At 39.1% G+C, this 288,358-nt stretch overlaps 2 pseudogenes; both read left to right on the plus strand.

The window, feature by feature from the left end:
* The first annotated feature begins 90,150 nt into the window (after positions 1 to 90,150).
* On the plus strand, positions 90,151 to 197,602 carry LOC123811188 (annotated as a pseudogene).
* LOC123812334 lies at positions 153,720 to 153,800 on the plus strand (annotated as a pseudogene).
* Positions 197,603 to 288,358: the final 90,756 nt, after the last annotated feature.

Genomic DNA, 288,358 nt, shown 5'->3' on the forward strand with positions numbered 1-288,358 from the left:
GGTCCCACAAACTAGGGAGCAGGAATTCCTAAAACTATTGTACTTAGCTAAGTTACTTCCCAATTTTTATATGGAGTCCACTTGTCATCAAAACAAAATTAATATTGCATTCTCCTCAGGGCAAGGACACATTAAACATTTCACACAGCAGGCACATCTTTCAGGAATGCAGACCCATAAACAATTAGTTGCATACACCTCTTACGACATCAGGTGACTTTTACAAGGTGCTGTGCTACTCATTAAATTAAATGCCCAACACTGCATAGTGCCTCCATGAAAAGTATAGGCTGGCACAATTTAGTTAATAAATTTTAAACTTCTTTTGTACAGACACTGGCTCCATTGATGATATGAGGCTCCGACATAATTATTGCAATTGCATTATATTTCAAAAAATATCTGTTGTGTGATGTAGCAATCGGAATATTATTCAGAGTGGTAATTCAGTAATTGGCTGACTCACTTGTTGGATTGGGTGTGGTGTCCGACCCCAGGCCAATGACCTGTGCTTGTTATTGTGGTCATTTTTTTTTTTTGAGCACAAACAGCTTGGTCAACTCCTGTTAACACAAAGCATACTTCTCAGGAAAATGTGGTTAAAGTGGGTCTTTGTCTTCCCTTTGATTCGTTACCTCTGTAGATGTTTTTTTATTTAAAAAACATTTTAACCTATTTGCATTTACTTTCCACACAGCTTATATAAACTGCAATTATTTTCAGCTTTCAAAAATGAATAACATCTATCTTTCCCAGTCAATCCTTTTTTAAAAAATAGAAATTAGTATTTATGAATACAGTCCTGTGCATTTTATATACCTTCATGCAGTCTTACAACAACCCTATGAGACAGGTACCTTTTAAAAAGACTTGAAATAAAGTTCATCACTTCAAAGTCTATAGTTGCGTGGCTTTCAGTGTACTCATGGGGTTATAGAACCACCAATGCTATCCAATTCCAGAACATTTTCATTGTCCCAAAGGAAATCCCATTCTCGCGAGCAGTCACTCTCCATTCCCATTCCTACCAGCTCTTACAAAACCATTGTCTTATTCTGGGCATTTTTTATTCTGGAATCATACAATACATGGCCTTTTGGGTTAACTTCTTTTATTAGCATGATGTTCTCAATCATGTTGTAGCATTTGTCAGAATTGTGATTCAAAATTATGATTCCTCAAATTAGAGGAGTCATTTACCAAATTAAAAATAATCATTCATACAGCTTGATCGATCTAAAGCCCATGCTTTCTCCCAGTATACAAACAGGTGACTGTGGAGCTGGCCTGGTTGCCACAGAGCTAAAAGAGGCTTCAGCCCTGGCTACTGGTCTTTACCCTTCCTTAGTGAGTGCTAATTTGAGAGTCATTGTTCCAAACAATGAAAGTGAAGTAATCGGCATGCATCTCTTTCCCTTGTAAAGTAGGAATCTCAGAGCTAAGGTTCCTGTCTTACACAGTTTCTGTGTGGGCTGTCAAGATAACATTTCTTATCTCCCCTTTGTTTTCTGCAGCTATTTCAACGAGCATATCTGTGCTTAGAAGTGAAAATAGTCTCAAAGCCATTAAGCTGATTGTATATACATTAATCAATCAATCATTCGTTCTTCCGATTCGATGGGAATAGACTCAATTACAGCGTTCCCAATAGTCAGAAGTTTTCCCCATCCTCCACAGCAGCTTCCCTCAGAGCGTGTGCACAGGGACAACTAGGGAGTGATAGCAGGCACACAGAGCCCTCCATGCCTCCAATAGCATCAGCTGGACTCTGAGATCCAGAATGAAAATAATGTGATGAGTCAGTCATATAGTTAAAATACAAAATCATTTGTGGGACAAAACGAATCGCTCATTGTGTATCTTTAACAAAAATACATTTTGAGAAAAACATTTGTCCATACCCCAAAACCAACAAATGACACATATAACCTGAAGCTAATAAAACTGCTGACAGATAGATCTATTTAAGACTATGGGTTGTGACTCCCAGAGAGCTGGAGAATGATTTACTGGAGCAGTTGCTAAATACAGTAGCTGCCTTTATCAACATTACAACAATTGGCAATAACTGTGTCCGCAGTGAAGTGTGAGCTCAGGAAACCGGCAATGTCAGGTCTCAAAGCTACATTTGTAAAGGGTGCCTACGTGATGTTCCATCGAATCAGCGTCAGCCTGAAAATTCGCCTGTGTGACAGCTAACCCTGGAACTTTCCACGTCTCCTTAAAAAGATCTGTAACTTTGCAACCGGTACTGACTTGGAAGGAGAAAAAAATAGAATATTAAAAAAATCTCCTCCACCATAATGAATATTCAATTCAACACTTTTTTTTGTTGTCCAGAGTCTAACATTTGCTAGATATTTGCTTGAACATAAGAGGTTCAAGATTTACAAGATGAACAGACATTTGAATAATATGTAGACTTTCCAAGAGAAGAAGAAAAAAATAAAGGGAAAATAAGCAAGAATGCTAGAATTTAGGTATTTATTTTAGCATGGCTTCTCATTTTATATTTACTAGGATGCTACTGCTTTTAGTACTAGCTAAGAATATTAGTGTTTCTCACACTTTCAACTTTTTTCTTTCTTAAAGCTACTGCTCTTTAAGCATGTGTTAAAGCACAAGTGCTAAATTCTATACTTTTTACCTACTTGAAGAAACAGTAGAATTGAACTGGAAGGCTACATATTCAACAAGACTTCAAAGGCGGCTTTCCCGTGTAGCTAGTTCAGATGCACCTGAGGACCCATGTGTTACTCCTCTGCCCTCTGCTTGTGGGACGTAAACACTAAAGAACAATTCAAAATTCAAGAACAAGAATTCAAGAACCTTAGGTACACCAAATTAGACTTATCGTGATCCTTGATACATCACCACCTTCATCACTGGCCCTTGCGATTTAGCTCACAGAAAACAGTATCAGTCATCCCTGTGTCAGATAGGTGGTGTCATGTCATGTAAACAGAAGACGATCCCTTTGGGTCTACACCTTCTGTGTGACTTGTATGGGAATTGAGACTTAGTGTAACCAACCGTCCTGTTTGTCTGGGGCTGTCCTGTGAGCACTGAAAGTCCTCTATGTCAGGTAAAACTCAGACTCCGGGAAACCACTCAAGCTGGTCACTCTAAATCATTCCCTAAGTGGCCTCAAATAGTCTGTTTTTCTCTGTTAAATTCAATATACGTTTTTCTCTATTTAAACTTAGGCAGAGCCTGCAGCTAACATTTAATCGTTAGTAGGTTCTCCATACGTGCCAGAGTCTATTCTAACCATTGGAGAAAGATACTAGTATCAACCCCACTTTACTAATGAAGACACTGGGCACTAAAACATTTAAGTGGCCAGCTCAGGTCTCACAACTAAGGTAGATGTCCGTGTCCACAACCTTAAGGACTTTGCACTGATGCCTAGATACAAACTAAATAGTGTGTCAGTGTACTTATTCCTCAACGTGCCTACTTTTCTTCACTGGCAAAACAAATAAAGATGTATGCTGCGGGTTACGCTGTGGGATTGAACTAGAAGAGTGCATTTCCAATGCTAACATGAGTATTCAGCGTAAGTGACATTCTAAGGAATATGACCCCATTTAAATGGTCATTGTACAGCAGCCCAGTTTTCAATTGTAATAAATAGTGTTCTTGCCAGTTACCTCACAGAAAAGGAAGCGGAAGGAAATTGGAAACACGATATTCTGGGTTTTAAGATTAACCTTTACTCTGCTCATTTTAGGATTTGGGGCTCTTGAAGAAAGTGTAACATTTGCATTATATTGGGACTAGTTCTTTTTCAGTTTTGTAGCCTGAGTCTTGTTTGCCTTTGTTCCAATAAAAGACTGTTGTCTTTTTTTTTAATCTTTAAATGTATTTATACACACGCTGAGACAGTTTGTCATCCTGTACTTCTTCACAGATGATTTGGGCAATGCCCGTCTGTCTGAGGACACTATAAGCTTCCTCGGGGCAAGAGTCCTATTGGTTGTGCTCAGTATTTTATAATTGGTGTCTGACGTAGGGCCTGGTTTAGAGTGGGCACCCAGTAAATATTTGTGGAGTAAAAGAATGCTTGAGTAATTCAGTAAATGGACATTTAGAAAATTTATAAGCACTGAGTCAGAAGGAAAAAATTATGGCTCTTGAGAATTGAGAAAAAAATAATTTCAAGTTGTAGAAATGAAAATGAACACAGTAAAACGGTGTAACATAAGATTTATGTTATTTTATTATTGCAGTTAACATTTATTGGGTGCTTATTATGTGTTAAACACTGCACTGGGTGCTGTTGAGAAAAATTAATCCTCATAACCGATCTATGAAGCAGGTGTTATTATTGGCTACAGTTTTACGTATGAGGAACCGAGCCTTCGAGAGGTTAAGCAGCTTTATTTCACTCCCACTGCCAACAGGTAGTGGATGCAACTGAGATGGTAATATGAATACCACATGCTCCCACAGAACGCTGTACTTCCCTTTCATGATACCCCTCAAACTTCTCTGTAACTGCTCCTTTAGTGTCTGTCTTCCCCACTCTAGGAAGGCAGAGTCTGTGTCTAGCATATTTAACATTTGATTCTCAGAACCAAAGAACCTGGCATCCCGTAGTGGTAGCTCAACATTTCTCAGAGGAATGAATCCATAAGGTGGGAATAACACCATGAGGGGCGGGGGCGGGGGGAGAAAATCAATGTGCTTATGGAACAACAGAACCAAAAAACTATATAAAAATAACAGATAACTAAAATTTTACTCGGGTTACAAATTAAATGCCTATTCCCTGAGATGATTACCCACACTCGGCTTTTTAAAAAAGACTGCAGCAATAAATTCCACCGGACAATGCAGGGGTTTGGCACAGAGGCTAACCTCTCTAAGCAGTATGGCCAATGCTATTATTGGAAGCTGTACTATGTAAAGGGAAGTAACTCTTTGGCAAAATCTAGAATTGACAACTAGAGATTAGAAATTAATAGTGTTTTTGAGTGAGGATGACCTTGGTATCAGAACACTGTTACAAAAACGAGCACTGTGAGTGCATATTTTTCTCCATGTTTTTTATTCCTCACTGAGTTGCTCCCAACCCAGTTAAGAACAAAGGACTGGCTGGTCTCCACTGTATTGATCTCACCCCCTGTACCAGAAAAGTTAAGTGTGTGGTGCTTAATTAGGAATAAAGTCAGGTTAAAAGCAAGTGAGGACTTGGAATACTACCAAATGGAACTACTTAATATACTCAGGAAGACTTAATATAGGTAATCCAGTAACACCTGGCAATGAGGGTTTCTTGAACAGAGCATCTATAAATTGGGTTGTCTGGAGGAAGATTAACTAACTAGTGGATGGCTGTGGGTCAGTGGGTAGATGGATGGATTCTACATTCTACAGCTGATGACAGCAGGTCCAGAACTAGAGGCATTCACTAAGAAAACACTGGAAAAAATAAAATATTTTACACTTCAAATACATTTTTAAAGTAGGAGCAAAAGGGGCTGAATTGCAAAGAATTAGAAATTTGTAGTTTTATTTTTTGAATGGTATGTCGGAAAGGGGCACAACTTAGTGGAAAGGCGATTTTAGTTTGGGGGTATGTTAAATGAGGATAGGGCAAGGGATCTAAGAGCAGAACAACTGGAATTACAAGAGTAGAATATTCACTGGAGATCAGGACTAGAGACCAAGATTTTGAGAACATCCACATGGATGTGATTATTCAAGCTATTGACATCAGTAAATTCGTGGAAAGAGAAGAGTGAGAAAACCAGTGAGCCCCAGAAACAGTCACAGAGAAGGGACAGAAGGACGAAGTATAATTGGAGGGGTGGTCAGGAAGGTTGTTGTTGAGGGTTACAGAATTCAAGTGATGAAAGAATTTCAAAAAGGGCTACAGTAAAATATGACAAAAGAATCAAGAAGGAGAAAATTCAGAGAAGACAATTGAATTTGTCCAGCAGATAAGACCCTGACACTCAGACTACTGTTTTATGGAAAACAGCCAAAAAGCAAATTAAGGAGTGAAAGGTAAAGTGAAGGGAGGTAGTAAGCATGTAGGAGTCATTTAAGGACTTTGGGTTTAAAGGAAGGAAAGAAGCATAATAGCAGGAAATGTTAGGGGCATTAGGTTAACAAAATAAAGGGGCACTGCTATAATAAAGAAGAAGCTAATCTTCCTGAATTCTGAGCTACTCCCTCTTAGTAAATTAGTAGCCTTGGGAGGCTCATTAACTCCTGGAGAGCACTATGGTATTGTTCCCTGCATGGTACTTACAATGTCTGACAAAGATAGAGGCTATTATTCATAGCTTTAGGAACAGCACTTCCTGTCACACTGGAGAGACTCCCTAGGAAATAAAGATACCATTATAAGAAACAGAAGCATATGTATTTGATTTTCTGGAAGAATGATGTATTTGAAGAGAACTGCAAATCCTTCAGCAAAAAGTTATTCTGCCAATATCAGATTTAAAACCACTAGGCTATTCCTGCCTCATCTTTATGCCTCTGTTTCTGCATCTGTAAAATAAAGAGCTTGGAGTGGATGATCTATAAGAAAACTTATCTTTCACAATCTATGTTACCTGATCCTTTTCCATCTAAGACACTATTACCTGTAAAGAACAATCCAAAATGCAACGATAAAATTAAGAATGAACAGAGGAAGCTTCTCTTGTCTTTCTCTTCCTCCTTTCCATTTTTCTTTATTTAAATCCTTTTGGTTTAAAAAATGCATCTTAAAAACTTCATGCATTATGGATTTTATGAATGCTAAAGAATATGAAAAGTTTTTCAAAGCAGTCAATGATTTTTTAAAAATATATTTATTGTATTATGTAGCTCCTAGGATTTTTGTAAATAGTATTATTAGTAGCTACAATATCATAAAAGTAGTAATAAGTCAGAGTAGTTACCTATAGGAGCCAAAAATCTAATGTGGGATGCAAATGGCCATGTTTTTAACAACTTTCATATAGATGCTGATGTACAGCTTAAAATGTGCATAAGCAGGAACCTGATCCCTCTATAGCTCATGCCTGGTGGCCCCAGACTCCAGGGCAGAGGACAGGAGGCAGCTGACCTTGGCTTGCACCTCCCAGGAGGTCCCATAGCCAGCACACCAGGTGGACAGCTTCAGACCACTCTGAAGTGCCAACTACCTCCACCAGCGACACACTCAAGAGGCAGACTCAGAGGTGGGTGCCTGCACAGCTGATTCTCCACAGTGGTGGGAGGTCAGTGGTCCCAACCAGTCCTTGCAGAAAAATATCCTGGGGATAAATGTCTCCCATTGATGTAGCAACAGCAATTAAGACTTAATTACAAAAAGAGGGTATACATAGCCCATACAGGGGAGGGAGCACACCTCTAGTGTCCAGCTTGGGTAGTTAGGGGCTGTGCAACTACACAACTACAGAACTACACCTATTCCATAAGTCCACTCTATTAAGACTGAGAGATGTAGGAGTCCTACTCAATACATAGAAACAAACACAAGGAGGCTGCCAAAATTAGGAGACAAAGAAATATTTCCCAAATGAAAGTACAGAACAAATCTCCAGAAAAAGAACTAAACAAAATGGAGACAAGTAATCTACTAGATGCAGAATTCAAAACATGAGGTATAAGGATGCCTGATGAACTTAGTGAGAACTTCAACAGCATAAAAAAGGACATGGAAACCATAAAAAATAACCAGTCAGAAATGCAGGATATGTTAACTGAAATGAATAATTTACAGAAAATCAACAGTACTGTAGATGAAGCTGAGAATCAAATCAGCAATTTGGAATATAAGAAAACAAAAAAACACCCAGTCGGAATGACAAAGGGGCAGTGGGGTTGGAAAGGAGGAAAATGAATTTCAATGTGGTTTCTCTAACAGAAGTTATGCCCAGCTTTGGATTCTAGGGAGGTTATACAGCCTAGATTCAGGCCACATGTCATAGCACCCATGATTCAACTTCTTAAAAAATAATCTTTCTAAAAATTTACTGTAGAAGAAAGGGGTCCTAAAGACCACTTTCTACACTAGAATCTATCTGATGATCTCAAGTAATTAACTCTTTCAGCAAGCTTTAGTAAAATTGCATGCCTAATTTTGTTTCTGATAATCACTCTAGAGGCCCTCTCTATACCAACTAAGTGTATGAACTCAGCCTGTGGGCTTGATTTCTTTAATTTCAGTCTCACCACAGTGTACTGGTTCCTTCAGAGCAGAAGTGATGTTCGAGGATCCAAACCCATTTGCTGTACTCTATCTGTTTCAGTAGAACGTCCCAAATATAATTTAGTTCCATTCTAGGGTCCTTCATAGGGATGCATCTTACACTTATCATAACAACCCTGTTGTGTCTCCCACACTATAACCCCTATCTAGATTGTAGAACACAAAATAAATTGAGATTTTTTAAAAAAATCTGTATTACAATTGCTTAAACATCTGTTGGTTGAAGGTAGGAAATTAGCCCCCAAACCTGATATCCTTCTCTCAGGTATCCTTCCAACTCTTAAGGGTGCATTTGTATGTATTAAAACAAACAAACAAACAAACAAACAAACAAATCCACCATCCTCTTCTACCACCCTAGCCCCTTTGACAATGCAATTGTGCTCCAGTGCCACTCTCCTCTTGACTTTCTGTCAAGATGGCCAGACAGGCCCTTTTGGGATTTGCTCGTCCTGAGACTAGACTGTAATGTTGAACAACCAGGATACACGATGATGGGAAAGAAAATGTATGATTTACAACCGTTTCTTCTGAACACAGTCATATCTGTCAGGCACAGACTCTCCCACGGACACGGCTTACGTGGGCTTCTTGAAAGGCCTCAGATGAGTGTCTCTAGTGATGGGCAAATCCCAACTGACAGACGTTGAGAATAAAAACCGGACAAGAGAGTGTGAATTTCTCTTTCAAGAGCTCTAGCTTCACCCTATGACTTGTGGAGCATCAAAGGGTGTTGTATTTCTCTGCTGTGTCTTCCAGCGTCTCCCACCCCGACAGTTTTCTTAATAACTTGAGAAACTTTGTCAGTGGCAGCCCCGACTGAGACTGACAATGAAGGAAAAGTCTCTCAAACTGAAAGGGAATTGAGGGGGAGGGTTTTTCCCCCACTTGGTCCCTGAGATTGTGGCCCAAGAGAGCTGTATCATTATCATAAACTTATTTAGTTTTTGTTTTGTTTTGTTTTGTTTTGTTTTGTTTGCGTGGAGCAGTGGTAGTATGCTAGCTTTCTACTGCTGCTGTATCAAATTACCACAACTTTAGTGGCCTAAACTGTACAGATTTTTAGTTCCGTGGGTTAAAAGTTCAACGTGAGTCTCACTGGGCTAAAAATCAAGGTGTCAGTAGGGTTGTGCTCCTTTCCAGAGGCTCCAGGGAGGAGTCTATTTCCAGCTTTTGGAGGCTGCTCACAGTGTTTGGTTCCTGACTCACTTCTCCCACCGTTAAAGCCAGCAGTGGTGGGTCACGTGTCCTTGTTTAGTTGTGTCTTTGTGGCCATTATTCCATCATCATACTTCTCTTTCTGACTCTAGCCACAAAAGTTTCTCTGCTAAGGACTGGAATTAGATGGGGCCAACCCAAAGAATACAAAATAATCTTCCTATCTCAGATTCAGGTGATAAACAACCTTAATTCCCTCTGCCGTTGTAACGTATATTCACAGTTCCAGGAATCAGAGCACTGACATTTGTGAAAGACCATTGTCTTATCTACAATGACTGGTTAAAAACAGGTTGCTAAGCCCTGACCACTGTGGCTTGGTTGGTTGGTTGTGTCCCGCAAAGGAGAAGGCCCCTGGACGGCGTGTGTAGGAGAGGCCACTGGCTGATGTTTCTCGTTCACATTGATGTTTCTCTCCCTCTCTTTCTCTCTCCCTTCCCCTCTCTAAAAAAATTAATATATAAAATCTTCTACAAAAAAAAAAACCCAACAAGGAGCTAAGAATCTAAGGATCAAGAAGACATAGGCATTATGGGGGGGGGGGGGGTGGAAACTGGACCAGGAAAAAAAGGTAACAGATTCTTAAGATCCTTACTCAAAAAAAAAGTTGATACAATGTTAAAAAGAAGAGGGCAAAAAAAGTTTTCCCCCCATGAGAGCATGTTTATTTTTTTTTTAATTTTTCAGTATTTTATTTAAATAGAGCTCAAGGAGAAATAATGTGTCTTAATTGTCCTCAGTTTCTGGTGCTCCTATGTGTTTCGTGGGGCACTCCAGACTAGCTTGCTCCTGTCCTGATACCTAGTCTGCCAAAGAGATGCCCTGGTGGGACAGCCAAGGGTGGGCTCCGCAAGTCGTGGGTTAGGTTATCAGCATTACATCCTCTCAAATGGGCCAATGCCATGCATTGTAAAATGTTTTCCAAAAATCACCTGAACCATTGAGGCTGAAGATCTTTCTACTCCCTGTACCTTTATGGGAGTGAAGGGTACAGCTTAAGCTGTGGGGATTTGTGTGTGGTAGACCAATGCCACAGGCACCAGGCATGGCTTTGTGGGGGCTGGTAGCTTCAAAACATGATGGCAGTCATGTCTGAGTAACTGGGTGGCCGTGGTATCCCTCTAGTGGAGTACTAGTGTTGTGACAGCCGATGCTGTACCTCAGGCGTGGGCCTTGGCATAGTGGCCGGGGACTGAGTCCTCCTCCGTTCTGCCTGTTATCTTAGGTGCTGGCCCAAACGCTCACTCAGGTTTGCCATAAAGGGGATTCTACTGCATGATGCTCGACAGACCTACACCCAAAATGTCTCAGCAGGTGACACTGTGTGGGCCCAGATGAATGAGAACTAAAGCAAGCCCCGTAACTGAAGAAGATGCCGGGGCCACTGGATTTTCTTCAGTTAGTGGCTGGAATGAAAGGAGGGCTTCTACGTGCAGGAAAAGAACCAGGGCCAACAGAGCAGGGAAACAGCTCACTAGCACAGAAATATTTATACTTTCACAACCGATGCAGACATATCATCTAAATAGCAGTCCCGAATTGGGTTCAGCCAAAGCTCTGGGGAGTTTTCTTTTCTTTCCATTCTCGAACACCAAAAGGTACTCTCATAGTCAATCCTTTCCCCACCCAGGCAAATAGGTGCTTCCCATTGTTCTATTCTTCTAAAGCATGCCACCTTTAGTGATTCTAAAAGAATTTGCTATTCTCATTGCAGGCAGAATTAACTTTTTCTAACTAAAGAGAAAAAATATATATATACACACATTTAATTTTTCATAGGCTATGGCTTTGGTATATATTTTTCTATATCATATTCATCAAAATATTTCATGAGAGGTCTACTGGATTCAAAATGTATTTTCCAGTTGATTCCAAACTCTTAAGACCTTCTGAAGATTGGAGCTGAATGAAAGGGATAGCGTGGGGTAATACTAACATCTGGTTTTCCAAACTTCCATTTTAATTGCTATGACCGTCACTAACAGGTTTATTTATGCTACACTGACTGATATTCCTAAAGATATTCCTCCAAAGTTAAGTAATAGTTTGTAATTAAACTTGATTTTCCTATTTAAAAAATCTTATGACAGTAACATTTATACTAATATTCATAGCTATTTTCATATCCGCCAGCTGATAAAATAGAATATTGTGAACATCAGTGACGAATTCCTAGAAGATACTAGGAACTCCTTAGAGAAAAGGCTGAGGAGAGAAGAGCTGGAGAAAAGGCTAAGAGGTGCACTTACGGCGGCTTTTCCTGTTAGTCCTTTGAACTCAGTATTCATTCAATGACAGATTTTTAACTGGAGCTACTAAAGCAGGTATCAGCACATGCTGGAAAATACAAATAGGACAGGCAGAGATTATTTTAAAGATATGAGGTTTCTTGATGAACAGTTATTGATATAAGTGATAATAAAAATGGTAGGAAAGGTTTAGCAGAGGAAATGACTAGGCAAGGTTTTGTGGGTTTAAGTATATAATATTTGTACTATGTTACACCCACATCCTCTTTCTAATGATATATAATCTTATGCCACGGTTGGTCTATCAATCATTAAAATTGAAATGTCTAGACTAGACCGACATTCTCAAGGTTCTTGGCAGAATGAGTCAGTTGGGTATGAAACCACATACCCCCAAAACAATCACACTTTGGAGCCCAAGGTGATGTCTGGTATTTTTCGACATTTAAAATTTCAGAAGTGAGTAACCACAGAAGTTGCTCTACATAGAAATTGATGAAAACCATCAAGGAAGGTGCAGAGAAATTAAAATGAGCTTGTGTCTACACCTTCTAGTTCAAAGGTCCTTTCCCACTGGTATGACTGGTAGCTGTAGTCAAAACAGTGTCTATCACTTTTTAAATGATTAAGTCGCACAGTTGAATTTTTTGTCCACTTACTCTGAAGTTTGCAGTGTTTAACCTCAAGTTTAAATTTTCCCTTTGCCAAAAATGCAGTGATATTTTGTGTTCAAAAACAACTGGTGTGGAAATACCAACTCTACTAAGGGAGTTCAGAAAAAATGAAACATACATTACTATAAACATTTATAAAATTTGTCTCATCATCAAAAAACTCAATAGGTGAATATAATCACACACTATTAGGAAAATAAAAGGCATCTTCTTTAGGTTTGCAAATCACACCACGCTGTGCTCTAAAAAGAGATAGGATATGGATCATGGTGGAACCAGCATCTTAGAAGGCAAATATTTGAATTAAAATTACAGAAACACAATGGAGCTCAAAGAGGCATTTAAATGCTGGTATATTTGGTTCAAAAGTTTCACAACCTCCATTAGATTTTATCTTTAAGATGCAGAAATTAATATGAACAACTTAGTAACTAAAAGGAAACATTGTGTTTTTAGAGTGTCAGAAAACTAAGAAATGTCAATAACATTAGTCACCCAGAACAAAATATATGTAAACATGGAAAAAATAATGAAAAGAATAGGTATTTTAGTGCAATGAAAATATTATAATGAGGATATATGTCATTATACATTTGTTTAAGCCCATAGAGTATACAATACCAAGAGTGAATTCTAAAGTCAACTCTGACTTTGGGTGATTATGATGTGTTAACGTAGGCTTAACGTTAAGCCTACGGTAAAAAATGGACCATACTGGAGACTGAGGTTGAGAATGCATGGCTAGGCAAGCATGGAGGCAGGGGGCTATATGGGAAATCTCTGTACCTCCTTTTAATGCTTTTATTATAAACCTAAAACTGCTCTAAAAATATAATGTCTTAAAAAAGAAAGAAAGGTCATTAGAAGTTCAGAAATCAAACAAACTTCCGTTTTCTCCTATGGAAAATGTTATAAAGCACAGACACATATAATTTAGACTTTTGTTTTACTGTTAGAGAAAGAATAGCATATGAGACTAAATATAATGGATATAATATTTTAAGAAATGTAATGTACCCATGTTTTTGCATTTCCTTGTGAACAGTTGTTTCCTTAGACACACTTGTGAATTTAGGAAGAATTAGGAAATTTGTAGCAGAAAGGCAATACACAGACAGACACTGGCTTAAAAGCCAGATTTTGAAAGGATTTCCTAAATTCATTTATTCATCCCTTAAAAACTTTTAGAGGCTGGCCTAGCAAGATTAATCACTGTTTAAAAAAAAGTTTCTAGTCAGAAAAAGGAGCAAGGAAAATCTGACCCTTTTGCTTCAAGACTTGAAGGGAAAAGAAAGAGAAGGGTAGGTAGAGGAAGGCAGAGACACACTCGTGTCTACAGCTCCCCTTTCCAGAGGAAGTCCTGCTGGGAAACTGTGTGTGACATGAGATGAGATGCTCTCAAAAGCTCTCTTATTAGTTTGGGCCCGATGTAGCAGATACATTTGGCGGTGAAGAGTAATGAGGCAGAGAGAGGACCTGAGTTTGTCTTTCTTCTGTATCTGCTTCCTGTGTGTCACAAACAGGACTTACAAGTGTCGGTCTTTCCCAAGGAGAACTTGTGGGAGAAAGTTGAGAGTTAAGCTGGGGTCTGCTCTATGGAGCTCAAAAGTCAAGGCTCAGTAACCAGGCAGTCAAGTGCTGATGCTTAGTGGGGCTGAGTCAGCAGGAAGATGACCGTGACCTGACCTAGTCCAGGGTGTTCAGACCCTGAGCTCAGCTCACGCTTCCACAGCAGGTGCCTAAACACTGCTCAGAGGCTCTGGATGTCCTTCCATTGGCCCAGGCAGTGGGCCAGGCCAGCCACTCACGACGGAGGCCAGGGGGTTTCCAGAGGGGACCCCTTCCCACAGCCTCTATGATGTCAAAGCAGCCACACACTCTAAAACTGCAAAAACCATTTCTGAAAAGGATGAAGAAGAGAGTCTCTAAGATACTGCTCATTTTTACCAGAGATTAATATAGTGGATTTAGTTCTCTTTGAGATCAAATTTTAGGCTCTTTTTTTTCTCCTACGCTATAGGTGCATGTCACCAAGATGATCTGATTGTTACAGAGCAGTGAAGAGGCTGCATTTTCTTTTCAAATCTGAGTGAAGATGTGAGTAAATTTGCAATTCCATTACATGTATCTTGTCATTATTTACTTCTTCAGAGCTTTCCAGTCTGTTCCTAGAGATGCAGCTTTTCTTTGTCTATTTTCCAAACAAGAATCTCCTTCCTTGTCTCCCATGACACCTTCATCTTTTTCTCTCTGTCCAGGATGTCTTGTCTCTCACATCTTTATCTGCAGGTGTTTAAACGGTGCCACTTCTCACAGCTCAGTTTTGGGTACTACATACTGATTCATTCTGTTTGGTGTTTTGTTTCATCGGGAATAACTTGATATACAAAATGGAAGAAACTATTTTATGAATAATTGTGTTATGACCAATGTATTCTGTTGCTTATAACTGCATTGGATAACTGTTTCACTGTTGTCCTTAAGTGAGTTCATGTCTTTATGGCTATTTTATGTGGACTATATCTAAGCCTTTGAAGAACAGTGTCTGTCATCAACAGGATATTGCCCAATGCTTTATATTTGTTGGAAAATTGAATTGCTTTGTTTATGATAAGTAGACCAAGAATACATACAAGAGAAATTGAGAAAATACTTTTGCCTTAAAATAAAAAAAATAAACAAATAGCTAGCAGCTAATTTCATGGTAAAACAATAAGACATACTGTTTCTTTAAAAAAAAGATAATGAACAAATAAAGAAATTTCTTTCCAACTAGCCAGGTCCAATTTTAGGTTTCAATGTCCACTTTCTTTCTTCCAAATGAATGGAACATTTGAGAAATAATTATAATGAAACAATGGTTTGCAAAGCTCAGTTGAACGAGAAAAATCCATTTTAATAACTACAAATCAATGCATTTTAATGTGAGCAGCAATGGCTTGGCATGGCTGATAAATACGAAGAGGAGGAAAGCATGAACTGGTACTCAAAGAGCGTTCAATTTAATAGACCTAAGGTTAGCCAGAGGTACAAGCAAAGGGGAACTTACTTTTGGGCAATGGGGAAGGCTTCTGTAAGAAAATGGCCAATGAGTTGGACTGTGCCGATGGGCAGACTCTGGGAAATATTCTGAGCAGAGAGAACCATATGTGCAAAGGCATTTCCACAAAGCTTACTTCCTGCCTCTTTGCTTTTATGAGCAATAATTAACTGTCATATTAAGTCAGTCTTTTTAACTGTAACACAAAAGTATCAACATTGTTTACCAACACATGAGATATTTGAAGTGAAAATACAAAACCAGGAAAAGTTAAAGAAAATTTCCATCATTGTAGCATTTTCCTTCATTGAGGTAAAATGAAGAATTAACCACTTTGAAGTGTACCTTTCAGTGGCACTTAGCGCATTCACCATGCTGTGCAACCATCGTCTCTCTTCCCTCACGCCAAAACCATTCTAGCATTTTAAAGGATTAAAATTATCTAAAGGATTATATATGTATACAATTTAAACCCTTTATTATTCTGTCTCTCTAGCTAGAGAAAGTATAAATTTTGTCAAAAACTCAATTAGTCTGTATTTTTAGGACTTTACACCTTCACATAATTTCGCACAATTTAACAATTAAAATTTTAGTCTTTTACAATGTTTTTAGACAGTATGTCCCTATAGCTTATTTTACAAAGCACATATTGAAATGCTATCCATGGCATCTGTATATTAATGGAATATTATTCAGCCTTAAAAAAGAAGAAAATTCTGCATGCTAAAACATAGATGACTCTTGAGAAAATTATGCCAATCACAAGAGTACAAATATTATCTGATTTCACTTATATGGCGTACCTAGAGTAGTCAAATTTGTAGAGGCAAGAAGTAAAATGGTGGTTGCAGGGGATGGGAGGAGGGGGAAGGGAAGTTTTTGTTTAATGGGTACAGAGCTTCAGCCTGGAGACATGAGAAGGGTCTGCAGATATGTGAGGGCCACAGGTGTACAATAATATGAATGTATTTGATGCCACTAAATCATACCCTTAAAAATGTTTGAAATAGCAAATTTTATGTTATGAATATTTTACCACAATTAAAAAATAAAAATTAAAAGAGACTTATGCAGATGATCAGAGATAATTACCCCACTAAGATGCATTGAGTAAAAATTAACATTTCCATGAGAAAACATTAAATTAAATGTCATTTTTGTGCCATAGACATATTGTCTTCATGGTTAGATTTATAGTTCCAGGTCATTCCAAGAACAGGAAAATTGCATGAAATTAACTTATTCAGCAGGAATACAGTATTTCTGTGATAAAGGTCAGCTCACACAGGGAAAAGCCAGCTTCTGTTAAAAGAATTAAGCTTCTTATTTACTGGGTCCTCCTGCTTTAAAACTTTCCTCAAAGCACAAGACATCAGCACATGCTAATCCACTGAATCATTGCCAATATGAAAATACCTGAATGATAGTCTTTTAAGAAAGAACATTTTCTAGAAAGCCTTCTAACTATAGAAAGTGATTCTGAATGTGTATTACTCCTGAGGAGGGAAAAAACAAAAAGACTATTTCTTCTTTTAAATCAAAAAGCAAAAACAAACACTTATGTGGCAGATGCATCACATAATACTGTTTTATTTACTTATAATCCTGTCGGGTTATGGTTACCAAAATACAATCAATTTAAAGAGAACCGTGCCATTGTTGACGGATGACTGATGATCATTGGTGCCAATTCAATGCCAACAGGAATCCCCAATGTGGGGTGTGATGAAGAAGGAAACTTCATCAGTGCAAAGCAGCTCAATTGTGATACAGCAGGCCTGCAAAAGCAGCGCGGCTGTGAAGCAGCCCCAGGGCCAGGCAACACGGGGGTCAGGCCGCTCTCGGCCTAGACAGCGGCGCCCTGTGCTGGGCTGTCCCGCCTTCGGCTCGACACTCCTCAGACAGGCCATGTTTGATGTTTCAGCTCAGCCTGGGCAGTTCCGTTCAGGGCAGGCAGCTCAGGGCAGGCCTCTCCCTGAAGTGTGGTTTGGATGAGAGGCCCCTGTGTAGAAATGGCTGCTAGGCTCTATTTTTTGTTCTGTTTTGTTTTGTTTTAGCTTAGTGAGCCACCAGGAGCCTTTCTCAGTAGGTGTCTTCTTTTGCGGGGGTTCACACTATATATTCGGGTATTTGAAAATGAAGTGGGGTGTCTGGAGAAATAACTTATTTAGAAGACATCTATCAGTAATGGAAGAAACTGAGGACATATAAGATAAAGTGCTATAAAATTATAGTTGTTTAAATATTATGCCTATATATAAACTGTTCAAAGGCAAAATTATTTTTGTCAGTACTTCTTATTTATCATATAAATATTATCAAGTAATGTGGCATATTACAGGTGCACCAATTACCCGAGTCATGAGTGGTTTTTAAATGGGTATTGAATTTAAAGTTAACATTTAAAGTCTTTTCAGAACTTTTGAGAAAGATAGTATCTTCAATGTAAATCCAACTGAAAATTGTCTCCAAAAAAAAGGAAATATAAGAATAGATGAAAATATTTTTCTGTTGGTGGTGCTGGTGAAAACTGGGGAAGAAATAATGCCTTGTGTCAAGAGAAGCTCTGATGTCCATGAATTTTATCTTGCGGTTACTGTTTATTGGGCTTCCCAGAGTTACCACATCTGGATGCTTGTCTGCATTGGCAAAGGGGACCCCAGAGGCATATTTCCAAGCTGTCCCTTTGCCTTTCCAAATTAGGCTTCTGCCAGAATTTCCCCTTTTCCAGTAGGGTCATACCACTTTCTTAGGAAGGAGTTGTGTATTGGTCTTTTATGCCTTCCCTTTGTCTGACTCCTACGTTATTTTTAGAAGCTTCATTAAAGGAAACCTAAGTAATTTACCACACAGAAGGTGTTACTGCTTGATCATGGGGTAGGAATGAGGAATATCATGGCCTCCTTAACTATGACTATTTTTAAGGGAATAAGATGAGGGTTCCCTATTCTCTCAAAGAAGAAACTCATCCTCCATCCTGCATTTTGCCCTTGCACTTGGGTTGTGTCTTTCTTTCTCTACACAGTCAGGCTAACTGAAAGACTGCCTCTGGTTGGTCGCTGACCAGTCACACCATGTGGTTGAAGTGTGTGTCACCCATGATCTCTTAATCCGGAGTCTTTGGGATGCTTCTCCCACCTGACAGCTCTGCACCATCTGATGATGCTATGGGCAAATCTCTGCTCCTTGAACTCTGTCCTCGCTCAGCTCCTTTGATGCCACACCCTGTTCTTGTCCTCTATTTTCCCCTCTCTTCATGGGCTTCCCTTCTATCCATCCTAAAAGGTTTCTTTCCCCATGCCTCTTTACTCTTCCACGTAGGGGCTTTTCTCTTCCCACTTACACAGCTTCTGACACAAGTCTGCACCTTTAGCACCCGCTTCCCTCCTGCTCCACCACATCCACAGGTTCAAGGGCTTCCTGGGACTTACCACCTGAAAGTCCCACAAACACCTCCCACTCAAACTCTTAAGTCTAAACTCCTTTTTGTCACATCTTATTTCCTATTTTAGACTCTAACTCAGGAATTAGGAGTTCCTATAAATGAACTAGAAATGAGAAAAATCAATAAAAATTACTTATACCTGAAAAAATATAAAAATTTCTTTGATGAACACTGACTGTAATTAACAAGCCAAAATGTCCTTGATAAACTCTTAAGTTTCAGCTGTCAATTTCATACATAGATAAATCAGGACCTTGAAATTTCATTTGACATTTTCCTTGCAAACTCCAGATTAAGATAACTGACTTAGGTTTTTCTAAGCACTAAGCATTTTGCATTTCAATGAGGCCATGATAGGAGATAATTCAATAAATATGGTCTCTGCCTGAGATTTGTCTATCTGTGTGCTGACCGTGAACTGAAGTCATGGCTGGGTGCTGACACTGAGCCATTGGTAGAAATATCAATCAATCCCAGGAAAAGATTTTTATAATTAAATTTTAAGTAGCAAAGCTTTCTGTTTGGAAAGCATTTTGCTTAACAGAAAAAGCACCAAATTCAGTCAGGAGAAATGATGATTATTAACTATGCTGACAGTTTCAAACATTTATCACAGTTATTTTATGCTTCATATGCCTTTTTTCTCCATACATTAGGCAATGTTTACCAGGAAGTGAACAGCATGCTGGTTGATGTTTTGACCTGGGGAGACAATTACTTAATTCTGTAAAGTACCAAGGAAAAGTTTTAAACCACGAGTTGACCTTTGGCCTGTGAAGCTTAAGTGAATTGTTCAGAATCTTTATTCTAAATGTCCCATTACACAGCCTGATCTGGCACTAGAACGGTAAGGTTAGATTCATAAACAACCCAAGGCAGACCACTAGCAACTGATATTAAGATCTCACATCATTCTGTTTTCCTTTTAGTTTGCCTTTGTGTTTTGAAAAGCTATCTTTATGCTCTGAACTTAATGTGGTCTGGTTGTGAACAATGAAATGTTCAGCACGGAATGTTGAAAATATTCTCACCAAACGAGCGCAGCAGTTTTGTTCAGAATTAGCCAAAGGGCATAACACTGTAAAAGAGAAAATGAACCACTCATTTGCTGTCATTGAAAATGAGGAAATGGCTTAGGCGACAGCTGAAGAGTCCTTCTGAACCTGAGAATTTCCATTGACTTGTCAGTGAGGGGATCTTGTTTGTCCTGCTGGTTCAAAAGCGTGCTTTATCCTCAGATAATTCTAGTAAGTTAGGTGTAAGGAAAAAGCATCAATCTCATTTTTTTCTAAGTGTCTCTCCTTACGTTACTATATTTTATATCACATGCAAGATTTAGCCTTGTTTTTTTACATAGATCTTGAGATGGGGTGCATTTTTCTTTTTACAATAGTGTCTCTTTAAACCTAATACTATAAATAAGACAAAAACAAAATCTAAAGCTAAAGTTGTTTTAAAAAAACATATATATTTGCTATAAAAATTAAGCCAGGAATATTAGCATGGTTTCCACGTTCTGATCTTGAATGCATTCCCACCAGCAACGTATGGGCTATTCCCTATTCTCACCAGCATTTCATTCTGTCAGTAATGTTTCTTTCAGCCATTTTAACTTGTGTGCAGTGGTAACTCATAGTGGTTTTAATTTGCATTCTCCAGTGGCTAATGTTGTTGAATATCTTTTCATCTGTTTCTTTTTCTTCTGAATATCCTCTTTGCTGAAATGTCTGGTGGTATTTTCACCCTGTTTTAACTGGGTTGTTTTCTTACTGTGGTTTTTATTTTCCTCACCCGAGAACATCTTCATTTGCTTTTTTGACTGAGTGAGAAAGAGAGAGATAGAAAGGGAGAAATGCAAGAGAAGCATTAATCGATTGCCTTCGTTTGCTCTCAGACAGGGGATCCATGCCAGGGCCAGGGATAGTAGGTATCCAGACTGGGGATGAATCTACAACCTAGGTATGTGCCTTGACCAAGAATCGAACTCGTAACCTTTAGGTTATGGGATGATGCCCCAACCACTGAGGCACACCAACCAGGACTACTGAAGGATTTTAAGAATTCTTTTTTCATTCCAGCACAAGTTCCTTGTCAAATATTTGACTTCCCACTATTTTCCCTCAGTTGCTAGCTTGTCTTTTTATTCTATTTGATAATTGATCTTTGACAAAGATTCAAAGGCAATGTAGTGGAGAAAGGATAATCGTTTCTATAAACAGCCCTGGAATAAATGAACATCCATATGCAAAAAAGTGAACTCTGATTCATGGCTCACTCCATATGCAGAAACTTAGCTCAAAATATGTCCTAAACCTAAATGCTAAATTGAAAACTATAAAATGTCTTAAAGACAATATTGGAAAAAATGTGTGTGATCTTGCAGTAGCCAAAGATTTCTTAAGTGAGACACTAAAAGCATATTCCATCAAAGAAAATAATGGACTTTATCCAAATTTTAACAGTCTGCTCTTCTACAGACAGACACTATTTTAAAAAACAAAAATACAAGAAGCTGAGAAGGAGAAGAAGAACCAGCAAAGGAGTCTACAAACCAGTGGCTCATGCAACAACAAGACCCAGGAGAGTAGGGTATCCTCGAAGTCAAGTCAAGAAATGTCAAGGAAGAAGAAGCTGCCATTTGGTCAAAGCTGCTGATGGGGAGCAATTATTTAATTTTGGGTCAAAGAGTAAACAAAACAAATGTCCCCCGACTGTGTCAGTTCTGGTCACAGTTGTCTTCCCAGTTACAAGTCAGCCTTCCCACCAAAGTAGGAGTTACAGTAGCAGCATTGTCCCACCATCTGGCAAGAGGGACTTAAACCTGGTGCCACGGGATTCGTGTCTGGTACATAAGGGATGGAATTTAGGGTTATGTGCACTTACACACTTTACCGTTACATCTGCATCATTCATTTACTCCTTCAATATTTACTGAAACCCTTCTCTGTGCTCAACATTGAGCATGTGCTGAAACTGGGTATACACTAGTGATTTAAAACAGGTCTAGTACCTGATAACACGGACTTACAGAATGGTGGAGAGACAAGCATTAATCAAATAGGGTGAAACTATGATGTTCCCCTCTGCTACATAATAACAATAATTTAGTATTGTTCTGATATTATGAGGCAATATCAATGAGAGTACTAGGGGAACTACATTTGGACTTACTCTGTTGCCATCAAGGACATGTTTGTATTAGGATCTTAGACTGTGAATGTGACCGTGGGTGTGGATAGACCCTGTGGGTGTTTTAACTCATCTCTCTGTTTCTAACTGAGATTTCTTTATCCGTCCCCCAAAACTGAAGTTGCCATCCACCTTAATCTACTCCTGGTCCCATATCTCTCTCCTCATTTATTTGATTCCTGTCCAGAATAAATAAGCCAAATGCAAATATAAGGACTAGAAAAATAATCACGATTAACTGGAACAAATATGAAACATTTGTGGAATTTGTATAACACAAATATTCAAAGGTTTCACCACACTGAGGGATTGCCAATTCAAAAAACATTGGCAATACAGGTGAGAAAAAGATATATCTAAACAGAAATAACTTATATTCTATTTTTGCAAATGTATCTTTATGTAGATTTTTACTACTAGAAATGTCAAACTTTTGCTATGAGCTTATTTTCATGGATGAACAAGAACATAACATTAGAATTAGCAGCACAGGTTCTGAAATTAAAATGCTTGGGCTCCTACTCTGTCTACCTACCAATTACTTTTGTATTTAAATGAGCAAGTTAACCTCTCTATGCCTCAGTTTTCTTTTCTGCAAAGAACACATAATATTTATGCTTACCTTACAGGTTACTGTAATATAAAGATTGCATAAGTCAGTACATTTAGAGCATCAGAAGAGGTGCTGGCACACAGTGAGCTCATTATATATGGAGAGAGAGAAGGAGAGAGAGCACATAGTTAGACTCTGGAGTTAGACAATTGGGTTCAAAACCTGGTTTCACTACTTACTACCTGTATGACCTTGGGTAGTTCAATTGACCTCTTTATGCCTATTTGCAAAACAAGATTCATAATAATAGTGTTCATTCCTCACAGAGTTGCCATGAAACAGTGCATGTGAAGCAATTAGCCCCTGCAATTAATATTGACTCTTCTTTTCTGAGAGGTGGTGATTGATGTATTTTCAAAGATATAAATGTAACCATGTAAATGGAACACAATGAAATTATTTGCATATATTAGACTAACATGATAAAATAAACTTGCCTGGGTTCTAACAATTCTGAGTTTCATAACTCAGAGAAGTTTCCACAGATAGTACCTTAAATCCAATGAGAACATGGACCATAAATATGAACTGAATGATTTTAAGGTTGCCAAAGTGAGTGAATGGCTTGTCATTAACTGATGGCATCCCTTCACTTATTTGCTCTGAATAAGACAGATTTGTCATTAAGAGAGTGCTAAATACTTTACCACTTTTGATGGACTGGCTATATGAAATAACTTGGTGTCCACTTGCACACCAAGAGTATATCCCGATGGTTGTTTAGTGAACTACAGAGGAATAGCCATAAATATAGAGGTAGAAAAAAACATACCTTTTTGATGCTCTGGGGTGCACTTGTAAGAGAAGTGTGAATAGATGAGAAGCCAGTGCAGCCAACATACCAGCTGGCAGGCAGCCATAGGAAAAGAGCAAAAGCTGGGGTGATTAAGCATTTGTAGGACTGGGTTACAAATAGCTACAGGCTCCGAGAATAACAACCACAGCAATCAAAGGACAATCCACATGCATAGAGAGCCCGGAAGGAGCCCTGGCTGATGTGGCTCAGTCGATTGGGTGCTGGCCTGTAAATCAAAAGGCTCATCCATTTGATTCCCAGTCAATGGCACATGCCTGGGTTGCAGGCCAGGTGCCCAGTAGGGGGTACTCAAGAGGCAACCACACATTGATGTTTCTCCTCATCTCTTTCTCCCTCCATTCCCCTTTCTCTAAAAATAAATAAATAAAATCTTTTTTAAAAAAGAGCATGGAAGGGACTGTTATGCCCACATCAGTCTTCTCTGTGACACCTGCAAGTATAAATGATCTCCGTCATCAACAGTCCCACCTTCTCCTGTGACAACACAACATTCATCGAGAGATCTAAACATTTTTTAGCCAAAGTAATTGAACTACTTGCTCGATGTAAACTTAATGTCATTATGCCAGAAAAAGAGATACAGGCTTTTTCACATTTTGTTTTATGTGGTGGTGTTTGGTAAAGTGATTAAGTAAAACAAACAAACAAAGAAACTCATAGACACAGACAATAGTACAATTAATTACCAGAGAGAAAGGGGGTGGGAGGAGGTAGAAGATGATATAAGGCAGGTGAATGGTGATGGAAGGAGACTTGAGTTTGGGCGGTGAACACACAATACATAGATGATGTGTTGTAAAATTATACATCTGAAACCTAAATTCAATAAAAAGGAATATTTTTGAAAAGAAAGGAAGAAAAGAAAGAAAAAGGAAGGAAGGAAGGAAGGAAAGAAGGAAGGAAGGAAAGGAAAGGAGCAAGCAAGCTAGCTGTCAATTTGGGAGAGAGTAGGGAGGCTGAGTTTTTATTTTAAAGTTGTTTTTTGAACAAAGCTACCTCTCTTTAGTAAGTTTACAATAGAAAAATATGGGAAGTATCTAAATTAAGGAAGTTGAGACTTTTTAATCCACACTGAGAAGTGTCCTGAGATACCACAGCAAACTTTCTTTTCAAAGCAATATTAATTTAACCATAATAAGGATGTGATTGAGCCTGAAATCATTTGTTTTCACACTGAAATTGCACCTGAAGATGAAGAAGATCATATCCTCTGACTTGGACCAAGTGATGGCCGAAACTATATTTGGGTTTTTATCTTCAGTTATTGTTCTGACTATAATTTAAGCAAGCAAAGGGTTTTTAGAAAAGTGGAAATATAAAACCTCTTTAACTTAGCAAAATTCCATAACATTGACTAAGAGTCCAAGATGAGGGTGCCTGTTTTACTCAAAAAAGAATCAAAGTTGATAAAAGCATACATTTTTTAAATAAAAACTCATGTAGATCTCTTTCCTTAGACCTCTTTGCACATTACTGTCAGGGCTTTAAGTCTGCCAGCCGATGACTATTTCTCCTCATCTAGAATTTACTCTTCCAATGAATGTTTCTATTTGTTTTATCTTCTTTTTAATGACCATTAAAGGTTACAGGTTAAACCTGACAGCTGTACTTAAGCCTGACAGTCATATAGTCAAGTGTTAAGTAGAGAGTTCAGTAATTATCTAACTAAAAATCAGTAAATACAGTCACAGTTTATCTATATCACTCAGGACCCCCAAAATTCTTTATGGGTAGGCATGGTGGACTGTTTGCAGAATATTCTCTTTCTTCATTTAGGAACAATGTCACATCAATCACTTCTGTGTCACACTTAGTTTATCAATTCATTTATAATGCACAAGGATAAGTGAGTTCTAAGTGGAAAGAAATCAGACTGATGTAGCTTTATAGCTAGGGTTGAAAAATGAGTATCCAATTCAAATAAAATATAAAGGTTTCTGGACTTTCATAAACTTTTGAACTCCCTGCAGCTTGCCAAATTTAGTTAAATTTTAACTGAAGTGTAAATATTATTTACCCCAGAAAGAAAAGGAGTATTAATCAGAACCTTTTGAAGCAGGCAGAAAGTATTCTATGTCATGTTTTCTTAGATACATATCAACAGGGAACAAATACTGTTTGTACTGATAACTTCATCTATCCCATGCATTTTACTTCCTAATAGCATTATGCGCAGTCTGACAGGTACTTCTTAAAACTTGGTGGTGAAAAGGTCATGGTGCTAACAAGGTCAGGTTCATAGCCAGTTATCTTCAAAACTGTATGAAAAGTAGTGGAAACAGAAAGTCTGATAAATGCCAAAACAGGTTCTAGCTCTCTAAAAACCCAGAAGCTGAAAGGTGATACTGAAAACATCAAAAAGTAAAATGTCTGCAAAATTGGGTTTTGTGTGAAACTTACCTGAGTCAGTTACATTAGCAGATTTCTGTGTTAAGGTGGGGTAAGAGAGGATATGAGTGTGCGCAAATGTTTTTTGATAGAAACTGCATAACCTACCAGCGATATGTCCGATGGGTGTATTTCACACCATCTAACCAATTCTTCCTTTCCCAGGCACTGAGAAATATTTCCCATCAGCCCCATAGACTTCCTTACCAATTTAGGGCTTCATATTCATTCAACCAGGGCTACAGGAGGGAACCACCAATGCTAAAAAAGAAAAAAAAAGCAGTGAAATTAATGCTATTGGATTTTCCATAAAGCCTAGAAATACTACTGCTAATAATAATAAACAATAAGAGCCTATTTAGTGTCACCCCTTTGCATTCAATTCCAGTCTCAAAGTGTTAAGTCTTTTTGGAAGAATGGAGGCCATTCAATGTGTATCGTTTGCTCCAGGTAACAGGTTGAGAACCGTGCTCACAGAGTGAAACATCGTGCACTATTCAGCCTGTAGTGATGCTCAAGTGTGCAAGGCTTTTCTCATTTCAGGGAATACATGTTCTCTCTCCTGAGTATCCAAGGAATAAATATCCAAGGGCAACTAATCTGCCGCACATTAAATCACTGAAGAAAATTGAAGTTAGAATATTAGCAAAGACTGAAAAAGTATATTTAGAATTGACTCAAAAAATCAAAACCTGTGATATGTAGCCAAAGCTGTACTTAGAGGAAAAATTGTCATCTTAAATGTATTTATTAGAAAATAAGAAAGATTTCAAATGAAAAAAACTAAGCAATCAATCCATAATCTAAAACAAGAAAAAAGTAAATCCAAGGAAGGAATTAACATAAATGTAACACTTAATGAATAAGGCAAATTGAAATAATTGATTGACATTATTCAAAAATAAATAAAAACTAATTCTTTAATAGGTCATATAAAACAGGTCAACCTTTGAAAATTATGATTAAGAAAAATTAAGGCACAGATTAAAAGCAAGACTATAGAACACTGTAGAGAAAATTTGAAAATTTCTGAAATTAACAAAACAGGACCTGGAAAATCTTAAAAGACAAAATATAGTAGCATAAATTAAAATAGTAATGAAATAATGACTGCCCCCCCCCCCCAACCCTCAAGAAAAGCTCCAGGCCTAGATTATTTTAGGAGCAAGACTGACAAATCTTCTTGGAATTGGGAAATTTTTGTTTTAAACAGATGTTGACTATGGATAAAAAATAATAACATGGTAATACATTGCATCCAGCAATTTACTGTAAAAATAATAAATACAGCATGACCAATGCAAAAATTGCTCAACATTAGAAATATTTCAGTGGAAGGCAGTACATGTTGATATATAACTCCTTTAAGGAGGAGAAATTATTTGATCATCTCAATTTTGAAAAAAGCATTCTAAAAGAATCTGACAGTATTTAACAATTTCTAAGAAGCTTTTTGTAAAATAAAAGAAACCTGTAAAGTAATTTCTTTGACTTTGTAAAGGATCTACCAATGTCTTACATCAAGTACCATCCTTCGTGATGAAACATCAAATTGGGCCCATACTGACAAGACACACCTGTTCAACCTTTACTCAGTGTCCCAGTCAATGTTTCAAAGAAAACATCTCAAACGTTGGAAAGGAAGCTATGAAACCATCACAATTTGCAGATAGTATAAACATTTACCTGAAAACTCTAGTGGGCTAAATTTAAAAGCCAACAGGGAAATTTAATAAAGATGACCAAATACAAGCTCAGCATATAATATGAACTGTAGCTTTTATTCACATCATAAAGTCAATGAAGAAAGTAAAGTGGAACGACAGGTCTATTTATAATAGTAATAATCACATCAAATACTTAAGAATAATCCTAATAAGACTTCATTGGAGGGCATATAAGAAAACTTAAATAAGTATGGGAAAAAATATTTTGTTCGTGAATGAGAAGCTTCAGTGTTTTAAAGGTGTCTGCTCTCTTCAAAATAATCTGTGAATTTAGTACAATACTGATTAAAAAGTGAAATCATGTCTTATGGAAATTTAAAGCATGTTCTAAAATTCATAAGAAAGAGAGAATACGTAATAATAACCAATATAAATCTATAAAACCAGGAAGGGAAGGCCTTGCCTGCTCCATATCAAACACATTACAGAATAAAAATACTGTAGTATTAGAGAAATAAAAATAGTATAGTAGTAGGTCAGTAACTGATAACTAGATCAATGGAATAAAAGTGTAAAAATAGATGAAAGCATATATACTTATTTAATAGTGATAAAAATGACATTTTAAATAAATGGGTAAAGGGTACATTTTTAATACAGGGTCTTGGGAAAATCATTTACTTATTTAGAAAGATACAGTTAGCTCATATCATATTCATAAAGACAAATTTAGATGGTTATACTTTAAGCATAAATATTATAAAACATTACACTACGTTATAGTATAATTTCTTTTTAATGTTGAGATCACAAAGATATTCTCATAAAAAATTCTAAAATAGTAGTTTCTAATGGCAAAAAACTGGAAGTGAATCAATCCAATGTCTGTGGGTAGAGGGGCCCATCACCTGTGGTATAGAATTGAATGCAACAGTTTAAAGGAAAGAGGCAGTGGTAAGGCAAAAGCCAGGTTTTAGTATCATGGTAGGTAGAACACAATTTCTATAAAAGAGAAAGACTAGAACAACACTATACATTTGCTTCGTAATTACTGATTTTCACAAATGCATGGAATGAAGTCAAAATATCCATGTTAACCTAATGGCAATGGTTGGTGATGTAGAGGGGGCTAGAATTTAGAATTATTGTCAAAAGCACATTGACTTTTATGTAGTATTTAAATATTTAAATTTTACATAAGAAGAATGTATACAATAGATATATTATAGGTAGAACCGTAGTGATATAAATAAGTATTGGGGAGAAAAGCTGATCAATCTATCTTATGATTTCAATGAAGGAGATGACAGCTATAAAAAAGACAAAATGATATGAGAAATAAAGCAGCTGTTTGATCTGACAACTATAAGAAAGAATGATTTTGTTTTCTCAATTCCACTGAAATCCCATGAAATTGAGCAATTTTATTTTATTCTACATTTTAGTAAAATGAAATGTTTCCAAAATATTTCAAAGGATGAATCATTTCATTTATAAATAGTTTCATTAAATACGCATAATTTACATTGCAAATCAAAATGTTTAAACCTGCTATTTCTGTGTTATAGCCTGAGGCAAACTTTATCCACATGATCTTTGTAACTGACATGCAAAACATCAACACGTGGTTCATATTATTTTAGGTATATTAGTGCCTACAGAAGTTCTAGAAATATCTCTGCTCAAAGATAGCCACTTTGACCATGCGGGATTCAAAAGCAGTATTAACTCAAGGTCACTGAAATGACCCTGAGAAAATAATGTTCCTGCAAATAAATAAATAGACTAATCTTGTGCACATTTTAAATAACATGCTCTTTTTTGTTGGTTGTTTTTTTAACCATGGCTGACCATTTTGTGCCTGTTTTAGTTGTAGTAGGAACTCTATTTTGATCTCCCCACATCCCAAAAAGATTAGAAACAAGGAAAAATAGGAAAATAAAAATTGGCTCTCAGTCCTTAAATTTTATTAAAATTAATGCTAGTAAATATTTTTTAAAAGATAGTTAATAACGTTGGGTTCAATGAGAACAGTCTTCTTACATATTGCTGTTGGAAGAGAAATTTAACAACATGGGTTAAGAACCTTGACAAATTTTCAAATGATTGATTTCTGTCCATCAGAATAAGGTGAATTTCTACACAGTCCCTTTCCTTCAAGGCTATTACTTTCAAAGTGGGGCAGGGCTGTATCTTTTGTTGGTATAACTGCTTAGGGAGATAAGATCTGGCAATATTTGAAGTGAAAACATTTCTCCGGACAAGTTGTTGTGACCACTACAACATTTTTTCCCCAGCCAATTGTAATTTTTAAACAAAAACATAATTATTACCATGTGATACTTATTACCAGTATCAGCGGGGCCTCTGCTTCTGCTTCCCTTTTTCTAAGCTGAGCTGACTACCTACTTTGTTTAACCTCATTTCACAAAGGTTAGATAACCACACACAGAACTTGAAACTTGATCTGCTTTAGGAATAAGCCAACATAGTAGTAACATTTACACTTACGAGATTGTGGGTACATTTTATTTAAATTTTTTTATTTTCCAAACCTTTTTAGAAAAAGTATTACTTTTATGAAAAAGAAAGAGTACGAGCCTTGGATAATGTTTGACCTTTGTTCAAGCTATTTTAACTACCTTTAACCAAATCAGAGTTACTAAGAGGAATAAAAACTATACGTAAAATGAGCAAAAAAAAGAAAACCTCGTAAAACAACAACAAAAAAACCCTGCTGGTAATTTACTTCTCTATGGTTGTTTCCTTAGACTCCTTTTCATAACATAGGGTCACCGAATTCTGTACCTTCTGATCTTTAATGTTTCTGCTCAAACCTTCCCAAATTACCCTAAAGAGGCATCTCCTCTGCCACACTTATCTAGTAGGTCCTATGCATCACCCTGTACATTTCTTCCGTAACTCCCACCCTAAAATCCGTAATGGCTTAACCTGTGTACTTGTTTCTTTTCTGTCTCCTTACACTACTAGGTCAACTCCACATGGAGAGCACTGTCTGCGTGTCCCTTTGCTGGGATACTGCCTGGCTTAGGAGAGCGCTCAGCTGATACTGATAGAATCAATGATTAATTCAATTGTATATCATTTTTACGGCTTTGCTAGTTTCTCTTTCACAACCACACATCAGAAGAGCTCCTAACACATTGCTCTGTGTGTGAGGTGATTAATTTGATTAATTTGTTTTACCCCAGAGATGTCAACTCGGCTTTTATTCCACATGTGAACCAACGGCGCTTGTCCTGAAAATAAATAAAAAATAAGTTTAGATCATGTGGTTTTGAGATAACGTTACATTTCTGTGGGCAACAGTGTTTTAGACATCAGCTGGAATGGAATGAAAGCCTTGAATTATTATGAGAAAAGCTATTCCTGTAAAATTTCCAATCTGATTTTTGAAACTAAGTATGTTTGGAAAGTGTGCGGAGAAGATGAAAGAGATTTTAGAGGCCATTGCCATAAAGATCTTAGGACTAGTCTCAAGAATTGACCCCAAGAACTCACTGAATATTTCTTTTTTAAAAAAAATATTTATTTATTTTTTAGAGAGGGAAGGGAGGGAGATAGAGAGAGAGAAACATCAATGTGCGGTTGCTGGGGGTTATGGCCTGCAACCCAGGAATGTACCCTGGCTGGGAATCGAACCTGGGACACTTTGGTTCCCAGCCCGCACTCAATCCACTGAGCTACGCCAGCCAGGGCGCTGAATATTTCTTTTTTTAAAAGATTTTATTCATTATTTTAGACAGAGGGGAAGAGAGGGAAAAAGAGAGGAAGAGAAACATTAATGTGTGGTTGCCTCTCATGTGTGCCCCCTGCCCCGCAGGATCCTGGCCTGCAACCCAGGCATGTGCCCTGACTGGGAATCGAACCTGTGACCCTTTGATTAGTAGGCTGGTGCTCAGTCCACTGAGCCACACCAGCCAGGGCTCACTGAATATTTCTGCCTTTTTACTATACAAAATCTATTCATATGCTCTATTTTAAAATAAATGATCAAAAGCAAACTTTTCTACATAGCACTTACTGTGTATCAGGAACTGTTTTAAATACGTTTTGTATATTAACCCATCTAATCCTGTGCACAACTCTATAAAATGGGGGTTATTAGGTTATTATCATTCTTATTTACTGATGTGGAGGCTGAAGCACAGAGTGAGTGCTTTGGACAGCAAGGAGCTGCCATGGCAGTGCATCTGAGTTTCCTTCGTCAAATGCACTGCTTCACTTTTTTTTTTTTCCTGGAGTGATGTTGGCTGACCCAGGGTCATACAGCTAGCCAGAGCCAGGATTTGAACACAGCCTGGCATCAGAGGCTTTCTTCCTAACTCTCAAAGCTATAATGCTTCTCTAAATTCCCTGTAACGGATGAGAAGCGTTAGCTAAGCTAAGTCTACTACCACTTACACACAGCCGTCTGTGGTGTAGAGTGGATGGACAATGGAGTTGGGTTTAGAAGTGTTGGGTAAGGTACAGCATGGGGAATACAGTCAATGATATTTTGATAACTATGTATGGTGTCGGGTGGGTACTAGACTTATTGGGTTGATCATAAGTTACATAAATGTGTAATCACTATGTCGTATACCTAAAACTAATATAATATTGTATGTCAGCTGTAATTAAATTTTTTTAAGTTTAATTTATAAAAGGAAGTCTTGAGATAAAACTCTTTGCTCTCTCCCTGAACCTGCTACTAATGAAGCTTTAGTTTCCTTAATTCTGAAACAAATCCTCTGCTCTTGTTGATTCTTGAGCAGCACCTGATTCGGTGGGTGACACATGCTACATCACTCAGGAAGCCTAAGAGACCTACGTGGATATTCCCTTTGTGGATTGTAGCTGCCTGTGTACCTTTATCCCCTCTGAATGATGGGGCTCATGCAGTCAAATAAGCGAATAATGGACATCAAATATTTGACACCGCTGATCTCAAGTAGGAAACTTAGGCTTTTCCTATGTCATTTTCACTCAAATATTAAGTTCAACAAACTTTTTAAGTCTGCTAAGACACCAAACCCTGAGCACCCTCGAAAATAGTGAGAGAATAGGTGTGATCAGTGTTCTCCCAAGTCTTTGATAACAGAGGACATAGGCCACCCAAACCACAGCAGATCACGATATATGCTGTGAAAGTGAGGTGGGGGGGGGGGGCATTCCATAAATTTGGATAAAGAGGGGACACGTTTGTGTGAGGGAAATTAGGAAAGAAGACTTCAGTATATGAATATTAGCAGAAAAAAAAGAACCACGTATCCAAAGAAACGAGATTCCACCTGATTCAATTTCAAACCTTCATTGAACAGCTACTCTTTGTAAGGCAATGTGCTAATGGGGGGATCGAGTTGAAGAGGACGGCCCCTGAACTCAGACCCCAAGGTGAGATGGCCTATGTTAGTGTTTTCTCCCTAGAGAAAGGGCACACACAAACAAAGGACTGCACTCCACAGAGAGGTAGTAAAAAGGATAAATACATTGTTCTATGTGAATATTGATAAGGAAGCATTTAATTCTGCCCCTGGGTTCCCAAGAGAGAGTTCAGGGAGGGCCAGAAAAAGAAAGGAAGGGTGGAGCAGAGTCTCAAATGACACTGAAGTCGACAGTTGCTAAGTAGATAAGATGAGAAAAGAAAGATAGTTCAAACAAAGGACACAATGTGACTGCAGGTTTTGGATGTTTCTCGGGTTTACAGAATCAGAAAATTGGAGACACGATGGCATAGAAGGGTAACTTGCAATTCTCTTACTTTTCTCACAGAATGGAGCCAGTTTTCCTTTTTGCTCTCAAAAACACTTTTAAAATTACTTTGCAGCCCTGGCTGGTGCAGCTCAGTGGATTGAGGGCGGGCTGTGAACCAAAGCGTCGCAGGTTAGATTCCCAGTCAGGGCACATGCCTGGGTTGCTGGCCACAGCCCCCAGCAACTGCACACTGATGTTTCTTCTCTCTCTCTCTTTCTCCCTCCCTTCCCTCTCTAAAAATAAATAAATAAAAATAAAATCTTAAAAAAAATTACTTGGCTTGACCCCAGGATCTTCTACTTGGGCACTGATCTCAGGAGCAACCACACTTGCTCAGCCTCACGTGTCAACCCCTGCCACACCCCGAGGACCACCCCAGAGGGCTGGGGTTGGAGGGGGCCTAATGGTGCATTTAAGCAAAGGAGGAGCTGGTTTGAAGTGGGCAAAGGCAGTAATAGAGGAAAACAGTTAACTAAAGCTTTAAAAGTTTATATTATGAAAAATTTAGAACACATAGTACTTGGAATAACAAACTCCTTTCTTTTATCACCTCTCATATTAATTTGAAATAAATTTAATATATGATTTCATCCATCACTATTTAATATGCATCTCTAAAGGCAAAAAAACCCCACCTCGTTATAACAAAAATACAAGTAACATAGCTAAAAAAATAAATAACAATATGAACTAACTTTTGAACATTTTGTGCCCAAGGCGCTCATGAAACATCAAGTTCTGATGCTCCAAGGAGACATGAGGGCCCCAGTCGGAGAAGCTGGTGTCATCCACATGTGGGAGATGCCAAGGATTAGGAAATAGGTGACATCACCCAGGAGTCGAAAGGAAGCAAACAACAGAAGAATGCATTAGGGACAAAATGTGAATGAGGGCCATAGACATGATGAGTCTGAGGGCCGTGAAGGTCTGTGAGGAATGAAGCGGTCTCTCCATCTGTAAAGAGAATGAGACTTAGGACCTTGAAGAAGGACAGAACTTAAACAGGTGAGGGCATGAAGGTGGGAATTCATCTGAGGGAAATGGTTTGGATGATTACTTGGAGCTTGACTGGTCCAAAGGCTCACCTCACAGGAACGAAGGAGTGGTAGAAAACGAGGTCACCTAGGTAGGCGAGACTACAATATGCATGCAACAGCCCAGAATTTAAATTCCATGCACTATTTCAATAACTGTTGGTTGAATGTGTACAATATCCAATACCAGAGACTACGAGTTAAGGATACCAACACTTTTAAGATTATATTTGTACTCACAAGTCGATTTAGGCCTATTGCAGAAGGCATATAAACACAAAAACCACAATGATCATAAATCATTGAAGGTTCTCTATAGGTCAGGCACCGTGATGTGTACTGCAAATAGGATGATTCATAAGTCGTGGTGCTCAGGAAGCTGTTGAACCATTAACAAGCTCTGATTGCAATTCTGACCAAAGAAAGATCATTTCAGGGAAAGTTATTCAGGGGAAGCACAAAGAATAAAGGACAATCCTGAGTCAAAAAGACAAAGTGGTAAACCCAGAACAAGAATAGAGATAAAGGGGTTATACAAGAGATGTATTAGTGAGAAAAAAGTAGGAGAAACTGGGTAACTGATGTCCGGAAGTCTCAGAGGGGAGTGTGTCTGGGGGTATTAATCACATCTGAGCCATATTTATTCTTTTTGGGGCTGCCTGAAAATCTCTGAACCATACAGACATCACCTTTCCTAGGTGCTGAGGAAAGTTTAGTTCAATGCAGCAACGTCTTGAAACATCTTGCTGGGACATCGGGTTTCTAGGTAGAAGGGGGAACTTCCCCATTGCTGATGCCTTTGATACATGGATCTGTTCCTCTCAAATGACTGATGGAACTCAGTAGACTCTAATGCTCTGTGTGGTGTTTACTTGGAGTCAGCAAACATTTCACAGATAAAAAAAATCAGTAAATCATTTCCAAGGATTGGAAACAGAAATCCTCAGATGATTCACTGATGATTCAGATTTCTGTGTATCACTTCTACTGAACTTGTTGCCAAGGGAGCTTGGGGCCTACTTCCTACCACACCACGGCTATAAAAAGTACCAGCAAAAGCCACAGGAGAGTAACTGCTCTATTCTTTTATTTAAAAAAAATGGTCATAATGAACTAAATGTCAGTTCCACCAGAGAGCCTTGGGTGTCTGTGAAGACCACATCCATGAGACACCGAGGAGCCAGGCTGTTACTCAGTTTAGCTACCAACTGTTTTGCCGCCTCTTTCCTCATGCAGGGCATGTTCTATATAGAACCTAAGAGGCCAATAGAAATTCTATTTTTCCATAAAATCCAGGCTGATGTGCTTTTGTAGTCATAGCCATGGCCTGTGAAATCTGTATCAAGCTCTGGCAGGGTTAGAACCCACAGCGCGCTGCCCGCTCCCCTGGGGCACCACGGTAAGACGAAAGCAGGAGGCGGGGGAGGGGCCAGGCTGACCACCGCAAATGGGTCCCGTGCAGCTTCACTCCCACAGCCACGGTCTGTTGGTTTTTTCTCTGACAACTTCACTATCGAGTAACGTAAAAATATCGACGCCATCAAAAGAAGACCAGTCATAAATGGATACTTTCCATTTATGGTATATATACCCTCCGTGTTCTCTTTTAATGCGTGCTTTGAGCTAAATTTTCATCTGGAAATCTGGAATACAGACTGTCATTCTGGACGGTTGTCAGAAAGCCACAAGCAGGGCACAAGTTACAGCGCAGACAAGCACGCACTGTGCCCGCGGGGCACCATCTCCCATCCACTAAGAAGACCGAGTAGGACAAGATAATTGCAAACATTCGAAGAATATTTTTTTCATTTGGCTTTGATGCCAGCTAGAAAATTTGTAAAGAAGGGAAGTTCCGTCTTTTAAAATGGACACAGTTTCTTTTCATGGTTTCATAAGGCAAAAAAATAAAAAATTCATGAGCCAACCCCCCAAAAGGTAGAAGATGTCTAAGGATTTGTATGCTGAAATTCATTTGACATTAGAGCCCTTCTATTTGAAGGGGCAATATGATTCAATACGAAATTAAAAATTTAAATGTACTAAATGGGTGTGAAAGTATTGCTTGTGATGAACAGTGATTTTTCTAAAATGCAAACCTCTGCATTTTATCTCTTCTCATGTTAAAATCTATCATACGTTTCCTAGTTCTTAGAGAATAAAATACAAGCTCCTTTTCAAGAGATGCAAAGCGACTGATGGCCTGGTTTCATATCCCTTCATACTTGAGCAACAGAGAGCTACTTACAGCTTTCAACTCCTAGCGTGGCTCCACACCTCCGTGTCATGGCCAGTGGGCCATGCCAAGCCTGACGTGTCTTCGCTCTTTCCCCATGTGATGGTTTCTATTTATTCTCACCACTGAATTCGAATATCATGTGCTTTGCTGAGTCTTTTTTGATTCGATTGCCTGTCAAAAGCAGTTGTTATATAGGACCTCCAGCTTGCCCATATTTATAATATTGCGCTTATAATATTACATTGCCGACTTTTGTTCATATGTGTATATACTTTTTCTTCTATTAAACTTCATAAATCCATAACATTATGTTTTTAGTGTTTGTATTTCTAGCACTTTGCACAGTACCCAGAATACATTAAGTTGTTTGTAACTGCTTATTGAAATCTTTCCTGTTTTGTAAACCTTAGGATTATTGTTAGAGGAAATTTTGTTTAAAATAAATGCATCACTAGAAAATGTCAGTAATACATAAAATAAATATCACATATCCGTGTCTTAAAATGCCTTATAGAAGAGAACTGTGTTCCAATTTCTTGCTGGATAAACAAGAAAAGGGCCAAGTGTCATCAGATGGTGCAAATGAAAAGGGTGTTTGTTCAACAAAGAACAACAGCAGTGAGGTCTTCCCAATCTCTGATGCTGGGATTAGCTGGTGGAAAAATTAACATGTAATTTTTTTATTGTCTTAAGAACTCTCAATGGGACCAGCATAAGCAATTGCTTTAATATCTAATTCAAAGCTATGGAAGTTTGCAATGGGTTGACAAACCTAGAAGAATGAGAGAAAAGCTCATTCCATCAAATGCACTGTTTTTCAGGGGGTACAGGGGTCAGGGCACTCACAAGCAGTGGGCCAAGTATTTCAGAAGCTCCCATCTCTCGGTATAAAGGATGAAGGTGAAGTGACAGGGATAGATGTAGGAGAGGAGTTTTATTTTGAAACAAGACTTAGCATTGTGTACTACTATAGGTTCTAAGCTATCAGTAGTGCATGACTTGCTGTAAAGGAAACTAAACTACTGCTGGGCACTGTGACTTTTCATTGGCAACTTAGACCCCTTGCCGGAGTCCACATTGGGGTGTCTGGAGTCACACATCCACTAAAATGTGAGATGCCAGGACATGCTGAGAATGCCACACTAGAAAGAACATAATTGAACCAAATGCTAGAGTAGGACCAGGAAATAAAGAGAAACCAGGCTGTGATATATTTGAGGAGCAGGGGCATCTTTGAACAAGCATCTGAATACCAACTAGCATTTGAGTGGTGTCTGGACAGGCAGATAATCTTGATGTCAAGCGCTTTGGAAATACAGAGAAAACTTTCTCCACTTTCCCTACAGGGGTTAAAATATTCTTCAGAAAGAAGTAAGAGGAGAGAACTCATCTGTGCCAGGATTGCTAAAGCCTCAGTGCACCCACTACCCTCTTCCCTGGTAGTGGGACTCTTGGACCAACTCTGTAGAGCCTGGGTATTCAGAGTCTCACAGAAAACCCAGGGCATGTGCAAGATGGAAGGCAGATTTCAAGAAATGCATCAGGCAATGTGAATGCATGATAATGTCCACCCACCTGTGCAGTGCCTCCCTTGTCTCCCAAACACTGACAAATGGACTTGGGCTCTCTACCAGGGTATATTCCTCACTGACGGTTGTCATGTGCACGTTCCTCTACCAGGATATTTTCAGAATAACATCCTTGTGCACTTAGCAGTTGAGACTCAGAAACTCTCAGGAGGAAGAGTTGAAGACCTGGGCTGGATTCTAATTCTAGACCAAGTTCTCACACCCTCACTTTTCCTGGTTCCTCAGTTGGATCTTCTCCCAGAAGATCATACAGTGACCTTAGGCAGCCAAGGAGGTGCCTTCCACGCCCAGAGATGGCACCAGAGGGAGGTGTGCCATGCCCTGACAGCATCAGGAAAATGAAGCTGAGCAGAGTAACACGGCGAAGAGTCAGAAAACCTGTCAGCGGAACTAAAGCCAACAGAGGTAGCTGGAGTCTGCCAGCTCAACCTTAACAGAAGATATGAATAGAATCCAGAGTCTTCTAATGTAATAACCAAAAAGTCCAGGATACAATAGAAAATCATTCACCATAACAAGAACCAGGAAAACCATAATCTGAACAAGAAAAGATAATCAGCTGATGCCAATGAGAAGATAAATTAGATGTTGGAATGTCTGACAAGAATTTTAAAGCAGCTGTCATAAAGTACTTCAAAAATAAGTTATAGATTGTTTTGAAACAAATGAAAAAAAACCCCCAAATTTTAGCAAAGAAATAAAAATGATGACAATCTATGGAATGGGAAAAATACTTGCAAACAATATGACAAGATCTGTTCAGAAAGTAGCCAGCCATCTAACATAAAAAATAGGGACATTTATGGAACAAGATACAAGATACAAGAAACATTGTACATGGGACAATGAATCTTCAGTCCCCTTCAAAGGAGGCACCTTGGAACCTCACAAAGTTCACCCAGTCACCATCAGTTGCCCTATTGTATTTTCCTGCATCTCACTGATTGTCTGAAATCTCTTCCCTTTCAAAGATGATTTTAGTTTTGGGAAAAGCCAGAAGTTGCAGGGCACCAAATCTGGGCTTTAGGGGGCTGAGTCACCTGAGTGATTTGACATGTTTCACCAAAAACTCTTCATGAGACTTGATGCATGAGCAGGCACATTGTCATGGTGAAGCTGCCAATCACTAGTCACCCATTAGGTGTTGCCTTCTGAACCACTGAAATAGTTTCCACAGAGGGATGTTCAAGCTTACTACAAAATCTGATATAGATTTGTTGCTCTACTCAGCCATTTTTAATGCAATGGCCACACAGTACATACACCCATTCAATGACATCTACCACCCGACTGACAAGTACAGCGAAGTCGTCATTGTTCACACATGCACATTCCAGTCCACTCTCCTTGGCTGCCAGGTTATGTGGATGTTGCACAAACCATTCTCCTTATATTAAAAATGGCCAGACTTTTTCTAGACAGACCTTATATATCTGACAAAGTGTTTACATTCAAAACATATAAAGAATTCACACAACTCAGTAACAAAAACAACAAAAACAACCTAAAAATAATCCAATAAAAAATGGGCAAATAATCTGAATAGACATTTTTCCAAAGAAGAGCCGTGAATCGCTAACAGGTAAATAAAAAGGTTCTCAGTATCACTAATCATAAGGAAAATGAAAATCCGGACCACACTGAGATACCCACCTGACACCTGTTAGAATGACTATTATCAAAAAGACCAGAGAGAACAAAAGCTGGTGTGGATGCAGAGGAAAGGGAATCCTGGTGCACAGCTGGTGAGATTGTAACAGACACAGCACTGCGGAGAACAGTATGGAAGTCCCTCCAAAAATTAAAAACAAAACTGCACCTGATCTAACAATGCCACCTTTAGGGCTCTATCTGAAGAAGACATACACCATGTCAAAGAAAGATCTGCACTCCCCCCCCGCCCCCCCGTTCACTGCAGCATTGCTTACAACAGCAAAGTGTGGAAAAAACCTCCGTGTCCATCAACAAACGAATGGCTGGAGACATTGTGGTGTACATGTACACCATGGAATGTTACTCAGTCATAAAAAGAAGGAAATCTGTCCATTTCTGACAACACGGATGCACGTTGAGGGCATATGCTAAGTGAAATAGTCCAGATGAAAAAAAAAGACACAATACTCTAAGATCTCACTTACATATGGAATCTTAAAAAAAAAAAAGGAAAAAAAACATAAAAAAGAGATCAGATCTGTGGTTACCAAAGGTGGGGATAGGGGAACCTGGATGAAGGTGGCCAAAACTTTGGGACAAAAGCCAAAAAAAAAAAGAAAGAAAAGGAAAGAAATAGAAGTTATGGGTAAAAGCAGAACAAACTTGCGTTGCACCATTCCCAGGCCACCTTCCATGACTCCGGTTGTGTTTTAACTCATTGTAGTTATTACTCCTGGTATTAAGAGTTGTGGATTGGAATAAGCACCTGGGACAAACAAGAATATGTAGTGGCTCTTACGTTTCCATAGTTATAGTATTTCAACCCTCTCTCTTATCTGCCTCAGTAAGGAGAGCAGATTATAGTACAAAAAGAAATAAAACAACATTTATTCATAATGCCCTGTTCTGAAATTGCTCAACCTAACCTGACTTTTTATTGACAAAATTACAATGTGCAATACTGGGAAACAGGCCATTCTTTTGTAAGAAGTCCCTGGTTTATCTGTCTCCAAACCCATATCTAGTTTCAAGATAGATAGTCACCTCTACTAAGGGGAAACTAAAGCTGTAGCTGATGATCAAAATTGACTTAAGAGTTCAGAAAACATTCTTGAGTGAATCCACTGAAAGTCCCTAATTCAGCTTGCACTGGGGTGGAGGAATTTTATTCTTAAAACAATGTAAAGCTACATCTGTTACATAACAAGCATTCAAAACGGACAGGCAGATAGTACCCAAGAATATTGTTCAAGCACACCCTGCCTCAGTGACTCATCTGGTTGGAATGTCATGCCATACACCAAAGGGTTGGGGGTTTGGTTCCCAGTCAGGGCACATACCTAGGTAGGGGGTTGGATCCCTGGCTGGGGGCATGTATAGAAGACAACCAATCAATCTTTCTTTTCCACATCAATATTTCTCTCTCTTCTTTCCTCTCTAAAATCAATAAACATATTTTTAAGCGTTAAAAAAGAGAGAGAGAATATTATTAGCAAGATATCCAAGCACTGGCAAAGTCATCTTGCCCAGGAAGATCCTTGCACGAAGAAACTTTCAGCTAAACATTCTTGCAACAGAGCAAGCAAGGCAAAAACTGAGAAACAAGACTATCAGCATGTTGGTCTGTCAAGTCAACAGGCTAAAGCAGCTTATGAGCAAATGGAGTGGTGGGTGAGTCGTCCTCAACAATAGGCTGCACTGCTGCTGTTATCTGAACCTGATTTACGGCCCAGCATACAGGTCCAGAGAGGAAAGACAGCTAAGAGAGCAACAGAACGAATGATTATTCCAAACAAGATTGTGAATCATAACTTTGATGGTGGGGAGTTGAAATGCTTATTTATAGATGACTGGGTTTTAACTATTTTATGTCATTTCATGTCACTGGAAGAGATACTTCTATTGTATTTTCAGTTTGTTCTGAAATAATGTGTTTTGACATAAGATTCAAACTCAAATGTATCAAAGGTCAGACTTGCTCAACTTGCCTAAAGGAGAGATCATAATTAAAATTCTTAGAGAGGTTTACTACGTCAAATGTAATTATATCTCAGTCAGTCGACACTTTTGAGCACATTCTTTTTACAAAGTTCAACGTAATGTGCTTTAAATCTGTGTTTTCCATCAGACTTTTTATTGACATAAGTTTTATCTTCAGATAAAGAGAAGCACAATTCTCAAAAATCACAAGAGTTCTTATATTTCCATTTTCATCTCTTGTCAGAAATATTTTGACATAGAACCAAAGACAAATAATCCTCGATCAAGGATGTTTAAGACTGATCATATCATCAAGGATATATAAATATAAGCTAGTTTGTATTATAATTAAATAATTTTCAAATAGAAACACAAATCTAAAGATAAACAAATAAATCTTCAAATTAGTAAATGTAATGTGACATATAGTTATCAAAAATAATAATTTTTTAATTAATTATGGGGAAAATAAAACAACTCTCCAATTATAAACATTGGTTTCTATTATTCCAAGATCAACTAATTTAAAAACATTTAATGTCTGCAGAAATTAGATGAATTAGTTACTGTTTCATGATATTGCTTTAGAACACAGACTTAGCAAAGAGGCAATATTTGAAGAGAATAAAAAAAATACTTGATTTTACATATGATATTTATAAGACATTTTTGAAATTTGAAACAGTATATGCTTAAATGGCCAGAGACTATTTGAATTTATGTTCCAAATCAAGCTTTTAAGCTTTTATTTTCAGTTGGAATTCTTTACGTATAAGCTACTTTAATTTCCATGTGAGAAAGCTTCTTATCTGTTTTTTCTTCATAAAAGGACTAGTCTTTGATAACCAATTTTGTCTCTTATCATGGCCTCTAATTCTAAGTGTTTACTGGGAGAGAAAGACCAAGTCTCAGGTTTTTGGTTATTGATGGCATTTAAAGCGTGCAGCTTGCACTCCGCCTGGCACACTGCAGGGCATCAGTAAGAGGCAGAAGAGCAATTTACTTGGATGGTTTTGATTTGTATGCCTTTTTCCCCTGTATTCTTTCATGTTTTTACTATCTTCATGATGTAGCCTACTGGCAGTTGAAGAGCACAAATTACCAAGTGTAATTTCATTTAGTGGATTTTCCAGTTTTAAAGAAAACTTACATTTTATTATAGCATAATTTTAAGATGACTCCAGAGAAGATTAGTTTCTGATACTTGAAGACAGCGGTTTGTGAAATTTGAAATCTCATGTATTACAAATTTTAATTTTGTATCAGTAAATATTCTCTCAGTGATGTCTTGCAAATGGTTAGTATTCAATTATAATGGCCTAATGAATACATGAATGAATTGTGTAGTTCTAAACCCACAAGAGTACTAAAGTTCTTAAAATCATTTTTAATCATATACACAAAATTCTTTATAAGTTCTCTTCTAGGCAACATTATCTCCTTCTTGGATGATTAGGATTATCTTCAGTGGAAAAAGTGAACCTTGTAATCGTGCAGAACTGAGTTCGGATCCTGACTCTGCCTCCATTGGCTGCATGACAGTGAGCAACTTAGCCTCTCTCAATCTGGGTTCCACATGTTCTAAAGAACTAGACACAAATCTATCAGGTAAAAAGCACAGTGAACACAATAACTGTACAATAAATGATAGCTGTTGTTTAAATTGCTAAAGCTATTTGTTAAAGTTATTTGAAATAGGGTTTTTTGAACCACTTTATTTTCACATGTATTTGTATACTCTGACACAATATTATTCAGGTATCATAAAAATGAATGGATGAATGTGAATAACCTATTCTAAATGAAAATATGTGGGACAGAGGAATGTTTTGATACCAAGGAGTTTTTATTTTTCTGTCTACTTTTTATTTTTAATTTCTAATTTTACTACCTTATAGTGAGAAAATATAGACAATGCAATATTGTATTTTGGAATGTATTAAAACTTTTTGTCACTTATGACACAGTATTTGTGAATGTGTCATGCATGCTACTGTGTGCTACCAGGAAAATAGGTCCTTCAGAAATTGTCATCAATTCTTTGGAAATTGAAAAGTATACTGGGAGGTGGTGACATTTTTATTATAACCTAGTAGTTTCTGGAGAAACTGCTGGAAACTGAGGAGGAGCCGCAATAGGGAAGTGTTCCTTTGTCTGCCTTTCTGGTTTCCATTATTCTCTGGGCACTGCCCCAGGGCTGGCCCTTGGACAATAGGTGGCCTTGGAGGATACTGCTGTTTTTTTCTCACACAAAGAGAAAAGAAAGAGATCAAAAGCTCCTCTGCCAGCTTATTTCCCACAGTGTATCATGACCCCTTGGCCCTAGGCTGCCCATGACCTTCACACAAAGCCACTTCTGCCCTTCGTATGCTCAGAGTTCGTCACAGTTGCCGTGTTAGCCCATTGGACCCATCTTCTCTCACTGTTACATTGGGTCCATAGTGCTAGGTTTGGGGAGGAAGCCAGCATCTTCTGTAGTTTAACTGTTTTGTTAGAGCTGGGACTTCTCAAAATCTGCACTGGAGTGAATTTGCCTTAGAGGCCTGCACTAGTCCATGCAGGAGCCCTGTGTGAACACTACCATGAAGAGTTTCAACTTTGGAGAATCTTTCATCTTTCTATGCAGATAGAACACCATTTGACTCTAAGGGTATTTAAATGTGAATTTTAAAGGTATTGCAGATAACTCAACATTCGTGAACAGAATTCCTAATCTATTGCTGGATACACTATATTTTGGAGAGAAAAAAAATTAAAAACATCAAGAAATATTCAGTTTGACAATTTGCTAGTGCAATGTCTCTGATCTTTTAAATGTTTTAAACTTTTTAAAGCACATGTTGAAAGAGTTTTTGTGGAACAGCTTATTTAGGATGACTTTGACCTGGGGGTGGGGACCATTCAGAGGAACAGCCAGCTACTTGGCAGTGAAACTGCTGCCTGTAGGTCAAGGGATGTGCATGACCGACCCTGCCCACGGCTTCGACAGAGCAAGACCGTGGCCACATAAAGTACGACACCCTCACAGGGAAGGGCTCTGCCAGTGGGATGAAAGAAGCACTGACTCCATCTTAATTGTTTTATCTTCTCTCTTTCCTGGTATAATCACTCTTCACAGTTCCTGTATTGCATGCTCACATATGAGTTCAGCTTTTCCTGTTTCGGAGAAAGATTAGAGCTGGCTAAAATGATTAGGTCTAAAGAAGTCAATTTCCTCCTTATCTCTACCAATAAGAAATAGGCATTCCCAGGAGCACAGGAGGCATCGCTCAGAATAGAAACATAAAAGAGTTACAAGAGGTAGAAGACGACTGTTGTCTATCATGACCCGTACAGGGCTTGTCTGATAAGTGTCCTTATACTCTACATGACACAAAAGGACTGCAGATCCACACAGTCACAAAACCACAAAGCCGCAGAGCCAGAGGAGATGCGGAGTTAGCAGAGTTACTGAGAAAACAGGCTTCACAACCTCTGGATCCCGTTCAGGTACACTTCAGCGCCTCAGGGGCACATGAGGAAGACAAGGCCGCCCACTCTTCAAATCACTGTATTTCACAAGGCTTACAATAAACATCATGAAAAATAATGAACACAATTTGATAGATCCCATTAAAAACAGAAAGGATTTTACATAAACACGGTCATGGCATTTACATTTTCAGAGTCCAAAGATTGAGGGGGAATTGAACACAGTTGGGTAGGAATATGAACAGACCATGAAGTAACCCCTCTAAAGCATCCCGTTTGTCTTCACAATTCATGTCCTCATAGCAATGGTTTCTGAAGGGAGGCCATTCGGCACAGAAATCCATAGAATCGCAAAGCTTATGAGTCTGAAGGAATTATTGGGTTAAATAAGTGTACAAGTGATGCCTTGCAAATCAAGCCCAAATGATAAAGCTAAATGCATATAGCTACCTACATACATAGATATAGGATCATTTCTATAATATTATAATCACACCATGCACACTATTTTGAAACCCATTATTTTTGTATAAGAGTTTATAAATAGTTATCCTTTGAAATCATACATTTAAGAAATACAAAGCATGAATGTGCTTAATTTTATCTATCTAAACCATCAGTATTGGACATCTAAGTTGTTTTTAAAATTTCACGATTATATGTAAACTTTTGGTCAATTTTTAATAAATAAATATACGAGATATGTCTCAGGATTCCTAATTGCTCAAATTCCTGGCAGTGAAAATGGTGGGTCAAAAGTTTAAGGCTTTTAAAATATTTTGTCAAAATTTCCTTCAGAATGGCTGTGTCAACAAATCCTCTCCCCAGCAGTGCTTCAGTGGGCACTTACAGTGTTTCTTATAAATCCCGACAAGCATTGTATTATCATCTAGACAATCTCATACGGTATCTTTACAGAAAGAGCTTCTCTAGCTGCTGATGAAAATGCTGCTGTGATGACTTCTACAGCGGTCAATAATCCAGTCAATCAGGTAACCTGAAAAACAGGTATATGAGAGGAGCCAGTTCATATTAACTGTGCAGATTGTCATCAAAACTCTAAGGGAGACCTGTGGCTATTGCCCTCCGTTTTTGTTGGAGGGTAAACTCTGGGCAAAGATAGAAAGCTGGCTGCTTTGTAAAGTTGTCTTCAGACTCGATTACCTAAGGCATGCTGTAGTGATGAATCATCGTATCGGATTAACACATGCAATAACTTGAAAGTCAAGAGGGAGAAATCAGAGGAAAGAAAAATAACACAGAAGGCCTTTTAAAACTTAAAGAATGGTTTCATTTTGGCTGGAAAGTCTCAAGAAAATCATAGGAAATCATTTGTTTTCAAGTGATTTACCTTCAGAGATACTCAGATTCTTGGTAGAATGATCAGGTATTCTTCGATCTTTGGTGTAATGACAAGAGCATAGGAAGACAGGCTGGAAACCCTGATTTTATATATCCCAGCTCCACTGTGCATACATTAAGTCTTGGGGATCTGGGGACATTTTATAACAATAGCTAACTTCCATTATGCACTCTCTATGTTTCAGGTCTTGCGCTAGTGTGTTTGTATTCTCATTTAATCTTGTATCTGCCCTGCGGATGGTATTCTGTAGTCTACTGTTTTTTAGATGGTAATACTGAGGCTGAGAGTTCACAGGCTTTTCCCAGCATGGCTCAGACACTTAGTGATGGAGACAGGTGTCTGTCTGCCTCCAAACCCATGGGCTTAACTACCACTCGACTGCTTATGTTCCTCATCTGAGAAATGGGGGCACTGAGGTAACGATGTTTTCTAAATTCCCCTCTAAATCTAGAATTCTCTTTTCTATTATTTCCTACCTTTCTTAAGAATAATAAGGCAGTATTCTTGGGTTCACTGAATTAATAAGGACCAAAGACATCACTGAAACCTCCTAGGTATATTCATACTATTTTTCAAAAATTAACAATATTGAGATATAGTTCATGTAAAGTATACAATTCAATGGGTTCTTGTAGATTCACAGAGTTGTGCAATGATCACCACAATCAATTTAGAACATTTTTATCATCCCCAGGAACCTACTACCAGCACCTGTCAGCAGTTACTGCCCAGCTCCCCTGAGGCCCCATCTGAAACACAGCCTTGGAGAGCCACTACTATCGATGTCTATGGATTTACCTATTTTGAACATTTCATACACATGAAATCATACAACATATGACCCTTTGTAACAGACTTCTTTCACTTAGCAAAATGTTTTCCAGGTCCATCCATGCCATTGCCTGTATCAGTACTCTTTGCTTTCTGTGGCTGAATAATATTTCATTGTATGGATATACCACATTTTGTTTGTCCATTCCTCACTTATGGGTAATTGGGTTGTTTCCACTTCATGGCTATTTTGAAAAACACTGCTAAGAGCATTAATGCATACTTTTTTGTGTGTGAACATAGCTTTTCATTCCTCTTGGGTATATATCTAGGAATGAAATGCTGGGTCATAGAGTAACTCTATGTTTATTTTTTTGAGGAACCACTAAAGTATTTTTAAAGCAGCTATACTATTTTACACTTCCACAACAATTTATAAGAGTTCCGATTTCTCTGCATCCTCACCAACACTTGATATTATTTGTCTTTTTTATTTTAGCCACCCTAGTGGACATAAAGTGGCATCTCTTAGAATTTTGATTCACATTTCCTTGATAACTAATAATTTGAGCATCTCTGCATGTGCTTACTTACTATTTGTATACTTTCTTTGGAGAAATGTCTATTCAAATCATTTGCTCATTTTTGTTTAGTTGCCCTTTTACTATCGACTAGGAAGCACTCTCACAGTCTTGGTAGTGCCCTTTGAAAGACGAAAGGTTTTAATTTTGATGATGTCCAATTTATTTTCTCTTTTGTTTCTCATGCTTTTTAAAAAATTACTTTATTGTTGTTCAATTACAGTTGTCTGCATTTTCCCCCCACCACTCCCCCCCACCCCAGCCAAACCCACCTCCCTCCCTGGCTTCCACCCTCCGCCTTAGTTTTGTTCATGTGTCCTTTATAGTAGTTCCTGAAAACTCTTCCCTGTTGGAGTCTGCCCTGCCTGGTCTCAGGAAGCTGTAACCCCCTGCGATTAGGCTGAGTGCGAGACCACCGAACCAGGAGACACTAAAGAAACAAAACTTATTTCCCTGGCATGAACGCTGCATGTTCTGTGCCTGGCCTCCAATGCTTGATCAGTTAGCCAATGATGGGTAAGATTTCCCACGGGGGGGAATCGCCTAAGACAGGCATGATCACGAGGAGGCCTCAGGGAAGAGATTCGGGGCTGTGGAAATGAAGGGGTGATTGATATCAACCCCTGCCCCCTCAGCTTTGTAAAAGCCTGAGTCCTTGTTCTTAGTTGTGAGAAATCCAAGTCTCCTGGCTGCCTTTGTCTCCTCTGCCTGACTCAGGCCTGCGTAAATAACAGGTGTTCTGCGGTCCAGACCAGAATTGGCAAACCCCTGGGGTAATCAGGCCTGAGACATAGAATATGCAAGATCCTGTGAGATCTGCTTGCTGGAGGATGCTATTGAATTAGAATTTGAAGGCACAGGCAGGAAATGAGACTAGCCTTTTAGGTCCTGTAGTCTTTTTAAGTGATAAAACACAAACTCTCAGCCCAGAATCCCAGCGAGAGTTCTGTCAGACCCTTTGAAAACTATCTATCCCTTTTGATCTTCCCTGCCAGACTGTAATCCACAAACTGTGTCTGTATTCTTAATAAAAGCCTACTCAGGTGGGGGCTCAGGATGCTCTCCACTAAAGAGAGTGGCCGTTTCGTCCCTATTTCCCCACAGGACTCGGTTATCCCTGTGTATGTTTTTATCATGTTTCAACGAGCATCGGCAGCAGGGAGGGATACTGCTGGCCAGTGTCCTCCACACTTCCCCGCACTGTCCCCTCCCCCCTCCCCTCTGAGTATTGTTAGATTGTTCTTAATTTCATGCTTTTATTATTGTATCTTAGTAAACACTGCCTAACCCTAGGTCAGGGGTGTGAAACTCATTTTCACCAGGGGACACATCAGCCTCGTGGTTGCCTGCAAAGGACCAAATGTAAGTTCAGGACTGTATAAATGTAGCTACTCCTTAACAGTTAAGCAAGAGCTTGGTGCTGCCGCTGGGTAGAAACAAGGTACTGGGTGGGATAAAACAAGGTGGAGGTCCAGATTCGGCCACCGGGCCTTGTGTTTGCCACCTGTGCCCTAGGTCATGAAGATTTATGCCTTCATTTTCTTTTAAGAGTTTTATAGTTTTAGAGCTTACATTTCAGTTCATCCATTTTGAGTGACTTTTCACACAGGTGCTGGCAGAGGTTCACTTTCACTTTTGCTTGTGGGAACACAGTTGTGCCTGCCGGCACCAATCCTCGAACAGACTCTTCTTTCCTCACTAATTACCTCGGAATTCTTGTCGTCTATCTTGTTTTCATTCCTAATGTTCATTTCCATTTATTCACTTTGTTTTTCATAGCACTGTTTTTATTTATTCATTTTTAATTTTGAGGGGTAACATTGGTTAGTAAAATTATATAGGTTTTGGGTGTACAATGCTACAATACACCATCTATATGTTTGTGTGTTTACCAGCTCAAGTCAAGTCTCCTTCCATCACCATGTATCCCCCTTTTTCTTCTTCTACCTGCCCTCAGCCCCCTTTTCCTCTGGTAATCACCATACTGTTGTCTGTGTCTATGAGGGGTTTTTTTTTGTTTTTTATTTTATTAATCCCTTCACCTGCTTCATGCAGCACCTCCTACCCCATTGTTCAATGCAGTGCTATTTACAATAGCCAATATTTGGAAGCAGCACAAGTGCCCATCATTAGATGAGTGGATAAAAAAGCTGTGGTACATTTACATGATGGAAAACTACTTGGCCATGAAAATGACAGAAATTTTAGTTTTGTGGTGGCATGGATGGACCTGGAGAGTATTATGCTAATTGAAATAAGACAGTCAGAGAGACAAGTACCATATGATTTCACTTATATGTGGAATCTAATGACAAAATAAACTAACAAACAAAATAGGAATACACTCCCATAGCACATATAATCTAATTATAAAATTCCTTAAGTTAGAGACCATGTGTTACTAAACCTGTTATCAAGTACCTAATAGATACTTCATTGATTTTTAGGTTGGTCAATAAAATCAAGGTATCAAAGGGGTAAAGGAAATAAACCAGGAGTTATTATAGAGGTAAAAATTGTAAATTTTATCTTACATTGTTTTATCTCCACTAACATGTTTTGAAAATGCCTAAATAATTCACTAAGATGTAGAGAACAATTCAAATTAATATTCTCCTGAGACAAATGTATTACTATGTTAGTAACATGTGCTGCTGTGGGAATTCCTTCATATAGCATTTAATTCCCCAAATCCTTTTAAGATATGGAGTCAACTTCTTCCATATATGTTGTCTTAGCATAGTGTTCAGGCATACCTTGAATATATTGCAGGTGTGGTTCCAGACTACTGAAATAAAGTGGGTGTCATAATAAAGCATGTTGTAATCTTTTTGCTGATGTGGAGTCTTGTCTTTAATTTGTAAAATACACAACATCTGTGAAAAGCAATAATGCAAAGTGCAATAAAACAAGGTATATCTTTGTATAATTAATTACATTTTTCTTATTCTAGCCTCGCTTGTGTGTCTACTAGTTATATAGCCGATGGAATGATTTTATTAATTATTCAATATATTAAGCCAAACAAACCATCTATAGACATCAGTCCACATAAAATGAATTAATTACACAACATTGTACCTCTTTATTCATTGCAAACAATCTGTCTTCTTGATATTATATCATGTTGCCAACTTCAGAAGATTGGAGAGGTAGGAAAAAAAGCAAGCTTCCGCTTGATCTACAAACATGAAACTTTCCAAAAAAAAGTCCTGGTTTTCCTCCATTAAATGAATATTAAGTTGATCTAATCTAAGACTCATTTTTTTTCAGTTAACATTTGCAAACAAATCTCTAAAAATGCAAATTATATAATAGACTTGGATTTTTTCCTGTCCTTTTCTTTCATCTCATTAATCTTGCAAGAAACATATGTCTTCAGAACATTGAATTTTAGTGGAAATGTTCCTAAGTAAAGAAAACAAAACTCCACATAGGCATTTAACAAAATTACTATGAAAAAAATTTGGAAAGAAGTTGGAGAAATTAAGGTTCTTTGTTGGTTATTTGAATCAGATGACTAACAAATTTACAACAGAGGCTTTCATTTTTATGTAGAATTTTTTAAAATTTGAAAGTATGGAAAAGTGTAGCAAATGAAAAAAGTATAGTAAAATAACACGCATATATAGAATAAGACCTAAAGTCCCAACAGGTCTACTTATTTAGTAAATTCCTTTTGTTAGTTATGTTTTGCTTTTTTTAATACTCTAGCTCTGCAGAGGCTAAATTAAAAAAATGATGAAATATTTGACCTACATCATGAAATAGAAATAAAAAGCAATCTAAATGTTTATTAGGAAATCCGTTTAAGACTTGGATTTGCATGTATCTCATATTTCTTTGGTTATTAATTCAATTAGCCTTTCGAGTAGGTTTAACCAGATTAAGTAACATTGCCATCAGTTCCTAGCGAGTAGCTGATGCAGGTCTAGTCCAGCATAACTGACCCTCTGAGACAGAAGACATTACAGTGGGATTCAGGAAAGATTACACTCTCTGCACCCTGCCCAAAGCAATAATTAAAGTGAATGGAATCTGCTTATGCAAACAGCTGTCATTTCTCCAACAAGGAATATTGCCTTTTTCTAGTATCAAAAGGGCTAATCTTCTAAGAGAGAACTGAACTTTTACCACTTCCCCTAATTTTATTTCCAGCAAGAACCCCTAAAAGAACAACCAAAAGGAACGTGAACTCAGGAGGAGCCCAACAGCTGCCATGAGCTGCAGCCACTGCCCGAATCTGGGGAGACTTCAGGAAGGGTCCGTTCAATGCTTTTTTTTTCTATTGTATGGGTTTAAGTATTCAATCAAGATTAGGATTCTTATTTATCATCTTCCTCTAGCTTTCCTACACCAGTCTTCAGATGCCAGATAACTAGAAAATACACTTCTGCCTCTGAAAGGTGAACCTTAGTTTTTAGCTAAATAACTAAAAAGGCATAACATTAAAAAGTAAAAAGAAATAGCCTAAGTGTCCATCAGTAGATGAATGGATAAAAAAGCTATGGTACAGGCTGGGATGGGAGTAAAGGACAGAAAACTTGAACAGTGTACTTGTGCTTGTACTTGAACTTGAACAATGATTAAAATAAAATTAAAACAACAACAACAACAAAAGCTATGGTACATTTTCACAATGGAATACTACACAGCTGTAAAAAAAAGGAGGGGACTTTCATCCTTTGTATCAGCATGGATGGACCTGGAGATTATTATGCTAAGTGAAATAAGACAGCCAGCCAAAGACAAATACCATATGATCTCACTTAGATGTGGAATTTACTGAACAAAATAAACTGATTAACAAAACAGAACCAGAGGCATGGATACATGGAATAGACTGACAGACCTCAGAGGGGAGGGAGGTGGTGGGGAAGGATAAAAGAATGTCAGGAGGTACCGTAGGGGAAATGGAGGCAGCCTGGCTTCCTCATCCAGGGGTCTGAGTAACTAAGGGAAGCAGTGTTCCCACAGGCTTGGAGGGGCCTGGTAAGCAGTGTTCTCAAATTCCTGAAACTGGGTCCCATAAACCACTCCCATAACATGAAGTGGGTTCACATGCGCAGAACTATGTTATATTATGTGTTGGGAACCGCCCTGACTGGTATCAGAGGCTGAAACCCCCGCCTAGCTAAGGCTAAGGGAACGCCCTTGGAACTGTAAGCCAGCAAGGAGATAAAAGCTTATCTCCCTGGCAGGAATGCTGCTTCTGCTGCTTTATTCATAACTGAACCCCCAAAAAGCTTGGTCGGTTAGCCAAAGACGGGTAAGATTCCCCACGGGGGAACGACCTAAGACAGGCACGATCACTTTGGGAGGCCCCCCCCAAAAGAAGGACTTGGGGGGCTGCAGCAAAAGGGGGTGATGGACCCTCGCTCCTTGGCTTTGACATAGCCTGAGTTCTCAGCATCTGGAAGAAAATCTCCTTATCTCTTGGTTACCTAGTTCCCTTGCTCCACCTAAGCCTGAAACAATGACAGGGTGGTACAGCTCGGTACTGAGAAGTGCGGGTTCCCCGGGGTGATCAGGCCTAAGAAAGAACATGTAAATTACTGTGAAACCTTCTTTGTTTAGAATGCTCTCAGTTGAATGAGAAGGGTCTTAGGAGGAAGTTAGTTTGTTCCTCAGTCTTACAGCTCTTTGACCCCCAACTCAATAGACTGGCAGAGTTCTTTGTTTTCTATAGTTCCTTACTTCCCCTAATGAGTACTGTACTTTACCTGAATTATTATGCAAAATGAACCTAATAAAAGCAGGTATGGACTGTAAATCAGCGCGCTCCCCACTAGGGGGGGTGGCCATTTCGTCCCTACTTCCCCACAGAAACTAGTTTGTCTCTGTGCATGTGTGTTTTTTCTCGTGTGTTTATCGTCGAGCCATCCACAGTGTTCCGTGGTCACTGCTGGCCGGTGACCCACGAGCAACAATTATGTAATGTTCTGGCATTTTTCCAGCTTTGTTTCCCTCTAGTACTTCAACAAGTACGGGCTTCTCACTGGTTAGACACGCAGCTTGCAGTGTGCGTGGCTCGCCCACCCATGAATAAAGGTAGGTCAAGCATCCCCACGGCTCCGCACATACTCTTCCGTCTCCCGGAAGTGAGCGTGCATCTGCCTGGCCTCGCCTGGCCTTGCTTGGCCGCAACACAGGCACCCAAAGAAAATGCATGCACAGCCCGTGGACACAGGCAACAGTGTGGTGAAGGCCGGGGCAGGGGGACAGAGGCTGGGTGGAGGTGGGCAGAGACGGGGGAAATGGGGACATCTGTAAAAATAAAAAAAAAGTAAACGGAACTTCTAGATGTTTTTGAAGTAAAAGACTCCCTTCCGACTTAAATGATCATGAGTAAAAACTAGTTTTATGAGAACCTAGACATGTAAAAATCATGAGAGCTTTCCTTCCAGATGTTACGAAGACTCTGAGCTGTAGGACACAGGCTACAAATGTTACGAGAGAAGAGAGGAAAGAATATTGAATCAAAGGCGAACGAAGTGAGTGATGAGGAAGACCACACCTCTTCCTCATGTGTGGCAGATCCCTGGATCCTGTTCACATACTGTAGTTATTTTGTCCTCAGAACACCTGGTATGGTAAATGGTAACTGGGGCTCAGAGCAGTTTCACGGTTTGCTTCTGACCAAGACTGGTCTATTGGAAAGCCACAATAGCGCCTGAGTCCTCACCTTCCAGGCCAGTGTTTTTTTTCCTCTTACTTTTCCAAGAATATATTAAAACAAATGAACAGATAGATAATAGAAAGTTATACAACTGGCCCTTATGCATATGAAAAAATGTTTGATTTCAAACATAACAAAAGAAATGCAGTGTGATATCTTTTATCAACTATCAGACTGGCAAAACCAAAGTATAACAACAGACTACTGGTGAAATTGTACTGACACAGGAACAGCATACACTCTTGGTAGGATTAAAACACAGTACAGACCCTAGGGAGGAGAATTTGGCAAGTCTAACCAAAGTACAGATGCATCTATACTTTGAACCAGCAAGTCCACTCATAGGAATCTAGCTTATAAACATACCCACATAAGTCCAAAATGGCATATGGTCAAAGTTTTCCATTTTAGCATTATTTTTATTGCAAAAAGGAGAAATAAGTGAAGTATTAACAATATGGAGTTGCCTGAACTAATTATGAACTAATATATTTGATTATTTTGGGGTATAAAATAAAATTAAGAAAGTATTATTAATTTTGTTAGGTGTATAAATGGTTGTTCGGCTATGTAGGAAAAGTTTATTCTTGTTAAGAGCTGAATAATGATAATGAAGTAATTAGGGGCATGCTGTGATGTCTGTATTTCTTTAGAATACTTCTGCATAAAAATCATTTTTAAAGCAACATTTAACATAGTTCTTCATGATCTGACTTCAGTTTATTTCTCTAATTTCATCCAGCATTATGGTAAAACAATAAATATCACCTATATCTTTACTATTATTTTTAGAATAGCTCCCTTTGAAACTTTCTGGATAAGTAAACTTATTTTAACATATTAAAAAGTCATGTTTCAGAGCAGACTTTTTTAACCTTGAATTCTTTTTTAAATATAGTTCCACCAACATATTGCTTCTTATTTGACCTGCAGTATGTAAAATAAAGTATTACCCAGCTCTTTGGAATAAGTTTACGAAGTTATGGAATGTTGTGGTAAGAGCTTGCAAAGGTAGAATTTGATTACATGGACAGTAATAATCCAGGCACCTAACAGTATACAGGTAACATTAGTAATTGGGTAACTTTAAATTCTTGAATGGACCTTAGCATGCTTGAGTAGTGCATGCATATGTGTGTGTGCATGTGTGTTTACAAACATGTATTTGTCTCGGATAACTTTTATGGCTTTCATCAAGTTGTCAACAGGTCGTGAGTCTCAAAAATATTAGGAATGTCAAGAGGTTTTCCAGTTTTTCTTATATAACTCACTGCACTGTAGCCTTTGAAAGAACAATGCTTAACTACCCTAAAGGTCTTTACAATAATTGAATCAAATTAAAATATTATATATGAAGTTCATGGTTTCCTTCTTGAACTTTTGGCCTCCTTTTGACAGATGATATTTCCATCTATATTTTCCATTGCATGCTAAGAATTAAGTAACTCCTGAAAACTATGTCCAGTTTTCAGATAATAAGGGGATGACAGTTGATTATAAGTTTGAAGCTTTAGAGAAAAAGGATTATTTAATCCTAAACCACTAGCTGGGTCAGGTTTCTGGCATTAGCGCCTGAATATTAACTTGGGTTTGCATTGAGGTGAACTCCCATGGACATGCTGAAGGCTGGGCCACCAGACGTGGTTCCTGCCGGATTGGACTAGTGTTCAGGGTGGAAGGAAAGACGTATGGGGTCTGTCCAGCAGCTCTCCAGCCATGTAATATGAAAAATAAAGACATGTCCTGAAGAAGATACAAGAAACATTGTACATAGGGCAATGACACCTCAGTCCCCTTCAAAGTAGGTACCTTGGGACCTCACACAGTTCTCCCAATTGCCATGAGCTGCCCTGTCATAGTTTCCTGAATCTCATCCATGCGAAATCTCTTCCCTTTTAAAGGTGATTTTAGTTTTGAGAAAAGCCAAAAGTTTCAGGGTGCCAAATCTGGGCTGTAGCGGGGCTGAGTCACCTGGGTGATTTGATGTTTTGCCAAAAATTTTGCATAAGATGTGATGCATGAGCTGGCGCATTGTAATGAAGCTGGCAGTCACAAGTTGCCCATAGCTGCAGTCTTCTCAATCATCCAAATAGTTTCCTTGGAGGAATGTGCAAGCCTAATGCAAAAAAATTGGATGCAGATTCATTTTTCTATTCACTCAGTCATTTTTGAATGCAACAGCCACACAGTATACATGGTCATTCAACAGCATCTACCACCCTCACTGTCTAATACAGTGAAGTCGTCATTGTTCACGCATGCACATTCCAGTCTACTCTCTTTGGCTGCCAGATTACATCGATGTCGTGCAAACTGTTCTCCTTATATTAACAATGGCTGTACATTTTTTTCTGGACAGACCTCCTATGTGCAAGGCAGGTCCTATGGCCTTACAGCCTGAGTGGCTTCACAGGGTCCCATACTCAAAAGAGGCTGGTGCTTGGGTTAATGCTGGGCTGTCACTACCTTAAAATTTTTAACTGTAAATGAACAAGGGGCATCACATTTTCATTTTGTACCAGACTCCACATACTATGTAGTCAGTTCTGCGTATGTGGCTTGGCCCTAGGCCTATCTGTGGAGCTGGCTGTAGCTCTGTTCAACCTCTTTCTTGTTCAGCCATTGCTACTCCATTTCCTTCCTGCAGATAAGGGCTGGGTTTGGACTGCTCCAGTTACTTCAAGAGCACAAAAGCCATTAGCAAACCTGTATTAGGATTGGGGAATGTAAGGTAGGCTGGGAAGGAAGACCTAGACCTTAAGTCATTAAAGTCATTGTAATTCAATTTTTATAACTTTCATTGACAATGCTCCTACTTTAAATTTTTAGTAACTCCCATCTTTCTATTAACTCTGACATCCCTATGTTAGAAAGGGTTACTTCATTTTCTCTCTAAAAATTTAAAAGCGTTGTTTTTCAAAATACAGTTGAAAGCCAACAGTGGCGACATTTTGATAAGGCAATGTTTAAATGTTTGTACAATGTTATGCTCTCTGCTGCTCAAATTTGCGGCTTACCAGGGCTGCTTTGTGGAGCTGTGCTGTGCACGGCCTGCTCCGGAGAGCTCAGAGGCAGCCAGCGACCCGGTGTGTCTGTGGACACTGGTTGGCCTCTTATCTGATCTAGCCTCATTGTTACAATTCTAGAGATTTGCCGCAGAGGAAGTAGTAGCAAATACCAATAATAATATAGTTATATATGGTAACAGTTACAATGGTATTATTATTGTATCCATAATGAATACAATGTATGAGGCACTGCCCTAAACACTTGATGCTACATTTCATTCAAGGTCCCCATCAACCTGAGAAGTAGGTACTGAGTTACACTATTTATAAAAGAGAAAAACCTAGATTCGGCTGAGGGACATGAATCAACCAAGGCAGGAGGAGAGCTCTGCAGGCCGTGCTGTGAAGCGCTGTGGTGCTCTCACTCCAACAGACAAACCATCGAGATTCACCGTCGTTGAGACTAGGGAGGGGCTGGCTGTTTCACTTCTGTCTGTCCAGTGAATTAAACAGACAAAAACAAGTGTGCATGGGAAGTGATTCTACTCGTTTTATCTGTAACTCTTATTCCTAACACACAACTACTGCTTTTTGTACAGGACTTGAGCTTTGGAAATTCCATGGTGAGTAGGTCATTCACCAGGTAGGGTTTCAAAGGCTCAGCAGCTGTGGGCCCTTGCTGTTGGCTGTCATGAAAAAGGGGAGGATTGAGGAAGGAGGCTACAGATAAGACTAGAAAATCTATTCTCTTTCTGAGAAAATGGTCTGCTGTTTCTTACCTCAAAGCATCATCGCATTGATCTCAGCTGGTCACATGTATGGAATTTAAAATATGATAATGAAGAACAGTTCATATATCTATCTTAGTATCTTTGTGATTAATTATCTGATTGTTTCACTTTTATTGACTTGACTAAACACACCGATGCTGAAAACCACATAAATATCATCTTCTATAAAAACATAAAAGATATTAAAATATGACACAAGGAAAAAATGATCTTATCATTATTCAAATGCCATCTAAAATTCTCTAATATGGGATTCTCTTTCTAAAATTTTGCTTCATCCAGACAAGAAGAATGAGAGTACATTTTAAAAAGGTAGCGTAGGAGATCATTCTGGTTTTAGAATTCTGCTGCTGTCGCAGGGTGTGCCTGGCTGACAGATGTGGAGGTTCCAGTCGCCATAGTTTCCCAGGTCCCCATTCTGCTCCTTTTAGTTACCAGCCAGCTCTACAGGCAAAAAAATGAAATGAAATAATAAATTTTAAAAATCTGGGGGAGTCAGATACTAATGGCAGAACAGGTTTTGTTTCTTTTTTACTTCCAGAAGTGCTCTAAAACACATGCCTCCAAAATTGCCACAGGCAAAGAATATGGGTTTGTGGGTAGATATTAGCAGAGTGAGCAAATTCCGTACTTTTTCATCCTGCGAAGAGACAGGCAATTCTCAAACAGCAGAATTAACTCTTGAAAAGCCACTGTTCAATAAGAAAAAGACAAATGATGTCAATTGAGTCTCATTTTCTCATAGGAAATATTAACAAAGGCTTATGTTACTGGCCAAGTTTTCAAAAAATAGCAGCCGACGATATCTCTATACTTTATAACGTATTTTTTGAAACTGTATGTATTAAAGATAAAACAACATAGTAATCAATTAAACATTTTTTACAGTGTATTTAGTGACTTCAGGCACTCTGAGACTTAAATTTGCACACACTTAGAATCATTTCGTAATCTTTTGAGAAACTGATCTAGGGATATTTGTCTTTCTTGTTTTTGATGACAATTTCTCTTTCACAAGAACTGGCACTAGAGAAATACCTTGAGTTTCCTCTGTGTTTGAAATTATGGTCAAACAATTAGCATCCTTGTTTATTTGATGGCTTCACTAAGTAAAAGTGGCTGTGGATGTAAATAGAACTGCTGGGACTAGAAAGCTTTGTGCACAATGCCAGACTCACACCACAAATTTTGATACTGAAATGACATTAGCAAAGAGTAAAAGGAGGCAAATACATGGTGACAGAGGGTGATTTCACTTTGGGTGGTGGGCACACACTGCAATATGCTATACAGACCATGTGTTATAGAATTACATACTTGAAATATGTATAATAGATTAATCAATGTCACCTCAATAAATCTAATTTAAAAATAAAATAAATGAGACTAGATTCAAATTTACAATACCTTGAAACATTGGTGTGATTCAATGCTATAATTATTATGACCTTCATAGCTAAATTTGTCAGGACCTGGGATGCAGGCTGATTCTGTGAGAACCAGAGAAGCTTAAGAAAAAGGAAGGGGTGAGTGGGGCTCCCGAGATGGGAACCTCCAATGGCAGCTGCGTCCTCCAACACAGAGGCAGCACAGCTTGCACACACTAACCTGGTCATCATCCTTTCTGAACCGTAATTCTGTCTTATCCATGGCTCATCCTGGCCACAGCTCTAGGTCTTAGGGTTATTTGTTTCCTCTTGATCCCCACGAATCTTCTCAGGTTAAGAGCACCATCCTTACTGAATCTCTCAAGCAGGAACCCTCTCCTTTCCTTCACCCCCATACACGTCAGTCGTCAGGTCCTGTCTGCAGGTCATTTCTAAGTATTTCTCTATCAGTCGCTTCGTCTTCATTCCATGACTGATACTCCCTGTTTATAAGCTTGATAATCTCTAGCCTAAACAATCTCAAACACCCTCCTCACTCTTTCCCAGACTCAAGCCTTTTCACTTCCTACTTCATTCTCTACTTCCTTATCAAGGTGAACTTTCTACAGGATACTTGTTATCATGTGTCTCTGGTAACCCCCGTTTGCTATCAGATTCTTTAGTAAGGAATCAAGTAACCCCTGTAAACATGTATCACCTCAAAAAGCCATAAGGGATCCATGGTCTCAATGTAACATTTATGCTTTCCTTAACACACAGGATCGCTCCCATGCTATTCATGGAAATGACACATGCTTGTATCCCACTACCTCTCACCACGTCTTATCTTCCCATTTCCAGCCTCCTCGGGCTTGGCTCAGGCATCATCTCCTCTGTGACCTCTGCCCCTGAGTTAGGTGTTCCTTTATCTCTTCTTCCATACTGCTCATTGCTCTAGTATTGCTTTAAAAAATCTGGGTAGACTTCTACAAGGAACTAGAAGTTATTTGACTGTGTCTTGTTCACTATATTGTATAGCCAGCACCCAGCACAGTACCTAGAGCATACACAAATCCCAACACATATGGTATATGCTAAATAAGGGCACACATTTGTGACTCCAGCCGTTGGTCCCCACTTCTGGTTCCTAAGCTCCATGGAAAGGAGAAGGGATGGCAGGAGAAGGGAAAGGCAGCTAAGGGGAGAAATCCATCATGTGATAGGCACTCATAGGTACTGTTCATATATTCTCTCCAGTCCTTGAAACAGCCTGTGAGGTAGGTGTGAGTCTGAAGTACAGGAGGGAGAAACTCAAGTTCAGGGACATGAAGCTACCTGCTCCTGGTCACAGAGATGGGACTCAAATTCTGAATTATATGCCTCAAAATCTCATGTCCTTTCCACTACTGATACTGCCTTACCATTTTTTCCCTCCCAACAGACAGAAAAGTGTTTTGCAACTCAGGCTGAAACTATTCTGAAACAGTATTTTCTCCCTAAGTAATGTGTAAAGTTTCTTTGCCAGATCGTTCGAGTGATGGCTGCTGTCAGAGACCCAGACAAGCATGGAAAATGATGTCATCAAGTTGACATTTATGGTTAGACTGAGTTAGATTAGATCAGCCAGTAAGTGCCACTGAAGTGCGGTTTATTAATTTTAATAACTCACCGTAAGCAATTAAGAGGTAAGAGATACTTCGCAGGCTTTTCCCCTAGTTTGTCAGACACGAAGGTAATTTTCATTTCTCATCAATGGTCAGCTTTTCCTTTGTTACTTGCTGTGTTACATTGATGCAAGAACTCAGTCGCTTTGGAGGAAGCTCTATAATTTGGATAAGCCCTTAAGAACGTGGATCAAGCTGAATAAAGCGTGGGAGTTTGGTCTTACCTTTTACTACTGTGTGTTAAGATTCCAGTAAGCAGATAAAAAGAACAGAATAAGTCACTGTTGCATTAGACCAATGATGGACCTGGACCAGAATTCTGATGGCGAGAGAAACCTCGGGCTGTGGGCCTTGGTGGGTGACGGGAGCGCCTCTGCCACCCACCTGGACACGCGGCCCACAATGACCAATGCCTTACAGCCACTCAGGCTCTTGCACGCTTCCTTGGAAATATAACATCCATTGTTTAGTTTTCTCAGTCATAAAAAATGGAGAACAAAAAGAAATTAGAAAATCAAAATCATGTAATCACACCACTTAAACATGTTTTATAATGTGTGTCCCTCCAGGTTTTTTCTTGTCATGTGTTTTTCCAAACAATATCCTTTCTAAAAATGCCATCCTGCCCTTTCTAGGTCAATTAATTTTCATTTGGCCACATAGTGTGGTTACTACCACAGCTTTCAGTTATCCTCCTACAACACTGTTTGAATGGTTGCATAGACTTTCAACATAAATGTGTTGTTATTTACATAACCATTTCAGAATTATTGAGTATTTAGATTCTTTCAATGATTACTTTTTATTTTTTAAGGCTAAAAAAATTTCCTATAATGCCTCTTTGAGCATATCCAGCAATATTTTTTAGCGTAGTGTCTAGAACTTTTCACTGTTTATTATTTCTGGCTTACATCAAGTTACGTACTAAGTTTCTGAGGTACATATTATCAGCATTAATCACATATTATCTCAGGTGGACACAGCTGTATACATGTGTGTGTTATAGATTGTCTTTTCTTCTTAGTATATTAGAGATCAAGTCCCTAAAATAGTTATAACAGAGAGAGATCAACCACACGTACTTTTGCTTTGATAGTTTGAAGTTCTAAATTAGAATACTTAGAACAATACCTGAAAACAGTAGATAAGCAATAGGTATTTGTTGATGTGCTAATTAGATGAAAAGAAAGTGACAGCTATAGAATAAGTTCTTCCAGTCATGCCTTGTTTATCATAGGTCTATTCATTAATTCTTTCATTTACCACAAGTTCTGTGAGACTCTACAATCTGGCACCAATTCTTTGATTAAAATTAAGTAGTTTAGCTGGAAGCAAATCAGCTGCAACAGTATGATGTGATAATTTTTACAGTGGGAGTATAAAAGATGCCATCAATGTCATCTGGGAAATGCAAATCAAAACAACAGGAGATACCACAACACATGCAAAAGAATGTCTAAATAACAAAAGAACTGGCCATTGGTGAGGAGACATAGCAAATAGAGCTCTCCTGCACCACTGGTGGGGGTATTAACTGGTACAAACATCTGAAAATTTGTTTGCCAGTATCTACTAAAGTCAAACATTTGTGATCCTTTGAACTGCAATTCTGGAAATACACTCAGCAGACATTTTTTTTGCAGCAAAAAATGCACAAGAATGTTCTCATGAGTACTATTGATAACAACTAAAAGTTAGCAACACCACTAATATCCATCAAAAGCACAATAGAAACACAAATTGTGTTTATTTCACAATTGAATATCAAACAACAATACAAAGGAATAAACTACTGCTTTGTGCAAAAATAGAGAAGGCTCTTAGAAATAGGATTGTCAGATAAAATATAGTTAAATATTGTTTAACTGATATTCTTAAATATAAAATACAATAAAATAGACACAGCTAAACAGTGCATGTAACACCTATATGAAGAAATTATCTATCAGAAATTCAAAGTTAACTAGGTGTCCTGTATTTTTATGTCCTAAATCTGGCAACCTTACTTTCAAAAAGCACTGAATCAAAGAAACAAGACACGGAAGGGTGCATGCCAAGTAACTACAGTTAGGTAAAACTCAGAACCAGGCAGAAATAGTGCTGTGGTTCTCAGAGTCCCGTCAGTGGTATGTCCGGGGAGAGGCGGGGCTGAGGGGGGCCCTAGGGGGACTCAGGACTGGGCGAAGCTCTATTTCTTGATGTGGGGGCTGGCTACCTGTATTCACCTTGTGAAAAAATGAGCTGCATGTTCCAATTTGTTTGTTTACCTTTTGGAATGTACAATATACAAAATCCGTGTGCCTTTTAGCATCCTGCTCCTATGTGTGCGCTGCAAGCTAGTGCTCTGGGGGCAATGCTGGGATGGATTACCAAGGTGCTAGGCTGCTGTTAGGAGGCTGACATACTGACTGACCTTAGAATAAAAATCTGAAACGGGCCGTGGTTCTAAGTTACGGGGAAGAGAGGTCAAATGTGCATTTGTTTAGATGCTGACGTTGGCAGGACATCCTTCTAACCGAGTGCACATTCAGGAAGGATGAAGGGGTCTAGGAATTACCCAGGTTCGGCATGGAATAATAGGTCACTGTCTGTGGCTGAAGAGTGTGTGCACAGCACAGCCCTGAAGGGCTACATTAAATCTCAGGCTTTATAGGTTTATGTACTTACCATGAAAAATTTCTGGCAAACAGTAAGGTGTCTTATATTGACAACATCTTCATTTAATACTTTTGAAAAGAGATGAAAGCAGAAGGGCCTTCTAATTCCCACAAATGTTCCATCTGGGCTCGTGGGAGCTTTGATGAGGCGCTTCACAGTCAGAGTGAGAGCGGAAGAGGAGGGATACATTTTTATAGGCCAGTGGGAAGGAGAAATAAACAGTGATCTCGGTTTACAACTACTACACCTGAAGTTCATGAAATATTCACTCACAAAGGAGCAGCGGGGAGTTGAACACAGATGAGTTACAGAAGTCTTATCTGGTAGCAATACACATTTGACAGTCAACAGCGTGTAGGAGTTTACCGACACCGTGCAGAGACCACCCAGGGAGTTGGGAGTCAGAAGTGAAGAGGACCAAGAGAAAAATGCCGAACAACTCTGTCATCTCAAAAGTGAGAAGTAGCATCAGGAAGGTTTGCCCTAGCCAGTGTGACTCAGTTGGTTAGAGCATCATCCCCTACACCAAAACGTTGGGGGTTCCATTCCTGGTCATGACACATACCTACATTGCAGGTTCAATCCCTGGTAAGAGTGCATATGGGAGGCAACAGTCAATGTTTCTCTCTCACATTGATGTTTCTCCCATTCTCCCTCTCAAACAATGAAAAATAAAATGTCCTCTATTGAGGATTAAGAAAAAAAGAAGGTGGCTAAAAATGGTGCCACCAGACAGGTGTGGCATGAAAACCAGGAAAGAACGGTGAAGGCAAACAGTAGAATGGGGGGCTGAAAAATTCTATCTGGCCTTGGCAGGTCTTGGTGACGTGATGTAGGTAGGACACAGTTGAGCAGGTTGAAAAAGGGTTGGGAGATGAAGAAGTGAAATATCAAGTTTTTAATGTAGAAGTTTGGTTATAATTGGTAAGAGAGCAATGGAGTGATGGATGGAAGACACGAAACAAATGGAGTAATGTTTTTTAGTTTTTGTTTTAAGATGGAAAAAAACTTAAGTGTGCTTGGATATTGAAGTGAGCCAATCAGTTTAAGTGCCCAAAAAGAGTAAGTGTGAGGCCTGGATGGAGATCTTGGAAAAAATGGAAATATCTTAGACCTAAAGCATGTATGAAAAAAAGTGGTTCTTATTAGGCAATGGAACACTTCATATTCTGATACTGGACTTATAAAAGATGCATTTGATATGTGATAGTATGAAAGGGGGAAACAAAAGAATTCATTCGTAAAGCTCCTATTTTGTACATAACATTGTGTGGAAGGTCATGTGCTAAAAGTGAGCAAGAAAAGAGAAAATGACTACGTGGTGAGTAGTGAGCATTCAGAGGAGCTATAGAAAGTGGAAGGAAACCAATCAAGCAAAATAATAACAGAGTTGCTAAGACAGATGACCAAAACACCTGAGCTTAGAGGTCACCCACTTTCACCGACAGCAAACGTCATAGCAGTGTCATTGTTTCGAGAAACACTCAGCAAGAAAATGTATTGTGATCCTTCGTGGAGCATTCAGTGTGTGGAGGACACGAGAACTTCAGTGAGGAGGGGACTGAGGCACTTTCAGGAGAATGGTTGAAACGGTGCCCCAGAGTGCAGATGGAAGTGATGCCAATAAGAACCTTTTGGGCTTATAGGAAGGGAGGCCGTGGGACAAGACAGGAGATCAAGATGCGATCGGAGGAAGTGCCGTGGGAGTAAGCAGCGTGAGAGCGCAGGAAGCAAAGAATGCTGTGGTCAAATTGTCAGTTCTTGTGATAGATTTTGGAGATGGTGCTGTTCTAGTTAATAATATGTCCAACAAAAGGCCCCAAGAGTTATTGCTGATGTGGAGGAAATTTTCTATGCAAAGGACCACACAAAAGAACTATGAGGTTACAGGGAGGAAACATCTTGGGGAGACTTGGGCATCCCCAAAACGATGGCTGCAGCTGTGTTAGAGAGGAAGATTATGGTATAAGTGTCAGAGTCTTTGAAACCTACTCAGAATGATGAGGAGGTCAGCAGGGACCAGTTCATAATAGTTGGCCTAGTTAAATAGTGCAGCAAAGCAGTGGGTGGTGCAGAGGACTTGAAAGGGCAGAGCCTAGAATCCGTGTTATGGACCTCAGTCCTTGGAGCATTTTAGAAGTGAAGCTTCATCTTGAAGGAGCTACAAGTGCTAGAGAAAGCACTACTCTCTGGGAAGAATCAGACTTTAGAGAAGGCAATTTGTTGAATGAGCATTCTGCAGAGAGGTGTAAAGTACACAGGAATTATTTCCAAAGCATCATGAAATAGAGGGATGTTGGCAATGGGAAGATAAGTCCAGACAAGAGAGTCCAGAACAGCATGGCAAAATATAAGAGAAGAGAGATTGCAGGAAACGCCATCATCTAAATCAGCAATTGTCGACCTATTTTTTTTTATCTCATGGCATACATAAACTAATTGCAAAAATTCTGTAGCACACTAAAAAACATATTATATTTTATGCTGATCTGACAAAAAGTAGCTATAATTTGACTCATTCACATAGGATGGTTATTGTTGTGTTGGCTGTTGTCATTTTTTTTTGGCAATCTAAGGGAATAGAGGTCAGTGCCTCCAGGACTGACCCCAGGGTCTGGAGCACCTTGGTGGCAAGCTGTGGTTGATAACCCATATTAGAAGGATTAGACATGAAGCAATGAAGCAGTAGTGGTTTGGGCCTCTCTCCAATATCTTCTACCATATATATATATATATATATATATATATATATATATATATATATATATATATATATATGGATTGAAACCATGGATATATATATACATCCATGAGAAATTAGAATCTATATTTAGAATAATTACTCAAAACCTACAGAAAAATTCTCAGTGGTCAAAGAAAGATTCAATAATATTCTTCTAACAACAAACATTAACAGATCATAAGGTTGTCCCCTATATAGTACTTGCTAAACTAGGAAAGTGAACAAAGACTATTTTGAAAATTAATTTCAAAGATAAAGCTCAAACATATTTGAGAATTACCATTTGGCTACCCAGAAAACTCAGTTAGTAGAAGACTGTTTCATTTAAGAGAGTTCAAATATGGATGATACTTCTCAGTGGTAAGCCTGAGTGAATCTTTTTCTGGATGCCCATAAAGTGAATCGCTGTTCTTACAGTGACTGTGGGACAGTCAAGATAGAACCTGGTGTACCATCACCGTGGAGAGCTGATGAATACGTACACGAGCATGTGGGAATCAGAGCTCCCTGCCAGTTTGGAAGATTAGGGACATTTCCTTTAGCTATTTTTACATGTTTAGGACAGGGCACTTTGAAAATCTTCTAGCTACAGGGCAGAATATGTGCTATAAAGGTACTCAGAATGAAACTGGAGTCTATGGAAGTGATGTCTTCTCCGTGTACAAAAAACATACTCACACATATTCAGATTGAAGAATGAATTCTTTAATCATCCTTGATTAATATAAACTAAACATACGTTGCATAACTGGGAACCTTGTTTGGGAAAACAGTTGTATAAAGGCCAACCTTATAGCTTCGGATCAACATTGACCTAAGCAGCTGGGAGTCCAGGAGAGGAGTTACGATGGAATTTACAAAGTTGGTATAAGTTCATTTCAGGTCAACACAACGTTTGTCTTTCATTTCAAAGAAAATCGTTTCCACTGGAGCACATGCCCAAATTCAGCTTGCCTAGACTTTGTGTGGTATCTGATGCATCGAAGAATCTTAAAATATTGATGTTAGAAGGAAATTTGAAAATACCTACTCTTCTTCCTCCCCCTCACTCTCCCCCTCCTTCCCTCCCTCTCCATAGATTAAGGTTAGGAAAGTTAAATAGCTTGCTAAGGTCATGGCATGGGTGAGCAATGACTTGGTGTATAAGGAAAGAGTTTAATTCAAAACTATGTATGACTTTGCCACTTATCAATATATAAGTCATTGTTTATAGCACTTTGAAAAGGAGAGGATAAATATAAGAAAACTGACTAGTTTGGCTTGAAATGTCTTATTTATTTTATTTGTACCGCAAACTCTTCATTGGAAAGCTCTGAAATGAGTGTTTTTCTGGTTAATTTGGTACATGACCAAAAGCACCCTTTGCTTCAACTCTTTATGCTGAAACTATTTTCTTCCAGAGGTTAGGACACTTTCTGGCCTTCAAAAGAAGACTATCTTGTATCCAAAACTAGTTCTGATGTCTGAAGTTGGAAACTTTTTTATTTTTTGTGCCCTGCCATGGCCTTTCCATGTTCTTCCTCATCTCATCTAATGTGCCTTTAATGAACTCAGTACCCAAGGCATAGGTGATGCCCCGGAACACCCTATCCATATGTACCTTTGTCACATGAACCCGCAGTCCATCACTGGTCCCCAAATCCAGCTGCTACATGTTGAAATCAATGGGAGCTCATTACAACCCAAATACCTGGGCCTGGGAATCTATGCGTAAAGTACACACCCTTGTGCTTTTGGTGCAGCATTTGGAACACAACTTTACATTAGTCTGTCCCACTTTACTCCAGTGAAAACACAGTATTTGTATAGGTGACATTTTAATTACTTTTGTTTTACCCTTTTCTATTTTTATTTCCAAGGTATCAAAGGGAGAAAACCTCAGTAAGACTAATCAATGCTAAGGTTCAAATAGTAATTAAATTACCATCCCAAGATAATTTGCAATTTAGCAGTTAATCTGTGAAGAAAAAAACTTTTCAATTTTAAGAAATAAATCTCTTAGTATCTTAGGCACTAATCAGCCATAGGGTTGATATTAGGAAAAAGGAAAATTATAACCACTCTTTTTTTTTTTAATATATTTTTAAAAATTTATTTATTTATTTTTTAGAGAGGGAAGGGAGGGAGAGAGAGAGAGAGAGAAAGAAACATCAGTGTGCGGTTGCTGGGGTTTATGGCCTGCAACCCAGGAATGTACCCTGGCTGGGAATCGAACCTGGGACACTTTGATTCCCAGCCCGCGCTCAATCCACTGAGCTACGCCAGCCAGGGCCAAAAATTATAACCACTCTTTAGGCCAACTCTAATTTTGGTGATCCTCAGACTGATCTTTATGAATGGTAATTAATATTCACCAAGAGTTTAATGTAAGAGTTTTATTTACTCCTGTCTTTTTTATCAAATAGATTTAAGTCTACTTTTAAACATATGTAAAATATATTTTAAAATAGATAACTTCTCTGATGATTAGTGATATTGAACATCTTTTCATATGTCTATTGGCCATCTGTATGTCCTCTTTGGAGAAGTGTCTATTCAGGTCCTTTGTCCATCTTTTAATTGGGTTGTTTGGGGGTTTTTTTTTGGTGTTGAGTTTTATAAGTTCTTTATAATTTTTTGATATTAACCCATTAGATGTATCAGTGAATGTTCTCCCATTCTGTGGGTTGTCTTTATTTTGTTCATGGTTTCTCCCTTATTGTGCAAAAACCTTTTAGTTTGATGTAGTTCCCTAATTATAAAACCACAATGAGATACCACCTCACACCTGTCAGGATGACTATCATCAATAAATTCAACAAACAGTAAGTGCTGGCGAGGATGTGGAGAAACGGAACCCTTCTCTGCTGCTGGTGGGAATGTTGATTTGTGCACCACTGTGGAAAGCAGTATAGAGATACATCAAAAAATTTAAAATGGATCTGCCTTTTGACCTAGCAATCTCACTTTTAGGAATATATCCAAAGAAACACAAAACACCAATATGAAAAAATGTAAGCACCTCTTTATTTATTGCAGCACTATTTACAGTCACCAAGACATGAAGGCAACCCAAGTGTCTATCGCTAGATGAGTGGATAAAACAACAATGGGACATTTATACAGTGGAATACTACTTGGCCATAAAAAAGAAAATTTTACCCTTTTCAACAACCCATGGTGGACCTGAAGAACATTATGCTAAGTGAAATAAGCCAGCCAGAGAGATCCCATATGATTTCACTCAAATGTGGAATCCAATGAGCTAACTGGACTAACAAGCAAAATAAAGACAGACTCATTGATACAGAGCAGGATGACAGCTATAGAGGGAAGGATAGGAGGTGGAGGGATTGAGCAAAGAGGAAAAAGGACTCATGGATGTGGACACCAGTGTGGTGATTGTGGGGAAGGGGTTGAAGGGTCTAAATGGCAATGGAAAAAAATACAATAAAAATTTTCAACATATGCATATAATTTATAAGTAGGGAGGAAAAAAAACTAGAGCTGAGAGAATGAAACAAAAAGTAAAAAATTCTAGATACTAAGTTTCTTAATATAATTCATTCATTCATTCATTCATTCATTCATTCACAGATAGTGGGTATTCACCATTGGTCTGGCAGCCAGCTGGGTGGCTATGCAGTGACAGAATCCTATTGGTTGCTTGCTTCAGATGTCTATTATGATTGATTGGTGTCCATGCCTTCTGTTAATTTAATATCTTGAATATTACTCCCTAGTGCTGGGAGTGTAGCAGAGAGAAAACAAGCATGGACCATCCCCTCCCAGGCTCTAGCCTTTCAGACAGATAGGCATGATATGACAATTACAATAGAGTATAGCAAGATCAAATATAATGTGGTAAAAAAACCAAAAATAAAATAGTAGCAAAGGAAAGAAAACAACAACATGAATGGAAAGAGTCAGACACCATGTCAGGAAGGGCTTTATTACATTTATAAAGAATTGTCGACATGACCCTTACTGGGTTTTAAGCAGGGGAATATGCTAAGCAGAGTTGTGCGTTAGAAAGATCATTCTGGCTCCAGCATTAAACATCCCCTGCTGCCCTCCCCTGGCCAAGTCCCAGCAGCCAAAACCTGGATCGGCACAGCCCTCTGCACACCGAGGCCAGTTCAGAAAAGCAGTGGTTTGTGCTGTGGTCGTGCAGCTAGAACACCTGCCATAGATCCGCACTTAGAATGAGCCGTTGCCTTCTGTGGACAAGAAATTTCAACTTCCCTTTGCTTCAATGTCCTTATCTGTGAAGTGAGGTCAAGTCCCTACCTTATGAAGTAAAGACATACAGCCTTGTCAAGCACATAAGACTCACCGGGTGCTTCATGTACAACTTTCCCCAACCTGATGACAGCACTTTAAGTGGCAGCAATTATTGTCATTTTACCACATTCATAATCTCTCACTATGCCTTTCACAACACTGATTTTTAGATTTACTTAAAATGTTTTTGCAATTCCTCTTTATTCTTCCCTGTTCTGGTTTCACTTGTTAACCAGTAATAATTTTGCCTTTAGCTTTTCCTTTTTTGTTTGTTTGTTTTATTGGCATGAATGAAAGTCTCACTTACCAACTTGTAGTTTATGTTAACTTCCTAGACTGAGTCTCAATAAGTCACTTCCTACGAGACGGGGGCCTCTCCCTATGGGGAGGAAAAATGGGTGACATGAGCACCTATGTGTCTAAAGCAATGGCAAGAGGAGGAGCTCCGTGCTGTCTGCCGTGCAGTATTTCAGGCCACAGATGGAGAGGGAAGTACTGCTGAGATGCCCCATGACATTGGCCTTCACTGACCTGAAGTTTTATGCAACTTCTGCAGAAGGGAAGGAAAAACCTGACCTGGTTGAGTCAAACTCAGAGCTACATTGAAATAAATATTTCAGCAGACAAAAATATGGAGGTTATTTGTCCATGAAACTTGGAAAACATTTATGGGAAAGGGACTAGTGGAGCTCCCACATTTTCCTGTATTTGTCTGAGGTGGTGACAGAGCCGTGTGTGGGGTGTCGGAGACTCTGTAAAAGGCTTCGTTGGAACCAGTGGGCTTTATGTCACCATGGCCAGACAAAAGTATTGGTAAAGTCATTGTTTTAGGAATGTTAGGAAACAAAAAAAAACAGAATTTGCATGACCTAGTTTTCCCCTGTAAGACGAGTAGCATATACATAAGTTATCAAATACTGAGAGGGAAGGCACCACTCTGGGGGTCTGCCAAGGAGTAGCCCCAACCGGCTGACGCCCCACAGAGCTGGCTGCAATTTCTCCACTCTCTGCCTCCCTGAAGAAATGGCCTTCTCCTTCTGTTTGGTTTTCGCTGGTTCTAGGTTTACTATACCCGACAGGTCTTCACTGCTCTGACTAGCCCTTTTGGTGTGAAGCTTATCTGTTTTTTTTTTTTTCTATCTTAGCTTTGTCTGAGAGCTTTTTCCTTCATCTTTTCTTTCTTTTGAGAACATATGGGTGGGGGAGGGATAACTTAACTCAGAGCCAAATGTGAGCCTCATGTCTACTCTATTGTCTAGCCCAGGATCGTAGAATTATAGTCCAGTGTAGTATACTGGACCCAGATTTAGGGTGGAAGAAAGCTGAAACTCAGTATGTTGGGCGCTAAGTCATCACTCTTTGACAGTCTTTGAAATCCCTTGGAAACCAGGTCTTGTTCCCAGTGTAGCAACAGCAGAAGCTCTCTGGTCAACATTCTCTTTTCCCAAACCCATCATAAGTGTGTTTCCTGCAGTGACTGTTTGCCTAACATTCTCCCACTGTGTTAGAGGACCAGTCTGCTTCCCAGAGGAGATTATCCGGACAGCAAAACCCCTTATATCCAGGGGATTCGGTTCCACACTCTTCACATTATCCAGTGTACCCTGAGGCTAGCAAACAGAGGCAGTGTGTCCAGTGTAATCTCTGAGCTCTGGAGACACAAAGGTCCACATTCTATTTCAGCTCTTCCACTGAGACCATGAGTACGTTATTTTTTAAGTTATCGTTAGAGTTTGTAAAAATTCAACATTTACCGAAGTATACTACACATATCAGGAATATAAAGCTTGAAATTTCACAGAGTGAACACCCCCATGTAACCAGCACCCAGATCAAAATAGAAGACGGAGCCAGCCCCCCAGCAGGTTTCCAGGGGCTCCCTCCAGGCACTACTTTGAGAAGTAACCACGGTCCCAACTTCAAACACTATAGATTCTTTGACCTTGAACTTAAGTCTCAGTTTCTTTATATGTAAAATTGGAAAATAAGAGCACATACTTTGTTTTAAAGCCTGTAGGAGTGAAATGAAATCATATAAAGCACTTTGCACAGGCCTGCCTGCTGAATCAGCTCTTAAGCAGCAGCTCTCACCATTTACTTTCCTTCTTGCTTGAGATGGGCCTGCCACATGCTTGTTGGATGCATGAAGCAAGCTCCATCTCTTGCCAAGGACTGAAAGCTATTTTTTCACAATGTCCCAGGCTCTGTATTTGGCTGGGGAGGGGGGTAGAGTTGTGACAACCCATGCAGAAAAGAGAGAAGAGTGACCGCAAACACACATGAACAAATGGGGGTCCCTCCTGAAAAACACTGAAAGTTACCAAAACAAACTTGGTTGCCAGGGCGAAGAAGAGGAGTAGAGTGAGCATGAAATGCATTTTTCCGGTATGAAGAGAGGGAAGGGATCTGATACTAGGTTTCCAAAAGCAGAGACGTTACATCCAAGGTGAGCAGCATGAGACCGATGGCCATGGAGACTCCTGACACTGCTGAGGCCCCGGTGGGGCATAAAGCATAGCCACTCTGGTGGTACCTTGGTATTATCAGCTTATCTTTAGGAACAGACTATGTTCAGCATAAAACTTCTATTGAGGGCTTACCTCTGTGCTTCCTTGAACACTACTTAAGAGGTATAGATTAGTATCTATCAGCTCTGCCTTTACCTCTGGCCTTCCAAGATTTCTTCATCTTATCTCCATCTTCTAGACATTGTCTTATTTCTCCTTATTCTAGTTCCCAGGCTTCCCTCCACCTTCTCAGCTATATACCATTCATGGCCCCATGAAATAGGGTGAGAAATTTTCTGTCCTCAAAGCAGTTTGCTGTGTAAAGATCCTGAGCCTTAGACTTTCATAAGGTTGTTTCACAGTGAACTAGGCACATCATCTCAACTTCTGCACAAAGATCAGTTAGTCCTTTCAGGAGCCCAAGACTATTTTAGAGAAGACATACACAGTGAACCTTTTTTCTTTGCCCCTAAATCCTTTCCCAAGATAATCAATTAGTTTGATTAAAAGTTGAAAATCATCACAGATTCATGGAAAGCATACAACCTGGCAATTAACAAGCTCTCCATAAAGCTTCATTTCCTCAATCTCTCCTTCTGTCAGACTCTGCATTACAGCATAGAAAAGTATGCAGAGTGCTGAGTTAGAAGCCTAACATGCCTGGATTTGAAATTTGGCTGTACACCAACTAGCTTTTTGATCTTGAGCAAATTTTACAACTCTCTGAGTCTTAAACTCCTCTTTATAAAATAGGGTCAATAATACTCCTACACAGTATAGTATCATTGTGAAGCTAAATAAGAGTGTCTATCTGGAGTATCTCCTGAGCATCTGGCACAAGGTAAAGAATAAATATAACAATTAATAATAATAATAACAAACTTGCTCTGATTTGACTTGATTATATTTTTATAATGGTCCTTTATGTAGAGCTAATATTAATAAGAGCAAATATTTAATGAGACCTTACAATGTGCTAGACACTGTTGATAGTATTATTTTAAATTTCACAATTACTCTTTGAGTTTAGTGTTATCATTTTCTTCAGTTTTACAAATGAGAAAAAAAGATTCCTTTACTTCCCCAAGGGTTAAGAAGTAGAATGAGCTTTGAACTCAGAGAGTTTGAATCCAGAGGCCATGATCCTAACCTCATTTCTACTCACCATGTTGTTCTTCCACTTGTTCTATTTCCAGAATCAGTTTTAGAGCTTGTCCGATACATCTGTAACTGCTTTTTAATAAACCACATACATACGCTTTTGCAATGTGCTTGGGTTCAAGGTTTTGATTCTGGCACATTTGCCAAACACATGTGAATGGAATGTGTGAGGAAGGTACTTAGGGTTAAACGGTTCACATGTAATTTCATTTGTATTTTTTCTAAAACGTCATGCTTCTTCTTCTGAATCACAAATAGTAACTGACATTTTGAACTGTTTGCCTGATGCCATTCTTTCATGAAACGAGCATAGTTTTTCAACAAGTTCAGGTCTAAGGATTGTCTTTCATAACAGCCACGCTATCGAATCAAATTCACAGTATTTGAGAAGATGATTAAATTTCATGTGGATCAGTTCAGGACCCATAAGAATTGTGGCTCACAATGCTCACATGTCAACATTCTAAAGCATGTTCATGGGAATTCTCAAATAAGGGTAGGAGTCTGGAGAGAGAAATGTCTTCATACAGCAAAGACTTGTTATTAGATATTCAGATACTAGACTTGTTACTAATCATAAAGCAATACTATGGGGCAGATATTCTATGCTTAACGGAAAGGACTACACTGCATCTTCTCCTTGCTTCCCATAGAGTCTCTTTTTTTCTTAATTCCCCTACATCTGAGCTTAGTAGGTTTTTTTCTATACAACTCTCCACATGAATTCTTGTATCTCTGGATTAGTCCTCCATGTCTGGCTACTCAACAGCATCTGCTTCTTAATTCTTATCTCTGTTGACACCTATGACACTCAACTTTTGATTCAACACCTACTGACTGCAATACCGATGGGTGCCAGGTATTCTGCAAGCTCTGGGATAATGCTTGAATCCTTCCTGCAAGACTCACAGAGTTCAAAGGAGATGTTTGTGTGAAAGCATGTAGTGCTGTGAAATCACAGGGGTATGCAAAGGCCAAAGCTCAGAGGAGGGGATGGCTAACTCTATGGAGAGGAATGATAGTAAGGGCTTTACAGGAGAGTTGGCCTTGATGCTCCTTACTAATAGACACATAGGACATTCACTTACCAAGTGGATGAGAATATTTGAGGCAGAAACAACAGTGCAAGTCCATTTGTAAAGGCAAGAAATAATGTACCATATTTAGGGACATAGAAGTTGTTCCTGATTTCTAAAGGATAAAGTAAGTTGGAGAGAGCTGCAGGTACTTACAACCTAGATTAAGAATGAACTTTGATGCCTATGAAAAGTCACCAAATCATTCAGTCGTTTGCTTATACAAAAAGTATTCTTGAACACTTACTACACGTCAGTCTCTGTGATAGGTCCTACAGAGCAAGTACTATCTGTAAAAATACCACACAATCCAATGGGAGAGACAGACTATTAAGCAAGAAATTATAATAATGTGCTGGAGCAGAGAGTCTAACCTAGGCTAAGGGGTCAAGGTAGGCTGCCTGGAGTACTGATGTTCAGTTTGAGAGGAGTGAGTAGGTGTTAGTTAAGTGAAGTCTGCACGATGCAGGGAGGGAAAGAATACTGAAGTCAGAGGGAACTGTCTTCAAAGGCATAAAGGCAACAGGAACGTGGCACTTCTAAGTAACAGAAAGAATTTCAGTATGAATGGGATTGGACCCAGTGTGGGGCTCGGTGGAAGGGGCTGGGGAATGCCTACAATGAGAGGCCTCATAACCATGCTGAGGAGTTTACACTTTATTCTGAGAGCAAAGGGGGCCTGTAGAAGGATTGAGGCAGGGTATTTGAAAAAGATTACTCTGGCAGCATTACAAAGAATGGATTAGAAGGAAGCAAAACTAGAGTTGTTAGGCTAGTTAGAAGGCTAATGAGTGGGAGTAGCAATAGTAATAATCATCATCATCATAATAAAAACTCTCACTGGCACTTAGTAGAAACTTATCATGAGCCAGGTACTGTTCCAAGGGCTTTTGTACTTATTCACACATTTAATCCTCATGGTAGGTACCAGCCCCAAAATGGGAAAACTGAGCTATAGCAATATGTTAAGGGTCATAGAGAAAATTGTAATAAAGCCAGAATTAAAACCCAAGCCACTACTTTCAACACAGTCTTATTATCCTGTTTAGATGTGATATTGTCATAAATTAGAGCAATGAGAATGGAGAAAACCAGATAGAGTAGAATAGAATAGAATAGAATAGAATAGAATAGAAATTCTGGAGGGAAAATCCCATAGAATCAAACAAGACAATAAGAAAGAGATGAAAATTACTTTACCCTTGTCCTAGGAAGCCACTTTAAATAGGATTTTTTAAAAAAACTGTGTTTATATTTTAAGTCACCAGATATAATGGCTCCCTATTGCTCAAATATCAAATCCATACTCATGCTGGCATTTAAAATCCTCTGCTAAATAAAGCTCTCCCTCATCATTTATTAATTAAAGCTACAAATGTTTAATGATGTGTTCAAAGCCAAGTTCAGTGCAAAGTCATGGAAATCACACAGCACACATAGTTCTTACCACAAATCTCTCAGAAAATGTGAGCAGGTCCAATTGTGAGCATGCTACATTAATGTTAAATGCTCAAGGGCAAGGGCTGGATCACGTATTTTTGGAATCCAATGTACGTGTTACATTGCTTTTTTTAGACATTATTTTAAAAAAAATACATGATAAAAAGGTATTTAAATAAATCTTTAAATTTCAGCAATTTAAAATAATTAATAAAACATGCAATATATTAAACATGTAATATATTCAAATCTAGAGAAAATTCCTGTTGTATATGTCTAAAAAATGAAAAAATAAAACACTATATAATGTATTTAACTTTTTTAATGGCTCAGTAATAAAAATGCAATTCAAGATTTTAAATATGTCTAGTATGTCTTATCACCATGATTATCAGCTAATCCTAAATGGACTGAATTTAAATGACCTCTTGGGGATAATTGTCAAATCAGCCAGAGAAGCTGACAAGATGCTGACCATTTCTGGGTGGTAGATTTTGCTGCCAGCTTGCCCTGTTCACTGGAGGATGGTGCGATACAGTCACAATCTTGAAAATGCATCAACTTAATTTAGAAAGTAATTTGTTAAATTTTTAGAGGTTTAAAATATTAAAAAATACTGGTCATAGACATTGGTTAGAACGTTATAGTCTCTGAAGGAATTAGAAAATTTAAACTATGTATTACTCTGTACTTTGAAATAATAAAGATTTTTGCTAAAAAAATCAAAAACTGGAAAAGCTTGGACATGTATTAAGTTTCCAAGGCATTTAAAGTCAGGCGGACAGATTTAATTTCAAATCTGAGGTGGACTCATTGGAGAAAAAAGTGTGTTCTGATTGCCCGGTGTTTACCCCTTCATTTCCTGGTGAAGACGAAGAGAAGCAATCACTAAATGACGCAATGCAGAAGAGCTGGCGCAAGTCCCGGCACCTGCACGGGGAGGGGTCCCTGCAGCAGCTGGAGATTCACCGTTTTGTCAAGAACCAGCTCTCCACTGACATAGATTGCATTTTCCCGATAAGGAATACATCTCCCACAAAAAAGTGTATTTATGATGGACAAGTTTGTTTTTTTAACCTATTTTTTCTTGTCCTAAATGTTAAAGATTAGTGCTAAAAATACAGTTTTTTAAAATGATCAAATTTTGAACTGTAGCTTCAGCTAGAAATCAGCTGAACTAAAAATAATCAATGGAATTTTTTACTTAACATTTTAATTTGTATTCTAGCCTCTCTGTGTTTGGTTTCTTTTTGAGGTTACTGATGGGAAATAACTTAACCAAATCAAAATAAAACCCCAGTATAATGCAGTTCCTCGTCCTATGACTAAAGTTGTTTTATTTAGAAAACCTAATTGTTGATCTTCATGTTTTTTTTAAAACATGTAAATGTATTATCCAAGTTACAAAACCCTGGGGTTTTATCATTCAATTACACAAGGAAATTGATGTGAATAACCTCTATTTTTTTTTATATCCTCACCTGAGGACATTTTTTCATTGCTTTTAGAAAGAAGGGATGGGGGAGAGAGAAACACCAATTGATTGCCTCCCATAAGTACCCAGATGGGGAGTGTTGAACCCACAACCTAGGTATGTGCCCTGACCAAGAATCAAACCTGCAACCTTTTGGTTATAGGATGATGCTCCAACCAACTGAGCCACATGCCAGGGCTATGACAATCATCTAAGTTCTTATTCATTTTAATTTTGACTTATATCAAGAATCTGTGAGTTTAACTTTGGCAGTTTTGTAAAGATGTGAAAACCCAAGCTTTGTTTCAACTGAAGTGAATTAATATTTTCATATTCAGATGATTCTCAAACTATAATCATTATGGACCTAAATGGCTTATACTTGTTAGAGAAATATATAAGCCATTTAGGTCTGTAACTGAACACATTTTGACAAATAATCATTGACAAAGTTCTTTTGTATCATGAATTAACTTTTCCTAATAATTGTCTCAAAATACCTCCCCCTACACACAAAAATCACTTTTTTTGCAGTTCATGATTTTGCTATATAGCAATAAATTATTTTTCTTCTCCCCTGACTCTGTGTCTAGATCTTCACGAAGACAAATGTTTATAGCCTCTGTTATGTTTAGCTCAGTTCCCCTCTCCCTCGTCACATCATTGCAAGCAGGGTGCTCCTAAAAAGACCTTATGATTATCTACTTAGAGACAGTCCAACAACTTTTATTTGGTGATAATGGGAACATACTGTGTAATAAACGAGAGATTCCTTTTCTTCTGCCAGAAAACCTGGCTAAAGCCAATGACCTAGAGCTAAATTGAAAACACACTAAACATATATGGACCTGTTGGGCCCACATTCTGCAAAATGGTATCATTGTGTCATTATGGCTTAACTTTTCTATTAGTTATGTCGATTAGGGCCAACTATAGTATCAAACAGAAGTTCCACAACCAATAGTTGGCCAAAGAAACCCATTGGCTTACATTTTCCTTGAATAAAACAAGGTGCCAAAACTTCCCAAATGATCAGTGTGGTCAGGACCAGGTATCTGGTCAGACCTATGAATCCGATGGAAATTGGAAGATGGACAGAGAAGAAGCTAAGTAGAAGGATCCACTGAGCCAAAGAATCCAGGAAGCAGACCTGAGACAGAGAGATTTTTGTGAGGATGAGTGAGTCTCAGAGTATCAAGCTGGTAAACATCATTCATTGTTGGAACAGGAGATGAAATACATTCTAAATGATCCGGCGCTGGTGCCTGAGAGACAAGACAGCAGTTTTCAAGGAATGGCTGCTGAGGAGCAGAGACAGGGCACAGGTGCAGGAATAAGAACCAATGACAAAAGCTGGCCCCCTTAGCTGAAATGAAGGCCTGGGGACCTGAGGGCCAACAGGACCAGAGCTAGACCCACAGAAAGAATGCTGGAAGCCTGTGTGTGAACACTGTGGAACACACCCCCACTAGTCCTCCAGGCCCCCAGTAATGCACAACCCTGAGACAGACCAGGCAGGCTGGGGCTGAGCAGACCCTGGAGGGCTTAGTGGGAATGACTTCTGGGTTTAGACGAATAGGATATGAAGGTACAGACAGGCTGTCCAAGTCCAGCGATACTTCGGATACCACATCTGATAAAAGGGGCCCCTTTTCACAAATCCTACTTTTCTTTAAATGTATAAATCCTTTGAAGACCATAAATCGTTTCAGATTTTGCTGCTTCAAGGCAGAAACATACCTTGAACCTTTTCTCCTTGTCTCCCCCTGCTTAGAATGCTAGCAGAGACAGTTCGAAGGGAAGCCATGTGGTCCAGAAAGTTTGTCGTTGGCCTTAGTTTCCCATTTACGCAGCAATTTCTGCTTTCTGGTAGGGATATTTACAGTGTCCTTATTGCTTGATTCTCCCCTAAAACTCGGTAAGACTTAAAAGCCTGTTATTTATCCTTTTAATTGAATAACTGATTTTAATCTGAAGTTTAGCCTGGCCATGGAACCTTAAATAAACAGCTTCATTTTAGATAGGCCATTCACTTCTAATTGCTCAAAAACATGAGTTTTACCCATCAGGTAAAGGAAAGTGGGGAGAGCCCTGGGAATCAGTAGCAGTTGAAGTTGGTTTGAGGTGGGGGAGGGGTGGTGGTGCACGGACACTCCAGTAACCTTGCCCCGAATGTGAACTTGGTGTTTGTAAGTTATGTGACAGAAGGGAGAAGATTTTCTTTCTCAAAGATAGCCCACGAGTAACCAGGCAGACCTCTTAGGTGCTGCAAACACTCCTAAAAATTAAAGGCCTGGAGAAAGCCTTGGCCTATGGAAGTTGAAAGTTTTTTTTAATCAAAATAACTAAAGAACTCCAAAAATATGGGAAGACTCAAATAATTGTATGTCTATACTCAGGAAGCATGACTATCACACATGATCTAGTCCACAGGACATTGCTTCTGTTATAAGCTGTGGATTCTTTTTATAAGTAAATGGCCAGTTCCCGTAACAATTGTAGTTGATGAGTGAGCAAGCTAATTCCGTGGTCATGGCAGAGTCAGGGCTTGGAAAAGTATAGTCATTTTTAACCTTCACATTGTTTATTGTTATGCACCTGACAATGGGTTTAATTTTTAGATATTTAGGCCTTTTCCTTATGTATCGTTTACCCTGAAGGCAGTCATTTCCGATGGTGTTTGGAATTTCACATCTTAATTCTTCTCCAAGCACAATGGAAATAAACAATCCATTTTCGGTCTTTCCCTGTTTCCTTCCTAAGTAAGGCCTTTTCACTAATGCTGGCCCTTTGCTGGCCTGTGACTCCGGGTTCCATTCCCACTGGAGGTCTTTCTCTTCTGCAGCAGCCTGGAAGTGCAACAGAGTTTGGATTCTTGTGTTATTCTAGAAAGGGAAGGTTTAATTTCTTGCTTTAAATTCACTCCCCACCTCTCCCTTCCCCAACACACTCATTTTCGATTGGGTAGCTTGTGGCTTCAAAGTTCTTAAACTAAAAAGTAATGTCAGAATAAACATTCTTTCACCCTTCAGGATATTTGTTATTGTTGGTGTTGCTGTTGTTTTAAATTTACAACTGGTTTTATTTCTAGGCAATCATGCACAATGTTGGAATTCTTGACAAGTGAGAAAAACCTATGATTGTCTTTAAATATAATAAAATCTTTATGAGTACTCATCTAATGATTAATGATGTTGACACAACATTACTTTTTGTAGGTGAGTAATAACATTTGTGAATTTTGATTTTTAAATTTTTTCATCATAATTTGGAATCAATAGTTTTTTTTATAGTCCTAAGCAGGCCTAAGTCCTGGGCCTCTCTTGCCCCTGGATAAAACCCAGGCATGCTGCCTAGCATTGATAATGGAACCAGTGGAGGTCCCTGCAAGAAACAGAAGTGAAAATGCCTAGAATACTTCAAATAAACTGCCACCATGAAACTTCCAATGTCTCCTCTTTGAGTTTCTATCTCCATATGGTTATTTACCAAACCACAGAGTATACATCTGGATGAGGACAATGTACCACTTCTGATAGGAGCTCCAGGGTCTGACCAGAGAAAGCATTCTAAGCTCTCTTTAGGGCACCAATCAATTAAACGTGTTGAGTGCATCTGTCTATAGAGACATCATAAATGATTTTATATTTTAAAGATCTTTATCATCTAGAAAAATAAATTCCAGGTGCCCTTTTTTCTTGTCATTATTTCCCCAAAATTAATTGTTAAATACACATTAGAACTTTTGTAAAATATGTGAAATTATTTATTTGTTGGCTGTAGATTAACTTTTAAGTTGAATCTAGGAATGTGTAAATTTTCAAAATAATTATAGTTTTGTATGAAAATTTAACTGAGTTCACTTTGAAAAATTCCTTAGTGATTGCCTGATATTCTGTCTTCAGAGGCTATTGTTCTGATGACAAATTATATTAAGTCAACAAGGAGTGTATTCTCTCTTTTGGTATTAGGGATTTCCTCTTTAACACCTTTTCTTAAACTTATCATTGATCCTGCCACACTTATTAAAACTGAAAGCACACACAGATTCAATTTCTGAGTACGCCATGCGATCCGTGCCATTCTGACTGACTTTCTTGTTCTCGAGAGTTATTTTTTTTTGCCCAGCTTTGCTCAGAGTATTGTATTTTATCACTAGCCAACTTATGTTGTCATACTGAAGTGATATTTTTTTCTTAAGGGATATTTTAAATGCCACTTTTAAACTGACAAAGTTGGTGAGCCCAGAAAAAAATAGTGTTAAGAGCAAACAGATGTCTGCTCTGGGCGAGAGCTTTTCTCTAGACACAAATAAACTAGGTAACAACCCCAAGCTGTCAGAGTTTGCCATGGTGGCCATGACCACCGGAGAGAGTGGAATAAACTTACATGAGTCAGAAAGTGAACTTTGTGTGACGTTCACTTTGGTTCTGACGTGCAGTGCTCATTTTAAACGTCCACTCCTGTCACGTTCAGTGTGTATCTGGCACTCTCCCAAGGTAGACAGTCATTCCAACTCATCTGACTGTTAGCAGTGACATGAACACAACCGAATCACTCATCTCTGGCAAACTCTGGTGTTCATCTAGTTTGCCACATGTGTGGTGTTTGTGATTTACTGAGCACTTTTTATCAGAATTTTATAGCTTTTAGAGGCAGTGTGTCACCCCCCAAAAGGGTTATACTTCACTCGCGCACACGAACTAGCACCTGCTCCCCCAGGGATGTGCTTTCAGCATCTGACCCAACTGGACTGTGACCGTATTTTCTCATCAGCAAAAGTGAATATCCATGTCTCCTCTCCTTTCCTGAGCTTCTCAATGTCAAGTCACTCCCTCCTATAGAATATACATGGAGATGCACAGATAGGATAAGTGAAGAGGCATTACTTCAGGCAATTAAATATTGTAAATATGGTCTCTACTCCTTAGTATCACATATCCTGAAACAGACAAGCAAATGTAATTTCCCAGGGCACATTCTTAAGTAATGTTCACACAGCATTCTATGTGAATTTATATTTGAGATATTTTGTCTAATTTTTTTCCCAGTGAAAACTAGTCAAATGAGGACTAACGAAACTTACACTTTGTTCTTTCAGAGGATGCTATACCTTTCATAACCTCCCCCGGGCCAAAGGGCTTTTGGAGTTCACAGTAAGTAGTCTGTCAAGTTAGTCCCTTTTCAGTTCAAGTCTTCAGGGACTTCATCATTATACATAGATATTCTATCTTCATTCTCCCTTCCTGTCATAGAAGTCTTTTCACCTTTGAATTCATTCATTTTTTATTTGTGCAAAAACTCTTGTAAGTGATAAAAAGAAATATTAGAGCGCTATACACCATGAAAACATCGAGTTGGGCAGAAAAGATATGAATGCACCAATGAATGCACCAAAAAAATTAAAGATAAAATAATAACTAAGGAATGCCAATAAGTGGTGTAGTCAAAAACCACCTTGAGGAGAGAAAGAAGAGAGAGATCCATTTAAGAAATAAATGAATTTCCCATGAGCCCAGAGAGCTGATTAGTGGGGCCATTGAACTAAGAAGTGTTAGCACACAGGAAAAGGGAGACCCTGAGGGGGTACCACCTGAGACAGGTGTTTACACATGTATCTACTCTGGTATACCTACTGTGCCTGGTGCACATGTACTGTCTCGTATTCATTGGTTATATTAATAGAACACATAATTCAATTGTGGTGCTGTGCCAGGCTTGGGGATATGAAGCTGGAGAAATGTGATCTATGCTGTGTGGAACTGACTGTCTAGGGGATATATAGTTTCACTGGGTTTGAGATGTGTCCTTAAATCAAATTCCAACAGGAAGTTTTGTTTTTTTCTCCTTGTTCATCTATTCAACAAACATTTCCTAAAGGTCTACTTTGTTTTGGACATTCGCAAAGGCACCAGAGTGAAAGCAGGCCATGTGCTCTTTTTAAGGCCCTATATTCTTCTGGGACTTGGAGAGATAGCTAACAAATAATTTAATAAATAGTGTGTCAGGTCGGATGAATTCTACAGTGAAAACTAGAGGCAGATAACATTGTGAGGAAAGCAGGGAAGCTATTTGTGCATGGGAAGGTCAAGGAAGGTCTTCCTGACAAGATGCTTGAGGGGACCTCAGGAGAGAGAGAAGGAAAAGCCGTGTGGCTCTTTCAGGGAAAAGCATCTCAGAGAGAAGTAAGAGTAGCAAAAGCTGGGTTGAGAAAGTGTGTGTTCAGAAACAGCAAGGAGGTTAGCTTGGGTAGAGAGGGGTTAGCTAGGAGGGAAGTGGTAGAGATGACTCAGAGAAAAAGGGTGAGAAGGGGGTCAAGTCACCAAATCCCATTAGGCAGCAGAGCACGGGGAAGCCAGACAGCCTCGTGTGAAATCCCAGCAGGGCTGCTTCCTCGCTGGGCTCTCAGATGAGCTACCTACATGCTTTGAACTCCCGTTCCCTTGTCTCATGAAGTGGGGTAATAAGGGCTTCTTCCTGGTTATTATGAGAATTAAATGAACAAATGCACCTTGCTCTAAAACACTTAGAATTGCTCCCACACAGAGTAAATACTGAATAAATAAATACTATCCATCATTACTATCACAAGAACTGATAGGTCATGAATTTCTGTCATTGCCCCCATTTGTATGTCCCTGTCATTTCTCAGGCTGGATTGTGTAAAAGAGCTTTCCTCCGAGGTCAGTTCATTTTCCACCAAGTCATTCTCTCTCTCTTTCGCTTAAACACTGCTATCACCATCATGTCATTTATGACTTCTTTTTTTCTTCTTCAGGCTTTTTTAAAGGTTTTTCTTTAAGTTTATTTTTAGAGAGAAGGGGAGAGAGGGAGAAAGAGAGGGAGAGAAACATCACTGTGTGGTTGCCTCTCACATGGCCCCCATGGGGGACCTGGCCCACAACCCAGACATGTGCTCTGACTGGGAATTGAACTAGCAACCGTTTGGTTCGCAGTCCGTGATCAATCCACTGAGCCACACCAGCCAGGGCTCATTTATATAACTTCTTATAAACTGCTCCAAACACAGAGTTCTGAAAGCCTCTCTTAATTTTGCAGTTGAGCCCATCTGTTCAGTCTCACCGGTCTGTCTGCTCGCTCTCCTTTCAACACAGATGCCTCCGAGCCCGTGCAAGTTATTGGAGCCCAGGTCTGGATCACCACACATCTCACCCTGCCTGGTGTCACACCTCCTGGGTCCCACCTCCATTTCTAGGTCTGCTCCTTCCTCAAGAGAACCATCCAGAAACTGCTTGTCCTCTCCTTTCCTTTTCAATCAATCCCCTATCGCTGGATAAATTCGTTTTTCACATTTTGCTATTATTGGAATTAATTGCTGTTGCAACAAGTGTGAATTTAGAGCACATCATAGTGTTTAAATGAAAATTTTTCCGATTGAAAAAAGACTTCTATGGGGAAGGGAGTGGGAAGATCAAGAGTCTGGGTGGGTAAAAATATTTACGCCTTTCATAGTTTATGAATACCCAAATGCTTTTGTGATGGTGCATTTTTAGTAGATGCAACATGGAAACAGATAAACTGTCAAACAGAAATCAGTTCTCAGAGCTTGTGCCAGGAAGAGATCATTTTATAATATAAAACATATTATCTTTAATAAAAACAGAAAGCAAACATGTAACGATTACTCCCATAGCATTTTTGTCATTGTGTCATTTTGACATTACTCCAGTGTGGTTACAGTAATACTTTTTGTTTTGGCATCCCTGGAATCTTTAAAGGAGAAATTCTTTCCAAAGAAGTCCAGAAAATTAAAATGCAATTTCAAACTGCAATCTCAAATTTTTGCCTCATGAAATACAATTTGCAGATTTTTGGTATCTTGTGCTGTTTATGGCCTATATATATAACACATACATACACATACAGGCTTGAGTAATTTTCAAAATATCCTTATTTCTAATTTTCTCATTTGAAAAATGTTCTTTAACTGAGAAAGCAGGAGGGGGAGAGAAAGGGAGGGACGGAGGGAGGGAGAGAGAGGGAGTGTGCGTTGGAGCGTTAACCTCCTGGTTACAAGCTCTCAGGCAAAGGCCTGATTAGCTGGGCTTGAATCTAGTGTTCTCTCCGGGAGCCCTGGCCAAGGAGGCACAGCCAGGTAAAAATCCGACTCCTTGGGGACGTAGTTGGAAGGGGGGAAGAAAAATTCCCAAAGAAAGATGATGATGTTTTAGAAGAAAAAAAAGGTGCCAGGCAGACCATACATGATAAGTTAAATGCATTTCTGTCAAAACCCACTGCTTCTGTTATTTATCTACCAGAACAAGAACAAGAAGGAAAAGCATACTGTGGCATGGGTATTTTTAGTAGCTATTATCCTTAGTAACAAACATATAATGCAAGACAAAAAGAGAATAGGATTTATCAAAAAATAAACTGAAAATTAACTTTTCTGAAAAAAATAAAATTTTAAAATACTTATTTAATTATCAAGAGCTATTCAAGCCTTGGCTGGCATAGCTCAGTGGATTGAGCGTGGGCTGGGAACCAAAGTGTCCCAGGTTCGATTCCCAGCCAGGGTGCATGCCTCGGTTGCAGGCCATAACCCCCAGCAACTGCACATTGATGTTTCTCTCTCTCTCTCTCTCTCTCTCTCTCTCTCTCTCTCTCTCTCTCTCTCTCTCCCTCTCCTTTCCCTTCCCTCTCTAAAAATAAATAAATAAAATCTTTTAAAAAAAAAGGAGCAATTCATGGTCAGAGAAACTTTCTATAGTACAAAATAATAATAAATACAATAAAAATATAACCTTTTCCTACTTTAGGCTTCCATTTCTTTCCCCAGAAGAAACAGCTTCTAAAGCACTCTTCCAGAAACATTTCATGGACATATTGCGTGGGAAATCATATAAATGATTTCACATCCATATACATGTGTTTGTATGCATTAAATGTGTGTACATATATGTATACTCCTATTTTTACCCAAGTGGTAGCATGGCATTCATATTTGTTCATACTGCTACATGGATACATCATAATTAATTTTTCCAGGGCCATATTGGTGAAACATCTAGGTTGCTTTTTTCAGTATTGCAATGAATAGTCATGTCTCCACATCTTTGCAAATATAGTTTTCTGATAAATTCCTGGAAATAGAATTGCTGGCTCAAGACTATTGTTCATAGCTCTGTTATCGAATTGTGCCCCTCTTAAAGGTATCACCACTTACACTCCTGCTAACCAAACGTAAGACTGCTAATTTCCACGAAGACTCATCTGCACAGTGTAGCATCAATTTTTCTTTATTTCTGGCAACCAGTGGAATGTATTTCACAATTGTATGGCTCTACTTATTCACCTTGTTAATCACCATAACCAGTGATATCCTCTGAGGAACACAATCACTGCTTCTGTAGCATAGATGTCTTCCCATTATGAATGTTGACTTCATTTCCATAAAGTGAAAAATTTGTCTCATTCTTCTGAGTGTTACCCTCAATTATGGCATAGGCCTTAGACCATGGCATAGACAAAGGAGTTATGTTCATACCACCTGACACCCCAATCAAAAATGCAAATGGTCCTTAAATTAACTCTTCACCTTTTAGAATTAATTAGTCCTCCTGGTTTGGGGTAAAAACTCAAAATGGCAGTCCTGCAATGGGATCATGGTAAAGTGCCACATAAGTGAGATTTGTCTTTTAGACGTGACTTGGGGGGAAAAAATTGAGTTTCCTGATTTCAAATGGCAAACTCTGTTATTACATACTTTGTAATTTCAAAGAGCATCTGTCATCACACAAAGACAAATATATTTCCCAAAGAAAACATCTGGTACTTTTTAAAACGAGCCTCAGGCCAGCTCTGCACAAGGAATGGAAAATGTGCTATAGATAGAGTGTTATTTCATGTTGCTTTTCATTTAATCAGTGAGTGTGGAATGTGTGCATTAAATTAAGCATCTCAAACATCAGCTCTCTTCAAGGGCTTGGAGAAATTCAGAGGGTCTTTAAAAAAAAACACATATGTTTCTCCACGTAGTAATAAATAACGTGGGCAGTAGGTTGTGTTAGTCCTCTGAAGAAGAAATTATTCATTGAGATAACATGTGTTAGGGGTGGAGGGCGCCTCATGCTTTGGCAACTTGCGTTTTTCCTCCGTGATGGTTTGTGTTAAATGACTAGCACTATGCTTCATGAAAAACTTCCTAATCCGACAGGTATCAATGTGGACTCTGAAAAGTCTCCGACCGTCTTTGTCACCTAATGCACATTTTAAAAATCAAAAAACATATGGGGACAATTCAGAGAGATATGTTAATTTAGAGGAATCTCTTTTACCACTCAAGTCACAGACCAGGTTGGGAGCCGGTATTTTTTGTGTTGTTTTGTTTTTCTACAATGGCTCTGCCAGTGCAGGGTAGAAAATCTTCAAGCATTCATCACGTTTGGCTCGCTCACTCAGAATTAATAGATGGGACAGAGCACACGGCTGGCATTGGAGATAAGACACATCGCTAACAGTGAAGTGAGTCCTCTTTATGGAATTGAAAATTGTTAAGGGGCAGCACTGCCACTTAACAGACATCTCAGGTCAGCGAATCTCAGGGAAAGAGAGGCTAAAGAGATAGCAGTCAGTGTCTGGCCCGCGGTGCCAAATTCAGAGGGCAAAGGGCCAAGTTCAAACTGGTATGTCTCGCGTCATTTGTGCAGGTTTGGGAAGACATCTGATAGTATAATATGATCCTGTGCGTGACATTATTTCACATGATTTCTTGTCCATGAGATGCCCCAACTTAAGGTAATTTATACATCGAATAAATATGTTCTCTGAATTTAGAAATCATTAGAAATATCCATAGTGAGCCTCAGTGGGAAGGCGGGGAAGGCTGCTTCTAGCTTCCCTAGAAGAGTTGTCATTTCTTGGTGCAGAAGTGGGAGGTTAGACTAATTTCTTTTTAAATCTCGTTAGGAGACCGAATGTTCTCAACAAGCCCGCCAGTCCCCTCGTTAAGATTTTCTCCATCCCTTCCCTTTCCCCTCGGAATATACGTTGGCTCATCAGTGGCATGTGCTCTGATGTACAGACGCTGCTTCTGCTGTCATCTACAGCCTTTCCTGTTTACTACACAGTCCCAGACCTCCTTTTGTTCACACTATTTAGTTTGGCGAACGCGGCATCTGTCTGGCAGTCGGATTCCCCGCTTCTCGCACCGGGAGGCGCGGGCAGCGGCCGGGGGAGCAGCAGCGGTACTGGGCTGGGGAAACAGAGAGACATCCTGCCCGGGCGATCCTCAGCCTGCGTCTGGTGTCCTGACGCCAGACTTGAGAAGCTTCCTTTTGGAACTGCTTTTGTAAAAGAGTGTTTGGAAAACATTTTCTGTCGCTCTCCCCAATTTTTAGGGCATGGGAACAGAGCCTGAAGATAACCGACTTAACCAGCCTGGAGAGAGCCACCCGGTCACTCGGCGGCTCCCGCGGCCCTCGCTTCCCCTTCGGGTGTGGGGCTCAGTCGCTCATCTGAGGGACTCTCCTTGCGGGATTACACTCCCCTTCACATTTCTGCGATTCGCAGACGCTCTCTTGACTCCTCGCATCCAGCACCGCAGCGCAAACACGGTTCCTCCTCCAACTGCAGGCAGCAACATCAACCCCTTCTGCTTTTCAAAAAAATTTCAAACAGCTTGTTTTCTTAGCCTAATTCTCCCAGGTAAAACTGCATTTGTTTTATTATTTTTTTTTTCCATTTCGACCTTATTAAGGGTCCTAAGGTGTGCTCTGAAGTGTTTTCGCTTATTTATTTTACTTCCCTCCTTGGTGTTGCTTAGGTTTTAGAGCACAGTGTGCATTCTGGAAACTTTATAGGAAGGACACTGAGCCCACATTTTCCCACAGCGTCAGGCACGAGCAGATGCCTTGTTTGCATTTCAAGTTGCGTTATAGTTTAGATCTTCAGCACATAGTGAGCTGGAAAATAACCTTAATATAAAAAGCAATGCATACACCTCTGAACTCAGTCCCTAAATAAAATTTACCTCCAGCTATGAGACAGCTAACTTTTTAAGGAATCTTGAAGCCATGTGGATTTGCCCTGATGAAAATTCAGAACCAAATTCAAAGATATAGATGTAACTTCTGGCTCAAATGACAAGATATTAGTATTTCCATACAGTCTTTTTTCCACAGGTAACAACAAAACTAGTGAAGGGATTGGGAAAAAAAACTTTTGCTGTGCTTAAAAATGACAATACCCTTTATAATACCCATGGTTGACCCAGGATACAAGGACAACTGGCAGCTACCTGTGTGCCAGGAGCTGATAATGCTGCTGACCCATCTGCCGGAGACAGCCTCCCCTGGCACTTCCACGAAGGACTGAAACATTTGGCTTTCTGTCTAAAGAATCAGCCACGGCCCAGGCCAAACCCTGGTATTTATTGCAATTCCGTTACAGAAAACAAACCCTTGTAAGCAATAACTTCTTGCCCACAGCTGTGCTTAGGGAAAAGGAGCCTCTGGTGCTAACAGATTAGCTGGAGAAAAATATTTAAATAATTAACAGTATTTGTAAGCTCCTTTTGTTATTGATCTTACAGAGATCAATAAAAAAAGAAGAAAGAGAGGACAAGAGCAAGGTAGGAAGTGAGAGGGAGGAGGAAGAGAGGGGAGGGGAGAGAGAGAGAAACATTGGTTTGTTATTCCACTTATTTATGCCTTCATTGCTTGATTCTTTGATTTTCATATGTGCCATGACTGGGGATCAAACCCACAAGTTTGGGGTAGCAGGACGACTTTCTAACCAACTGAGCTACTCAGCTAGGGTCAAAGACTAGGACACTGCCAGGACAGAAACCTGTGTAAACTTTTAAAATGTAAACAGAACAATGTCAGAATCATCCCAGAGTCCCGAGACCATTAAAGGTCAGAGGGAGGAAGATGAAAATCTCACAATGCAGATAACGCTGCAGCAAACCTGCACAGGGCAGCAGAATGTCTTCTAGGGAAGGAAAAACATTTAAAGAAGAAAATACACATAACAAGGAGGCATGAAAGATAGGACCTGTTCTGGAAAAAAGAAATCTCCGTTTCCATGAAAAAGTTCCGAATAAACACTGGAGCTTTGATGCATGTGGAAGTTAAGCTAAAAATACAGCTAGACAAGGAGGCTGTGGCCAGCACGTGGAGGACCTTACATACCTTGCCCAGGAGTCTGGGTTTTTCCTAGGGGCTGGGGGAAGACCCGCCAGTTGTCAAGTGAAGTGGCATCATTAGGCCCGGATATGAGAAAGTTACTCAAAGCATGGAAAATGAAGAAGCAGAGAAGGAAGAGAGTTTAGAGACAGGAGGATTCCTAATAGCTATTCCTGCTTTAATGGGGGAGGGTAAAATTTCAAAGGACAGAAAGAAGGAATTTGGGTTGAGAACCTGGGACCTATTTACTGAGTATTGAAGTGAGAAGGAAAAGGCAGCTTAAAAGAGATCTTAAGCAAAAGGTGAAACTTGGAAGATGCCTTGGTAAACTGGAAGCATCTAGTGAGTTGAGTAAAATACAACCTGGGCATGAGAAAGGTCACTGAGAAGTCAGCAGAGTTTAAATTTTACTACTGAAATTTTCCAAGCTTAGACAAATCAAATTTTTCCATTGCATTTGCATGCAGTATTACTTTTAAGTTAAGGAAGGAGAAGACAGGAGTATTTATTGTCACTGAAATAGGAAATACACAAGTATTGTTTTACAACAGAAATGCTATGATACAATATGGTAATGCAGTCTGTATCAGACTGATCTCCATGCGGGGAATAACTATTTAAACGGGATGAACTATGAACACCAGTTTTTTGAAGTGATCAGAGAACAGCTATGGCAGCCCGAATGTGAGCAGTGGTCAAGGTCAGGAGCAAAGAGAAGCTCAGAGAAGTGAGCCTGATACCTTGTGCCCCTGTTTCACCCAAAGCATTTGCTGATTCTTAAATTACAATATCAGCACATATCATAGACCAGTAAGGATTCACATAGGTGAATACTTCAAAAACCGAGGAAGCTCAGGAAGAACCAATGAACTATTTTGCTTTTGAGGTCATGCAGTCCTCTAAATAGAATCATTAGTAAATGTTCCTTTATAAAGTAAATCAACATGCAAGGAAAACCAAATCATTATTAGTCCCCAAACAAATTGCAAACATGAACTAGGATTGTCAGATCGATTTTGAGCTGCTCTGTAATCCACTGTGTATTTTTCCTTTTAAGTGATTCTTCACTGCTAAATAAGTATAAAATACTTAGTAAAGAGCACCCTTTGAAGTTCAAGCCAATACCATTGATCTTCTCTCAGAAATTTATCTGTTATACAAATAGCTTTCATCTTCAAAAAAACCTCCAATAAAGCAACCTGGTTAAAAGAATTTGAAAGTACTGTTAATTAACATCCCTTCACATTTACATGAGATACTTTTTATAGCCAATCTGTCATTTATCTTCTGTAAGTTTAAATTCAGGTTCAGATGTAGTTCAAGCAAACCCAATTATGTAAACAAGTTACAAAATAATTTAATTTCCTCATGTCATCTCCATGATGTAAACCTATCAAAATGATATGAGCCCAAGGTTGAAAAGAGTAAACTAATCAAATTGAGTTAGAAAAGACTTTCTAGATATATTCAAAATAAGCTTCAGAATAAATAGTGAAATTGGAGCTATGATAAAATAGTTATATAGGGAATTCAATCTCACATGTTTATTTGTCTTTGCCTTGTCACAAAAAGCATTTAAATTTCAACATCCAAATAAAGCAATATTACACAAAATGGAAATAAGTATAGAAGTGAAAGAAAAAAAAAGAATCAAGGTGGGGAGGTAATTAGACCCAGGATGAAAGATAATAATGATCTGTTACCCAGTGCCCTCTGCACCAATAAAATTAGGCCACACATTTGCTCTTAGCTTTCCTGATGCCAGTTAGGAAAGGGAAAACTGATCTACTGCAGATTTCAGGGTTTCTAAGATGGAATCATGTTGTTTAGAATAAAACACAATATATCCTGATATAAATATTAGAAAGATACATGTTCCTTAGTGTGTCCATGAGGTGAATACCATGCAATACAATAGCTAATGGCATCATGCATGTAATACACATAGTGGAGAATTTTGTGGCACATTTCACAGGCTAACAGGCCAAATAACCAAGTGGACTTGAATGTTTTGTGAACTGAGAAGTGATTTTGACATGATATATGCAAAATAGGATTGCGTGTGGGAGAAAAACAGCAGTTGATGAGGAATAAGGCAAACACAGATTCCAGTTCTGGCTCAGCTGCTAACTAAATCTGTTACCTTGGAAAGCCGCTTTAATTTTCTGGGTGACATTTTCCTGATCAAAATAACGGGAGAGATTTCTAAGGTTCTTTCCAGCTCATAATTTCTATGTTTCTAAGAGAGAAACCACGTGGTTTACTGCAAAACTGAGAGTCAATAAGAATAACATACCTGGCACTCTCACTGTGTGCAAAGTCATTTTGAAACAAAATGAGAAAAAGTGTTCTCTGTAGAATAAGACAGAAACTGTTCTCACATCTCAGTTGGTAAAACATGAACACATTTGAGACTCTTCTGCACCTAAAATTTATATATAGGTACACCCACATCGGTGACAAAGATGTATAGGCATCAACACCCAAATACCCAGCAACTTTTCAGTTACTAATGGGGTTTCCCTCTCAAAGACATATTGAACTTGAGCTCCCCAAGGTTTGGAAAAGAACCAACTAACATTTTACAAGCTCAAACTATGTAAAACACACTATTCTGGGCACTGTGGAAACTATCGATAAATGTACATGAAGCAATAGTGGGAGCTTTGTTCTCTTTTAGTATCACTCCTTTCATTGCCACTGGTAAAATATTAAAAAAAAACTATTCATTAGATTGTTTATGTAACATAGTGTTGTTCTTTTTAACCTTCAGTAAATAGTGAATGCATCTCAAAAATCAAAAGAAGTGCTAAACAAAAATTCAATAAGTTCATTTGTATTTTTTTTTACTGAAAAAGATGAAATAATAAAAGGAAACCTGTTTTAACTTGTGTGGCTTCATCTGAATTGCTTGGATTTTTAACTCTGTAGACTACATCATGATCGTATTGTGAGTATGAGAGAACACACTGTCAGTTTGTCAGGCTAAATATTTGAAATGGGAGAGGCATTTTATCTCCCATGTAAAATCCACATGTTATTTTATTTCAAATATGGAAAAAAGGGAAAACTTGGAGTTGTCCACAGCTAGTATTCCTATACTGGATGCAGTCCACGAGCAAAGATTCTAGAAAGAAACAAGCTGGGCTATGGGCACCCAAAAGCTGAAGCTCTGTGTCTTACAGATGTGGCTAACGAACACATATTCCAAACACATGGCCACTTCCGGTAGTCCTGATCCCTCCCTCATTTTACCTCCAACTTCAGTGCTTGGAACTTGAAGAGACAGGGGCAGGAAGCAGTTGGGTACAAGTGAGAAGAGAATCCTTCCATTTATTCCATACAGTAAACTTATTCTATAATAGGCTGACACCATGTCTTGGCCCAGTTTTAAATCCCCTCTCTTGGGTATCCCCATTTTTACCTAAGGTTGTATGCCTTTGTCTTTGTGGACATCAGTCTTCCTCAACTTTGGCCTTCTGATGGGCTTTCCTAGCTCTTAACCCAACTCCCTTATTTGACAAAGTGTTTTCTAATCCTGCATCTCTGGACCACCTATCAAAAGAGTAAGAAACTGGATTTCTCCAACAAACCAGACTATGAATTTTTACATGCATCTGTTCATAGCCACCCCCCACAAAAGAAATCTGTTGAAGTTCAAAGTTGTCCAATAGATTAACTGACTGAAATGAAGGTTGGGATCTAGACTACTATGAAGAAAGAAATGAACAGAAGAAAATACAGACTAAAAATTTGCTTTCACCAAAGAGGGGCTATTTCCACTATCAAAAGACATTTACATACCTCTGAGGCATGGCAGTATATGGGGCTATGAACATGGACTCTCGGGGTCTGTCCCTGCTCTACCACCGACTTCAGTGACTAACTGCTTTATTTCACATCCCTCTGTGTGCTTCAGTTTCAGGGGAGAAGATACACTAGTCAGTAGCGTGGGAAGATGGATAAAGAAAAGCGGGAGAGAGTGAACATAAAAGAATGTTTAATTAATGAAATAAGGTTCCAGAGGAGGCAGTTCAGGGTAGAATCACATGATCGGTCAAATCATTAACCCAAGAAAGAACTCAGACAAGATCTTCACTGAGGACGAGCCCATTTTGAATAATCTTTAATAAATCAGCAAATGTAACAATCTCTAAGAACTGAATTTCAAGGCTGATCAATACTTGGTGGTGAAAAGTTTATAGACAGTCCAGTAGAGATGAATGAAAAGACTAAAAAACAGCAGTATGGACATGGCTAAGTTTAAAGTTGTATGAATCTGTTTGGCATTCATTTACATGCTTTCGGAACATATTATTGTCCAGTGTTACAATGCAAACTACAAGTAGAAACAAACAAAGAAGGTGAGAGTCAGAGATCTCCCTGAGTGGTAGGCTAGAGTTCCAAACAAAAGCAACCCTAGACGTGGCTGAGAGTAACAAACCAAGGGAGAACAAAATGGAGCTGGTGCAGAGTGAGATCTCAGAGGCACCGAAGGCCAGAGATCAGGGGCAGGGCTAGGATCACGTTGGCTGGAAGTAAGAGAGCAAATATTCAGAAGGTTGTGGACAATGACAAAGAACTTGAAGGAGTAAACCAAATAAGATTCAAAGGTGGCTTTTGTTTTTTTTTCCTTTTCTGAGGATGGCCAGAAGTTGAGTAAAGCTAGTAATAACTGGAGTTGGTGGTTTTGTACACCTCCTCAGATTCCCTCAGCGGCCTGTTTCTGAAGAATCCCCCTCCTTGCACACTTCCAGTGCCTTGGCGGGAGCCCTCGTCTAGTTCTCAGAGGATGCATGAGTCAGCCTTAAAAATACTGGGCATAAGTTGTCATGTCTCACATGCTGAGCTCATCTTTATCAAGTCATTTCTGGATTGCAGTGAAATGCCACACTGCCTGCTTCCTGCCCAGCCAGGCAATGCAACATAAAAGTGCAGGATAGTCAACTATTTATGTGGGAACTTTGACCAATGGGAAGTGGAAGTTAAAAGGCCAGACAGAAACATTTGCACTCTTTTGTTCCTTTGCTTGATACTTTCAATTATGGCATTCCTTGCCATCCTTGCAAAAATTCCTCATGCCTGAAGAACATACCTAGTGAGTGCCCCACTGCATCTTTCGGCAGCTGGCTGAGAAGGGTGGCTAATGCAACAGCCCACTGTAGTTCATTGCTTTGCATCTTTCTGTGCCTTACTACCATTTTCTCCACCGTATCATTGCCCTAAGCTTTCATTGTGTCAATATAGGGAAAGCGTTATGATCCTTGCCTTAGTCTCTGCTTTCTGGAGAACGTAGGTTAAGACATGAAGTTTTGGTGGGGGATGAAGTGTCATCATAAAGGCAGATAGGGTCAAAATGTGGGAGAACTACATTCATCAAATAGAAATTCTATTAATCAAATTCAAAGGAAAGTAGAAGAAATGGACGTAAGAAAACAAGATGACATGGATGGTCATAGAGCATCAGCAACTGTCAGAACGATGTGACATGGAGCTGTGGTATTAAGTGTTTAGAAGAAAAGCTGAAAAAGCCCTGGTCTTACAGGCCCTGGGTTGAAGTGGTTTTACATAAGAAAGTGCAATCATAGTTTAAAGACACTTACAATAATTGCAGTATTATGGGACAAGGAAAATTACCCAAAAGAACATACCTGCATACACATACAAATGTCTTAAAGAGTATTTAACAGTTGAAAAAGTTTTTTGTTGCTGTGGTGCTTTCTATTGAATAAGTTTAAATCAACTTTTATTACTATTCTATTCATCAAATATTCACTTAGGCCTATTATGGGCCAGGCACCTTTCAATGTGCTTAAGATAAATAGGTAATAAGACATGTCCTAAATGCTTGCCTACAGAGCTTATATTCTAAGAACTGGAAGCACAGACTAAGCAATAGGCAAAATAACTAAATAAACTATATAGCTTAAGGGTAGTAAGTGCTATGGGAAAAACAGCAAGATAAGGGACAGCAAGACTCTGGGAGGAGGTGATGGAGGGATGGAAGTTTATAATTGTAAATAAGAACAAATTTCTATATGGTGTCAGATAGGTACTAGATTTCCTGGGGTGACCACTTCATAAGTTATATAAATGTCTGATCCATGGTTGAACACTGGAGACTAATATAATAGAGTATGTCAGCTGTAATTGAAAAATTAAGAAGTTATTTATTTTTTAAAAAAGAAAAAATATTTCAAAAGGCAAAGGAGTGAGCCATGTGGATATCAAAGGGGTGAAAAATTATAGGCAGAAAGCACAACTAATGCAAAGGCCTGAAGCAGGAGTGGTGTTTTTGAGAAACAGCGAGGTGGCTTCCTGAGAATGAGTGAGGAGGACAGTGGTGAGGGGCAGGGGCAGGCAGTAACAGAGGAGAGCCAGGTCGTGGAGTGCATCGTGAGCTCTTATTTTAAGAAAAACTGGGAGTCGCTACAAAGTTTAGAGAAGAAAAGGGCCATAGAGTGATTTCCATTTCATCGGGATTACTCTGGAAGTACGTTAGATAGAGAGGAGGAGGTAGTCAAGGCCAGAGACAGAAGCAGGATGGCCAGGCAGCAGCTGCGGGAGAGTAACCGAAACACCACCCACTCAGGCCGGAGCATGAGCAATGCAGGTGCCTGAGAACAGACTGAATCCTGAATATGTGTTGCAAGTAGAGCTTCATGAGGCTCTACTAACGAACTGATGGATTTGCTGTGGGTGTGAGAGAAAGCAAGAAGTGGAGAAATGACTCCAAAACGTTTAGTCTTGAACAACTGGAAAAGAGTCACCACCAACCAACCACATGGGTAAGACTTTGGTTAGAGTAGGTTTTAGAGGAAAGATGAGAGGTTTGGTTTTGAACTTTTTCAGTTTGGTCAGTCTTTTGGACATATGAGAGGGACTAGAAGGAGGGAATTAGGGATCTGAGTCTAGAGCAAAGGTCAGCACACATTTTTGATAAAGGGTCAAATAGCAAATATTTTGTTAGACTTTGTGGACCAGATGTGCTCCATAGCTACTCTGCCACTGGGCAGTTAAGGCCAATATGCAAAAGAATGGGCATTACTGTGTTCCAATAAAACTTTATTTTAAAAAGCTATAGCCAAATTCAGCATGAGTGCCAAAGTCTGCTAACTCATGGTCTAGAACAACAGTCCCCAAACTTTTTTGGCGCCAAGGACCAGTTTTTCCTGGAGCTTCACTTGCGGGCTGTTGCTCACCTCCTGCTGTGGATCCTGTGTGGGGTGGAGACACCAGGTGGAGCTCAGGCAGCTTCCCTTGCTGCCGGGTTCCTAACAGGCCACGGACTGGTATCTGGACACGCTGCGGGCAGAGGTTTGAGGGACCCCTGGTCCAGAGTTTAGGGCAGAGGGCTGAATTTGAGACAGGCATTTGTAAGTTATCATTATAAAAATATTTCTAAGGCCTTGCTAATTTGATGCGATAACTTATTCTGCATTTGATATTTATGCTTTTCCCCTTGTTGAAAATAGTAATTGCACTTTCTATATTGTACATCTATTTTCTTCAAAAAGGAGAATGAAAAAAACTATTAAAAAGCCAATTTGGTTCAATGCACAGAATATCTGAATGAAAACACATTTTTAAACAAGAACACAACTGATCACTAAAGTGAGTGTGCAAAGCATGTTAATATTTAGCTGGTTGTAATAAGTACATGAAATTATTTTTTCAGAAAGGCTGTGCTAGTCAATTTAGCCAGCTTATAGACACATCAATTTAATATGCATAAATAACAAAGACTAAAATATATTATTGTATATCATATTCTAAATATATGGAAAATACCACAGATAGTTTGGGGGAAAATAGTAATTTGAACAAAAAGAGAAACTGTCACCGCTGAACTAATTTTTCAAGGCAATCCTGATTTCATTGCCAGAGCTGCCTTAGAAGAAACAAATAAAAAACTTGAGGAGAAAAGAATGATGTAATCTTAAAGATAAAGAATTCCACTGAGTCAGCAGGATGTTTAACAAACATAAGACACCTTCTTTCCTAATCACTTAGCAAAGAGAAAAATGCTATGAACAACATTTTTGCAGGTACAAGAAAGTCACCGAATCTCAGTACCTGATATTCAAATATAGATATTGAAACACAGTAGTAGGAAAACTTAGAGAAAGCAAAAACGTTTCTTTCTGGTTTAGCTTCGGAGTTAAAACCCTGCAAGAGAGTTTGAGGGTGGGGGAAGGGCCTGTTTCTCCGTGACTGAGCCCTTTCAGACCAGACAGCAGTGGCTCTGTGCCTTTCTAGTATTTTCTGCCCTCGGGAGTCTTTTGAGTTTTTTTCTTCCTAATTGCAGCCCCACCGAATAAAATTATAATAGTATACTGTACACATGTTTATGTATAGATAGATAGTGCATACGTTGTTTGGAAATGTACAAGCCATTTTAATATCTCAGACTTTGCCCCAGAAGAACCAAGGCCTCCCCAACCCATAGAGGACGGTGTTGCCCCCTTGTCAATGAATGCTTTAAAGGATGGGCTATACTCAGATCATATATGAAGTGCTTTAAAGCTTTTTCTGAAATGCCTTGGTTGGTGGGGGTAGATAGGAGAAAGGTGATGGCGGCTGGATTAAAGGGATATAGAATAGCTAAGGAAACAAATGTATATTTAACTAAGTGTGTCCATTTTAGGGAAATATAGATAGGAAAATGGATATCAAATAAAGTAAAACTTTCAGAAGAAACATTCTCATTCCATAATTGATACAATTAACATCACAGCTAAAGATCAAGTTAAATGCTGCTTCTGCTTTATAAAGCTTAATCACCTACTGAGATCCTTCGGTGGTCAGGATCAGTGTAAGTTGCAATAATTAGCTTCAGTCTGGTTTTATGAGATAGTCTGATTGCCTTAGTATCTCAGTTTCCAGGTCTCTAGTCAATCTTGAAGAGGGATTTTGAGACATAAAAACCACTGCGGAAACCTACTGGAATATAACAGTCTTTGGTATTTCTATCAAAACTATTATCTTGAATTCATGAAGTAGGCTGTCTTTGCAGAAAAGATAGTGGGTTTAAAAGCAATAATTTTAAGGCAACCTCTCAGCTTCCTAACCAAGGCTCTTATCCACCTTCCCACGTTGTGTCTGAGGGAGAGAGAGACGAATGAGGGAGAGCTACGCCCCAGGGCTGCAGAGGCAGCAGGACTGACGGGATCTAGAGAAACCTTGTGAGCGAATTCTGAGAAAGACAAATGAGTAACATTCTGATTTAGTGTCTGTAAAAAAATAGGTGTTTGCCATCAGTATGGTAAATTTCGATTATCTAATTCTATGTCTCATTTACATCCTGTGGACAGCTAAAATGTATATGTGTGCCCTGTAATGTTCAATGTTATATGATCAAACTTGCTTACATAGGAAATTTGTTTTAATGAAAATAAAAATGTATTTGGGCCTCAGGTTTTTATTCCAATAACTCTTTAAACACTGGAAGGATTTTCCTCAAAAAAACAACATGCACTTGTCAGAAGAGCTACCAATAATAAATCCACAAAGAACAAGTGCTGGTGAGGCTGTGGAGAAAAGGGGACCCTCGTGCATTGTTGGTGGGGATGCGGACTGGTGCAGGCACTGTGGAAAACAATACGGAGGTTCCTCAAAAAACATAGTATGGACCTGCCGTACAAGTCAGTGATTCCACTTATGGGTATGCCTGAAGAAACCCCAAACACTAATTTGAAAGAGTATATTATATCCCTGCATTCATTGCAGCATTATTAACAATAGCCAAGATATGGATGCAGTCCAACCGCCCATCCATCCTCTCATCTAACCAATAGATGAGAGGATGAGCCCTGGCTGGCGTAGCTCAGTGGATTGAGCGTGGGCTGCGAACCAAAGCATCATAGGTTCGATTCCCAGATAGGGCACATGCCAGGGTTGTAGGCCATGGCCCCCAGCAACCACACATTCATGTTCTCTCTCTCTCTCTTTCTCCCTCCCTTCCCTCTCTAAAAATAAATAAATAAATCTTTAAAAAAATAGATGAGAGGATAAAAAAGCTGTGGTACATACACAATGGAATATTACTCGGGCATAAAAAATGAAATCTTAGCCATTTGCAACAGCGTGGATGGATCTAGAGAAGGTATTATGCTAAGTAAAATCAGTCAGTCAGAGAAAGATAAATACCATATGATTTCACTTGTATGTGGAACCTGAAGAGCAAAATAAACTAACAAACAAAACAGAGACTCTCAAATGCAAAGAACAGACTTGATGGTTGACAGAAGGCAGGTGGGTTGGGGGGCTGAAGGGATTAAGAAGTATCAATTGGCAGTTACAAAATAGTCATGGAGATGCAAAGTACAGTAAAAGAAATGTAGTCAGTAATATTGTAATAACTATGTATGGTGCCAGGTAGGTACTTAAAATATTGGGGGAAACCTTTGTAAAGTACATGACTGTCTACCCACTATGCTATATACCTGAAACTAATATAAAATAATGTCAAATGTAAGTTGTAATTCAAAAATAAAATTTAAAAAACCCAGAAAGTCAGTGTGCCCAGATAGAACTGCATGCCGTTTTTGTCCAGAAGTGGAGAGGTTGCAACGTGACAACAACATGTAATGGCACGTAAGGAAGTTGGAAGAAGTTCATGAGAATGGAAATAAAGAAGGAGGTTTCTCCCCATTACGCCTCAGCCACATTTTGGTATGTGACTTCTTTGGAACTCTTCTTATGCAACCATATCATACAAACAAGATTTTACAAAAAGTAAATAACTGAAAAACAATTGTGAATAGTAGCTTTGAACTAATCTCTATTATTACAAGGTCAATGCTTAACCAATTCTTAAACCCATTTTAAATTTCTCAGGAGAGGCAATTGCTTAAAGCTACCTCTCTCTAATAAATTTTCAGTCTATCGGTCCATTCGACCAAGCGTCCATTCAAGCCCTAGCCATCCTTATAAAGATCACTTTCCCATGCCACTCATTGGCTTGAAATGAGATACAGTACTTCCCAATCCGAACTCCATTTAACCTTAAAAGGGAATCTCCATTAGACCCTAAGCTGTGCCCTGTGCCAGCTTGTCTGCACACTTGTGGTACCATGCTAAGCCTGCTGGGAATCAATACACGTGTTTCATCCAGGTGCCCCAGGGAGATTTCCTTCCAAGCGAAGGGTGCGTCAGGCAGAGAAAATGGCCCAAGAACATCTCAATGGTGAGTGCCTCCTGTTATCCATGAGCCTTGTTCACAGCCTAGGGTTGCTTCCGAATACTCGGAGAGATGAGGCTGAAAGTAAAAATGGGAGGAACTATGTTCAGTAATAGCTCTGTGAGGCACTGAGGCACATGGAAGCACTGCATAGATTTCCATTAGGCCAAAGAGTAAAGATTCTCTTTGAATACCCTGGGTTTAGTGCAGATGAAGTATTTAATAAATGTAGATAAACATGATGAGTGGATGATTAAATAAATGAGTAGATGAATTCCAGAAAATATACTCAAACTCTACAATATGAGTGTGCTCAAATGCCAGTAGCTTTTTAACAATTTAGCATTATCTTGATAGTTCATAAACAAGTAAAACTCAATATAAGCTAAAAATCATCACCCATGTTTTAAACAACCAATGACTTTTCTCTTAAACCACTCATATTTTGATTAAGTTCAGTATTTTGGTACATCCCCATAAAATTAGTATAAAAGATCCATTCAGCAGAAATAGCTTAAAGAACCATCTTTCTCTTGGAATTTTCAATTTGTCTCATTCTAGATGGGAAGGACCATAAGTTCAACCTTCCCCACAGTCTTTCAAGACATTCATTTGACTGTCTGGAAAAGCAATTTTCAACCAAAGCACTGCAAGAATTTTTAAAACACACAGTACCTGACTATTTAGTCAGGGGCACTGACCTCTTTTCCCTTGGATGGTCAAATTAAAAAAATGACAACAGCTAATATAACATCTGCGGTAAATGATTCAGAATTATAACTGTTTTTGTTAGATTAGCAAAAATATAACATTTCTTTGGTATGCCACGGAATTTTAGTAATAAGTTATGAGTGCCATGAGATGAAAAAGGTTGAAAATCGCTGGTCTTGAATATGAAGAACGAAATATTTCCAAATCAATAAGTGACCAAAAAAAGTACCCTCAAGTAGAAAATTCCTGGAAAAACATTTAAATGTCCAATATAAGTTGCTACTTAATATAAATTCAGTGTTTAAAGAGGATTTCAAAATTCTTACTTACATGTTACCCTTGTTCCCACCCTGCACATCCCTCAACAAACACTTTTTTCTTTAGTGGGTGGTAGGGAGAGAGTGGGATCTTCTTAGTTTTACAGGACTAGAGCCTGGAATTAACTGCTATAATTAATCAATTTAATGCTCACATTGATTTTGACCATCTTCCAAAATCCCAGTGAATCCTAAGTGTATTTCTAAACAAATCTAATAAATATTTTATTCTTATTGTTAAATATTTGTTCCACACACAATGGTTTAGTGTGTGCTTGGAAAATAAACATGTAGTAAAATTAGTTATCTTACAAAAAATGATTAACATTTATCTTCTATATAAACTGTATCTGTAATTGTCATTTGCAAGGGTTTAAAAGGAGAATATTAGTATTGCAACAAGTCCGGAAGAAAAAAGGAACTTAATATGGAATATATTTGCATCTAAATTGCCCTTAAATGGAATTAACTATGATAATTGAATGTTATTAAAATGGCATAGGATGAATAATTTTAAAAGCTGCCTAATTTTGTAAGGAAGGCCATATGTAGCTCCTGTTCTGCTAATTATTACAGAAGGTGAATTTAACAGTGTCAGTCAATGTGGAATTTAAGTCTAAATTTTACTTATGATCATTGTCAATGATGTATTTCTGTATACTGGAGTCCAATACTAAGATTTGTAAAATGCATATGGTTATGATTGAAATTGGTAAGCATGTTGACTATGACATGAGAATGACTTAGGGTGCCCTCAGATAATAACCCCTTTGTCTGTGTCCAGTGTCTCAGTGTTTCCTTCACACAGCTCTCTATGGTGTGCAATGAAATGTAGCCAGGATACACTGAAGCTAGAAATGCCACTGTTCTCATTAGATGGGCAAATCCCTTCTGCAGTAGAGTCCTGTCACTTTTATAATCCTAGTAAACCACAAATAAAATAAATAGGTTCTACTTCAAGTCATCTAAGAATAATGTTAATATGCTGCAGTAATAAAAAGGGGAATTATATTACTTGCCAATAAACTAAACACCTGCTAGATTTCTGAGTTTTTGCAAATTAAAATAGTACACTGTACTGTATATAATATTTTGGAAGCTGAGACAAGTCAAATGTATATGGGATATATTTATCTTCTAAGTGGCAGAGCTCAGGCAGTCAGGGCTCAAGAGTCAAATGTATTAGAAATAATCTGACATGGCTATCAATTTAAATAATGTTGTCTTCTTTATTACTGGCCTCTAGTCTTTTCCACAGAAGGAACTGCTTCAGCAACTATCAAACTAAGTTATTCTCACTACTATAAATATGTTCCAAAATTATTATAATTAATCATTTTAGTTTTAATAATTATGTTAATGACTATGCTTTAGTAAATGGCCCAGAAATTAGTTATTTTCCAGAATTTAACACACTATTCAACCAAACATATGCTTATCAGCATGCCAGACATTGTTTTCTATTAAGTAGAGGAGTATTTATAAATACTGTTCATGCAGGCTTTATACGTAACTATTAATACATTTCTTAGGAGCAAATAAAGTTTGCTCTACAGCACCAATCTTTTCCTTGAAGCTCTCTGCTGAGCTTTGTGTTGTCCTTTGCTGAGTTTTCCAAGAAGAGGATGAGAATGTGGTACCAGAAAATGTATGTTGTTCCAAAGAGACACCAAGATGCCTTCTGTCAGGAATGTCCTCATCTGAAATACCCTCTCTGCAGTTGACTGTTACTAGGTAGAAAATGCTGGTGCAAGTGTTTCTGGGAAAAAGAAGTAAAGGCCCCACAGAGAAGATGAAGAGGTTTTTTGCCTTTTGTTTACCTATGTTCTCAGTTGTGGTAGAAAGTCATAGAGACTTCCTGAATCAATAATTTTTTAATTTTAAAAATCTTTGTTATTAGGCCATGGTTGATGTTATCTTTATTGATGTTATTGAGACTACTGTCCAATAAACCTCCACCCAAAGTCAACCATGTTTCCTCTTTATCCAGTCACTCATTCATTTATTCATTTCACAAACACTGACCCTGCTATGAGAGAGTGAGGAGTTAGTATCTCTGACCAAGCAGAACTCACCCTCACCTTCCTTTCCCCCCACACTCTCTCTGAGCAGCCCCAGCATGCTTTTAGGAGGTGAGGAGAGTAAGGAGTAGTGATGACACTCTGAGTCTCTCAATGTGTTCCTGATTTGTTCGATCCCACCACAAGCCATGTGTTTTAAAGTAGTGCTCAACTTTACAGTCCCCTCCAGGAAGCAATTCTGAGAATTAGCACCATACAGCTTAAGAAAGTCACTGTTTTTTGATGCTTCAGTTAAGGGAGCCTCAGAACTGAAACTGAGTCATCAATATCAACTTGGATTCTGCAGCAGGGTGCCACAGCGGTCTCGTTTGTGCTCTATTAGCCATGTCTTCTGGTGCATTCAAGGTCAGGTTCTCACCTGTTATTTTAACACTCAGACTTTAATATGTACAGAACCACTACAGGTCTTGTTAAAGATCTCTGAGCTCCACCACTTAGGAAATGAATCATAATCTCTAACTTTTTAGTTAGCAACACAAACTATTCTCATGCACACCAAGGTTGGAAATTCAGACCTAGAGAGAGGGCTGCAGTGGCCACTTAATTCCCAATTATATATTTTTTTCATCCTCACCTGAGGACATGCTTGTTGATTTTAGAGAGACGGGGTAAAGAAAGGAGAGAAAGGGACAGAAACATTGACCTGAGAGTGAAACATGGATTGGTTGCCACTAGCACATGCCTCAACCAGGAGCCAAACCTGCAACCCACTGGCCTGTGCCCTGACTGGGAATTGAACCTGCAACCTTAAAGTTTATGGTACGACTCTCCAAGCCACTGAGCGACGCCAGCCAGGCCCCAATTATGTTGTTAATAGTTTGTCTAATTTGCCTTACATATTTTTGCTGAAATAATCTTCACAAAATTCATCAGTGGTCCCCTAATGTCTAGTGAATTAAGTAAAATGTTTGTCTGACTTTTAGGAATTTCCAAAAATGTAAACCAGCTAAATTTTCAATTTGTCTACTCCTAACCTACCCAAAAGCTATTCAGGATTACTTCATGTTTCTTAAATATTCACTTTTTCTACCTCTAGCTTTGCTCATTCTGGTCTCTCATTAAATTCTAGTCAATCCGTGTAATCCATCCCAAATGCTCCCTCCTCCTTAAACCTCTACCTGGTTTTCCAATTAGGCACAATCTGTTTCCTTAGTTTGAATTCCTCAATCCTTCTATACTTATGTTATGATAGTGATCATATTTTACCTTATAGTTAATATTTACATTGAAATAATATAAATTTTTAGTTACATTTGAACCTGCCATTCTCCCTCTAGATCATAAAATCCTCCAGGTAAAAATGAATTGATGGCCCAATGTGGAAGGAAAGCAGAAATACAGATAATAAAGGGAGAGAAAGATTTTAGAAGAAAATTGAAAAGCAGTAAGAAATAAATTGCTTAGAGAAGCAGATAGGGATAAACCAAGGTTTACAACTGAAGAATTTGTTTTTCCTGCATTGTTAATATTACTATAAGACTATTTCTCAAAATAACTAAGTTTTCACCTCTTAAAGTTCTGGCATTTTCCCTTAATAAATCTAAAATACTAATCATGAGATGTAATTTGAAGAATTGAAAGCTTTGGGGGGAAATTATGTTTTAAAAAGTGGAGAGATTTAAAAACAAAAAAACTAAAAAAATATGTTATAACTTACTACATAATATACTTTTAGATAAAGTTGAGCTTCAATATAAGTCTTTAAAATCCATATTTATTAGCATTTATTTACACCAAGGTTAGAAAGCATGGAGATTTGGGGAATAATGTTCCACCTTGGCATTGCTAAAGGTGCTTTTTTTAATGGAGAGAAGTATAATTGGATGTGGACCAGAGGATACACTCACCAAAATGTCTGTATTCCTCATAACATAAATGCTGTGTACTGTACAGATTTTCTATTGCTCCTGTAGCAAGTAACCACAAATGTATTGCATGAAAACAACACAAGTTCATTGTCTCACAGTTCTATAGGTCAGTAGTCCAGTATGGCTTTCTCTCAACTAAAATCAAGATGTACTGACAATACCAATTGCTGGCAAGGATGAGGAGCAACAAGAACTGTCAAATCATTCCTGCTGGGAATATGATATGGTGCAACCACCCTGAAAGATAGTTTGTTGGTTTCTTACAAAGCTGAACATACTCTTACCATACAATCCATGCATATAGATCATGTTCCTAGGTATTTACCTAACATTTTTTTTTCTGTAAATTGGGCCTATGCACTGTTTTTCATTTTTAGACAGCTTTACTGAGGTATAATTGATACAGATAATTTGATGAGTTCAGATGTAAACAAATATTTGTGATCCCATCATGGTGATCAAGGTAGTAGACATTCCAACACCTCTCAGTGTATTCCTTGTCTCTGTGTGTGCATGTGCATGGTAACAACATCTAACACACATTGAAGTGCATAACATATACAGTTAACTATAAGCACAGTGCTGTATAGCAGATCACAAGCACAACTGAATGTTCATCTGGCACAACCGAAATGCTATACTCATTAAATAACAACTCTCCATTTGCTCCACCCCAGCCCCTGGCAATACTACTGTATTTTATGCTTCTATGAATCTGACTACTCTGGATACCCATGTAAGTGAAATGACATAGGTTTGGAAACATTTTCTCCCAATTCATAGGTTGCCTTTGCAATCTGTTGAATAATTAACACCAGTCCTTCTCAAACTCTTCCCAGGAATTTAAGGAGAGGATAAACCTTCACACTTATGAGGCCAGCATTGCCCTGACACTGAAGCCAGACAATGACACCACATAAATTGTTGTTCAAGCACAGCTGTGCACACTTCCCCCCACTACTCCCCATGTTAAAATGGTAAATTTTATGTGTGTTTACTACAATTTAAAAAATAAAAAGCTGGTATTTAACCTTTAAAAAAAAGACACCACAAAAAAAAAAAAAGAAAACTGTGGGTCAATATACCTGACAAAAATAGATGAAAAATCCTCAACAAAACACAAGCAAGCCAAATCTAGCTGCACATTAAAAGGACTGATCAAGTGGGATTTATGCCTGGGATCCAAGGATCCTCCAAGTCAATGTGGTATATACCACATTAACAGAATGAAGGATAAAAAAAGAAATATTCATATCAACATGCAGATGTAGAAAAAGAATTTGACATATTGTATCATGATAAAAGCTCTTAACCAATGAGGAACAAAAAGAAAGTACCTCAATATAATAAAGGCCATATAAGACAAGCCCATGGTTAACATCATACTCAGTGGGAAAAAACTGAAAGCATTTTCTCTAAGATCAAGAATAAACAAGGTACCCACTCTCACCACTTCTATCCAGCATAGTACTGGAAGTCCTAGCCAGAGCAATTAGGCAAGAAATAAAGACATCTAAATCAGAAAGGACCAGTTAAAATGATCTGTTTATAGATAACATAATCCTATACATAGAAAACCATAAGACTCTATCCATAACTTTTAAAATAAACAAGTTCAAAATCAATAAACAATATACAAAATCAACATACAAAAATCGGTTTCATTTCTACATATTAACAGTGAATCATCTAGAAAGAAAATTAGATCCCATATTAGATCATACCAAAAAAATCAACTCAAAGTGAACTAAAGATTTAAACAGAAGACTCAAAAGTGTAGAATTCCTAAAACAACACATAGGAGAAAAGCTTCTTGACATTGGTCTTAACAGTGATTTCTTGGACTTGACACAGAGCATAGACAACAAAAGCAAAAACAGATGTGTGAGTACAAACTAAAAACTTCTGCACAGCAGAAAAAACAATCAACAGCATGAAAGACAACATGCAGAATGGGAGAAAATATTTGCAAAGCATGTATCTGATATAAAGTTAATTTCCAAAGTACATAAGAAACTCTTTCCTATAACTTAATGGCAGAAAAAACAAAATGGACTTGAGCATTTACCTAACATTTGAAAAATTATGTCCACAAAAGTACTTACATGTGAATAATTATAACAGTTTATCCAAAATTGCCAAAAATAGGAAGCCACCAAAATGTCCTTCAGTAAGTGGATGAGGGACAAAAAGTTGTCTATCCATTCAATGGGATACTATTCAGTGATAATACATAATGAGCTATCAAGCCATTCAGACACATCAATAAATCTGAAATGTGTATCAGTAGTAAAAAAAAGCTAGTCTGCAAAGGCTGTATGATTCCATTTACATGACATTCTAGAAAAGGTGAAACTATAAAGATAATGACCAAATCAGTAGTTGCTAGAGGTTAGAGGATGTGAAACAGGTGTAGCACAGGAGCTTTTAGGGTGATTAAACCATTATATGTGCACATATAATGGTGCATATATTCCACTCTTCATGGAATTTTACAGCACAAAGAATGCACCTTTATATATGCATATTTATAAGATCATTTAAGAAGCCTCAAGATCTCAAGATCAAATGCAGAATGTGACAAAAACATCTAATAATATTACAAGTGTATGAAAAACCTCACTGAAGAGGGTGGAGACAAAGGGGCTAAACTGAGTAATCTGGGGAATAAATAACATCTCTAAAACTAAATTCAAAAGGAACTATACATAAGTACTGTATTCTAGTTGATAAAGTCGTTTCTCGTGGGAGTATGTGTTAGTGATTTTGAAACCACTAAATATGTATACTGAAATTGAACAATTAGCTGAATTGGTATGGATGGTGGGAGCCCGTTTCCTCGCTGTAGTAGGAGGACATTACAGATAAGCAACAGGAGGAGACTAGAGTGATCCAGGAGGTAATGGATTAGAGTTGGAGACATCCATATAAACTCATTTTGAGCTTAATATCAATAAATATGGTTACATAAAACATGTTTATAGGTATGCATGTATACACAGGTTAGCATATACATAGATATTTCCTTACTCGGCAAGCTGAGGGGGCCTAGAAGCAGTGACTCTCCCATAGCAAGGAGCCCACCTAACACTCAGATCTTGGTTTATACCATTCACCAATAAAAGTGACCAGAGCTTATTGGTGGGACAGGGAAACCATTTTAGGACTGGGGCAAGAAATATGCAAAATGAATCTAGAGCATCTTGTAGTGCCAGAAAGTAAGGACAAAAACAGACAAAAATAAAACTAACAAAAACATAATAATGTGAGTGTCTCAAGGGGACAGAGGCATGAACTGGAAGAACTCCCAATGGCCAAAGCTAGAACCATTTTAACAACAGAATAAAGTGGTATTGGATTTACAGCAAAGTATAAATACTCAAGTCCATTTAAATAAATTATCCAATGATTAAATGGAGAATAGACAACTCTGTGCAAAAGAATTCCAAATAACTTATATAGATATCCCATATTCAAGGAGGTAAAACATCACTCCCTTCTCCTTATGGATGGGTTGTGCATAGTGATTCCCTTCCAAAGACTACAGCATGGAAAAAAGAAAAAGGACTGTACCATAAAGAAAATGACAAACATCGCCTCTCCTGGGTGATCAAGGGTAACATCAGCAGTGATAAGGGGTGTATGTGTGTGTGTGTGTGTGTGTGTGTGTGTGTGTGTGTATTCTCTTCAATATGTAATGAAATTGTGTTCTGCTCAAAAGCCCATAAACACAGTCTACTAATGAGACAAATATTAAGTTACATCACTGGACACAGCTATGCTCTCCTGGCGACCACCACAGCTGCCATTACTAGTGTTAGATGGTACTCTCCTTCAGGCCATCTGTCACGAGGGCTAGACTGGCCCTATTCTGATTCTCTGTGACTGGACAATACCATTGAACAAGAAAGGTCAGAGACAATGGGAGAGACAAATATGCAATTTGCACTGCTGCTTCTACACACAGCCATGCTCAGACATCATCAGGTGCGGACTGCCCCCAGATATTGCTCACCTGGGCCCCTCTGTGAGGCCTCAGACGAGTTTCACTCATGATAGGGGGCAAATCCAACTCAGTGGGTGTTGGGAATAGGAACAGGGGCAGAAAGTGTGAATTTTTCTTTCAAGAAGTTTAGCTCTGACCCCGCAATAGGCAGAGTCTTACATTTTCTGCTGTGTGCCATAGAATGCCTCACCCTAATGACTTCCTCAGCAGCTTCAAATGCATCTGTCAGTGAAAACCCAGATCAGAAATCAACAACTGAGCAAATGTCTCTTAACACAGAAAGAAAATCAGGAGAATTTTTCTCCTTTCTTTTGCTCCAGAGAATATGACCTAAGAGAGTTGCATTGTTAAGTATAATAAACTTTGGTTTCATTTGGGGAAGGAGAACAGTTGGTATATTTATTTTCTATTGCTGCTGTAAAATTATCACAAATTTGGTGGCTTGAAACAACATGAATTTATTGCCCAAACTCAGCTTCCCTAGGCTACGGTCAAGGTGTTGGCAGGCCAGAGTTCCTTCTAGAGGCTCTGAAACAGAACCCATTCTCCTGCCTCTTCTAGCTTCCAGAGGCTACCTGCACTCCTGGTCTCCTGGCTACCTTTCTCCATCACCAAATCCAGCAGCGGTCTCTCACACTGTCCTCTCTCTGGTGGGGAAAGATCTTCACTTTGAAGAGCTCATGTAACTAGACTGGGCCCACCTGGACAATTCAGGGTACCCTCACCACTCCAAGATTTTAACTTTAATCACGTGTGCAAAGACCCTTTTGCATGTACAATAACATTCCGGGGTTCTGAGAACAAGAGCATGGGCATCTCTGGCAGACATAATCCTGTTTATCACACCTGAGAACTGTAGACTTATATACCTCTGTAGTTATTCAGTAGTTATTATCTCCCATAGACATCCCAAACACATAATCTCAAAAACTAAACTAATCTTCCACCATATGTATTTCTTCCTTGACTGGGGCTATTTCCATCCAATAATCTAAGCTTGAAGCTGAAGAATGTTTTTTTCTGTAACCCCTCATCAGATCCATAAATCTACTCTTTTTAATTCCTAAATATTTCTTCAATCTTTCCCTGCCCTGCACCTCTCCTACCACTAACTACACTTGCATTTCTTGTATCCCTGAAGAGAAAGTACTTCTTGACTAATGGTGCCTTCTTGATTAACGGCACTTTGCTGGTGGGGCTTCTGATGTGGATAAGGACCCACGGTGTCTGACTCCATGGAATTCAGTCAGCCTGGAAAACACACGTGAAACAAATAAACGTCCAAATAAATGTCCAAAAACAGGATTATTACATTTATTACCAATCTTTCCAATCATCTACCAGTTGTCAAGAATTGAGGTTAAAAATTTGTGAATTTTCTAACTTAAATCTATTTGCATGTGTGTAGATGTACGTCACTTTTCCCCTGATTCTGGAGTGTAAATATAGAAAAGAAGACTAATAAATGACTTGTGAAATATGGCGATGTACTTTCCATAAACTCACACCAGAATGTCTTTTAGAGCTCCTCTTAATAAATTGTTGTCTAAATAAAGTGAAACTTCAGATTTTAGGTCCCCACAGTTGACATAATAAACCAGAACGTCTGGGGTAGGGCCTGGAGCGTACGTTTTGAACAAGTAGCCCGTGAGTTTGTTGAACACAGTAACATCAGGAAATTATTGAGTCAGTTTCAACTCACCAACACTCTATTGCGTTTCTAGCTTCCGCAGTCTGCCCACATTCCTTAGCTTGTGGCCTCTTCATGGTTCACAGCCAGGAATGGCTGAAGAAATCTTCAACTTGCTTCTCTCCAATTCTGCTTCTGTGAACACTCCTCTCTCTGACCACAGCCTGGAAAGTTTCTCTAAGGACAAAACAAGTGATTAATTGATCCCACTTGGATATTCCAAGTCACTCTTCTTGTTTTCAAGATCCTTATATATAACCACCTTTAGCCCTGTAAAGTAACATATTCAGAGTTTCCAGGGATTAGGAGGTGGGCCTCTTGGAGGGGAAGGGAATGCTGTTCTTTTTGCCACAATATACATAGCGTGCTAAGAGCTCTTTCTTAGTTGCTACACTTTAACAACTATACTACTTATTAGCATATTCCTGTTACCCAGGTGAAGACAAGAGTGGAGAAAAAAGTGGAGAAAAGTTTCTCCACCACTCAACTTCTGATCCAAAATGGAGCCTTAAACTCAAAGGGGAATGTGTGCCTTCCAATATTCTATGTAGGTCTGTATGTCACTTCTGGCACTGATACGCATTGAATTTGATATAAAAGTTAAATGACCAATAGCTTAACAGTTCGTTCTTACAGATGCTTCATCCAGCTATAAGAACTTAGAATAACATTTTAATGAGTTATTACATTAGGATTCTCCAGGGAAATAGAACCAATAGGATATGCTGCATAGATACATAGGAAGAGATTTATTATGAGTGACTGGCTCACATAATTATAGAAATTGAGAAGTCCCACCATCAGCAAGCTGGAGACCCAGAACAACCAGTGGGGTAGTTCCTGGCCAAACTCAAAGGCCTGGGAACCTGCAGTGCTGATATCCAAAGGCAGAAGGTGGATGTCCCAGCTCAAGCAGAGAGCAAATTCACTCTTCCTCCACGTTTTTGTTCCATTCAGGCCCTCAGAGTTTGGATGATGTCCACACGTTGGTGAGAGTGGAGCTTCTTTATTCAGTTACCAATTCAAATAAATGCTAATCTCTTCCAAAAACACACTCACAGGCGCAGCCAGAAATAATGCCTTACCAGCTATTGGAGCATCCATTAGCCCAGTCAGGATGACAGATAGAAGTAACCATCACCATTATCAACTGTCTGTAGTGTGTTGAGTGTCATGTAGAGATTACAGTTTGGTTCCAAGAATAGGAGATAAGCTCTGTAATTTCAATGACCATCTCTGCATTTAAAGCATGCTATCATCAGCACAAAGTCAAACTTGAAGAATTGCACATATACTCCATAATCCTTATTTTCACATAATCTCCTAAAGTAGAGTGCTATCAATTTTTAAAAGTTTGAGGCTTTCTTGCTTATATTCTGTTTGTGATATATGATTTTGTGACATTTTGGGTAAGTTCAGGAGCTCACTAAGGAGTTATGGATGGATGCATAGGAGATGGTGAACTTGAGATGTTGAAATTTTTCATGAGAGAATGGTAAATAGTACAGAGCACAGGTAGACTAAGACCTGCTTTATTTTTGAACTAGTCACGGTTCTTTTAATTATTTACTTATTTTTATTGATTTTAGAGAGACAGGAAGGGAGGGAGAGATAGAGAGAAACATTTAGTTGCCTCCCATACACGCTCTGACCCAGGACTGAACCCCCAACATTTTGGTGTATAGGATAACACTCCAACCAACTGAGCCTCCCAGCCAGAGCTTACCTCAATTCTTTTAGGCAAGAAGTAACTCCTGACACTTTGGAATAGAAGATGCCATAATCAAAGATATGTAAATGGCAAAGCAATGAGGTAAAAGTTCCTAACAACACAGTACACCCCTTGTTCTATACAGAGAGTTACGTCCCTCCACCCAGGAAACCCCACAAGAATATACTGTTTTCAGCACACATGCCTACTGAAAGGTAAACAAATCTAATACAGATGTGCATTCTGGGAAAAATGCTCATATGTTTTATTCAGACATCTCAGTGTAAAGAAGATTAATGAAATCTGTGATGACAGGTTTTTATTGGAAGTTTTGTGAGGAAAGCACAAAGGAGTGTGTAACTACAATTACTATATCCCTTGGGCACCAAACTAATTAAATTTGCATCAAGAAGTATTAAAACAAAGATATTTTTCTAAATAATGAAGTGCCCTGAAATACAGGATCCTGTTCCAAAAAAGGTTGTGCTGAGCCTGTAATCTGACATTTTACTGCATACAGATCTCCACTGAGACACGCAGAGGAAAGGGTTAAGGAATTCTGCTGTCACAGAGATCCCATTTTGTTATAAATCCCTCTAAACCTACTCAATGTCATCTCAAGCACATCTGAAGAGAGGAATGCTTTTCCATTAAACAAGATAGCAGAAATGTTCCCGCTCATACATTACTTAATGAGAGCTCAGATGTCTTGCCCAGAGCTGACTCTATCATCGGAGAATGTGTTTAGTGCGGTCTCACATAGTTCATAAAGGAACCCTGCTTGTTGAGCCTGCTGTGATACAACAGTAGCGACAGAGAATGTCCAACATCAGGCACAATTTAACAAGGAGACAGAAGGCTTCTGTTCGCACAGTTCTTCAGGGGCTTGTCATTCAAGCACCTCAGCAGGCACCCTGCCTTTTCCCGTCACCTTCTGCTTCCTAGAGAAGTAGCAGAAGCAAACAGAAACCTCTTCCTTTTTTTTCTCCCTGGCCCCAAGCCCTCATGCTGCACACAGCCACAAAACTGCAATGTAGCACATTAGGAAGGAAAAAATTAAAGTCTCCAAACATGAAATTAATTGGGTTGGGCTGGGTAGAGGTTAGAGAATGAGAAAGATCACCATAAACTTACTCACGATAGACCTTCAATGGAATGCCTCCTAATGCGTCTCAAATCTATTCTAACTGCTGTCAAACATCGACAGTGAGATATCCTATAACAGTCATTCGGCCACAGACAGAAATAAATATTTTTTTCCTCTCATTTATTTTTTTCTGTAATCTGTTTCTGTCACATTTACCATTATTCTTTCCAGGCTAGTCTCTTTGGAACCATCTTTTACTTTATGGCAAACTGTTTACCAACTCGATTTCTTCTAGCTACTCAATTTTCTTTTTATATTGGGTAGGCCAAAAAGGCCCTATTGTTTTTCCCATAAAATAAAAGATGCACTTTTCATTTTCACCAATAACTTTGTTGATTTGGATATTTTAAGTATGTCAGCTATCTCCCATGCAATCTAATGTTGATTGTTCTCAATTAATGTCTCAATTTGATCACTATCAATTTCAACTGGTCTACCTGACTGTGGAGTATCATCCAGAAAAAAATCTCCAGCATGAAACTTTGCAAACCACTTGTGATATGTTTGATCAGTCACAGCACCTTCTCCATACACTGCACAAATCTTTGTGTGTGTGTGTTTCAGTTGAATCTTTACCTTTCTTGAAGTAACAAAGCATAATATGATGAAAATGTTGTGTATTTTCTTCCAACATCAATATTAAAATGGGTACACAAGAATTCACCAATTTTGATAAGTTTTCTTTAAATGCATGCTGATATGACAGCTGCCATAATACAGTCTAACAAGATTATTTCGAACAAATTTAAAGACAACTAAGTGCTGCTAGAGCTGTCTATGGGAAAACTCAAACGAACTTTTTGGTCAACCCAATAGTTTAGATCCATTCCAGAAGTATAATGACTTAATTGAGCTTGATACAGTGGACCAAATTGGGTCTCATGTTTTTGAAAGCAAATATTAAAGACCTTAAAATAAAGTTTAAAAATAACTAAAAAATTTGAGATGGTTGGGAAGTGACAACAAAAATCATCAATTTCAATACATTCAAGGGGCCTTAAAGTGTCAATATTCTTCACACATGCAATTCACTTTTATTTTAAATTAAACCCCTCCAACATTTTTTAAAAGTTTTACATTTTTCTGAACATATTATAAGAATCTTTAATGTAATAGATATAATAAACTTATTTTGTGGTACCTCTCCAGATTCTTTACTCACATAATTTCCTATTTATTATTATTTTAATTCTCACCCAAGGATATGGTATTTTATTGATTTGGGAGAGAGAGAGAGAAAGAGAGGGAGAAAATGTCAATGTGAGAGAGAAACATCGATCTGTTGCGTCCTGTACATGCTACAATCAAGGATCCAAAAACCTCAACCTTTATGGTGTAAGGAACGATACTCCAACCAACTGAACCTCCTAGTTAGGGCAATCCCTACTTATTTTTAATGATCTGCTTCCCTCCAATGGGTGCCTTCATTGCTGGCCAAGAAAATAGCACGAAGGGAACAACTGCATCATCCCCTCCGAGCCATCATCCTCATTCATATACCCACATTTTTGCCCTTCTCCGAAATCTGCACCCATGATGATAAGTTGGCTTTTATTCAAAGAAGAGTAACCGTGTTGCTGCCCTCCCTTGAGAACAACACAGTGAAAATAGCCTAAACTTTGACCTAACAATGTGGAAAACTGTGTTGTGTTAAGTAGACCTGAAGGCAAACAGATGAAAAAACTGTTTTCTTAATATTCTTTCCTCTCTACTGATTGATGTTATAAGAGATGTTTAGTATCCAATGATATGAGAACTACAGCAGAAAACGTAAATTATTAGTTTGCCAAAAGTAAATTCAACAATTCAGTCTACTTCTAGCAGTCACTGTCTCCCATGTTGGAAGAGACTACTGCAGCCCCCCCAGGTAGACAAACATGTATTATCTCCGGGTTGGGTGGGCCCGAGACATAAGCCTGTGGTGAAGCAAAAGGCTGACCATGAAGAGGGGCATCTCTTTCACCCCATTCACCCCACAGGGGAACAAAATGAGAAAAGAGAAAAAAGTTGAAAATGAAGAGAGTCATAACAGATTTGTAATTTACTATCTAATTTTGTCTATTTTTATACTATTAGTCCAATGATCTCTTCTCAGAGCATAATGAAAATGCCATGCCCAATAATGCAAGACAACAAACAACTCCCTTCACATTTTTCCAATACAAGCTAATGTATTCACTGCATGGGGCGAAAAAGACATGTCTTTAATTCTCGTCACTTAGGCAAAAAGACAGTTTAGGCAAAAGGGTTCATTCTGTGGTGTTCCACAGAGTACAGTCAAAACGTTTTCTGGAATTTATTGTCTTTTTGCACATTCCCTTCAAGCTCTTCTATCACTAGAGGCCTTGTACACAACACAAAGCAAGAAGTAAAGAGCCACATAAAACTGTACCAGGGCGATTGATGCTACCATGCTGGAAGACAGGAACTACATACACCCCTTAATATCACTGCCACAGTGCAACCGTACCCAAACCCATACATATCTTGTAATCCCAGGGAGATCCAAATCCGTTGTCCCTGCTGATACTGGCATTCACGTCAGTAACCATAGCAGGTGTACGGAAAGATCTCTCATATAGGCAGTCGCTACCATTGACTCTCTGGTGCCAAAACGGAGAAAACGAAGCCCTGAGGTATTCAAATAGGCATCAGTAAAGCACAAACAATTCAGTTCAATCCGAACTTCAGCTCCTTTTGTTCTGGTCTTTTGACTCTTTTATTTCCTTAAAACTACTGGCCTTCCCACACTCGACCATGAACTGTGACTGAACTTCCACCCTTTGAATCCTGGTGCTCAATAAATGACTCCTTTCCTCTTTGGTGTCACCAACTTCTGCTTGTGCTTAGTGCCTCATGAAAGACTTCTCTTGGGTCAGATTTGGAAGCTGTTGAATCAATGAAAATTAAGCAGTATTTGAGGCTACTACTAGTGGAGAAATGGAATGATGAAATACTGAATGACTACTCTTTGTTTAGGACCATGTTAGACCACCTCATGCTGTAATAACTGATTCCTGTGCTCAAGGAGAGTGGAACACAGTTGGGTGTCTAGACTAACAAACAAATAAGAGTAAAGCAGCATAGTCATGAGCCAAACAGTGCAGCCCAGAGCTGTCATGCTATTCAGGTTCAAAGGAAGAGTATCGCTGGAATCTAAAGCTATTAGAAAAGGTGTAACATGGTGGATCAACTAATGCTAAATAATGAAGAAAGGGGGAGGATTTGGCTAAGTAAGAAGAAAAAGAATGAGCATTCCAAGCAATAGAAATATTAGGGGCAAAGAAGAAGTGGGGATGATGGTAGTGAGTGCTCAGAGCAGAAGACGTGATTATCTCACTGTGTGGCCAAAGCAGATGGATTCTGCATAATGGTTACAAGGGTGCTTCGATGCATAACAAGGAAAGGCCATACTCTTGGGTAAAGTTTCAGTTGGGAGAAAACAGAAGGTTATTTTAGAGTAATGAATAGATGTATTGTATTAGTGAGATTAACAGAAGCACATGTAACAGATAAACCCCATAATTTTAGAGGTTGAACATAAGGGACATTTATTTCTTAGTTACGTGAGGTACAAATCAGGTGTTTCTGATTAGAGATAAGTATGTTTGGGCTGATTAAATAAATGACATCATAGCACATGTGTAGCTTTCTGTCAACATACATTTATTATAAACTCATGTACCAAACACCTTTTAAGCACCTACTATATGTATATTAGTCACTATGCGTGACTGACGCTGGCGATCCCAAGTGAGGCCGAAGGCACGGTCCCCACCCTCGAGGAGCTCCCAGAGGGAGAGAAAGCCAGACAACTAAAAGTGAAATGACTAATTATGTCATCTGCTGTGGAGCACAAAGGAAATTTTGCACAGGTTGCAGAAGCAGAGAATTCCAATTAGAGCTTTACAGTGAGAGTTACTTGACTGTCCAAGGGGAGCTGTTTCTCTAATACCTGCTTGAAATAACCGTTGAAAATCCCCCACATGCAGTGGAAAAGCACTTGGCTTTTCATCTACTGGTTTTTATCAGCTACAAAAGTACCTGCCATGACACTGCCCCCAAGTTCGGCTGTTCATTTTTCACCGTCCATGTCTCCTGTTTCTGAAGGCCACTCCTGAACAGTGGCCTCATTGTCACGCATGGGTGTCAGAACTAGGGATGGGAAAAAGAAGATCTTACACTGACCCTGCCAGTGACAAGGTATGGTTGTCTCCAAGACTCATCAGGGCTTTTGTTTTTACCCTGGACAATAACTTACAAAGTCCCTTTCGGTTCTACCGTGAGCTTATGTACTTCAAATATTCCGATTGAAGTTACATCAGTATTTCACCTCAAGGCATGTCTCTTCAATGCACTGTATTTGAAAGTCATGCAATTTATATAGTTATATACATAGAAATAGTACTGTGTACTGGTTATCGTTGTGGGGTCTGAAGTCAGTCGAAGTTCAAATCCTGCATAATACACTCTCTACCTATGTGGGCAAGATAGTAAACCTCTTTGTATCTTAATTTCTACAAAATGAACATAAAATTAGGACTTACGGTGGATATGAAAACTAAATGAGCTAATGAAGAGAGGCCCAAAACTTCTTTGTTCACAGAGCCTGAATTGTCTCAGTAATCCTTTTCCCTCTGTTCCCAAGGCAGAAAGAAATATCTCATAACTCCATTTCTTAAGTTAGTATGTCTAGACAAACGAGTAAGTGTTTACATCCTAACAATTTACAGTATTAGCTATGGGAAAATATGGTGTACATGAATTAAAAGAAAAAAGTAATACTGCCAAGATAAAATCACAGGGAATATTACGTGATCGAAGGTGTTGGTACCGTGAAATAGCTTGCTCTAGAAGGTCAAGCAGCATACAGCTAACTGACATCAAGTGCAGTATTTCCCTTAAACATCTGAAGTGTTCCTCAGAGCCCCCGGGAGTTTGCCGCAAGGCTCCTCGGGCACGCAACCTGGGAGTCATGAGCTAGCTCACACAAATCATTTAGAACAGCGCCCGCCACAGACCAGCATTCAATAAATGCTAGCCATTCCTCTCTCAACATTTTATCTCTGATTCAAACAACAACCCACAGAGGTGAGTTTAGGTTTTATTACCAGTGTCATCAGATTAGGAAACTGAACTTCTAGAAGGTCAAGTGCTGTATCCAGTGATACAAGGAAGTCAAGAAAATAAAATTTTCCTACAGATTTATCTGGATCCAAAGCCTACATAAGCTCTTTCAAATACATCATACATACTTCCTCTTTTAGTTCAATACCTGACTATATTGATAAATTTTAAACTCTAAATTTTTGTTCATATAGGTGGCTTATTCGTAAGATAGATATTCACCCCACAGCTGAGGAGCAGTTGCTATGTTATAGTCTACCAAAATATTTAATATTTTTGTTTTAAATTATGAAACCTCTCTAACAAACTGAAAAGCACAGAAGATAATATATAGCTGCTACCCAAATTTTATAGCTGTTAACACTTTACCATATTTGTTTCAAATTTTTTAAAGAAATAACACATAAATAAAGCTGTGCTTTAACTTAACCTCCACCTATCCCCTTTTCATCCCTCCCTCCCCAAAGGGGACTGCTATTCTGAAGGGACTGCTATTCTGAAGCTGGTATCACTGCTGTGCACATTTTTTTCTTTCACTATACACTGTATGCATGGTATCTACCAACCATGCAAATTCTGAGAGGTCAAGATCCATACTTTTTTTTTTCTAAAAAGAGGGAGAGAAACAACAACGTGCCGTTGCCTCTCACACACCCTGTACTGGGTACCTGACCCACAACCCAGGCATGTGCCCTGACTGGGAATCAAACCAGCGACCCTTTGCTTCGCAGGCCAGCACTCAATCCACTGAGCCACACCAGCCAGGGCTATAAGTTTACTTTTACATTTTCTTTGCAGTGTTGTATCCCCAGTGCCTAGAACAGATCTTGGCATCTGACAGACATTCTACAGATTTTTTTCAATGATTAAACAATATAGATGTTGTTGATATTTTAAATATATATAAATACTATCATACTATATATTCTCTTGCAATTTTGCTATTTTCCTCAACATTATGCTTCTGGGATGAATCAAATTTATATGTGTAGATGTAGTTCATGCCTCTTAAATGCTATATAGTATCCATTCCCTTAAGGACATTCTGATTTTACTGCATTAAAACATACTGCATTAGCCTTGGCCAGGTACCTCAGTTGGTTGAAGTGTTGTCCCATACACCAAAAGACTGGGGGTTTGAACCTTGATCAGGGTACATACCTAGGTTGCAGTTTTTTTCCTGGCCAAGGTATCAAGGTACATAGGGAAGGCAACCAATTGATATTTCTCTCTTACATTGATGTTTCTCTCTCTCTCTCTCTGTCTTCTTTCTCTAAAATCAATAAATATAATTTGTTGTACAGATTACAATAATGTTGAGATGTTTTCTCATATTCGTGGGAGTGATGAAATTTACTATTATGATAAGTCTAAGTGTTACCCTTAGAGTAACTCTTACCCATGGCCGATGGGAGCTTGGCAATAACTAATTAAATTTAAGATACTGAGAACTCATGATCTAGCAATACCTCTTCTAGGTATAGTTCCACAAGGGCCTGAGTACAAGAATATTCAGTACTTTTAACCATCAAAATTATTTGCTATTTTCTCTTTTTTGTCACTTACTGATATAAAACAAATTTACCTCGAAACCTTGTGACTAAAAATAACCATTGTATTGCAATCACAGATTTTGTGGATCAGTGATTGAGTTTAGAAAGGGAACAGTGACGACAGCTGCTCCATGACGTCTCAGGCCTTGGCTGGATGGACATGCAGCCCGGGAGTGGAGGTCATCTGGAAGCATCTTTACTCACGCATCTGATTATTAGCAGGAACCTCAGCTGGAGGTGGGTGATAAGCTAGATATGGCATCTTGACGTGGACTCAGCTTCCTCACAGCATGGCAGCCTCAAACACCTTACATGCAAGTTCAGGGTCTCCCAGGGTCTCACACCTGGTCCAGGAGAATCAGGTGGGAACTGGATCATTTTGTTGTGACCTAGTCTCAGAAGTCACAGTCCCACCCAGATGAAAGCAGAAGAACCAGACTACATCGCTCCATGGGAAGAGTATCAAGAGGATGGAAAACAGTGTTGTAGCCATTTCTGAAAAAAATAGTGTTTCACCTGGTTCCTCCTCATGCCCTCTCTTTTTATTCCATCTCCACTATATTCCCTGAAGTTATTAATCATTATAACTTCTGTACAAATTCTATGTGATATACAGGGTCCATCACAAATAATGCCCCTTCTTTATTACAAAACCTTTTATTACAAAATCATAAGCATATAATTCTGTAATATAACAACAGCATACTCCAGCCCACCATATGACATTTTAGGTGAAATGTTCAAATTAAAACTATAAATTATTATACCTATATTTTTCCCTACCAACCACACTCAAGCAAGCATTACTTCTGCTAGACCCTGTATATATATAGATATATATACACACACATACATATATATTACACACACTCTTAACTTTCTCATAACTTTCTCTTTCATGCTATCTTTTACTATTATTTTTATGTATAAAATAGAATTTCTATTGGTCTTTGCCACCACGTACTATTGTGTCAAACATATTTCCCTGAACGGCTTTGTTCATGAACGGTAAACAAGTAAAGCAAGCCTCTACTTGCAGCGTTCCTGCCGGTCTCTGCCTGCCCTGTTAGACTTGGTTATCTTCCCTGCTTTGGCCTCCTACTTCTGCAGTAGTGTCTTCTCTTGTTAGAAAGAACAAGATCAAATTAGCATTTCTTCCATTATTGTTTTGCTATTCTTTGGTTGAAATATATCTCACAACTTATGTTTCAACCTTCTCCCATTTGTAGTAAATGCACGAGTGACTTCCTCCTATGCTCTATGCGTTCCGGACTATCTTATAATTTTCATTTGCATTCTATCTTAAACTTTATCAGCACACTGCCTTCTAAAATAAATTGCTAGATTTCATACTAACAAATTACATTAGCATCTTTAATATCAGCTCAGAAACCCTGGTTCTTCTAAAACAAATTTACTTTTCTTTGTTTCCCCATGAGTGGTGGTTTATTCAAATAATGTAGATAACCTTAGGGATTTTCCAATCTCCTAAGTATGCCTGGTACTCAGAAACTAGAATTTTAAACTATGGGTTTAACTTAATATCTTATTTATTTTTTCTTACATGATTTAGAATGTTCAGGGATCTATTTGATATTTAATTATATAAATGGCTTTTGCCCTAATTAGTGGAATTATATACATGGCTTTTGGCCTAATTAGTATCTTTTCTCTTTTTCTCCTTGTCAAATCTCTGAATCTATTACATGGAATGTGCTCATATATTGTCATCTCACTGATTCTATGTTTTTTTAAATATAAGTACTAGAAAGATTTTTTATGGAAATAGTATGCATATAGAGAGTACAGAAGAAAGGCAATGAAAAGTAGAAGTCAGTAAATGGTAAAAGTGTATAAATCAAAGGTTAATTGAATTATCTTAGCCACTAGCTGGGCAGTAAAAGTTCCTCTTTTTTTATCCCACGCATTTCATTCCAGCTGCACAGCCTCATCAGCCTTCCCAGCGCACTGCGCCTCCGTGCCTCTCTGTCTCTGGACGTGAAGTGTTACGATGTCTGGAATGACCTTCCCCTTTCTTCTGATGAAATCTTACTCTCGTCTCAAATGTTATTTTCCCTGTGTCAAATCATGGTTCCTGTTTCAAGTATGTAGTTCTTTTTATGTCACATTGAATAGGTATTTACATGTCTGTCTGTACCACTAAGTTCCTCAGGGGCCAGGCCCCTGTTTTAGTCATTTCTGTAACCCTAGTGACAAACAAATATTTGTTCAATTCATGTATAATGAATGGCTACATCTATGACCTTGAATATGTTTTTTGGCCACTCTGTGCCTCCTGCTTTATAAAATGGAAATAATGATAGTATTTAACTTAAAGGAATGTTTTGAATATTAAATGCAATAATCCATGTACAATAGAAGGCAATTCCTGACACTTAATTCAGGTTCAGTATATATTTGGTGCTTGGTGTTATTATATTTTTTTAAAATATGGCATTTAGTTGTCAAAATCCTTTCATTATAGCAAATGGTCCTAAAAATGTTTTATTTTCTAAATTTTTTATAGAAAATATTTGTCAGATGGTGTAAATAACAGAGCAAATAGACTATTTGTAGAGCAAATAGACTTGTTTACCACCACCATGAAATGTTTTCCTGCAGAAGGACCTGCAAAGGAACTTCTCCCTCTGTAACAGAAAAGCCCATCTGCGATGCGAAAGAAGCAAACATTCAGACAACCCCGAACACCCTGGCCCTGAATGTCTGTTTGACTCTGGGATTTCACACAGCTTTCTTGGCAGCTCCATGATCAGCCCTCTTCCATCATGTAACTCATCAGGTATATTTCATGGTTGAAATTTTTCACATTAAAAAATTCAGAATGGATGAATTTAGCTATAGTAGCTGTTTTTACTACAGACAACTTTCATAAATTAAGCTTATGGTGTACAGGCTCATGAACTGTTCTTGCTGATTCTAAAAGCAGAGCAAGCTGTTAGAGGTCAGTTTTAAGGGAACATTTCTTAAAAATAACAAAGGGATTGGAGATTCTAAAAAGCAGGCCCCCAGCATTGTTGTCTAAAATGGAAAAAGTGGCACAGCGGGGCACATCTTGTACACACACAAAACAGACGCAGATTTTAGCCCCTGGATTTGAAAGAAGTAAATTTTACTATCAGTTGAGTTTTATATTGAGTGCTTTCTAAATAATAGATGTGATCAGGTAAATGTTATATGCCACATTCCACGCATCACACATTCAAAATTTTATACTAAATATTTGGTATCTATAAGCGAAGTTTATACTGAGATAGGAATATGTCCAATTCCACTTCTCTTTTCATTCCAGGACAGTTCTCCAAGTACAGAGTGTAAATAAAATTACTTTTGAAGTTTATTTACTTTAGGAGATTCCAGTAAGGAAACACATTTTACTATCAATTTATGTAGCTCTTTGTATTAATTATCAGACTTTCCAAAATGAAATCCTTGATTGAAAACAGACTTTCAACTTCATCCAAAACAAACAAACAAACAAAAAGCACAAAGAGAGCTTGAAAGTTTTGGCTTTCTAGTGCCATGCAACTGATATGACTACTGACTTCTTGAATTCTGTGGCTTGGTCATTTTGTAATGCAGATATTACACTTATTTTAACAACGGTAGCAGGTCAACCACCACCTGCAACCTACTGATGCTCAGCATTTTTACCAAACCATTCTACTCAAATATGAAGATTTCTTAATGACATATCACCCGATGACACAGTGAAAAAAGAGGGTAGGAAAAGGAATAATGAAGTTAAAAAAAAATTTCATTAGTGGGAAGTTTTCCAACTTGTAGTGTTCATCAAAATCTCTTTTATTATGGAGACCGTATTTTTTAGTTAAATGAGGAATGGTAGCGGAGTGAAAGGTGTTTTTATTTGTAAGTTTAGGCTAACTTCTTTCTGTACTAACAGACTACACAAATCTCAATAGTTTAACTCAAGAAAGACTATGTCTGTTTTCATATTTAGGTAAATCCACTGTAAAGCTGATGATACAGATGGGTTAACCACTGGTCTGCTGTAAAGCCTTCTCCATACTTGCTGCAGCAGGGGATGGAAGCGTAAGAGGATCGCACCTGTGCTATTAAATGCTTCAGCCAAGAAATAACACTACTAATTGAATGATTCATCCCATAAATTGTTCCATTCACAGCTCATTGGCCTCCTATTTGACTAGAAGGATTAGGGAATCCAGACATTGTTAAAAAACACTAGCAGTGCCTATCGTGGGATTCTAAATAAAACCTGACACTGTTTTCCCCATAATAGTCATTGCATAGAGAATGAACTCCAATTGCAACTATCCAACTAATTTAGTCTTAATCTGAGTTTTGTATATGTAGCTGAGGTCATGGTTGTCCTGGAATTCAGATATGCCTGGCCAGCCTAGAGCTTTGGTGATGCAGACCTACCAAAAGTCCTTTTGCAAAAGGGATGAAGAAACCAGGGAGGAGAGGGCTCAGTATGTAAGGGAGCAGAGAGTTGGGAAGATCACAGTGTTCCAATAACAGCATTAGTCATTGGAGAAGAGGGGAGTCTCTGTAGGTCTTGGTGAGGGTGTTCCTCCTTAGAGCAAGTGAAAGAGTTGCTCCACTATTAACTCTTGGAAGCATTGGTGTACAAACTTCTCTATTGTGGGTACCCATTTGACAAGCAAAATGTAATACAAAGCAAGGGGATTTCTAACAGGTTTTGACCCTAAATAGAACTTGACACCAAAAAGCTGCAAAATCAGCAGCAGGAGTCGACATTGCCAGACAATAAATGGTAGTATCTAGTAGAAGTGGCCACAGTGCCAGGCAGTAGTACCAGCGACCAGGAGCAAAGAGGTGCCCAAAAGATCAGGATCAATTTTAAAGTGATAGTGCTGAGCAAAAGCAGTACAGTGGCCCTGCAGATAGGAGGTGGGGGTGGGGGTGTGGGGGACAGTGATCTACTGACTGGGGCCAAAACAGAAGAGTGCAGAAAGTATATACTTGTTGTAGAGTAGCAGAACAGATTTGGGGATAGTACCTTGCTCAGATGCGCCTTAGCAAGCAAGAATATCCATCCCCAGCCATTGGCTGAGTTAGCTGCTTGCAGATCACAGCTGGGCCCTCTTTAGAGAATTGCCTCCAGCCAAATGGGAGTTCTCTTATCCCAGAAATGACACCTCCTCTCAGAGATAGCCCATACTGACCTACCTGTCTATAGAAAAGGTTGCACTGCTCACCTCAGGCTGGAATCAACTCTGAATACTACTCACACGCCAGAACTCCCTGTGGAATCAGAGGTCCCTGTGGGATCAGACTGAAGCTATAGTCTAACTTCGACCACCTCGTCATGCTTAGCTTCATCTCCTTTATTATTCTTGTGATGTAACTGAATTTAGGGGTATGGGACCAAAATACTTGCTGGTAAAACAATAGGAAAAAAAGAGGAGAGAGAAAGAATAAATTTAAGAAAATGTTTTCTACATAATGAATGTCTTGAATAAACTGCCTTATCATTGTGGTCAGTAATAAGCCCTACTTCCAACTAACTGTTTTTCAGAGTCTTCCCGTACGTCCCAGCACCCCAGATGTTCTCTTTGATGGTTGGTAAAATTTGGGGGAGGTGGAAATCAACATTTGAAGTCAAGAAAAGAGATGATTTTCATGTAGCCGTATTTTTAGACTATGTTTGATAACATTCTTTCCACTATCTCATGCTGTCACCATCATAAAAAAAGTATTTCATAATGCAGATTTTAGGACATGGGCGTGAGTAGCAGTTTTCACTTTATAAGATGAGTAGTTGGAAGTACTGACAGACTAGTTGACAGTGTTTTTTACTTAATGTGTAAAAACTGTCTTAAGGCAACTTTTACTGGCAAAATAAGTAGAATAGTCTTTATGATACAAAACAGGTTGTGTTAAAATACATTATTTTATTGTCAAAACTCACATGTATTTTTAACCTATAGGTTTGGGCTTTATGAACATTTAAACTACAATGTATAAATAAAAAACTAATTTCATAATAAACTGGTGAAATGAAAAGGAAGGAACTATGGCTAAGAAAATATAATAAAGTGTCATACCACATATTAAAAAATGCTATAGTGATTAAGACAGAATGATTTTTGGAACAAGGGCAGACAAATTTACCAGTGATGCAGAATTGAAAATCCAGAAATATATATAATTTATTACAAAATGACACTGTAGTGTATGGGAAAAATAATCTTTTTCATAAAAGATAAATTTTTGAATTTTTCAATATAGGTGCTGAATAAATTGGATATCCATATGAAAAAATAAAATATAATTTGATCCCTACTTCACACCATACACAATAATCAATCTCAAATGGATTGTAAACCTAACTGTGAAACGTAAAACACTGAAGCATTCATAAGGGAAAAGGAGAGTTTCTTTATGGCCTTAGGGTAGGCTAGTATTCCTTAAATTGGATTCTAAAAAGACTGAAGGAAGAAAAGATAAATTGGGCTGTGCCAAAACAATTTCTGTTCTTCAAAAGAAAAAGAGAATTAAAATCAAAAAGAGTCAACCACACAGTGGTTATAAAAATGTATTGGTATAAATGCATTGTAAAAGAATGTGTATGATGCAAATATAAATAATTCCTAAAAATCCATAAGGAAAATATAAACAATGCAATAGAAATATAGGCAAAAAACCTGAAAAAGTAATTTGTGAAATTATTCAAATTCCCCCAAAATATATAAAAAGGGGCAGTACCAGTCATTAGATAAATATGAATTAAGATTGCAGAGAGCTACAATGCACACTAACCAATATAACACAGTTTTAAAAGACAGGCAATGCCAAATGTTGGAGCATATATGAATCAAATGGCACTCTTATTCCTTGCTAGAAATTACTAAAACTACTTAAGACACGCATCAAATAATTCTACAATTCTATTCTTAGATTTTTGTACTTACACCCAACAGAAAGGTACACGTGTTCGCCAAAAGACAATGACAATAATTATGATGGCATTACTTGTAATAGCTCCCAAGTGGGAATAGCAAATGTCTACAACAAAAGAATAGATAAATAAGTTCTGATATATTGATACAATAGGTTACTATACAGTGATGAGAATACCATCGCTAACTATAGCAATGCCATGGATGGTCGTGAGCATACTTGAAGCAAAAGATTCAGACACGAAATGATACTTGCTATGTGATTCCACCTATGTCAAGTGTTTAAAAAATCAAGAGAGTGGTTACTCTTGTGGGTTAATGTTGGGAATAGTCGAAAACAAAGTCCTCTGGGTGCAAATAATGGTTTATTTCCTTATCTGGATGCAAGTTCCACTCAGAAGTCAATACTGTGGAAAAAAGTCCTCAAGCTGCACACATGGTTTGTGTATTTTCCTGCCCTGCATGTATTTCACATTCCAATAATAAGTTAACTTCAAAGGACTTTCCAAAGATCCATCGTCAAGTGATCTAAATACTGATATTCATAATGACAAGGTTCAATATTTCTTTTGGAAAAATCCTTTGGAAATATCCCAACTTTCAATGAGGAACAGAAACAATTCCTGCTATAAGCATTCTTTTTGGCCAAGTACACCAAAGTGAAAACAAAACCCTAATCCGCACGTGAGTTCATAAAATGTGTGGTTAATGGGCTAGAAACACTAGTGAAGTTCAAGAGTTTTGTTTCTCATGTGAAGATCTTGGAGGTGACTTTTGCTTTACCATTTCCTGGATAGAAACTGGCAAGTGCATGTTCTTGCCCCAGCATACTCAGCACTCTCACAATGACCAGATTCCCTTGCAGAGAGAGAGAACATCATTTATGGTAACAGCTCTTCTGAAAACCTCATATTCCTTCCTAGACCTTTCCTTGGACAATTTTTCAGTGCTTACTAATATTCAGTGCTTCCTTATATCTTTAGAATTGATGCAAATATGCCTTTAATTTCATTGGAATGTTTATTATCTGGAGCTCTACATGAGTTTTTTTTTAGTTTAAGTGAAAATAGTATAAGGTTTTTCATCCATAGTCTCTTATTAAAGGGAGCTATCAAAGATCTTGCTACTTACACCTAGCAGTTGACATTTGAGTTAACATTTTTTTTAATTGACTAAACCTTCTGATGGAGAGAAAATATAACATCACGGTGGGCAAGTTATGGTTGAAGCACATACTGACCCAAGGGGAGACCCAATCTGCCTGTTCCAGCATACAGCTCACTTAGAACTATCAAGAATGTTTTCTAGAAAGATGAAATTTTCCTCTTGCATTTCATTACTTGGCTACTAGTTGAATTCAAATTGGGTTTTTCAGGATTTTGTAACATTGTTTACAAAGTAGATAAATTCCAAGATAACCTTATAAAAAAGTTTTGGCATTTTATTTATTTTATTAAAAAGTTTCCAACATTGCAAAAGGTCTTTTCTACATATTTTATGTATAACTGATTAGATGAAGGCCCTGAAAGTTTAGGGGATTTTTCATGGTAATTATGGATTGAGTTCATTTTAAAAGCTATGTGAATAAATCTAGACTTACCATAAAATATTTCCTTAGCCTTTGTAATTTGAGATCTATTTCTAAAAATATGCCTGCTAAAATGATTTCTGAAGCACTCTGGTACAAAGTAGAACACAATAAAATATCTCCTTTGCATCTGTTTCTTTTAACAAATCACAAGGCAATTATTTTCTCTGTGGTGAAAACACTGGTGTATAAAATATTTGATTAACTTTAAAGGAACTAAATGCACAAAGAGAACCAATTTAACCTTTATCTAGGCAAAACATTTGTACAATTCCATAAAGAAGTTCAAACAGGACAGAACTATTCGGTCCAGGAAGTGGCTACATAACTAAGAGTAGTCGTTTACTTCACTCATTCACTCTATGCCTGACACTGTGCTCCACGCAGATATAAGAATGAGTAAACCACCACTGTGCTGCATAGCTGAACTAATACACAATGATATCAAATGTAAACTGTCAATAAAAACAAAATTGAAAAGCTAATAATAAAAATTAAAAAATTAAGGCATAACAAAGTAAAATAATTTGTCCAAGGTAGTAGAATGTTATGGGTCAAATTGTTTCTCCAGCCCCACTGCAGTCCCTTGATTTATACTTGACCTTAGCACCCTCAGAACCTTATGATGTGACCTTATTTGGAGACTAGGTCTTTGCAGATGTAATCAGCCAAGGTGAAGTCCAACTGGAGTAGAGTAGGCCACTACTCCAATATAATTGTGTCCTCATAAAAAGGGGAAACTGAGACACAGACACACAGGGAGAAGGCCTTGCGAAGATGAAGCCAGAGGCCAGGGTGATGCTTCCACAAGCCAAGTAACAACAAAGATTACTAGTAAATGACTGAATGCTAAGGAGACACATGAAACAAAGCCTTTAGGTTGCTCATAGCCTTTAGGAGGAACCAACACTGTAGACATTTTGACCCTGAATTTCTATGCTCCAGAGCTGTGAAGCAAAACATTTCTGTTGTTTAAAAAATGAGTAAACTATAGTCTATGTCCTCAGTGGGAGACAAATGTGCAAATAATCAAGGACAGTACATTAACAGAAGAGTGTGGAGACATTACAAACATCAAGTGCCCTGTGTAACTCAAGATCAGCGAAATCTCAAGGAGTCTCACACGGGGCTTGGGTTTCCCTTGAGATTGTCCTTGGTGGCCTTCAGAGTACAATGCAGTGCCCCACACTTCTGTGCTGACCCAGAACAACTTGATTATTAAACTCTCCAGGCTCTACCTGCATTTGCCACAGACATTCCAGTACCTCAGAGCAGACTGATTTACAGGTATTATACAGTTGAGTAATCACCTCAATTCACTCTTACAGGAAATCACATTGCGACTTAAATAGAGTTACAGAGCCAGAGATAGATGAGGTTTCTTTCTTATAATAAAACACAGGGCAATAGAGTATACAAAATTGTACCTTTCTTTCATCAACTTTTGTCTAGTATAACGTTCAAGAAACCCTTTGATCTGATTCAAAAGTCAGTGACAAGTTTGGATACCACATTCCCATTAGCTGGCATTTCTAAGGGTTCCTATGCCTGAGTAAATAGAAGAATTAAGGAGCTGAACCTAGCTTAGGACATTATATAAATGCATTCCCTAGCAGAATTAATAGTTACCTACTATATTTAGAAGGGCACAAAAGCTAGAGAAATACATAAATATACAAGATCTGTCCAGAAGGTATCTTAGTCATGTAATAGAAAAATAGATATTTATTAAAGAAGGTAAAAGATACAAGAAACATTGTACATAGGACAATGATGCCTCAGTCCCCTTCAAAGTAGGCACCTTGGGACCTCACACAGTTCTCCTAATTGCCATCAGTTGCCCTGTTGTATTTTCCTGAATCTCATCAATGGTTTGAAATCTCTTCTCTTTCCAAGGTGACTTTAGTTTTGGAAAAAAACAGAAGTCACAGGGCACCAAATCTAGGCTGTAGGGGGGATGAGTCATATGGGTGATTTCATGTTTCTCCAAAAGACTGCAGGAGATGTGACACATGAGTGGGCACATTGTCCTGATGAAGCTGCCAATCACAGTTGCCTATTGCTGTGGCCTTCTGAATCATCCAAATAGTTTCCGCAGAGCAATGTTCAAGCTTAATGCAAAATTCAATGCCCATTCATTGCTCTACTCATTCAGTCATTTTGAATGCTATGGCCACATCACAACACATGCTCACTCAATGGTATCTACGGCCCCCACTGACTAGTACAGTGAAGTCATCATTGTAGCGCATTCCAGTCCACTCTCCTTGGCTTCCAGGTTACATGGACTCGTGCAAACCATTCTCATTATATTAACAATGGCTGGACTTTTTCTGGGCAGACCTTGTACTTATAATTCCCATTCATTGATTACTTTTTGATGTACAAAATGTCCTAGGAATAATGTCTCTTTTAACCTTACCTATACGTTAAGAATTATTCAGCTTTACAGTTGGAAATGAGGCTCAAAGAGGTTACATAATTTCCCATACTTACAAGATAGTAAATGGTAGATCTTGAATTTGAACTGAGTTCTGTCTGGCTATAGAAAGCACCTGCTGTTTTGTAAATCATGACACACTGTGGACTCTGAGACAGAGTTTCTCTGACTGAGATCAATAGACAACCAGGGGCAGAATCACCTGGGCTGTCTGGTAAAAGCAGATTCCTGACTTGCACCCCAGACCAACTATAATTTTAATAAACTGCTTAACTGATTCTTACCAAAGTTAAAACCTGTGACCACTAACATAAACCAAATATATTTCTTTCAAAACATTTAAATTTCCCTCACTGTATTTATTTGGATGGCAAACACCTTGGCTGATTTGCAGTTCAAGGAATACAAATATTTAAAGATACCCAAGTAGCAAACAATTTAACTCACATTGTGATTCTTGAATATACAAGCAAAGTTCTAGTAGAAGTTTTCCTTTAAAATATTCAAAGAGTTGTTATTTACTAAAATGGAATGAGTAATCTAGAGGACTCAGATCTGCTTGGACAATTGCCACTTATATTTTGAACAGTGTGGATTTTAACTGCAGAAGTTGGCATCAGCTTAAGCCTAGATATGTCCTTCATAGGCCTATCTGGGCCTCCGTGTACTGATACCTATATTAAAAACACATCCTTGTGTGTGAATATCCCTTCTGGGCAATCTGGCTCCCTTGAAGCTCCAGGGAAGAACCTAATGTCCCAGAAATGTGGAATGAGAGGCCTCTGATTATCAGAATTGTTTTGAAATATTTTTTTATTGTTTATGCAACTACAGTTGTTCCTGCTTTCTCTCCCCTGCCCTACCTCCATCCATCCCCACCCTCTCCCATCCCCAAGTCAATCCCCACATTGTTGTTCGTGTCCCTGGGTCATGCATAAATGTTCTTTGGTTAATCCCTTCACCATTTTTCATCCATCTGGACACTGTCAGTCTGTTCTATGTATCCATGCTTCTGTTTCTATTCTGTTTGTCAGTTGATTATGTTCACTAGATTCCACATATAAGTGAGATCATATGGTACTTGTCTTTCACTGACTGGCTTATTTGGCTTACCATAATGTTCTCCAGGTCTATTCATGCTGTCACAAAAGGTAAGAGTTTCTTCTTTTTACTGCTGGGTAGTATTCCATTGTGTAAATGTACCATAGCTTTTTTATCCACTCATCTACTGCTTGTCACTTAGGCTGTTTCCAAATCTTGGCTATTATAAATAGTGCTGCTTTGAACATAGGGGTGCATATAATTTTTGTATTAGTGTATCCAATACATTGGATACATTCTTAATATTCTTAGGATACATTCTCAGGAATGGAATCGCTGGGTCGAAAAGGAGTTCCATTTACAGTAGATCCAGCCAGGCACTTTGATTGGAAGAAAACTACTTAAGGGGCAGTAAATTGGACCCATGAGGTTTTTAGATGTAGCAAATACTCATAATTGAGAAAACCCACTCATTTATAAAATACTTACTGAGCAATTGTGTGCCTGACACTATGCTAAGTGCTAGACCCGTTACTACTAATTTATTGAAACCCTCAAGTAGTTCAGACACCGCATTGAGGACCCTAGAAAAGCATTTGGCAATGGTCCTTTTCTCACAAAACTTATGAGATTGATGAGATAAAATTTATACATGTGAAATAATTATAAAATAATTGTGCTCAGCTGAAAGATACTGAATAAAAAAGTTCAAAGGGAGAAATTTAGTGTGTTTCACATGTTAGGTACTTCCATGATAGAATGTTTCACCCACATCACCTCTTATTAATTTTCACAAAAATTGTGTGATAGTGAATTACAATTAGTATTTTAAAAGAAAAGAAATCATACTGGGGAGTAGGGAGTATGATTATGTACCGTATATTTCATTACTCAAGTTGCAGCAATAGTATTTTTCCAAATACCAGTCAAATATAAAAGATATGGAATTGGATCTCAAATCCACTCTGTTTATCTCCAAATTATACCTGTGCTCTTTTGGCTATACTACAGAAGACAGCAGAGTAGACCAATGTGGGTTGAAGTACTCAGTTACCTTTGTGGAAGTAGGAAAGAATGAAACTGAATATCAAATTGGACTTGGGGCTTTTGGGCTTGGATGAACAGTAAATATCCTCTCCCTCCAAAATATAAATAAGTAAATAAATAAACAAACACACAAATATATAACCTCATCCCCAGTACCAGATAGAGCCCATCTTTTTTTATTGTATTTTTTCCATCACCATTTAACCCCCTATACTCCTCTCCCTCCTGCAGTCACCACACTGTTGTCCATGTCCATGAGTCCTTTTCCCTTTTTGCTCAATCTCTCCACCCCCTAACTTCTCCTTTCACTCAATGGCTGTCATCCTGATCTCCATCTATGAGTCTGTCTCCGTTTCACTTCTTAGCTCAATATGTTCATTAGATTCCACATATGAGTGCAATCATATGGTGTTTGTCTTTCTCTGACTGGCTTATTTCACTTAGCATAGTGTTCTCCAAGTCATTCCATACTGTTGCAAAGGTAAAACTTTCTTCTTTTTTATAGTCGAGTAGCGTTCCATTGTGTAAATGTCCCATAATTGTTTTTCCACTCATCTACTGATGGACACTTGGGTCGCTTCCATATCTTGGTGATTGTAAATAATGCTGCAATGAATATAGGGGTATTTATGTTCTCCTAAATTAGTGTTTTGAGTTCCTTCGAATATATGGCCAGAAGTGGGATGATGGGGTCAAAACACAAATCCATTTTTAATTTGTTGTGGTATCTCCACAGAGCCAGTCTCCAATAAGACTGTCAGTCTTCAATAAGACAATGCAGCCCATTTTCTCTGAGCTACTGGGAAGAAGAGATTACCTTGGATTCCCAGAACCTGGGTGTGGTGAGACAAATTGAGACAACCACGGGTGTGGGCACTTCAAAGCACAGCTTCCAGCTATGTAGCACAGCTGTGGCTTCTGCAGACAACAGCAGGAGATGAACAGCTTGGCATTCGGATCGAGCAATGGGGTAAAGACCTTGGCAAGGGCACTAAGAGGTTCCACAGTCAGCAACTACAGCTGAAAATTCAAGAAAAGGATTTACCTGGGCACAGGGAGAAAGGAGTGCTCCTGACTCGTAGTGTGGTCTGTTGAGTCATCCACAGAACTTCCCACAGAACAGTTGCAATCCCGCTGCCCTCTACTTTAGTGAGAGGCACAGGAGTGTGTGATGAAACCACAGAATTTGGGAAATGATCAACATTTACACCTTTTAAAAAACTGGAAGGACCCTGGTATACAAACTGGCTGCTCAGCAGGTAAGAAAACTGAGAGCCAGAAAAATTAAATGTGTCCGTCTAGAGTCTCAGGGCTACTTAGCGAGCACTCAGCCCAGCACTCCGGTCTCGGCTCTGCTTCAGAGCCCTTGCACTACTGTGCAAGACGGACAGAGAGTGGGATGGTCCTGTCTGGTGAAGACAAGTCAGTCAGCGGGTAAAGCCAGATCTGTAAAATGACCATACCCCTAATCTTCAAAAAGACAGAACAAAGTAACACTGAATCCTAAAACTGCCTTAAGTAAAATGGAAGTTGTTAGGATCTTGCGGAACACCCCAGGCCACCTTTTGAGGTGATCACACATCTGTATTCGTCTGTACACATCTTTCTCGTGTGATAACTAATAAAATAAATAATTTTTATTGCTGTATTGCTGTTTTCACATACTTATAAATTATTTTTGACTTAAAACCTCTTTTAAAAGATGATGACTATTTTTCTACATATTTTGTTACTTCCATCTTTCAAATGCCACTTTTTCAGTGAAGTTGTCCTTGAGCACCCACTTAAAAATTGCAAACCCTACCTGAGCTGGAAAGGCAGTTCCATGGGGGCAGGAATTGCTCTGTATCCCCCCGCAACAGCTGAGTGACTGGCACGTACTTCATAGACCCTCATCAAATATTTGTTGATTGGGCAAATGAATATAAAAATATGAAAAGTAAAATTAGTTTGAAAATGTCCATTGAGGCATTGCCTGAAATTAAAAATAAATATGTTCATGTTGTTTAAAAAATTGTACATTAAGTTTCCTGGCCTCATACAGACTGAGCATTTGGAATCTAACGAAATTTTAGATAAATGTCTTGATTTTTGGCTTTTCTTCAGTATATTTATTACAGTGTAATGTATAGGCTTTGATAGCAAAAAACAGCAGCAAAAACCAAAGATAATAACATCTAAAACAGTAGGCAGTTCACTTTTATAACATTAAATGATATTAAATTCACCAATTGTATTTGCTTAAAATTTGAGTTTTAATTTATATTTTTATGGACATATGAGAGATTCTATTTCTCCTGGATGACATTATTAAATGTTGTAGAAATCATCAAATATTTTATTAATGTAGCCCTTTCCTAGATGCAATTTGTTTTTCTTCTCCTTCAGGATATTAGAAGGGACACTAATTGATCTAGAATAACCTCGATAATAGCCACCCTGAGTGAATCTGTGGAGACACCCAGTTTAAAAACAATAACAAGTATCTGAAACACTTTGAAAAAATCAGCATGCATTCTGTGTCCCCACAGTGAGTATGATTCAGGTCCCAGACACGTGTCCCAGTTTGCTCCATCCCCAACCCAAGGACTCTGTGCCAGCTTTATTATCCAGCTATGGGATCTCAAAAAAAACTCATTTTCAAAACATCTCAGCTACAAAACACAGCTAAATAAAACATCTCCTCTGAATCCTGCCAGGCTCTGAATCATCTCATGTACATGTGTTCAGATACAGGTTTGGGAGCCAAGGACATTTTGATGTCAACAGGGGAAAGCAGTGGGGCCAGGCTGGGATGGGGTGGAAGCTGCTCCCTGATACTCCCAGAGCCCTTTGCTTCTCAGAACCCTGGTGGGGAGCAACCAGGCAGCTCAGGGCTGGTGCTGCTTTATCCTTGTAGGGTGTTCGGGAGACTTTCAGCTGAAAGCAATGTAGAAATAGAGCAGGCAGATTTCTTAGTATTTTCTGTGAAGAAATCTATATAATTTAAGGAGTCCCTACAAATGGATTCATTCTCAGAATAAAACCTGGCTAATATGTTACCCTTAATATTGGCTCTAGAAATAAAAACGTAATTCTACTAATTCTAATAATTTAGAGAGAACTGAAAACTTAGCTGGGAGAGTGATATCCTTATTAAAATCTGAACTCAAAATGACTTGTACGTACAACTGCTTAATTAATCTCATTTTAAGAACCATTCTTCTCAGAAAGCATTTCAACTGAAAAAGAATCATGTGGAAAAAGTCCTCATAAAATGAGTAAATGCAGAGTTTGAGATGCTAGAAAAATACTGATAAGAGATGTGAAAGTTTTAATAAAAACTTTTATAAGACCAATGGTTACATGTAAGTCATTATATACATGTTGAATTCATGTGTAATTTTAGTCGCTTCTCCAAAATAAACTTTTTATTTAAATTCATTTTTAATAAGGCAGAAGTTGATCTGAAAAAGTCTTGCTGGTGTGGAGTGTCTGTCACTTCTGATGACAGTGGGGGAAGAGTCCTTGCCTGCCCCCTTGCCTAGTCCTGGGGAACTGCTGAGCACTGGCGATGTCCGTGGTGGTCACCAAAGTAGCCCCTTCTGTGGGCCAGGTTCACTCCTCATTCTCGGTCTTTGCCCTTTAGTGGCAATGGGAGCTCTTACTGGTGAACTCGGATGGCACCAGGGTGGCAGAATGACCAAAGTGACAAGAGCTGAAAAGGGCGCATTGGGAGATATGTGCCTAACAGTGATGCTCTTGGTTAGTAATAGCATACCTCAGTGAAAAAGAAAAAGAAGGGATCCCTTCTGGTCTGAGTATGATTTCCCCCTACTTTTCCTCACTGCCACAGTAACCAGGGCTGCTCTTTGGAGCCATGAAGCGTGCTTAGGAGGTACCACGTATGGGCAGAAAGAAAAACATTGTCATAAAGAGTGAAATGCAGGCCTCATGTGATTGATTCTGAGTACTATAAAGAACATAATCCAGAGTCTCCTGAATGACTTACTTATACAGTTATAAAAAATAATCTTATATCTTCCTTACCAACACTTATGCCAGGTTTTTCATTCTCTTCTATTTTATTAGCTATATTCTCCTCTTAAAACACTCTAATAAGAGATAGTGACAATCTCTCTAGTTTCTGATTTTACTGAAGTAGTTTTAGTGTATTTTCATATAAAATGATACTAACCATTAGCATTTGTGAAATTTTAAGATTTTATACGTGACAAGTACAAGATTATGTTCAATGGCCATAAAAATGTATATTCTTTATTTGAAGTACATAGATTCTATCAAGTTTATTAAATGTACTGGTAAATTTCTTGATGGCCTCCCTTATTGTTTATTTCCCAGCAGCAGAATCTCTGGGTCAAAAGGCAGTTCCATTTTTTGTTTTTTTTTTAAAGAAAATTCCGTCATGGTCATTGTCAGGCCTCATCTAAAAAAAAAAAAAAAAGAAAATTCCATACTGTTTTCCAAACAGTATATATATATACTGTCTGCATATCTATACTAGTTTGCATTCCCACCAACAGTGCACTAGGGTTCCCTTTTCTCTGCATCCTCACCAGCATTTACTGCTTGCTGATTTATTAATGATGGCCATTCTGACAGGTGTAAGGTGATATCTCATTGTGGTTTTAATTTTCATCTCTCTGATGGCTAGTGATGTTGAGCATCTGTTCATATGTCTCTGGGCCAACTGTACGTCCTCCTGGGAGAAGTGTCTATTCAGATCCTTTGCCCATTTTTTAAATTGGATTGTTTGTCTTCCTGGTGTTGAGTTGTAAGAGTTCTTTATATATTTTGGAGATCAAACTCTTATCCAATGTATCATTGGCAAATATGTTCTCCCACACAGTCAGTTCCCTTTTCATTTTGATGATGATTTCTTTAGACATGCAGAAAATTTTTAGTTTGATGTAGTCCCATTTCTTTTATATTTAAAATTTTAGAAATGAAAATGAAGTTTAAAAATTAAAGTAATTTTTTTATTTTTCCTTTGTTTTTTTTAATTTCTCTTGCCCTAAGAGATGTATTGGCAAAAATATTGCTACATGGGATATCTAAAATTTTCTTGCCAACATTTTCTTCTAAGTCTTTTATGGTGTTACAATTTATGTCTAAATCTTCTATCCATTTTGAGTTTATTCTAGTGTATGGTATAACTTGGTGGTCTAGTTTCATATTTTTGCATGTACCAATCCAGTTCTCCCAACACCATTTATTGAAGAGGCTATTTATACTCCATTGTATGCTCATGCCCCCTTTGTCAAATAGTAATTGACCATAGAGACTTGGATTTATTTCTGGGTTGTCTATTCTGTTCCATTGATCTATGTGTCTGTTCTTAGGTCAGTACCAGACTATTTTGATTACCGTGGCCTGATAATATAGTTTGATATCAGGACTTGTGATCCCTCCTACAAAAAAACTTTTTCAATTAAGAAATGGTTGAAAAACAGTTCAGTCACTGATCTTTGGTGTGTTATTTCTCAATTGCAAATAGCAGATGGTGATTTTACAGTTCACTTTGTAAATAATACACATGGAGGCCTTTAATGAAGATCACAGACATCTATGTTCAGGAGAGAAAGAAAAAATAAAAACAAGAAGAGTAATATTGTATACGAAAATACATGTAACTATAGGCACCTTTGAACTATACTCAGAATTACCCATCACTCTCAAGCTGGGACATTGTATCAGGGCCAAACACGTGCACTTCAAATCCCTTATGTGATTAATTTTTCTCCAGGTTACTCCTTGATCTCTCAGGTAAATATATTTTGACTGGACTTGTTCCACAGTCATACTCCACATCTGAATCCTGAACTAAACACAGTTTAGCCTTAAAGATAAGAGTCAAAAGTGCAGTGACTTATTTCATAAATCACGTATTACTACTTCACGTATTACTACTTTCAGTGGTAAGTTAAAGTTATCTCTGGATAAAATCAATGGTAATCAAAAATGATTAACAATATGCCATCCTTGGCAAGCCTAATGAAAAAGGCCCATGGTCTTGCTCAAGAAAACACAGGACTGCATACAGTAGATGAAAATCACTTTTGAGGGATGACAAGGAAAAAGAAGAAGAAAATAAGCCCATTTTAAGCAATGGAAAGTTAAACCAAGGAAGATATAAAAACAAATACCTTACAAATGACATGATGGAATATTCCAGCAGTCTGGAAAAGGAGAAACAGTGTGTCTTAAATAATGTTTGGTAAACTGTTTAGCCGCCCATTTAAAAAAAATGTAGTTCCACAAGTTTTTCTTCTAATGAGAGGTTAGATCTCATTTCAAAAGACACATTGCTTGGGGAAAATAACAAAGACAATCAGAAGCTTAAATTGAGCTTGATGCTCTATGCAGGACAACATACTACTAATTTATTAAAAATGTGCGTTTCTAAATAATTTGTATATAATTTGCTTATCAGGGCTCAATAAAGAGGATGCAGAGAGTAGATGGCCAACTTGGCAATTGGCCAGCAGGTGACCCCTCTGAGTTTCTGATGGAGGCCAGAGTTTCTCATCCCCACCTGAGGACGCAGTGACTTCACAGACTCCCCTCCCAGGAGCGGGAGGAGCAAAGGGGAGTGGGGCGGGCATTCCTGACCATTCCATTTCAATGTCCTTTGGTGCATGAAAACAAAATCATGGAGAGAGAAAAGGAAGAGAAGCCAAATTCGTCAGGCTCCTGCATTCTTTGTTTAAAGCAGAGGCCAGATGGGGTGAAGTGGACTGAAAGGTGAGGCCACAACGAATGGTGAGAACAGGCACCACCAGCCAGAGACGCAGCCACTTCCAGTAAGACCTCTGCCAAGAAAAGGCCTCCACAGCTCTTCCCTTACCAAGAAAATATTAGGGGGGATGTTTAGGAAAATAATTGTTCCTGCTTTGAGCTTAGGTGTCAAAAATTTCTTCAACTGCTGTCTCCCATTTTACCTGGAATGGGACAATTCGGTCCTTTAAATATTGCTTAGCATTTGTTTAGGGTAGGGCAGGGGTGTCCAACCTCTTGGCGTCTCTGGGCCACACTGAAAGAAGAAGAGTTGTCTTGGGCCACACATTAAATACACAAACACTAACGAAAACTGATGAGCAAAAAAAAGGTTCATGTGTAATTTTTGTGGTATCTGCCACCACAGATAAGCAAAAAAGTCCTCACCGAAAAACCTTAATTATGCAGTGGCCCTTTCGATAATCTTTTTAAATTGTCAAGCAGGTCCCGAGTTTGTGATCACTCATATAGAAAAGGTACATATCTAAGTAATAACACTTAGTATGAATCTTAGTAATAAAACTAAGTAATGTTTTAAGTGCATTTATGATTTAGTGTCAGGATGCATTCATAGTCATCCTGGGCCGTGTGGGGCCCATAGGCTGTGGGTTGGACACCCGTGGTGTAGGGCTCTCTTAGAGTACAGGAGCTGTTCACTGACCCCCAGAAGCTGGATGGACAGCCTGTGCCACTAACAGTGTGACATACGGAAAGAGCATGCACGTATCTGCAGCTCGGGTTGCAAAGTGCAGCCACCACTTCTTCTCAACCCTCAAAAAAGTGCTTTAAATGGCCATGAATTTCACCTCACAATTGTTCTTTCTGGCTTCTCTTTGAAAAAACCTGAAGACTCAGCAACACCAAGTGCCACCCTTGATAACAATTAGCTAGAGTGACGGCTTGGTCCAGTGTCCTCACCTTCGAACATGACCTCACCTCAGTCCCCTTCATCCCATCTGGCTCTATAAAAATTTTAATTTGCAAAATGAAACCTTAACATATCTAATATAATATACATCACACAAGATTAGATTAGAGCTTCCACCTATGGAATCTGTCTGAGTGAATATTGAGTCATTCATTTATCAGCATGCACAGTATTTGCTGCTGAATGACTATACACTGCCTTTTATTTCACCTATGAAAACATTCAGCGGTACTTCCTCTGTGATCCCCAAGGTGAAGCACTTACCCTGCAAACTTGTAAAACACAAATAAACAAAAACCCAGAGAACAAGAAAGCTTGCCTGAGCTCTCACAGCAATTATAGTACAAACCACATTAGCTCGTAAACTCTTAATCATAAACTCTCTCATGTTCTTTTCCTCCTTAATGTATATTTATTTTGTCTCTCTGATGAAAACACAGCTCATCAAAGTCAGGCTGTTTGTGCTTTATGTCTTTAAGATCCCCCATGGTGTTGCGTACATGGTGAGAATGCACTAAAGGCAGAGTCATTTACTTAAAACTGTCCTATGAAGCAGAACTCTCTAGCAGTGTCCTTCTACAGCAATGATGTTGCAATGTCTGAGACCATCTTCCTCTGTCCTCCCTTCCTTTATAGGAATAATCCAAGGCTGACTCACACAAAGCCATGCCAACTAATTTTTCTAGATGTGTCTTCTATTGGCATCTTTCCCTCAAATCACAAGCCAGGTTCCTTTGAAGAAGGCCCTGGCAGAGGCAGGGGAACGATCAGGCTGGGATTACAATGCATATTCAGCCCTGGAACCCAGCGCTGGTTACTGGCACTTACATGTTCACACCAGGCCCTGCCAAACCACATGTGCTCTAGTCCAAGGAGCTTCCTCTCAACACAGGGCAGGCTGGCGGGCCGCTCACTCAAGGAGATGAATCAAAAGCCCTGCAGGCAAGTAATAAACTCTTCTCCTTGGCACAGGCTATAGGCCAAGACCGGTCCAAATCGATTCCACAAACATAGATAATTATGCAGAGTGAGTGCACCCAGGCTCTTTTCCACTGTAAAAGGAGCCATGAATAGATCAAGGTAGACTGAGTCGAGATGGAAATTTTACTGTTGGTTCAATGAGTTTAGGCAACAGGAGATCATGGTACCATGCATACAACATAATGAGGTGGGCGAATGAATGTAATCTGGCCTTTTTCCTGATGCTTTAGTTATTTCCACCTCATCTTGTGCTCATACAGAATGTAGCATATAACACATGTCCAATGACTGTTGTTGGATGAACCATTCCATCATTACAAACAGGTCACAAGGCTTAAATGTCATCCCAACCCTCATACTGAAATAATAATAATAATAATAATAATAATAATTGTAAGCTTTAGAGATGGCAAATGGTTGCTGGTGAAAAACTTATAATTACATTTACACATCATTTAGAACAAGATGATTTTAAAATCTAAATGTCATTATTTCATCATAAGTCAAAACAGGGAAGAAGATTACATTTGACATTCTCCCTTAATGCATAGAACTATTGTATTAGCGAGTTTCTCATGGGATGCTAGCAGTGATGTTTTAATATGATTTAATCACATCAGATTATCATATGATACAATAATCCATTCAGTAGGTTAGGAATTAATACATCAAAGGAGGAAATGTCTACGTGGACCTGCTTCTTATTATCCCTTTCTCCATACGTGATCCAGCAGTGGGAATCTTTTGATGGTTCCACAAGGTAGATTGGGGTCCAGAAAGGAAATAGGAAGAAAGAACCAGACCCACATGCAATTGTGTCCACTGAGTTATAAAGATTGCTCATCAGCACTAAGTAATAGTAGGAATAGCATCTAATTTCCTCTAACACTGATTATGGATCTCAGCCTAAGTTCTCTCTCCTTACAGGAGACTTCTTTCACCTTCCCTTCTAAATACTACTCCTCTCTCAGCCCATCCTTGCTCTCAGTGTAACCTATTTTGTTGTCTCCATAGCACTCACATGTTGAAGTTTCTGGATTTGTTTTTGTTTATTGCCTACCATTTTGTCCAATGCAAGTTCCACATCAGTAGAAACATTTCCTGTCATACTGACCACAGAGCAGGTGCTCGATAAATATGTCCTAAATAATTAATGAACAGAGGAATATTAATATTTTCAAACTGTCAGAGCAACCACATCAAAATTTAAAAACAGGTTCTTTGTTTTCAAGTGCATATGCCCGGACTATCTTTGGCCTTCAGCCCACCCCTGTTTCATTTCTGAATATTGCCCATTTCTTAGCTTCACCCCATCCCAGACCAGGGAGGGTATGGCACATGGGGACACGGGAGGTTCAGAGACAGGGTAAGTCTCAAGAAAGAGACAGAATTGTCTTTCACAGTTTACTTTTTTGGATTTGGTTACAAAAGAAAAAGCAGAAGTCTGATGTTTTGTTTTGTAGACCACAGAAAACTATTGTTGACCTCAGCTAAAACACTGCATTCTTCAGACTGCCTTAGGGCAACCAAGCAGAAGTCTTTGTGTGTTTCTTCCAGGAATGCTCTTTGCAGTGGTTTGTCTCGCAGTGCAGGAGCACTTTACCCTTTTTCTCATTCCTTCTCCTCCTTTTTCCAGAGAAGACAGCCAGGTGCAGGGGAGAGGACTCACACAGTAATCTCAGGGATGGAAGCCAAGCCCAGATAACAGAGATGAGGGGAAGGAGTCTGGCTCACCAGGGGCATAATAGAGTTATCCTACTAACCCTGGATTGCTCTCTTTAAAAATTTTTGAGAGAGAAAAATAGTTTCTGCTATCACCATTTAGTTTTTACTTTTACCCTATTCAGCTAAATCTATTCTTATCAATAAATTATTAAAAGGGCTACAACTAAATGATCAAAATTAGCAATTGGATCCAAGCTGCCATGTTAAAATAGCTATAGCTAAATATCATATACTTTTTACAAAGTTTTTACCTTGCTTATCTCACTTATCATTTTAATTCTTAAAATATATTTCCTTAAGTTAGTTATAACAGGTAAGGTCACACCTGTCTAACAAATGAGAAGATAAAACCAAAGTGGTTAAATCACTTATCCAAGGTTTCTAGGTTATAAATCAGAGAAAAAAATCACTTAAATTTTACCCAATGGCTGTTTCTAGGGGAATGTACTGTCAATTGCTGAAATACATGTCAAGGTTTTGAGAATTCCTACACTTGCCTCTTAATGAGATTCAGGATCTACATATAGATTTCCTCTTTGAGAATAAAGTAGTTAAGCCTTAAGCATGTATAAGGGAGGTGACATCAAAGTTGCTATAGTTATCAAATTTTAAAAAATATTTTATAATTTCTGCCCTGGCCTGTGTGGTTTAGTGTATTGAGTGCCAGATTGCAAACCAAAGGGTCACCAGTTCAATTCCCAGTCAGGTAACATGCCTGGGTTTTGGACCAGGTCCCCAGTTGTGGGCACATGAGACACAACCATGTATTAATGTTTCTTTCCCTCTCTTTCTCCGTCCCTTTCCCTCTCTCTAAAAATAAATAAACACAATTTTTTAAAAAAAGAAAAATGATCAATATTTTTATAATTTCTGAAATCTCTTCATAGTGAATATATACACAAAATAGATATTATAGTCAAATCTAAATTTTTTTTGTTTTAGTTATTGGGTAGTAACTACAAGTATTTAACCCAACAATATGGGCCAAAGAATTCAGATGGCAGAGGCGAGGATGCAGCAAGGGAAGGTCCATCTGCTAGTGGGATGTGCCAATACTTGGTACTCCAACCAAATTTCAGTGCACCATTACTAGCTGTGGAGGCACTTAAAGATTTATCAAAAAGCTATCAAATAGATTGCCATATAATTGATCTGATATATTTAGGGCAAGCAGACAGCATACTATTTGACTTATCAATTTGAATCACGTAAGGAATCAAGTTGCCTTAATACTATAAAATTCATTAATGAAGAAGGTACTTTTTTCATATAAAAGGGAGAAGTTTGCCATAGATAAACTATAGCTATTGTGTGAAATGAATCTCTCCTTATGTTTCTGTGTTAACATGTTCACTGTTGCATAATCAGTAGACTTAGAGTACAGGATTAAGGGGTGATTTTTTAAAAACCTGTGTAGAGCTAGTTTTTGAACATGAACATAGGTCCCTATGCTTTAGGTTGGTGAACTCATAGAAAAGAAAGTCTGCTAACTCCTGAGAGATTTTTTTAACATCTTGGCCACTAACTTGGTTTCCTGACTATAGATTTTGTGATAGGGTTATTATTTTTTTGGAGATAAGAAAAATGGTAGGCAAAAATGTTAGTTAATAGCACCCTAACATCAATTCCTTGTATCAAAGATGGTTTTTGCTTATTTCAAAAATAAGTACAGGTCTCTCTCTATAAACTAGTGTCATTATTTTAAGATTTCAGCCTATTTTGGAAACATTAACTTGTATAAGAAAAAGGAGCATATTGTAGAGTCTGCATAATCTGATCAGTACTCAAACCAAATATCAAATGATTTTTTGGACACAGACCTTTCAAGTTACTTCCAGACAGAGGCAAGGGGCCTCAGTTGAAGAAAACTTCAGATACGCTCTGGGAAAATGAATTTCTCCACTGTTCTGTGGGCTGGCTTCTCCTATCTCCAGTCCCTGCACCTGATACCTACAATTTGTATAATAACACACTAAACACTTCAGGACTCCCTGGAATCTGTCCAACATCAATGTCCTAGTTCTCCTTTGTGCAGTTTTGGTACTGTTTCATTTGGCTTTTTGGAGAACCATATAGTAAGACACAATTAAGAAACTAACTCCTTTTTGCCTATGATATGTATTTTGACAGAACTGCCAAATACCCCACCTAAGCCTCACTTGCCCCAATCTCTTTCTACCTACCACTCAGTCCTTCTTTAGAGCCAGTATTTCTCCATGCTTACATCACAGTCCCTAGGTGGCTGGAGTCCAAAAGAGCAACTATTGATTGTATTTATATGATTGAATTTGCTTCCAGTGAAAAAAGAAACTGAAGTTTTGGTAGAAAAATCATCATCATCACCTTCATCCTTAAGTTACACTTTTTTACACAACCAGTTTTGCAGAAATTGCTCACATCAGTTAAGCCATTAAGGCTACAGGTAAGAGAAAATTCCATTGAAAACTGCACCAGTGATAGGGTAATTTATTCTCTCACAGGACAAGAAGTCTAGAAGGAAGGTAGTTTCATAGTTTACTCAAAAAATCAACCTCATCCTCAGGGACACATATGCTTAAGCTAGAAATGGCCTCTCTGTCTAATTAAATACTTACATGTTATTCAGTAAAGAATATAATTAAAATGCAATAAAGAATTAAAGTATGATTCCCTAATTCAGATAAGTGAAATATCTCTCCTTTAAAGGCTCTGAGACTTAAAATTGCCACCTTTGTTCTCAGATATAGTGTGTTGACCTGAGATACATGTGATTCAATCTGAAGAGAAGCTATGACATGAACTATCACACAAGCCTTGGGAAATCCCATGAAAGGTGTTGTAGAGCTATTAGTAACTTCTCCGTAATGGCATGCTACCAGCAGGATGTCTCATGCACAGACACACAGGGTCAGATTTCCATCCTTAACAGGGCTTTAAAAACTGCATGATTGGTATTGGGAAAATAAAGGATACAACTTAATCAATACATTTGTTATGAGGTCACATAAAGTTGTATTTCTCTTGATAGATGGGTATGTGGGTATATGTATGTGTGTGTACACATTTATATGTAAAATACATATTATGTTAATATACACACAGGCAAGCTCATATACACACACATATATATAAATATATAGATATAATCATTATTTAAAAGAGTCAAAACTGCCTTGCTTTTCAAAGGTGGTTGTCCCGTTGCCACCTGGCTGCCCCTTGGATGGCAGTAGACAGCTCAGTTTCTATTCCTGAGATGGACAGGAAGGGTAATCATGGTGGTTGCAGCATGAGCCACTTGTATATTAGGGATCTAATTCCTGGCATCAGCTGTAAGTCATTGATATTTCCTGAATGTGAACCACAAGAATGAACAAAATGACTTTTCTTTTCTAGTCATTTTCTTCTGTGAGTTTATTATTTGTGTTGCTGAAAAAATGCTTGAAAACAGCTATCTAGTTTATGATGAGCTCTGTAGTTCATTTTGGTGTGTAAAGTGTTGATTAAGGGACTTCAAACAAACAATGTAGTTCTGTCTAAGCAGATGGGAAAATTCACGGGGACACACTTTTTAGTGCTTTAACTTAGGGGTCAAAATGTCTCATCATCATATCAAAAGTATAGCTGCTGAAGTCTTATAAATGAATTAAAATGTTTCCCTTTTTTTTTTTTGCATTCTTGGTAACATACCATTCATTTGAGAGCAGAACTCTCAGCTATCTTGGCATTTGTAAGAGAATAACATTTCTACTGTTCATGACCCACAAGGATATGGGTACCAGCACTGGGTTCTACTTTAGCGCACTTTACCACATGGATAGAATCATTCAGGCTCAGCATAAATCCCTCTGAGAGATGCTGAAGATTTGGACGGCTTTTCAGATTAAACAACAGTTAACTCCCTGGTGCAATGGAAAGATGCCCTAGAGGTTAATTACGCAGCCTCTCGGTTCTGCTTCCAAGAAGATAAAGTAAATGTCTTTGTTCTCCTCTCAGACTAATTACAATGAAAAAACCCTGGACTTTCCACATAAAACAAACATGAAAAGACTGTGAAAGAAGCAGAGAGGGCAGATGAGCTAGGGACATTGGAACCTAAGGAATGATACGGTGCCGAGTCCCCCCAATTTTCTTTTGGCCTCATACACCCCAGACTTGAATTTAAAGAAGCTAGCAACCTGCAAAACACTAACAGGCATAGACAAAACAAGCAAACAAACTAAAATACCTTTTCAACTAGAACTACTCTACTCCAACCAAATTCCACAAAAAAAGCCATGGACCAACCCACAGCCACACCAGCAAAGGCTGAGTGAGTTGCCTAGACTCTTACCCACACCAGGCTATCGGAGGGAGCCCAACCTTCCACCCCTGGGTTGGTGTCCCAGAGAATGCCAAAGAGGGAAGACTTTCGCCACTACCTGGCGGCAAAGAGGTTGGTCCCCTCTCCCCTCTGTAGTACCAGTGGAAGCCACATAGAAAGCAATAACCCCTGTAGCTCCCAACCAGGGGTTAGGAGTGGAGACCTAGTGAGGAGCCAGAAATCCCACTCTGACCCAGGGGTCACGTGGAACCTTCCAGCTTCAGGTGTCAATGGAAGCCAAGGGGTAAACCTGGACTTCTGCCCCCATTTGACAGTAACAAGATGTCATCGCTCCTTTTCTTCCTGCAGTGGAGCCACAGATGATTTAAATAAGATCCCAAATCATTAACATAATACCCCCCAAATATACAGGTCTTAATGAAAGTCACTGTTCGTACTGAGAACCAGGAAGATCTCAAAGTGAATTTTAAAAAGCAATTAACAGATGGTAAAAGAGAAATGACAGAGATATCTTTAGGATCTGGGGCTATAGAAAGACTTTTTAAACTTAAAACCAAAAGTGAAATTTAAAAAAATAAATTGAACTTTATCGACATTAAAAATTTTATGTATATAGGATCCCATTAGGAGGAAGAAAAGACAGTGTACAGGCTGAGAGGTAATATTTGCAAACTATACATTTAACAAAAGGACTAGTACCTGGTATATGTAAAGAACTCCCAGAACAGTAAATTAACAAACAATTGAATTAGGAAATTGGCAAAAGACACAAACAGATATTTCACCCATGTGAATACACGGATGACAAGAAAACACATTAAAAAGTATCTTTAACCATCAGGAAAATGCAAACTAAAACTACCATGAGAAATCATATGCACCTATAAGAATGAATAAAATAAAAATAGTGATATTAATACTGGTGAGAATGCAGAGAAACTAGATCACTTGCGTATTTCTCATAGAATTGTAAGCTGGTACAAAAACTTCTGGAAACCCATTTTACAGTTTCTTTTTTTTTTTTAATGAAACTACCATATGATACAAAGTGGAGCTTCTGGGCACTTATCCCAGAGAAATGAAGATTTATAGTCGTATAAAATCCTGGCTTTATCAGCAATAAATAGTATCCATAGTCAATGAATGATGGTATGAATAAATTCTCTTTTTCTGTCATTTTTAAACTCTTTCCATATAGTTTCCAAGCAACTGTCAGACTTACTCTGGAAAGGACAGGACCAAACAGACGTGCCTGGAACAGATTCACGTAAAGAGATATTAAACAAATGTGACTGAAATACAGATTTGGGGGGGACAAAACTATTCATTATAAATGAGCAGCAGTGGAACTCTAAACTGGTCCTTAGGGACTCCAATGGCCGTCACAGAGCTCACCGAACGCCGTTAACAAGGCATCCCAGCCACAGGTGATCTGTAAGTCACATCGTAAAAACATCTGCGAAGTGAAGTGTAACTTGCAATGCTCAGATCTTTCTAATTCATTTGATACAGAGAATCCCACATAAATAAAGTTGTACAAAGTTGCTTGAAAAGCACATCAAGCTTTACTTTAGTGCATATAATGACTGCCCAACCAAACAAATAGTTATGAAAATCCATTTGCTGTTTTCTAGGCTTATTTGCATGCAGTGAGCATGGGTTCATCTTCTAAATCCAAATACCTCTTATTAGAATATGCAGTTGAGCTGGTCTTTAATAAAGTTTAAAGGAATACATTCTAAATACATAGAATTGCAAGATGTGGAGGGATCTTCCTTTAGAAATATCTTTTATTCCTGGAAATGAATAATCTTTTACAGTAAGAAGGTGTGGAGGCTAATATTGGGGGAAAATTATAAGAATTAGTCTAGGATTCAACTCTGACCTCCACTCATTTCTGTTCTCCCTTTCCCTCCAGGCAATGGCATTCCCTACCATTAAAACGCCAGGCTTTCGAGCCAAGGGACAAATTTGTGTGCGTGTGGTGGACATGCAGTGTAATTCAGAAACTGAATACTTTTAAGCCCAGAAAAACATGCCCCAAAGAACTGACCTGCCTGTTTTTGTACAGCAGCAGGACGCATCGTCGCTCACTAGCACTTCATCAATAGAAGTCAGCGATTCAAGCTGAATTAGAGATGACAACTATGCTATTTGTTTCCATAGTAAATCCTGAAGTCTGTGTTTACTTCTCTTTTTAAGATTTAGTTTATTTATTTATTTTTAAAGAGGGGGAGGGAGGGAGAGAAACATCAATGTGTGGTTGCCTCTTGTATGCCCCGCATTGGGGGAACTGGTCCACAACACAGGCATGTGCCCTGACTGGGAATTGAACCAGCAACCCTTTGGTCCACAGGCTGGCACTCAATCCACTGAGCCACACCAGCCAGGGCTGTTTCTACTTCTAGTAAATTGTTCAATCAAACTATTTAAAAAAACATTTTAGAAAAGCCAGTTTATTATCACACAAAAAGTCCAGTAAATAATCTTTGAGTATATCTGAACATGTCACGATACACATCAAGCTGCCACTTGCTTCACAGAATTGGGGGTAAATATTTTATTATTGTGTCCAAAAGGATAAGTTGTACTGAAGTCCCACATATTGGCATTGGGTTGCTATTAGAATGCTGTTTACAAGACTATATTTTCAGGGATCATTTCTATAGTTTGTTACTAGAATGCTATTTACAATGGAAACTTTAAAAAACAATAAAGTATTTAGACTCCAAAATATCTGTTAACAGAACAAAAAAAGAACACCTTTTGTCAAGAGGACTAACAGGAATGACTGTACAGTTCTGGCCTGCACAATTTACAAGAAAATTTGAAGCAGGTTTAGAGCAGAGCCACAAAAATTATTAATAGGTTGAAAACTGGGATCTAATAATAAGGATTTTAAAAAGCCTATGTTCAAAGGGAGACAAGATAAGTAAAAAGTTAATAAACTTCAAATTACCCAAGATTGTTCAACAGCAGTCTGCTACTGCTCTCTACCCACATTTTCTATCGCCCCCGTGGCGAGGAAAAGAAGCAGCAAACCCTGCATTTTCATAAAAGAAGGCAATAAAGTCACTTAAAAATGACAGACCTTTCCATAAAGGCTGAGTTATCTGACATTAGGAGAATTTAGCTTAATTAATAATTAAAGTCTCAAAGTAAAAAACAACCATGACAATTCTTTTAAACACAGAGAATCATCCAAGTGCAACGGAATAGACAAATGTCACTGTGAGACTCGTAGCATTTATCATCAACCTTTTTCTTCTAAAGGGTTGTCTCTGTGGAGCACTGGACTTGAGTCCTTCATTCTCAAGTCCCTACAGAGGCAAAGGCCGTGTAATTGTCAGAGCTCACAGAATGTTCACGACTTGTTTTTTTTTTTTTGACATACAACAGATTTAAATCATTGTTATATCTTGAATATCTGTTCAAACGAAAACTCACTGTACCACAACATTTTTGATTTCCATTGTCAACTATAGATAGGTCTAGTATAATTCTTCTTTTCCCCAGTTGACTATATTTTTTATCTTTTCTAAAAATAGAATCCTGTGTTGCTATTTATGGTTCATCATCTTGACTGTAGTCTAATTACTGGAGACATGCTGAAGGTGTCCTGATGTGTTCTTAGAGAGTAAGATTTAAATGAATCTTCAATTATTAAATCACATTACAAATTTACTTAGAACATATCAAAATACATCTCTCCTACCTAAATTCTGGTATTGAATCCCACCTTTCATGAACTATCTAGTATAGATACATATTGTCTAATTGGCAACAATTTTCTGGAATTTTACGTGTATAAATATTAAATTTATTGCCACACCCTTTTCCTTCTACAAACTGGTCTTCCACATCTCTTGTATTAGAAAACTTGGTTTTCCCGAACTCCAGAGAATGGGGTTTAGGCCAAAGCTTAACCACAAGACTTAAAAGCAATATTTTATAAAGCACACACACTCCAAATTGTTTGCCAAATTTCACTTCTGTTTGTTTCCCATAATATTCTAAAAAATATCAGACACACAGGCGTCAGTATGATTAATTTTGATGATTACTTTAGTTTTTTTCTGCTGCGCAGTGACCTCTAGAAGCCCTGAGTTGGGTTGAATACGCACAGAGTCACTTCAGCTAGCTGAAGTGTTTGTAAATAAATGAGATCTCTTCTCCATTAACATGTCTCCATCTTGACCTACAAGAGTGGATCATATGGGTGATCTCAGATGACTAATTTGTCTTTTCTTTAACCCATTGCAAGGGAGCAAAAAGTGTGCAGAGAAACAGAAATGTTTTAAAGTATGTTCAGGGACTATTGCAAAAACTGAATTTCTGCTGAATTTAAGCCACGCTTTCCTATTTGTGTTTTTTGCCGTAAAATTTAAAGTCCAATAAATGACAACAAATAATGTGAAGTTCTATTTCCAGATTAAAAGATGCCTGCAGATGTGTCATATTACTTTCATAAAAATCCTATAGACTAGATATTATCGTCCTTATATGACAAATGAAGAACAGACCAAGGCAGGTAAACTGCCCAAGCCTCATAGATCAGAAATTGCCACTGGATCTCCACTGTGGGACCATGTCCCTCAGCCACCATAACATAGAATGTGCACATAAATGCATGTGACACAAACAGAGACATGCAGATATCACCTTTTAAATGCAACATAGAGATTTCTCTAAATTCCAGTTTGCTTTGAAATCCCTTCTCTGGCTGATAATACTGTGCTGGCCAAAGACTGTGTTTGTGCGTTTCAGTGCAAAGTAAAATAGTACCTGTCTATTTAATTAGAGAGCTCAATCTAGAAGTTATATCAGCTATTAGAAAAGTATTCTCGTAACCTGCTGTTTCTTTAAAAAGTGAGATAATATCTGTATAACTAATTAGAAAGCCCACCTATAAATTATATTAGCTAGTAAAATTAACCTTTTTATATATCATCTCTGAGAAAACATGCAGATAGTTTATGTAGTATTTATAATTTTAAAGTAATCCAATCTTTTTCACAGTTTAAAAGTTATTAGTTTTATCTATTACCTAATGATATTAAAACTTTATTAAGATGCATATTCAATTCTGTATTGGTGAGATGACTATGATAAAGCCCAAACTTTCAATGGCTGCAACGGAAGCCTATTTCTCAGTTGGACAACAGTCAGACCTGCGTGTCGCCAGCAGGTTGCTTCTCCTTGCGTGAAGGTTTACAGACTGGGTGCTTCTAGCTTATGACCCTTCCACATCTCAGGGCCCCATTTTCCACTGCCCAAGTTGTCAGAAAGGGAAGAAAGCTTAAGGAAAACACACCCTTGATCATGTTTCTGCTCACATTCCATTAGCGGGATCTACTCTCACATCTGACGTAAATGTAAAGGACGCTATAAAGCCTGGCTCAGCAGCTCCCTTCCAACTACACCCCTGTGTCTGGCAGGGCAGTTGTGAATTTTGGTGGCCAGTTGGCATCTCTGTGCAACTGTGAAAAGACACATGATCTGCCTGCCTTTGTTCTGTCACATGTAACTAACGATTTGTGTATCATTTTACATTGCATATCTATAGCCAGCAGGCTAGGTCAATACACTATATCGGTATGTGACTGTAACCTAAATTTCATTGTTCATCTTATGTGCAAACAGTGAGAAAGCCACTTGTTCTCAGAATTCACTTCATTTCTGTAAAATGGAATTACAGATTGAACATTTATCAAACCACCCATAATCAAGGCTGAAAGAGTTGTATAAGACAAAGAAAAACTATATTACAATGCAATTCTGGATACTTGTCATTTCCAAAGTATTTTATATATAATACAATGTATGTGCAGTAAGTCCTCACTGACACTAGTCATTGACAGCTTCTCAGAAACTGCAACTTGAAGCACAATGAGAGATAACAAGACCAACTTTAACATAGGCTAATCGGCAAATGAGAGTTAAGTTTCCATGGCACATTTCTCCTCACTACTGGCAGAAGACTTCTATGAGGATGATTCTATTGCAGACATGACCTGTGGAATGGGATAGTCAAGTGTGAAGTGTCGGCAAACTGAGGAGAGCAGGACAGGCTGGAAACGTGATGCAGAGAAGGCCCAGCCGTCCGGTACATGTGGCTATGGAGCACACTTACATGAGGCGGGCGAAGTAAAGGGCAAGGGATCTGCAGACTTGCCATGAAACCTGGATCATACATTTACTATATGTGTTTGATGTTTTTAAACATAGTTGCCAAACGTTTAAATCCATAAAATGCTATTTCTCATTTGTAAATTGAAGTTTATAACCTTGACCTCATTTTAGCAAAAGTTTTAACATTTTTTTGACAATCTCCCCCATGTTTCAATGACGGTATATTTCATGCACTCGGATAGCTTCTGCCGTGATCAGCATCGGGAAAGGAAAAGCTCTTAAGAGAGTTGTTAGCTTGTCTTCCTGGTAAAGTCTCAGAGAAGGAACCGACAGATTTATCTGAATAAGTGGTTTGTGGTTGTTGTCTGAGACCACCCGTACAAACGTTTGTCTGACTTAACCCACATGGTGTGCACATGCGTGTGAGCGCTCACAGAGACCCACTCGACACCATCCACGATGAGCAATGGGAGATAGGCATTGTGTTTTTTTAGTTTCGCTTTTCGTAACAGTCATGTGCTATGAATTATTAATTCAGTGAGATATAAATACTCATGTAATTCAATAACCATATTGTAACAAACCTATTGTAACTTGGTCACTAAAGAGAAGGTGAAAATGTTTTCAAACTCCTTCTACTTTTTTAATATCCATAGTTGAAAAATCTATCAGTAAATAACATGTTTTGAATATGAAATGGTACCATAATCCAGAGGCCTAGCAGAATAACTGTGACTTCATAAACTGAAAGATGCACTCCAGATTTACAGTTGAAATCAAGCAAATCAATGCTTTCTTCCAAATCTGGTGCCTTGCCCACCACATGCAGCTATTGACAACCCAAAAGTGAAAATGAAGACAATTCTTAATAGTATAAGTGAATACTACTCTGCCTGAACTTGGGGTTGGACTGGTTGCTTAAATATGTAATTTTGCTATAAGTATTTTTCTATGATACATGAGGATGAAGATTTCTGGCTTTAAAGTCTTTTTCAAAGAGTTCATTGGTTTTCAAACTATAGGGCATGAAGTGAATAACTCACTTTCCACAGTGTCTTCTGAATATTTTTATTATAATGAATCCCCTCTTATAGGCAAATTCTCAATACTTTTTATTCCCTAAGAGTAATATTACAAATTCCAGTTAGATTAAGTGCTACTGGAGAGTAGGATGTCTTGATGATTCTTTTTGGTGACTTCCAGCAAGCTAACAGATAGACTTTACTGTATGCAACTGTGGGTTATGTTTCGCAGTCTAGGTCTTACTGTAATTAAACTGCTTTAAAAGCAAAATACAAATTCAGCACAGCATTATGCAACTCTTAGTCCCATGTAAATCCGTGAGACTCTCTACATGACTTGTACTATTTTTCTTATATACTCTTAAGGGCAGTCTCTTGGTACTTAATTTCAAGCAAACATAAAGCATGAAAATGGTCCTCAGAAATCCTCAGCATGATACCCTTGGAACAGGCTGATGTGATGAGCGTGGAATATGAAGAAGGTCATGTGATGTTTTGATCAAGCCAGACCAGAGGAAGCCCACTCCTTGCAGCCGCACTGTGTCCTGCTTTGTTTTCTACCTCTTCTTTTGTGATGAGCCAGCGAAAGTTTATGATGAGAATCACTGGAAGTGTCAGGAGTCATCGAATGTAAAGAGCCAGATCAGCAGCCAGGAGGATGTGCAAGCCCAACATTTTTGTAGATACTTTAAGTTTTGCATTTAATGCTCTTCTCTCCCACACCAACCATGGGAACACAATTATTTGAGAAACAACTTCCTGTTAGAGAACATGTAGTGTTGGGGGAGGTGGGAGGGGGTGTTGGGGGGGAGGGAGAAGGGTCATCAAGGAACACATATAAAGGACACACAGACAAAGCCAAAGGGAGGTCGAACAAAGGGTGGGAGGTGGGGATGGCTGGGTGGGTGGGAGTGGTGGAAAAAAAAGCAAAGTGAGGTATTGGATATTTAACTAGACTTACTGTGATGATCATTTTGTAATATATACAAATATCGAATCATTATGTGTTTACCTGAAACTAATATAATATGTTAATTGTACCTCAATAAAAATAAAAAAATAAAAATAAAATAAAATATATTCAAAATGAAAAAAGTGTGTCTGCTGCTTCCACACTACAAAATGTGTAATGAAGACTTCACAGAACAATCATTTTCTCCTTGAAGCTACCAGATAAAGGATAGTTTACAGTTCCTCACTTTAGCAATCAAAGAGGTCAACTGTGATTTAGGTATGAGTCATGCTCTCTGTCCATGCACTGTATTTGCCCAATAGTTAGTAGATGCTTAAGAAGGGCAAATGCAGCAAACCTTCTTCATGGTGAGTGTGCATGTGTTGAAATGCCAAAATCTAGATATTTTTTGGTACTTTTCAAGATTGCAATCAAAATCATTTGAATTTTTTAATTAATTATAGTGTGGGATTGATAGTCTTAAAAAATACTCTTAAACCTTTTGATATACTCCCTGGTCTAAACTTTTGATCAATTTGTTAAGGAAAACCAAGCTCATTTCTAAATGCCTATGCTTACATAAATATGAGCATTCTTTCCCAAAACTGAGAGCCTTAGTGCTTATCTTCTAACTCTGTTTGTCACACTCCACCAGAGGGTCTAAGGAGTGGTTCATTGCTACACAGTACATGAGCACATACACACATAGGGCAGGTGGGAAAGAACCCAGGATGAGGTGAGGACTTCATTGAACCCCATTATAATGAATGTTCACTTCACCTTCATTTAAAAGATCACATGATGGTTGAAGTAATGTTAAAGGTAAATCCCCCATGCTTTTTGCAAATCATTGACCCAGGTATAGTGAGTATGCTAAGATATACTGAGGATGTGACAGGTCAGCCCACCTTTCGGCCTGGCACACTGACTCTTCCCATCTCCTGGGTAAAGGACCAGCACAAAGAATTTCACCAAAGCTCTGCGCATTCTCACTGAAATGTGTAACCACATACCCACAAACTTGGAATTCAATTCCTTTAGTCTGGCCTACAGTGTAAGAACCTGAACAGGTGCTAAGTTCCTCACCCTAGGGGTCTTACAAAAAGTCATCATGTGCACTAACAGTCTCCAATGTATTGATCTAGGAGCCAACAATGTTATGTTCATAAGGTGGCACCAATGAATATATGTGACAGGTATAATAAAAATATTTGCATAAATCCATATATATACATATATATACACACACATATAAACTAAGTAAAATGTATTTGACAATCTATGTTTAAGCTTCAGTTGTGAACTTCTTTTTCAATTTTCCATAGCTCAGAATCGCAAACTTTCAATTTGCAATCTTGATATCAAAATATCAAGTTTACTTATTAAATACTTAACACTTCACCTGAACAATCATCAACCCACTGATTTACTATATTTTCTAAAATAATAAAATTTATTTCCATAATAGAATAGAGCTCAGGAACTGAAGCAAAATATTGACCATTTTTTAAAAATTTTAAGGAATACTACTATGAGATTTCATTCATGTAGAATATATATTTTATAGGATATGGCCAAATAGTTTGTACCTTAAAAGAGAACTGCAACAATGAAAAAGATGAATCTGGAGAAAGGAAAATATTGACACAAATATACAGCCACACATACCCAGTGCTGCGGCTTCTGGTGGTGGCTAGCATTAACATATCTGAAACATGTGCGGATTTCTGGAGATGTCCCAGGGAGGTTCAAGTTTCAGAGTGTAAATGTTACATGGCCAAGTACCACTTAGAATAGACGGAGTGTGGGGGCATCCATGGACAAAAAGTTTATGACATGATAGTAGGACATTTAATGAGAAAATATTGGGCATTCATATATTTGGAATATTCTCAACTACATTCTACACAGAAGTTTCAGTCAGCAGGTTGCCAGGTAGTCAATCAGTGTCTGGAAACATTACATGATTCCTAAGATACTGGCTACTTGGTCATAACCCCTTGGCACATGGGAGACTCCCTAATGAGGCTGATTCTTGGGAAAAAATTCTGGTCCCAATGCTAGGATCACACAAGGAAATAGCTCAACTCACCCCCATCTCCTTCTACAGCAGCCATCCTTTTGCTGGTTCCCGGTAAAATGTCTAGATATGCTCAGACATACCTACCACTCTCCAATTTTCCCAAAATACCTATCATGGAATCTAAGGGCTATAGGATTTCACACTAAAAAAAAAAAAAACAGTAAAAGGTAGGGGAAAGACAATTTCTTCTTAGATAAGTAATTTTAGAAAGTATAGCATAAAATATTCATTATATGTAAAATTTTATAATACACATTATTAAATTAAAGACCTGTTACCTTGGGTCTTTAAAAAATTATTTTATTACCTAAAATTTTATTTGGTTATTAACCAAAAATCTATTAGCATCCTGGGGACTCATATTTTGCAACATTTTAGAAAATCCTTCACCATACTGAAGAGTTCATTCCTACATTTTTTTTTTTTTTGCTTCCACTCCTAGGTCCCTCCACCTAACCAAAATAGATGCTCAATTTTCCTTACTCTTTCTCCCTTTTCTCAAGTTCTTCCCCAGAAACCATGGCTTCCTTCCCTTCAGAGTTAATATCAGCTATGACCTAAACATTGACTTTCTTTTCAAAACTTTCACAACAAAATGATTGTCTTATTCAGAAGCTTATTAATGGGTTGGTAATTAAAGGTACCATGTTAATGAAATGTGTCCTGCTTCACTGTTTTGTCACTGCAATGACCCCTTTTTACAACAGTTTACATCAAGACACATGTGCATTTTAAAGTAATTGAGCTATTAATTCAATCAATATGTTAGTTCTTAACTTTCATTTGCTCTAAATTTGGAAGAATAGAAATTAGCAAGCAATTTTATCATTATGTGCTTTTACCTAACTTGTGACAGCATGGTTGTGTCCTATTCTGACACAACAACCCTTTGAATGGGCCTACATATCAATTGTGGTAAAGGACCATGGGGTTCTCATGATTTTCATGGGCTCTTCAGTCTGAAAAGGAACAGAATCCTTCATCCTCCCATGTGCTCCATAAAAGCTATTAGTATTCACCTGAAAAAGAACAATTTTTTATCTTACAAAGGGGGCCCAAAACATGGAATTTATTTCTTAAATAAGTCATGTATTATTTTAACATGTTTAAACATCAGTCATCTACTCTCCATTTGATGCAATATACCTTTTGAGATGTTTTTTCTACTGCTCAAATAAATTTTTGAACTCATTGATTTTGATGTCTTTTAGTGCTTCTACCATTTTTTTTGTTTTACTTTTTCCACATTGTCAAAATGTTTCCCTTTGAGGACTTTTTCATCTGGGGAAAAAAAATAGTTGTTTGGGGCAAGATTGGGTGAATAGTGAGGGTGGAGCATAGGGGTCATCCCATTTTTGGTCAAAAACTGCTGAACACTCAGCATGGTGTGGGCAGGTGCACTCATAAATCACCCATCAGGAAACTGGCAAACATGTTGAAACAGCCTTCAAAAAAAATAATTCACTGAATCCAAGCACAGCCTCTCCCAACAACGCCAGCTGGTGCATTGATACATGTGAGTTCCTAGAGCACTCCTAGTGGGGGAAGCCAGTAATACAGGGGGCCCACCCTCCAGATGATAATTCCAGTTTTTTGAAGGTCCTCACTTGTATATCTAATTGCTTGGTCTCTGGAGTCCAATTCCTGACCTTGAGTCAATGCTCTACCATTTACTCTGTGACTTTTGCAAAATTAACCATTTGTGCCTTTGCTTTTCAAATGTAAAAATGATAATAATACTAATACAAACACCCATCAGCACTCAACAGATTTCTCCTCATATCTCACAGAGCAGAACTTGATCACAAACTAATTAGCATTAAGAAGAAGGGGATTTTTTTTAATATTAGAGAAATTCAGATTTCCCCTACAATGGGAAAGAGAAGCATGTTCCTAAAGGGTTAATACTTGAACTAATTTGGTATTCCATTGGCAAAGAAAGCCTTGGAGGGGCAGATAGAGAGTGAGCAAATAACTATGTCTGATGTATTATCAGATCTCGGCTTCTATGTACTTTGAAGTGAGCTGTAGCAAGACTAAAAGCTTTCAAAATAATTTCAAATAATACTGTCCTTAAATATAAACAAAAAGAAAGGGAAAGCAGTGCCACATCCAGATAGAGTGAACTGGGCTACTCCACATGTGAGCTGATTTAGGGAACTCCAGTCAACAATGAAAAGCAAACAAGGTGAGTTTTTATTTGCATCCTACTCTCTCAATGCTAACTCTGATTTCACAGTTTGAATGACAAAGATTTAAATAAATATGTCTGTGAAAAAATCTACTCCAAGAATGTCTACTTATATTCAAAAATGTTTAATTATGTTCATATTACAAAGCTTTGTTATCTTTTTTAAAGATTTTATTTATTCACTTTTAGAAAGAGGGGAAGGGAGGGAGAAACACATCTATGTGTGAGAGAAACATCAATCAGTTGCCTCTTCCAAGTTATCTTTTATTTAACACAAACTGTCCTGCTTTTGTTAGCTCTTCAAGTAGCCAGATAAAACATTTAAAAATGACTATGGAGAAGTGATTTTATGGATATGAGAAGTGATGTGTTTAACTATTTTATTGGTTTAGGTTTAGTTTTGTAATCTTTTTTTTCTTAGTTGGAGAGCAGATGTGAAAAGAAAGGGGGTTATAAAAATGTCTTCTAACTTCCGGTCAAGATGGTGGTGTAGGTAAACATGGCTCACCTCCTTGCACAACCACATCAAAATCACAACTAAACTGTACAATAACTGTCATTCAGAACCATCAGAAATTGAGCTGAATGGGAGTCCTACAACTATGGAATTAAAAAAGAAACCACATTAAGACTAGTAGGAGGGTTGGAGATGCAGAGGGGGCTGGCCCCACACCCACATGTGGCAAATAAAAATTGGGAAGGATATCTCAGGAGGGAGGGGTCCCAGACCCAAACTAGGCCCCCCAGCATAGGGTTCCAGTGCCAGGAAGATAAGTCTCCATAACTTCTGGCTCTAAAAACCAGTGGGGATTGAAGCTGTGGAAGACAAACTTCTACAGTCTCAGGCAGTTCCTCTTAAAGGGCGTGCACATAGACTTACTCTGACTCATTCCCTCTGAGCTCCAGCAGGGGGGCAGCAGCTTGAAAGGCCTCAGAGACATATGGGGAGGAACTGACCTGTCTGGCATCAGGGCAAGAGCCAGGGGACAGCTTTCTCCCAGAAAGAAGTGCTGGCAGAGGCCATTATACCTTTTCTGAGCCTTCCTCCACAGAGAGCCACAGAGCTGGCAGGCAGGTAGCATATCTGAGACTCCATAAACCTGGCTCACACTGTCTGCCTCTCCCTGGTGATTCTCTAAGGCCCTGCCCCACCCAAATTTCAGGTCCACCCAAGCTGTTTCCAGTGCCTTTTTCATACGAATGGCTTGCCTTGGTGCAAGCTTCAGATTTTCCCAATTTCTCTCAAATGAGCAGCATCTGGTTTCTGTGAGCCTGTATCTTTTACTAAGTTGCCTCAGGCTCAGCACTAGCAGCAACCAGCCTAGATTCACATCTTGGCCTCTCCAGAGCACCTCCAAGTCCAGCACAAGTAGCAGCCACCTGCAGACTGTAGTCATGCTGTGTGACTTTGGACAGAACATAAGCAGTAGCTGACCATGGACATGCAAACAACAATCAAGGCTCAACTATAAGAGAAGGGTGTACACAGCCCACACAGTGAGTGCACCTTGAGTACCCAGCTTGGGTGTGCCACTGGACCTTATAGGACACCTACTATGTTACTACTACTACTACTACTACTACTACTACTACTACTACTATACCTACTATTATAAAAAAGGATACACTAATTGAAATAAAAAACACTTTACAGAGAACCAACAGTAGAATGGATGAAGCAGAGAATCAAATTAGTGATTTGAAACATAACAAAGCAAAAAACAACCAATAATAACAGTAAGAAGAAAAAGAATCTGAAAAAATGAGGATAGAGTAAGGAACCTCTGGGACAACTTCAAGTGTACCAACATGCACATCATAGGGATAGCAGAAAGAGAAGAAAAAAAGCAAGAAATTGGAAACCTATTAAAAAAATGAAAGAACACTTCCCTAACTTGGTGAAGGAAATGGACATACAAATCTAGGAAGTACAAAGAGTCCCAAACAAGATGGACCCAAAGAGGCCCAGTCCAAGACACATTACAATTAAAATGTCAAAGGTTAAAGACAAAGAGAAAATCTTAAAAGCAGCAAGAGAAAAGCAGTTAGTTGCCTACAAGGGAGCCCCCATAAGACTGTCAGCTAATTTCTCAACAGAAACTTTGTAGGCCAGAAGGGATTGGCAAGAACTATTCAAAGTGATGAAAAGCAAGGACCTACAGCCAAGATTACTCTGCCCAGAAGAGATATCATTTAGAATTGAAAGACAGAAAAAGAGCATTCCAGAGAAGAAAAAGCTAAAGGAGTTCATTATCACCAAACCAGTATTATATAAAATGTTACAATATCACCATTAAGAAGAAGATCAAAAATATGAACAATAAAATGGCAATAAATACATATCTATCAACAACTGAATCTAAAAAAACAAACAAACAAACATAATAAACAAACAAGCAGAACAGGAACAGAATCCTAGATAAGGAGAACGTTTTGAAGATTGCCAGATGGGAGGGGGGTCAAGGGGATGGGTGAAAAAGGTGAAGAGATTAAGAAGTACAAATTGGTAGTTACAGAATAGTCATGGGGATGTATAGTACAGCATAGGGAATCGAGTAGTCCAAGAACACACAAGCATGACCACGGACATGGCCAACAGTGTGGGGATTGCCTGAGGGAATGAAGGTGGCTGGGCGGAGGGGGACAAAGGGGGAAAATTGTAATAGTATAATCAATAAAATATAATTTCAAAAAATAAAACAATGTCTTCTGGAAAATAAAGCAGCGCAATTGAAGACTTGCTCAAATATGCAAGGAAGAAATTGAATTTAGATTTTAAGTGGCTGAACTTTATATTTAAAGAAATGATTCATTTTAAATAATACCATTTAATTGTGAAACTTTCAGTATCCAGTAATTATTATTTACTTTATTAACCTCCATCTGTGGTTTAGTTTTTGTGTATTTTACTTTATTATTTATATCAATAAAAGAAGAAAAAGTTGAAAGTATTTGCCACAAAAGAGATAAATGTGAAATCAAGCCATTTTGCTAAACTTTAATACTGCTGATTCAACTCCCATATTGGCTAGGATTAAACTGATGAACAACTATGAATTTAACATTTTAACCTCCACAGGTAATTGGGAAGCATATCCCTTAAGGAAATATTAAATGTTCTCCCAGGCGAGTGTGCCCTTTATGTGCACCTGACCTGAGTCTACGAGTCACAGGCATTTCACAGGAGCACATACCCTAACATTTTATTTGGGACACCTCAATGTTAATTACTTTGGATGCATTACATTGCCAAACCTCAATTAGGCCTTTTTGATGACTCTATTACAGGTACATCAAAACCCCTCCACACTGTCTCCTGCGTGCCACCTCCTTTGTCTATTTGCTTTACCCATAGCACCTACCACCTTATGCACTATGTAATTTACTAATATATTCTATTTACTTATTAGAAGTTAAATCTGGAATTAGAAAGGTGATTTAGGAAGCCATAAAGATAACACAAATTCAGCAAACAAAATCACTAAGAGACAGAGAATATATATATTTTTTTTTAACTGGCTGACATATTAAATTGGCCTATTTTTTTGCAACACAGAGCCAATAACATTTGTGTTTTTTAGGTTATCAGTATTATGACTTATGTAACAGGCTCTGCAAGCAAATCAGATAGTAACATATGTCTACCTTGTATACTGTGTGTCCTTAAGATTTCCTGCTTGAAACCGGGTACTTCTTTCATCCACCTACAAGCTGCGGAAGTAAAGATGACCAAAGCATGCAGAAGGCCGAGATTTGAGGATGTTCTTGGGTGATAAGAATGTGATCATCATGTTTTCACAGATGTGCAGCTGATATCACCCATGGTCAAGTGAAAAGCTCTCTCTGTGTGGGAGGCCGTCAAACATCCCCTCTTAAATAGAGCAGGCCTCTGTTGTGGATATAATAACAATTACTAACTCCATTCAAGTTTATGTTCAACATAATAAATAAAAGATAACAATGATGAGCATTCTACTCATGACACAGGAAATGCAATAGTCAAAAGCTTGAGTCAGGAGAGACCATAAGTTCATATTTTTCACAATGAAAAATTATCTCAGAATGTAATGTACAAATTACAAGATTCTTAACTAAGAATCCACTTATCTTTTGATTGAGAGGTCAAAACATGTTAAAGATGGGACACTACTGCACAATTAACTAAAATCTATTGGATGCATCAAATGCAGGTACATTTTTAATGTCTTACTGCATGGACTTCACTGGGAGTGCCAGGACTGGGTGCTGGGTTCGGTGAAATCTGAAGGACCATAATGCATCCACACTTGTGCTTCAGGCTATACAGGTCTATAAATGTGACATTGGGTTGGCCAAAAAGTCCATATGGTTTTTTTCCATAAAATAAAAGATACATTTTTCATTTTCACAAATAACTTGAATGATTTAGATATTTTGAGTATGTCGGTTATCTCCTGCTATTGACTTCTAGTGGGTAGAGGCCAGGGGTCCTGCTAACATCTTCCAGTGTGTAAGACAGCCCCCACAGAAAAGAATTATTCAGCCAAAATGTCAGAAGTACCAAGAAACTTTGCAAAGCACTTTTTACATGTTTGACCAGTCACAGCACCTTCTCCATATACTGCACACATCCTTTTTGCATTTCAGTTGTGTTTTTACCTTTCTTGAAATAATAAAGAATAATACACCAACAATGTTGCGTATTTTCTTCCATCTTTTATATTTAAATGGTTACACAAAAATTCATCAATTTTGATAAGTTTTTTAAAAAATAAATACTGGTGTGACAGCTGTCACAATGCAATCTAACAAAGTCATTTCAAATGAAGTTAAAGACAACTAAGTGCCACAAGAGCCATGTAAGGAAAAAACTAAATGAACTTTTTAGCCAGTGACATAGTACTGCCTAGGTCTCTTGTTTTCAGTCTTTATATATAAGAAACTAATGTATCCATTTCAAGAACTTATTTACAAAAAGAATGGCAGTTCACTTTATCTGAGCAAATATTGCTCTTATTTCTAGAGCAAAACACAGAAGGTTATAACATGTTTTCTGGGATATTTCCAACTTTATACAGAAACTCCCGACAACAAAGAAGTAGAAAAAAACTGAAAGAGGAAGTCATTTAAATCAGCTTTGCTTTCTCTGTGGTATTTAGATTGTATCTTACTTTGTTCTAAAATACTTAAATTTTATTTTGTTTCTAAATAACTTCAGCCTTGACTACAGAAGGGTCCATATGTGTGGGGAGCCAACAGTTAAGTAAGTTTACCATGATCCGGTCCATTGTATTCAGTCATCTAAAATGAGACAGAATTTTCCAATGATGATCAGATATATAGGAATTGTTTCTTTCAGCCCAGCATGTAGGGTTCGGTGCTCGAAATCATGAATGCATGCTAATGTTTGAAAGATAAGAATGTGACCCCACCCCTAATTATGCTTTCTAAGTGTCACTGGCAACAGTAAATAAGATGGAAGAAAGTCAGACATATATATTATGACATGAAACAAATGAAAGAGGTATCATTTGTGGAAAATTGTGAAATAATCTTTCATCATAAGGTAGCCCTATGTGTGAAAATACAATGGCCATCTTTGGAATTAATATCACAACAACAAAAGGTACTAGGGTCTCAGCCTTAGTACACATTAGTATCTTACTAAAGATATTCAAAATATCCTAGACGACCATTCAGCAGGTATTTTATAAACTGATTCAGGCATATTTAATGGCTGGCTATTGGAAATAAAAAAACTTGTTCTATCTCTTGAGAGATTATGGTTTCATGACTTATCAAATTGTCAATAATCTCTAATAATTACCACCTGCATGTGAATATATTTTCCTTCCAAATAAATCTGTGAAATAAAACAGCATTTTCAAGGCCAATGAAGACATAAAGTAGTGGCCCGTGAAAACTATACAAGCCTATCCACATTTCTTTGATGTTTCAGTTCTCTCAATCCAGCTTCTGTTTCTGAGTTTCCTCTACGATGTTTTGGTCACAGAGTCAGTTGGTGACTCATCGCCTCATTCTTATTGAAAAAAAATGTGGTTTGTTGTTGTGTATCACAAATTTTTCTCTGTTTCCTAGATGCCTTTTTACTTTAAACATACTGATCTTTTCTTCCATTAAAAACTTGTTTTAACTTTGTCAAGGGCTACCAGGTCTGCTGTTTTCCAAAAGTTCTCCTCTGTAGCCTCTGTGCCTTTTGACATGATTTGCTTGAGAGCCTGAATATTTGTTCTGGGGTCTTTTTATAATATGATATTCCAAAGACTCATAGACTATTATCATTAAAAAGTAGAATTTAACCCAAATGAAGAACCCATTAATTAGAAAATGTAAATGGCTTAGCTAAGCCAACATTTAGCAAAGGAAGAATGAGAACTCAGACTAATCCTTACTGCTGTTCTAATGTTCTTTTCAGGGTACAATATTGCCCTCCAAGATATACTACCATTTGAACTTCTCAGAAAGAAGTTCTTAAAAAATGCATTCCTTAGATCTGCAGTCTGTAGTTTTGTATCAAATATTTAAAAATAGAGTTGTTATTATTGTGGATAAATAAATCAGATACCTTGTATAAATTATGGCAATGAGGTTTAGGAATTGGATGGAGGAATGATCTACAAGGGGGGACCCCAAAAAACTGGAATTTTCTTCAAGAGGCTGCTACTATGGGCTTTCCCCAATAAGTGAGTGTTCTAGGAACCCATCTGTATCAGTGTTCCAACCGGCATTGTTGGGAGAGGCTGCATTCAGCTTCAGGGAACTTAAAAAAAAACTGTTTCAACACGTTTGCCCATTTCGTGACGGGTGATTTATGTGGACACCTGCCCACATCATGCTGAGTGTTCAGCAGCTTTTGACCAAAAATGGCATGACCCCCATGCCCCACCCTCCCTATTCATCCAATCTTGCCCCCAGTGACATTTTGTTGATCCCCAGATGAAATAAGCCCTCCAACAAAAACACTTTGCTGACGTGGAAAAGGTGAAATTTAAAAAAAAAAAACAAAAAACACAACAACAGCAGAAGCACTACAAGTGTCATCAAAGTTGACGAGTTCAAAAACTGTCTTGAGCAGTGGAAAAAATGTCTCCATGGGTGTATTGCATCAAATGGAGGGTACTTTGAAGGTGACTGAAGTTTAAACTTGTAAGAATAAGTACACAATTTTTTGATAAATAAATTCTTGTTTGGGGGTGCCCCACCTTGTATAACAAAACAGTGTTCAAGCCACTATGAAACAGGTACTTACTACTTAACGATAACCATTAAAGCACTGTCATAAGGCCACACCTAACTGATTTATACAGATAATGACTCAATGTTCAGAGGAGAAGAAAGCTCAGAGTAGAGTGATCAGAATTGATTCCATGGAGAAATAAGTACTGAAGGATGCAGAGGGTGTTTTAAAATTTTTATCACTAAATGTAACACAGAAACATAAGAATGCCTGAAGTGAAAAATTATGAAACAAATACTCATGTGACTATCATCATACCTGCCTCAGAATTAAGGTCTATGTTTATGGCTTCACCCGTACCAAAGAGATATATCTTCTCTGTCAAATACAATAGCGAGCATATCCTGGCTCTGGTTTATATTGCAGTCTCACTATTTGAGTATGCATTCATAAACAATGTGCTTTAGTTTGCCAAGTTATGAATTTTATAATACTGAACAGTGGCAGTGGGGTTCTTCTGTATCTGACTTCTTTTACTCAACACTGAGGTTCTGATATTCACCCATGAGATCCAAGGATTCACCTTCAGTGCTGTATTCCATTGTATGGTGATATCATTTGTTAATTCATTTTTTTTCTCTGATGCACTTTTGAGTTGTTTCCAGGATTTTGGCTGTTATGAACAATGCTGCTTTGAACATTTTTGTGTTGGAATTCTGGCCCACAAAATCACACTTATGTATTTAATTGCTGGGTCATTTTTATGTGCATGTCTAACCTTCTAAGATTATGCCAATTTTTACCAAGTGGATGTAATAATGTTCTTTTGTATTACTTGCTGGATTAAGTTTTTCCATGGTTCCACATCCAATTGATGTTTCGTATTGTCACACTTTTTAATATTAAACAATCTGGTGAGTAGTTTCTCATTGTAGTAGTTTCTCATTGTGGTTTTGATGTGCATTTCTCTGATTGCTAATATAGTTAGGTACTTTTTTATATGTCAAGTTACAATGTCTGACCCTTTACCCCTTAGACTTTTGCCTAGAGGAGTGCCAAGGAAAAGTTCTGAGATGGGAAGATCCTTGATCAGAGGAGCGATCAAGAGATAATGAGAAGGAAGAGACACTTGGAGCAATGAAGCCAGGCCACAGGGTAGGAAGGTGGAAGACACAGGATGCTCTGATGAAACACTCAAAGCTTATTACACAAGCAACTAGAACTGAAATGTGTTTAGGTTGTTTACACTTAAGGGCCTAATTGTTTGATACATACCTGTGTGGTCTAGAAAGCTTGATACACAGGAGATATTTAATCCAAGTAGACATGAGGGTGGAAAGAAAAATGTGAGCAAACACACAAAAGCATGAGCAAATGAAATAATAATTTACCAGTAAAGAAGACATTGCCTGGCTGGTGTGGCTCTGTGGGTTGAGTGTGAGCTGCAGACCAAAGTGTCGCCAGTTCGATTTCCAGTCAGGGCACATGCCTGGGTTGTGGGCCAGGTCCCCAGTAGAGGGTGTGCGAAAGGCAACCACAGATTGATGTTTCTCTCCCTCTCTTTCTCCCTCCTTTCTCCTTTGTCTAAAAATAAATAAATAAAACCTTTTAAAAAAATCAACCCCTCAAAAAGAAGACATTGCATCAAGTCCCAGAGGAGAACAAGAATAGATCGCTATGGTGAGTCCAGAAAAGAGAGAGAATCCTGGGTTTTAACCAGATAAAGTTCTGCTCTGGTAACAGAGGATCCTGAAATTCCAGAGACTTCACATAACAAAAATCTGTTTATTGCTCACATCAAACATGCTGCAGGTGCAGGAGGTACTACAGGGCAACCCTCCACTGTGCAATGACTCAGCGATCTCATTTCCTTTGATCTCATGGCTCTACCAGCCCAGTAAGAGGTCTCTAGCTACTCTCATACTAGAATAAGAGAAGAGTGGAGGGTCCTACCCTGGCAATTTAATGCTATGACTCCACAGTGATGTAACCAACTGATCTTGCTAACTACAAGGGACAAAAAGTATAACCTTCTTTTATGCATAAATGAGAGAATCATGGGAAAACTAGAGGAGAATTTAGATTTCACATGATAGACCAAAGGGACCATCTGGAGCTTAGATGGAAGAGAATGAACCACATGCAGTTACCATTCCATTGAGGACCTGTTCAGTGCCAAGGATGTTCTTACACATTTTCATATTTAATCTTCATAATAACCTCTATTGTCACCAGAGAGGCACCAGCCTGGAGCAGGTCCGCTACAGGCCTGCCTGAAGTGTGTGGGTTCTTGACTTCATGTAGGAAAGATTTCACATCGAGTCCAGGTGATTTTGTGAGTACATTTAAGGCTGGGGACGATGAAACAAAGGAAGGACTTAGGGTAAAAGAAGTAACTGGAGTGCCGAGGCAGTGCTCTGCTTTGGCTCCCCAGAAAAGTTACAGGAAAGGAGTGGGCCAAGGCGGGGCAGCTGTTGGCTCACTGGGAAGTGAAGGTCAGAGAGACAGAAGTGAGCCAAGGCAAGGCTGCTGTTAGCTCACTGAGAAGTAAGAGTAAAAGGAGGCACTGGACACAGGATGAGGACAAGCCAGGGTCGAGCTGCCACTGCCCACTGCTCCCCTGTCTGCAAGTCTCCTGGGGACCATTAGAGTTTAAGAAAAAATAAAAAGTTCATACCTGGAAAGGAGCATGGGCGTGCTCTAGAGTGAGTCCACCCTGAGTCTTTGTCCTGAGGGTTTTTTATCTTTATCTGTGGGTGAGAATCTTAGGGGAAGTTTTCAGCAGGGTATTCACCAGCTTTCCAGGTGCATTTATGATATGCTAATGCATCCAAATGAGCACATAATGGGGCTTGGGAATATTCTTTGCTCTGCTATACTCTTTTACTTTTGTCTTGGGACGGTTTGGCTTTTAATGAGGCTTTTGTTATTTGTTCCCCTGACTTCATCTTCCTTGGGTTTAGCTGGCACAAATGACATTAACTGAGTCTCTGTTCTCTACTCCCCAGACCAGAGAAATTTAAGCTGTGTATTCTCCAGTTAGGGAGGACAGGTATAAACCACTCACTCTCAAGTGTCCTTGGTTAGGAGAGATAAGTTCTTGTGATTCACCAGCGGGATGTAAACAAAGGACCTCACCTGGGCACCTTCAAGGTTTCCTGAGTCTTGCATCTGTCATCGCTTCATACCCAGTCTGTCAGGAAATCCTATGACCTTTACCTTCAAAATAGACCCCCAGTTCAGATCTGGGCTAATTTTGGCACTTCATTGGTCTCCTTCCTTCCATTCTGGCCTCTTTTGCAGTCAGTTCTGAAACCAGCAGCCAGAATGACCCTTACCGCCCTCTAAAACACAAGTGACATCATGCTGTGCCTCAGTCCTGGCAAAACCCATTTCACTCAAAGCAAAACCCAAAGACCATGACCTGCACATATGGTCTCTGTTTCCTTTCTCCCCACTGTCTCCTGCCCCTTTCCCTTCACTCACTCTGCTGTGACTACACAGGCTTTCTGGCTACTCACTGAACGTGTTGGGCATGGTCTCCCTTAGGGCGTTGGCATTGACTCTTCCCTCTGCCTTGAACTCTCCCTCATCCTCCCAATAAGCAAATGGCTTACAAGGGTTATGTTAGATCATGTAAGTACAAATGTTTCATTAACTATAAGGCACCAAATAAATATAGGTGTCCATACTAGTGTTATTTTAATAACAAATATCTGTTGGCATCATTCCTTATTTCTTTAGAATGAATTTGAATTACCTATACACTTGCCTCTAACTGAAATAACACTTGTAATACACAGCTTTAGTTAAATCACTGCTGAAATCACAACCTCTGAGACACTAATCTTTTAGGTATGTCCCATTAATCTCAGTGAGAAGATCGTCATTTGTTTAGAGCTCACTAAAAACCAGGCCCCTGGTTTAAAATGCATTATCTGACTTAATCCTCACCTCAAGTCTGTAAAGCAGGAAATACACATCCTCAGTTTAACAGATGAGGAGACTGAGCCCCCAAAGATTAAGTGTCATATTTAAACCGATAGTCAGTAAATGTGTTGGTATCCCAGTCTAGGGTTGTCTGACTTCAAAACCTTTCCTCCTCTCCCTCACATCAGAACTGGAACAAACATCACTGTGGTTTTACACAGATTTATCTGCTTGGTAATCTCTTGAAAGTCCTTAAACTATTTTGGATGGCAAAATTCCTACCCTGTTTCCATTTAGCAGTCAAGCAAACATGGAAAATTCCTGATCTATACTAGCACAACATATAAAAACAAAATGCCAAAGTAAATTAGAAGTGCAACAGGGTAAAAGAATAAAACATGAAACACGTTTGAAAGGACCAGGAAGAGTTCATTTAAGGGTAAGGATTTCCAGAATGCTTAAAAAAATCAAAACACAAAAAGACCAGATAGTTTGTTTTTTTTTTCCCCTGTAAGAAATGAGCTATGATGGACTTGAGCAATGTGAGGGCAAATCCAAGCATATGGACCATCTAAAGCAGATCCATGCTGATATGTTTCTAGTTACCAAACAAATCACCACATTGCAGTTCTGCACAAAAAGAGCTTTCTCCATTCTTTCCTTTTTAAAAATTTTTTTTTAAATTATTTTATTGTTGTTTAAGTACAGTTGTCTGCATTTACCCCCTACCACCCCCCCACCCCAGCCATTCCCACCTCCCTCCCCTGATTCCACCCTCCCCCCTTGGTTTTGTCCATGTGTCCTTTATAGTAGTTCCTGAACACCCTTCCCCCTTTCCCCCCATTATCCCCAACCACCTCCCCTCGAGTTACTGTCAGATTGTTCTTAATTTCAATGTCTCTGGTTCTATTTTGCTTGCTTTTGCCTGGCATGGGAAAAGACAACTAGTTTAAGGGCCAAATGGGAGATACAAATGTGCAGCAAGGCCATCTGTGCTTTTCTATTTCTGGACAAGAGAAGGCACATGATTGAGAAGATACCAACAGATCCAGCTGTGAATAGTTATGCTAAATGTGTGTGTGTGGAGACCAAAGAAGAGACGTTGTCATCTGGCTCAAGTGCTAAGCCTCTTTCAGATGAAGGAATGGGTTCTAAGTCGATTACCTCTGGCTGGGAAACACTGTTGACCAACTACCTAAGGACAAACATATCTACTGCACTTATCTGAAGACTTTTTAGAAATCACTAACTTGAAACATCTTTGTCATTGATACACATCCGCAGACCATAAAGTAGTTTGGACATAAAGAATGGCTGAAGAGTGAGGAAGGGACAACATGGAAGAGGACACCTGCAGTGTCGACGTGATGGAGATAATGCCAGGTCTTGCGCTTTGGATGGCCAGGGACAGAATATACTTGTCTAGTCACCAGATAGACTTAAGGTTTTGCTAACATCTTTTTTCTCAAAATAAATAAATAAAATATCTACTGATAGCGGAGCACTAAAAAATCATTATGATCATGACTATCTTCCATCCACACAGAAGGAAAATGTGCATCATGCTAGAGGGGGAAAGGACCAAATGGTTAAAGTGGTTAAGAGTTCTTACAACTTGGTGAGAAAATATTTAACTTCTCTTGGCCACCAGAACTCTAACTTAGTGTGTTTTCTCTCTCTTTTTTAAAGTATGCCAAAGTCTATTTTGGAATCTGGGAACAATTGTTTTTACAAAGGGAGGAAGACATCTTAGTCTAAATTTCATGGGCACATGTGAAATCTCCAGCCATTTTTTAATTTATTTGACAAATATCTAAGAAGAACCTATGCACTGGGCCCTCTCCTAGGTGGGGAGGAGACCATAATGAACAAGACAGGCAAAGCCACTTCTCTGAAGAAGCTTTCATTCCAGTGGGAAGAGGGGAACTCATAAATAATATGATTTTCTACAATGATAAAGAGCAAAACAAGAAAATATCGACATCGACTAAAGAGGGGAGAAATCTATGTACTATTTTAGGTGGGCTAGTTTTGCTGCTGCGCTAACACACAACCCTAAAGTCTGAATGGTGTTAAAAAAAAAACAAGGATTTATTTTTCCTTCACACTACACATTCATCATGGTCCGGTGAGGGAATCCGTTCCATATCCTTTCTTAGGAAGGCTTTGCTGTTGAATGTAACCAAGCACAATGACAAGGGTAAGGACATGTGGCAAATCATATGTCAGCTACTGAGGTGGCTAATTATATGTCAGCTACTAAGGGCTTCTGACTAACACTGTCAGGTCACATGCTCTCACCCTTCATTGACCAAAGCAAGTCCATGGCCGTGACTGACGTCACAGAGGTAGGGAAATGCAATCCTACTGCATGCCTGGCAGGAGGAGAACCAGAAATGTTGGTGAAGGGCAGTAATGAGTATCACAGTCCACTGTAATTGGCCTTATTGTGGAATGCTGCTCTGAAGTAATGGCATTTAAATGAGAGACTTGAATGATGAGGAGCCAGTCACAAACAGATCAGCCAAGAGTCCTTGCACAGTCTCAGGAGGAACAAGTTTGGTGTGTCGGAAGAACAGAGAACAAGGATGGTGGGGCTGGGCCAATCAATCAACACAGCAAAGAGGACCGGGAGACTTGAAGGTTATAGTCAGGCAAGTAGGCGTCGCATCACAGCACTTGCTCACAGGGAAACTCACAGGGAACAATAGCAAGTGCATATTTTATTTTGAAAGTCCATTTATAATTGGATAAGTCCATTTATAATTGGATAAGTCCATTTATAATTGGAAAAGACTAAACTAAACAGAGATCAAACATAACTTTTCAATCCATAAAAGAACACAGTTATATAGTCTCTTGGAATCTTTATATCATAGTGCTACTATTCTTGTCCTAAAAATTAACTAAAGTCAGTGTGCTAGAGGGTAATAGCATACATTCTTCCTATACCCCTGACTACTTTGAAATTTTCCTAAGAAATAATTCATAAATGTATGTAAAGATTTAGTAATATATTCCCTGTCACCATTAAAATATTCAATCATTTGGGTAATTTTTACAATATAGTATAAACCAAAATAACCCATCTCATTTAAAAGAACAATTTTCAGTTTAATAAGAATGCACAGTCAGTCCTGTTTTGTAATTTCATGTTGATATGATATCCTAAAAAGCAATTTGTTATTCAAAAGCATAAAAATATATATAACCTTTGCATCAATTAACTATACCTCTGGAATTTGTCCTAAGGAAATAATTAAGGACATGAGTGAAGACTGAACTATCAGGATGCTCACTGAAGTATTGCTTATACAAACAAAAAGGCATGGAGTCCCAGATCAGTGCAGCCACTATAAAAAAACAGCATGGAGTTTCCTCAAAAAATTAAAAATTAAACTACCACATATGCCAGAAGAATTTCATTTCTGGGTATCCAAAGAAAATGAGAACACTCGTTTGAAAAGATATATGCACCCATATGTTCATTGTAGTATTATTTACAACAGCCAAGATACGGAAGCAATTTAAGTGTCCATCAGTAGACAAATGGATAATGATGTGAAATTATGTGTGTGTGTGTGTGTGTGTATGTATATGTATGTGTATGTATATATATATACATACACACATAAAAACACATGTACATGCAGTAGAATAAAAAAAAATGAAATCTTGCCATTTGCAACAACATGTAGAGACCCAGAGGGCATTATGCTAAGATAAAATAAGTCAGACAGAGAGAGACAAATACCATGTGATTTCACTTAGAAGTGAATCTAAAAAAGTAAGACAAATGAACAAACTAAACAAAACAGACCCATAGATACAGAGAACAAACTGATGAGTTGCCAAAGAATATGTCCTGTTTATTCTCTGAGCTAACCAACATAGTTCTGCATAAATTAGCTAGACTCTGTTTCTGTTGCCTATAATCAATAACCTTGACTGATACAACAGTATGTAATTATGGGCTCTATAATTCTGACACTAACATTTATTGAAAGCTTAATATAATGTTTGGTTCTTTACATTCACTGTCACATTTAATCGTTCCAAAAAACCTATAAAGTAGGTATTCTTATTTTCATCACGTCAGAGAAAATCTGAAGTTACGACTAATGAGTTAACTTGCTAAAACATAGCTAGTAATTGACAGAAATGTGATTTGAACCTCAGAAGTTCAACTTCAGGGCCTGTGTGCTTGACCACTATACAACAGCCACCTCTCTTTTTTATGTGCTTGGGGTCATCCATGTCGTATCAATCTGAGAAGTCAAGAAGATCTTGGGTCAAGGAAGAATTGCCATTCATCCAGAGCAAAATTTCTGAGGCAAGGAAGGACCGTGATGTGTTTGTGGGTTCACAGGAGCAACAAGTTAAGGATAATAGAAGACTGAGTTGATGCATTGAACCAGACCATGGACAGCTGTGAACATTAGAGTTTGAAAGCGGTTGTCTTAGTAAAATAATTGAAATGATTGAATTCTGAAATGGCATGAAAAAATGCCATTTAATTTGGCTAACTAAAATACGATTGAGCTCATATGTGTAAAAAGTGTCATTTGTAGGTATTATGTTATTATTACTTTGGCAATTGTAAAAGAAAGCCACAGTATGTGGGACTACTGATTTTGATTATTATCAGTGATACACTAGGAAGGACATTCGGTGAACACAAACGAACTAATGCTTATCACAGACACAGAGCACAGAGATCTAACAGGCCCTTGTACCTCCCCTCCCCAGTAACCTCTCCCTCATCATTTTGAAGGGCTGGCTAGATGCCTTGAATAGACCTTTGAGCTTTGTCCTAATTACATTATAGTTAATTGAGTATTCTGGAGAATATGTAGTTCACAGTCATCATTATCAATATTTATTGAGGTTTTCCCTCTGGATTTCCAAGGGCATAACGATGCACTCTCCCAGAATACAGAAAGGAGAAGACTCATTTTACTTTTTTCTTCATACCTACACACAGAGACATCTCGATTCCCTCTAGTGCTCTCTAGATTTCCTCTTCTGCAAAAGTCTCAGGGGAAGCAGTCTGAGATGGCTACGGCAGCTCTGTTCCACGGTGTCTTCAGGGACTCAGGCTTTTTGCAGCCACTGTTCTGCCATCGCTGGGGTAGGACCCTTGTCTGCACATTCCTAGATGACAGCATCTGTATCCTGGGTAGTAAGAAGGAAGGGAGGCAAAGAGAGGAGGGGCAAACTGGGACTTTAGCTTACAGAAGGTTCTCAAACACTACCACAGGATAGTCAGCTTCCATCACATTGGCCAGAATGTAGACACATGGCCACAATTTGCTGCAAGGGAGTCTGGGATATGCAGTCTTTATTCCGAGTGGCCAACTGCTAGACTAAAATTTCTGTCACTGTGGAAAAAGGAAGATGAGAGAGGTGCAAACTGCAGTCTGCGCTTCAGAAGCCTCCGATATAAACAAAGAAACTGTTGTCTACTCTATAAACAAAGAAACTGTTGTCTACTCTGCCCATCTGTTCCATACCCTCTCGTTCTTTTGAAAGGACGTGAATAGGTGGGATGACTGGGCATGCGCACCCACCTTTAAATGCTTCACCTCAACTCCACTATCCATCTTTTATTGTTTTTGTGGGTGCCTTGTTACTTCCAGCAACAACGTAAGATGGGTAATAAATGGGGAAGAAAACCTTTGCTTTCTTTTAAAAATTAATTATTGAAGCAGCGTTATTAGTTTTCTCAGTTTTCATGTACTCTAAAATTCTCAAGGTGCGCGTGAAGGAAATAGAGACAAGTCTTCAGGAAAAGCTGGGACACTAGCCATTTCTTTCCTCACACAACTACCCGTTATTTCTCAATTATAACTCTTTAGATTAAGAAACAAAACACCTGACACACCATGGACATGTCGCACGTGCGTGATGAATGAGTGGCAGGAGCAGGGAGGAGAAGGGAAGGGAGAGAGAAAAGAAAGGGAAGAAGCAGCAAACACAGGTGTCAGAGGAGACAGAGTAAGGAAAGGGAAGAAGGCCTCTAACGAACCATCATCTCTGCTTTGATGCCCAAAATCCATCCACGAGATTGGAAACTCCTTCTCCATCAGGAAGCAGGAATCCAATGGCTACTTATTGTCAAGGTCTTCCTCAGATGGGGCTAAAATCTACATCCCTAAAATTTCTCATCACTGGTGTCCTACCCTGCTGTCTCCAGAACCAGAAATTCAGTTTCCACGTCAGGGTATATTCATTTTTGGCAAGTACTTTCTGAGTAGTGAAGGATCCCTTCATTGGTATGTGTCTGGTTTGTAAGCAGTGATGTTTGTGCATTTTATAAACAGGGACGATCCTGTGTGTGCAAGTTGCTAAGGAAGGTTCAGAGGATGAAAATGGGTCACAGGAAAGCTTCCATCTCCTCAGGACTCATATAGCAGTTAGAGAGTCAGGCTATTAAAAAAAAATAGTGTGCGCAAAGATCCAAAAGAGAAAGTAAATAAAAACAACTTCATGTTGGTTAAAGAGCTCATAAAGTTCAATTCTTCACTGAAACATCAGGTCACTGTTTAGATCTTAATCACTGCTCTCCGAACCTCTCCCGACTGACTGCAGAATCAGGTCAGGGATTCCCATCGTGCACTCTGGTATGAGTTCCAAGTGTCAGTGCGGGATGAAGGGAAGTGGGCTGGGAGAGATCATTCCAGGAATGAATGGGTATGAGGATAATTTACACTTGGGCATTAGTTCTAACAACAACAACAAAGCAGACATTGTGAAATGAAGCTTTATTCACATACAGTATTGCTAAGAGTAAAGAGTACTGAAGGAGAACAGCATACAGTGATGGCCAGAGCTATTTACTGCTTTGTTATGGTGAGGGGCTAAGACAGAGTTGCTCTAAGTGTAGACAAAGCTGTTAAAGGCCACAGTGAATTTGAAACTGATCGTATATTTTCCTAATTCGGATCATCAAAGTGGGCCAAAAAATAACAAATTAGGCTTTGAAATCTTTCACCTTCAATATTCAGAATCTGTAAAATTATTTTTAAAAAATTTTTCAAGAATTTTATTTACTTTTAGAGAGAGGGGGAGGGAGGGAGAAAGAAAGGGAGAGAAACATCAATGTGAGAGAGAAACATCAATCGGTTCCCTCTCACATGCAGCCCAACTGGGGACCGAACCCGCAGCCTAAGTATGTGCCTGACTGGGAATAAAACAGGCAACATTTTGCCTCTCAGGACAACGCCCAGCCAACTGACCCACACCAGTCATGGTAGAATCTATAAAATTATTTTATTATTCTTTCTAGATTTGCGAAATATGCATTTCTTTTTGGAAGTGCTCCCTGTGCACGAGCAATTTCAATTTTCCATAAAATTTTTAGAGTAATGCACTTTTTAGACATGTATGAGGGGTCACCCCCCAAAAAGAATTATGTTCTGGAGGACGGGCCTCTTGTAGTACAGGCTTCCTCCACTAGGGGGGCGATCTAAGAACCCATCTGTAGCAGTGTACCAGCTGGTATTATTGTGAGAGGCTCTGTTTGGCCTCATTTTTTTTTGAAGACTCTTTCAACACATTTTTTCATTTCATGACAGGTGATTTACAAGTGCACCTGCCCACACCACACTAAGTGTTCAGCAGTTTTTGACCAAAAATGGCATGACCCCTATGCCCCGCCCTCCCTATTCCTGGATCTTGTCCTGAGTGACTTTTTTTTTGTTTCCCCCATGAAAAAAAGTCCTCAAAAAGGAAACATTTTGCCAATGAGGAAGAGGTGAAACAAAAAATAGCAGAAGCACTAAAAGGCATCAAAATGGACAAGTTCAAAAACTGTTTTGATCGGTGGAAAGAAACAGCTCAGTAGGTGTATTGCATCAAATGGAGAGTACTTTGAAGGTGACTGAAGTTTAGACATGTGAAAATAAATACACAATTTTTTTATAAATAAATTCCATTTTGGGGGTCTGCCCCATATAAAAGGTTGTAAGAAAGGAAAATAAAGTATGCCTATTACCTCAGGCAGGAGAAAAAAAAAACTCAAGGTCAATGACTCTATCAACAAACTTCAAATTATCAAAAGGAGCCATTAATGTCTGCTGATAAAACCAAGGTTTGTAAGGAACCAAAATTTTGGCTCCTCTCACTTTTATGTCTTTGAAAAACAGAGCTTCCTTCTAGCTGGGATGGATATGTCCCACGATTCACTCATTTTTTACAAGGAAATAAAAATTGAAATTACATGAGAAATAATAACATAACACTAATTACTCTATAGAAGCTATTCTTCTGTCTCCCAATATTGATCTGCTTTTTTTTCTATCTATCTGTCCTTCTTCTGTTGACCACATTTCTGTATGCAGTATACAGACACAAACACTCATGTATAGTGGCTGTATACATATATAGTTGTGCAATTAAAGCTTTCTCTTACATATACTTACACAGAGGAAAGGAGTAAACATATTAGACACAATCCTGCCTCTCTTCCTTATGGTGATGACTAGCTATACCTTCTGAATTCTATTTTAAAAATTGGCAAATATGAGTGAATAAACCCAGAATATGATTCTAGTCTCATAGCATAGGTCTTAATAGAATAGCACAATGCATCAAATAATATATTTGGTCTTCCTCAAAAAATATGCTTCTAAAATAAAATCCAAGGTCAATGGGTGGATCTTGTTTTGAAGTTCATTATACAAGTTATTTTGACAGCCCAACTGTTCACATTCCCCAAATTAATCTTCTCGGAGAAGGTCTTGAGGCATTCGGATTGACTCAATCTCACAAAATTTTAGGGTTGCTATATCATTGGTTGTTTCATTTTCACTGCTGGGTTGACATGCAGCAAAAGACGATTTCAACTTCCTTTTCCATCAAGCTTTAAAAATCATCCAGGCACCGCTGTGTCTTGAGTTGGACGGCACTGCCACCTGTTTCTAACCAGCAAATTAGTTCACCAGGATGTGCTGTGGCTCCTCTCCATCTGGTGGGTCATCCGGAATGGTGCTCCTTCATTGAGAATACATTTTACTGTCTGCAACTTACTGTATTTTCTGTGCCAAAAAAGAGAAAATTTATTTGAAATAGAGCCAATGTCTCATTCCAAGAAGAGGAAAGGATATCAAGAGTTTCTGTGGCAATCAGTTGATGGAACTGAGTTAGGCAGGAAACCCCTTCAGAATGCTAAATGGTCTTGCAAAAACAGAGTGGTTTGAAATATCCAGGAAGTGTGTCACAGCAAAAAGAAAGAAATGGAGATATGAATACCTCCTTAATGTAAACTCTCTAATAGTAAAATAAACAATCAAAAACTCGCCTTTGTCCCACAAAAATAAACTCCCAAACAACTGTCACCTCGAACAAGTCCTTTGTTCCAGTTGGTTTCAGTTTTTTAAGTCTTATCTCTTGTGATCAACATCGTGTAAGAATATAAATCCAATTGTTTATGTAGCATGGAAAAGTAATTTATTTTACATTATTGCTGTTAAATTTAGTTTGTGCACCAATTAATAACTAAAGTGCACAAACTTCATATTTCTTCACCAGTGAGATCAGAAGGAACAAGCAAAATTTACTTTCTTGCAGAAGAAAGAAGAAATAGATTTCTTAGTTTAGGGAAATGGAACATTTGAAAATAAGATTCTTCATGATAATTTAGAAAATGGATGGTTTAAAAACATTCTACTTCTTGAAGCTGAAAGAAAAAGAATGAGTCTTATAATTCCAGAAAATTATAAAAGAGTTAGCACAAGGCAGGAGCCTCACCTTCTCTCCACCTGCCAAAGTGTCACAGTAATATGCTGGGAAATATGGTGTTTACCTGTGACAGTAGCTATTTCCAGAAGGTCCTCAGACCACCTAAATGCTTTTTTTCTCTTTAAGACAACCATTGTTGCAGCAAACATTTCTAAAGTAGATTTACAACAAAAAAATTTTAATCATTCTTAAAAATTCCTAAATCAGTGGTTAATCTAATTTTTAGGTTAAATAAGTACTTGTTTTAAGTGAAACTATAGGATCTCTCTTGATAACAAACACAACATAAATTGAAGGATATCAGATTAGAAGAGGAAGGCTTTGTAGATTTTTACCTCAAATATTCTGGCCTCACTGCAATGTAAACTTTAAAGCATGGTCTCAATACTTACTGTGTATGATAGAAACACGGTGGGGGTTGGGAGGTACATTTTCACACCGCGTGCTTGATGTAAATTAGCTGGCACCTCTATGCTAAGCTTTACTCACATTTTTTGGAGCAGAAATAGCTTTGTAGGAACATGGTGCCCTCATCCCTCTCTCTCACACAAACATACACACACACACACACACACACACACACACACACAGAACACAGTGTTAAGGGCAGGGCTGGTATGAAGTATGTTATGGAAATTTGACTCTTCTGGTCACTGGCCTTTGGGTTCTAGCACTACCATCTTTCCAAGGTTGTTTGCCCAATTCCATTACATTCCCCAATCACTAATCTCACTGGTGACAAAACATGAAAGATCTCTTTAAACACAGTCTCTTAAAAATCTCCTTCAACTTGGGAAGTGTCTTTCTGCATGCTAGGTAGAAAAAAAAAAGCAGGTGGTTTTCTCAGTCTGGGTTAGCAGACTGAGGCAAGAATTTGAGTGCAAGTGGTTTTTCGGGAAGTGATCCCAGGAAGGGCAGTGAAGGAATGGGGAAGTAAAACAGAGAGAGAAGGAAGCAATGCAGGGCGTGAATGAGAAGATCACCACGGTGGGAACCTGGGCTCAGCCCCACTGAGAGCCTGGGAGAAGCTATGTGGAGCGGTGCTCAGAACCGCCCCAGCAACAACAAGAAAGCTGGAGTGTTTATCCTCCAGCTCCCGCTCTTATTGGCTGGGAGTCAGTGCTGAGATACTAACTCCTCACATCCTGGTCTGCACCTCTCAGACCTACCGCACTCCATGGTCAGAAAAGGTTCTCAGACAGAGACTCGGGACCCTTCATTGACCCTGAACAGCTGAGTGACTCAGAAGCTCCTAACAGTTAACAATCGAAGTGTTCCCTGGGGTGGGCTAGCCCTAGTGCGGTGCTGAGGAGAGTCTAGCAAAGCAGACCAAGTCTTACTCGAGTAGCACTTCATAACGAGTACCATTTTTTACCTGGCCCCTGGGGACGACCCAACTGTGCCTGAGAGAGTGAATGGAGGTCCTTCTGACTCAAATATCTGAATGTTCAAGGAAGTTTTTTTAACTTAGAGTCATATATAAAGGCAAAAATAAAAAATAAAAAATGGGAAGAAACATAATACAGAATGAGAGCTGGTCATTTTCCTGTATTGTCAACTTAGATGTAAATACACATGTAAAGATTAAAATGAATGTAACATGAAATGGCTTTACTAACTTCTAAACACTTCTCATAAAGGAATTAGTGAAACTGGTTTCATAGGGGGAAGTCTCCCACTCTGGTCCTATCTGCTGTCTCTTGGTTCTCGCTTTCTAACTCTGCCCTCACCTGAACTGCTACATTCCATGGTGTTTATGTTCCTCCACCGGACCGCATGAAAATGACTGCTTCCTTGATAAAAGGCTCTTAGTAGTAACTCCAGAGAAATGTGTGTCCATCTGTTACTGCTGAAAAAAAACACAGGGTCTTATGTAATGCTGTTCTGAAAGAAATTGCTTCTTTGATTATGCTTTTTTGTAAAAAAACTTGCTGCCTATTATTTTACCTTAAGAACAATAATGCTTTATTCACATAGCATTGCCATGTTCAACTCTGTCTTTCGGAATTACCCCAAGTTTTATTAATGAGATGGATTCTTTCCAAATTTTGGCTTTCACTGCTAAAGGGAATTTTCCAACATTTTACCTCTGTGTACAGAAGTCTTCAAAATCTGAGGTGTTTACTGTGAACTCCTAATCTATAATGTCTCTGATAATGCGCTTGGAGCTGGCTGCCTGAGTTTCTACTGTTTAATAAATTCATGCTCACTAACATGTAGGTTAGGCTGGCACTGAAGGAAAGAGGTAGAAGAAATGGTGTTATTTACTTTGGCTCATCTAAAACTAGGAATTGAACTTGACCAAAAACAATGTCTGGGAATAGCGCATTAAAAAGCAGCATACAGTACAAGAACAGAAGGTAAGGCTAAAGCCCAAGTTTGTGACTTATTAGTGACTTATGTCACAAGGGGTGTGGTGGCACTAAGTGGAATGGCCTAGACAAAGCGTTCCCCCACTGCATCATGTCAGAGGCTCTCAGCAAAGAGTGACTCCCTTTCTCCTGCCTCCCAAACCTTAGTTGAGAAAAGTAGGAGCGTAGGGAGTAGAAGATAAGTGTTCAGCTGCAAAGGAATGGATGAGTGCTTTCTCGTGTTGTGGCACATCACAGGAAGTGAATCCTCACGCTGTGTTCTCTTGGGAATGTAATGCGTATTTCCCGTAAAAAGGATTCTGAGTTCATTTCATGCTATCCTCACTTAACATATTAGGGCTCAGAGTTAAATATAATTTACATAGTTTTTCCTGCTATGTATCAGAAGCCCAAAACCTTACCTCTGGAAGATAAAGTAAACTGATGTTTAGCAATGTAGTCTACTGTTTTTGGTTTCACAGGAAATATTAAGATGGTATAAAAGTTAAGACATAGGTACATCCAGAGTCTGAATTAATATCTTCTTTACCAGGAGTAAAGCAGGCTTGACTTAGTACACTTAAAATAAACAGCCAGCCTCTTGGTTACTGTAAGTTAAGTTCCTCATATTTCCTATAGTTTCTTAGAGTTTCAAAAACACTTTCCCACGTGTTATGTTTTTATAAATTTCATCTTCAAAACCAAGAAATGAAGAAAGGATTATTGTCACTATCTTACACCTAAAGAAACTGAAGTTCACAGTCTCCATGTTTTATCCCAACTGGCACAGCGAAGCAAGTGGGCTGAATGTTCACCCTTGACCTAGCCTTCAGCTGCCCCCTTTTTTCCATATAGAATTTGGCAGGAGGAACTCCCAGCCCAGGTTGGAACAGGCAAACAAACTAGTTGCAGCCTCCATTTAAGGCTAATTCCCTTATTTTAGACAATAGGAAAACCACACTGAGACCATTGATTTCAATGTACAATTCACTATAACCTAATAACGTCAATATAATCTGATAGGAAACCTTAAAGAAAAATCTCAAAATAATTTTTATGCCAGAAAAGTACACAGTTCATGACACCTCAATCTCAATCAGAACTTGACCAAAAAAAAAAAAATTGAGAAGCAGACAGATTCCCGTAAGAGGCATGAGGACACAGCGCTAGGAAGATATTAGAGTGATATATAAATACACATACACATACACACACACAACTTTTTACATTTTAAAATGTTGTTCCTAAATACTTATGAGAGAATATGGGAAAATAGGAAGGCAAGCATAGAGTATACAATGGGCATCAGACGTGGTGTGGAAGAGATCAGTGAGAGATCAGCAAGGCAGGCCTGCACGTCCCAATAGGACCTTCCTTTTGTTTCCCCCAAACCAAAGTTCCAGCCCACAAACTTGCAGGTGTTCAAGGGTGTCGGATTGGGATTGGGCAGTTGCTGCACTATAAGCTTCTTTCCGTTTCTGATCACTGCCATTGACAACAAGAGGGAAAAGGGACGTGGCTGATGCAGCCATTCTCCCATGGCTAATCCCGTCAGTTAGGGGCCATGGAGGGGAGCGAGGACGTTTTCTGATTTTTCCATAGAGAGTGCCCTAGTGCCAGCTCTAATCTCATTCTTCTGGCAAACTCCCCCTCTCTTCCTGTCCCCTTTGGGATGCAGGGAAATATTTGCAGTCCCCACCCTAAAATCTAAATACCTTAATGACAAAGTAAATCACAGAGACTGGTTTTTCACAAAAGCAATTTAAAGCGGCACCTTGGGCCAACTTCTCAAAATTATAATCTACTTGGAAAATGTTCTAGAAGAGACGTGGACAGCAGAGAATAACAAGGGATGGGAGAACATAGGCTGTGGAGCAAACGCTCTATACTCCTTGAAGTCCAGGGAGGGCATTAGGACAAAGCATCTACCACAATGTGGTCAATACAGGTGACCCTCACTATATCGCGGTTCACTTCTTGCAGCTTCACTGTATCGCGGGTTTTTTTAAAGAAATATATTTAATTCTGTATTGCAGAGTTTTCTCTATATTATGGGGTTTTGCTGTATACTGTACCCATATAGAATTTTATATGTTGTTAAAATTACGTAGGTGTAAGAGTGTAGAAAGTGTTTAAGAGCATATGAAGTGTTTATAAAGAGTGTGGGAAAGGTTAATAAGAGAGTGGGAAAGGTTTATAGGAGTGTGGGAAGGGTTTATAGAGCCTTAAAATATATATAAATAATAAAATAAATATAACACCGCTACTTCGTGGGTTTTCACCTATCACAGGGGTCTCTGGAACATAACTCCCATGATAGGTGAGGGATCATTCTATCCACTCTCTAAGGGAAAAGTGGTGGGTGTGCAGCTTCATCCACTGGAAACCCTAGGACCTTTGGAAATCCTATCAGCAGGCTGGCGTCTGCCCGTGTTCAGGAACAGAAGCTGTCTTCTTAGCTCTCTCCTTCCTTAGAGTGGCCAAGAGAGCCAGGCATCCACCTTCCCCATCTGGTATGTGAATGGGAGTGTGTTCTGCAGAAAACAGTCCTAGCAGAGCACCAAGTTAAAAACAGGCCTCTAGCTAAGTTACTTAGGCTAAGCCCCATGTCACCAAACTGAGACTTAACTAGCTAGACACTACAGTGTCTGGCTCTGTCAGAAATAAGTCTTAAACCAATCGATCAGGAATCACCTAATTAGTACTAATTCTGTAAGCTGCTTTCCAGACCCCTGATTCCCCTAAAGGAAAGGGACCCTGTAGCAACTAACCTGGTGCCCACTCTCTTCTGCCTCTGAAAGCCTTTCATTTTGTATGGTGTCTTGGAGCCCCTTTCTGTCAGCTAGATTGAATGCTCCCTGGTTCATGCATTGCTGAAAAAAGCCAGTAAGATCTTCAAAATTTACTCAGTTGTAGTTTGGTTTTTAACAATCAGGATCCCACCGTCATGGTCGCCCCTGTAACTATCTGCACACCCCACCGAAAACCTGAAAGGCAGTGGTGGTGTTTGGGAGAACACCCCCCAGAGCAAGATTCTGTAATGCACTGAAAGTGACTGCAGTTCGGTTGATTGAGACTTCCCCTCAGTCACATTGCAGTCGCAGTTCCTTTTGAACACATGGAAGCCTTCAGGATAATACCCTATTTACAATATAAATCTAATTTTCCTTATTAGCTATTCTGTTTTTCTCGACAAATTAACATTTGGTAGACTTGATAATTCTATTTAGAGACTTTGTTATGGGAAAAACAACTCTGGATAAATGACTAAACTCCCTAAGCTTACCACAGACATGATTATTTGATATAAGATACAGATTGCTTTGGCATTTTAATAAATGGGATTGAGGTTTGTAGGATTCACTCTCTCACTAAACAAGAAAATCGTTGAGAGCAAATGAATTGACTCTAAGGCTCCTTTGAAATACTGAGTGCCCAGGAAATGCATACAGAGTGACCAAGAAGTTCCTTTGGCTTCTCTTCGTACACTGCAGCTCTACACGGAAGATGCATTCTGATACAGAAAAAAAAAAAAAACCAAAACGCACTGTTTTTATTATCTCAGACTACATCTCTAAGCAGGGCTAAACAGAAACAATTCTAATGCCACTTCCTGTCTCCCTGGGTTAGCTGCATACTTCGGCAATGACCACAAACTCGATGGTGTAGATTATAAAGCTCTAGCGAGTGTCAGCTGGTGGATCCTGTTTCGGTTTGAAATAGCAAAGTGCCACTAATCCAATTAAGAAAGTTCAGTTTCCCAGGTCACCGAAAGGAAAATATCTCTGGAGAGAGATTTAGGCATGATAGAATTAAGGTCTGAGTCTCTCTGGCACAGAGTTTTGTGGACTTCTAAGTCAGGAAAATAATTAGAGATCAGCAGAAATCCATCTACTATGTAAACGTGTTTACAAGACATTTAATAAGGCATTGCTTTTTCCCCCATTCCATGGACAAACTAACAGTATTTCCGCATCTGTATCTTCACGTGTGGCTTTTCTCGATGTTCTGTTAAAACCATATGCTACCACCTAACCTAGATCCCACCTCTTTTGTGAAATTTTTCCAATCCAAGATTGTTTTATTTATCTTAATCCCCACAATAGCCACTCACTGTTTCTTTTATTATGTGCTATCTTGTATTTATTCATCCATTCATTCATCCAATCAACTAAGATATACACAAACTTACACTGTGCTGAAATTCCTGGGAATGCAATAGTGATCAAAACACAGGCAATACTGCCATCGTGGAGTCCAAATGGTGTAAGCTCTAGCAGGAAAAAAACAACTAGGGGGCTGTTGAGGAAATGACAAGGGAGATGTACTTTAATTGAGTGATAAGGGATGGCTGGTGGTAACAGACACCTGGGAGCTGCCCAATAGGTCAGGAAGACCGTCCCTATGTCATGATAATACTCTACATTGTGAAAACAACCTTCTTAAGGTAGAAACCAAAAACCCTACTCTATAGGATGAAAACCTGCCATGCATATTTAGATCCCTTAAACGGCCTCTTTCCTCCTAAAGGTGCTATCCACTTCTGGACCTTGTCACTGGCCTGAGATGAAGCTCTGGCCCATATTGTCCACATCGCTCACATGTTGACACTGTCTAAGCTGCATTGCTCCTCTATATACTCAGAGGAAATGCCACAGTGCCAGGCGTGGGTCTGGCTTCCTGAACAGTCACCAAGTGGGCTGAATTATACAACCTGGATGACTGGAGGAACTGGCCCACTGTGAGGCTGACCTGGCCAATAGGGAGTGGGTGTGAGAGGAAGCTCCACAGATAAATTTCTCCTCCTTTTTCCCGTCTAAGGGAATCAGTTCCTCTTTTCGGTTTCTCTGGAAAACAACAACATACCAATGGACACATGTGTGAAGCAGGAACCAACACAGAAATGCACCAAGCACCTTCTCTGCCCTCAATTTTTTCCCACCCTCACTCCTAAATTTGTACCTCTCAAATGAAATGTCAGCATGTCAATCTTTGTCTCAAGCTCTACTTTCTGGAAGACCTGGTCTTGGAGACTTCCCCAGACTCCTTTGCAGGTATGGATGGACATATGTCCAGGTTTCATAACTCAGATGCACCTGAGATTTGGGTGCAGATACAAGCAATATGAGTGAGTGGCCACTGATGGGGACATTTTTTAGTATGTGCTAAAGTGGAGGTAGCAACACGATCTTCTGGAATCCATATCCTTTAGGGACCACTGCCCATGTGGGACAGTAGCAGCAGTGATATTTTTGCTAGAAAGTCCTGTGGGGTATAATCCTAGCTATATCACTAATCTTTGTAATCAGTAATACAGGTTATTTACTCTTTTCAAATAATCTATAGTTTGATATTCTATAATTAATTTCTCTGCTTAAATTTGCAACTGGACATTCTGACCAATAGAAAGTTTATTGACTGAACGCCCATTTTGAATCTTCTCTTTTCCTTGCTATCTTCAAAAAGAGAGACTAAATGGTAAAATACCTAAATTTCCATTCCCCTTTGTAGCTAGTGTTATCCCTGTGTCCTGTGTAGTGCTGGCCTACAAGATAGAGGGGGGATTTTATGAGTAGAGCTTCACTTTCTGAATAAGAAGGAAAGAAGTTGCCTTCTCACTTTCCTCTTATTCCTTCCTTAAGGACAAATGTTATACCTCCTGCTATGGCAGTCATCTTGCAACCATGAGAATATAGGCCAAAACTTTAAAGATGGCAGAGGAAAAAGAAGGAAGAAACTTTGGTCATTGGTGAGAAACTGAATTGCTACTCATGAGTTATGGCACCATCTTTGGAACATTTACACTAGCTTTATGTGTGGTGGGCTGAACTGTAGCCCCCAGAAGTCCATTTTCTAATCCCTGGAACCTGTGAATATGTTACATTGATGAGGGAATTTGAAGGTGTGATTAAGTGAAGGGGTTTGAGATGGGAAGTCTGTCCTGGATTACCCAGGTGAATCCAATATAACCACGAGGGGAAGTAGAAGAGGTAGGCAGAAGGATCAGAACCAGAGAGGGAAAATGCAAGCATAAAAAGCAGAAGTCAGAAAGGAAACAAGAGTCTAAGCTGCTGGTTTTGAAGGTGGAGGAAGGGGCCATGAGCCTAGGAATGCAGACCACCTCTAGAAGCCAGAAAACACAAAGCAAGGATTTTCTCCACAGGCTCCAGAAGGAACACAGTCCTGCTGCCACCTGCTTTTTGAGTCCACTAAAGCTTATTGCAGTCTCCTGAGCTCTAGGGCCATACAAAAATAAATGTGAATTCTTTCAAGCCTCTGAGTTTTGGGTAATTTGTTAAAGCAGCAACAAGAAACAAATTCGATTTATGACCCATTTAACCTATCACTCCTTGATCTGATTCTCTGTTAGTCACAGAGACATTCCTTAGTGATACAGTGAGAACAGTCTTTTGTTTTATTGTGGAAAGGATTCTTAGCTGGCGGGGACAGACCTTGTTTTTGATCTTAGCAATGCACGAACTTGCTCTGTGGACTTAAACAACATCAGTTTTGTCACCTACACCTAGGTTCAAATATTACAAACCTCACCAGACTGTTGTAAAAATTAACTGTCATGGCATATGTGAATACATTGCACAATCTCTACAGTGTCATATAATAACAGAGTCAGCATATGAATGTCTGGTTTTCCTTTTCCATAAATGTGTTATATTGAAATAGATCAGAGATGTCAAGATACCTAATATTCCTGCCATCATTCTCCATGCTGTGTCCATGCAGACATAAGCAATCAATCATAAAACTTTTTTGCCCTAATCTAAAAGTATCCCCAGAATCCTCAAGAAATGCTGCATGCATCCATTACCATTTCATCAGTGTTAATACAAGAGTACAAACCAATTTGCAATGCCAAGATTACATGGTTTCTAAGATCTTATCTATAAGATATGAATTTCAATATTATATACATAATATATATTATATATAATATATAATTTTGTATATTATATATTTATATATTATATAATATTATGTTGTATATTATATAATGATATAGTTTATATATCTATAAACTATAAACTATATATATAGTTTATATATCTATAAACTATAAACTATATATAGTTTATATATCTATAAACTATAATGATATAGTTTATATATCATTATATAAACTATAGTTTATATATCTATAAACTATAATGATATAGTTTATATATCATTATATAATATATATAAAATTTACTCATATATATATGTAATATATATATTCTAGGTCAGGGCACATGCCTGGGTTGTAATTCCCATCTTATGCTGTACCAGAGATTCAATATATTATAGATGCTTAAGATAATTGTCTAATGGAGAATTATTCCTCTAAATTTTTAAAATTAGCATGACACTTTTATTAATACACCTGATTTATGAGTATGATGTCCCAGTTTACTCAAGTTAAATTAAATTAAATTATTCCAATTAAAACTCAAAATTATGTACCCTAAACTATGCATTCATAACTTCTTAAAAAAGATTTTATTTTGTTTTGTTTTAGAGGGGAAAAGAGGGAGAAAGAGAGAGGGAGAAACATCAGTGTGTGGTTGCCTCTCATGCACCCTCTACTGAGGACCTGGCCCACAACACAGACATGTACCCTGACCTGGAATCAAACTGGAGACCCTTTAGTTTGCAGGCTGGTGCTCAATCCACTGAGCCACACCAGTCAGGGCTTCATTCATAACTTTTGATTTCATTTTTCAAAATGAAGACTATTCCATCTCCCTCCCTCCCTCCCTCCCTCCCTCCCTTCCTTCCTTCCTTCCTTCCCTATAAGAATACTCACAAGGACATCAAACACATGCATGGGCTCATACATACACAGAGTTCTCTAGGGCTCCCAAGTTCTAAAACCAAAACAAAACAAAACCCTACAACAACAACAAAAAATGTTTAATGAACTATTTATCTTTTTTAAAGATTATTTATTTATTTATTTTTAGACAGAGGGGAAGGGAGAGAGACATCAATGTATGGTTGCCTCTCACATGCCCCCCAATGGGGACCTATTCTATAACCCAGGCATGTGCCCCAACTGGGAATTGAACCAGGGACCCTTTTGTTCACAGGCCAGCACTCAACCCATTGAGCCACACCAGCCAGGGCTGAAGTATTTATCTTAACAAATGAATTATACACCTCTGCAAAGAGAGGATATGACAATAATTTTTAGACAGTGCTCTATGTTGTATTTGGGATGATAAGATCCATAAACGCACCTCAGTCCAGATTTACTCTTAGTCAACATGGCAACTCGCGAGAGAGGTATCAGTCACTTACACAGGAGGAAGTATCGCTGTGGTCAGCAAATTCACTGCGCACTAGACTAGAGTTGAAACCTAAGCTGTCACACATGTATCTCAGAAATTTCCTGAGACAGTGGAGGCTTGATGACCGGATTCCCTCAAAGGAAACTCTGCTTTAAATTTTACCAGGACACTTCCATGTAAAAATATTGTCCACTGATATGCTGCTATGTCTATATAACTAGGACACAGCTCCAGTTAAATGCACTTCAGTCATTGCTTATTTGTCAAGACAGTTCAGCCAAACTTCTTTTGAATTAACATTTCTTTAGAGATTAATCTTCCATATTATATGTTACTTGCCTTTTCATTTCACATGAACAATTGATCAGCGGGGAAGTGAAACATTTATTTTTAACTCAATCTCCCACTATCTACATGTAGGAGAAGGAGTAAAGCAAAGGAAAAGGAATTTCCCTTTCTAGCTGCTTTCTAGTTTTTACCCTCTATTGTTCTCCAAAAATAAGTCAGTCCATTTCAATAGACACAGGAGAGGAGTAACATTTTTGTCATTTTTGTCATCAAGACAAGAAAATCTGGCCATAAAATAAATCTTGAAAACATACACTCACAGTTACATTGATTAGTACAGCTGAAGAACCAGAAGTACATTTGGCCTGGCCTCAAAAGTCACTGTGTGGAAAAACAATAATAATCAAAATTCTAATCCATGCATTCTTGCACAGTAAAGCATTTCTGAAGACTGCTTATGCTAATTACATTCAGATGCATCAACATTATATTATTAAAAGTGAGAGGAAAAAGGCAAGTCAAATCCCATTACCACAAATGAGGTTTTGTGTTTCCATGCTTGAACAGTTAGCTTGTTCATTTCACATCATTGTAATTTTAATGATCAGTTAAATTCCAGGACAGAGATGAAGAATCTTAATGGAGGCAGCAATGTCTCACTGAAATATCTGTGTACTGAATCTGGGACATGGAAATGTATCACAACTCACAACTAAAATATATGATATTTTGAACAACCAATGAGTCATTAAAAAGGTAGACTAGTAGAAAACAGCTGTGGTAAAATGATATTCTATTTTTGCATTGTAGCACAAAGCAATAGAATAATATTCAATAAAATCTATATCTTAACAACAGTAGACATGAATTTATGTATACTATCAATAGACATGATTTTGCACAGAGATCAAGCAGAGCCCTTTTTGAGAAGTGCTGAAAATAAAACATTCAACGTCTCCATAAAATTCTACCATGTTGTTCTGACACTTGAAGGCTCATTCAGTTTGAATGAATCTACGTCACCCAGATATTCAACATGCACTTATGTGAAAGGAAAAGATTACTAAGTTTCCAGATAGAATACATGAGTCTTGGCCTTAAATTCCATCTTTAACTGTGTAAGGTAATTTTTATAAAGCCTTGTGTTACTAAATTGCATTGAATTAAGGTAGTTTGCCAACTACAATAGAACTATGCGTACGATACAAACAAGTCCATCACAAATAAAACTGCCCGGTGAAGGAAGGCATATTGTACAACAGAGGCTACACATGTAAAGAAACAGGAGAAAAAAGATTTAGGGGGCAGTGGGACATGAGGTGCATCCTGGAGGGTAATTAGGATGTAAAAAGGACCAGCATAAACAAACTCAACCACTTGTTTAACTTGATGAATATTGATAACCAATCTAATAGAGATAATGGACAAAATAATGCAGAGAAAAAATTATATTGAGGTTTAACTTACTTGTGTCAATTATCCACTGACCACCTTTGACTATGTCAAAGTGTGACATCTTTATATGTTTTCATGGTCTCCAGGAATCTTTAGGCAATTAACTATGTCATTTTACTAAATTAATTTATTAAAAGCATTTAATCCTCAAAGCATCTGTTTTCTGCATAATTTTTCTGTAAACACCCTTCCAAAACACCTTTGGGAATTTCTATCATTTTGTGAAGAAATTCAAGAAATTTTCAGCCCTGACCACCACTGCCCCCTCCGGCTCTGCCTGTCACCCTCCTCCCAACCCCTGCAGTTACCCTCTCTAGGAGCAGCCCTAGGCGGCCACAGGACAGTCCCCGCCATATCTGTGGCCTTGAGACCGAGGTTCCACTGGTTCCTGCATAAAGAGAACTGCATGACTGACCTTTTGGCCAAGCTCAAGGCCAAGATCAAGTGGACCGTAGCTACATCGTGCTCAGTGTCATCAGGCGGGTGGCCTTGTACTTGATGTTGGGTGATGGGGCCTCTGTCCTCGGCAACCTGATAGGATTTGGCTGGCCAGCCTACATCTCAATTAAAGCCATAGAGAATCCCAACAAAGAAGGTGGTACCCAGTGGCTGACCTCCCGCAGTGTGTTCAGCATTGCTGAATTCTCTTCTGATCTCTTCCTGCCTCGGTCTCCCTTCCACCACACGCCGAAGTGAGAGGTGGATTCCTGCTGCAGTGCACGGCCTGAGCCCTTCTAACAGGCGGAACCGCCCCACAATCACGTCTTTCTCCTTTCTTCCCGAAGCAGAAGTCTCAGGTAGGCAATGCGGTGAACGACTTCAAGGGCAGAGCCAAAGAGACTGCAAATGCCATCACTAAAGAAGCCGAGAAAGCTGTCGTAGCTTTAGTCGGTGATGGAGAGAAAAGCACCTAGAACAGTGTCTGGATGAGACCGTCCTGCCCTCTCTGTACTGTCCAGTTAGAGCTTGATGTTGTGTTGGGGACCGTGGTACAATCATTTCAATAGCGTTGCCTTGGAAACATTTTTGATATATTAAAAATTGGAATGTGTTATGTTTTTTGCTTACTTTTACTGTCTATATACATAAGGATTGTTTTAATTTAAATTTAATGCAGTGGGCAGTATCCAAATTTTTGGAAAATACATTTTACCTCTGGATAGGAAAAGACATATGTTACCATCCTGCAGAAAATCTAAACTTAAAATAAAAGTATATACCCCAAGGGCTTTGTACTTTAAAAAAAAAAAACAAAGTTTCAATTTCAAGCATCTTGCTAGATCATTAGAGCCACACACATAGTCTATATTTACAATCCCCTATGCAATTTATTTTACTGAATTGAATTCCAAAGACTACCTTCAGGACATTAGAAAGCCAGCCATATGAATACAACTACATTTGTACCTATTAGAGGAAAGTTGTAGAATATACACTGTATGTGTATACTATAGACATCCACCACATCATACCATATCTTTACTGTAATAAAGACACAAAGGAAATGTTTCTATCAGGATTTAGCATAATGGACAGCTCTGCCTCTCCTGAACAAATGTTTCTTTTATTTTATATTCTCCCTGAATCTAAATACAGACCATATTTTCTTCTTAAAAAAAAAAGAATGAAAGAAAGACCATATAGATTATAGACCAGTATCTCATAAATGACAGATGGTCAAAATATTTTACTCTCCCTTCCCTTATTATATTAGAGTAAGTTCAAATTCCAGCAAGCTAAACTCTACAACAGGGATCCACTCCAAATGACTAATGACAAAAATATCCTCACTGAATATGTGAAAACTACTTTTTCTTCCCCTGTATCTTCTAAAGAGATCCAGAATCTGCTTTACTGGTAGCCATGCATATAAATTGTCAAATTAATTGAACTAACATACATCTCATAAATCATCTATTATAGGACACTGGGGGCCTATTAGTAATTTTTATTAAAGAATATCAGAGGACATATTGAAGAAAATCATTTGGAAACTTCTAGTACCAACAGATCACCAAAAGCTAGGCATTTATGTACAAATTTTGAGATGTGTGCTCTATTTAGACTTTCTGTTTCTTGATTTCGGGCCATGACTCACTGTAATAAGCTACAATGGTTAGCTGAGAAGTCTGGCAGGAGAAGTGGTTTATTGGAATTTCTGGTGAGACCGACAGGGCAGCAATGCCTGGGGAAGATAGGACTCACAGCTGGCCCCGCAGCCGCAGCCTTCACGTGAGATTTCCGGAATGACAAACCCAGACCAGGAACCTTGGCTGGCAGTCATGAAAAGACTAGATTTGGGGTCTGGAGGCTGGCTACCTAGGTTGCCTTCCAGGCCGGCCCCCTCAAACACCTGTGCCAATTTCTCCAAGGGCAAGCAGATGGATATATTTAAAAATGAATAAGACAGGCAATGCATGACTAAAGGTACAGGAGGGAAGAAAGAAAATGGGGTCACCCTGGTTTTTGACTCACAAAGATCAACATATGATAAGAGGACACGCACTACCAATCTCTGCACGACCACGGCTGGAGCAGAGCAGAGAATTGCCATTTGCTGACATGGTGGTACAGGAAATGTGACCTGAATGCAGCTGGCAGAAAAAGTGATGGCAAGGAAAAATGACTGGGAGCAAATGTGAGAACAGGCTGGGAAATGAAACCAGAGTCCCTTTCGCCAAAAGAAGTTGATGTGTAAAGTCAGAGAAATGATCTTACCGTTCTAGTATGCCTCTACTCATGAATTGTACCCAAAGGCTAATATAGAGTTAGGAAGTGTGCTTTATACAAGGATGTAAATGGGTAATACTTTGCCAAAGTAAGGATTTTTTTTCATTTATAACTGTGAGATTCACATAAATGTTAGAGTTCAAGACACAGATGAAGGACTTCAAAATAGCAGAGGGAACCAGCACAGAAAAGGAAAGAGTGTGGTGTGTGCAAGGCACGTGAGACTTCTGCAGTGACTGAAACACACGGTGAATGAGGTGGTAAGGTGATATTGGAAAGGGGGCTAGAGTCACATTGCCGAGCATCTTGCAGACCAGGCTTAGGTCTTAGATTTGTTCTTAGAGAAAATTGGAAGACATTAAATATTCCCAAGCAGGAGCATACATCTACTGTATTTGTGTCTAAAAAATAACATAACTGAGAATTTGGTGGGTGGAGTTGAATCTGACGGTGGGCAAGGGGTGCTGAGGACCTCCCCCAAGGACAAGCCTGGGGGTGAGGATGAAAGAGCAGGTCTGAAAGATGTGATTCAACAGAAGCAAAAGGATGGCAGTGACTGATTGAAGCTGGAGGGCATCAGCAGGTGCTCAGAAAAAGCCACTCATTCAATATTCAAGAGGATTTCTTGAGAGCCTTCTACCAGTGACTTGGCTCGTTGATGAGGATAAAATGGTGAACCAGAGTAAGTGTGCCCCTGTGCGATTAGAAAACAGTGGGGAAATGAAAACTACAGTCCCTTGTTTGATAATCACTCAACTTGTCTTGCTCCAGTCTGCAATAAGTTCTTTAGAAGGAAAAGTCAGTTTTGAAGCAGCTTGTGAAAAATAAACTTGAGAGAACTTCTCTGAGGAATTAGCGTGAGATAAGTAGGGTGCTTCCAGGTTGACTGAGTGAAGGGGCATCAGAAAATGCTCCTGGTAGGAAAAGAGCATGAGAAATGTCCTGGAGGGAAGGGAGTCGGGCACAGTGCACCTTTAAAAAAGATTTTAGGGGGTTGCATGATAAATGATGATGCTGTAAGACAAAAACAGCAAAAGAGAAGCCAATCTAAGGAGGACAATGATAAAAGAAAGTAAGAAAATGTGTTGTACTGTGGACACAGTCTGTCTAAAATGGCTGCAAAGTACTGGGTTAGTTGTCCAGGGCAGGCGGACAACACTGGAGACTGAAATTTTGGGTTTATCAGTGTCCACATGATACTTTGATTCATGGCTTAGTGAAGTAGCCCTGGGAATGTGTGTAAGAACAGAGGGTCAAGTTGGAAACACAATGATTAAAAACTAATCAAAGTAAAAAGAGGATACCAGGGAGACTGGAAAAAAATCATTGGAAAGACTAGAAGAGCGTCACAAGAATGGTATCATGGGGACCAATGGCAACAGTTTTCACAGGAAAAAAAGGGCTGATTGGGTGACACGTCATACCCTGAGCAAATATAATGGACTATTAGGAGTCTGTGACCAGGCAAGTCAGAAGTCAAAGATAACCTTAGCAAACAGGGTTTCAGTTCAGGAGAGCCAGAAAAACTGTTGAGGAATGAAAAGGAAAGTTCCATGCACATTAAAAAACTAGTTTAATTTTTATAGCACTTAACAGACCTTAAATTAGTTTTTTTTATTATAAATAAAGCCCCCCCACCTTTGCTAAAAACAGAGGTTGCAAAGCCAACTTCCATAAATGGTTTATAAGTTTGATGTGAGACAGTTTATACTTTTTAAAACTATCCTGAACTTTTTTTTTTGGTGGTGGAAGAGACAAATCTGGTATAATCTGAGAGAACAATATTTTCCGTGATTTCCTTGTAGAATCAAATTTGATTTTCAGAAAGGCAAATGTTACACGTGTGGGTAGGATACCATCTTATATACACAGCAGATTCCAAGAAAGCATTCTGTGGTGTGGGCGGTTAGGCAAATATTGTTCCCTAAGTTCTGGTACTTTCCGCTGGACTTCTGCCTTCTAAGTCTGGACTTGCCTATTGGGGGAAGCAAAGAATGTAGCAGAAACATGTGTCAGCAAGTGCATGCTTATTTCAAAACAGCACCAAAGAATGAAAGATGTAGGTCTTATGGCTGTGATTGTATAAAAAGTAAATGACCTCACAAAGTCATTCGTTAACACAAATGTAAATGAAGTAAGGATTTTCTGAAAAAAAAAAAGTTATATTTTTCCAAGGGTGATGTACTCTTATAAAAATATATTTTAGAAGTATTTAAAATGACACATGCTTCTTAATTAGTGTCTAAGTTTAAATTAAGGCAGAAGGACTAATTTCCCCCCTCTTACCACCAGGTATTGGGTACGCAGATACGCTCGGATGCGCACAACACGCATAAACACGTGCTACAGAAACCAAAAGAAAACTAAGAAGCCATACAGAGCTCAGTTGATCTCCAAGCTACAGATAAAAGGTTAAAGCACATTGTGTATCTTTATATCAATTACTTTTATTGGGTTGGCCAAGAAATTCATTTGTTTTTTTCCTGTAAGATGGCTCTAGTAGTGCTTAGTTGCCTTTAACCTTATTCAAAACAATTTTGTCAGGTTGTATTGTGACAGCTGTGATATCAGCATGCATGTTTTTAAAAAACTTATCAAAACTGATGAATTTTTGTGTAGTCATTTTAATATTGAAGATGAAAGAAAATAAGCAACATTTTTGGCATGTTATGCTTTATTATTTCAACAAAGGTAAAAACACAATTGAAATGCAAAAAGAATATGATTTGTGCAGCGTGTGGAGAAGGTACTGTGACTGATAGAATGTGTCAAAAGTGGTTTGTGAAGTTTCGTGCTGGAGATTTCTCGCTGGATGATGCTCCATGGTCAGTAGACCAATTGCAGTTGATTGTGAGCAAATCGAGACATTAACTGAGGACAATCAGTGTTATACCACGTGGGAGATAGCCAACACACTCAAAATATTGGAATCAATAAAGTTATTGGGAAAATGAAAAATGTGTCTATTATTTTACAAAAACCCATATGGACTTTTTGGCCAACTCAATACATAAATAATCTCTGGAGAACGTCACTCACACCCAGAGAGATCCATTATTTAATTCATCAAGACATGGATGAGCTTGAGAGTGAAGACACATGGAATAATATGCTACATCTGCGAAATTTGAGCACTGGATTGAGTTTATTTTAAGATGTGCATCTTTGTTCCATATTGACCCTCAGATTTTACTTCATTTCCTTTATTAGAAAATCTCGTTAAATGCTTTTTCGCATCAGTTTAGCCTCCATTTCAAAACAGTAATCATGCTGACTAAAATAGCTACCATTACTAGTGTCTCCTATGATCCGGGAAAACATGTAGTAGGTACTTTGTAAATATCTCACTTTACAGATAAGGAAACTGAGGCTCAAAAAGTTGATGCAGTTTGTCTGGGGTCACACAGCTAGTGATGGTAAATGCAGTGACTGACACTCAGGCATGACTCTGAAGTCCAAACTCTTTCCTTTATGATGCTGTGATCCACTATTATGCCAAGAGTTGAATGGATAGTGAATTAGAGATGTGTTTACAATGCACTGTGAAACAAATAAATGACTAAACTAATGCATGGGGAAAAACCTGTTAAGTATGTAAAGTGAAATCTTCTTATGTGGTTTGAACATTTGCTGGGGCAGCTGAAAATATTTAAGTTTGGAAATACCAATCAAGTGTTCATGAAATGATTTTTCTTCTGGGATCAGTCTCCACATGACAACCACTTTTGTCATTTTCTTAAGCAATACATGTTGGCTTGACCACCCTCTGCATGAAACTCCTTCCCTTAGTTGTTGGACCAGCATGTCTTTACTCTGGTCTTCCCTGCAAGTCCCCCTACCTTTTACTCTGACATCTGCTGATTCTCCTTCAACCTAGCATAGCCCCCACCCCCGGGTTCCAGCCTCGGCCCTTTCCCTCTATTTTATCTGCCAGGCTAAGCCACTGAAGTTGGAGTTAAAAATCAGTTGTTCATTCTGCACAGCCTGGCTGTTGCTTGTAGGGAAGAAAACTGGTGCGTTGCTAAATTAAACACATCCCCAGTGTAACCAACTTTATTATCCAGTCACACACCCCGTTCTGTGACATGAACTACTAGATGCCAAAAGGAAAGGAGAAAGGCACCCCTTCAAAGGAGCATGAGGAATATCTCCAACTTGCTAGGCTTGTAGGCAATGGGTAAATTTCACAACACAGAGGCTATTCTCTTTGGAGAAAAGTTTCCACTAACCTTGAGAACAATGCCAACAACTGCAAATACTGTCTGCAGCCATATCAAAACAAACACTCAGGTGCACAATGGGAAACAACCGCTAGTAATCTACCCCCACGCAGAGATGATCATCGGCACCAGGAGTCTTATCTTTGAAGGGCAGTAGTCGATTTCCCAAGCGTTTGCTGCACAAGTCAAGGAAAATACCATAGACCTTGAGATTTACCAATCAAAGCAAACTGAAGTTTCCTAAAGGAATCAGGATATGAACTAATATACATGCTTTTAAAATGAGGATGCCCTGAAATTTATACATATACATATATACATACATACATAAATAAATACATATGTGTGTGTGTGTATATAACCCTTGGGTATTGCCCACAGGAATCCTGGTCTAGACCACACCCTTGAGCTTCAAAAGAATTTGGAGAAATAAGCTTGGCAGGGCAACCCACTTGTGCATGGTTTTAAGTTGGAAACCTTGAAATTTCTTACATTTCTTTCAAATCAAGATATTTATATTGCAAACCCTTTAATCCAACTAAAAAGAGAAATTTGGAATGTCTGAGCTCTCCACCCAGATTGAAAAGTTGTTTTTCAATTAGTACCATGGATTGAGGAATTTTCTGGCATCTGTCACTAAGGGAGTAAACTCAAAGATGATCAAATAAACTTTAAAAGCAAAAAGGAAAAAAAGTTCATTTTAATTAACTTCCGGTAAGACTTAAAAGTCAACCTAAACCACAAAAAGACAGTTTCTAAGACATTGCTCTTTTTAATGTTTGCCAGACAGGATGACTCCACTGCCACTTATTAGTGCTGAGTTTTAAACGCATTGCTTTTTTTTAACTAACTGACTTATAAACAGAGGATGTAGTTCTCAGAAGAACCAAGCAATGTTAGCATCTTTAAGTTGTTTTACATCAATATGAACATATGTCAACATCAGCTGTCTTAAAAATCTAGGTCCAGGTCATGCTAAGCTTGCACCGTTTCTCTAAATACTGTTACGAAATTCACTGAGCTTTTCAACCAGGAACCCTCTCCAATTCTCTATCCATGGTCTTCAAAGCTACTGCCTGGATCACCGCTACATCCTTTCATTTGCCCCAATATCTTAAATACAGTATTTTTAAAAATCATATATATAAGTTACATCTGTTTACTGACATTTTAAGAGAAGCTGCCATCATATTATCAGGTTAGATTTTTCTTTTATTTAATTTAATTTTAACTTAAGAAAAAAAATTCTTTTGTTATTTATTTTATTATCAGCATGGCCTTTGCATTTTGTTTAATCCTGTCAAACTTTTTGTCAAGTGCAACTTTTATAAAAGGTGAAATTACATGTTAGAAATACTTACATTAAGGACATCTTGCCCAGATTTGAAATCTTGTTCATATGAAAAGAAATCTATCCTTCACACATAAAAGTGGCTCAATATGGTGAAAATTGATATTTATTGATATATATTTATTGATATATTAATTCAGTTCTTCTATTTAGCAGAGTTAGCAAAAATAAGTCTTGCAAAAGTTTTACCCCAAGAAAAGTGACTCATTAATCTGACAATGACTTGCCAGTTTCCAAATCCATCTTGAGCTGTAACCACAGTCCAGCCTGCATCTCTGTGAGTCTCGATGATGATGTGGGATTGTTTGCCAATCGGTTTGCCAATAGTTCACTGGACATAGTATTATCTACGTGTGAAAGTTTAATAGCATTCTAAAGGAGTGTGTTGAAAAACATGATATTATATGACCTGTACTCACTCCAAAAGATAGTAGATATAGAACAGATATGTGATTTGTGAATTTAATGATATAATATTTTATACTCAGGAATTGTTCATGATTCTCTCAGTATTCACTATCGCTTAAAAACTCATTCTCGAGGGCTTCAGACAGAACACTGGAGCGTTCCCAGAGATACGGTGATGAGAAAAGATCACAGTTTTTCCAAGGGGCATTTGTTCAAGTATCAGACTTAAGGAACAAGATTAGAAGTTCAATGTGTTTTTTAATTATGCTTTTCAAAAATGACATGAACCGTTAATTTTGAAGAGCAACTCCCACTGACATTCGTTCCATCTCATTTGAGCACTGAGTCCAAATGGGTTCAAGGCAATCGCATGATTCTGTTGTCATGGTAGGAGGCCCCTTCTTCCCCTAGAGGACTGTGCAGCCCAAGGGTGCTGCACACTCACAGCACGTCTCCCCAGGACCCAGACCTCTCCTTGTGAGGTACCTGACAAGGCAGGAATCAACCACACGGGGACCAAGAAACTCTCTCCTCCTTCGTGCCAGAAGTATAGAAACAAAGGGGGCCCGTTCTGCTGATGTAAAGGGGCTTGACATAGGAGTAAGGGAAAAAGAAAAGCAGGAATAAAGCCCTATTTGGGCAAATGAGTCCCCTTAATTTTGCCCTTGTTAGTGGAAAACCATAAGAGCATAAAAGGAAAATGTAACCCTTTACCACAGGGAAGACCTAACTGTGACATGATCAAACACACTGTGATGTTTATCAGCGCCCATCTCAGACGCGATTCAGACGATGCTTCCTCCCTGCTCTCTCATCCTCTCCCTCTCCCCTCTGTGACCCAGTATCTCCCTTTCAGCCACTGACTGATGCACATGGGTAATCATCCACTCGTTTTCCTCTTGATGCTTAATGTCCTTCCATTCCTCAAGGAAAACAGGATGAAAGAAAACAGGGTTTCCTGATCCAGCCTCAGAAAGACACAGCATTAAGACTAACAAACTGCTCACTTGATAAGTCTAACCACCTCCTCCAGTGTAATTCCAATGAGTTGTCTGACTAGAGAATAGGACCTCAGGGTAGGAATGGCTAAGTACTTCTCTCCAGGGGGCAGTAAGAGAAAAGAGATGAGAAAAAACCTATCACTATACATAGGATGGCAAGATGCCTCACAGAATCTTCAAAGCACCCTAAGAAAGGATATTTGGGTGTCTTTGGACACCAGCTTTTAAAGAACAAGCAAAACTGGTAGAATCCAGGACTTCACAACCCTCCTTTAATTTTTAGTTTATACCATTTACACTTTCCTGGATATCAAATGAAAAATGTGATACATATCACACTTAGGTCAGAGAGCTGAGATAGGGATGCTGACCACTTGAGGATTTATGACTTTTTTCTGATTCTCAGGACTTAATTTTTGTACCATGATAATGTCCTATCCCAGAGGGAGGTTAACTATCTTTACAGCCAAAAGACACTGAGGTGTCTGGGTAATCTTCAACTGGGATATTTTTGAAGGTTTTTGGTTACAAAAGTGAAATATCTTTCACTAATTTTTTGGATGGAGTATCCCTTTGTTCTAGAAAACCATCCCAATGGGCTTTTTAGTTATACAAAGAGTCTCACCATAAATGGCAATGCTTGAGATATCAGTTCCAATGGACTTAAAATTGCTTGATTCAAAAGGCTAGCAATGATGATGTTGAAAGCTGAACTACAACTCTACAGACCAGGTTATATTTAAAGAAATGTGCTCAGCCAAGAAAAGGATAAGAACAATGACCAGATATCAAGGCATCTGCCCAGCCTCTTGGCCTAGATTCCGTGGGGGAGTTGGTGAGATTCAGAAGGTGATAAAACTATTTTCATTGGGCAAATGAGCACAGCCCAACCTATACTTGGACTGGAGTACAATGAAATCATGGATTTTTACACAGTCATTTCATAGCTATTTTAACAAATTCTTACTAAGTCTAATAATTCCTCAGCTAAATTTTTAGTGTTCAATTGTACTAACTCCATTTAAGGATAATGTTTGCCTAGTTCTTTCAAAAAGCCACTTTAGCTAGAAAGCAAATCCTTTTATACTTAGTTTGAGTGATGAATGTCTCAAGAAAATTTTAGATTAGAAAAAAATACTAGTTGGGACAATGAGTAGGCAACAAAAAGAATGACACCAATATTTTACATGCACTATAATAAAACTAATAAATAGTAAACAAGGCTGTTACATTTTTATAGATACTGAAATGTATTACAATATGGAAATCCAAAAAAAGGATTAAAGAAGTAAATAAATCTGACTTCTTAGTTTATAAACAGTTCCAAGTATGCAAACAAGAAATCAGCAAATATTCTACCCCATCTCCATGATCTCATACAGTCTTAGTCACACAAAATATCTCATAAGAATGGCATATGCATAAAGCTTTCACACCACACAAAGCAAGTACAAATACACTGCATGTAGAAATGATCCCTAGAGCAACACTGCGAGATTTTGACACTAAAAATTCCTAAAAATAGTCACAGCTTACAAAATCCTTTGTCTGATTTCAGGGGATCATTACAATCCATCCTGCATTCTCTTGCAAACCCCATTCCACCAAACCTGATCTGCCAGTGGCCTCTACAGGCGAACAAGTCACCCCACCCTTCCATGAGCAAATGTCGACACCTTTCCATGCCTGTGCATACGGTCAAATCCTGTTCAGTTTTCAAAGCAATGTTCTGAGCTTCCCTTGAAGCAAGATTAAAAGACAAAAGAGACAGAATCAGGGTAGAGGAAGCAAGTTTGTAGAGTGGAGGAGCTTCCATCACTTTGCCGTTTCTGGGCAAAGGAGTGGACCAGATCAGCAGTGTGCTGGCAGCTCTGTTCCATGGCTGTCTTGGGCATTCTCGCCCAGGCACCTGTGTCAGTGTTCAAAGCTCAGCAGACCATGTTACTGATGATACTGGTGATTCTGTCCTTCTATTCTCAAAAAAGAAAATAAAATTTTTTGCCATGCCCTTTCCCTTGCCCTGCCCCATTACAAATCTTTCCCATCCTTAGACAAATTCATTTCCCTTATTCAAAGGTGGAAAATAGTGAATTTTGTTGCTACTGAAGGCAAACCTCTATGGAAGTTACAATCTGTTTTTTCTTTAGTCTCAATTTTACTGATTATTCTCCTGGCCAAGTAGAAATTTGAAAGAAGGCAAAAGAAAATTTTATGAGGGAAGGTAGATCACAAGTAAAATCACAAGTAATTATACCTATTACACGATACCACTAAGGTTTCGAGCATCATTTCCATTTTGAAGATTCAAGTTATCTAAAATTTAGTAACTGTTCTTTGTAGAATGTGCACTTTAGTAAAGCAATTTTTAATAGATGAAATTTAAGTTCCTGTATGTTGCATCTATTGAAACACTGTGAAGTGTTTAAGTATAAACAAGGCTGATGTTACAAGTATATTTTCCCAGTTACATCCCCTCTCCTTCTGTTCTTGCATTCCATTTCCTTTTTCTAACTACCTGCTCTTCCAAAAGGTCGAGGGGCATTAAGACAGTGGAGTGGAGGAGGGAGAGAGGGTCTAGACAATGTCAATTGAAGAAAAATAGTGTCATGCACCCTTTTGACTGCACAGTAGTTACCATGTGCACAGTTGATGTCTGTTGCTAATGATCTTCCCCCAGACTCTGATCTCACTTAGGCAGTGCTAGAACAAAGCACCTGCAGCTTCTGTTGCTATTGAGTTGCCCCATGCACTCTGACATCTGCTAGAAATTGATTATGAAATCATTTTCTTTGACATAGATTTTGAGAAGTATTTTTTCCCTTTTTCTAGTTTCGGAACATTGGTCTTGGGTAACTTCTCTGAGACCAAGTTCCCAGATGGAGCAGTTGATCTGATTGACATTTGGTGCCTCTGACGTGGTCCCTTGTGCCCATTCTCACTGATCTTACCTGTTGGTACTTCTTAGTACCTTAAATCACTCAAAGTAGGCGACCAAAAATTGCCTTAGTCATTCATGCATATCTGTTCAGCAAGTATTTATTGACAGTTGTCGTGATATTTGCAATATGAAAGTGGTTGGTAGTTATTGTGATAGTTGCCATATGAAAGTGGTGTTTCTATGTTCAAGTAACAGTGAACTAATGTACTTAAATCCCTTGGTCCCCCACCCCATAGGAAATGTTGTAGTTAAGTAGAAAGTAAGGGGAGACCAATTCACGTACAGGCTCAATTTCAGGCCAAAGAATAAAAGTCCATAAGAGTTCATTCTAGTCCCACCATGTAAAAGTCAAAAGAGCAAGCAAGAATATTGGTTCTGTTTGTACAGCTGACTGGTAGAATGTGTCAAGGGAAAAATATACCTTCGCTATTGTGTGGGAGAAGCAAAAGCCAATAAATATATTTTTAAGTTTCATCTCTGCTGCTAACCACCTTTTTATGCTCCTATTCCCTATAAAACTAACCAGGATTCTCAGGGCAATATACAAAGAGAAGCAACAACGGAGCAGCATTTTTAAATAACTCAAAGAAAGAGAATAAAAGCCAATGATTTTATAACTAGCTGAGCTGAGTTTCAAGTATCTGGGCTATAGCAACACAGTTCTAAAAGCACACGAACTCAAGAAATACTGTGTCTAAAAGCCTTTTACAACAACAACAAAAAAAAACCCCTAGAGAATGAGCTTCATGCACCCAAGTAATAACAGGAGAAACATTAGGAAAAAGCATTGACAATGAACATGTAATGTGTTGAAATGGAGATTAACAAGTAAAACAAGGTTGGAAATATAGGTGGAAGAAGAGTATACATACATTACATGTTCTGACAAAGTAGAATGAACGCATCTAGAAAACAAGTGGGAAAAGGAGAAAAGGAAAGAGGAACGCAGAATATGACGATGGTGTTGAAGTAAAAGAGGAAGTCAGACAATGCCATTGAAAACGAACAAACCAGGTAACCAGGTTCCTGGTAAGAAACCGAGTAAGAAAAAACACAAGAGAAAAATTTTCATGAACTTGAGTTAAAATATTCTAGATACCAAAAAAGCACAATTCAAAAAATAAATAATTGGTAAATTAGACATCATCAAAATGGAAATATTAGCTGTCTGAAAGACCCCGGTAGGAGAATGAAAACATAAGCAACAAAGAAGAAAGTATTTATAATTTACCTATCTGGAAAAGGGCTTTTGTCTAGAACATGTAGAGAACTCTCAAAACTTGACAGTATGAAAACAAATAACCCAGCTATGATACAGGCAAAAGACCTGAGTGGACATTTTTTTCAAAGAGGAAATAGAGATGGCAAAGAAGCACATGAAAAGAAGTCCATCATTAGTGAATAGGGAAATGAAATTAAAGCCAAGTAGTAACTAAAACTCATGTTTCTGGTGGGGATCCAAAATTGTACGGCCACTTTGGCAAATGGCTTGAAAGTTTCTTAAAAACTAAACATACTCAGGCACAAGTGGTCCCACAGATCTCTGTCTTCTCTCAACAGCGTTTGGAAGAAACAGGCCCGTGAACGGGCTCCCAAACATCATCCAACCACCTTCCAGCCACAGGAACAAGCCATTCCCATTTCCAGTGATGAACCCTTTATTGCCAGCCAACAACAAGTTTCCAGGCTCCATGGATCATCGCACTGAGGGGCCTCTGCAGTAAACCTCACAGTCAACCTGCCTCTGTGGGCCTCCTACATATCTCTCTCTCTCTCTCTCTCCCCGCTTCTATTTTCACAGTAAGGATGTGGCTCTGGAGGGCTTGGGCCACTTCTTCCACGACAACACCAAGTGTCTCTGGGAGATCCAAATTCGGTGTGGCATTCAGGCTCCTCAGACATGAGGAATCCATCCCAAGAGAAGTGGGATGAAACCCAAGACACCCTGCAAGTGCCATGGCCCTTTGCAAAACACACACACAGGGTTCTGTCCACACTGATTCCACTCCCCACCCCCTGCCTCCAGTGTGTGACTTCCTGGAGGGGCACTTGTAGAGGAGCAAGTGAGACCCCTTTGAGAAGATGGGCCATGTGCAGTGGCTAATTCCACAGGCTGGCTTGTGGCGCATAGCTTTCCAAAAGCTCACTGCAAGCACTGCTGGAACTCTCAAGAGCCCAGTGGCCTCCAGGGCACCTCTGTAACCCCCTGTTGTCAGGGCCTCTGCCTGGGCCTCTTCTTCCTGCTACAATGCAACTTTTAACCCCCAACTGCCGGGAGCCCCTCCCAAGCTGTGGAGCTAATGGAAACAATAATCAAGGGGAAGGGGGAGTGCAACAAAAAATTAAATGTACACATACCACTTTGCCTAGCAATGCACGTCTAGGTATCTCCCCTAGAGAAATGAGAACTTTTCATAAAAACCAATATACAAACATTTATGGTGGCATCATTCATAATCATCAGAAAGTGGAAACAATCCAAATGTTCTCCAATGGGTAAGTACATGGATTTGAAAAAATTGCGGTGTAACTATATAATGAAAATCAACAATAAAAATGAACTCTCGATACACACAAAACAAAAATAAAACACAAACGCATTATGCATAAGAGAAAAAGCATAATTCAAGAAGTTATATAACGTATGATTCCATTTCTTTGATACTCTGGAAGAGGCAACTGTAGGACAGCGTTAACCACAGGGAGCAGGGCTACTAGGACCAATGGTAACCAGAGGTTACGGGCAGCAGGAACAGACTGACCACGAAGGAGCATGTGAGGAAATGATCAGAGCTGATAAAACTGTTCTGGCTCCTGATTGTAGCTGTGATTACATGAATTTAAACAGGTGTTGGAAGTCACAAACTATACACCCAAAACTAAAGTTGGCTATAGGTAAATTATACATAATTTTTAATAAGGAAATTGTCCTAGATTAAAAGCACCTAAAAATACATAACAATCAATTGCAATGGATAAACCTAGATTGGACATGGTTGCTCTTACTTTTCTCTTTAACAAAGTAAGCATAAAAGGCATTCTTGTGATAATTGTGGAAATTTGAATAGGAACATTACACTAGATTTTCTTAGGTGTGTGTAGGGTATAGTAGTGGTTTTGTTAAGAATTACTCTCACACTCAGGAGATGAATGCTGATATATTGATCAATAGCTGTAAATTTCACAATGCTAACCACTTACCTTCAAATGGTACAGAAAAAATAGGTATGGGTACATATATGGGATAAGCATATTCATATATTCATTGCATATAAAACCAGGCAAATGTGTGTAACTATTCATTTTACTATTTTCTGTATGTGAACAATGTTATAATAAAATGAGAAAAAATGTGTCACTAAAGTCAAAGGAAAGCTTATTCTGAAAATGTAGAGAAGCTTAGTCATATAACAAAAAATGACATTTCAAAACTTCTACTTTGGTTAGTCTTTCACCGCTACCTCTTTGAATTTGTATTTATATTAAAAGGTTAATTTGTTTCATATACTGACAGTAGTATGGAATAAAATATTTAGTAGTATGCAGTAAAATATTTATATACTGACAGCAGTATGTAGTGAAATATTTAGTAAAATATACTGACAGTAGTATGTAGTGCAATATGATTCAAGAAGCTATAGAAAGATACATCCCATCAAGTGAGGGGACAATCCAAGCATGAGAAAGACAGTGGTCCAGGAAACTCTGACCTCTGGAATGCTGCAAGACCTCGGTATGCTACAGGGCATAGCGTCATACGGATTGAAGCAGGTCAACAGCTCTGGGGAGATTCCTCCCCTGATTTCTCTCCTCAGTAACAAGTAATAGAAAAGCAAAGGAAAATAAGATAACTTCAGAAAGAGTAAAAAGTGGGAAACGAATGCTAGTTTACTATATGGATCAGTTACAAATAGTGTTTACAAAGTCTTAATAATCTAACTACTGAGAATTAACTTAAATAAAATTATAAAGCAATATTGAAAAGAGAGGTGAATGGAAACTGCATGTGTCCAGTGGCAGGTGAGAGAGGTCAGGGAAAGAGGTCCTTTTTTTATAAAGAGGTCCATTTTCAACTCCCCCAGTAGGAAGTCCTCAGGCGATGCCCAAAATGAAAGCCAAGGAGTAGCAATGAAAGCATTTTTAAGAGCTATGGGGGGTAACAACAAAAGAACCCGCTAAGGGAGCTGAAATTGTTAGAGGACTCTGTAAGTCTTAGAGAACCATTTGACATTTTTATGTACATGTACACTTTTTAAAAAATATTTATTTTTAGAGAAAGGGGAAGTGAGGGAGAAAAAGATGGAAAGCAACATCAATTGGTTGCCTCTTGTATGTGCTCCTACCGGGGACTGAACTTACAACTTGGCATGTGTCCTGACCAGGAATCAAACCAGTGACCTTTTGCTTTGCAGGGTGATGCCCAACCAACTGAGATGCACTGGTCAGGGCTACATGTATACATTTAATTAAAATAAAAACTAAATTGAAAACAATGTTTTTGAGAGTGTAGTTTCCCTCAAGAAAAAGACACTTGTAGAGATTGCAATGATAATTCTAATTCACCACCCTTCTCCATATCCAGTGAGTTACTCTCATTAAAGAGTTAGAATCTATTTTCCAGGCCCTTGAACATAGGTTGACCATGTGACTTACTTTGACCAACAGAATGTTAGCTGACCTTATGAAAGCAGAAGAGTCTTAAAAAGCACTTGCATGATTGGGCTTGCCCTCTCTCTTGCACAGCTGCCACAGCATGAGTCCTTGCTCAGGCTAGCCTGCTGGAGGGTCAAGGAACCTCCCAGTCCTCCCAGTAAAAGCCAGCCCAGGTCAGCTGACAGCCAGGCAGTCTCCAGCAATGCGAGTGAGCATGGACAGAAGCTGCCTAAATGGATTCTCCACAGACGGAACGAAACCAAAGCTTATTGTTTTAAGCCACTGAATTTTGGGGTCATTATTATTGTGGCAAGGCATAACTTACACAGAATCTAAAGAACAACACAGTGTCTTCAACTTAAAAAGACACGTCCTGTAAGCAGGATGACTGGGACCACTTCATCTGCAGTAAGGTGTCAACCAGAGAAAATACTTGATGCCTTTTCATTGCCCAGGTTGCTCACACTGCCCTCCAGGAATCCTCCCAGCCCTCAGACTGAGTCAGGTTCTGTAGCTGGGTAGTGAAATGAAGACACAAATGAAGCAAACAAGAAGAAAAGGTCCATGTTAATCTGCTCATTATACTCCCAACAAACACCAATGTTTGCGTGCTAACTGGGTGTTGTGTACCAACGTGTGGACTTTTATTCTGCTTTTGATTCTGTAATATACTTGCAGCACCAGTCTATATTGGCAGGCCTGTTCTCAGCTTATTTGTTGAGAGAGAGAGAGAGAGAGAGAGAGAGAGAGAGAGAGAGAGAGAGAGAGAGAGAGAGAGAGAGAGACTTGAGAGCTTTTATAGCAATTCAGACACACTCTAACTAAGTAAATGTGTCTTCCCCCTCCCAAATTCTTTCAAGCAGTTCTAAGTTTTCCTTACCCATAGCACCTATGCGGGTTGTTGGAAAGGTCACGATTTGTAGCAAATGCTTTGCATTTACTAAACAGTCAGATGCCAGTTGCTGCTGTTAGTGACTAATGTGTTAAGAACTTGAGCCAGTGTGGCATCGGCTTAGTTTATTAACAGTTTAATTATGTAAGTCCGCAGGAGTAAAGATGAAGCTCCTTGCTCCCAGGCACCCACATTGTAGCGCCACCAGCACTGGACAAGAGTCCCTGTACCCAGAACCTGACAGTGGAGACAGGGAAAAGGCAGGAAACTAATTATAACAAGAGCCAGCATTTATTGAGCTCGTCCTCTCTGCCAGGTGCCTTTTCAAGGACTTACTTGCACTAAATCATTTAGTTCTCAAAACAATCTTATGAAATAATAGGAAATTCTCTGTTAACGAAATTCGCTTTTCCAGATAAAGCAGCAGAAGCAGATAGCTTAAGTAACTTGCCCAAAATTATACTCCCAGTAGGTGGCACAGAGAGGTGGCCTGGGTTAAGAGTCCATGTCCCTAACCACACACTGCTGTCTCCTGTGTTAATGATGGTTTCAATTCTACCTTAAGTCCCTAGGTGCTGAGAGACTGTGTAATGAGAATTTTCTCATTATTGCTCTGAAGAAGCCTATTGGCTCTCTCCTGCAGAGTTTCCTAAGAGACACTTCAGTTGGCCTCCTAGGTCCAGACCCAAGGCATTTATAGGGGTCCCCTGTGATATAGCTTTTGGGGTCCCGGCAGATGCTATTCATTTGCACTTTGCCACAGCTTGGAGCTACTTGTCAGTAGCAAGAGCAACTAGAAGAACCATGCTAAATAGAGTCACTACAGCATAATGATTGAAAATAAAGATGTCTAGTCAGACAAGCTCAAACTCCAGGCCCTGCTATTCAGTAGCTGTGGCAAGTCCTTAACCCCCTTGGCCTCAATGTTCTCATGTATAAAGTGGGGTGAATTAGAGCATCTACCTGATAAGGCTGTTGTAAATACGCCAATAATAATGATAATACACAGAAAGTGCTTACTATCAGCCTCAAAGTACACAATAAAGACTATTGTTTTCATCATTAAAAGTCTGATCTCCTTTCCAGTTCTATGGTAAAATTGGTTTCCTTATACATTTCCCTTAAAAGTTGCAGTTTCCAAGAACCTATTGACAAGGGTAAGTGAGGACAGTAGTTAGTTTTTCAGCCCGACAACTCTCATCTATTATTGATTGTTGCCGTTTCTTTCTTGAATGAGTGGGGCCAGTTGGACAGCATTTGGAAAGAAAATAAGTGTGGATAGGAAGATGATATTTTCAATCAATCTCACTCCCATTGTCAGTGGAACACTCTCTCCATAAGGTTTGGGGGCACAATATTATCACCTACTGATAGTTCTACTTTGTAGCCATTACTCAAGTTGCTTCAGTCTGAGCTACAGAAGAAGGGGCTTTTTCGGACCTTCAAGACTTCAGATCCTAAGACACATAGGCAGTTTATGCTACAGGCTGCTCAGGAAGAGACGCACTCAGAGAAGAGGTTTTTCCTCCTCTCTCTGCCTGAAGTCTAGCCTGCTCTGACGTTCACTGCTACGGGACTTCACTGAAGATGGCAGTGAGCACCCAACCCCCAGCTACATTTCTCTCATCATTTCCCCTAGTGCTCGGGCTCTGATTCACACGCAGTTTGCATTCCAAAGACATGAGGTGATAATGTAACCAGATATTTTCTTACCCTGCAAGAAGTGACTAGTTGTCTAGCCTGCAATATCTGAGTCCTCACCACCCAAATGCCTCCTCACCACTAAGCCAGGTCATGATAACCAACAAATCAGAGCTTTTAACAGATAAATTTTTTCCACTTTCACATAAAAAACATCCCAGAGGCAAATATGCTAGAGATGCCAGTGGGGCAAAGGGCCAGCCTACTTACTGTCCAGTATACGAAAGTGCCCTCTCTCTAGAGCAAAGGGCAGGCATTCTTACTACCCTTTATAGAATGTTTTGGTTTCCTTAACTTTGGGATTCATCTCCTATAGCTCAATCCACTACAGGCTCCTGCATCCTTTGACCCTCCTCACATCACCCTGGGGGAATTGCAACTCCAGGAACCCGTACCAAGGTTGATGTTCTGGCTCCTGCTGTTGCTCCTGCTGTCTCTTCTCCTTCTGGTGCACAAGTCACATGTCTTCTACTGGCATCCATGAAACTGTGATGGGCTACACGTTCACTAGCAAAGGGTCTTGCAAATTATAGACCTTCCATAGCTCTGGACAGATAAAGTAGACGGCAAATGTTAGTTCTGTCTGCAAGATAAAAGTGATGTTCAGGAAGGTCATCAGAGTCACCTCATATCATGCAACAAGAACTGAGGCCACTACTCTCTCCTCCTCCAGCACAAGGTACTCCACCTACAGCTGCTCCTGGGGAACCAGGAACAGTCTTGGCAAAAAGTGGTGGAAAGTGGCTATTTGTTTCAGGAGCCAGGCAAGGACTAGGATGGCGCCAGGCTGGTTCCCAAGGGACAGAACTGGAGGAGGGGCTCCCTGTCAGGTGCCAAGCCTGCACTGGCGTGAGCCTGAGAGTGAGTGCTTCCTTAAACACAACAGTATGCCCTGAGACATGATAGTGAAATAGGACGGTGTCAGAGAAGGACAAACACTGCATGATTCCATTTCTGTGAGGAGTCTAAATGAGTCGGTAGTGGAAACAGAGAAGAGAATGGTGGCTACCAGGAGCTGGGAGGGAGGGGGATGGAGAGGTGCGGTCCAACAGGTACAAAGCTTCAGTTATGCAAGATGGGTGAGCTCTGGAGATCGGCTAGCTGTGCACTCATGTGCCTGGAGATAACGACACTACCCCGTCCACTTAGAGATGTGTTAACAGGACAACAGAGAGTGTGGTAAGAGTGTCTGTACGCACACATCCACACGGTGCTAATAATTTTTCAGTTCTCAAAAAAGATCACTTGGACAGCAATGTGTGAAATAAAAAAATGAAGTCATTCTATTTGGATGACTTTTCCCACCACAGGCAACTAGTGACTGAACCAGGATCTGGACTTGAAGTGATAAAAAGTTTAAGGCTTGCTTAAAACTACATATCTTTTTATAACATATTTTCTTTTGAACTTTTCTATCTGGTATTTTCAATATTTGAGAATGTAAGCCATTGACGTAATTATCACATGCTGGCCGACAACTCATCCTTCTGCCAAATGTACTTTTAGAGAAATTTGAAGTTGTTTTAGTGAGAATTTAAACCGTTGCTGTTTTCATATGCCAACATATGATTCCTCACCTATTTTGTTCAAGGTTAACCCTAATGTCCCAGAAGTGGCACCCGTCATTTTTCCCATAAAGTCGGTGGTGGCACATGTGAGTTTTATTTCAGAAAAATATTTAACATTCGTTTCACGATTTTTCTTACAATTGTCAAAAGTAGAAGTCTACTTTACCTTGGGGGGAAAAGACATACATGTTATGTCCTGGGAGGCCTGTTGGCCTCACCTTCATGCTAGCCTGCTGAGCAGTCTCCGAGTCTAGTGGTCTTTTTTTCCTGACTGCAGGCTCACTTCCTTCTCACTCACACATGCCCGGATGCTTTCTGACCCTTCCATATCTGCCCTCAAAACCTAAGCCCTGAAATGGTCTCAGTGATATTCACACCAGCATCAAATAACTGGTAATAGCTTAACACTATCTTCCCATGACTGTTGGGATATGAAAAGCAAGTTTTACCAAAAGTAGAATCTCAAGTATTCTAACTAGAATTTTAACCCATTGCATATGGGATTTCCCCAGGGATGTTTCTGTTTGGGAGGAGCACAGACAAGATACCTTAATGACACAGAAAAATCAGACCATTCCGTATTCCCAATTCCCTACCGTGCTTATCCCCAAAATCTAGAGTCCAGTATATTAGGGTTACTAATGGCAAATAGAATTTTTTTTTGAGAAATCCTGTCATTTATTTAATTCTGAGAGCAGAAATGACCTTATTTGTCCCTTTAAAGATGGAGGCAAGTGAGGCCCCAAAGGCACTTCTACTCAGTCATTCTCACTTCACTGAAGCCACGGGATGAACGGGAAGATCTCTGCATCAGCCAGCTGGTGCAAGCGAGAAGTCAAGTGAAGACAAACCCCCAGTTCTCTGTTTGCCTGGAAGCTGCTGGCATCGCCGTGCAAGTGCTGAACAAACGAGCCTTTGTGTGCGCGCTCATGATGGATCCCTTTGAAGCTCTGGCATCCTGATGGGCAACTTTTCATATCTGCCCATCTCAGAGCAGGGGAGGTTGGGACACAGAGGGGGCAGGACCAAGGAAAGTAGGCAATACTCTACTGGCTCCAAGCCCACTGGGTAAACATGCTAGCTCTTCCCACACAGATAGCCTTTCAAAAATGAAAAGGGAGTGTCGAACTTCAGTTGGAATGGAGATGAGGAAATGACTCTCAGCTGTCCACACATAATAAAACAACCAACCACTTCGCAGTAGCAGGGCCTTCCATACAAGGTAGACAGACAGGATTTCTCTCCCAGATCCACCAGTCCATGTTCCCCTTTGAGAATGTTTACACGGCTGCTATCTCCAGCAGGCTGGGGAGGGGGCACATTTATGAAGTGCGTAGTCTTTACTTTCTACAGAGAGTACAGGGTCACAAACTTTCCTTCAGGAAAAGGGCAGCTTTGCTTTTTTGAATGCTTTTCTTAACCTAATTATATTGATGAGATTATGTGGCCTTTTGTTTTGAGTTTAGAATTATGGGTTGAAATGCTGAGGCCCAATTTTAGTTTCATACCTAACTTCTTGGGTGGCCCTTCACAAGAAATTATTTCCTGTCTTATTTTTCTGAACTATTAAAGGACAATGGTGATAGTGGCGAGCAGGAGGGAAGATGGGGATATATTCAGTTTTAGATACTTTCAACTGATTTCAAATCAACAGAGTACTAAGCATCTACTCAATTTTCCCATGGGCTAAAAGGAAGAAGATATACAAGAGAAGAAGAATACAGGGACCTGGCATTCAAGAAACATAAAGTAAATGACGTGAGAAAACTTAAGAACTTTACATGTACACAAGAATTAGCAACATAGTTTACAATCAAATACAAAATCGGTTAATATTAGCTATAATTACTGTAAGAATTTGAAAAATGTTATTATTAGTGGAGTTATTTACGATAGACTTTATAAAACAGAATGTCCTTCAGGTTAACCATAGGGGGGAAATCATATGTTGGCTTGTAAAAACAAAAGGTGGTTTAAAAACAAAACGTCTTCCAGATATAAAATAAGCACCAATTATCTTTATCATGGTTAGCATCAAGGTCAACCAAATTATGATCTGATTCTCCTTAATGATTCAGAGACTTATTAAGATAGAAGTAAATACTACAGAGGGTTCATTTGCTAAGTTACTAGGGAGATTATAGCAGGAATACCACGTCGGTGACTCTTCAGGCTACTGAGCCATTGCGTGTGGTCGCCAGACTCCGGACTGCACCCAGAAGTTAGGAGTCTTTTTACCTACTGTTTCTTCCTATTGCCAATTGTTCTAGGCCAGATGAGAGTCTTATTTAAAGGGTATGAAAATTAAACTTGACAATTTATATGCTCATATTTCACCCTGTAACAAATGTCATCGAAAGTACATTTACATGAAAAATGCAGTAACGACGTATCATTTCTCCCTTTTTTTATATGTAACTTAGCTAGAAACCAATGTGAAGCCCCACTTTCTGCAGATTTATGCCTTCTAAGAAGTTCTTTTCTTCACCATATTTGCAGGATCCCCATTCATGCTACCTTGGCCTCTTAGCCTTTCATTTCTACCATATTACACACATACATACACACACACACACACACACACACACACATATTTACTTGCTACACGTAAGTTTAATATATGTTAGAGTTTCCAGTGGAAATCAGAATTTAAAGGCAATTTAAAGTCTATTCAACTTTATTGTTGGATTTATTTTCTCAAAATCTACTTTTGTTGATACCATTTTAATTTCTTCTAGATTCATGGTATGTGAGCCAGGACTTATTTTTAAGACTATACAAGGCAAAACACAAGTCTAAAATAATGTGGCCTGCATTTACACTCACAGATCTCTTAATAATTACATATCCTAAAAGTTACCCCTCTATGTGCCCCAGAAATTCAGCTATAAAAAAAAATGAGAGAGACCTCATAAGACAGAATATATCATTTCCATCTGCAAACTAGATTTTACTTTATGAGAAGTCAAATTCAAGAATAGCTAGCCATCGTGGTGATCAACCTGTAGCTAATTAATTTTACTGAGACACCATAGGATCACCAAGGAAACTTTCCAACTCCCATTTGATGCATATCTTGATAATGCCCTCTCCTAATGCTGAAGATGGTAACTGAACTTCTCAGTCTAAAAAAATACCATATTTGGAGTCATGAGCAATTTTTAATGGGGAGAGCAAAAAAAAAAAACCAATGTTTTCTAATTTAAAGTCTATGTGGTTGTTTCCAGCCAAGCTAAAGTAACAGAGACTGGATTTGCTCTCCCCCATGCAACAACGAAAATGTGACAAAATGTAAGAAACAATGATTTTTCAGACACTGAATATCTGGCAGCATAAAACAGCAACCTACAATTTGTAAAGCAATGAAAATGGCCCTTGTGGTTGCCCCAGCTTACTCCTGGAGAATGTTTCTAGGCCACAGCTCTGAGAGCCAGAACCCAGGTAGGGCCTGGTAGAGTCCCCAAGTTGAATGGGACTAGGAGTCTGGGGAAGCCAGGAAGACACAGGCAGACCACCGAAGGAAGAAAAAGAAGGAAGAGGAGATGGAGGAGGAGAAGAAGAAAGAGGAAGACAGAACACTCAGGAGATCCACAGTGTTCCTTCAGCAGAATCCTGATCAGCACACGAGTGAGAAGAGACTACCTGAGCCTGGGGAGAAAAACACCTAAGCCACAGCCATCAGAGCTCATGGATAACGCGAGTAGATTGCAGTCCCCTGTCCAAGTGGGAAAACTTTGTAATTCATGGGACTTCATATTGAACATTCAGAAGGGTATCACCTTAATTGTGTGTGTGTGTGGGGGGGGGGGGGAATTAGTACTAAACTAAAGGCTGTTCTTTAATCACCTAAATGGTTGAGATCATTTTTTCTGTCTTTGCGGATGACTGTCTTTCCATCTGGCCCCTGAAGAAATATTTATTAAATGACTGTAAAGTTGAATAGAGATTTTGATTGTGCCCAGATTCCAGCATCAGACTCCCCAATTACACAAGTGCAAAGGAGGGCACCGATGAGAACATCACAGAAGTGGAAAAAGGTATATCATTCCATCTCTACTTTCTCCTCTACCAAGGTTGCTTTCCATTTAGCAGCAGATGCATCTAACTCTCTGGATGAAGTTATAACATCTAATGTGCCCATAAGTTCAATAAGTGTTTAGGGAACTTGTGATGGCAACACTGGAAACTGTTTACTGGTACTTCCTCATTTGGAAGAGACAATGTGTGCATTGTTCAGTAACAGCACTGCATCATCATTATGCAATTATCCACATAATATCATGCAGTCAGTCCACTCCCAGAGACCATGCTGTTGATCTTTCCACCTGTGACATTTGCTTCCAGATAGATCAATTTCACTGTTAATTAAACTGTGAATTTGATAAACTTAGTAATGTTGCTGTTGGAATTGTAAGTCAGTCTTCCAAGGTTGGTCTCAAAAGCCTTTTGCTAAAAAGAGAGCTTTAATTTTTTATTTTTTGAAAGAGAGGGTCCCATAGTCTTGAAAAAGTGAAACAACAAAAAAACAAAGTTGTGATTTTTCGCAGGATTTTGCAGCTGTTGTGATGAAAATCTTATGTTCCTCAGAAAAATCCCTGATAACGCAATGCTAAGCTGGTAATACTTGCGTCTCGCCCAAGCATGGGAGAATACAGGGCGCTGTGTCCATGGCTGGTGTTCTTTGATTTCTGAAGCTAGTTGCAAAGGCCAGACAGCAGCTGCTTACTTCCCAACAGTAGATTCTGCATCGAGGCCTCGCCTGGGAGGCAGTTACCTGTAAAACATCGAGGGCTGCCTGGATAACATCTCAGTCTGATGTTATCTGCCCTGCCTCCTCCCAGCTGGTAACTGCTTACTGCTCTCCGAGGGTCTGTGCAGAGAACAAGGTTTAAGACCAAACCCATCCTTCTTTGTTGATATTTAAATATCCAATGAAATGTCAATAGGTGTCTCTGTTATTACTGTTGTGTGGACAATCACATCTTAGGTCCTTCCTAGATGTAAACACAGACTAGAGTAATTCATAAAATTCAAATACAAGTCATGGGGGGGATGGGGCATAATCCCGGACACGCCCCCCCTCCTCTGTCTCTAATTCATTCCAGCCCTTTACTGAGTGTCTGTAGTTTTGTGAGGCAACTGCGAGCAGGGCTGTTCGCTCCTACCCAGCACGTTCTGAGATGTTATGGTCACCTAGGCACTCGTTCATGAGGTTGAAAAGACGCCCTCCTGTTCCTAGGTGATACAACTAGTGCTACTCCCGCAAATGGAGAGGCTCATATTAATCCATATCTGATTAAAAATGTATTCCAAGGGCATGAGATAAACAAAAACTATAAACTCAGTTAATCCACCCTGCATTCAGTATAAAATGCCAACTTTCTTCCATAGAAAGTTTCTTCCTATTGATTTCTTTCCAATGTCAGTTTCTTCCATAGATTTTTTAAGATGTATTTTTTTAATGTCCTGGAGATTCTTTAGAACTCAGTGCCTTTTATAGTGAAGATAGTTTTATCTGAAGTGCAGCATTTTCTTCAGTTCTACTTCATTTTAAAAATTAAATTGTGACATGGAACAGACTGATAGTGACCAGGGGGAGGGGGTGGATAATGGTGGAAAGAAGGGGAAGGAACTAGACAGAGAACATGCATGAACGACCCAGGGCCATGGACGACAGTGTGGGATTGACTGACTGTGGGAGCTGGGGGTGGACTGGGTGGAGGAGGGCAAAGGGGGAAAATTAGAAATGAGACAGTTGTAACAGCATAATCGATAAAATATATTTAAAAATAAAAGAAATAAAAAATAAAAACTAAAAACATTAAATCATAACATCAAATGCAAACTTATTTTTAAAAAGCATTATAGTATGCTCACATTTTTATATTTCTATCCACCTATTCACCCAAATATGTGTGTGTGTATACTTATGTACATATATGCACACAGAGACATGTGATTAGAGAAACGTCTGCAATCATGTTAATGCTGGTCATTTCAAGGTGGTAGGATTGGGGCGAATTTTCTTTTAAATGTCTTTAAGCTTTTCAATGTTTCTTGAAAGAGTTTTGCGTTTATTTGGTTTTGTTAAATTCAGCGTAGCTTTTATATATTTATTATTGTATTCCTGTTCTCCATTTTCTATTTAAAATACTGTTTCGTTTTTAAAAGAAAAGTAATTTTTACAAAGCTCTTGTATAAACATCACTTACGGAGCACGGGTCTCCCCCACACGGCTCATGCCGGTAGAAACCCGCCCGGAGGAGGAGTGGCCCCTCGGTTTGGGTGCCCATCATCCCTGGCACCCTGACCCATCTCCCACAGCGGGGCTCCCAGGCAGCAATCTACAACACACTTTGGGTGGCACTTCGCTGTATGTAACCTAGATCATGCCTCTAGACTTTATCCCCTGAAGTCCCTTCTATCAATGGAAACATACGCCTTGGGTACCACCCACTTGTTAATTCCTACCTACCAATGACAGTGCAGTGTCTAACTGTGCGCTGAACTAGTATCACAAGGGGCTGAGTGGTGGTGTCAAGGCCATCACGACAGCACCCCTGAAATGAAGAGTTTTGGGGTTGTCGATGGTAATAGATATTGTGACAAATGGGCAGAAAGGACTTTATTATTATACTGAGGCTCTGAGACAAGCAAAAGAAAAGCCACATATAAAGTGAGGCAGGACTGAGAGTGGGGTGAAGAAACCCTGAGAGAAAGGTGTAGAAACACAGATGCTATCATGGTAGCCTGAAAGAGCTTTTTTCCTGCAAGATATTCGACTACCGTCCCAAATGAAACTTGTAACTTGTAAGAATCAAGGAATATAGAGGGTGTATACAAGCTTAACGAATGAGGAAGTGGGAATAATCATGGGGGGATCTTTAAATTTAGAAACACATCTTATTAATTCTGAAGATTTTTTAAAATTTTGAGCTGTGTTCCAGAATTCAAAGAGAATGATAATGAGGAAATTGTATAAGATGTGGTAAGAAGTGAGGAAGAAAAAATATTAGTACATATTTTATTCATTGGATTATGTTATAAAGACTTTCAAGGAGAAACAAACAGGTTCCTTGATTCTGTACTAACAGGACCAGGTCTTGAATCATAGCAAGACACAAATTATCATTTAATTAAGGACCCAAGAGTCTTTATAGAGAAGCAGCAGAAAACGTGACATGAAACCTAGTTAGAGAAGTCAGGTCAGACATTACACTCCAAAGATGAGCCTATTTTCAAGGACCAAAAATAAGAAATGGGATAAAATGATATCATGTTATTTGCTCCTCCAAACATCTCTTTAAGTTCTAAAAATGAGTGCCCAATATATTCGGGGACAGTGACTCCCAGAGCAAACAACTGTGGGACTCCCGTCTGTGTAACAGGAGTAACCACAACATGCAAAGACATAATCACAGCACAAAAGAGCACTGGGTACCTGTTGACTTTGAGCTAGCTCCAAGGAGATCACCCATGGCCCCAGAGCAATTTCTCCCAGTTTCCCAACCTGTTTACAGGTGCTAGTAATTAGATGGGATACAAATCCAGGGGTGTCAAACTCATTTTCACCGGGGGTCACATCAGCCTCGTGGTTGCCTTCAAAGGGCCAAATGTAATTTTAGGACAGTATAAATGTAAGTACTCCTTAACTAGGGGCAAGGAGCTCGGTACTGCCGCCGGGTAGAAACAAGGTGCTGGGCTGAGTAAAACACAGATTCGGCCCTCAGGCCTTGTGTTTGCCACCTGTGAAATAGGCCCTTACTAAAAGCAGACCCCTCTGCATTTGCAGCCCCAGTGCGGATGCAGAAGCATGCTGGGAGTTTGTCTCATTCATCTGCTCTCTTCCCCAGATAACAGAGGCTTCACTATATTTAGGAAAACCGCCTCTTTCGTCTCTTGTAAATTCCAGGAACTCTAATTTGGGATCAAATCTCTAAGGAAAAGTCTGTCCATCTACAACGTTTTATGTGTGTGTTTAAGTCTCTGATAAAAAGAATCTAATTGGCTCCACTTCTTTTTGAAGATTCTGTTTACCCATCTAATTACCCTGGGAAAACTGACATGTTTATCAACTTAAACTAAACAATTACACAGCAAAACAGACCAATAAAACAGCGTTTTCACATAGAACCACAGCTCCCTGACCCATTGGCTTGTATAGAGTTTGTCAAATAAGAGTATAGTATTCAGGAGTTTAGGGGCTGAAAAGAGAGAATTAAATTCTCATAAAGAAAAGGTTACATTGTTAAACAAAGCTATTAAAACTGAGTTTGATTTATGAGCTATGTGATCACGACAGGTTTGTGTAAATCACCATAATTAAAATGTAGTAAGCATTCATGTATGTAACAACATTTATGAGCTTGTTTTAATCTGACTTTTTTAATACAACCAAGCAAATTATCATTCAGATTCTCTAGTGCCAGACTTGTTGCAGAATAGTGCCCTCTGCTGATTGCACTAAAGCATTACATTATAAGGAAAAAACACATGGAAAGGTAGGACCAGCAGAGGAAGGAAAGAGAGGTGAAGATGAGAAAAGGGGTAGGGGAAGAAAATGGCAGGAAAACAATGGGGAGGGGAGAGAGGAGGAGAGAGGAAGAGGAAGGAAGGAAAAGAAAGAGAGGGAAGAAAGATTAGAAGAAATCATCTTTTACTGAGACTTTGGCATACATTAAAAATAAACAATGTGCTGTGTCAGGTAATAGACTTAACAGAGTGATAACATCATAAATTATATAAATGTCTAATACTATGTTGTACACCTCAGAATAATATAATATTCTATGTCAAGTGTAGTTGAAAAATCTTTAAATTAAATAATAAAGTTTGTTTGCCCCATAGTAATGATTGTTTAATAACTAGAGATTGTGCCTTGACTGCAGAAAATGTTACTGAAACTATCCTGAAATTATTGTCTGCGAATGTTAAATTAATTTGCAAGCTTTTCAAATGTAAGAGTCCGTGAAAGACCAACTAACAAGTTGGTCTTGTAACAAGTAATAGTTGTTATTAATATTATTATCCACCCCCCTCTGCTGTTTCCCCTTGCGGCCAAGATTCTCACATTTCATGAGCTCCAAGAGCCATTTAGGGAGCTTGTTAAACATACAGCCGACCACGGCCCTACCTTAAGGCTTCTGATCCACTAGTGCCGTGGACTTACAAATCTACATGGTAATATTTACCCCATGGGGCAATGGTGAGGTATTTTATTTTGCTCAGTTAGGAACAGAAGGGCCACTGCAGACCTGGCCTGTGATTCGGGGTCCCCAAACCCCAACCCTAGTGCCTCGGGACGTTGCACCTCACCCAAGTGAGGTACGTTGCACCTCACCCATCATCATCGTCCTCAGCACCACCATTGTTGCTATTATATATTGAATATTTCCTATGTACCAAGCACAAAATTCCCATTTTCCTTAGACAGATGACTTGGGAAATATTGTTGCCTTCTTTCTTTTTAATATCACGTGCTGCCTGAAAGGCATCTGAACCATACCTAGTGTATAATTGACCACCAAATAGTAGCTTTCCTTCCTTTCTCCTGTGTGCCTCGACATTTTATATTGAAATGCTAGATTATTGATATCAGGGCCCTTATTAATCTTGGAGGATTCCTGGGTGCTTTCCATAGTCACTCAAAGTTCAAGTTCTATAGAGCAGAGGCATGCTTAATTGTCTTCTATAGAGGTTTTCATTTCCTTCCAAACAGCCTGAAAGATGCCTGCTCCCAGCTGTCGGAAATGCATCTATTTGTGCCTCGCTCACATTTTCCCTCGGGCACACAGCCACGTTTCAGGCCAGCCGCCTCCGTGTTCTTCACGTGCCGAGAGAAGGAGAGTCAGCAGAGAATCTGGGGAGACTGGTTCCATGTGAAACTGGTCCCTTGACTTCATAAAAACACGGGACTGATGATTTCTCAGTGGCACCATTAAACAGACACTGTCAGGGTAGACGTTTTACCATATAATTATTTACACCCACTTTATGTCACACAAACAACATGTGTAGGGTCACCTGTATCAAATAAAACTGGTACATTTTTACAAGTAAAAAGAATTGGTTGGCTAGCTGAACAAACAAGAACCCAGAAGAAGTTACCCAATTGAGATGATGAGACTCCTTTAGATACACATTGCACAAATTCAACCTAAATGCTCTGAAAGGGAAAAAGGATCTTCACTGGCTTCCACAACATGAAAGCCAAAGAGTGGCACTAGAATAAGGCAGGGTGGATTCTGTCCCCAGGAAGCTCACTTAACTCCTCTCTTCATTTGCTTTCCTCTTTGTTGGCTTCACTTCGGACAGGAACTCTCTTCAGGTGTTGGAGATGGCCCCTAACCAACTCGGAAGAGATGGAGCCCCTTGCCGTGGTTCCAGTAAAAGACATTGGTTGGGTCACCTGCTCATCCCTGAAGCAATCACTACGAACAGAGAAAAAGAACATACTAACCAGACCAGGATCACGTGCCCAGCCTTTGCTGAAGCAGGTAGAAGCTCTGCCTAAACCACTCTGACTGCAAATGCGGCAAGTAACTAAGCAAGGAAAAGACAAATGCTTCCGGGCTAGATACAGCCCCATGAAAACTGATGAAACACAGCTTTTCAAAAATAAAGGGGGAAAGATTCACAGCTCTATGACCTCAGTATCTGGAAGCGAATGTGACTCAACGTGGTTGGGGAGCCAACAAAAATATGCTCTGCTCTGATTGAGTAACTGCAAAGCTCTCCCCAGGACGAAAGCGAAGAGGAAGCTGGAGAATCCAGTGTGGATACACAGGAATGGTAATGAAAACAAACAGAAAAACATGGTTAGAAGGCTTGATTTCAAGACATAAAATGTTTATATACTTTTGTGGTTAATAGAATGGGCTTATTATTGATATCTAAAGCAAAGAGGTGGTCAAAACTCCTAGGGTTTACTTCCTAAGACAAATACATGTTTGAAGGACATCAAGAAAGAACTTGAATTTTTATTTAGCCTGCTTTCTCTTGGAGTTTTCACAGAAATTACTGGTTGCCATCCTAAAGCTGTTTGCACTTTCTAATCAGGGGTGTCCAAATTTTGGGCATCTCTGGGCCACACTGGAAGAAGAAGAGTGGTCTTGGGTCACACATTAAATAATGTTGAGACACATAATCAAAAAAAATCTCATAATGTTCAAGTAAATTTACAGTTTTTGTTGGACCACATTCATAGCCATCCTGAGCTGCATGCAGCCCACAGGTGGCTGGTGGACACTCCGTAAGTAATACAAATCAGCTTTCATTGGGATTGTCGTGTACCTAGTCAAAGACTTTATTTCCAGCCTCCGTTAGAGCTAAGTTTGGCCATGTGACAAATGTCTAGCAGGCTGTTTAGAGAAAGGTGGTGTAGCAGTGAGTCGCCTTGCCCCTTCTACCTCTAGCTACCTGGAAGATGGAGGTGATGGATGGAGCTCCAGCATCATGTTGGACCTTGAGGCTGAAAACAAAGCATTAGAATGACAGAACAGAAGGAAGGAAGGAGCTGGATCCCTACCCACTAGGGATTGATTTTCTCTCTATTTTGTTGAAGGTGCTGTGATTTTGTGCTTTCTTTTATTTACAGTCTGTTTTAAGAAGCAAAATTATCTTCTGATTGAAAAATGTTTAGTCAACTTCGGTTAGTCAAGATTAGGAAAGAGTCATTTGTTCCCTATGTCAAAAGATGCTTTGCTGTAATGCCTGAATCTGCCCTAGAGGATGCAGCCCTATCCTAGGGGGACCTGTACCATTACCTAATGACTCCACATTAATTTACTACCCCTGTGGGAAGAGCCCAGCTAGGGTAGCTAAGAGTTGGAAAGTGGGATATGATAATAATTTAATAAACACAAAGCACAGGAAGATGCAGAAAAGTCTGATGTGAGGAATTCATTCTAGTATTTCCAAAAGGCAGGTAATTTAGAAATGGCAGTTTGGGGTTCCAGGAGATTACTAAAAAGCCACTGTTTAAACAATGAACAGGGAAGAAGTGATAACTGAAATGTATCATGGATTTACTAAAAAGTAGTTATAAAGAATTATTCTCATTTTTTTGCCTATAAAAAATATAGTCCATGGATTCTTCAGCAAGGGTTTGGTTGAGATGTTTCATAATATTCTTTAGGCAAAGATGGAAAAATTTGGGCTGATTTGTAAGTGATTGGACAACTATGAATGGCTCTCATTAAAAGATGGGCACAGCCCTGGCTGGGTGGCTTAGCTGGTTGGAGCATCATCCTGTGCACCAAAAGGTTGCAGGTTCGATTCCCAGTCAGAGCACACACCTAGGTTTTGAGTTTGATCCCCAGTTAAGGGATGCATACAGGAGGCAACTGGTCCATGTTTCTCTCTCACATCTCTCTGACTCTGTCTCTGTCTCTCTCCCCCACCCTCAAAATTAATAAACATATCCTTGAGTCAGAATTTTAAAAAAAGAAGGGCATAGATCTAAGGGGAAATGTCTAGTAGAAATCACAGAGTCTTGTTGGTCCATTTTCATCATTTGTGTCTTTTTGATCCATTTTCATCATTGCCTTTACTGAAGCTACAGCAGATCTAGTCACAAAACACAGAGGTAACATGAAGTAAAAATAGATGATGAATACATTTGATGACACATTTAAAATTCAAGCTATTTAAATAATGGCTCTCTCCAAGAAGGTAAATGACAACATGGATGAACACAATACATTCGCATCAAGTCCCGAATATATAAAATGGAGCAGACAGTGACTACGCAGTGCCTATTTCAAACTTCAAGATTTTATCTCACAATCTCAGAATGAACTAATAGCATAATATGTTCACACACACTCAGAGGGAAATTTATTTTTAGGTTACAATATCACAGCAACAAGAAAGAGGAGAGTGGTAAGACCTCATCTTTGGGTCTGGACAACAGGTTTCAGTAGAATTAGAGACAGAGTCAAAGGGGAATCGAACAGCCAGGAGGTGAGAGGACTCGAGGGGATGTTAGAGGGAGAAAAGCTGAAAGAACCGAGAGTGTGACACGAAGAAGCAGGGGAAGGAGAAGGAGAAGACGACGATGATTGAGGAATATCCGATAGCTTTCTACAGACATTCGGATATGGTGGCCACAGGAGCAGAGCCAGAACCCAAGGCTGAGAATCCCAGAAAGAGAATTATTAGTTGACTAGGAAGAAGGCATTTCTGTTAGCCGTGTCCAAAGCTAACAAGCTGCCTCAGGATGGCGTGAGTTTCCCATCTTGAGGGACAGTCAAGGAGACATTTGTACGTAGAAGGCATACAGAGTTTTCTGGCCTCCCCCACCACCATACTGAGGTTCTGGGACACTTGATTCTTCAATTTTTTTAAACACTTAATGGCAATTTGGGTGTAAGCTTGTAAAACAACTGATTTTTGTGAAAGCAGGCTATAAAACTCTCAGGTCATCATTGATGTCTCTGTTGAAAGTGTCAGGATCTAAAAGGATCTTACTTATTTGAAATGCTAGCCATTCATTCACATCAGAAAGCATCAAGGCTGCAGAATGGCTCCATGCATGTCTCCCCCATCTCCCCCACCCCAAGAACGAGCTTGACAGCCACAGTTCCAAGAAATCACATTTTGAAGGAGCAAAGTCCTTGCACAGTGGATATGACCTGAGCGCCTAATGACAAGCTAGATAAACTGTAGGGACAGGTTCACCCAGCATCGAGGAGTTCAGATGATGCAAGAGCATAAATGGCAGCAGTGGGCACAAATTGAGATAAGTCACCTTGGGGATAACTAAAACAATGAGCGGTGACCAACCAAAGCAAAGAGTGCACAGAAGCCGGCGTGGCTCAGGAATGTTCGAGTGAGACAAGGAGGACATGCAGAGAGTGAGCAGGGAGGCCACTGAGTGAGGGGCAGACTCTTCAAGGCAGACCTGCTGGGCAGGGAGCGTGCCCTGGCCGTGCTTCTCGTGTTAGGGATCTCGAGAAATTAGATTCAGTCACTCGTGCGCTGGTTATTTTGTGACGCCCCTAACAGATTAATACCAACATCTTTTGTACTGTCTCCAGCAGGTCCAAGAGGGAGACAAAATCAAAACCACAGATTTCTCTCAATGCCTGGAATGACTCTGCCTTTTCCATTTGAAAGCACCATAAAGCATCCCAAAATTCAAACAAACAAACAAAAAAAACCCTAATTTTGCAAGTGGGGAAAATCTAAACTAAATGAGAGTGGCCTTACAGTTAAGCAACAGTACTTTTTCCTAACAGAAAAGAAAGATTCCAACGGTGAATTTGAGGGGGGGGCACGGGTGGGGGGAGATGCCTTTTCTCTGCAGCTTTGCTGTTCAGATCAAAGCCTTCGGCTTCTTCAGCCGCCATGGGAACACTCACCCCAAGTTTCTAAAGCAGTCAGTAAACTGAATCCTTGCAGATTAAATAAACATGCTGAGTTAAATCAAAAAGTAAATAGAAGGCCTCTTCTGACATAAGTTTGTATTTACAGAAATCCTGTGACTAAAAGCAACTTAATTTTGGATCATTAAAAACAACATAAAACAAAACGAAGTTACTTGAGTTTATGGTAATTATACATTGTGTCCAGAAACCCGGGACCCAGCAAGTCTTAAAAATCTGTTTGATTAAGCAAAAAGTATTTTTAGCAGAAATAGAGCTTTCTTAAATTTAAGCTTACTTTCAGACTAGTTCTAACTACTGATGAAAAAATTACTACCCTTATGGCATGAGTGATTATGCTGAAAGTTAGTGAAAATACTGCAGATGTTGTTTCTGAAGAAACTCGGCATCACCGAAATGAAACTTGTACGGTTACTTTGCACTCAAACACTATAGTGGAATCAAATAATCTAGATCTCTAAATAAAATTAGTGTGTGGCATATTCCAATACTCAGGGAACAATTTGACCCCACTTGTCAATTTTGACTACATGTTTTTTTAGTCTCACAACATAAGAAGTAGAAAGCAAAGCCAACTCTTGAACAGAACGTTCTGAGAAGTCTGTTGGAGAGGGTCAGACTTAGGAAGATGGCTCTTAGGTGGCTGTGCCAGTAGGTGCTGGGCAACTTGCTGCCCCCTGGAGGTGTGAGTGTGATAAACAAGTCAGAATCGATTAGACTCTGTTGGACTTAGAAAGGGAGGCAATAGAAAACCCTGGTCCCTACTGTGGCTGTGTTGCACAGTCCCTAGAGCCTCTGATTCTGAGGTTATAAATATCTTCGAGCCCAGCTGTGCTCTACATCACTGAGGAAGTGACAGTGTCAGGCAGACAGATTCAATGACAGTGGGATGCAAGGGAGACAAGACTGGGGATTCAAAACAAATATGTGGCCTGCTGTAATAGTCCAAGCAAGGGAGGGTGAGAGTCTGACCTGGATACTGGCAGCTAGTACGGAAAGGAAGGGACAGATGTGGGAGAAACGTGGGCATTCCCAGGTTGGCGATGTCGGTGCCATAACAGTACCAGACACACACGGGGCCCCAGATACTGTCAAGTAGCCTTACTGTTTCCGTCCCAGGGACAAGCAGGTTACGTGGTTCCACACACTCAGCCTGTAGCAGAGTATCAGTCACAGAGACTTCTCATTAATTTGTCAGTCTCCAGACCCGAGAACTGTCCTAGGAGCACAGTAAGTACAAGGCAAATATTTACATGTGCATTTGCATGTCAACACTCAGAGATACAACAACATGAAAGCAATCTTGAAGGTGTTCAGATGTAACTGCACACGTTTACCAATCCATATCCTCACACAAGTTCCTGCCCATCTGGAAAACTTGGAGGATTTCAAGACTCAATCCCTCAAGCTGTTTGAATGCGATTTCCAAGCAAACAGCAACTCAAGTGACTTTTAAAATAATTTCAAGTTGCTAATGCGAACTATTAGCACAGCACGACCATCTTTTCTAATTACACAATTTAGACAGTAACGGCAAAATTTTACAATTTTGCGTGAATGCAAGGACAATCTTGTGTCCACAGGATAATCAAATACAACTTTCAATTTAAGACGGTTGGCAGTAGCCCAGCATGGTTCTTCGAGTTTCTTGCTCATTTGTTTGGCGTAATCAAAATCAAGCATTTCCGGAAAATGCATTTTCCTTTCTATCTGTGGGCACTTTGAAAATAGAATGGTTGTCATTCAAACGAAATGAGGAGTGTGAGGATATCGACAGCGTCAGGGACAACTTTTCAAGGTACCGGTGGCCTGCAGGGGACTGGACTTCCCTCCTCAATCCTCACTTGGAGGAGGGCTCAGATCACACTCTCTGGCTTCTCCCTCTGGTCCTGGTGTTTGCTCCTTCAGGGGGGAGGAAGCAGCTGAGCTGCTTCCCAGAGCTCCACATTCACCGCCTCTGTCTGACTGGCAGAGGCACCTCCTCCTTCCCTCTCGCCCCTGGGCACAGTGCGGCCGTGTCTCCTGCTGCTGCTTCCTGTTCGAGGTGGTGAGCAAACCCCGACTGTGGCTTCGCCACCGTCTGGGAGGAGGTGCGCTCACCCCGCTCCCACTCTTCGGAAGCAGCTGTGAGCCTGGCCTTCGGGCTTGTTCCGACGGGACCCCGCACTCGGCTCTCTGCCTGCGGAACCTTCCCCCTCTCCTCCGACCGCCTCCCTGAGCTCTGGGAATTCTCGGATTTAGATTCAGTTCAGGAGGAAGAACACCGCACCTCGGCCTCAAGCTTAAACCATAGTTTCTTGAACCAAAAAGCCAGTCACTGGACAGTCTTCTGTCCCTGCCCTAATATTTGGCTAAAGAAAATCAATCATTATTCATTTGATTGGGAAACTGTATTCTTCGTATGAAAACCCCACAGAAGCACATGTGCATGGCAAACCAAGTGAACTTGGAAAATATATGGTCTCAAAAATAATTTTTAATGAGAATTTTTGATGATCAAAATAAAAAAAATTTCAATTTTTAAGTTGAAACTAATGAACATGTTTATTTATGGTGTTCGATTTCTATTTTGTCTTGTAATCTGAGCACTGGACTTCAAGTCACTTAAAAGCAGGAAACTTAAGCTTTTAAAAGATTTTAAAAACTTATGTGTAGGTGTGGACGAGAAAAGGGGTTCTATGGAAAGTAACCTCACAGTACAATCTAATCAAAAATTCCTAACTGGGAACATCATGGTGGGTAGTCGTGCCCCAAGCATGTAACTTTATCCCAAAGGTTTACCTTTGCCTTACGCACGCCCTGACCAGTGTTCTTGTCCACCTTAGGTTAACATACCTTTGAAATAAACCTTAACCACCTTCAAGAGAGCACCTAATCTTGTTAATTCTCCTGTAATCTGATCCCACCTTGCTTTCTCCTCATAGGAGGTAGCTTTCTCCTTACTTCCATGTAATCTTCCTTACCTTCCTTCCTTAATTTCACGTGTATAAAAAAATAAATTAAATAAAAATAAAAACTTGCAAAACCTATTCTCCAAAACACTTGAGATCTTGCTCCATCGCCTGTGCTGTCAGTTTGGCTCAAATAAACTCTTATAAAAGTACTCTACAGGTTTGGGCATTTCATATGCCCAGATGTTGACAGATGTAATATATTTTTAGATAAATGCATAAATAAGGGATTTACATATTGGGTGAGGTTTTTAATGTAGTGGGTTTTTTCCACGGTTCTCTCCTTTCCTCCCTTTCATACCCACTGAGTCTCTTTTTCCTCCAAAAATGTATCCCTTTTTAACAGCCTAGTGAGGATCCTTTCTTTTTCTCTGTGATAATGCCATCATATGCAACTCAACGTACGCACATTACAGATTTTACAAAATCAGGATGTCGTGCACACTTCATACGCCCACACTTACACACTTCCCTAACCCAGGCGTCCTCTCTTCATTCAGTTCTGTGCCATTTCAAGCAACTTTGGAACAAATAAATATTCTGTTCCTATATCACATGTACTGATCTTTCCACTTTGTTTATTTCTATGGGCTAGATGCCCAGGAGTAGAACTGAAGAAATGGAGAGTGTGTGTGTGTTCACAATTTTAAGAATTCTGCCAGATATCCTGCCCAGTGTGCTGTAACAATTCAGACATACATCGACATTGCTAGAGGGTACCCCTTGCTCTGCATTCCAGGTAACAGACTTTCTTCTTTTTTTTTTTTTTTCATATTTGTCAGTCCACTGGATGTGAAGCAATATCTCATGGTTACTTTGCATTTTCCTTACTAGCAAACAGGGTATTTTTGAATATGTATCTTGATGCCTTAACTTACTCACCTAAGAATTTTATCTTCACATTCTTTGCCCTTTTTTTCTATTGAATAGTATTTTTCTAATTGTCAATTTGTTTTGCTTATGATATTGTCTTTTTATCCAGGAATATGGCATATAATTCCATTTATTCAGATCTTCTATGCCCTTCATAAACCAGGAAGATTTAATGGTCATCAATATCCTGTACTTTTTTTGTTAAACTTATAAATAGCTTAATATTTCACAATGTTTTAATTGAATAAATTTTATATTCCACTTCTAGGTACATATTGCTAAAAGAGAAAACTTACGGATTTTTGTGTGTTTATATCACAACCATACACCTTCTCATGCACTTTCTCATATTTTTGTATTCTAAAGTTTTAAATATAAAACCTTGGTTGTTTTAAGCATTGTACCGAAACACAAGGCTGGCTGCCTGCCGCTACCAAATTCAGTATTCAAGAGTCAAGCGCAGATGTAAAGGAAAGTGGTTTATTTTCAGATGCCAGTCACCTGGAAGATGAGGGTTTCATGATCTGCCAGGAACATGGGGAATTCCTGTCTCAGAGCCCATCTCCGCCCCTCGGTGGAGGCAGAGGTTTTTACAAGGACAGAGGGGGAACAGAACGGAGATCAAGGAAGGCCAGTGATGGTCCGGTGTGCATCTCCCTAGCTCAGTCATCCTGCTCCCCGTCATCCCGGCTTCAGGTCGTCCCGGCTCCATGGGTGCAGGTCAGCAGACCTCCCGGAGCTGGGATGCTTGAAGGTCGTGGTCTGTGTATTTTGAAACTAGTTCCTGGGATTCTTGTACAAACATGCTCTTCATCTCTAAGCCCCTTATTAGTCAGAGTTGGTACTGACAGAAACAATGTCAAAAGAGGGGTGGGGTGGGTCATAATTTCCCACCATTACATCATCAGCAAAATTTTTTTTACCACTTTTTTTCTGTGTTTATAGCCTGTATTTCTAGTATTTGTCATAAATGTCTTGACATTAAATTTATTAGGGAAATTTCCAACTTTTTCCATGACCGAGAGGGATTTAAGTAACACTGAAAATACACAGTTTTTAAATTTTTTTAACTTTAGAGATAACATCCACTGGTAAACCATCTGATGGTGGTGAAAATTTTTGTGATAAATATTTAGTCATCTTTTCTATGTCTTCAATGGCAATTGCCTTATTTGATTTTTCTATTCTTTTATAGGGTCAATTTTTGATCATTTATATTTTGATAGAAATCCTGTGTTTAATTCAGATTTTTTAATTTGTGGCTATAGAGTTGCATGTATCCTCTTATGCTTTTTAAATGGTCTCCTTTATTCCATATCAAATGATTTACAGATAAAATAATATGATGCCTGGGATTCACTACTAAATAACACAAAAACGTGGGCAGGGTGTAGATAAAACAAGGCTGGCTTTGTGTGTGTAATTGTTGAAGCTAAGTGACGGATTAATGGAGGTTGATTATTCTATTCTACTTTTATATCTTTCTGAAAATGTTCCACAATAAAAACTTTTTTAAAATTTGAGAACGAGTTCTAGTTTTTGTGTGTGGTAATAAAGTTACTATCTAGACTTATGCACACCACTTCATCTTTTCCTACGACAGAACCACAATCAAACACTTTGGTAGAGACCTTCTTTTATTAAGAAGAAAACCACTGATTGTGAATTTCTCATGCCTGCCCCCACCCCCCATGTACTTTAAATATTTAATTTAAGCGAATCTTCTTTGCTTTCTGTTTTGGATAAGGAGGAATCTCTCCTTCTCTCCAAAACTAACTCCCCTGACTTCTTCCAAGAACTTACCTAATTATTTTTTTAGCATTTTATATGCATTCCATACTTCTCACCCACATTCAAGTAGGCACAGGCTAACCTAACTTTCAAAAAAATTGCACAATGCAGCCATCTGGGAAGCTCAGAAGAATAAATTAAAAGAGGTATTTATGTTTCTCTCTTCTCTACCAAGAGATGCCAGAACATCTATCTGGGAATGTGAGCATCTTAGAATCATTTAGGGACTCGCGCTCAGACAGGGAGGAAGAGGCATGTGAGGTCACAGAGGGTGGCTTCCTTCAGAAAGCTGGGCAAGTAGTCACCCCGTCCAGGGAAAACGTGGTATTGTAACCCACTGGCTGCACTTCACTGATCTCAGCACCAAAGGTCTTAGAGGTTTTTCTGGGTGCTCAGCTTGCTCGTTCTATTGTTTTCTTCTTTGAGGATGCAAACAACTCCTTTGGACAGGATCATAATTTCTCTAACCATGTAGTTGGTATTCTGAAGCTTTAAAGTAGAAAACTCTTGTATCTTTGGGGGCAGAGGAAGGCAGGGAAACAGAAACGGATGAGCAAAGTACCATCCACCACCAAGCCAACTCTGAGGGTCACACTGTCCAGGACTCAGATGCCGGCTCTGACCCCATGGGTCTGTAGGGGGTGTTTGCCCTGCATTTGATTGTGTCCATCTTTGGTATTTCTGTGTAATTAAAGGAAAGAGCAAAGCCTCCAGAAGGAGGTACCAAAGTGTCTGCAGCAAAAGGAGGATATATTCTTGCATTACTTATTGGAAAGGTCAAAACGTGTGCCTATATGAAACCTAAAGTTTGAAGAGGGTTTTCCAAGTACCGCTCTCTCCACAGCTGAATTTACTAAATAATACATCTAATTTATTAGTGATGATAACATATCTGCTGCTTATATTTTATTATCACTAATTATCATTTAAAAACTGCTTTGCTTTATCTATTACAAAATAACTCAAAAATCTTTAATGAATATTTAACTGCCAAATCTAATGATCTTTCATAACTTCTATTTGCCTTTGTGTCTCCACTTGACATGTGCCTCTGCTAACATAGTAACAGAGCAAGCTGAATTTTCCACCCTGCTCGAAATTCTTCTTCTTCCACTTGGCTAATTCTTTGCTAACCTTATTCTCCTCCTACTTCTCTGATTATCCCTCTGCCTCCTTCCTGACCTCGCTTGTTTCTCATCTTTAAACTTTGGCTGCCATGATATGACTAACTGTGATTTGATATGTACATTAAATATATCTAATATATATCAATACATATCCTTATGTGTGAAGAGACAGAAAGATTAAAAATAAAAGGATAGAAAAAAACCTGTATCACAAAAATATCAAGCCAAAGAAATTGTAGAGCTATAATGATATTAAACAAAGTGGGCTTTAAGATAAGAAATGGTACTAGACCGACTTGGTAGTTACAAAATTGTCACAGAGATGTAAAGTACAGCACAGGGAATATAGTGAATAACATTGTAATAACTACGTATGGTGCCAGGTGGGTACTTGAAGTGTCAGGGGGACCATTTTGTGAAGTATGTGATTATGTAACCACTATGCTATGCACCTGAAACTAATACAAAACGATATTGAAAGTACTGTAATGAAAAAAACTAAAAAATTATTTAAAATGGTAAAAAAAGAAATAGTATTAGACATAAGTAGATATATTTTAGAGTGATAAAATCTTACTATAACAGTAGGATATAATACTCCTAAATCCATCTGTACCTTAGAAGATAGATTCAAGAGCTATAAAGAAACAGACAGAACTAAACAAATCCATGATGATAATAGGGCAATGTGACACACTTCTATCAGTAATTTATAGGACAGGAAAACAAAAAGCATTAAAATGTAGCAGGGTTGAACACCATGATCAACAAACTTGACCTAACACATTTCTAGAAAATCGTACTCAACATTTCACAGTACGCATTCTTACACATATTCTTTTCCAGTGTAATGGAACATTTACCAAAACAGAAAATTTGCCAGACCATAAAGCAAGTCTTAACACATTTCAAAAGATTGAAATAATACCAAGAATGTTTTCTGACTTCAGTGGGATTAAGCTAAAATCACTAACAGAAAGAAAACTAGAAAGCTTCCATATTGGTTACAATTAAGCAATACATTTCTGAACAACCCACAGGTCAAATTAAAAAAGACACATCTCAGAGCCATTGTGGAACAAAAGAAGCCAGATGCCAAAGAGTAGATACCACACTGTATGGTTTCAATTATGCAATGTTTCAAAACATCTCCAGTGATAGAGATCGAAACAATAGCTATCTATTGGAGGAGGATTATTATGAGAGAGGCTTTTAGGGTGGAGATATTATTCTAGATCATGATCTTTGTATGTTACCTGGGTGTATCCCATAGTAAAATTTCACTGAGCTATACACTTAAAATTTCTACATCTTACTATTCATAGTTCAACGCCAACGTGTATCCAAAGAAAGAAGTGACTTCTCTTTTAGGGGTAGTTCTCTGTAGCATCCGTCTTTGTTTCTCGTTATCAACAACCACGGTTTCGGTTATTTCCTTGAAGTCTGTGCTCTATGACTTTATTCTGTTCCTGATTTCTAACTTCACTACCAGTCCCGAATACTTGAATTCCTTCTAATTGAATGTATAGTTCACAATTGCAATTGTCACACATTTAAAACTGACTTCTGCTAAAAAGAGATGATTATCTTGCCTTCCTAAGGGCACTGTCATTAGTCCACACACACAGGCTCACCATATAATTGTCTTTAAATTTTCCTTCTTTTTAAGTGCCCTTACCTGACCATGACTACTTGATGATAGTTCCTTTAGATTATCACCTGAGTGCCCCATTATTTCCATTTGAAGGACCCACATTCTTATACAGAGAACTCCAGTTCTCTTGCTTGGGCTGTTGGACTGGTCTCCCCACTGGCCCCAGCTTCCAGTCTCTCCTTCCAAAACTTCCTTTGCACAGCTTCTGTGTGAATTGTCCAAAAGCACTGTTTTGATCACTGCTTCTCTTATTAAAAATACCTTTTATTATTTTCCACTAACTGAAAGAAACATGAGACATTCTGAGCCTGATACATCAAGTGTTTCAGAATCTGACCCCAACCTGTTTTTCCAGTTTGCCTGCAACTACCACAGGTAAATTGGCCCATTAGTTATGCCCCTAAGGATCTTCCTCATGTTTATGCTCCCGCCTGGCATGTCCTCATTTCTCCCTAACTCTTTAAATCAGATTCATCACTGAAGAGCATTACACCACCATGGGCCTCAGGCTTTGCACTCCATTGACTAATGCAAATCCCAGCTTCGCCACTTACCGGCACCATGAGTTTGAGCAAATCACTTGCCCTTGGATTCTCAGTTTACTCATCTGTAGTCCACACATAATTATTGGGTACTTTCTATCTGCCAGAAACCGTATGAGACCTAAATGTACAAAGATGAGCAAAAGCAAATAAATCCATCCCCACCAGCATAGAGCATCCAGCCCAATGAAATGACAGGCATGGACAAAAACATACAGTATCCATTTTGCACAGCTATCAGGACTAAAGGGAATATATGTAAAGCCTGTAACACAAAGTAGGGAGACGAATGATAACAGTTGTCATTATTAATAACCCTTTAAAACCCAGTCAAATATCCATCTTTGTGATACATTCTTACACTTCTGCAATGGCCTCTGAAAATCAGCTGACTCTCTCATTACCATGTGTCTACAAAGAGTCCCTCATTCTCTGAACTCTTCTTTTTCTATCTTTACCACGCATTTGAAAACTGTGCTTTTTTGAGTTATGTCTCTCTGTTATATTGCCATTAAATGCAGCAAGTATTTTATCTCCGTATCTCTGAGCATTTTAAAAGTATGGACTATGTTTTTTTTAAGTTCTGTGTTGACTAAAGCTCCCAGCACATGCTAAATATTTGTTGATATAATGACTCCAGCCCTATGCATCTGAATCTCAGTGGAACACTTGAAATGCTTCCAGCATTTTCTCCTCCCACACAGAAAACCAATCTGGCCAAGAATATTAGGAAGTGGAAACATCATTTCTCACCCTCTTTGTGAGTTTCTCCCACCCATTTTCCTCCTTAGCCTGCCAAAATGTTTCAAATCCGAGGAGCCCAGGAAAAGGCTGGTTTTGGCAGTCGACAAGAGAGGGATGAAACGTTGATGGAGAGGGGGGAAAATTAAAGAGCCAGAGCCAGAATTTCTGAAAAAAATATTTTAAGATTGCATTTCTAAAAGGATCCTTGATTCTTGAAGTATGTTTATTTCCCCCTCCAGCTTGGGAGATTTTCCAAGAGAAGTTAAAACCAAAATACTTCCCACTACACTGGTTTGCCAAGTTTAGAATCTGCTAACTCATTGGGTCCTAGATTTAGAAAAGTAGTCACGGAGAATACCGTTGCACTTTTTTTCTTTTTTTAAATTTTTATTTACTTTTATTGAATTTATTGGGGGAACATTGATTAACAAAATTATATAGGTTTCAGGTGTAGAATTCTGTAACACATCATCTGTATATTGTATTGTGTGTTCTCCACCCCAAGTCATACCCCCCATTTCACCTTTCCCCGGGGAAATAATCTCCAGGTTGAAAGCCTTGCAGGGGTGTCCAACCTCTTGGCGTCTCCGGGCCACACTGCAAGAAGAGTCGTCTTGGGCCACACATTAAACACATAGTGACATGTAATTGCAAAAAAATCTCATAACGTTTTCAGTAAAGTTAGGATTTTGTGTTGGGCCACACTCATAGCCATCCTGAGTCGCATGCAGTCTGTGGGCCACAGGTTGGACACCCTGCTAGTAAAGTATTGTAAGATAATACGTTATACCCAAGTAATATTTTCTGAGTGTTACATTAAATAATTTAAAACACAAGGGTTTTGTTTCCTGCCAATACATTTATGTTTGAAAACTAATAAGAACAGTATTTTTTAAGAATCTGAAATCTTTTTAAGTCCATAATACTGAAAGAAAAAGAGAGGAGGTGATAGTAAATCTTAAAACTATGTGATTACAAGCAGTCATATTTGTAGTAGTGTGTTTCACTGTATTCCTCTCAAAACATCTGAAACCAATATTCTACAATATTGTTAGAAAATGGCCATCCATACCTGCCCACGCCCCACTGCTTACCAAACAAGAAATATGTTAACATCAACCATCAAATCTGATAGACCAGTCATATTTTGTACCCTGTGTCTATTAAGCCTCACAGATATTTTCTGAATGACAGTGGCCCACAGGCACTATGTTAGGTTCTGTGGGCATAAAAAAATGAACGTCAGACTTAGCCCTTCAGAATTAAAACTTGGTCAGGAAAACAGACACCTACAGCCATCATACAATGAGAAATTATACAAAGCAGCCTTTCAAAAACATGGTAATAGAGAGATACATACACTGTGAGTTGGAGGAAAAAACTCATGCATAGCTGGATGGGCAAGTAGAAAGTCTTAATTCATCAGGGGGAATCTAGGAAGGGTTCGTGGAGAAGTGACATTTGATTAGGTAATAAGTAGAAATACTTTGGGGTTGGGGAGAGGGAGAAGGAAGCTTTCCAGACAGAAGGAACAGTTGAAGAAAAAAGTTTACAAAAAATACATCTTTTTTAAGTGGATGTGGGCATATAGGTTATTGGCGGCAGGGCACAAGGGAGAGTGCAGGGGACGCTTAGATGAGACAGATCAGTGAATGGCCCGTATCAAATGTGAAGCACTCTCGAGTTCTAACAGCAGGGGTGTGCTGGTGGTCCAATGGACTCACGGGCTCAGGCTGGACCTGGCTGCAAGGACAGACTCTAGGGGGCAGGTACATCTGTGTGTCCTCCTTGGATAAGTGTCTACTCAGATCCTAAGCCCATTTTTAAATTGGATTGTTTGTCTTCCAGGTGTTGAGTCATATGAATTCTTTATATATTTTGGAGATCCAACACTTGTCCAATGTATCGTTGCCAAATATGTTCTCCCACACAGTCAGTTCCCTTTTCATTTTCATGATGGTTTCTTTAGCTGGGCAGAGGCTTTTTATTTTGATGTATGTAGTCCCATTTGCTTGTTTTTTCCTTTATTTCCCTTGCCCTATAAGAGAAACCTGATGAACAAAATAAACTAGTGAACTAAATAGAACCACAGGCATGGAAACATGGAACAGACTGAAAGTGACCGGAGGGGAGGGGGAGAGGGGTCATGGTGGAAAGTAGGGGAAGGGACTAGACAAAGAACGTGTATGAATGACCCACAGATATGGATGGCAGTGTGGGAATTAACTGTGGAAGTGGGGGGTGGGATGGCAGGGGAGGGCAAAGGGGGAAAATTGGGACAACTGTAGGAGAATAACAAAAAACAATGATTTAAACACACACACACACAAATAAAGGGGCAGGCACAGATTCTTTCTCAGGAGAGAAAACAAGATGCAGTCCTAAAAGAGTAATGGCAGTTGTCACATGCAAGGACAAGCCGAAGAAAAGGAAGAAAGAACTCAGAACCACAGACCCAGACTATGGACATGGAACAGGTGATGGACTCAGATGTGGGCCCTGGAAACTTCCAGCCATGTCCAGCCATGTGTAGGAGGTGACCTTAGGAGCATGTAGCAGACTTGATGACCCAGGGCCAAGATTCAATGATTCTCATGTCACCTGCACGACCATTTGGGGAAGCAGGTGGTTTTCTTGTCTGCATAACTCAAGACAACTCGTCACATTAATATTTTTTGAGTTTTATCTGACTGATGCTTTCAGAATTTTGTAAAGGTGGTCTTCTTTTTATGTGAATTCATGGATGTCTTAGCAGATGTGATAGCACACATTTAGGGCTGAATAGCATGCTTTTTTAAAATAAGAATGGGTCACTAGCACATATTTTAGATCCTGCAGATTATATCTCAAGGCTTTTTCTTATTAGTATCTTGGAAATTGACCATACTCCTCTTAATTCCTACAATCAATAGCTCTATTTAATGATCATTTTATATACTTGGGAAGAAACAGAAGATAGTTCTTACATATGAGAGGGGATCCAAAACACCCAATTATTTTTTATAAAATTGTGTATTTATTCTTACATGTTTAAACTTCAGTTACCTATAAAGTACTCTCCATTTGATGCAATACACCTATCAAGAGTTTTTTTCCACTGCTCAAAACAGTTTTTGAACTTGATTTTTAGTGCTTCTGCTGTTTTTTGTTTCACCTCTTCCACATCAGAAAAATGTTTCCCTTGGAGGACTTTTTTCATCTGGGGAGACAAGATGAAAAAAGTTGCTTAAGGCAAGATCAGGGAAACAGGAAGGGTGGGATATGGGGGTTATGCTCTTTTGGGTCAAAAACTGCTGAACACTCAGAGCAGTGTGCTCAGATGCACTCATAAATCACCCATCATGAAATGGACAAACACATTACAACAATCTTCAAAGAACATTTGCTGAAGCTGATGCCGCCTCTCACAACACCACCAGCTGGTGCACTGATAACAGAGGGGTTCCTACCTAGTAAGGGAAGCCTGTACTACAAGGGGCCTGCTCTCCAGAAGATAATTCTGTCTTTGAAGGGTCCTCTCTCATATAGCAAGAGACCAAAAGTAGTATAACAAGTTGGAAAACCAACACTTGAATTTTATCCTATCCAATTTTATTTTGTATCTATATTATAAAAGAACGTATTTTAGTGGCTCACTTTATGGATATGTTGATGTAAAATTTCTGCTAATGCCCAATGCTAGTACCCCTTTCACACATTCCAACTCTCTTTTATCCTGTTTCCAACCTTCTAATTTATCTCTGCCTGTTCTCCAAATACTAAAATATCTTTTCCTGCAAGATTCAAGATGCAGTCAACAATGTACAGTGCACAGACTAATCTATCCCCGTGTGAACATGTGAGAAAAGGGGCAGGGACGCCTTATGAAGGGTGGTCTCCTTTTCAAGTAACACCACCCCAAACACGTCCTTCCCTGCAAGAATTCCCTGATGAAGGGCGTAGAAGAAAAGTACAAATCGAAGAGTAGAGATGATAGACTAAGAGAAGAATCAGAAAGACCAACAACGATGCTTCAGAAAGCATCAAGGCAAGTTCAAGAAAGAGCAAGAGATGTAAATGACCGGAGTTAAGACAATAAATATGGAGAGCAGTGAAAACTTAGACTGTAGTAATAAGCTGCATGTGCTAGAATAGGGTGTTTGGCCCTTGCCCAAAGACATTAGTTCCTGCTAAGAGATTTTAACCGTTTTCCCTGGCTTTATCGATATATAATTGAATATATCATTGTGTAAGTTGCAAGGTATATGACACGATGATTTGAAGCACATATATATTGTAAAATGATCACTACAATAAGATTAGAAAATGGATAATAAATTATATTATTGTTGTGTACCAATAGCACATTATCAATCCTTAAAAATAAATTTTATAGCTATTAACACTTAAATGTGTTAATTGTATCAAAATAATTGAATAAAGAAGGATACAAGAGGAAAAGAAAGATTTTAAGCCAGGAGGTAAAAAAAAATGCAGTGTGCCTAAGGGATTAAGCAACCATGGAAAAAGGAAACTCTGGAAGAGATCAAGGTTTGGGGATCAGAAGTGGGGGTCGAGAGGAAAACATTCGAAGAGAAATCCATTGGAGTAGGTGGATAGATTGAGTTTTTAGTTCATCACTGCAAGTGTGGATAAAATGCCTCTCCCCTGTGGTTCCATTTTTCTCTACTGTGGCAGCTACCGCACCACATCAGAATTGTTTTTGTTTGCTTGCTTGCTTGCTTGCTTGCTTGCTTACTTGCTTGCTTGCTTTATTTTATTCATGGAGTTTATTTTTTTAATTAAGAACAATAATAAGTTGCATTTTGGAGCACTGAAAATGTGCGTTATGCGGTGCCAGATACTTTTTATTACTATTATTTTTTTATCCTTACCCGAAGACATTTCTTCATTGCTTTGAGAGAAAGAGAAACGTCGATGGAACAGAGAAACATTGATTGGTCGCCCTTCGTAAGCTCCCCGACCAGAGACCAAACCCGCACCCCGACGGGGAACTGAACCTTTCTGTGTGCGGGATGACACTCGAACCAACTGAGCCTCGCTGACCAAGGCTGCGCCAGACACTTTATGTACACCTATTCCTCCGGTGATCAACACACGAGACAGCTGCCACCATTAGCGCCATTTTGTCCAGGAACAAAAGATTAAGAAAGTTGCCAGAGCAGCCAAGCTTGTAAGTCACAGGACCAAGGAGGTATAGCTCCAAAATCCATGCCCTGCATCGCTCCATTCCATGTTTCCACATATCATTAATTATAAAAGATCCAAAGGCAAATGGTCTTTATATTCTTTTCACTTCTTGATTGTCTTTAATTCAGTTCACTGAAAGAAAATATTTATTGGATTATATTCCCTACTGTGGCAGCTATTACAATAAAACAGGCAATAAAACTCCAGCAAATGCTTGTTTTTATGCTGATACATAATAACACAGGTGTCATATCTCTCTGTTCATCTTTTCTCCTTTTTAAAAAAGCAACCGTGTAGTTCAACAGAGATTACTAGAATTTCAGTGCCAACTCTAGACCTTGGTTTTCTTTCTACCAAGCTCTAGAATCTCTAGAATCTCGAAATTTCTCTAACACCCTCCATCCAGCTCTATAATTCTGGTATTCTACTCTGCTCATATTACTTTAATCTTCAAGAAATGTCTTTATTATATAGGAAACATTTAATCCAAATTTCTTGCCTGAACAAACTCAGAAATCCACACATTAAAATCCCACTGTTTCAGGGAGGAGTAATAACACAGCTATCCCATTAAATTCTAAACAAAAAAGATCCAGCTATCATCTCTTCCATCCACTGGTTCTTGCTAATTCCAAGTCTATGATTTCAGCTGCCTTTATTTGTCATCCAAAAGCCTGTGATTCACTACATAGTTCAGCATTTACTTTGTAGACTCAAAATAGAGTGCCGCCAGGCCTCTCTGTGGCTTTCATGTGCCCCAAACCCAGCCCGGGCCCCAGCATAGCTGTGAGGACAGCCATCTGTTTCTGACGTGCTGATGCCCACCCCTCCCTGAGCCCTATCTCCAGAGTGAAACAAATGTTTGCAAAAAGACAGAAGCAACTGCTGACATTTCACTTCTTCAAAGCGCTGCCTCCAACACTTCGGGCTCCCACGTAGTTACACTTCCTCAAACTATTCTTTCTGTGCTACAGTTGTGGGGCTTTTAAAAGCAAATTTTTCCAAGTCTTTTCACTTCCTGCAGGAGTACATCACTTAAATTCAGATTGAGGATCTGCCCAACCCCCCATGCCAACCAGAACACATGGGTAAAATCTAGTTTCTTGCTATTTAAAACAAGCATGTAATTTTATAAAAAATGCTATGGCAGGCATCTTCAATTCACGGTGAATATTCAAGATCAAAAACTCCAAATAATTTTTATACTTATATAAAGGTGCATATGATTACAAGTTAAAAGCATCCAGTTATTTAAATTTTATAATGAAGCTAAGAGTTTCTGGCCAATTTAATCCCATCATTTTAATGTATAAAAAGAGAGATGAGAAGCTGGTGGCAAAGTTCAAAGAATAAACAGAATTTTCAGGCTGTAAAAGAAGCTAGAGATGATTCAGTTTATCATTTTCTTTCACTATGTGGGGATTTTAGATGCCAGAAAAATATTAGATAAATATACATGATATATAAGTAAATAATATAGAAGTATAAAAATATAAGCCTAATATAAATTAGAGTGTGTGATTTAAAAATTGAGAGATACTGAAATAAGTGGGAAAAGTTTATTTTTTATGTAGTTAGAGCAACCATTTTATGTATATAATAGCAAATGATTAAAAAATAATTACTTCTAAATACCCTTTCGAGTGCATAAAATGATGGGTTACAAAACCTGTTAACAGCACAGGCATGCCTGAAAAAACAATCCAACAGTTTTATGAGACCCAACAAGAGACAGACAGAAAATGAGACACAGAAAACCTATTACCAACTTTAAGATTAAACCAAGGATAAGCTGCCCTCCAAACTCTAACTCATGGAGCAGCCAGGGCACCGAGATGGCAGACCACATCTGCTGAGTCCAGTGTGTAAGCGGGACCCTGAGAAACCTGTGCTGAAGTCAGGTGTGTTGGATGTTTGAGTGACAGGTCTAAGAAAAAGAAGGCAGAGTGGTCACCTCCAGCGATGTCCTAGTTGAGTCTCCTTTGGGACTCAGTATCTGGGTACATCAGGCAGATGGGAAGAGCCTTGACAAGGCCATTGCCATGGCCTTGAGAAGTCCCCCTGAAGCTCTGTCCCCGGCTGGGCTTCAAACAGCTGTGACCCCCTGGACTCTGTGTTCAGGGAGGCCATGCACCTCTTTGCAGAACATTTTCTCCAAAAGGAAAAGCAGCAGTCAGTTGCCAGCTGTTATCCAGTGACAAAACCCTAGTGTCAAAAAGGGGTCAAATGAGGTTAATTCTGCAATGGTGGCTGTTACTTTAACCAATACGTAGTGAAGCCTGGACACATATTTGGGTCCTAGTTTCAAAGGGTTTAAGTAAGAAAACAAAAGCTAGTTTGTTTAACCCCCTGAAGCTGAGCAGCACAAACACAGCCTCTAGCACAGTGGGAATCTCATGGGAAAGAGCCTCTTCCTCGCTCCACCACAAACCACCAGGAAATGTGAATACCTGTAGAACACTGAAAAATACCAAAAGGAAATTAGTTGTACCTGGAAAAGAAGCTGGAAAAACAACATAGAGTATCTCTAAGCAGTAAAATGGAGTGGACAGACACTACAGGAATGCCACACGCAAAACTTAAGTGCTTCCTGAAATACTCGGAGAAAATGTTCAGGGAAATGGAGTTCCTGCAATTAGTAGGTATAAGTATTAAACCAACAAAATTTACGTAGATGTTCTGTGACCTTATTTGTACCTGTTGGCTGGAGAAATATTAGTTACTGGCTATGCTTTAATGTGGCATAACTACTGACTACTAATAAATAATAAAAGAAACTGCAATCATGTCTTCCATGTCTCTGTCCACCTCCCTCCTAGCTCCCCTCTATAAAACAGGAGGAGTTGCTCATCAGATTGGCCAGAAATGCAGGAACTGATTGGTCACAGTGACCAAGGCATACTAGTCCTGAGTTTTAGAAAGGGGTATGGAACAGTGGATGGATGATGGAGGAGGAAGTTTAATTCCAAACTCTGGACTAAGTCATAAAACAAAACCTGGTCTTTGACCAGAGTTCTACTTTGCCACATGGATTTGTCTGCAGCTATTAATACAGAGGTCACTTTAGCCCTGGCTAGTGTGGCTCAGTGGATTGAACTCTGGCCTGTGAACCAAAGGGTTGCTAGTTCGATTCCCAGTCAGGGCACATGCCTGGGTTACAGATCAAGTCCCCAGTAGGGGGCACATGAGAGGCAACCACACATTGATGTTCCTCTCCCTCTCTTTCTCCCTCCTCTCCCCTCTCTCATAAAATAAATAAGAACCCTTTAAAAAATAATAAACAGGCCACTTTATAGCCCTTTTAACCTCCATGGAAGAAAAGATTGATAGGCAAGATTTCTTTTTATGCATCGAATATGTCAACACCTTCAGCCCTCATCTTTCACAATGCCATAAAAATTTGGTTAATTCTGAAGACTATAAAAATCTCTAGGAGAACAATTTAAATAAGTATCCTGGGACTACATGATCAGAGCAGAACATGTTTATATCCCAATTCTGTATCAAACTCTTTGCCCATTCTCTCCCAATACAGCATTGTGAATGGTAACGTGACCGCTTGACGTCCTCTGCCAAGAGAGATTCTCCAGTGGGAATTTATATCCCACAACTTCCAGAAGGAATCCATGAATGTGATGACCTCAGATGGCTTAGGAGCCGGGCCCCACCTGCCACTGTAAACCCACCATGCATCTCAAATACACCTGTTTTCTGTAAATCTATCCAGAGTGTAGGTGTTGATCACATAATATTAAAACACAGTCATCCATCTTATATGCTGTTTGCCACATGCCCAAAATATGCCTATGCTTCTGTATTTTCTTAAAAATCAGTAGTTAAGCGACATTTCATAAAACGCTTCAATGTCCCCATTATCGCCCTAATGTCCAAGTGCTGTTCTATTTCCACTCACCATTGAACTAAGCAAGTAGGTACTGAGTACCCACCATGCAAGTACTGATAAATGTTGTGGAGACGCCAGTGTGATGCCTACAAAGATTTTGAACAGAATTTTCCGGAGTTGCTTAGAAAAGATGGTGATTCCACCAAGCTGAGTCACAGGGAGCCCTGCTGAGATGGCATGGCAGGCTGATGGGTATGAGGAGGGCGCGGTTTGTGATCTGTCTCCTCTTGGATTCTTACCGAGGTTTCTGGTGGTTACTCTTGAACTGTTCCAGATGCTGGAAGTGGTGCCTGTGGCAGATCTGAGACCAGGTGCCACTTGGTATGCTGGCCCCCGCAATTTATTGCTATCTTGACCTTGGCCTGGAAAAATTGATTCCATCTTGGAATGTTGGCCTTCAAAGAGAGTGACAGGGAACACATGTAACTTCCCTTTACTGTACTTTAAACTCATCTATCATGTCATCTTGTACAACTAAGGCATCACAATTCCATCCACCTCACCATAGGACTGACAGTGACTTCTGGAGGTCCCTAAAGTCAGCTCTATGAAACTCACCCAATTAGCCCAATAAACACCCCAAACACACTTATCATCTTATGATAAAAAACAATGCAAATGTGTCATCTGATACTTCTGGAGGTCAGAGGTCAGAAACGGGTCTTACTGGGCCTATCAGAGGGCTGTGTTGCTTCTGGGGGATCAAGGGCAGAGTCTGCTTCTTTCATTTTTCCAGCTTCTGGAGGCCACCTGCAGTTCTTGCCTTGTGCCCTCTTTCTCCGCCTTCAAAGTCAGCAGCGTAGTGCCTTCCAATCTCTGACTGCAATCTCTCTGCCTCTCCCTTCCACTTTAAAGGACCTGGTAGTTCCATTGGGCCCACCTTTAAGATAATTTCCTTATCCAACTGTAGTCTTTATCTCCATAGATATCCAATAAAATTGCTCAGTCAAGAACCAGTGTCAAAACTAAAACAAAAACACAGTTGTCAATCTATCATAAATATGTCCTGAGCTCTTGCCTAAATGTTGCTATAAGAAGCATGTATTAATCAATCAACAAATATTTGGGTTGCTGTTATTTGTGGACACTGTTGAAAATGACAGGTGAATCAGACTCAGATCCAGTCCCCAAATAGCTCTTAGACTGATAACAAAGAGAAAGCTTGACTATGTGTAAGAATAACACAAGAAACTGTTATGTGCCAGAGACAAAGCTCTATGAAAGAAAGTTATATATTTTAACAGTAGGTCTGAGATGGACAGAGATGGCCAGGATTTCTGAACCTACTACTGGCTACTTGCCACAGCCTGATCTACCCCAAAACAGATCTCTCATGTCTTACAATTGTGTGTGTGCTCCTGTGCACACATATGGGCATGCATACACACACACACAAAACATAAAGACATCTGAAAGCTAAAGTGGAGATCATATTTGAAAGTACTGGCCATGGCAAGTCTGTTGGACTGCGAAGCAAAGGGCTCCTTTCGGCTGCAGACAAGCCTAAGTCCACCTGCATCCACCGATCCCTCCAGATGCAGGCAGGGTAGCTCTCTCTGCCCTGCTTCCCTCAGCTCGCATCCTGACCTGGGCCTGCTGGACTATAGTGGTCTAAAAGGGAAAAGAACCCAGAAAAGATGCATTTAAGCAAAAGCATTTTGAGGAAAGAAAACAGCTCAACCCAGGTATCCTTGTTGCTGGGCTTTCTGTGAGCTCACTGGGCTGTCTGTGGGAGTGGGGGGAAGAGGGGTTCAAAGATACTGGCAGGGGCAGGGGGGCACACTGTCTCCTGCAAAACGGGAGCAAGCCTCCAGTCCTCTTCAGTTTCATGGTAGAAAAATAGAAAGTGAATCCAAAATCAGAGTTAAGCACGAAAGAGGCTGTAACTCCAAAAAGACAAAATCTAGTAAGTGACGTGTAAACACTTGCACTCATAACCTTCTCGATTTTTACATTAAAATGCCTGTGTTTAGTGCCATTATTCCATAATGACTCTGAGGAGTCCACTTTGTCCCTGACCGAGGTCACTACCACCCCCTCCTCATCCTGACTTAGAAATGAGAGAAAGGACAGAGGAAGAGAGTCTTGATTTCCCATTATAGGAACACACAGAGCATTGAATGAGATACTTAACCCCTGTTGGAATCCCTCATGTCTTACAATTGTCCCTTTTGTGCATTTTTATCCCTCTTGCAGGAAATTAAAAAGAAGTCTTCAGGGCTATCACTATTTCTGACCTAACTCAGAATCAGAACTACAATTCAGTTTCATATACTTTTAACACACACATTATTTTCTCTATGTGCGAGAACAAACCAATCTCAACATTCAGAGAACCATGACTACATCTGAAAGGCTTACAGCCATCCCAGGGCATTTACTGTGCAGGCTCAGTGCATTACCATAAATGTATGAAATGAAGTCATATATTTTCAATTACTCCATTCATGAAAATGCCTTTTCAAGCACAGCTTCTTATTGCTGAGGCCAGCTGTTTGTTTCATATTACAGTTCAAGAGCCAAGTTCCAAGGGCAATAGAAGCTTTGCTATGCATCACTGTCTAAAAGAGAGTGACATACCAGCTCAGCAAAGAAGTGGGATTTCACAGGCTTCTCGTAGGATGAAATCTCCCGCAAGTCAAGGACAACAGTTTCCAACATTGCTGAGGGCCACTAAAAAAGTACCATATCTAAGAAAATTTTCTAATGTTGACTGAAGATGGGTTTTTCTTGTTGTCTGTTCAGTTTTTTAATTGGGGGGGGGGGTCTGCTATAAAATGATGCCATTGAGAAGATATACCTACCTGAAAAACAAAGTATAATAGCTTATGCTGTAGGTGTTGGCTGGTCCAGGCAATTGAATCCCAGGTATAGTTCAACCAAACACTTTAAACAGAATAATTCACAACACTGTTGAAGAAATATACGAGGACGGGGGATCCATTTCTGCTATAAGCGTAAATGCGCACAATTTTACCTGCCGTCGGTACTTTGAAATGGACACAGTGAGTGTCAATGCCTGTCTCATCTTTGGGCTGCTACGATTAGAGAGGCTGTTTGTACTCCCACTAGAGGAAATCAGCTAAAGTTGCATTTACTCAGCTAGACGTAGGTGTCCATGAAACAAGAATAGATGGAGGAAGCAGGACATAAATACAAGTTTCATAACCTAAATCTCACACAGACTACACTGGTCTAGACCATCAAACTGTCCATAGGAATGGTAGTCTTCCCCCTCAGACATGCATTTGATTTCATGAAATAAAGGATATGTTGAGGGTGTTTAGGGAAAACATTAGAATTGCTCCCCAGGACGAAAGAAGAGCAACCTAATTCCTTTGTAATGTCATGAAAAACATACACAGCTACCTGAGTGGGTTAAATTAGCATGCATAGGCTTCCAAAGTCACAGGTAAAATGTCAAGTTTAACCATGGAACGCTTTATTGAGAAAATACCTATTATAGAGTCACAGCCTAAAATCTCTGATTTTACCCAATACCATTGGAATTGAATACCAGATTCTTCTCATTTTATCAAAGTAAATAATACCTATAAAAATTTTTATTCATACAACTAAAATAAAGTTCTGTAATAATCCCTCACAATGAGCAAACCAGCTCTACTCAGTAACGCCGTTTTTGATATTGCACACGCAAACAGCTCAGCAATTAACAGTAGCTACAGATGGACAGTTTACTATCACTGATTGCCTTAGACTTAACACTCTCAAAGTATAGGAATTCTGAAAGGTAGCCCTGGCTGGGTGGCTCAGTTGACTGGAGCATCATCTTATACACCAAAAGGTGGCAGGTTCGATCCCCAGTCAGGGCACATACCCAGGTTGCAGGTTTGATCCCCTGCCAGGGTGCTTACAAGAGGCAGGTCCATCTTTCTGATTCACATCAATGTTTCTTTCTCTCCTTTCCTTCTTTTCTCTCTCTAAAATCAGTAAGCATATCCTCAGATAAGGATTTAAAACCAGAGAAAAATAAAAAATTTTTAAAGATTTTATTTATTTATTTTTAGAGAGGAGAAAGGAGGGAGAAAGAGAGGGAGAGAAACATCAATATGCAGTTGCCTCTTGAATGTCCTGCTACTGGGGACCTGGTAGGCAACCCAGGCATGTGCCCTGACTGGGAATCAAACCAGCGACCCTTTGGTTCTCAAGCCAGCACTCAGTCCACTGAGCAACACCAGCCAAGGCAAAAAATAAATTAAAAAAAAAAACGAACTTTAAAAGTAAAGCGACTATGCTTACCCTAACTAACCACCTTTGTGAATTGTACAGTCTTGTGCCTGATCCTGCAGAAAATCTTTGCTGTTTGCTTTGGCAAAGTAAGTGTGTAGTTTTATTTCCTTGAGTCTTACTTGTCTCTGGAGACTTGCATTCAATTCTATTCTACACCTGTAGACCGAAAGGATGTTTCTCAGGTCTGTCATTCAGATTTTACCTTCCTGCATGGTCATGAGAGAAAAACTGAGAAAAATAAAACTAAAGATTTTACTGGCAAATACACAAAATCTAATGTTTTCTTTTATAATCTAAAAATATAACTCTTTAGTAGATCTAACCCTTAGTCCAGCTAGCCTCTTTTGATGCTTCCTGTTTATAGACAAGTTAATATGTTTAGAGTGCTAAGGATTTCACTTTACCTAATCTTAGCTAAAGAACTAAAACTACATAAACAGGAAGACTGAAAAAATTAATTTATTAAATAGACCCAGGTTAGATCTGGGGTTAGCCTCAGATTTGGAAAAGAAAGTGACTAGCTTTTGTGCAAGTATGTACATTCTTTTTTTTTGTAAACTATTTTAAAGCAGTGCACGTATAGTTGAACTATTTTTATTTAGAGTAGTGTAGTGATTTCTCATACAAATATTATACACTTAAGAAGTCCATCATTCATCCATAATTTTAAAAAATGATCTATCCATCATTTAAAACAAAGTATTACTATAAATATAAAATTAAAATGTCAGATCATCAGACCCCAATCTACTAAACATGTCAGATTCATCCTAAAAATGATGAGAGGTTTAGAAAAGATCAGCTCTTTTAGCCCTAGCTGGTGTGGCTCAGTGGATTGAGCACAGGCCTGGGAACCAAAGCGTCATTGGTTTGATTCCCAGTCAGGGCACATGCCTGGGTTGCAGGCCATGTCCCCAGTAGGGGGTGCGCTAGAGGCAACCACACATTGATGTTTCCCTCCCCGTCTTTCTCCCTCTCTTCCCCTCTGTCTAAAAATAAATAAGCAAAATGTTTAATAATAAAAAGAAAAGATAAGCTCCTTTAGACCTGCCTGTGACTTTGTTGTTTTTGTTGTCGGTTACTAACTTCTCAGAATGCCTGATGCCATCCACGATGATATATAAGATCAAGTAATAGTTGATATATTTTTGGCAGTTACAATGTATCAGATCATTCCAAAATAACACATTCCAGGAATGACAATGAATGAGTAGAAAGTACTCCTCTTTGGAAGATTCGAAAGAAACGTCTTTATAATGTTAATTCATATTTTGATAAGAGTATTTAAAATACACTCATGATTACAGGAGTGTATAAAAATACATATGTTTAAATTCTTCTAAGCAACAGTTTCACAACACTGATAGTGTCTCAAAGAATAGGTTCTTTAAAAAAACACTTTCTTCATCCAAATTATTTTGTTTTTTAATGCCTGAATAATGATGCCACACCTTCAACATAAATTTTTGGTAGATTTGAGAAATTGAGAAAAATAGTGATATTGATATAAAAAAGTAAACCACAAATATATTCCCAGTAGTAATATGTTAATTTCATATTCTGTTGTAACACAGAAATTTAATTTATCCAAGGGAAGCTTGTAATTATTCAATCATTTTCTTAAAGTTATTCTGTCAGTGAAGATCTGTGGTTTAAACTTAAGATTTTCTTTGTCGTTTTATATTTTTGAACGGTTTTCTCACCCACAGGATTTCCCACACGTTGACCAGGAACTCAGGAGCGTTCCGTTTCTGCATATGGTCTCGTTAGGCAGTCCACTTGCCTCCCTACCTGTTTGTTTTCGTTCTCGGTTTTTTTTGAAGAAGAAGAAAAACATTTATGCAAATTTTGATACTTTCTTCTTCGGAATCTATTTTTTTGATGTCACAGTTGTCACTGAACTAATTAGAATTTCTCAACTGACATCAAAAATAGTGGTGTTAAAAATAGTGCCTTCGATGTTACACTAGTAGATACTCTCTTGTCACTCATCTTACACTAAATATTCCACATCGTGTCAAAAAAACTGTCTTCCTAGTCCTAAGTTACTAACTTTTCATCCAGACTTGATGCTGAATTTAATTCAGTGTTTTTTATTATCTATGGAGATCATCATTTTTCTCATGTGAATTTTTAATGTGATGAATTTTGGCATGTTCTTCTAATGCTGAATTACCCTTGAATTAATGGGCTTTGGACTACTTTGTTCACATAGTGACCAGCTTTTGCACAGTCTTCTGTCTGGGAAAGATTATGCATTATTAAATCTGTGAACCTCCGAGTTAGAAGCCAGAAACTTATTTCTTCAGCCTCCCTTACAAAGAGAAGTCGCAACACGTAACCAAGATCAGCTAATCAGATACACATGTGGAACAAGCTAATGTCAAAATCAATGCCATGGAGAAGCAGGTGTTGCATAAATACCTCCAATCTGGCCGCAGCATCACTGGGAAGCCCCGTGGTAAAAAGCCGCAACAGCCAGAAATCCGCATCTTCCACAGCAGCAGCACAGACACGAAGCCTGTGCCCAGCAGAAAGACCAGAGAATCTCCTGGGGCAGCCGCATGGCTGGGTGTGTGGGAATCAGCTCCAGGGGCAGAGACTTGGGCCCCAAGCTACACCCAGTAACTTCATTTCTAATAAAGCCAGACTGGATTCTGTGTTACAACTGATTAAATCAATAATTTCTGATTAAAATGATTTACTGAGGACTTTGGTTTGCTAGCATTTTACCTTTTTAAAAAGAAATCCTTACCTGAGGATATGTTTATTGATTTTTTTAGATAGAGAGGAAGGGGGTAAAGGAGAGAGAAACATTGATTGGTTGCCTCTGGCATGCACCTCAACTGAGGATCTAACTCTAACCCAGGTATGTGACCTGATGGGAATCGAACCTGCAAGGTTTTGGTATATGGGATGCTGCTCCAACCAACTTAGCCACCCGCCCAGGGCTGCTAGAATTTTATCAAGGATATTTTTACAAGGTGTAAACAAGAAAAATGGCTCTATAATTTTCTTCACCAAGGTGAAATAGAATGAAGGTTAGTTTTGTTAAATATTGATATTGAGTGTTGGTAAAATGAATTGATATGGAACTTTAGTAAAATTTGAGACATTTACCATTTTTTCTACCCTGAAAAAGTGGAAATAACTGGTGAATTTTGTTTCTTAAATATGTGACAGGAAATCTCTTACATATATTTCTTTAATTCTTATACCATAGGTATAGATCTACTTAGTTTTTATTAAAATTTCTTCTTCAGACAAGGGTTTAATATCCAAAATATATAAAGAACTCACATGACTCCACTCTAAGAAAATAAGCAACCCAATTAAAACATGGGCAAAGGACTTGAACAGATACTTCTCCAAGGAGGACACACAGAGGATCCAGAGACACATGAAAAGATGCTCATTATTGCTAGCTATCAGAGAGATGCAAATTAAAACCACCATGAGATACCACTTCACACCAGTCAGAATGGCCATCATAAACAAAACAACAAACAACAAGTGTTGGAGATGTTGTGGAGAAAAAGGGACCCTAGTGCACTGTTGGTGGGATTGCAGACTGGTACAACCACTATAGAAAACAGTATGGAATTTTTCTCAGAAAACTAAAAATGTATCTGCCTTTTAAGCCAGCAATCCCACTACTAGGATTATATCCTAAGAACCCTGAAACACCAATCCAAAAGAACCTATGCACCCCAATGTTCATAGCAGCACAGTTTACAATAGCCAAGTGCTGAAAGCAACCCAAGTGCCCATCAATAAATGAATGAATCAAAAAACTATGGTACATTTACACAATGGAATTCTATGCAGCAGAAAGAAAGAAAGAGCTCCCACCCTTTGCAACAGCGTGGATGGAACTGGAGAGTATTATACCAAGTGAAATAAGCCAGGCAGTGAAAGACAAATACCATATGATCTCACCTTTAACAGGATCCTAAACAACAAAACAAACCAATAAGCAAAATATAACCAAAAACACTGAAATAGAGAACAGGCTGTCAGTGACCAGAGAGGAGAGGGGAGGGAATTTTAGGAGAAAAGGGGAAGGGTTTACAGGAACAAGTACAAAGGACACATGGACAAAAACAAGCGGGGGTGGAAATGGGAGGGAGGTGGGGAGGGCTGGGGGGCTGGGCTGGGACAGGAGTAAAAGGCAGAAAACTGTACTTAACAATTAAAATTAAAAAAATAAAATAAAATAAAATTTCTTCTTGAAACAGTTTAGATAATTTATTCTTTAGGTATTATTTCATTTACATGTTTATATCAGCAAAGATCTCAGTTTTTAATCTTCTCTATATCTGATTCTATTACAGAGCATTTTCAATTTAACCTCTCTTCAACTAATTTTTCAGGAATTTTTCTATTTTATTTTTCTTTTCCATTTTTAAATTGAGGTTCCAAAAATCAGTGAAATGGTAGAGAATGACAGTGATGTCCTCTGCCTGACAAAATAATCTTATTTGATTATGATTCCAAAAGAACAACCTGAAACATGGGAGGGATGCTGTATATACAAAGGGGACCCAAAAAACTGGAATTTCCTTCTGGAGTACAGGTTTCCCCCACTAAGGTGAGTGTTCTAGGAACCCATCTGTATCAGTGTGCCAGCTGGTGTCATTGTGAGAGGCTGCCATTTGTGTCAGTGAATTTTTTTGAGACTCTTTCAACACGTTTGCCCATTTCAAGTGCACCTGCCCATACCATGCTGAGTGTTCAGCAGCTTTTGACCCAAAACAGCATGACCCTCATGCCCCACCCTCCCTATTCACCTGATCTAGCCCCCAAGACCTTTTTCTTTGTTTTCCCAGATGAAAAATCCTCAAAGAGAAACATTTTACCAATGTGGAAGAGGTGAAAAAAAGACAGAAGCACTAAAAGGCATAAAAATTGATGAGTTCAAAAACTTTTGAGAAAAAAGTTTTGATAGGTGTATTGTATCAAATGAAGAGTACTTTCAAGATGACTAAAGTTTAAACATGTAAGAATAAACACAATTTTTTATAAATTGTATAAATAAACAATTTTTTATAAATAAATTCTTTTGGGGGGGTTCCCCTGTACACAGTGTTATTTTATAAGTAAATAAGTTTTAAAAACTAAGCCTCAGAGAGGCTGGAAGTTGCCAAAGTGACTCAGAAAAATACGTTCACTTCTGATGCAGAGTTTTCTCACTTCCCATTTTGCACAAAGGTTAAAATATCATTAGACTGCTACCATTGGTTGATGCATCTATCTTAACAGGCACTGTCCTAATGCCTTCTTACTTGGCTCTCATTTAAAGAAAAAAAAACACTATAACAGTACAATTATTTTCCCATAACTGAAGTACTAAAAATAGTTAATTCACTTCGGGCAAGGGAAGCTTGGAACAGAAGCCCAGTTGTTCCCGCAGATGTAAGGAATGGGCTAGTGTGTCGTGTCTCTGTCAGAAAATATAATCTCGGCGTTAGTGTCTCAGTAAATTATCCAGAGTGAGGAAGGAAGGAAGGAAGGAAGGGAGGAAGGAAGGGAGGGAGGGAGGGAGGGAGGGAGGGAAGGAGGAAAGTGAGAGAGATGGTATTTTATAATACTCTGCTCCTAATAATGTTTCATTTCTTTGTTAAAGGGGCAAATTGCACATGATGCTTGTAAAAAATGGCATGAAAGACTTTATTCAAAATTATATCATCTCACTCCTGTCAGAATGGCTATGAATCAACAAACAAGTGCTGGCGAGGACGTGGAGAAAAGGGAATGCTCATGCACTGTTGGTGGGAATGTAGCCTGGTGCAGCCACTGTGGGAAACAGTATGGAGTTTTCTCAAAAAATTAAAAGTGGACCTGCCTTATGACCCAGCAATTCCACTTCTGGGAGTACACTCAAAGAAATTCAAAGCACTGATTTGAACGAATCCCTATGTTCATTGCTGTGTTATTTACAATAGGCAAGATTTGGAAGCAGCCCAAGTGCCCTTCCGTAGATGAGTGGATAAAAAAAGCTGTGGTACAAGGAAAAAGCGCTCATGGACATGGACTATACAGTGTGGCAATTGCTGGGGGGAGGGGTGTATAAGGGGGCTAAATGGTAACAGAAAAAAATACAAAAAAGATTTTTTTAAAGAGGCTGTGGTCATTTACATGATGGAATACTAGTTGGCTGTAAAAAAGAAGGCTATCTTACCTTTTTGACAGCATGGATGGACCTGGAGAATATTATGCTAAGTGAAATAAGCAAGTCAGAGAAAGCCAAGTCCCATATGATTTCACTTATATGTGGAATCTATGAACAAAATAAGTAAACAAAATAGAAACAGAATATTCTCATATAGAGAGAATAGACTAATAGCTGTTAGAGGGGAGTGGAGCTGGGTAAAAAAGGCCAATGGATTAAGTTGGAAAAAATTATCGACCCAGACAACAGTATGATGATAACCAGAGGGAAAGGGGGCCTGTGAGGGGAGGTAAAAGAGGGTAAAGGGGGGATACATGGTGAGGGAAGATTTGACTTGGGGTGGTGAACATATAATAAAATATGCAGATGATGTATTATAGAATTGTACCCCTGAAACCTATGTAATATTAACCAGTGTCACCCCAATAAATTTAGTAAAGATAGTTTTAAGGATGAAACAAACAAAAAAGAGACCATTACAACAGTGGTCAACGGGAAAGGGACGTGGAGCAGCCCCACTGGCACACACGGGGGCTGGGCGCTGTCATCAGGCTGTGTCTGTATTTGGTAATGGGTGCTTATCGCAGTTAGCTTCCTCCCTAGCACAGGGACTGAGAGACAGGGGCCTAGTTTCTTCATGATCAAATTCCCAGGTCTTTGAGAAAGACATTCCTGGACTGTAGAAAATGTACGTGGAGAAGAGGCAAAGGAAGAATTTACAGGTGTATGTGAGGGGCCTCCAGCCTGCACAAAACCTTCCGAAGTCTGGGCCGGGTGAGGCAAACATGAAGGCAGTGTCAGCTTCGCGAGGTGTGTCTTTGAGCACTAGGTACGTCTGAAAGTAATGCAAAATAACATCGACTGTCAACTGCATTTGACAGTAAAAAAAATTATTTTTATGTCTTATTGGTCATCTTTATTTCTGTAAAGCAGATAAATCTGCCCCAAACCTCATCTATATAGCTGTCAAGATCTTTTAAATCATAAGTGGTTGAGGAGAGGACCTTCTGCTCTTCAACGTGGAGGAAGAATTTCCAATGTTTAACAGAACCTAGAGCATTTGTGTGTGGGGTGGGGGAAGGGGGGTGCCTGTCTCGTCAGCCCACGCTAGGCACCACGGACGCACTCCCTGCCTGCGTTCTCGTGGTGGCTCGTAGAAGCTCAGAACTGCACAGCACCCTTGTTAGTCTGTCCGTCCCCTGGGATTTCTTCTCTGACCTCCGATGTCCGGGCTCTTGGCAATCTCCAGACCGCACCGGCTGTCTGACGACCCTCCCGCGATCTGCTCTGTGACCCATGATCCCAGGGGAAAAAAATCCAAGTATCAGCAAAACACGGAACTTTTTTTTCCTCTGAAGAATGGCCTGCCTTTTTGCCTTTCTCAGCCTAGGTTTTGTGAAAAACAGAAGTGTAAGTGGAGACTATTTTCTGGGTACCTGGCAACATTTGCTTTTGGTCAGCCGACACAAAATTCAGAAATAAGAATCTTGGAGCACAACATAAGGCTGCCTTCAAAGACGTAAAACACGTCAGTTCTTTACGTTTCTTCCAGAATCCTATTTCCTATGGCAGCAAATAAAACAGAAAATAGTAACAAAGTATCCTGTCATATGTATATACATATATTACACATATATGAGATATATTGTGTATATATCATATATATATATGTTCTTCTATCATGTTTTGATTTTTCTGCACTTTCTGTGATAGCCAACAAAATATGGATTTCTTTTAAAATGAAGAAATAATAGAAGTTTAAAAATCATTAAAGAAAGAAAATAGAAAAAGCTTCATATCAATAATTTTAGCATTCTCAGGATATGTATTTTTTAGGATAAAACTTGAAATGAAGAGCTAATATGCAGTTTAGGCAAAGCTATCCAAATTTTTTTTTCTGTAGTAGTCTCATCTACAATTACCTTAAGAGAAATGTAATGATGAAAAGCCATGTACTGACAGAAACTTAAGCACACCCTGGAACACTCTAGGACAAAAGTGTCTATAATAAGCAATGTAATAAGCTATGTATGTCTTTCACAACAGGGTATCTGCCACAAATATGTCTCCAGCTTCTCTGCCACACGCAATACCAAGCTACTGACACAGCCTCAGCTATTGAAACAGTTCAGTGCACATTAGTCTAGTAAGCTATCCTCTTTAAAATTGTGCTTCAAACAGTAAAGAAAGCTCTGCATTCTATGGGGAATTACTTATACAAGAAAAAAGCTGCTACTGAGAATAGAACAAAGGTACCGTATTGCAAAGAGGATTTTCATATTTTCATTGTATATCTTGTTGTCCCCCACCCTCCCAGGGCTTGCCCCTGAGTTCCTGCAACAAAGTTTCCAACTAACTAAAAGGAAGTCCTGTCTAGATCAGATAGCACCAGGTTTTTCTTATCTGAAGGATAACATTTCTTATAGTTCTTGTTAATGTTACAGAAATATTTGCTTATTTCAGCTAGAATTTTATAGTCCATACAATTGAGTTCCTGAACTCAGTGATCAGGGAAAGCAGCTCTAGGATAACTAGTGATGCTACAAATGGCTACTTTTTTATTTTTAAGAATCAATAAAAATTTTAAATAAAAGGTTTTGGGACAACTGCACAAATACATGCAAAAAAACTGAAAATGAACTACTTTCTTATGCCATATACAAGAAATAAATTCAAAATAGATTAAAGACTTCCATGTAAGACCTGAAACCATAAAACTCCTGGAAGAACACATAGGCAGTAAACTCTATGACATTCTTCTTAGCAATAAATTTTTGATGTACCTCCCCAAAGGCAACAAAGGCAAAAATAAACAAATGTGACTAACATCAAACTGAAAAGCTTTTGCACAGCAAAGAAAGCCTTCACAGACCCAACAGGAAAAAAAGACAACCTACTGAATAAGAGAAAATGTTTGCAAATGTTATCTCCCATAAGGGTTAATATCCAAATAAATATAGAGCTTGTATAACTCAACATAAAACACACCCACTCACACAAATAATATGATTTAAAAGGTGATCAGAGGACCCACATAGACTGTCCCCCAAGAAGACATACTGATGGCCAACAGATGCATTAAAAGATGCTCAACATCACTAATCATTAAGGAAATGCAAATCAAAATTTCAGTGTATTGTCATCTCACACCTGTTAGAATAGCCATCATCAAAATGCCAACAAATAAAAGTATTGGTCAGATATGGGGGAAAAAAGAAACCTCTGTGCTTTTTATGTTAGAATTGTAAACTTCTGCAGCCACTGTGGAAAACAGTATGGAGGTTCCTTAAAAAAATTAAAAATGGAACTGCCATACAACCTAGCAATTCACCATTGGGTAGTTATCTGAAGGATACAAGAATACACATTCAAAAAGATATAGGAACCCCTGTGTTCTTCACAGCATTATTTACAATAGCCATGATATGGAAGCAACCTAGGCGTCCATCAGTAGATAAATGAATAAAGAAGATGTGGTACATACATACAGGGCCCAGCAGAAGGAAGGCTTGCTTGAGTGTGGTTGGTAGGGTACGTGAATATCTCACACAAGATGGACAGCAGTTAGAACATTTCACCTAAAATGTCAGGTGGTGTGCTTGCATGTGATATTAATGTTACAGAATTACATGTTTATGATTTTATAATGAAAGATTTTGTAATAAAAAGGGGGCATTATCTGTGTCATTACCTGTACAATGAAATATTACCCAGCCATAAAAAGAGTGAAGTCTTGCCCTTTGCAACAACATGGATGGACCTTCAGGGTGTTATACTGAGTGAACCAAGTCAGAGAAGGGAAAATACTGTATGAAATCACTTGTGTGTGGTATCTTTAAAAAATGAATAAACATAGCTAAACAGAAACAGACTTATGGATACAGAGAGCAAACTGGTGGTTACCAGAGGGGAGGGGTGTGGAAGGAAGAGCAAAAAAGGTGAACGGGAATAGGAGGTAAAAACTTTCAGTTATAAAATAAATAAGTTATGGGGATGTATATAGAACAGCACATGGAATGCAGTTGAGAATGTCACAATAACTTTGTACAGTGACAGATGGTTACTAGACTCACTGTGGTGATCACTTCTTAAAGCAGATAAATGTCAAATCGTTGTGTTGTACACCTGAAAATAACATGCTATTATATGTCAACCATAACTTTAAAAATATTCTGGATATTTTTCCTTGGAAAACTGATTTCAAAATAGCATTTATTTGACTGGATCACGTGTATTGAATTAATCTAGAATCTACTCTGAAGTCAGTACACACTAAATAATAAATAAAATGATAGATGATAGATAGATTGATAGATAGACAGATGGCAGATGGGAGGATGGGTGGGTGGATGAATGCATGCATGAATGGATTGACAGATGGTGGGTGGACAGACAGACTGGAGTATTTCCCAACAATCTTAGAATTGTTTAGATATTTCCCCTAATAGAAATTCCTCTGCCTACTTGTTATCAGAGCCTGCCTTACCATTCTATTTTTTTCTTATGACTGCCTAACTTAAAATCCCAAATTTCAAATATGTATGTCGTAGGCTCTTAATCCAATGAGATATTAATTTAAATAAGGGTTGGGAAAGCTGCTTCTTTAGTCTTAGATATTCACCATGCATGCTAGAACTAATTCCCAAGGCATCCTGCAGTAAGGAATTCTTTGTGGGTGCATTTTGCCAGCATTTCCTAAGCTTATTTGACCTCGGGACTTTTGGAGTGTACCCTTTGAGAAAGATGACTCTTTTCTATTTTATTTAGTTTTATAGATCCCAGGCACTTCACGTGCTTAGGACAGAGAACACAGAAATCAATCAAATCTGCCTATTTAAAGGGAAAATGATTATTAAGTACATCACATTAGCACAGATTTGAGCACACACATTCCTTTTATTATTTTTCTCTGCATCATCATTTGTCACTATTTTTATCAACCAATACATGCTCACTGTAAAACAATTTAGGCACACACATTTTAACTAATGATTCCCTATTAAACTTCCTTCTGCAGGTACCTTCAGAAATCTGACCTGGCTTGTGCACCCTCAGATCCTGGTCCTACCGCTCCGCTTGAAAGAGGGGTGTGACTCAGACACAGCAAATGTGCCTTCCCAAAAACAAAGGGTGGGGGGCGTGGAGCTCAGCAACTGTATGTCACTGTCAGGAACACACCTGCAGCAGGTGAGGGTCCAAACAGAGTGGTACAAAGGGCAAACAGAGTAAACAAGTAGAATCAATTTTAATACTGGAAAAAAAAAAAGAAACACCAGAAATCTGGTCACTTTGATCCAAGTAAAGCAAACTAGTTTCAGTCATCCAGCAGAGCAGGAATACTGTGAGAGGGGTAAGTTTTCTTAATTTTTTTTCACACAACATCTTTATTAGATGATGATAATAAGAACAGTCTCTCTATATTTTAATTTTTATTAAAGTTACATATGTATATTAAAAGCACTATAAAAGGATCTTAAAATGGAAAGCCGAAGCCTTGCGCCCCCTCCTCTGCCCACCCAACCACATACACCACTTCCTACTTCTGTTTCTGTTTTTAATCCTTGCTGTGGTTCCCTCTCCCACTCAAGACAATGTGCATACCGTGCTTTTCATTTAAACATTTAAGGCTTTATCTACTTACTGCAGCTCTCGGAATGAGAACTTACTTACTTGTGTTTATTTTTGTTCTATTAGTTACATTTGCATCTGTTCACACAATACTTACATATTTTGTTATTCTGTTTGCTTTAAATATTGATAGTATTTATCTTCTGTGCTATAGCTTTTTTTTTACATCTTCCATGTTTTGTCTATAGATTGATTCTAAAAATTGGAAATAAATTAACTGAACTTATCCTTAATGAAGAATTTTACTTATTGGTAAACCACATGTATTCCCAAGCTGTTCTAAGCTCTGCCTTCTCCTGCAGCGGTGGGACACACTTCCCCCACAAAGAAGGTTCTAGGCTCCACTGGCAGGGGTCTGGTGCAATGCATTTGGGGCAATGTTGGTGGGCAGAAAGCAGCCAGAAGCCCTTCTGTCTCTGGCAGAAGAGGTGGCTGGCGCACCAGACTTGCAGGAAGTGAGTGTTTGCAGCAGCCAGCGAGGCTCCAGGTCACCTGCCAACCCCTGCTGTGGAGTCAGCAGAGCGGCCAGCGGTAACTTGTGATGATTTCCTGCTGCTTTCACCCCTCCGGGGCAGTTGCATCTTCCAGACCTCCAGGTTGCACCTGTACAGGTGGAACCAAAGACTCTACAAGCGGCGGCTTCTTTCATTCCTCTAGGCCCTTTGATGATCCTGATCAGGGATCTGATCACGCTCAGATCCCTGACCTAAACCCCATTCTCCTTAGAACACTTTTCAGTGTTTTTCTACCATGAAACCTGACTGGTACACATGAATGCATATCTCACTGAGACAATAGTCACATAATGTGTATTAAGTACATTTTCCTCTTCATAGGTCCAATGTCATTACCATGGTGCCACTCAAAAGAGAACATTTTGTTACTTCACATTGCTTTCCAAATGTTATGCCCCACTTATGTTTGCCTCACACTTGAGCCACAGCTTTCTTCATCATGGAATCGGCCTAAGTTCTGGTTGAGGAAAACTAACATCATTAATATCATCTAGCATCTTAATCATATCCATTTCAATTTTCTTCTTTAAAACAATGCAGCCACACAGCCAAAGATGCAGCCCCAAGTTCCAAAAATGTATCAGCAAAAGCAGTCAATTATTTTATTTTTTAAAGGTTTTATTTATTTCTTTTTTAGAAAGGGGAAGGGAGGGAGAAAGAGGGAGAGAAACATCAATGTGTGGTTGCTTCTCATACACCCGCTACCAGGGACCTGGCCTGCAACCCAGGTATGTGCCCTGACTGGGAATCAAACCAGCAAGTCTTTGGTTTGCAGGCTGGCACTCAATCCACTGAGCCACACCAGCCAGGGTAGCAGTTGGTTATTTTAAAGGAGAAGCTCATGTAAGTGAGTGAGCATTTTAGTATCCTGACAACAGCTTTATAATAACTTCAGTGTTCTTTTGAAAGAAGCAGTGCATTCTTTTTTCTTTTTTATTTATTGTTTTTAATTGTTGTTCAAATACAGTTTTCTGCCTTTTCCTCCCACCCCTCACCACCACCCCAGCACTCCCCACCTCCCACCCCTGTTTCCACACCCCTCTTGTTATTGTCCATGTGTTCTTTATAATTGCTCCTGCAAAACCTTCACCCTTTTTCCCCATTATCCCCTCCTCTCTCCCCTCTGATCACTGTCAGCCTGTTCTCAATTTCAATGTTTTTGGCTCTACTTTGCTTGCTTGTTCATTTTGTTGATTAGGTTCCTGTTAATGCTGAGATCATGTGGTATTTGCCTTTCTTCGCCTGGCTTATTTCACTTAGCATAATGCTCTCCAGTTCCATCCATGCTGTTGCAAAGGGTTGGAGCTCCTTCTTTCTTTCTGCTGCATAGAATTCCATTGTATAAATGTACCATAGTTTTTTTAACCATTCATTTACTGAGGGGCACTTGGGTTGCTTCCAGCACTTGGCTATGGTGAATTGTGCTGCTATGAACATAGGTTCTTTTGGATTTGTGTGAAAGCAGTGGATTCTGATGAAACAAAATATTTTTTGAATGTTAATTAAAATATGACTCAGTATCTAGTCACCACCATTCTGGATAGAGGAAGGGAAGAATTATACTTAGGAGGAGAAGCCAGAAGGAAAGAAGAAGCTGGACATCAAAAAGGGAAACAGCTCAGAAGGACTAGAAGATGCAAGAAGAGAGAGCACTGCAGAGGAAGTAGCTGGGCCTACCCCCAACCCACAGCCTTGAACTTGAGAGACCGACATCCCTACAACCTAGGTATATAGGTTTTAAGATATAGGTGCCGAAAAGTGCCACCATTTTCCATAGCTAACTCACAACATCTCAAACAGCTATTCTCTGCCCTTACAACTCAAAACCTAAAAAATAAAATGGCACCATAAAAATGTCTAGTATTTTCACAATGTTTTCTTGTGCAGAGGAAAACTTACAAGAGCCTGCATGTAAAAGATTAGGCATACTTTGTGTGGTTGGTTCATTTTATCATTGCCAGGACCAAAGCAAATACACTGGAGGCTTTTTGTGGTCATACAGTTGGGGCACTTGCTCCAGCTTCATCACAATGGTCCTCAATGTTGAGAAGCAAGAAAAAAGCAACATGAGGACAGGAACTGGGATATTGGAAGGCCCACAGTCCCCAGGACTGAGGGACCATTAGGCAGAACAGATAGCAAACCAAGGCAGGGATGGGGAGGGAGACATATCTCACCCGTTAATTCAGCTGTCCCCAACCCAGTCAGGTAAGATTGCCAGGTGACCCAAAAATCATAAGGAAAACCATGATAGTGCAGGCGCAGAGGAGCCTTTGAAATTGTGTGTATATCACTTCCACCATCTAGGAAAGAAAGCCTTTGAAACTGTATGTTAATCCCAAGGTCTGGAGAATGCAGGAGGAGGGGGAACCTAGAAGCTGCTAGCAGCATAAACCCCCCCAAAACCCCAATAGCTGGCACTCAGACTATCTGGGTGTCTGCTTGCAGCTTTGTGCTCAAGTGTATTTCACAAATAAACCTGCCGTCTCATTCCACTATACGAGTTGTCTGTCACCTGAACTCATCCCTCATGAACGAGACAAGAAGTGAGGAGGAGGAGTCCCTGGTAACAGAGTCCTATCTCATTTGATCTCACCATCCTAAGTCTTAGTTAATTTAAGAAACAAAGTTTCATTAGTATGATTTTATAGTACTCTAATCCAACACAATATTCTTTTTAGCTGTTTTTGCTCTTCTAAGTTAAAAGCCATCTCTAGTCTTTTTTTCACTTTTGCTTAGAGAGAAACCAATTCATCCTGTCCGATTTGAGACATACAAGCCACATACATTCCTTTTGAGAGCAGTAACAAAGACATGATGCTTTATTTTTAGCTCCTGCTTTGAAAATAAATCAGAGCAATACAGGACTGTTGGCAGAAAGAAACGAAAAGTTGCATCAAGTAAAACTTAACTCACAACAGATCCCATGCTGCTACCTTTTCCCACCAGTCAAAGTAGGTGCCCACCTGGATGGTCCTCAAAAACACGCAGCAGCAGCAGCAGCAGCACTCTTGCCGTCAGGCGTTCACAGCTCTGCCTGGTAACATGCAGAAAGCACCCTCCCCATAGTAAGAGGGGAGCAGTTGCAAAGGATACTAGGTGAAATGCAAAGCTCGGCCTAGAAGCACCTATGTATGCCCACACTGTTCCCAGCACTCTGCACGGAGTGGCCCTCCTTAAATAAAAAATAAACTAGAGTCTTTATTTTGCCTTTATAATCACAACCGACTTACAAACTCAGAAATGCCTGTCATCTCTGAGGATAATAAAATAAACCCAACTAAAGAAGAAAACCAATGCATTTGCCATTTCAACCTATACCTAAAAAATGTTAAGTACACATATTTACTATATTTAAATGTTAAATATGCATGTTTACTCCAGAATATTTTAGAAAACATTTTAATTTTATGCAAAAGATTTTTTTTTGCTTCTGTCATATCACTGGATAGTTCCTTTTTTTAATTCAAAATCCTGCACAAGCATTTGTGAGACAATAAAATTTAAGTGATAGGAGTTTAAAAATTGCTATTGTTCTTTATCAAACTGATTTGACCACATAACACCCCAGTTACCACCAATAAATGAAAGGCTGATAATCCCCAATGTGGTTATTGCCAAGATTTCCTTTGTCTATGATTTTGGCAATGTCTCAAAATACTTTCTTCACATTGTAAAATTTATTCCTTGAACTAACAGTTACAGAGCACCCTTTGCTGGGAACTGTGACTCATCCCAGGTAGATACACGCACGCAAGGCAGACACACTCCCCGCCTGCTTTCAGAGAGGGAGACAGACAATGACGCGGATGTTTCTCCATGATTCCCTCATGCAACAGATATTCATGGAGTGTCTCCTCCCGGCCTGTACTGAGCCGTTGAAATACAGCAGTGAGCCAAACAAACTCTTTGTTTTCATGGATTTAAATTATAGTGAGAAAGAGATGTCATCCCTAAAAAGGTAAATATATGGAAACTTGTAAAATGAAGTGGAAAAAAATAAATACATTAAAACGCAGGGCTATTGGACAGGTCGTGAAATAGTGCAGGGAGAGGGGTCCTGCAGGAGTGGGTATGGCATGGTCAGGGAAGGCTTCCCGAAGGAAGGAGAGGAGGCAAGGGTGTGGTCAGCAGGGGAAGGACATTCCACCACCTGGAGCTGGTGATGAAAGCACCAATAGCAGGTGGCAGGCAGGTACTGAGGCCTTGTTATAGGCCAGATAGTGTTCCACAGGCTTTGCCGGTATTAACATGCTTCATGAGAACCCCACGAGGTCAGTAGAATGCTCACTTCACAGATCAGGAAGCTGAAGCACGGAGCAGTCACATGATTCAGCACGGGTTGCAATTCAAAACACAGACAGCCACAATTTGAACCCAGGGAGATGAAGATAAAACCGTTTTTTAAAAATAAGTACACAAACAACAAAAATGATTGAAAATGGATAAATTCTGTGAATAAACAAACATTTGCTGAAGATCAGGTCAAAAGGAAGTGTTCTCCAAGGAGACGGAAAGCTGAAGCACGGGAAGGAGCCAGGGGCGCTGAAGGGGGCGCGCTCCGGGAAGAGGGAAGAGCAGGGGCTCAGGCCGGTGCTCAGCGGACCTGGGCTAACTGGAGGGGCTCGAGGAAAACCGGTACACCTGGAGCCCAAAGTGCGAGGGGAGCTGTCCTGGGAGATGGGGTAGGAGAAAAGGCAGAAGCTGTGTTATACTGGTCTGAGAGGGAGTTTGGATTTAATTCTAAGTCAGTGGGAAGCCATCATCAGGGTTTTACCTGGTTTTGTTTTAAAGAATATCACTTCGCTTCTATGTGAGAAAGAAATCAGAGTTTCATAGACAGTTGATAGAAATTGTGTTGGGGAGGGGGTGCACAGTAAAGGCTCACATTTTCTTTACTATGCAACATAAAGAGTGCAGGCAAACAGCCTCTGTGGATGGGTATGTATAGATGCACACATATTATAGGAATCCTTGTGTCCAATATTTACTTAGAAACAAATCAAAAAATCAAAACTGTGTTTAGAAGAACTGTCCAGGTTGTGCTAACTCGGTTTGTTTAAAACAGACCTCGTGCAAGAGGCATCTTCTGCCTATGTTCCCTCGGGTTTCTGAACCCTGCTATCACTGCGTCTACTGAGCGAGGAAGGGAATGTGTTCCTTGTCGCTCATGAACTTCATTCTTTAATTTTTTGACCATTTCTCTGACTACGGAAAGTCTTTAGAATGCTAGCTATGGTTTGCTTGGATGTGACATGTTAAAACACTTTTAGCCACGCATTGATGTATCCTTCTCTCTTTGTGAGAAGAGGCTGTTGACAGAAGGCTGTTCTGGAACTGTATGAGCTCCACCTTAATCTGTTTGTGCAGGAATGTTCAGTGTTTTATAGCGCACTGTGGTTTTGGATTTAGGATCAGATTTGGGGCTGAACCACTTTCTGTTCAGCAAAGCAAAACTAAAATGTCACAGCTGTAGAGACGTATGTGTCTCTCTCCTGTTTTTAGGAGGGAGCTGCCCTGTCCTGAGCACCACCACATGGCCAATGCAGACACTGCGAGTCCCCCACTTGATTGCAAGTTTCCACCCGAGGACCACACTGGTTGTTTACATGGAGAGTGCCAGTTTTCAAGAATACCTTTTGATAAAGGAAGTCAGTGACTCAGAGAACCCATTTGTTAAACTTCTCCAAAATTTAACCAAAGGCCAAAAATCACGGCTGCCTTTTGAGGTCCCAAATGTGGCACTAAAACGTGCTGTGTGATGTCCTCACTATATTATCATAAGCAGGCACAATGATAGAAGGGGACTGAAAGGGAGCCCCAGACTTTGGACTCTCTCTCTCCCCACTCATATGAGCTGGCCCCCTTTCAAAACACGGTCTTAGAAACACGTTCCTCTCTGTTCCTGGGATGGAAGCCTTTTTCACCCTAGGAAAAGGAAAGAGAAGAATTGCAGTATTCCTAGTTTCACCTTGTAACGCTTCCCATCCCGTATTAAAGATTTTCTCCTTGACACCTTGTCTCATTTTTTTTAACTATTAAAAATCTAGTTTTAGGCCTGGCTGGTGTGGCTCAGTGGATTGAGTGCGGGCCTGCAATCCAAAGGGTCGCAGTTTGACTCCCAGTCAGGGCACATGCCTGGGTTGCGGGCCAGGTCCCCAGCAGGGGGAGCACAGGAGGCAACCACACATTGATGTTTCACTCCCTCTGTTTCTCCTTCCGTTTCTCTCCTTCCCTTCCCCTCTTTCTAAAGATAAATAAATAAAATCTTTTTAAAAATCTAGGTTTAGAAGCACTACAAAATGTGGCCTCTGCCCTGGAGAAGAGAAGATTGAAAGGACAATACAGTACTGCCATACCCTTCGCTGGTTACAGATGTAGGTTGTGTCCTGTGGGAGAGGGCAGGGACATGCTGGGTGGTCTTAGGGACAGAGTTGACCTGAGAGCAATACCTCAAAGAAAACCCCCTGGAGCCTCCGGCCCCAGCCCTGCCCCTTCCATTTATGCCTCACTTGCATTTCAACTATCAAAATTAAAATAAATTTTAATTGATCAGGGTTTTTCAATATTTTAGGAATTTTAATTTCTTTGGAGGTCAAAGAGTGGTGTCTGGAAGTCATTTCTGTAAATAAAAAAACAAAGGTTAAGATTTCATGAAGCAACTAAAAAGGACGCCATTGTAGTTGAAGAAGCGTGTGCCACACACACGCGCGGCATTTAAGAGTCTGCAGGATTGCTATCGTTAAGAAAAATACATATGTACATGTCCGCATAAACAGGTTAATCTCCAGAAAAATGGTTTACTCACCAACAGGGTATGAGATGTATTCTTGTATCTTTTGGTCTTTTAAAATTTGTGCCAATCAGGGAATCTAACAAACAAACAAAAGAAATCCCTCAACTTGTTATTTTATTTTGGTTTTAAATAGTACTTAATTCTTTATGCAGATGAGCAATGAATTTTCAGGCAGGGAAGGACCTCACCATCCACCTGTGGGCTGGAGTTGAGGGAGGGACCCAGAGACAGGGAGTCCTGGTGAGAAGTGCTCAGGTCCGCAGCAGGCTGGGCAGGTGGGACTGTGGTGTTCAGGAAAGTTCAAGTCAGGCCATCTGGATGAATCTCAGGGCAGCATGGTCTGTTGTCATTGTCACTAAGGAAAGTCCAATTTATCATTTATGTTGTGCTCTAAGGAAGAACTAACAAAAAGAGGATGCCATATATATTTGGTGTAGGGAATTCACAAAAATTCCCTACACGTTTGAATGTTTCAGACATTGACAGACACATTCTTCTCTTGGCTGGGCAGGGGCTGATCTGCGTCCTGTGAGGGGGCAATCAACGCCGACCCTTTCCCTCCTCTGGGCATCCATCCCCCTAGACAATGGTGTGAAACTAGCCAGGTCAAGAAATAGGCTATTATTTCATGCCTCGTCCCATCCCAACCTCCTACTGCCGTGACTGCTAATGCTCCAGTTCATTTTTTGCTTGTTTTGTCTTGTATGTACTCTTTAATGTTTGGCTCCTTTCACTGAACATTATGCTGTGAAAGTTATTCTCATTGCTATGCAGAGCAGTGGGCGCGTTCACTGTCAGTGATGTATGACTACACACAATTTATCTATCTCTTAATGCGGATGGTCATGTGGGTTGTTGACAGTCTGGGAATATTGTGAACGGTGTTGCTACAAACATTCCTATCGATGCAGCCTTATACATATTTAGCAAATGTATTTGTGCATTACGTTGGGCATATATTTAGGAGTGCATTTACTAGGCCATAGGGTATGTATATGTTCAGCTTTAGTAATAGTGATGAAGGATTTTCCGAAGTAGATTAGAAGGGTTCCAGTTGCTTCATACTCTTAGCAAAATTTAGTATTGTTACAGGTCTTATTATGGTCAGCAGTTTTTTAAAAATATTTTATTTATTTATTTTTAGAGAGGGAAGGGAGGGAGATACATATATAGAGAGAGAAACGTCAATGTGCGGTTGCTGGGGGTAATGGCCTGCAACCCAGGCATGTACCCTGACTGGGAATCGAACCTGTGACACTTTGGTTCACAGCCCGAGCTCAATCCACTGAGCTACGCCAGCCAGAGCTGACGGTCAGCAGTTTTAATGACTATTTCTCTGATGAATAATAAGGCTGTCTTGCTGTTATTGTTTACTGTTGATTTGAATATTATCTTCTGGGAGTTCAAGAATGTGCTCATTTTTCTATTGGGTTGTCTGATTTTTAAAAAATTGGTGTCAAGGAGTTGTTTATCTATATTCTGGACAAGTCCTTTGTCATATTTACACATTACAAATACCTTCTCTCTGTCTGGTTCATTTCTTTCACTTTCTTAACAGCATCTTTTGATGAACAGAACTTCTTAATTTAATGTAGTTCAATTTATCAAAATTTACTTCATGATTAATGTTTTATGTCCTGTTTTTTAGAAAATATCTCTGTCTACCTCAAAGTTTGCCATTGGTAGAATCCGTGGATACAAAACCTGAGGCTGTGGAGGGCTGAGTGTGCTACACTTACGCCCATTTGACTAAACCACGGTCTAGGAGCGTTGTTCGCCGGCTTCTCAGAGCCACCGCTGGTCTGCTAACCCGCTCTATTGGATACTAATAGTTTTTTCATGATCAAGCAATAAACGGACATTCTGGTTTTACATGGGAGTCTTCCATGACCTCTGTGAATCAGTCCCTGCAAGTCCAGCCCTAAGGGTGATATCAAATGTTCTCCACTTCAAAGCTGAAGAGTGGATCCTAAGCGACAGTACCAGTGAAGCTTTTGTGTTCATTGGCCAAGGAGCCAGTCACTGGAGACAGCCCTCTAGGTCTGGTTCCAGTAGAAATCCATCATACTGCCACCACCTCCTGTAAACTGTAATGGGAGAAGAAACAACGGTAGGATTTAAGCTGAGGTCTCATTCCCAGGCTGGGTGTGTTAGAACCCACATTTATCATGCAGAAGCTGCAAGAGCGGAGAACGCCAGCACCTTGACCTTATATTCTGACTGTACACCTTTGAGACCACAAAAGAGACAGTAGGAAGAATAGAAACGGAAAGATACATTTACCATTTACCAGTGGAAATTTGAACTCAGTCTTGGGACAGACCTGTACTACCATGGTGAATTCATATGAAACTAGCCAAGACAGCTTTGGGGGAAAGCTGAGAAGTGGGTTTGGGGTGTCTCAGAGGATGAGTTGTGTTGCTTGGGGACACAGATCTTAGCTAAGGAAAGCCACAAAATGCTGATTTGACAATAAGGCACGCTCAGACGATCCAAAGGCTAAGGCCACCAGTCCCCATTTGCTCATAATAGATAGGGATTCAGAGATGAAACCAAGCCCTCAACTGCTAGAGCAGAGACAAAGGAAAGTTCTGTGTGTACAGGTGTAGGGTTAGGTAGGTGGTGGTGTGAAGAGGACGCATGTGACCGACTGAAATGAAAGGTTGTATGCATCCGTGTGTGTAGAAAGGCACTTACATTTGGGCTAGAAGTCCTATAGATACGGGGAGTGGAGGCAGAACAACCTATCAGCAGAAACAAAAATCAGTCTTTCACTAGAGAAACACTTTGAACTTATATTTCAATAAAATATATTTCCTGCCTACTCCCTGGGCAAATATTTTAAACAAACAGAAAGAAAACAAATTCTCCTTTGTGTGGATAACACTTCACCTCATTTCTCTGAGACAGGCTGGCGCTACAAAAGGTCTTAACTAGGCAAACGCCTATGGGCTGCTGCACAATTTGTAGATTTGACCCCATCTCTTCACGGCCTGGGGGCTTGAACTATCTGGTGAAAAAGGTAAATGCTGTGGGAAATGTCTTGCTTGAGAAACTAACCCTCAGTGCAAAGGTTACATCTGAGACCCAGGACTACCCAGCTCTTTCAGAAAGACAGAGAGGTGTGCCCGTGCACGCAGCCCTCAAGGAAGCGCCTGCGCCCTCTGCAGGATGACTTGTTAAATATTAATGAATGCACAAGTACCAAGAGCCCCTGGGGTGGCCAGATTGCTTTTAGAACTGCTTAATTCCTGTGAGTAATCCACTTCATTAATTTTGCCAAGCAACACTCAGTCTGTGTTAGACCTTTCATGGCTCATTTCCAAAATGTTCACATTAAAGCGACCACATTGTTTGCAAACCACAGCCTGGCAAATAAAACATTAAAAGAAACACCAGAAACTTTGAATTACATCCACTTTCCTGAATTGTTCCACTGAATGCTTTAAAAAGTAAAGCCCCTTGATTTAATAGCTGTCTAGTGTTTCCTTACAGTGACTGGGTGGTAGATTAAATAATGGCTGTCTGAAGATGTCAGCCACCTAATCCCAGGACCTGTGGAGGTTACCTTAAGTGGCAATAGGGATGTTGAAGATATAATTAAGTCAAGGGTTTTGTGTCAGGGAGATTGTGCTGGATTATCCAGCTGGGACCAATGGAGTCACAAGGGTCCTCATGAGAGGAACACAGGAAGGTCAGGGATGGGAGGAGGCAAAGGGGTCATGGAAGCAGAGGCTGGAGTGATGCAGCCTCAAGCCAACAATATGGCAGCCTCCGGGAGCTGGGAGAACCAAGAACAGACTCTCCCGTGGAGCCTCCCAAAGGAACCAGCCCTCCCGACAGCTTGATTGGAACTCTGTAAGACTCATGTCAGACTTCTAACCTCCAGAACTGTAAGACAAGAAATTTGTGTTGCTTTAAGCCACCAAGAGTATGACAGTTTGTTACACAGCAACAAGAAAACCTAAACCAGACCCACTTGTAAATGTATGGAAAGTTCAAGATGGAGTAAACAGCCCATAAAACATCTTCATGCCCGCCTCACCCTCAGCCACTGATTGAGGGCATACTGCTCAGACAGTTCCTCAGGTGCAAGCTGTCCATTGGCTGGGATACATCTGATTGGGTCACTAGAGTTACACTAATGGCGGCCTAAGGATATAAGGAAGGTAGGCTCGAGAAGTCTGCCCAGTGAGATGCTCCAGTATGGACAGTGACCAGCCAAAGGAATCAGATCCTCTCCTAGGGAGTTTTGAGTGCAAGACACCAAGAGGGCAGTAAAAGTGTCCTCCCCCCCAAAAAAAGAGGGGTGTAAAAGGAGAGAGAAAAGGTAGATAGAAAAGCTGAGGGACAAAGAAGACAGAGTGAGTAGAAGGGGGAACAGAGAGTACCAAATTCTAAGGACCAGGTAGCCACACGTCCCCACAATTCCCAACGCCTACAGTGGCCCTGCACAGAGAGAGCTGTGCAAATAAGTGTTGAGTAGATGAACAGTAAGAAATTGCATTCAGTTCCTCCTGAGACCTAGACTGTATCTCAGATTGGTTCTTGTGCCTCCTTATTTTCCATGGAGTTGTAAATAACCACACCCTACCCGAGATGAGCTGAGTAGGTTCTTTCCTTTATAATCTTAAAAAGCTTCATCATGGTTCTCTCTCTGCCCTAGCCTCATGCCCTTAAAAGATTATTGAGGGCAAAGGAATTGACATTTCTTCAGAGAAGCTATACAAATCACCAGCAAGCACTTGAAAAGACACCCAAAGTCATTAGAGAAATATAAATCAAAACTACAATGATACTATTTCACACGCATTAGGATAACTGCATTCAAAAACTGTCGAAGATAGGGCAAACTTGGAACCCTCATGCATGCCTGGTAGAAGGTAGGTAAATATTCACAGAAAACATTTTGGTGGTTCCTCAATAAATTAAACAGCATTACAATATGACCCAGCAATTCCACACTTAGGTGTAATCTACAAGAGAATCTGAAAATAGGTGCTCCAACAAAAACTTGTACACGCATGTTCTCAGTGGCACTGTTCACATTAGCCAAAAAGTAGAAATAATAAAAATGGCCATCAGTAGACGAGTGGCTAAACAAATTTTGGTCCATACCCACAACGGAATATTATTCATCCATAAAAAAGGAATGAAGACCTGATACATGCCACAACGTGGATGAACCTAGAAAACATTATGCTAATTGAAAAAAGCCAGACACAAAGGCCACATGTTGTGCTTCCATTCATACAAAATGTTCATAGTAGGCAAATCCATAGAGACAGAAAGCAGATTAGTGGTTGCCAGGGGTTGTGGAAAATGGGAGTCACTGCCCAGTGGGTCCAGAGTTTCCTTTGAGAGTGATGACAGCGTTCTGGAGCCAGATAGTGGAGACGGTTGTACAACATTATGAATTGACTGAGCGCCATGTAATTGTGCAGGGTAAAATGGTGAATTTCATGTCATGTGAATTGTACCACAATAAAAATGATTATTGGAAATGTATTTCATATACCAGTAGCACATTCATTTATTTGCCACATTTTATAAACATTCACTTCGACTTATTATGTTGGTAGGCACCCCAAATCCTGTTCTTGTTCCAAGTGGCTTTGGGAGTTGGATTATTCCTTCGCTCTCAAGGGTCCAGTCTAGAACGCATAACACATAAACCTCTCCACGATTCATCAGAATCAGAACCAGGATTCCTTTCATGTGGGACTCTGTTGTCTACATACAGTTCACTTTGTGAAAAGGAGTAGGGAAGAATTCAATGAGATTTGTGCAGGTTATTCTGATTCATGACTAGCCTCTCATTGAGTGAGAAAAACTGTGCAAAATTTAGGTCTGCACAGAACTTTCATTTTACAATTTTAATATGAGATCAAAGATAGCTTAAATTTTTAAAAAAATAAATATTGTAGAGGAGAAAAAACAATTTTACCCCTAACCATGTAGGTTCTTGGCTGAGACCCCCTGTAATAAAAGACAATTAATAGGGAAAAAAAGAATGGGAGATGCCAAGGAAAAACTGAGTAATGGCCTAAGCCACCACCTTAAATACCTTCCTCAGCAGAAGACAAAAGAAGACACGTTTGGGGAATCCAGTTCCCGGAGGTTACCAGGAAAAGCACAGTCAACAAAGGTAGAGTTGTTATGCAGATCTAAATCCTTGCCTTCTCAAGGGTAACAGTTTCTAGGAATTTGGAGTCAGCCTTTTCTTCCTAATACCAATGGAGGGTGATTACCCATGGAGATTTCCTTTACAAAGGTAAATGTCACTAACAAAAGTCTAGCTTGTGCTTGGTTTTCAGAGCTATCCTCTTGTTTGTTATTTCTTTAAAATAACCAACCTAAAATAATCCTTATGTCAAAGAGGGATACTTTGGGGTGCTACTTTCTGTTCCCTGCAACCCTTTAATAATAAGAGTCAGTTGCTAAGTGGATAAAAAAGTTAATGACGAAACCATTAGGGAATCATTTCCTTAAAGACGGTGACTATAAAAAAATGTTAAGGTATATGTCACCAAACTCGTCAACAAAGTTAAATTTCCTAAGTGAACAAAATGACAGATTGACCCATCTGTGCTGAAAAAAGATACAAAAATAAAAAAGACTAGATTACATTTCTTGCTTTGCCAAGTATTCCAGAAGTGTTTTTTAATCATGCCAACATATCACTGAAATGAAAAAGGTGACAATGTCCACTTTATTAATCCCTTTATCATATAGGATATTTAGAATAATTTATTATTTTTTGTACCAATGTTTTGCTTATAATAAAGTCTACCACTCTTGACATTAGTGAGTCACTTCCAAAGTTCTGAAATTTTAAGAAATTTAATTCAATTACCACATAGAAAATATAACCGGAAAAGACACTGGCGTTCGGGCTAGCTGTCACTACCAAACCCAACAAACAATGACAGCAACTGAATCTTTATGAGCGCTTTACTCAGATGGCCAGCGATCTGAGATGATGGGGGGTTCATACCCTAACAAACCATCTTGTCTTTTCTTTCCAGGCCAGACCTTTCATAAGGTGGGGGGGTGGGGGTGGATAAACAAGGTGTGGTAAGGGCTTTGAGATTCAGGGGGGATGAGGTGAGTGAAGCTGTAGCATTCCTGTTCTGGCCACTTAGCTGTTCCCAAGAATGGTGGTCATCTGTGTCTTCCTGGAGCACCCAACGTCTGGATGTCCCAGGCATTAATCAGTGCCCCAGGAGGCCGGCTGTTTTCCCAGGAGCCAGCATGGGCTTTATCTGTAGTTTCTGAAACAAAAGCTTTAATGTACACATTACTTGCTAGATTTGTAACTTTTTACCTTAAGCTAAAATTTTCCAAGTCTTGAGTCCCCTATCAAAAAGGCCTTTAAAACATTATCTTTCAAAGTTTTAATTGTTAAAGAGAAAACCACAAGCCCAAAATAGTATCACTCATGCTCATACCTGATCTAGTGGTGGTTCTAACCTCTCCCGGAAATATAATCTTAATCAACCCATCTGGAACTCTGTGGTCATCACCAATAAGGTAATCTGTCCCCTGGGCCCTCTCCACCCCCCATAGAAAGAAGGGGCAAGCTGCATGATAAGAATCGTTCCCCTCCCTTTCCCCAAAGGACATATGTCCTATCCCCAAAATAATCTTTTGTTAATAGTCCCCTCACCCCACTCTTCTTCCTATCAAAACCTTCCATTTTGTATAGCCCCTTGGAGAGGGCCCTCATAGTTGCTAAATGGGATGCCGTTCAATTCATGAATTGCTTAATAAAGCCAATTAGATCTTTAAATTTACTCAGTTGAATTTTGGTGTTTTTTTAACATTAGTATTAACCAACACACAATGGGTATTTTTTGTGGTGTACTGGGTCTCCACGTAAGCTTCTTATTTAATCCTAACAAACTAAAAAGGTACTATTTCCATTTTACAAAGGAGAAAACTGAAGCTTAGATAAGTTATATTCTTTGTCCAAGACACACATTTCTGTAACAGACAGGGTTCACAGTGAGGCCATCTCCCTCCAACACCCAAGTTCTTAACCACATTACCCCCATGTCACACACAGTGCCATGGTACCAGAGTATTCTCAGCATTTTGGAAAAGACAGGCTTACTAAATAAATAGAGATGAAGCAGGATAGTAAGAAGTCAGGAAAATTCCTGGGCAAGTGTGGAAGGGGGAAACTGAGACAAACTGAGACTGGCCTCACCCAGCCCCCTGACTCAACTGCCTCCCTGTCCCTGCCCTGATCGCTCACTTACGCATTAAGTCCTCAGGACAATGCGGTTCCAATCAGCATGAGATGATCTTGGGAACAAGGTCTTAGGTCTGTTGGCCATAGAGAAAAAGTCTTGGTCAAACTAGAGACAACATCTAGGCCTCAGCTGTGTCTCAGATGAAGCAATGCCACTGCTGACATCAGGCCCAGATGCACTAACTAATGAACAACTCCTTACCAGACCACCAACCAATCAGTAGAGACCATGAACCTGAAAAGACACATCTGGAAAGCGGATGAGTATTCTATTGAGATCCTCCCCTGAAACCTCCCCTAAAATTTCTGCCTTTAGAAAACAGATAAAAACCCTTAAGGGAAAGGACTTAGTGTGCATGCATGTGCTCTCTCTCTCTCTCTTTTTTTCTCTCTCTCTCAACCCTTTCCCCCCTTCTTTTCTCAGGTGCGTATCTTTGGTTTCTCCTAAGCTCTAAAGATTCCCAGGAAACTTACAACCAGGAACAGCTCATTCCCAGCTGACCCCCTGAACCTGCCTACCAGGGCCCTGCTTTTGCCTCTGAAACTTGTTTCCTGAGTCCATGCAGCCCAGCTGGCTCACTTCTTCTGCCTCCGGGACTTTTTTTCTAAAAGGCCCAGGCAGCCCTCTAAGCAGCCCACGCAATTCTTCCTTCTGAGTGTACTTTTGCTTTACTTGCTAAATAAACTTCCCTTTGCATTAGAGTTCTTGGCTCTGAATTCTTTCTTTGCCAAATTCAAGAACCAAGGTTGCTGAACTGAGGGCTGACGTCGCCAGTAACTAAGCTGGGCAATGTTAAACCACCAACAGGCTGATGGCCCTAATTCACACCATTTAAAAAGCTGATATGATTTAACTCCCAGATGCTGCTTGTATCCAGAATTCATTCAAAGTTTAAAACAAGTCTGACCTTATTTCTATTTTCAGACAATTAAGAAAAGTGAGATCCCATTGAGTTAAACTGCTAGGTCAAAGACCTTGAACGACATTCAAATAAAAGCCAAGCCACAACACAGAAATGACATAAACTTGCACTTAGTGTGTGAAGCTAAATTAAGGCGACGTTCCATCTTGTAGCAAAGAAAGGAGAAAAAAGTATGTTTGCATACTTAAAACTTGACCTTTTCACGATCAGATATTTTTCTGCATTGTTCAGGGGAAAAGCCAGCAGTTTGCTGTGACACAATTCTCAGTAAAATGCTAGCACAGAATGCAACAGTTGGAGAAAACCTAGCAAGGCACAGGAGTGAGCACCGCAATGTTTGTGATAGACAAACCCCATGTGTCGATTTATAAAGGTTATCTGATAAAAGTGAAATCAACATAGTAAGAGGTTCTCCTTCAATCTAAAACAACACATGCTAGTCACCTCTGAAGCTAAGATAAACTGGGGACTTGTCCTAACCCCTTACTCTGTATTCCCATTCAGTCATTGAATGCCACCACCTGTGGGAGAAGAAGGGGTACTCCAGGGCTGTGAACACTATTTTAATACATTGAATAAGGTTTTCTCCCCTGGCACCTAGTATAGAATCTAGTGAGCTAGACTGGACTACATTCCTTCTCTTGTTTCTCTGCCATAACACAAAAACCAACTCCTTTCCTTTACTAGAAAGTGTCCCTGAACACTGGCCCTTGACATTTTACCTTTCAGCAGCAAACCAGGACAGACCTGAGATGAGAGAAAGCTCTCTCAGGCTTTCCCAGGACAGCGAGGCCCTTCTATGCATGATCTAGGACACAAATCTCATGGGAGGGACTTGGGGACAAAAGCAACCCCAAGAGGCTCCGGCCCACAAAAGCATGGCTTTCATTTTATTCATTCCTCTCACTTCCCTTCCCACCCTTGGCAGCACAGCCCATCAGTTTTCTTCTTTTAGATATTAGTTCTGGTATGTTGGCTAAGCATAGCTCAAATCATCTTCAAAACACAAGAACAGTCAACAGGAAACAAAAGTCTCCACCAACTATCAAGTAAGAGTTGGACAACTTCTATGGGCTCATAACCCAAGCACTGCAAATGATGTAGAAACACCAGGCCCCTACCACCTGGTCTTTCCCTTCCAACCAGTATAAATGCAATGGTTTGTAGACAATACAAGCTGGTATGTTAGTGACTAGGTGCAACAAAGCAAAGAAGAGTTTCAACACATTTTAAACGAACTGTATTTGTCACCAGTACTGAGAACACCACTCCTGTCCCCAATATCAGTATACTCCTGGGGACCACCAAGCTCATGCCATTATGTCAGACACACATCTGGCTTGCCGAATCTTTAGCAATGTGTAAGCTCGTGATGCCCATCGGGATCATGCAAGGAGATGAATCAAGGCCCCCATCACACCTTGAGGAAGGAAGATGCTATAGAGATGTAAACAGACCAGGCTTCTCCCTAAATCCTTCAGTTTCTCCCCAGGTGCAACCTTCCCATCATGAAAGCCATTTCTCTGCAAAAATTGGCAGTAGGGACCATTATCAAGAGGAAAACAAACTATATCTTTGATGCTTATATGTAGAGTATAAACCAGAGCTCCTGCGAGCCCTTGATAAGCCAAGTTCAATACTCACAAGGCTGATATTCAACCAGTAAGCATCACACCATCATTCCAGTTGTCAATATGTTGAAATGTTTCCTGCATGAGTTGATAAAAGGTGCTGCCAAATGTCCCCTCCCACACAATGTGGAGCGCCCTCCTTTGCCCCTCGGGCTCCCAGGCACCAGCAGAGTTAGCATCCATTGGTTTGTCAGGACCTATGGCATATCGATCGTTAGATATCCTGAATCTGTGCCAACAGAGTGTGCCAACTCACACACATGGGAAAACAAACTTAATACAGCATCTCTGGAGAGGATAGATTTTTCAGTTCACCACTTGCCTGATGATAAAAGGAAACATTAAGAGGGCTCCATTCCCTCCAATGGTCTGTAGACATTTTGCTTAAACAAATGCAGATTACCTGGCAACTGCTCGCTTAACACGCAGTGTCAGAACTCCCAAGTATGAAATACATTTTCAATTCAAATGCATTGAATCTTTCAGTTCTTCACATCTTTCTCAAGCAAAGGAACTTTTAAACACCTGATAAGATATACAGTTTAAAAATATTCAACAAATACCATATGATCTCACTCATATGTGGAATCGAATGAACAAAGTAAACTGAGGAACAAAATAAAACCAGAGGCACGGACACATGGAACAGACTGACAGATCTCAGGGGGCAGGGACTGGGAGAAATCAGCCAAAGAACATGCGTGCACGTGTGCACAGCCCAGGGACACAGACAACAAGGTGGTGAAGGGGGCATGGGGGCAAGGGGGTTGGGCTGAGTGCAGGAAGGCAAAGGGGGGGTAAAATGGGGGATGTCTGTCATAGTGTGAACAATAAATAATAAATAAATGAATACAGAAAAAATAAAAACATTGCCAATAGAAGTCAAGCAAATATTTAAAGGAAGATTTAACGTTTAAGCTTCAAGCTCATTAGAAGAACTAGACTCTGGGTGAGCCAGCCCGTGAAATTCTCATGTATAACCTATCAGGATTATTCTGCTTTGCAAATACTTGAAGAGCTCTATCAGTTTTATCATGGATTAGGGGGAGAAATAGCAAGATATGCAAAATAGTTAGCAGTGGTTTCTAATCAATGTTTTAGAAGAATGGAGGTTATTGCCATATCTACATTAATATGTGCTTTTCTCGCGCCAGGGCAATGTGGATACGTAAATCTTAACATCACAGGCTCTTCTCCAAATACATTGCGGCACGATGCTTTGTGGCACAATAATCCGCCCCTCCACGTTCAAGAGGCACTACGCTGTTTTTTTTTTTTTGCTTGCGTGACTTTTCCTTTACTGCAGCGACATCTAGTGTCAGAAGTGGAGAATACTGTCATCTCAGCCCCTGGCAAGCTTCCCACCTGACTGGGATCTTCTGGTTTATAACCCTGTTAGAAGAACTTGTTGGGCCATTAAAAACACAACCAAAACTGAGTTAAGTTTATTTAAAATGAAAATGGGATTATTGCTTCAAACTCTTTAAATCATATCTTTTAAAAACTGGCTGTTTCTTAGACATTTTCACTTTACCTAAATAGTTTTATAGCTAATACCCAATCAGTCCATCTAATTGATGGTTTTCTTATTTCGTTTCTGGGCTCAGTGGGCTCATTTGAATAATAGTTATAACAATAAATAAGAAAACTAATATTTATTGGAAATTAATCAAACACCATTTTTTAAAATATTCATTCATTATCTCTTCCCAAAAAGAAAGCAACTTGAACCTTTGCACTCTGTCTTACCTCATGGTCCAACATAGGACATGTCTGGGAAGGCACTTTCTGTCAACTTTGGTGTTCACTCTCATTTCATCTTCTCAAGAACTCTGTGAGGTGAACATTACTATCATTTCTATTTACGTGAATAACTTGTTCAGGGCCACGGCGCTATGAACCAGGTATTTGAACCCGGACATCGCGGTCCTAGAGGCTGGACCTGGAGGCTGGAGGCTGGGTGCAGAGGTCGAACGGCCCCGCAGCCACTGTTCCTCCAGGAACCCCTGCAAGCCGGACGTTGTCACGACAATTATCAAGGCATTGATGCAAATGTTAGAGGAAGCCTTATAGAATCTGTGATTAAAATCAGCGGTCCCACTGTGAAGTGTGTAAGAAAACAATTCCCTTTTCGTGTTCTTGCTTCCCCTCCAATCAGCCTTGGCGAATGAGCTCCCCATCCTGGCCCGCAACGGGACCCCTTTTCCAAATGTTAGAGCCTGCCTACTCCTCTCCTCTAGGGCCTACACTCTCAACCACTGTGAATGATGCCTCCTTTAATGATGTTTTTCAGTTGTATTTTTTTAGCAATATCCATGTTTCCATTATTTGGAGAGAAAAAAATTATTCTTTATGTTCTTATATTTCTTTGCTTAATAATTTCTAGACTGTAACTAAAAACAAATAAAAATCACATTTTATATGTGACTATTTTCTTTTTTTTTTTTCATTTCAGCACCTGCTGGTAATGAATGCATCTCATGACTACACACGACTTAGGCTGTAATTTTTTTTACTGCAACCTCTGCAGGGTTAATAGAAAAAAACACCAAATTTGGGTTCAAATGATCTAAGTTTGAAAGATCACAGTCCCTGCCACTGTGAGCTTGGCCAAATCACTAAACCCATTTGAGCCTCAACTTTGAATGGAATAAATGGTAACTTTCAATTCAAGATGGTAACCTGAACCACAGTCTTCTAAACTCTCCTTTGAATATTGTAGGGGGGGAATTTTTACCTCCTTGTAAACCACAGAAAGGTATTCTTGGCCAAACTGCAAATCCCAGGCACCTCTCTATAAAAGAGCACAGGCAAGACCAGAGTGAAAGGAGGAAAAATATACCCATAATCCAAGAGATAAAGGAAAACCTTT

The sequence above is a fragment of the Phyllostomus hastatus genome, unplaced genomic scaffold, assembly GCF_019186645.2.
Source record: "Phyllostomus hastatus isolate PE091 unplaced genomic scaffold, TTU_PhHast_1.1 phas_scaffold_78, whole genome shotgun sequence".
NCBI lineage: Eukaryota > Metazoa > Chordata > Mammalia > Chiroptera > Phyllostomidae > Phyllostomus > Phyllostomus hastatus.